Genomic DNA, 233,238 nt, shown 5'->3' on the forward strand with positions numbered 1-233,238 from the left:
AAGACCTTTCCCGCTGCTCTGCCCGGCAGAGACTGAAGCAAATGGATCTCGACAGGCTGCCTGCGTGGCTGCTGTTTGAGCCGCGCTCACGAACCAAATGGGCTGGTCCCAGCGCCTGCCTGGGCACCGGGCAGCCACAGTGGAGAGGAACCTGGGGAAAACATTTGGACTTTGGCAGGGAGGGAGGCTTCATCTCTGTAGAAGCTTGTGCCAGGACAGCTTGCCCAAATCTCACAGCCACCGTGTGACTGCTGAATGCTTCACTTCACTGCGTTATCTGCTGATAAATGGGTAAAAAATAACAAATAAATGAAGCACTTTGGAGCTATAGAGATAGCTTTCATTACACTTTAACCCACCAATACTTTGTTTATGCTCATAGGAAAAAGTATCTACAGGTACGTGAAGAATAACTCTCTGTGAAACAACACTGGGAACGCTGTAGATCCCCCAGGCAATACCTGTGCTGAGAACAGTTTCAGGTAAGTGCCCTTTCCTAATTTCGACGCGCAGACACTTGACAGCTGTGTTGGAGGACGTGGAGATGGGAGGTGATGAAAATGAGCCTGAAATTCACGGAAACGAGATGCTTTGTTCAGAAGAAGTTGGGATAGGCAGCGGAAAGCAGCTTGGCTGAGAGGAAACAGGCAGGTCTCTCTTCCTCGCAAATCTCTTCCTCATCCATTTAATAGTTCTCACGCAGTACAGTGACCCAGCTGTAAGCACCAGTTTAGCTAGCACTCAAGACCACCACAAACAGGACGACGCAGAAGATGAAGGTAGGGCAGGCAAAAAATCTCTGTAGGCCACTAGCCTGAAGCTGACCCCAGCAAGCTAAAATCTTCCTGGGATATCCATCAGGAGAATCCTCTCCTCCTAACAATTTTGAGCCTGGAGACTGGGACAGACATAGCAGCAGTGTAGGAGTAGCCCTGGCTGTAGAAAGCTCTCTAGAGCTTCTGTGGAAAGAAAAGTAAGTATTAAGCACCACCACAAAGAAGTGCTGGAAAGAGGCGCAGAAAACGCCCTGCGCATTGTGGGAGTGCCTCTGACGAGATCGCAGTGTCTGGCTTGTACTGTGCACCATATGTGGCACAAACTGGCAGTGCATGGAGGAGAGGCTCGGTCAAAACAATCCTCCACAGAAGGTGAACAGTATTTGCCGACAGCAGGGACATCCACACCAAGCTTCCCGGGGATGAGGGGTGCTGGCAGCACAGTGGGCAGGAGAGGCATTTTGCAGTGCCACCTTCTGAATCAAGGTCCAAAAAGAGAAGGCTCAGGCAGTAAGCCTTCTACACAACCATGGCAGTTTTGCTTCAAGCTTGTGCTTTAGTTTAGAAAAAAAGAGAAAAAGCTACAACACTGGCAGCCTTTTCTTTGACTATCCCCAATAGGTGCCTCCAATTAACTTAAAACCAAAGCTCCTGGTGAAGATGGAGAGGAGGGCATTTCAGCCTGGCCTTCCTGGACTTTCACGTGAACGGAGAGGACAGAGCAGTCCTGCCTACTCTTAGCATCTGCAAACAGAAGTGAGTACTCGGAAAACCCTGGAATACTACTGTGACATGAAAAGGTCTGTGTTTTCCCACAGGGACGGGTCTGAGTGACTAGTCTTATGTGTTTTCCTCCCTTGTAAACCCCCAGTGTGTCTGCCAGGGCGGTGGGAATATCTGGAATATAATGATTTTATTCTGACAAAAATGAGAAAGCTTGAAAGTATTCCCAGTTCCAGGGCTCTTGCCCAAAGTGTGTCTCAAACTGTGAGGTAGAGCTAGGAAGTAAGCCCTCGTCCCCAGGATCAACGGCACTTTACAGGGAAGGTGGCAAGGCAATGAACTCAGGCAGCAGAGAGGCCTCCTGTAGCCAAGTAAACTCCCATGAACTCCGCTTTCACCCAGAGCGACATGAACTCCCATGAACTGCCCTGGCAACATCTGAGCCGATGCAGAGGAGTTCACGTCAGCGGATAGGCAACTAGCCCAAACCTGTTGGCAATTCAGTTTTTCCACCAAAGTATCAAGTACAGGTCTTTAAGAAGTGAAATGACATTTTAAACGAACTACAGGTTTTAAGAAGTGAAATGACATTTAAAAAGAACAGCTAGCAAATTATTGCACCAATGCAAGAGAGCAAGGATGACGTAAGAACTTACGGGGAAGCTGCAGAAACTTTTGCAAAACTTCGCTAGCTCCTTTGAGTGAAGGGGAAACTCACACTAACACGCTGCGGCACAGCAAACCCAGCACACTCCAACCAAGCACCTGGTTCACCCAGGCCCCTCGCTGATTCCCACCAAGTCCCACGTCCCCTATCCTCGCAACACCTTCCGCTCAGTGGGATGAGTCCTGTCTGCCTGCAGAAGCGTCGCAGCTCAGGAAAGACAGAGGGATATGGCCAGACTGAGCGAGCTGAGCACAGGCAGTGCCACAGCCCTGAGGGTCCTTTCTACCCGCCGTTGCCACTGCTGTTGGGACCTCGCAGGTACACAGCCCCAGAGTGGGCAGGAAGCCTCCCCAGCTCTTTTTGAAGCCCTTGCAACACACCAGACATGCTCTGCAGTCTCCCAGAGCACCTCTGGCCCTTCCAGGGGAGCAGTTCCTCATGTTGGAGTCAGACAACAACTAAACAGGGAACTCGTACGTGCCAGCTTCTAGCAGTAGCTTGGGTGCGCTGCTTGGGTCATTGCAAGTGCAAGGAGTAGTGGCCAGGTTGCACTGACCTATACCCAGCCTCTCACAAGCGCACCTCTGGCTCAGCTTGGGAAGCCATTGCCCAGAGACCCTCTCAAGAGACCCATCTCAAGATTTCTCTCTTCTCTACCTGCTTCTCTCACCCTTTCCTCTAGGAGACCTCAAAGAGGTCAGAGTCCCAAGGTCTAGTCCCCTTTTCTTATGTCTTTTTCTTATCTCTCCCAGCAAATCCTTTCTCATCTATTGTGACGTCTGGAGACCTTTCTGCCCTTGCCAGACGGATATTTTATACTTTCCCCTCCTGCGAGGCCAGACATCTCTAGGGAGAGAGACCGAGGCAATTGCTGTGCATTGAGGAGAACACGTCAGTATGTTCTTTGGCACATCACACGCAGTGCGAACTCCACTGATAATGTCAGGAAGACTTCAGGAACAAGCAAGGATGGCTCACCCCACTGAGAGCTTGTACGATTAATACCAAAGAACAGAAAATGCAAACAGCACTGAAGTACTTCAAAGATACTCTCGTGACAGTGAATTTCCAGGAGCGCCTGAGTCAAAGAGTGTGCCCCTAGTGTGACCTCTTTAATAATAAACTTTAGATGAAACAAAACAAGTTTTATGAACACATTGTAAATTTCTTAACCTCAGTTGGCCTCTGCAATTGTTTGAGATAAGGTGTGTCTTTGATGGCCAATTAACACTGAGAGAAGTCCTAGTTTCATAACACAGGGCAGTCAAACAAATGATTGACTACTAATATTGACTGACTCAGCCACGTGATCCAAAACCTGCTGTTGAGGTAACATAGCCAGCATAGCTAACATAGCCCTTCGGTATATAGGCTCGGGCTCCGGCAGCCAGAGTCACTCCCTCCTGAGCCACAGAAGCAAATGGAGCTCCTGGGAGCAGCCACTGTTGTCCTCCTGGTTTGCATTGCTTGCCTGCTCTCCATCACAGCATGGAGAGGGAGGTCTGGAAAGGGGAAGATGCCTCCGGGACCAGCTCCCCTTCCCATCCTAGGTAACTTGCTGCAGGTGAAACCAAAGGACTTGGCCACAACCCTCCAGAAGGTGAGGCCACTTTCTTCTTCTCTCTTACTTTCTTCTGTGGGCAAGAAGTGTGTGGGACCTGTGCATGGGGACAGTCTGTGACCATAGCTTGATAAGCAGCTATCCCAGAGGAGCAGAAAAGCCATGAGGATCTCAGCTGCTCCCCCGCACTGCTGTTGTCATTGTTGCACAGGGCCTGATAGCTGGGAACCCTCTCCACACCTATATTTGTCAGGAGAGGACGAAAACTTGACGTTGCTGGTCTGTGAGGCTGCACCGCCTGCCGTGGGATGCAGCAGCAAGGCCACTTTTCAACTCCTCCTCCCGCTCTGCTCCATGGCCATCTTCTGTCTTGCATTTTGACAGCTCAGTGAAGAGTATGGACCAGTGTTCACAGTGCACCTGGGCTCTGACCCAGTGGTGGTGCTGCACGGACATGATGTGGTGAAAGAAGCCTTGGTTGATCGCGCGGACGAGTTTGCTGCCAGAGGACACATGCCAATAGGAGACAGGGCGAACAACGGATTAGGTATGTTTGCTGAGTGAGCTCCTTCTGAGGAGAAGGGAAGGGCTGAGCATTCATTTGGCAGATCAGGGCTGGAATGTACCACGCAGGAGGGAGGACTGTGGAGAGTGGGTGGGTCCTACCTGGAGAAGGGAAGGCAGAGTGGGCTGTAATTGCTGCCTTTCATCACCCAAAGCGGGTAGTAGAGAAATGGAGTCAGATTGATCTTAGTGATGTGCAGTGAAAGGGCAAGCGGCAACAGCCCCCAGCTGCAGCAAGGGGAATTATGTGCAGATACGAGCGATGAATTGTTCACAAGGAGGTTGGGCATGTGGTGGAGAAGGCCAAAAGCAGGCAGGTGGACTACAGTACCTCCATAGAGTGTCTCCAAACCACAGTACTCTATGACACTACCGTGACAGTGCTCTCCCAGGGACAGGATTCGCTCTCACTGTGAGCCTCTGTTCATCTCACACCCAGCACACCCAAGCCAGGTCTTTGCTCTTCCTTCTTCCTCTGCAGGGATTATTTTTAGCAACAACCAGGAGTGGTTACAAGTCCGTCGGTTTGCTCTCAGCACTCTGCGCAACTTTGGAATGGGGAAGAGGAGCATTGAAGAGAGGATCCAGGAGGAATCTGAGCACTTGCTAGAAGAGATCAACAAAACAAAGGGTATGCTACAGTTTCAATATAGCTTATGTTTGCAAGAAAAAGGACTGTACTAAGGGAGACCCATGTCTTTAGCATAGAATAGAATTAGCACGTGCTTTGTCCATGCACCAGCTGCCCCTTGTTACAGAGCAGTAAATAATTCCGTGATCACATACTGTTCTTTTTGGGGACCCTTCTGTGTCGTTCAGAGACTCTGTTCTGGTATTTCCACTAACAGCCAGAGCCCAGGTTACCCACAGTAGCCATGAGTAGCCATAGTTGGTTTTCTTTATGGTTTGTAACTTTTCTGAAATCCCAGGAACGCCTTTTGACCCAACCTTCACGCTGAGCTGTGCTGTCTCCAACATCATATGCTCCATTGTCTTTGGGAGACGATATGACTATAAAGACAAGAAGTTCCTGGCCCTGATGAATAACATGAACAACATCTTTGAGATGTCGAACTCCTACTGGGGACAGGTACAATCCAGTAGGCATTTTAGTGTGTCAACATTCTCCTAGGGGAGCAGGGAGCCTTCCTCCCAGTGAAGTCCCATCTCAGTTTTCTAAGTAGGACCCCGTCAGTGCTCTGCTGCACAGGAGGGAATTCATTCAAGAGCAAGACGCAGCCTCACCAATGGAGAGCTGAGGGTGCTTCCCCCTAGTCCTGACACCCTTCTTCTCTGCCTAAGGTTCCTACCACTAAGCAAGCCCCTACTGCCCTGTCAGACTGCCCAGCCTCACCGCCCTTCTGCTTGTCTCAGTTGAGAGGGTTGTGAACTTCCTAGGCTTTTTGGTAATATCAAAGGATGGGGCAATGGTCATGCTAGGGACCCTCCTGTTTCTTTCTTTCCAGCTCTACCAGATGTTCTCAAATATCCTGGATTACTTGCCTGGCCCACACAACAAAATATTCACAGAATTTGATGCTCTAAAAGCCTTTGTGGCAGAGGAGGTGAAGATACACCAAGCCACCCTAGATCCCAGCTCCCCTCAGGATTTCATTGATTGCTTCCTCACCAAAATGCAGGAGGTAAGGAGACAGCGTACAGCCCCAGCTCATCCCCAACACACCTACACTGAGCCCCTTCCCTCTCCTAAGTAACACAGGCATTGGGATGATCCCTTCCCAGGCAGCTAGGCTGTGCAGTGGGAAGGCACCAGCAATACCCCAGATATTGCCTGTGCTAGAGCTTATAGCTCTGGGTCTGCACACTCACCAGCTCCTACCTGCACCTTCTTGGACAGCAAGACCTTCATCTGCTCTCACTGAAACACAGGGATGTGTGCAGTCTGGTCTTGCAGTTCTTCCACTGGAAAGCAGTTAGCACAGCAAGGGCAGACATGCAGCTACGTACCATTTGGTGCACAGCTTGAAAGAAGGCCGCGCTGGTGTTGAGCTTACTGCACAAAGAGAGCATTGCAATGTCCCAGGTGGCTGCTGCAGCTTAGCAGAGAAATGCAAGAGCTCTGGGTGAGAAAGAAGGCCTGGGATGACACAAGAAAGGGCCACTTTTCTCAGCCCAGCCAGAGAAACAGCCCAGCCTTTTCCCTAGGAGAAAGAGCACCCCAATTCCAGTTTCCACATGAAGAACCTGATAACCAGCACCTTCGACTTGTTCATTGCCGGGACTGAGACAACTAGCACGACTGTAAGATATGGGCTTCTGCTTCTTCTCAAATACCCGAAGATACAAGGTACCAGTCTGTGACCTCTTCCTCTCTAGCTGTTCCCCTGGGCTGGGCACGCGTCTAGCACCGTATCCTTCTCCCAACTTTCCTCCTCTCTCTCGCACATTTTACCCAAATGGGCAAAGTCCTTGCACTGTCATTCCCCAGGGTAGGCATTAGAGATCCCTCAGCTTCACTGGCATCATCATCAGCTGCACTCCCTTCACAGCCAAGGACTTGACTGTGTGTCTTTACCGCCCAGTACTCCTATTTAGTCAAGTCACTGGGAGGACATTCTTTGCATGGGCCGCAGTGGAACTGTGTTCTAGTCGACACCAAAACCAACATCAGTGCTCCTGTCACCTGTGATGTGTGATTTGTGGGCAGCTTAGGGCAACCTGTTTAGGTAGGTTTGGTTTTATTTACCCATTTTATGGTTTGTGCTTCTCATGACAGAGAAAGTTCAAGAAGAGATTGACCGGGTAGTAGGACGATCACGAAAACCTTGCGTGGCTGACCGGACCCAGATGCCCTACACAGATGCGGTGGTCCATGAAATCCAGCGCTTCATCTCCCTCGTCCCCCTGAGTGTCCCTCGCGCTGTGACCAAAGACCTCTGCTTCAGAGAGTATGTCATTCCCAAGGTTAGTGGGCAAGGTCCCTCAAGTTCGGCAGCACTTTTGCTCTTAGGCTGGCAGTTACAAGCCAGAAGCTAGAAGTGCAGTGGCCTGACCTAGTATCACCCAGCCCTTCAGGAAGGTGTTATCCTCAGGCTCCTGTAGCTCACTTGCAGCCCCTTGCTGCCACTCCGTGGGCCAAGACTGGAACAGTAGCTCTGCCCAACACCTTTGCTCACTTGCTCCGCAGCTTTATCCATCTGCAGAAACACGGTGGGTTCACAAAAAAAACAGAGCAGTGACTCCTCACACAAAAGGCAGCAAAGCCATGGAACTGCTCACCACCCTCCAGGAGAGCCTGTGCGCATGCCTGGAAGCAAAGTCAGTTGGTGGTTATTGAGCACAGAAAACCCCAGAGCCACAAAGTGCTGAAGACTACGTTTGCAATCAAGGGAACGAGCAAAACCTCTTTGCCTGTTTTTACACACTTCTTGAGGCAGTCACTGCTGGCCATTGCCAGAGGCAGGCTGATGGGCTACAGCAACCCATGGCCTGGCCTGTCGCAGCAGCGCTCGTTGCTCTTCTGGCTGACTGTGTACAGCAGGGGAACAGCAGCACACAGGCTGTTGGCCTTTTAATTTTCAGCTGTCTGTGTAAAATCAAAAGGCAGGACCCAGGGACCTGCTCAGCTTCTAGCAGATGGCTCTTGTGTCATCACTGTTGGATTACTTATCTCACACCCCCACCAATGGCTGGTCAGGAAGAGGGAAGGAAGAGGACTGTGGCAGAAGAAATTTGTCAGGAGACGGGAAAGCAACCTTTTGCTTTTCGGGGCTCACAGAAAAGAAGGAACATCTACAAGTTCATTAGGGTGAAACACTGAGAAAGAGGAAGAATTAGGTGGGGTGTCCCCAGATGACTAGAGCAAAGTGAGGATAAATGGTCCGAAAGTGAGAGGGAGCATTCAGGAAGATCAGCCAACAATTGTCCCTGCTGTCCCATCTAGCAGGCTCTCCCTAAAGCTGCCTCCCCAAAGGCAAGGTCCCCAAAAGGAAACCAAAGGCACTAGTAGGACTGTGCTGGGATGCTCAGTCTTAACTTGGCAGGCAGTCGGATTAAGTGACCTAACTCACCTCCCCTTCATATTCTGCTCTTCTCCTTGTGTTATCTCAGGGCACCACAATCTTTCCTGTCCTCACTTCTGTCCTCCACGACAGTAAAGAGTTTCCAAACCCAAATGAGTTCAACCCTGGACACTTCTTGAACGAGAACGGCACCTTTAGGAAGAGCGAGTTCTTCATGCCCTTCTCAGCAGGTAAAGCACTGGCTTTCTCTCTCTTCCTCTCCCTGTCGCCGTCGTCCTCCTCCCCCTCTGGGGACCATTCTGCCTTTCCCTATAACACACGCTCCCTCTTCCCAGCGTGGTCCCACCGGTGCTTCCATAGGGCTCACTGCTCTCTGGATAACCCCTCCCTGCTGCTCCATTCCCCAGCTGCACCTCCCATCGTGTTCAGGCCTGGAGGCTTCTCAAACCTCCTACTGGGAGTTGCCGATGTAATGATGTGAATGGGATCTATTGACGCTTTCTAAAAAACCTGTCACCTTCCGACACAACCACCAAAGTCATCCTTAACCATCCTCTCTTTCCGTGGTAGTTGCACTTTTCCCAGCACCTCTTAAGTACCTCTCGGGCTACACGCAACCACTCACCTACCAATAGCCCCTACCCTCTGTTTTCTCATCTGTGCTTCATGTGCCCTTACTCTCTCTCACCTTGCCCTCTGCAACGCCCCCTCTATGCTCAAGACTTCTTCTGCTCTTGTTCTTCCTTCACACACCCAACCAAACTGCCAAGGGTGGGCGTCCATCTTTCTCCAACAAACTATTCTCTTGCAAACGTCCTTAGTAATCCCGACAGTCGTCTCACTGCTGGAGCTGTATCTGGTAAATAAAGCTGCCTAACATACCTGCTTAGTACAAACTCTTGTCTACTTGGCAACACCCGTCGAGCACTATTTGCTGTTTTCACTTCCAGGGAAGCGAATATGCCCCGGAGAGAGCCTGGCACGCATGGAGATATTCCTACTCATGGCCATCATCTTGCAGAACTTTACCTTGAAGCCTGTCGTTGACCCCCAGGAACTCAGCATAACCCCAACACTGAGTGGGACAACCAACGTACCTCCTGCCTACCAGCTCTGTGCTGTCCCCCGCTAAAAAGCACAGAAACTCTTTCCACGGTATCCTGAGCCTGGCTACTCCTTTTACATCTGCCTTACTAAAACCAATGGCAGAAGCATTGGCGCACCTCCCTAAGGCTTCCAGGAAGACAGCCCAAACACAGGTGCACAGAGTAGGCACCTTCAAAGCCTCCTGGAACTGCTCTACCACATCCCAGGGAGGCCCTGGGTGACATTGCAACCTGTTGCACTGATGCTCTCTCTGTGCGCTCCTTGAGTGCAATGGCTGCATCAAATAGCTGATTTTCTCACACACACAGCTCCCATGGCTGCCCACGACCTGCTTCTCCTGCAGCATGTGTCCCACCAAGAGCAGCATGCTTTGCAGATGGTTAGCGCTGCACGTGTGTACATTAATGACCCAATAAAGAAAAATCTTTTTATGATTATTTGAGCCATTATTTCCTTTGGGTTGGGGCAGCACCCCATCCGCCCCATGGTGGGTAAGGAACAGCTGAGAATGACGGGAAGTTGCCATCACAGGGGGTAAGTTCTGCAGCTGGAGTTGTATTCTCTTCCCACTTTTCTTGGGCATATCACTTCATCTCCCTTATGGTCTGGACTCCTTCTGCTAAATGAAAAGAGTGCATCCCTGTCTTTGCAGGCTGTTGGGAGAAGCTCAGCCACCTGAGCCATGGGGACTGCAAACAACTCTCTGGCTGCTCTTTCCTACCATCAGAATCACTGCGAGGATTTAGATGTTATTTATTAAAATGAATGAACTTAAATTTAGGAGGACAGCAAAACCAACTCTCCCAGAGACCTTGGGTATTCCAGGGGAATCTCATTTAGCTTCTGCATCTCAGAGGCGTCACTGCAAACAAGTTCTTCCCCTCTCCAAAGTCTCTTTTGTCCTGTCCTCTGTAGAATTTCATGTACGCACAAAGAGAAAACTCTCTTCTTCATAAACTGCAACCGCGCGACCCCTGGTTTCCAGGAAAAGGATTGTGTCTGTTATCTCTAGTCACAGCCCCTACTCGGTGCTTTTCCTTCAGTGACAGGGTGGATGGTTTTCATAAATGGATTCCACCACAGGTGGCTCTCCTCTGGGCTTATTTGTCCTCACGGGCTTTGCTTGTGTTTGGATGTCTGGTTTGCAGCGCTTGTCTTGATCTTCATTTACGTAGGTATTTCTTGTCCCCTGCATCATGGTCATATAAAAGTCCCAGAGGTAAAATACAATTCCTGTGATGGTAGTCACAAGGTACTCGGAGACCTTGTGAGTACTGCAGAGAATACAATATGCAGTAGTTTCCACCTCTCTTTGGAAACGTTTGGTGGTATTTTGAGTAAAATATCATATTTGCTCACATCCCAGGTTCATCCCTCCTTCTCCCTCCATTTTTGCCCACGCAGGATGCAGCTTTAATGCCTGTGTACTCTAAAACAATGGCAAACCATTGCTGGCCTCTCATCTAGGATTGCCTCAAATGGACAGAGGTGCAACCAGAAAGAGCAGTCACGTAGGATCCCCAGGCAAGCATGGGGAGAGACCTTACCATGAGCTCTTGTATTAGTTTTGTGTGGCAAGGTGTTGGTAGCAGGGGGGCTATAGGGGTGGCTCCTGTGAGAAGCTGCTAGAAGCTTCCCCTACATCCGATAGAGCCCATGCCAGCTGGCTCCAACATGGACCCGCCAGTAGCCAAGGTCGAGCCCATCAGTGACGGTGGTAGCACCTCTGGGATAACATATTTAAGAAGGGGGGAAAAAAACAGCCCAGCAACTGCAGCTGGAGAGAGGAGTGAGAATATGTGAGAGAAACAGCTCTGCAGATGCCAAGGTCAGTGAAGAAGGAGGGGAGGAGGTGCTCCAGGCGCTGTAGCAGGGATTCCCCTGCAGCCCGTGGTGAAGACCATGGTGAGGCAGGCTGTCGCCCTTGCAGACCATGGAGGTTCATGGTGGAGCACATATCCACCTGCAGCCTGTGGAAGACCCCACGCTGGAGCAGGCGGATGCCCAAAGGAGGCTATGACCCTGTGGGAAAGCCCACGCTAGAGCAGGCACCTGGCAGGAGCTGTGGCCCCATGGGGAGAGGAGCCCATGCTGGAGCAGGTTTGCTGGCAGGACTTGTGACCGTGTGGGGGACCCACACTGCAACGGTCTGTTCCTGAAGGGCTGCAGCCCGTAAAAGGGACCCATGCTTGGATGGGACCCCGTGCTGGAGCAGGGGAAGAGTGTGAGGAGTCCTCCCCGTGAGGAGAGAGGGGCGACAGAGACAACATGGGATGGACTGACCACAACCCCCATTCCCCATCCCCCTGTGTTGCGCGGGGAGAGTAGGTAGAGAATTTGGGCATGAAGTTAAGCCTGGGAAGAAAGGAGGGGTGGGGGGAAGGTGCTTTAAGATTTGGATTTATTTCTCATTATCCTACTCTGATTTGAATGGTAATAAATTTAACTAATTTCCCCAAGGTGAGTCTGTTCTGCCTGTGATGGTAATTGGTGAATGATCTTTACCTCAACCCATGAGTCTTTAGTTATACTTTCTCTCCCCTGTCCAGTGCAGAGGGGGGGTGATAGAGCAGCTTTGCTGGGCCCCTGGTGTCCAGCCAGGGTCAACCCACCACAGCTCTGTAGGGCTACCCTTGAAGCCAGTCCTGCATTTAGGAACGCACTCAGCAGCACCGGTACACACCAATACTGCTCTACCAGGGAAGTAAGGAATCCCAGTTCACGGCTCCTCCAGGAGGAGGCACGCTTACCTGTGTTACCAAAGTAACAAGGCTTCACCCTGTCCCTAGGGTCATAGCAGCAGCCTCGCTCTTCACAGTCTCCCTGGCTGATAGGCAAGGAGGCACACAGCAGCCGGTCTTGGCTGAGGACAGCAGAACAGACACCACTGCTTGGAGCATCCAGGGCTGGAAGAAACAGCAGGAGTTTGCAGCTAAGGCACAAGGAGCAGGGGGGTAAAGACACAGAGGACACTGCTGGCAGATGTCTTGGTGACTCTGCATGCAAATCGAGGGAAGTTAGACTCAAGTGAGGGTGAAACACACAGCCTGGAGCTGGCACGGAAGCCGGCTTAGAAGGGACCTGCATTCCCTGGAACAGAGACTCCCCCTGAAGCCACTCACAAGAGACTAGACTGTATGGGATCTGTCAAGATAAAGTATTCCGCATCAACTCTGGTAGTTTGGAAAAATCATTGTACCCAGTCTCCAGCTCAGTCCCTGAACTTGCAGGGATCGATGCAGTCGGAACATGTCTAGGAGACATAAGAAACATTCACCTGCTGACCCTGCAGAGGAGGCACAAGCCCTCAGCAAGTTGGTGGCTCTTCTGTCTGAAACCCTTCTCCAGGGAGTCTCCTGCACAGCAGTAAGTCCCTCTGCCCAGCCCCAGACTGACTAGGAACAGACATCCAAAAGGAAGGGCACTCATCACCACAAGATACAAGCGGGACTTCCTAATGAGCTGTCAGTCTTACCAGGAAGGTCCACAGGGCACCTGAGCAGCTTCTCTTCATGAAGAACCTTTTGCCCAGCATCGTCTGTTCCTTCAAGCCCAACCAGCATGAGGTAATTGCCATCCTAGGGGAGAGCCACACCAGTCAGGGCAGCCAGAGCAGCAGTAGCCACAGTCCCAGCAGAACCCCTAAGGTCACTCACCCATTCAAAGACATAACAGCCAGTATAGGAGACCAATACTTTCCTGGAGCCATCTGGAGTCCCAGATACCAAGAGCCCACACTCAGAGTCATTCTGCAGAACGTGTGCCTCCCCCTCGGTATCTAGGGAAAGAGGAGACAGCAGCAGAGGTTTCAGCATCCCACGTTGAAGACGGGGTCCGCTACAATCCTACCCTTCTGTCGGAAAAAAGGCCCTAGCCAGTATTAGGGGCTGGGCCAGCAGGGGTGTGTGAGGGAAGAGCCAAGACCCAGCAGCCAAGACCATCTAGATCGAGGCACGGCACGTCACCAAAGCCCGTGACTGCTAGGTCATACAAACAGCCCCCTGGTTACACAAGATGCACTGAAGCCGTTAGACAACACTTCACATCAAAGCTGCCCCTTTCTCCTCATTCCAGGCATACACCTGCACTGTGCCAAAATACAGCAATAAGAAAGCCTCTTGACACCACCCTCACTTACCCCAAGTAGTCAGCACAAAGGAAGCGTTCCCTTCCCAGCCTGGAGGTAAGGTGAACTGCAGGCTTTCTTGGCCACAAACCAGCAGGGTGGGATCAGAAAAAACACTACCCTGAGCCCCCACAACCCAAACAAGGGGACCAAGAAAGCCCCAGAAGAGCACAGCTCCAAATGCAGCCCTAGACTGCCCTGCAACACCCATCCTGCTCTCTTGCTAAGCACCATAAAGCAGCTGCTCTCAGCCTAGCCTTTTAAATTGCAGAGCCAGCTGGGACCAGAAATTCCCAAAGTGTCCAGGTGGACCCAGCCCAGCAGTTTAACACCTTCCATTGCTCTCACCTGGCTCTGAACCCGGCGCAATCTGCTTGCACCCTTTGAAGGTGTGCAAGCAGGAGCTGCGCTTATGTCAAGAGACGAGCCTGCATTCATATCACTAAGCTGAGAGGAACTCCTCTGTGCAATTTACTGTCCAGCCCCAGGAGGGTCTTCAAACCCTTTTTTCTCACCCCGAGTTCTTCCCGCTGCTGGCCCATGCAGGAGATCCACCAGCTTTTCCCCATGTACCCTACTGCTGCTCTAATTGCTCATTACATGGCATGAGTGCAAGAAGCTGCGTGACAACGCTCTTTTGCTCTTTTAAAGGAGCCGCCGCTTCAAATGCCGGACATGGGGTGCCAACATAGAAGCACAGAAATAGCCCTCCACATGAAATCTGTGGAAAACTGTGGCGCTCGGGCAGGCTTTGCACCCCTAAAAGGAGGTGATTCCCCTTAAACGGTCCTGGCTGTGGACTACAGCCCCGTTTGCAGTCCAGGGCTGTTCCGGGCATGGCTGCTAGGTGGCAGGACCATGTGCTCTGTGGGACACCCACCCCCAAAGGCTGGCCAAGTGGGCTGACAGGATGGGCCTGAGACACAGGTAAGGGGAGCCTCTGTAATCCCAGAGAAAGCCTCTGCCTGCCAGCACCCATCGCCTGCCTGTACCTGCAGCGTGTCTCACGTAGAGCCTTCTCTCTCCCTCGCCACACATCAGGCTACAGCACCCACGCTGAGTAAAAGCCTTATTTCCATATGGGAAGGCCATCTTTCCATACAGATGTTTCTGTATTCATGCAATGGAGGCGTGGATGTCTTCACGCTGCTGCAGGGGTGGCACGCACATAGTTGGTGCGTGCGTTTTTGTGCCCTGCTTTTTGCAGCAGCAGCGCTGGCATAGCCTGTGCCGCCGTGTTCTTTTGTAATCTGTTTATTTCTTTGGGACTAGATCATCCCTAGATCGTCTAATCTTGACCCTTAATAACGCACTGCCGTTGGTAGCCACCCACACTCCTGCTCTCAGCAGACCCTCCGGACGGCTGCCCAGCCCCACGCAGCAGGCAGCGTGCCCACCCCTCCAGCCAGCCCTCAGCAGCAGGCACGGGTCATAGCTGAGTCCAAGGGAGGTGTTTCCTTTGCTCTTCCACCTTAGCCCACAGCCCGTCGCTCCTCTACAGCAGCACAGGATGCCGTGATCCCAGCCGGCCAGCCGGGTGAAGAACGTCACTGTGCCTGCCCTGCGCGCTGCTTCTTTCATGTACCAACCAGGAGAGCTGTTCCACAAAGTACAAGACCTTTCCCGCTGCTCTGCCCGGCAGAGACTGAAGCAAATGGATCTCGACAGGCTGCCTGCGTGGCTGCTGTTTGAGCCGCGCTCACGAACCAAATGGGCTGGTCCCAGCGCCTGCCTGGGCACCGGGCAGCCACAGTGGAGAGGAACCTGGGGAAAACATTTGGACTTTGGCAGGGAGGGAGGCTTCATCTCTGTAGACGCTTGTGCCAGGACAGCTTGCCCAAATCTCACAGCCACCGTGTGACTGCTGAATGCTTCACTTCACTGCATTATCTGCTGATAAATGGGTAAAAAATAACAAATAAATGAAGCACTTTGGAGCTATAGAGATAGCTTTCATTACACTTTAACCCACCAATACTTTGTTTATGCTCATAGGAAAAATTATCTACAGGTACGTGAAGAATAACTCTCTGTGAAACAACACTGGGAACGCTGTAGATCCCCCAGGCAATACCTGTGCTGAGAACGGTTTCAGGTAAGTGCCCTTTCCTAATTTCGACGCGCAGACACTTGACAGCTGTGTTGGAGGACGTGGAGATGGGAGGTGATGAAAATGAGCCTGAAATTCACGGAAACGAGATGCTTTGTTCAGAAGAAGTTGGGATAGGCAGCGGAAAGCAGCTTGGCTGAGAGGAAACAGGCAGGTCTCTCTTCCTCGCAAATCTCTTCCTCATCCATTTAATAGTTCTCACGCAGTACAGTGACCCAGCTGTAAGCACCAGTTTAGCTAGCACTCAAGACCACCACAAACAGGACGACGCAGAAGATGAAGGTAGGGCAGGCAAAAAATCTCTGTAGGCCACTAGCCTGAAGCTGACCCCAGCAAGCTAAAATCTTCCTGGGATATCCATCAGGAGAATCCTCTCCTCCTAACAATTTTGAGCCTGGAGACTGGGACAGACATAGCGGCAGTGTAGGAGTAGCCCTGGCTGTAGAAAGCTCTCTAGAGCTTCTGTGGAAAGAAAAGTAAGTATTAAGCACCACCACAAAGAAGTGCTGGAAAGAGGCGCAGAAAACGCCCTGCGCATTGTGGGAGTGCCTCTGACGAGATCGCAGTGTCTGGCTTGTACTGTGCACCATATGTGGCACAAACTGGCAGTGCATGGAGGAGAGGCTCGGTCAAAACAATCCTCCACAGAAGGTGAACAGTATTTGCCGACAGCAGGGACATCCACACCAAGCTTCCCGGGGATGAGGGGTGCTGGCAGCACAGTGGGCAGGAGAGGCATTTTGCAGTGCCACCTTCTGAATCAAGGTCCAAAAAGAGAAGGCTCAGGCAGTAAGCCTTCTACACAACCATGGCAGTTTTGCTTCAAGCTTGTGCTTTAGTTTAGAAAAAAAGAGAAAAAGCTACAACACTGGCAGCCTTTTCTTTGACTATCCCCAATAGGTGCCTCCAATTAACTTAAAACCAAAGCTCCTGGTGAAGATGGAGAGGAGGGCATTTCAGCCTGGCCTTCCTGGACTTTCACGTGAACGGAGAGGACAGAGCAGTCCTGCCTACTCTTAGCATCTGCAAACAGAAGTGAGTACTCGGAAAACCCTGGAATACTACTGTGACATGAAAAGGTCTGTGTTTTCCCACAGGGACGGGTCTGAGTGACTAGTCTTATGTGTTTTCCTCCCTTGTAAACCCCCAGTGTGTCTGCCAGGGCGGTGGGAATATCTGGAATATAATGATTTTATTCTGACAAAAATGAGAAAGCTTGAAAGTATTCCCAGTTCCAGGGCTCTTGCCCAAAGTGTGTCTCAAACTGTGAGGTAGAGCTAGGAAGTAAGCCCTCGTCCCCAGGATCAACGGCACTTTACAGGGAAGGTGGCAAGGCAATGAACTCAGGCAGCAGAGAGGCCTCCTGTAGCCAAGTAAACTCCCATGAACTCCGCTTTCACCCAGAGCGACATGAACTCCCATGAACTGCCCTGGCAACATCTGAGCCGATGCAGAGGAGTTCACGTCAGCGGATAAGCAACTAGCCCAAACTTGTTGGCAATTCAGTTTTTCCACCAAAGTATCAAGTACAGGTCTTTAAGAAGTGAAATGACATTTTAAACGAACTACAGGTTTTAAGAAGTGAAATGACATTTTAAAAGAACAGCTAGCAAATTATTGCACCAATGCAAGAGAGCAAGGATGACGTAAGAACTTACGGGGAAGCTGCAGAAACTTTTGCAAAACTTCGCTAGCTCCTCTGAGTGAAGGGGAAACTCACGCTAACACGCTGCGGCACAGCAAACCCAGCACACTCCAACCAAGCACCTGGTTCACCCAGGCCCCTCGCTGATTCCCACCAAGTCCCACGTCCCCTATCCTCGCAACACCTTCCGCTCAGTGGGATGAGTCCTGTCTGCCTGCAGAAGCGTCGCAGCTCAGGAAAGACAGAGGGATATGGCCAGACTGAGCGAGCTGAGCACAGGCAGTGCCACAGCCCTGAGGGTCCTTTCTACCCGCCGTTGCCACTGCTGTTGGGACCTCGCAGGTACACAGCCCCAGAGTGGGCAGGAAGCCTCCCCAGCTCTTTTTGAAGCCCTTGCAACACACCAGACATGCTCTGCAGTCTCCCAGAGCACCTCTGGCCCTTCCAGGGGAGCAGTTCCTCATGTTGGAGTCAGACAACAACTAAACAGGGAACTCGTACGTGCCAGCTTCTAGCAGTAGCTTGGGTGCGCTGCTTGGGTCATTGCAAGTGCAAGGAGTAGTGGCCAGGTTGCACTGACCTATACCCAGCCTCTCACAAGCGCACCTCTGGCTCAGCTTGGGAAGCCATTGCCCAGAGACCCTCTCAAGAGACCCATCTCAAGATTTCTCTCTTCTCTACCTGCTTCTCTCACCCTTTCCTCTAGGAGACCTCAAACAGGTCAGAGTCCCAAGGTCTAGTCCCCTTTTCTTATGTCTTTTTCTTATCTCTCCTGGCAAATCCTTTCTCATCTATTGTGACGTCTGGAGACCTTTCTGCCCTTGCCAGACGGATATTTTATACTTTCCCCTCCTGTGAGGCCAGACATCTCTAGGGAGAGAGACCGAGGCAATTGCTGTGCATTGAGGAGAACACGTCAGTATGTTTTTTGGCACATCACACGCAGTGCGAACTCCACTGATAATGTCAGGAAGACTTCAGGAACAAGCAAGGATGGCTCACCCCACTGAGAGCTTGTACGATTAATACCAAAGAACAGAAAATGCAAACAGCACTGAAGTACTTCGAAGATACTCTCGTGACAGTGGATTTCCAGGAGCGCCTGAGTCGAAGAGTGTGCCCCTAGTGTGACCTCTTTAATAATAAACTTTAGATGAAACAAAACAAGTTTTATGAACACATTGTAAATTTCTTAACCTCAGTTGGCCTCTGCAATTGTTTGAGATAAGGTGTGTCTTTGATGGCCAATTAACACTGAGAGAAGTCCTAGTTTCATAACACAGGGCAGTCAAACAAATGATTGACTACTAATATTGACTGACTCAGCCACGTGATCCAAAACCTGCTGTTGAGGTAACATAGCCAGCATAGCTAACATAGCCCTTCGGTATATAGGCTCGGGCTCCGGCAGCCAGAGTCACTCCCTCCTGAGCCACAGAAGCAAATGGAGCTCCTGGGAGCAGCCACTGTTGTCCTCCTGGTTTGCATTGCTTGCCTGCTCTCCATCACAGCATGGAGAGGGAGGTCTGGAAAGGGGAAGATGCCTCCGGGACCAGCTCCCCTTCCCATCCTAGGTAACTTGCTGCAGGTGAAACCAAAGGACTTGGCCACAACCCTCCAGAAGGTGAGGCCACTTTCTTCTTCTCTCTTACTTTCTTCTGTGGGCAAGAAGTGTGTGGGACCTGTGCGTGGGGACAGTCTGTGACCATAGCTTGATAAGCAGCTATCCCAGAGGAGCAGAAAAGCCATGAGGATCTCAGCTGCTCCCCCGCACTGCTGTTGTCATTGTTGCACAGGGCCTGATAGCTGGGAACCCTCTCCACACCTATATTTGTCAGGAGAGGACGAAAACTTGACGTTGCTGGTCTGTGAGGCTGCACCGCCTGCCGTGGGATGCAGCAGCAAGGCCACTTTTCAACTCCTCCTCCCGCTCTGCTCCATGGCCATCTTCTGTCTTGCATTTTGACAGCTCAGTGAAGAGTATGGACCAGTGTTCACAGTGCACCTGGGCTCTGACCCAGTGGTGGTGCTGCACGGACATGATGTGGTGAAAGAAGCCTTGGTTGATCGCGCGGACGAGTTTGCTGCCAGAGGACACATGCCAATAGGAGACAGGGCGAACAACGGATTAGGTATGTTTGCTGAGTGAGCTCCTTCTGAGGAGAAGGGAAGGGCTGAGCATTCATTTGGCAGATCAGGGCTGGAATGTACCACGCAGGAGGGAGGACTGTGGAGAGTGGGTGGGTCCTACCTGGAGAAGGGAAGGCAGAGTGGGCTGTAATTGCTGCCTTTTATCACCCAAAGCGGGTAGTAGAGAAATGGAGTCAGATTGATCTTAGTGATGTGCAGTGAAAGGGCAAGCGGCAACAGCCCCCAGCTGCAGCAAGGGGAATTATGTGCAGATACGAGTGATGAATTGTTCACAAGGAGGTTGGGCATGTGGTGGAGAAGGCCAAAAGCAGGCAGGTGGACTACAGTACCTCCATAGAGTGTCTCCAAACCACAGTACTCTATGACACTACCGTGACAGTGCTCTCCCAGGGACAGGATTCGCTCTCGCTGTGAGCCTCTGTTCATCTCACACCCAGCACACCCAAGCCAGGTCTTTGCTCTTCCTTCTTCCTCTGCAGGGATTATTTTTAGCAACAACCAGGAGTGGTTACAAGTCCGTCGGTTTGCTCTCAGCACTCTGCGCAACTTTGGAATGGGGAAGAGGAGCATTGAAGAGAGGATCCAGGAGGAATCTGAGCACTTGCTAGAAGAGATCAACAAAACAAAGGGTATGCTACAGTTTCAATATAGCTTATGTTTGCAAGAAAAAGGACTGTACTAAGGGAGACCCATGTCTTTAGCATAGAATAGAATTAGCACGTGCTTTGGCCATGCACCAGCTGCCCCCCGTTACAGAGCAGTAAATAATTCCGTGATCACATACTGTTCTTTTTGGGGACCCTTCTGTGTCGTTCAGAGACTCTGTTCTGGTATTTCCACTAACAACCAGAGCCCAGGTTACCCACAGTAGCCATGAGTAGCCATAGTTGGTTTTCTTTATGGTTTGTAACTTTTCTGAAATCCCAGGAACGCCTTTTGACCCAACCTTCATGCTGAGCTGTGCTGTCTCCAACATCATATGCTCCATTGTCTTTGGGAGACGATATGACTATAAAGACAAGAAGTTCCTGGCCCTGATGAATAACATGAACAACATCTTTGAGATGATGAACTCCTACTGGGGACAGGTACAATCCAGTAGGCATTTTAGTGTGTCAACATTCTCCTAGGGGAGCAGGGAGCCTTCCTCCCAGTGAAGTCCCATCTCAGTTTTCTAAGTAGGACCCCGTCAGTGCTTTGCTGCACAGGAGGGAATTCATTCAAGAGCAAGACGCACCCTCACCAATGGAGAGCTGAGGGTGCTTCCCCCTGGTCCTGACGCCCTTCTTCTCTGCCTAAGGTTCCTACCACTAAGCAAGCCCCTACTGCCCTGTCAGACTGCCCAGCCTCACCGCCCTTCTGCTTGTCTCAGTTGAGAGGGTTGTGAACTTCCTAGGCTTTTTGGTAATATCAAAGGATGGGGCAATGGTCATGCTAGGGACCCTCCTGTTTCTTTCTTTCCAGCTCTACCAGATGTTCTCAAATATCCTGGATTACTTGCCTGGCCCACACAACAAAATATTCACAGAATTTGATGCTCTAAAAGCCTTTGTGGCAGAGGAGGTGAAGATACACCAAGCCACCCTAGATCCCAGCTCCCCTCAGGATTTCATTGATTGCTTCCTCACCAAAATGCAGGAGGTAAGGAGACAGCGTACAGCCCCAGCTCATCCCCAACACACCTACACTGAGCCCCTTCCCTCTCCTAAGTAACACAGGCATTGGGATGATCCCTTCCCAGGCAGCTAGGCTGTGCAGTGGGAAGGCACCAGCAATACCCCAGATATTGCCTGTGCTAGAGCTTATAGCTCTGGGTCTGCACACTCACCAGCCCCTACCTGCACCTTCTTGGACAGCAAGACCTTCATCTGCTCTCACTGAAACACAGGGATGTGTGCAGTCTGGTCTTGCAGTTCTTCCACTGGAAAGCAGTTAGCACAGCAAGGGCAGACATGCAGCTACGTACCATTTGGTGCACAGCTTGAAAGAAGGCCGCGCTGGTGTTGAGCTTACTGCACAAAGAGAGCATTGCAATGTCCCAGGTGGCTGCTGCAGCTTAGCAGAGAAATGCAAGAGCTCTGGGTGAGAAAGAAGGCCTGGGATGACACAAGAAAGGGCCACTTTTCTCAGCCCAGCCAGAGAAACAGCCCAGCCTTTTCCCTAGGAGAAAGAGCACCCCAATTCCAGTTTCCACATGAAGAACCTGATAACCAGCACCTTCGACTTGTTCATTGCCGGGACTGAGACAACTAGCACGACTGTAAGATATGGGCTTCTGCTTCTTCTCAAATACCCGAAGATACAAGGTACCAGTCTGTGACCTCTTCCTCTCTAGCTGTTCCCCTGGGCTGGGCACGCGTCTAGCACCGTATCCTTCTCCCAACTTTCCTCCTCTCTCTCGCACATTTTACCCAAATGGGCAAAGTCCTTGCACTGTCATTCCCCAGGGTAGGCATTAGAGATCCCTCAGCTTCACTGGCATCATCATCAGCTGCACTCCCCTCACAGCCAAGGACTTGACTGTGTGTCTTTACCGCCCAGTACTCCTATTTAGTCAAGTCACTGGGAGGACATTCTTTGCATGGGCCGCAGTGGAACTGTGTTCTCGTCGACACCAAAACCAACATCAGTGCTCCTGTCACCTGTGATGTGTGATTTGTGGGCAGCTTAGGGCAACCTGTTTAGGTAGGTTTGGTTTTATTTACCCATTTTATGGTTTGTGCTTCTCATGACAGAGAAAGTTCAAGAAGAGATTGACCGGGTAGTAGGACGATCACGAAAACCTTGCGTGGCTGACCGGACCCAGATGCCCTACACAGATGCGGTGGTCCATGAAATCCAGCGCTTCATCTCCCTCGTCCCCCTGAGTGTCCCTCGCGCTGTGACCAAAGACCTCTGCTTCAGAGAGTATGTCATTCCCAAGGTTAGTGGGCAAGGTCCCTCAAGTTCGGCAGCACTTTTGCTCTTAGGCTGGCAGTTACAAGCCAGAAGCTAGAAGTGCAGTGGCCTGACCTAGTATCACCCAGCCCTTCAGGAAGGTGTTATCCTCAGGCTCCTGTAGCTCACTTGCAGCCCCTTGCTGCCACTCCGTGGGCCAAGACTGGAACAGTAGCTCTGCCCAACACCTTTGCTCACTTGCTCCGCAGCTTTATCCATCTGCAGAAACACGGTGGGTTCACAAAAAAAACAGAGCAGTGACTCCTCACACAAAAGGCAGCAAAGCCATGGAACTGCTCACCACCCTCCAGGAGAGCCTGTGCGCATGCCTGGAAGCAAAGTCAGTTGGTGGTTATTGAGCACAGAAAACCCCAGAGCCACAAAGTGCTGAAGACTACGTTTGCAATCAAGGGAACGAGCAAAACCTCTTTGCCTGTTTTTACACACTTCTTGAGGCAGTCACTGCTGGCCATTGCCAGAGGCAGGCTGATGGGCTACAGCAACCCATGGCCTGGCCTGTCGCAGCAGCGCTCGTTGCTCTTCTGGCTGACTGTGTACAGCAGGGGAACAGCAGCACACAGGCTGTTGGCCTTTTAATTTTCAGCTGTCTGTGTAAAATCAAAAGGCAGGACCCAGGGACCTGCTCAGCTTCTAGCAGATGGCTCTTGTGTCATCACTGTTGGATTACTTATCTCACACCCCCACCAATGGCTGGTCAGGAAGAGGGAAGGAAGAGGACTGTGGCAGAAGAAATTTGTCAGGAGACGGGAAAGCAACCTTTTGCTTTTCGGGGCTCACAGAAAAGAAGGAACATCTACAAGTTCATTAGGGTGAAACACTGAGAAAGAGGAAGAATTAGGTGGGGTGTCCCCAGATGACTAGAGCAAAGTGAGGATAAATGGTCCGAAAGTGAGAGGGAGCATTCAGGAAGATCAGCCAACAATTGTCCCTGCTGTCCCATCTAGCAGGCTCTCCCTAAAGCTGCCTCCCCAAAGGCAAGGTCCCCAAAAGGAAACCAAAGGCACTAGTAGGACTGTGCTGGGATGCTCAGTCTTAACTTGGCAGGCAGTCGGATTAAGTGACCTAACTCACCTCCCCTTCATATTCTGCTCTTCTCCTTGTGTTATCTCAGGGCACCACAATCTTTCCTGTCCTCACTTCTGTCCTCCACGACAGTAAAGAGTTTCCAAACCCAAATGAGTTCAACCCTGGACACTTCTTGAACGAGAACGGCACCTTTAGGAAGAGCGAGTTCTTCATGCCCTTCTCAGCAGGTAAAGCACTGGCTTTCTCTCTCTTCCTCTCCCTGTCGCCGTCGTCCTCCTCCCCCTCTGGGGACCATTCTGCCTTTCCCTATAACACACGCTCCCTCTTCCCAGCGTGGTCCCACCGGTGCTTCCATAGGGCTCACTGCTCTCTGGATAACCCCTCCCTGCTGCTCCATTCCCCAGCTGCACCTCCCATCGTGTTCAGGCCTGGAGGCTTCTCAAACCTCCTACTGGGAGTTGCCGATGTAATGATGTGAATGGGATCTATTGACGCTTTCTAAAAAACCTGTCACCTTCCGACACAACCACCAAAGTCATCCTTAACCATCCTCTCTTTCCGTGGTAGTTGCACTTTTCCCAGCACCTCTTAAGTACCTCTCGGGCTACACGCAACCACTCACCTACCAATAGCCCCTACCCTCTGTTTTCTCATCTGTGCTTCATGTGCCCTTACTCTCTCTCACCTTGCCCTCTGCAACGCCCCCTCTATGCTCAAGACTTCTTCTGCTCTTGTTCTTCCTTCACACACCCAACCAAACTGCCAAGGGTGGGCGTCCATCTTTCTCCAACAAACTATTCTCTTGCAAACGTCCTTAGTAATCCCGACAGTCGTCTCACTGCTGGAGCTGTATCTGGTAAATAAAGCTGCCTAACATACCTGCTTAGTACAAACTCTTGTCTACTTGGCAACACCTGTCGAGCACTATTTGCTGTTTTCACTTCCAGGGAAGCGAATATGCCCCGGAGAGAGCCTGGCACGCATGGAGATATTCCTACTCATGGCCATCATCTTGCAGAACTTTACCTTGAAGCCTGTCGTTGACCCCCAGGAACTCAGCATAACCCCAACACTGAGTGGGACAACCAACGTACCTCCTGCCTACCAGCTCTGTGCTGTCCCCCGCTAAAAAGCACAGAAACTCTTTCCACGGTATCCTGAGCCTGGCTACTCCTTTTACATCTGCCTTACTAAAACCAATGGCAGAAGCATTGGCGCACCTCCCTAAGGCTTCCAGGAAGACAGCCCAAACACAGGTGCACAGAGTAGGCACCTTCAAAGCCTCCTGGAACTGCTCTACCACATCCCAGGGAGGCCCTGGGTGACATTGCAACCTGTTGCACTGATGCTCTCTCTGTGCGCTCCTTGAGTGCAATGGCTGCATCAAATAGCTGATTTTCTCACACACACAGCTCCCATGGCTGCCCACGACCTGCTTCTCCTGCAGCATGTGTCCCACCAAGAGCAGCATGCTTTGCAGATGGTTAGCGCTGCACGTGTGTACATTAATGACCCAATAAAGAAAAATCTTTTTATGATTATTTGAGCCATTATTTCCTTTGGGTTGGGGCAGCACCCCATCCGCCCCATGGTGGGTAAGGAACAGCTGAGAATGACGGGAAGTTGCCATCACAGGGGGTAAGTTCTGCAGCTGGAGTTGTATTCTCTTGCCACTTTTCTTGGGCATATCACTTCATCTCCCTTATGGTCTGGACTCCTTCTGCTAAATGAAAAGAGTGCATCCCTGTCTTTGCAGGCTGTTGGGAGAAGCTCAGCCACCTGAGCCATGGGGACTGCAAACAACTCTCTGGCTGCTCTTTCCTACCATCAGAATCACTGCGAGGATTTAGATGTTATTTATTAAAATGAATGAACTTAAATTTAGGAGGACAGCAAAACCAACTCTCCCAGAGACCTTGGGTATTCCAGGGGAATCTCATTTAGCTTCTGCATCTCAGAGGCGTCACTGCAAACAAGTTCTTCCCCTCTCCAAAGTCTCTTTTGTCCTGTCCTCTGTAGAATTTCATGTACGCACAAAGAGAAAACTCTCTTCTTCATAAACTGCAACCGCGCGACCCCTGGTTTCCAGGAAAAGGATCGTGTCTGTTATCTCTAGTCACAGCCCCTACTCGGTGCTTTTCCTTCAGTGACAGGGTGGATGGTTTTCATAAATGGATTCCACCACAGGTGGCTCTCCTCTGGGCTTATTTGTCCTCACGGGCTTTGCTTGTGTTTGGATGTCTGGTTTGCAGCGCTTGTCTTGATCTTCATTTACGTAGGTATTTCTTGTCCCCTGCATCATGGTCATATAAAAGTCCCAGAGGTAAAATACAATTCCTGTGATGGTAGTCACAAGGTACTCGGAGACCTTGTGAGTACTGCAGAGAATACAATATGCAGTAGTTTCCACCTCTCTTTGGAAACGTTTGGTGGTATTTTGAGTAAAATATCATATTTGCTCACATCCCAGGTTCATCCCTCCTTCTCCCTCCATTTTTGCCCACGCAGGATGCAGCTTTAATGCCTGTGTACTCTAAAACAATGGCAAACCATTGCTGGCCTCTCATCTAGGATTGCCTCAAATGGACAGAGGTGCAACCAGAAAGAGCAGTCACGTAGGATCCCCAGGCAAGCATGGGGAGAGACCTTACCATGAGCTCTTGTATTAGTTTTGTGTGGCAAGGTGTTGGTAGCAGGGGGGCTATAGGGGTGGCTCCTGTGAGAAGCTGCTAGAAGCTTCCCCTACATCCGATAGAGCCCATGCCAGCTGGCTCCAACATGGACCCGCCAGTAGCCAAGGTCGAGCCCATCAGTGACGGTGGTAGCACCTCTGGGATAACATATTTAAGAAGGGGGGAAAAAAACAGCCCAGCAACTGCAGCTGGAGAGAGGAGTGAGAATATGTGAGAGAAACAGCTCTGCAGATGCCAAGGTCAGTGAAGAAGGAGGGGAGGAGGTGCTCCAGGCGCTGTAGCAGGGATTCCCCTGCAGCCCGTGGTGAAGACCATGGTGAGGCAGGCTGTCGCCCTTGCAGACCATGGAGGTTCATGGTGGAGCACATATCCACCTGCAGCCTGTGGAAGACCCCACGCTGGAGCAGGCGGATGCCCAAAGGAGGCTGTGACCCTGTGGGAAAGCCCACGCTAGAGCAGGCACCTGGCAGGAGCTGTGGCCCCATGGGGAGAGGAGCCCATGCTGGAGCAGGTTTGCTGGCAGGACTTGTGACCGTGTGGGGGACCCACACTGCAACGGTCTGTTCCTGAAGGGCTGCAGCCCGTAAAAGGGACCCATGCTTGGATGGGACCCCGTGCTGGAGCAGGGGAAGAGTGTGAGGAGTCCTCCCCGTGAGGAGAGAGGGGCGACAGAGACAACATGGGATGGACTGACCACAACCCCCATTCCCCATCCCCCTGTGTTGCGCGGGGAGAGTAGGTAGAGAATTTGGGCATGAAGTTAAGCCTGGGAAGAAAGGAGGGGTGGGGGGAAGGTGCTTTAAGATTTGGATTTATTTCTCATTATCCTACTCTGATTTGAATGGTAATAAATTTAACTAATTTCCCCAAGGTGAGTCTGTTCTGCCTGTGATGGTAATTGGTGAATGATCTTTACCTCAACCCATGAGTCTTTAGTTATACTTTCTCTCCCCTGTCCAGTGCAGAGGGGGGGTGATAGAGCAGCTTTGCTGGGCCCCTGGTGTCCAGCCAGGGTCAACCCACCACAGCTCTGTAGGGCTACCCTTGAAGCCAGTCCTGCATTTAGGAACGCACTCAGCAGCACCGGTACACACCAATACTGCTCTACCAGGGAAGTAAGGAATCCCAGTTCACGGCTCCTCCAGGAGGAGGCACGCTTACCTGTGTTACCAAAGTAACAAGGCTTCACCCTGTCCCTAGGGTCATAGCAGCAGCCTCGCTCTTCACAGTCTCCCTGGCTGATAGGCAAGGAGGCACACAGCAGCCGGTCTTGGCTGAGGACAGCAGAACAGACACCACTGCTTGGAGCATCCAGGGCTGGAAGAAACAGCAGGAGTTTGCAGCTAAGGCACAAGGAGCAGGGGGGTAAAGACACAGAGGACACTGCTGGCAGATGTCTTGGTGACTCTGCATGCAAATCGAGGGAAGTTAGACTCAAGTGAGGGTGAAACACACAGCCTGGAGCTGGCACGGAAGCCGGCTTAGAAGGGACCTGCATTCCCTGGAACAGAGACTCCCCCTGAAGCCACTCACAAGAGACTAGACTGTATGGGATCTGTCAAGATAAAGTATTCCGCATCAACTCTGGTAGTTTGGAAAAATCATTGTACCCAATCTCCAGCTCAGTCCCTGAACTTGCAGGGATCGATGCAGTCAGAACATGTCTAGGAAACATAAGGAACATTCACCTGCTGACCCTGCAGAGGAGGCACAAGCCCTCAGCAAGTTGGTGGCTCTTCTGTCTGAAACCCTTCTCCAGGGAGTCTTCTGCACAGCAGTAAGTCCCTCTGCCCAGCCCCAGACTGACTAGGAACAGACATCCAAAAGGAAGGGCACTCATCACCACAAGATACAAGCGGGACTTCCTAATGAGCTGTCAGTCTTACCAGGAAGGTCCACAGGGCACCTGAGCAGCTTCTCTTCATGAAGAACCTTTTGTCCAGCATCGTCTGTTCCTTCAAGCCCAACCAGCATGAGGTAATTGCCATCCTAGGGGAGAGCCACACCAGTCAGGGCAGCCAGAGCAGCAGTAGCCACAGTCCCAGCAGAACCCCTAAGGTCACTCACCCATTCAAAGACATAACAGCCAGTATAGGAGACCAATACTTTCCTGGAGCCATCTGGAGTCCCAGATACCAAGAGCCCACACTCAGAGTCATTCTGCAGAACGTGTGCCTCCCCCTCGGTATCTAGGGAAAGAGGAGACAGCAGCAGAGGTTTCAGCATCCCACGTTGAAGACGGGGTCCGCTACAATCCTACCCTTCTGTCGGAAAAAAGGCCCTAGCCAGTATTAGGGTCTGGGCCAGCAGGGGTGTGTGAGGCAAGAGCCAAGACCCAGCAGCCAAGACCATCTAGATCGAGGCACGGCACGCCACCAAAGCCCGTGACTGCTAGGTCATACAAACAGCCCCCTGGTTACACAAGATGCACTGAAGCCGTTAGACAACACTTCACATCAAAGCTGCCCCTTTCTCCTCATTCCAGGCATACACCTGCACTGTGCCAAAATACAGCAATAAGAAAGCCTCTTGACACCACCCTCACTTACCCCAAGTAGTCAGCACAAAGGAAGCGTTCCCTTCCCAGCCTGGAGGTAAGGTGAACTGCAGGCTTTCTTGGCCACAAACCAGCAGGGTGGGATCAGAAAAAACACTACCCTGAGCCCCCACAACCCAAACAAGGGGACCAAGAAAGCCCCAGAAGAGCACAGCTCCAAATGCAGCCCTAGACTGCCCTGCAACACCCATCCTGCTCTCTTGCTAAGCACCATAAAGCAGCTGCTCTCAGCCTAGCCTTTTAAATTGCAGAGCCAGCTGGGACCAGAAATTCCCAAAGTGTCCAGGTGGACCCAGCCCAGCAGTTTAACACCTTCCATTGCTCTCACCTGGCTCTGAACCCGGCGCAATCTGCTTGCACCCTTTGAAGGTGTGCAAGCAGGAGCTGCGCTTATGTCAAGAGACGAGCCTGCATTCATATCACTAAGCTGAGAGGAACTCCTCTGTGCAATTTACTGTCCAGCCCCAGGAGGGTCTTCAAACCCTTTTTTCTCACCCCGAGTTCTTCCCGCTGCTGGCCCATGCAGGAGATCCACCAGCTTTTCCCCATGTACCCTACTGCTGCTCTAATTGCTCATTACATGGCATGAGTGCAAGAAGCTGCGTGACAACGCTCTTTTGCTCTTTTAAAGGAGCCGCCGCTTCAAATGCCGGACATGGGGTGCCAACATAGAAGCACAGAAATAGCCCTCCACATGAAATCTGTGGAAAACTGTGGCGCTCGGGCAGGCTTTGCACCCCTAAAAGGAGGTGATTCCCCTTAAACGGTCCTGGCTGTGGACTACAGCCCCGTTTGCAGTCCAGGGCTGTTCCGGGCATGGCTGCTAGGTGGCAGGACCATGTGCTCTGTGGGACACCCACCCCCAAAGGCTGGCCAAGTGGGCTGACAGGATGGGCCTGAGACACAGGTAAGGGGAGCCTCTGTAATCCCAGAGAAAGCCTCTGCCTGCCAGCACCCATCGCCTGCCTGTACCTGCAGCGTGTCTCACGTAGAGCCTTCTCTCTCCCTCGCCACACATCAGGCTACAGCACCCACGCTGAGTAAAAGCCTTATTTCCATATGGGAAGGCCATCTTTCCATACAGATGTTTCTGTATTCACGCAATGGAGGCGTGGATGTCTTCACGCTGCTGCAGGGGTGGCACGCACATAGTTGGTGCGTGCGTTTTTGTGCCCTGCTTTTTGCAGCAGCAGCGCTGGCATAGCCTGTGCCGCGTGTTCTTTTGTAATCTGCTTATTTCTTTGGGACTAGATCATCCCTAGATCGTCTAATCTTGACCCTTAATAACGCACTGCCGTTGGTAGCCACCCACACTCCTGCTCTCAGCAGACCCTCCGGACGGCTGCCCAGCCCCACGCAGCAGGCAGCGTGCCCACCCCTCCAGCCAGCCCTCAGCAGCAGGCATGGGTCGTAGCTGAGTCCAAGGGAGGTGTTTCCTTTGCTCTTCCACCTTAGCCCACAGCCCGTCGCTCCTCTACAGCAGCACAGGATGCCGTGATCCCAGCCGGCCAGCCGGGTGAAGAACGTCACTGTGCCTGCCCTGCGCGCTGCTTCTTTCATGTACCAACCAGGAGAGCTGTTCCACAAAGTACAAGACCTTTCCCGCTGCTCTGCCCGGCAGAGACTGAAGCAAATGGATCTCGACAGGCTGCCTGCGTGGCTGCTGTTTGAGCCGCGCTCACGAACCAAATGGGCTGGTCCCAGCGCCTGCCTGGGCACCGGGCAGCCACAGTGGAGAGGAACCTGGGGAAAACATTTGGACTTTGGCAGGGAGGGAGGCTTCATCTCTGTAGACGCTTGTGCCAGGACAGCTTGCCCAAATCTCACAGCCACCGTGTGACTGCTGAATGCTTCACTTCACTGCATTATCTGCTGATAAATGGGTAAAAAATAACAAATAAATGAAGCACTTTGGAGCTATAGAGATAGCTTTCATTACACTTTAACCCACCAATACTTTGTTTATGCTCATAGGAAAAATTATCTACAGGTACGTGAAGAATAACTCTCTGTGAAACAACACTGGGAACGCTGTAGATCCCCCAGGCAATACCTGTGCTGAGAACGGTTTCAGGTAAGTGCCCTTTCCTAATTTCGACGCGCAGACACTTGACAGCTGTGTTGGAGGACGTGGAGATGGGAGGTGATGAAAATGAGCCTGAAATTCACGGAAACGAGATGCTTTGTTCAGAAGAAGTTGGGATAGGCAGCGGAAAGCAGCTTGGCTGAGAGGAAACAGGCAGGTCTCTCTTCCTCGCAAATCTCTTCCTCATCCATTTAATAGTTCTCACGCAGTACAGTGACCCAGCTGTAAGCACCAGTTTAGCTAGCACTCAAGACCACCACAAACAGGACGACGCAGAAGATGAAGGTAGGGCAGGCAAAAAATCTCTGTAGGCCACTAGCCTGAAGCTGACCCCAGCAAGCTAAAATCTTCCTGGGATATCCATCAGGAGAATCCTCTCCTCCTAACAATTTTGAGCCTGGAGACTGGGACAGACATAGCAGCAGTGTAGGAGTAGCCCTGGCTGTAGAAAGCTCTCTAGAGCTTCTGTGGAAAGAAAAGTAAGTATTAAGCACCACCACAAAGAAGTGCTGGAAAGAGGCGCAGAAAACGCCCTGCGCATTGTGGGAGTGCCTCTGACGAGATCGCAGTGTCTGGCTTGTACTGTGCACCATATGTGGCACAAACTGGCAGTGCATGGAGGAGAGGCTCGGTCAAAACAATCCTCCACAGAAGGTGAACAGTATTTGCCGACAGCAGGGACATCCACACCAAGCTTCCCGGGGATGAGGGGTGCTGGCAGCACAGTGGGCAGGAGAGGCATTTTGCAGTGCCACCTTCTGAATCAAGGTCCAAAAAGAGAAGGCTCAGGCAGTAAGCCTTCTACACAACCATGGCAGTTTTGCTTCAAGCTTGTGCTTTAGTTTAGAAAAAAAGAGAAAAAGCTACAACACTGGCAGCCTTTTCTTTGACTATCCCCAATAGGTGCCTCCAATTAACTTAAAACCAAAGCTCCTGGTGAAGATGGAGAGGAGGGCATTTCAGCCTGGCCTTCCTGGACTTTCACGTGAACGGAGAGGACAGAGCAGTCCTGCCTACTCTTAGCATCTGCAAACAGAAGTGAGTACTCGGAAAACCCTGGAATACTACTGTGACATGAAAAGGTCTGTGTTTTCCCACAGGGACGGGTCTGAGTGACTAGTCTTATGTGTTTTCCTCCCTTGTAAACCCCCAGTGTGTCTGCCAGGGCGGTGGGAATATCTGGAATATAATGATTTTATTCTGACAAAAATGAGAAAGCTTGAAAGTATTCCCAGTTCCAGGGCTCTTGCCCAAAGTGTGTCTCAAACTGTGAGGTAGAGCTAGGAAGTAAGCCCTCGTCCCCAGGATCAACGGCACTTTACAGGGAAGGTGGCAAGGCAATGAACTCAGGCAGCAGAGAGGCCTCCTGTAGCCAAGTAAACTCCCATGAACTCCGCTTTCACCCAGAGCGACATGAACTCCCATGAACTGCCCTGGCAACATCTGAGCCGATGCAGAGGAGTTCACGTCAGCGGATAGGCAACTAGCCCAAACCTGTTGGCAATTCAGTTTTTCCACCAAAGTATCAAGTACAGGTCTTTAAGAAGTGAAATGACATTTTAAACGAACTACAGGTTTTAAGAAGTGAAATGACATTTAAAAAGAACAGCTAGCAAATTATTGCACCAATGCAAGAGAGCAAGGATGACGTAAGAACTTACGGGGAAGCTGCAGAAACTTTTGCAAAACTTCGCTAGCTCCTTTGAGTGAAGGGGAAACTCACGCTAACACGCTGCGGCACAGCAAACCCAGCACACTCCAACCAAGCACCTGGTTCACCCAGGCCCCTCGCTGATTCCCACCAAGTCCCACGTCCCCTATCCTCGCAACACCTTCCGCTCAGTGGGATGAGTCCTGTCTGCCTGCAGAAGCGTCGCAGCTCAGGAAAGACAGAGGGATATGGCCAGACTGAGCGAGCTGAGCACAGGCAGTGCCACAGCCCTGAGGGTCCTTTCTACCCGCCGTTGCCACTGCTGTTGGGACCTCGCAGGTACACAGCCCCAGAGTGGGCAGGAAGCCTCCCCAGCTCTTTTTGAAGCCCTTGCAACACACCAGACATGCTCTGCAGTCTCCCAGAGCACCTCTGGCCCTTCCAGGGGAGCAGTTCCTCATGTTGGAGTCAGACAACAACTAAACAGGGAACTCGTACGTGCCAGCTTCTAGCAGTAGCTTGGGTGCGCTGCTTGGGTCATTGCAAGTGCAAGGAGTAGTGGCCAGGTTGCACTGACCTATACCCAGCCTCTCACAAGCGCACCTCTGGCTCAGCTTGGGAAGCCATTGCCCAGAGACCCTCTCAAGAGACCCATCTCAAGATTTCTCTCTTCTCTACCTGCTTCTCTCACCCTTTCCTCTAGGAGACCTCAAACAGGTCAGAGTCCCAAGGTCTAGTCCCCTTTTCTTATGTCTTTTTCTTATCTCTCCCGGCAAATCCTTTCTCATCTATTGTGACGTCTGGAGACCTTTCTGCCCTTGCCAGACGGATATTTTATACTTTCCCCTCCTGTGAGGCCAGACATCTCTAGGGAGAGAGACCGAGGCAATTGCTGTGCATTGAGGAGAACACGTCAGTATGTTTTTTGGCACATCACACGCAGTGCGAACTCCACTGATAATGTCAGGAAGACTTCAGGAACAAGCAAGGATGGCTCACCCCACTGAGAGCTTGTACGATTAATACCAAAGAACAGAAAATGCAAACAGCACTGAAGTACTTCGAAGATACTCTCGTGACAGTGGATTTCCAGGAGCGCCTGAGTCGAAGAGTGTGCCCCTAGTGTGACCTCTTTAATAATAAACTTTAGATGAAACAAAACAAGTTTTATGAACACATTGTAAATTTCTTAACCTCAGTTGGCCTCTGCAATTGTTTGAGATAAGGTGTGTCTTTGATGGCCAATTAACACTGAGAGAAGTCCTAGTTTCATAACACAGGGCAGTCAAACAAATGATTGACTACTAATATTGACTGACTCAGCCACGTGATCCAAAACCTGCTGTTGAGGTAACATAGCCAGCATAGCTAACATAGCCCTTCGGTATATAGGCTCGGGCTCCGGCAGCCAGAGTCACTCCCTCCTGAGCCACAGAAGCAAATGGAGCTCCTGGGAGCAGCCACTGTTGTCCTCCTGGTTTGCATTGCTTGCCTGCTCTCCATCACAGCATGGAGAGGGAGGTCTGGAAAGGGGAAGATGCCTCCGGGACCAGCTCCCCTTCCCATCCTAGGTAACTTGCTGCAGGTGAAACCAAAGGACTTGGCCACAACCCTCCAGAAGGTGAGGCCACTTTCTTCTTCTCTCTTACTTTCTTCTGTGGGCAAGAAGTGTGTGGGACCTGTGCGTGGGGACAGTCTGTGACCATAGCTTGATAAGCAGCTATCCCAGAGGAGCAGAAAAGCCATGAGGATCTCAGCTGCTCCCCCGCACTGCTGTTGTCATTGTTGCACAGGGCCTGATAGCTGGGAACCCTCTCCACACCTATATTTGTCAGGAGAGGACGAAAACTTGACGTTGCTGGTCTGTGAGGCTGCACCGCCTGCCGTGGGATGCAGCAGCAAGGCCACTTTTCAACTCCTCCTCCCGCTCTGCTCCATGGCCATCTTCTGTCTTGCATTTTGACAGCTCAGTGAAGAGTATGGACCAGTGTTCACAGTGCACCTGGGCTCTGACCCAGTGGTGGTGCTGCACGGACATGATGTGGTGAAAGAAGCCTTGGTTGATCGCGCGGACGAGTTTGCTGCCAGAGGACACATGCCAATAGGAGACAGGGCGAACAACGGATTAGGTATGTTTGCTGAGTGAGCTCCTTCTGAGGAGAAGGGAAGGGCTGAGCATTCATTTGGCAGATCAGGGCTGGAATGTACCACGCAGGAGGGAGGACTGTGGAGAGTGGGTGGGTCCTACCTGGAGAAGGGAAGGCAGAGTGGGCTGTAATTGCTGCCTTTCATCACCCAAAGCGGGTAGTAGAGAAATGGAGTCAGATTGATCTTAGTGATGTGCAGTGAAAGGGCAAGCGGCAACAGCCCCCAGCTGCAGCAAGGGGAATTATGTGCAGATACGAGCGATGAATTGTTCACAAGGAGGTTGGGCATGTGGTGGAGAAGGCCAAAAGCAGGCAGGTGGACTACAGTACCTCCATAGAGTGTCTCCAAACCACAGTACTCTATGACACTACCGTGACAGTGCTCTCCCAGGGACAGGATTCGCTCTCACTGTGAGCCTCTGTTCATCTCACACCCAGCACACCCAAGCCAGGTCTTTGCTCTTCCTTCTTCCTCTGCAGGGATTATTTTTAGCAACAACCAGGAGTGGTTACAAGTCCGTCGGTTTGCTCTCAGCACTCTGCGCAACTTTGGAATGGGGAAGAGGAGCATTGAAGAGAGGATCCAGGAGGAATCTGAGCACTTGCTAGAAGAGATCAACAAAACAAAGGGTATGCTACAGTTTCAATATAGCTTATGTTTGCAAGAAAAAGGACTGTACTAAGGGAGACCCATGTCTTTAGCATAGAATAGAATTAGCACGTGCTTTGTCCATGCACCAGCTGCCCCTCGTTACAGAGCAGTAAATAATTCCGTGATCACATACTGTTCTTTTTGGGGACCCTTCTGTGTCGTTCAGAGACTCTGTTCTGGTATTTCCACTAACAGCCAGAGCCCAGGTTACCCACAGTAGCCATGAGTAGCCATAGTTGGTTTTCTTTATGGTTTGTAACTTTTCTGAAATCCCAGGAACGCCTTTTGACCCAACCTTCACGCTGAGCTGTGCTGTCTCCAACATCATATGCTCCATTGTCTTTGGGAGACGATATGACTATAAAGACAAGAAGTTCCTGGCCCTGATGAATAACATGAACAACATCTTTGAGATGTCGAACTCCTACTGGGGACAGGTACAATCCAGTAGGCATTTTAGTGTGTCAACATTCTCCTAGGGGAGCAGGGAGCCTTCCTCCCAGTGAAGTCCCATCTCAGTTTTCTAAGTAGGACCCCGTCAGTGCTCTGCTGCACAGGAGGGAATTCATTCAAGAGCAAGACGCAGCCTCACCAATGGAGAGCTGAGGGTGCTTCCCCCTAGTCCTGACACCCTTCTTCTCTGCCTAAGGTTCCTACCACTAAGCAAGCCCCTACTGCCCTGTCAGACTGCCCAGCCTCACCGCCCTTCTGCTTGTCTCAGTTGAGAGGGTTGTGAACTTCCTAGGCTTTTTGGTAATATCAAAGGATGGGGCAATGGTCATGCTAGGGACCCTCCTGTTTCTTTCTTTCCAGCTCTACCAGATGTTCTCAAATATCCTGGATTACTTGCCTGGCCCACACAACAAAATATTCACAGAATTTGATGCTCTAAAAGCCTTTGTGGCAGAGGAGGTGAAGATACACCAAGCCACCCTAGATCCCAGCTCCCCTCAGGATTTCATTGATTGCTTCCTCACCAAAATGCAGGAGGTAAGGAGACAGCGTACAGCCCCAGCTCATCCCCAACACACCTACACTGAGCCCCTTCCCTCTCCTAAGTAACACAGGCATTGGGATGATCCCTTCCCAGGCAGCTAGGCTGTGCAGTGGGAAGGCACCAGCAATACCCCAGATATTGCCTGTGCTAGAGCTTATAGCTCTGGGTCTGCACACTCACCAGCCCCTACCTGCACCTTCTTGGACAGCAAGACCTTCATCTGCTCTCACTGAAACACAGGGATGTGTGCAGTCTGGTCTTGCAGTTCTTCCACTGGAAAGCAGTTAGCACAGCAAGGGCAGACATGCAGCTACGTACCATTTGGTGCACAGCTTGAAAGAAGGCCGCGCTGGTGTTGAGCTTACTGCACAAAGAGAGCATTGCAATGTCCCAGGTGGCTGCTGCAGCTTAGCAGAGAAATGCAAGAGCTCTGGGTGAGAAAGAAGGCCTGGGATGACACAAGAAAGGGCCACTTTTCTCAGCCCAGCCAGAGAAACAGCCCAGCCTTTTCCCTAGGAGAAAGAGCACCCCAATTCCAGTTTCCACATGAAGAACCTGATAACCAGCACCTTCGACTTGTTCATTGCCGGGACTGAGACAACTAGCACGACTGTAAGATATGGGCTTCTGCTTCTTCTCAAATACCCGAAGATACAAGGTACCAGTCTGTGACCTCTTCCTCTCTAGCTGTTCCCCTGGGCTGGGCACGCGTCTAGCACCGTATCCTTCTCCCAACTTTCCTCCTCTCTCTCGCACATTTTACCCAAATGGGCAAAGTCCTTGCACTGTCATTCCCCAGGGTAGGCATTAGAGATCCCTCAGCTTCACTGGCATCATCATCAGCTGCACTCCCTTCACAGCCAAGGACTTGACTGTGTGTCTTTACCGCCCAGTACTCCTATTTAGTCAAGTCACTGGGAGGACATTCTTTGCATGGGCCGCAGTGGAACTGTGTTCTAGTCGACACCAAAACCAACATCAGTGCTCCTGTCACCTGTGATGTGTGATTTGTGGGCAGCTTAGGGCAACCTGTTTAGGTAGGTTTGGTTTTATTTACCCATTTTATGGTTTGTGCTTCTCATGACAGAGAAAGTTCAAGAAGAGATTGACCGGGTAGTAGGACGATCACGAAAACCTTGCGTGGCTGACCGGACCCAGATGCCCTACACAGATGCGGTGGTCCATGAAATCCAGCGCTTCATCTCCCTCGTCCCCCTGAGTGTCCCTCGCGCTGTGACCAAAGACCTCTGCTTCAGAGAGTATGTCATTCCCAAGGTTAGTGGGCAAGTTCCCTCAAGTTCGGCAGCACTTTTGCTCTTAGGCTGGCAGTTACAAGCCAGAAGCTAGAAGTGCAGCGGCCTGACCTAGTATCACCCAGCCCTTCAGGAAGGTGTTATCCTCAGGCTCCTGTAGCTCACTTGCAGCCCCTTGCTGCCACTCCGTGGGCCAAGACTGGAACAGTAGCTCTGCCCAACACCTTTGCTCACTTGCTCCGCAGCTTTATCCATCTGCAGAAACACGGTGGGTTCACAAAAAAAACAGAGCAGTGACTCCTCACACAAAAGGCAGCAAAGCCATGGAACTGCTCACCACCCTCCAGGAGAGCCTGTGCGCATGCCTGGAAGCAAAGTCAGTTGGTGGTTATTGAGCACAGAAAACCCCAGAGCCACAAAGTGCTGAAGACTACGTTTGCAATCAAGGGAACGAGCAAAACCTCTTTGCCTGTTTTTACACACTTCTTGAGGCAGTCACTGCTGGCCATTGCCAGAGGCAGGCTGATGGGCTACAGCAACCCATGGCCTGGCCTGTCGCAGCAGCGCTCGTTGCTCTTCTGGCTGACTGTGTACAGCAGGGGAACAGCAGCACACAGGCTGTTGGCCTTTTAATTTTCAGCTGTCTGTGTAAAATCAAAAGGCAGGACCCAGGGACCTGCTCAGCTTCTAGCAGATGGCTCTTGTGTCATCACTGTTGGATTACTTATCTCACACCCCCACCAATGGCTGGTCAGGAAGAGGGAAGGAAGAGGACTGTGGCAGAAGAAATTTGTTAGGAGACGGGAAAGCAACCTTTTGCTTTTCGGGGCTCACAGAAAAGAAGGAACATCTACAAGTTCATTAGGGTGAAACACTGAGAAAGAGGAAGAATTAGGTGGGGTGTCCCCAGATGACTAGAGCAAAGTGAGGATAAATGGTCCGAAAGTGAGAGGGAGCATTCAGGAAGATCAGCCAACAATTGTCCCTGCTGTCCCATCTAGCAGGCTCTCCCTAAAGCTGCCTCCCCAAAGGCAAGGTCCCCAAAAGGAAACCAAAGGCACTAGTAGGACTGTGCTGGGATGCTCAGTCTTAACTTGGCAGGCAGTCGGATTAAGTGACCTAACTCACCTCCCCTTCATATTCTGCTCTTCTCCTTGTGTTATCTCAGGGCACCACAATCTTTCCTGTCCTCACTTCTGTCCTCCACGACAGTAAAGAGTTTCCAAACCCAAATGAGTTCAACCCTGGACACTTCTTGAACGAGAACGGCACCTTTAGGAAGAGCGAGTTCTTCATGCCCTTCTCAGCAGGTAAAGCACTGGCTTTCTCTCTCTTCCTCTCCCTGTCGCCGTCGTCCTCCTCCCCCTCTGGGGACCATTCTGCCTTTCCCTATAACACACGCTCCCTCTTCCCAGCGTGGTCCCACCGGTGCTTCCATAGGGCTCACTGCTCTCTGGATAACCCCTCCCTGATGCTCCATTCCCCAGCTGCACCTCCCATCGTGTTCAGGCCTGGAGGCTTCTCAAACCTCCTACTGGGAGTTGCCGATGTAATGATGTGAATGGGATCTATTGACGCTTTCTAAAAAACCTGTCACCTTCCGACACAACCACCAAAGTCATCCTTAACCATCCTCTCTTTCCGTGGTAGTTGCACTTTTCCCAGCACCTCTTAAGTACCTCTCGGGCTACACGCAACCACTCACCTACCAATAGCCCCTACCCTCTGTTTTCTCATCTGTGCTTCATGTGCCCTTACTCTCTCTCACCTTGCCCTCTGCGACGCCCCCTCTATGCTCAAGACTTCTTCTGCTCTTGTTCTTCCTTCACACACCCAACCAAACTGCCAAGGGTGGGCGTCCATCTTTCTCCAACAAACTATTCTCTTGCAAACGTCCTTAGTAATCCCGACAGTCGTCTCACTGCTGGAGCTGTATCTGGTAAATAAAGCTGCCTAACATACCTGCTTAGTACAAACTCTTGTCTACTTGGCAACACCCGTCGAGCACTATTTGCTGTTTTCACTTCCAGGGAAGCGAATATGCCCCGGAGAGAGCCTGGCACGCATGGAGATATTCCTACTCATGGCCATCATCTTGCAGAACTTTACCTTGAAGCCTGTCGTTGACCCCCAGGAACTCAGCATAACCCCAACACTGAGTGGGACAACCAACGTACCTCCTGCCTACCAGCTCTGTGCTGTCCCCCGCTAAAAAGCACAGAAACTCTTTCCACGGTATCCTGAGCCTGGCTACTCCTTTTACATCTGCCTTACTAAAACCAATGGCAGAAGCATTGGCGCACCTCCCTAAGGCTTCCAGGAAGACAGCCCAAACACAGGTGCACAGAGTAGGCACCTTCAAAGCCTCCTGGAACTGCTCTACCACATCCCAGGGAGGCCCTGGGTGACATTGCAACCTGTTGCACTGATGCTCTCTCTGTGCGCTCCTTGAGTGCAATGGCTGCATCAAATAGCTGATTTTCTCACACACACAGCTCCCATGGCTGCCCACGACCTGCTTCTCCTGCAGCATGTGTCCCACCAAGAGCAGCATGCTTTGCAGATGGTTAGCGCTGCACGTGTGTACATTAATGACCCAATAAAGAAAAATCTTTTTATGATTATTTGAGCCATTATTTCCTTTGGGTTGGGGCAGCACCCCATCCGCCCCATGGTGGGTAAGGAACAGCTGAGAATGACGGGAAGTTGCCATCACAGGGGGTAAGTTCTGCAGCTGGAGTTGTATTCTCTTGCCACTTTTCTTGGGCATATCACTTCATCTCCCTTATGGTCTGGACTCCTTCTGCTAAATGAAAAGAGTGCATCCCTGTCTTTGCAGGCTGTTGGGAGAAGCTCAGCCACCTGAGCCATGGGGACTGCAAACAACTCTCTGGCTGCTCTTTCCTACCATCAGAATCACTGCGAGGATTTAGATGTTATTTATTAAAATGAATGAACTTAAATTTAGGAGGACAGCAAAACCAACTCTCCCAGAGACCTTGGGTATTCCAGGGGAATCTCATTTAGCTTCTGCATCTCAGAGGCGTCACTGCAAACAAGTTCTTCCCCTCTCCAAAGTCTCTTTTGTCCTGTCCTCTGTAGAATTTCATGTACGCACAAAGAGAAAACTCTCTTCTTCATAAACTGCAACCGCGCGACCCCTGGTTTCCAGGAAAAGGATCGTGTCTGTTATCTCTAGTCACAGCCCCTACTCGGTGCTTTTCCTTCAGTGACAGGGTGGATGGTTTTCATAAATGGATTCCACCACAGGTGGCTCTCCTCTGGGCTTATTTGTCCTCACGGGCTTTGCTTGTGTTTGGATGTCTGGTTTGCAGCGCTTGTCTTGATCTTCATTTACGTAGGTATTTCTTGTCCCCTGCATCATGGTCATATAAAAGTCCCAGAGGTAAAATACAATTCCTGTGATGGTAGTCACAAGGTACTCGGAGACCTTGTGAGTACTGCAGAGAATACAATATGCAGTAGTTTCCACCTCTCTTTGGAAACGTTTGGTGGTATTTTGAGTAAAATATCATATTTGCTCACATCCCAGGTTCATCCCTCCTTCTCCCTCCATTTTTGCCCACGCAGGATGCAGCTTTAATGCCTGTGTACTCTAAAACAATGGCAAACCATTGCTGGCCTCTCATCTAGGATTGCCTCAAATGGACAGAGGTGCAACCAGAAAGAGCAGTCACGTAGGATCCCCAGGCAAGCATGGGGAGAGACCTTACCATGAGCTCTTGTATTAGTTTTGTGTGGCAAGGTGTTGGTAGCAGGGGGGCTATAGGGGTGGCTCCTGTGAGAAGCTGCTAGAAGCTTCCCCTACATCCGATAGAGCCCATGCCAGCTGGCTCCAACATGGACCCGCCAGTAGCCAAGGTCGAGCCCATCAGTGACGGTGGTAGCACCTCTGGGATAACATATTTAAGAAGGGGGGAAAAAAACAGCCCAGCAACTGCAGCTGGAGAGAGGAGTGAGAATATGTGAGAGAAACAGCTCTGCAGATGCCAAGGTCAGTGAAGAAGGAGGGGAGGAGGTGCTCCAGGCGCTGTAGCAGGGATTCCCCTGCAGCCCGTGGTGAAGACCATGGTGAGGCAGGCTGTCGCCCTTGCAGACCATGGAGGTTCATGGTGGAGCACATATCCACCTGCAGCCTGTGGAAGACCCCACGCTGGAGCAGGCGGATGCCCAAAGGAGGCTGTGACCCTGTGGGAAAGCCCACGCTAGAGCAGGCACCTGGCAGGAGCTGTGGCCCCATGGGGAGAGGAGCCCATGCTGGAGCAGGTTTGCTGGCAGGACTTGTGACCGTGTGGGGGACCCACACTGCAACGGTCTGTTCCTGAAGGGCTGCAGCCCGTAAAAGGGACCCATGCTTGGATGGGACCCCGTGCTGGAGCAGGGGAAGAGTGTGAGGAGTCCTCCCCGTGAGGAGAGAGGGGCGACAGAGACAACATGGGATGGACTGACCACAACCCCCATTCCCCATCCCCCTGTGTTGCGCGGGGAGAGTAGGTAGAGAATTTGGGCATGAAGTTAAGCCTGGGAAGAAAGGAGGGGTGGGGGGAAGGTGCTTTAAGATTTGGATTTATTTCTCATTATCCTACTCTGATTTGAATGGTAATAAATTTAACTAATTTCCCCAAGGTGAGTCTGTTCTGCCTGTGATGGTAATTGGTGAATGATCTTTACCTCAACCCATGAGTCTTTAGTTATACTTTCTCTCCCCTGTCCAGTGCAGAGGGGGGGTGATAGAGCAGCTTTGCTGGGCCCCTGGTGTCCAGCCAGGGTCAACCCACCACAGCTCTGTAGGGCTACCCTTGAAGCCAGTCCTGCATTTAGGAACGCACTCAGCAGCACCGGTACACACCAATACTGCTCTACCAGGGAAGTAAGGAATCCCAGTTCACGGCTCCTCCAGGAGGAGGCACGCTTACCTGTGTTACCAAAGTAACAAGGCTTCACCCTGTCCCTAGGGTCATAGCAGCAGCCTCGCTCTTCACAGTCTCCCTGGCTGATAGGCAAGGAGGCACACAGCAGCCGGTCTTGGCTGAGGACAGCAGAACAGACACCACTGCTTGGAGCATCCAGGGCTGGAAGAAACAGCAGGAGTTTGCAGCTAAGGCACAAGGAGCAGGGGGGTAAAGACACAGAGGACACTGCTGGCAGATGTCTTGGTGACTCTGCATGCAAATCGAGGGAAGTTAGACTCAAGTGAGGGTGAAACACACAGCCTGGAGCTGGCACGGAAGCCGGCTTAGAAGGGACCTGCATTCCCTGGAACAGAGACTCCCCCTGAAGCCACTCACAAGAGACTAGACTGTATGGGATCTGTCAAGATAAAGTATTCCGCATCAACTCTGGTAGTTTGGAAAAATCATTGTACCCAATCTCCAGCTCAGTCCCTGAACTTGCAGGGATCGATGCAGTCAGAACATGTCTAGGAAACATAAGGAACATTCACCTGCTGACCCTGCAGAGGAGGCACAAGCCCTCAGCAAGTTGGTGGCTCTTCTGTCTGAAACCCTTCTCCAGGGAGTCTCCTGCACAGCAGTAAGTCCCTCTGCCCAGCCCCAGACTGACTAGGAACAGACATCCAAAAGGAAGGGCACTCATCACCACAAGATACAAGCGGGACTTCCTAATGAGCTGTCAGTCTTACCAGGAAGGTCCACAGGGCACCTGAGCAGCTTCTCTTCATGAAGAACCTTTTGTCCAGCATCGTCTGTTCCTTCAAGCCCAACCAGCATGAGGTAATTGCCATCCTAGGGGAGAGCCACACCAGTCAGGGCAGCCAGAGCAGCAGTAGCCACAGTCCCAGCAGAACCCCTAAGGTCACTCACCCATTCAAAGACATAACAGCCAGTATAGGAGACCAATACTTTCCTGGAGCCATCTGGAGTCCCAGATACCAAGAGCCCACACTCAGAGTCATTCTGCAGAACGTGTGCCTCCCCCTCGGTATCTAGGGAAAGAGGAGACAGCAGCAGAGGTTTCAGCATCCCACGTTGAAGACGGGGTCCGCTACAATCCTACCCTTCTGTCGGAAAAAAGGCCCTAGCCAGTATTAGGGTCTGGGCCAGCAGGGGTGTGTGAGGGAAGAGCCAAGACCCAGCAGCCAAGACCATCTAGATCGAGGCACGGCACGCCACCAAAGCCCGTGACTGCTAGGTCATACAAACAGCCCCCTGGTTACACAAGATGCACTGAAGCCGTTAGACAACACTTCACATCAAAGCTGCCCCTTTCTCCTCATTCCAGGCATACACCTGCACTGTGCCAAAATACAGCAATAAGAAAGCCTCTTGACACCACCCTCACTTACCCCAAGTAGTCAGCACAAAGGAAGCGTTCCCTTCCCAGCCTGGAGGTAAGGTGAACTGCAGGCTTTCTTGGCCACAAACCAGCAGGGTGGGATCAGAAAAAACACTACCCTGAGCCCCCACAACCCAAACAAGGGGACCAAGAAAGCCCCAGAAGAGCACAGCTCCAAATGCAGCCCTAGACTGCCCTGCAACACCCATCCTGCTCTCTTGCTAAGCACCATAAAGCAGCTGCTCTCAGCCTAGCCTTTTAAATTGCAGAGCCAGCTGGGACCAGAAATTCCCAAAGTGTCCAGGTGGACCCAGCCCAGCAGTTTAACACCTTCCATTGCTCTCACCTGGCTCTGAACCCGGCGCAATCTGCTTGCACCCTTTGAAGGTGTGCAAGCAGGAGCTGCGCTTATGTCAAGAGACGAGCCTGCATTCATATCACTAAGCTGAGAGGAACTCCTCTGTGCAATTTACTGTCCAGCCCCAGGAGGGTCTTCAAACCCTTTTTTCTCACCCCGAGTTCTTCCCGCTGCTGGCCCATGCAGGAGATCCACCAGCTTTTCCCCATGTACCCTACTGCTGCTCTAATTGCTCATTACATGGCATGAGTGCAAGAAGCTGCGTGACAACGCTCTTTTGCTCTTTTAAAGGAGCCGCCGCTTCAAATGCCGGACATGGGGTGCCAACATAGAAGCACAGAAATAGCCCTCCACATGAAATCTGTGGAAAACTGTGGCGCTCGGGCAGGCTTTGCACCCCTAAAAGGAGGTGATTCCCCTTAAACGGTCCTGGCTGTGGACTACAGCCCCGTTTGCAGTCCAGGGCTGTTCCGGGCATGGCTGCTAGGTGGCAGGACCATGTGCTCTGTGGGACACCCACCCCCAAAGGCTGGCCAAGTGGGCTGACAGGATGGGCCTGAGACACAGGTAAGGGGAGCCTCTGTAATCCCAGAGAAAGCCTCTGCCTGCCAGCACCCATCGCCTGCCTGTACCTGCAGCGTGTCTCACGTAGAGCCTTCTCTCTCCCTCGCCACACATCAGGCTACAGCACCCCCACTGAGTAAAAGCCTTATTTCCATATGGGAAGGCCATCTTTCCGTACAGATGCTTCTGTATTCACGCAATGGAGGCGTGGATGTCTTCACGCTGCTGCAGGGGTGGCACGCACATAGTTGGTGCGTGCGTTTTTGTGCCCTGCTTTTTGCAGCAGCAGCGCTGGCATAGCCTGTGCCGCGTGTTCTTTTGTAATCTGCTTATTTCTTTGGGACTAGATCATCCCTAGATCGTCTAATCTTGACCCTTAATAACGCACTGCCGTTGGTAGCCACCCACACTCCTGCTCTCAGCAGACCCTCCGGACGGCTGCCCAGCCCCACGCAGCAGGCAGCGTGCCCACCCCTCCAGCCAGCCCTCAGCAGCAGGCATGGGTCGTAGCTGAGTCCAAGGGAGGTGTTTCCTTTGCTCTTCCACCTTAGCCCACAGCCCGTCGCTCCTCTACAGCAGCACAGGATGCCGTGATCCCAGCCGGCCAGCCGGGTGAAGAACGTCACTGTGCCTGCCCTGCGCGCTGCTTCTTTCATGTACCAACCAGGAGAGCTGTTCCACAAAGTACAAGACCTTTCCCGCTGCTCTGCCCGGCAGAGACTGAAGCAAATGGATCTCGACAGGCTGCCTGCGTGGCTGCTGTTTGAGCCGCGCTCACGAACCAAATGGGCTGGTCCCAGCGCCTGCCTGGGCACCGGGCAGCCACAGTGGAGAGGAACCTGGGGAAAACATTTGGACTTTGGCAGGGAGGGAGGCTTCATCTCTGTAGAAGCTTGTGCCAGGACAGCTTGCCCAAATCTCACAGCCACCGTGTGACTGCTGAATGCTTCACTTCACTGCATTATCTGCTGATAAATGGGTAAAAAATAACAAATAAATGAAGCACTTTGGAGCTATAGAGATAGCTTTCATTACACTTTAACCCACCAATACTTTGTTTATGCTCATAGGAAAAAGTATCTACAGGTACGTGAAGAATAACTCTCTGTGAAACAACACTGGGAACGCTGTAGATCCCCCAGGCAATACCTGTGCTGAGAACGGTTTCAGGTAAGTGCCCTTTCCTAATTTCGACGCGCAGACACTTGACAGCTGTGTTGGAGGACGTGGAGATGGGAGGTGATGAAAATGAGCCTGAAATTCACGGAAACGAGATGCTTTGTTCAGAAGAAGTTGGGATAGGCAGCGGAAAGCAGCTTGGCTGAGAGGAAACAGGCAGGTCTCTCTTCCTCGCAAATCTCTTCCTCATCCATTTAATAGTTCTCACGCAGTACAGTGACCCAGCTGTAAGCACCAGTTTAGCTAGCACTCAAGACCACCACAAACAGGACGACGCAGAAGATGAAGGTAGGGCAGGCAACAAATCTCTGTAGGCCACTAGCCTGAAGCTGACCCCAGCAAGCTAAAATCTTCCTGGGATATCCATCAGGAGAATCCTCTCCTCCTAACAATTTTGAGCCTGGAGACTGGGACAGACATAGCGGCAGTGTAGGAGTAGCCCTGGCTGTAGAAAGCTCTCTAGAGCTTCTGTGGAAAGAAAAGTAAGTATTAAGCACCACCACAAAGAAGTGCTGGAAAGAGGCGTAGAAAACGCCCTGCGCATTGTGGGAGTGCCTCTGACGAGATCGCAGTGTCTGGCTTGTACTGTGCACCATATGTGGCACAAACTGGCAGTGCATGGAGGAGAGGCTCGGTCAAAACAATCCTCCACAGAAGGTGAACAGTATTTGCCGACAGCAGGGACATCCACACCAAGCTTCCCGGGGATGAGGGGTGCTGGCAGCACAGTGGGCAGGAGAGGCATTTTGCAGTGCCACCTTCTGAATCAAGGTCCAAAAAGAGAAGGCTCAGGCAGTAAGCCTTCTACACAACCATGGCAGTTTTGCTTCAAGCTTGTGCTTTAGTTTAGAAAAAAAGAGAAAAAGCTACAACACTGGCAGCCTTTTCTTTGACTATCCCCAATAGGTGCCTCCAATTAACTTAAAACCAAAGCTCCTGGTGAAGATGGAGAGGAGGGCATTTCAGCCTGGCCTTCCTGGACTTTCACGTGAACGGAGAGGACAGAGCAGTCCTGCCTACTCTTAGCATCTGCAAACAGAAGTGAGTACTCGGAAAACCCTGGAATACTACTGTGACATGAAAAGGTCTGTGTTTTCCCACAGGGACGGGTCTGAGTGACTAGTCTTATGTGTTTTCCTCCCTTGTAAACCCCCAGTGTGTCTGCCAGGGCGGTGGGAATATCTGGAATATAATGATTTTATTCTGACAAAAATGAGAAAGCTTGAAAGTATTCCCAGTTCCAGGGCTCTTGCCCAAAGTGTGTCTCAAACTATGAGGTAGAGCTAGGAAGTAAGCCCTCGTCCCCAGGATCAACGGCACTTTACAGGGAAGGTGGCAAGGCAATGAACTCAGGCAGCAGAGAGACCTCCTGTAGCCAAGTAAACTCCCATGAACTCCGCTTTCACCCAGAGCGACATGAACTCCCATGAACTGCCCTGGCAACATCTGAGCCGATGCAGAGGAGTTCACGTCAGCGGATAAGCAACTAGCCCAAACTTGTTGGCAATTCAGTTTTTCCACCAAAGTATCAAGTACAGGTCTTTAAGAAGTGAAATGACATTTTAAACGAACAGCTAGCAAATTATTGCACCAATGCAAGAGAGCAAGGATGACGTAAGAACTTACGGGGAAGCTGCAGAAACTTTTGCAAAACTTCGCTAGCTCCTCTGAGTGAAGGGGAAACTCACGCTAACACGCTGCGGCACAGCAAACCCAGCACACTCCAACCAAGCACCTGGTTCACCCAGGCCCCTCGCTGATTCCCACCAAGTCCCACGTCCCCTATCCTCACAACACCTTCCGCTCAGTGGGATGAGTCCTGTCTGCCTGCAGAAGCGTCGCAGCTCAGGAAAGACAGAGGGATATGGCCAGACTGAGCGAGCTGAGCACAGGCAGTGCCACAGCCCTGAGGGTCCTTTCTACCCGCCGTTGCCACTGCTGTTGGGACCTCGCAGGTACACAGCCCCAGAGTGGGCAGGAAGCCTCCCCAGCTCTTTTTGAAGCCCTTGCAACACACCAGACATGCTCTGCAGTCTCCCAGAGCACCTCTGGCCCTTCCAGGGGAGCAGTTCCTCATGTTGGAGTCAGACAACAACTAAACAGGGAACTCGTACGTGCCAGCTTCTAGCAGTAGCTTGGGTGCGCTGCTTGGGTCATTGCAAGTGCAAGGAGTAGTGGCCAGGTTGCACTGACCTATACCCAGCCTCTCACAAGCGCACCTCTGGCTCAGCTTGGGAAGCCATTGCCCAGAGACCCTCTCAAGAGACCCATCTCAAGATTTCTCTCTTCTCTACCTGCTTCTCTCACCCTTTCCTCTAGGAGACCTCAAAGAGGTCAGAGTCCCAAGGTCTAGTCCCCTTTTCTTATGTCTTTTTCTTATCTCTCCCGGCAAATCCTTTCTCATCTATTGTGACGTCTGGAGACCTTTCTGCCCTTGCCAGACGGATATTTTATACTTTCCCCTCCTGTGAGGCCAGACATCTCTAGGGAGAGAGACCGAGGCAATTGCTGTGCATTGAGGAGAACACGTCAGTATGTTTTTTGGCACATCACACGCAGTGCGAACTCCACTGATAATGTCAGGAAGACTTCAGGAACAAGCAAGGATGGCTCACCCCACTGAGAGCTTGTACGATTAATACCAAAGAACAGAAAATGCAAACAGCACTGAAGTACTTCGAAGATACTCTCGTGACAGTGGATTTCCAGGAGCGCCTGAGTCGAAGAGTGTGCCCCTAGTGTGACCTCTTTAATAATAAACTTTAGATGAAACAAAACAAGTTTTATGAACACATTGTAAATTTCTTAACCTCAGTTGGCCTCTGCAATTGTTTGAGATAAGGTGTGTCTTTGATGGCCAATTAACACTGAGAGAAGTCCTAGTTTCATAACACAGGGCAGTCAAACAAATGATTGACTACTAATATTGACTGACTCAGCCACGTGATCCAAAACCTGCTGTTGAGGTAACATAGCCAGCATAGCTAACATAGCCCTTCGGTATATAGGCTCGGGCTCCGGCAGCCAGAGTCACTCCCTCCTGAGCCACAGAAGCAAATGGAGCTCCTGGGAGCAGCCACTGTTGTCCTCCTGGTTTGCATTGCTTGCCTGCTCTCCATCACAGCATGGAGAGGGAGGTCTGGAAAGGGGAAGATGCCTCCGGGACCAGCTCCCCTTCCCATCCTAGGTAACTTGCTGCAGGTGAAACCAAAGGACTTGGCCACAACCCTCCAGAAGGTGAGGCCACTTTCTTCTTCTCTCTTACTTTCTTCTGTGGGCAAGAAGTGTGTGGGACCTGTGCGTGGGGACAGTCTGTGACCATAGCTTGATAAGCAGCTATCCCAGAGGAGCAGAAAAGCCATGAGGATCTCAGCTGCTCCCCCGCACTGCTGTTGTCATTGTTGCACAGGGCCTGATAGCTGGGAACCCTCTCCACACCTATATTTGTCAGGAGAGGACGAAAACTTGACGTTGCTGGTCTGTGAGGCTGCACCGCCTGCCGTGGGATGCAGCAGCAAGGCCACTTTTCAACTCCTCCTCCCGCTCTGCTCCATGGCCATCTTCTGTCTTGCATTTTGACAGCTCAGTGAAGAGTATGGACCAGTGTTCACAGTGCACCTGGGCTCTGACCCAGTGGTGGTGCTGCACGGACATGATGTGGTGAAAGAAGCCTTGGTTGATCGCGCGGACGAGTTTGCTGCCAGAGGACACATGCCAATAGGAGACAGGGCGAACAACGGATTAGGTATGTTTGCTGAGTGAGCTCCTTCTGAGGAGAAGGGAAGGGCTGAGCATTCATTTGGCAGATCAGGGCTGGAATGTACCACGCAGGAGGGAGGACTGTGGAGAGTGGGTGGGTCCTACCTGGAGAAGGGAAGGCAGAGTGGGCTGTAATTGCTGCCTTTCATCACCCAAAGCGGGTAGTAGAGAAATGGAGTCAGATTGATCTTAGTGATGTGCAGTGAAAGGGCAAGCGGCAACAGCCCCCAGCTGCAGCAAGGGGAATTATGTGCAGATACGAGCGATGAATTGTTCACAAGGAGGTTGGGCATGTGGTGGAGAAGGCCAAAAGCAGGCAGGTGGACTACAGTACCTCCATAGAGTGTCTCCAAACCACAGTACTCTATGACACTACCGTGACAGTGCTCTCCCAGGGACAGGATTCGCTCTCGCTGTGAGCCTCTGTTCATCTCACACCCAGCACACCCAAGCCAGGTCTTTGCTCTTCCTTCTTCCTCTGCAGGGATTATTTTTAGCAACAACCAGGAGTGGTTACAAGTCCGTCGGTTTGCTCTCAGCACTCTGCGCAACTTTGGAATGGGGAAGAGGAGCATTGAAGAGAGGATCCAGGAGGAATCTGAGCACTTGCTAGAAGAGATCAACAAAACAAAGGGTATGCTACAGTTTCAATATAGCTTATGTTTGCAAGAAAAAGGACTGTACTAAGGGAGACCCATGTCTTTAGCATAGAATAGAATTAGCACGTGCTTTGTCCATGCACCAACTGCCCCTCGTTACAGAGCAGTAAATAATTCCGTGATCACATACTGTTCTTTTTGGGGACCCTTCTGTGTCGTTCAGAGACTCTGTTCTGGTATTTCCACTAACAGCCAGAGCCCAGGTTACCCACAGTAGCCATGAGTAGCCATAGTTGGTTTTCTTTATGGTTTGTAACTTTTCTGAAATCCCAGGAACGCCTTTTGACCCAACCTTCACGCTGAGCTGTGCTGTCTCCAACATCATATGCTCCATTGTCTTTGGGAGACGATATGACTATAAAGACAAGAAGTTCCTGGCCCTGATGAATAACATGAACAACATCTTTGAGATGTCGAACTCCTACTGGGGACAGGTACAATCCAGTAGGCATTTTAGTGTGTCAACATTCTCCTAGGGGAGCAGGGAGCCTTCCTCCCAGTGAAGTCCCATCTCAGTTTTCTAAGTAGGACCCCGTCAGTGCTCTGCTGCACAGGAGGGAATTCATTCAAGAGCAAGACGCAGCCTCACCAATGGAGAGCTGAGGGTGCTTCCCCCTAGTCCTGACACCCTTCTTCTCTGCCTAAGGTTCCTACCACTAAGCAAGCCCCTACTGCCCTGTCAGACTGCCCAGCCTCACCGCCCTTCTGCTTGTCTCAGTTGAGAGGGTTGTGAACTTCCTAGGCTTTTTGGTAATATCAAAGGATGGGGCAATGGTCATGCTAGGGACCCTCCTGTTTCTTTCTTTCCAGCTCTACCAGATGTTCTCAAATATCCTGGATTACTTGCCTGGCCCACACAACAAAATATTCACAGAATTTGATGCTCTAAAAGCCTTTGTGGCAGAGGAGGTGAAGATACACCAAGCCACCCTAGATCCCAGCTCCCCTCAGGATTTCATTGATTGCTTCCTCACCAAAATGCAGGAGGTAAGGAGACAGCGTACAGCCCCAGCTCATCCCCAACACACCTACACTGAGCCCCTTCCCTCTCCTAAGTAACACAGGCATTGGGATGATCCCTTCCCAGGCAGCTAGGCTGTGCAGTGGGAAGGCACCAGCAATACCCCAGATATTGCCTGTGCTAGAGCTTATAGCTCTGGGTCTGCACACTCACCAGCCCCTACCTGCACCTTCTTGGACAGCAAGACCTTCATCTGCTCTCACTGAAACACAGGGATGTGTGCAGTCTGGTCTTGCAGTTCTTCCACTGGAAAGCAGTTAGCACAGCAAGGGCAGACATGCAGCTACGTACCATTTGGTGCACAGCTTGAAAGAAGGCCGCGCTGGTGTTGAGCTTACTGCACAAAGAGAGCATTGCAATGTCCCAGGTGGCTGCTGCAGCTTAGCAGAGAAATGCAAGAGCTCTGGGTGAGAAAGAAGGCCTGGGATGACACAAGAAAGGGCCACTTTTCTCAGCCCAGCCAGAGAAACAGCCCAGCCTTTTCCCTAGGAGAAAGAGCACCCCAATTCCAGTTTCCACATGAAGAACCTGATAACCAGCACCTTCGACTTGTTCATTGCCGGGACTGAGACAACTAGCACGACTGTAAGATATGGGCTTCTGCTTCTTCTCAAATACCCGAAGATACAAGGTACCAGTCTGTGACCTCTTCCTCTCTAGCTGTTCCCCTGGGCTGGGCACGCGTCTAGCACCGTATCCTTCTCCCAACTTTCCTCCTCTCTCTCGCACATTTTACCCAAATGGGCAAAGTCCTTGCACTGTCATTCCCCAGGGTAGGCATTAGAGATCCCTCAGCTTCACTGGCATCATCATCAGCTGCACTCCCTTCACAGCCAAGGACTTGACTGTGTGTCTTTACCGCCCAGTACTCCTATTTAGTCAAGTCACTGGGAGGACATTCTTTGCATGGGCCGCAGTGGAACTGTGTTCTAGTCGACACCAAAACCAACATCAGTGCTCCTGTCACCTGTGATGTGTGATTTGTGGGCAGCTTAGGGCAACCTGTTTAGGTAGGTTTGGTTTTATTTACCCATTTTATGGTTTGTGCTTCTCATGACAGAGAAAGTTCAAGAAGAGATTGACCGGGTAGTAGGACGATCACGAAAACCTTGCGTGGCTGACCGGACCCAGATGCCCTACACAGATGCGGTGGTCCATGAAATCCAGCGCTTCATCTCCCTCGTCCCCCTGAGTGTCCCTCGCGCTGTGACCAAAGACCTCTGCTTCAGAGAGTATGTCATTCCCAAGGTTAGTGGGCAAGGTCCCTCAAGTTCGGCAGCACTTTTGCTCTTAGGCTGGCAGTTACAAGCCAGAAGCTAGAAGTGCAGTGGCCTGACCTAGTATCACCCAGCCCTTCAGGAAGGTGTTATCCTCAGGCTCCTGTAGCTCACTTGCAGCCCCTTGCTGCCACTCCGTGGGCCAAGACTGGAACAGTAGCTCTGCCCAACACCTTTGCTCACTTGCTCCGCAGCTTTATCCATCTGCAGAAACACGGTGGGTTCACAAAAAAAACAGAGCAGTGACTCCTCACACAAAAGGCAGCAAAGCCATGGAACTGCTCACCACCCTCCAGGAGAGCCTGTGCGCATGCCTGGAAGCAAAGTCAGTTGGTGGTTATTGAGCACAGAAAACCCCAGAGCCACAAAGTGCTGAAGACTACGTTTGCAATCAAGGGAACGAGCAAAACCTCTTTGCCTGTTTTTACACACTTCTTGAGGCAGTCACTGCTGGCCATTGCCAGAGGCAGGCTGATGGGCTACAGCAACCCATGGCCTGGCCTGTCGCAGCAGCGCTCGTTGCTCTTCTGGCTGACTGTGTACAGCAGGGGAACAGCAGCACACAGGCTGTTGGCCTTTTAATTTTCAGCTGTCTGTGTAAAATCAAAAGGCAGGACCCAGGGACCTGCTCAGCTTCTAGCAGATGGCTCTTGTGTCATCACTGTTGGATTACTTATCTCACACCCCCACCAATGGCTGGTCAGGAAGAGGGAAGGAAGAGGACTGTGGCAGAAGAAATTTGTCAGGAGACGGGAAAGCAACCTTTTGCTTTTCGGGGCTCACAGAAAAGAAGGAACATCTACAAGTTCATTAGGGTGAAACACTGAGAAAGAGGAAGAATTAGGTGGGGTGTCCCCAGATGACTAGAGCAAAGTGAGGATAAATGGTCCGAAAGTGAGAGGGAGCATTCAGGAAGATCAGCCAACAATTGTCCCTGCTGTCCCATCTAGCAGGCTCTCCCTAAAGCTGCCTCCCCAAAGGCAAGGTCCCCAAAAGGAAACCAAAGGCACTAGTAGGACTGTGCTGGGATGCTCAGTCTTAACTTGGCAGGCAGTCGGATTAAGTGACCTAACTCACCTCCCCTTCATATTCTGCTCTTCTCCTTGTGTTATCTCAGGGCACCACAATCTTTCCTGTCCTCACTTCTGTCCTCCACGACAGTAAAGAGTTTCCAAACCCAAATGAGTTCAACCCTGGACACTTCTTGAACGAGAACGGCACCTTTAGGAAGAGCGAGTTCTTCATGCCCTTCTCAGCAGGTAAAGCACTGGCTTTCTCTCTCTTCCTCTCCCTGTCGCCGTCGTCCTCCTCCCCCTCTGGGGACCATTCTGCCTTTCCCTATAACACACACTCCCTCTTCCCAGCGTGGTCCCACCGGTGCTTCCATAGGGCTCACTGCTCTCTGGATAACCCCTCCCTGATGCTCCATTCCCCAGCTGCACCTCCCATCGTGTTCAGGCCTGGAGGCTTCTCAAACCTCCTACTGGGAGTTGCCGATGTAATGATGTGAATGGGATCTATTGACGCTTTCTAAAAAACCTGTCACCTTCCGACACAACCACCAAAGTCATCCTTAACCATCCTCTCTTTCCGTGGTAGTTGCACTTTTCCCAGCACCTCTTAAGTACCTCTCGGGCTACACGCAACCACTCACCTACCAATAGCCCCTACCCTCTGTTTTCTCATCTGTGCTTCATGTGCCCTTACTCTCTCTCACCTTGCCCTCTGCGACGCCCCCTCTATGCTCAAGACTTCTTCTGCTCTTGTTCTTCCTTCACACACCCAACCAAACTGCCAAGGGTGGGCATCCATCTTTCTCCAACAAACTATTCTCTTGCAAACGTCCTTAGTAATCCCGACAGTCGTCTCACTGCTGGAGCTGTATCTGGTAAATAAAGCTGCCTAACATACCTGCTTAGTACAAACTCTTGTCTACTTGGCAACACCCGTCGAGCACTATTTGCTGTTTTCACTTCCAGGGAAGCGAATATGCCCCGGAGAGAGCCTGGCACGCATGGAGATATTCCTACTCATGGCCATCATCTTGCAGAACTTTACCTTGAAGCCTGTCGTTGACCCCCAGGAACTCAGCATAACCCCAACACTGAGTGGGACAACCAACGTACCTCCTGCCTACCAGCTCTGTGCTGTCCCCCGCTAAAAAGCACAGAAACTCTTTCCACGGTATCCTGAGCCTGGCTACTCCTTTTACATCTGCCTTACTAAAACCAATGGCAGAAGCATTGGCGCACCTCCCTAAGGCTTCCAGGAAGACAGCCCAAACACAGGTGCACAGAGTAGGCACCTTCAAAGCCTCCTGGAACTGCTCTACCACATCCCAGGGAGGCCCTGGGTGACATTGCAACCTGTTGCACTGATGCTCTCTCTGTGGGCTCCTTGAGTGCAATGGCTGCATCAAATAGCTGATTTTCTCACACACACAGCTCCCATGGCTGCCCACGACCTGCTTCTCCTGCAGCATGTGTCCCACCAAGAGCAGCATGCTTTGCAGATGGTTAGCGCTGCACGTGTGTACATTAATGACCCAATAAAGAAAAATCTTTTTATGATTATTTGAGCCATTATTTCCTTTGGGTTGGGGCAGCACCCCATCCGCCCCATGGTGGGTAAGGAACAGCTGAGAATGACGGGAAGTTGCCATCACAGGGGGTAAGTTCTGCAGCTGGAGTTGTATTCTCTTCCCACTTTTCTTGGGCATATCACTTCATCTCCCTTATGGTCTGGACTCCTTCTGCTAAATGAAAAGAGTGCATCCCTGTCTTTGCAGGCTGTTGGGAGAAGCTCAGCCACCTGAGCCATGGGGACTGCAAACAACTCTCTGGCTGCTCTTTCCTACCATCAGAATCACTGCGAGGATTTAGATGTTATTTATTAAAATGAATGAACTTAAATTTAGGAGGACAGCAAAACCAACTCTCCCAGAGACCTTGGGTATTCCAGGGGAATCTCATTTAGCTTCTGCATCTCAGAGGCGTCACTGCAAACAAGTTCTTCCCCTCTCCAAAGTCTCTTTTGTCCTGTCCTCTGTAGAATTTCATGTACGCACAAAGAGAAAACTCTCTTCTTCATAAACTGCAACCGCGCGACCCCTGGTTTCCAGGAAAAGGATCGTGTCTGTTATCTCTAGTCACAGCCCCTACTCGGTGCTTTTCCTTCAGTGACAGGGTGGATGGTTTTCATAAATGGATTCCACCACAGGTGGCTCTCCTCTGGGCTTATTTGTCCTCACGGGCTTTGCTTGTGTTTGGATGTCTGGTTTGCAGCGCTTGTCTTGATCTTCATTTACGTAGGTATTTCTTGTCCCCTGCATCATGGTCATATAAAAGTCCCAGAGGTAAAATACAATTCCTGTGATGGTAGTCACAAGGTACTCGGAGACCTTGTGAGTACTGCAGAGAATACAATATGCAGTAGTTTCCACCTCTCTTTGGAAACGTTTGGTGGTATTTTGAGTAAAATATCATATTTGCTCACATCCCAGGTTCATCCCTCCTTCTCCCTCCATTTTTGCCCACGCAGGATGCAGCTTTAATGCCTGTGTACTCTAAAACAATGGCAAACCATTGCTGGCCTCTCATCTAGGATTGCCTCAAATGGACAGAGGTGCAACCAGAAAGAGCAGTCACGTAGGATCCCCAGGCAAGCATGGGGAGAGACCTTACCATGAGCTCTTGTATTAGTTTTGTGTGGCAAGGTGTTGGTAGCAGGGGGGCTATAGGGGTGGCTCCTGTGAGAAGCTGCTAGAAGCTTCCCCTACATCCGATAGAGCCCATGCCAGCTGGCTCCAACATGGACCCGCCAGTAGCCAAGGTCGAGCCCATCAGTGACGGTGGTAGCACCTCTGGGATAACATATTTAAGAAGGGGGGAAAAAAACAGCCCAGCAACTGCAGCTGGAGAGAGGAGTGAGAATATGTGAGAGAAACAGCTCTGCAGATGCCAAGGTCAGTGAAGAAGGAGGGGAGGAGGTGCTCCAGGCGCTGTAGCAGGGATTCCCCTGCAGCCCGTGGTGAAGACCATGGTGAGGCAGGCTGTCGCCCTTGCAGACCATGGAGGTTCATGGTGGAGCACATATCCACCTGCAGCCTGTGGAAGACCCCACGCTGGAGCAGGCGGATGCCCAAAGGAGGCTGTGACCCTGTGGGAAAGCCCACGCTAGAGCAGGCACCTGGCAGGAGCTGTGGCCCCATGGGGAGAGGAGCCCATGCTGGAGCAGGTTTGCTGGCAGGACTTGTGACCGTGTGGGGGACCCACACTGCAACGGTCTGTTCCTGAAGGGCTGCAGCCCGTAAAAGGGACCCATGCTTGGATGGGACCCCGTGCTGGAGCAGGGGAAGAGTGTGAGGAGTCCTCCCCGTGAGGAGAGAGGGGCGACAGAGACAACATGGGATGGACTGACCACAACCCCCATTCCCCATCCCCCTGTGTTGCGCGGGGAGAGTAGGTAGAGAATTTGGGCATGAAGTTAAGCCTGGGAAGAAAGGAGGGGTGGGGGGAAGGTGCTTTAAGATTTGGATTTATTTCTCATTATCCTACTCTGATTTGAATGGTAATAAATTTAACTAATTTCCCCAAGGTGAGTCTGTTCTGCCTGTGATGGTAATTGGTGAATGATCTTTACCTCAACCCATGAGTCTTTAGTTATACTTTCTCTCCCCTGTCCAGTGCAGAGGGGGGGTGATAGAGCAGCTTTGCTGGGCCCCTGGTGTCCAGCCAGGGTCAACCCACCACAGCTCTGTAGGGCTACCCTTGAAGCCAGTCCTGCATTTAGGAACGCACTCAGCAGCACCGGTACACACCAATACTGCTCTACCAGGGAAGTAAGGAATCCCAGTTCACGGCTCCTCCAGGAGGAGGCACGCTTACCTGTGTTACCAAAGTAACAAGGCTTCACCCTGTCCCTAGGGTCATAGCAGCAGCCTCGCTCTTCACAGTCTCCCTGGCTGATAGGCAAGGAGGCACACAGCAGCCGGTCTTGGCTGAGGACAGCAGAACAGACACCACTGCTTGGAGCATCCAGGGCTGGAAGAAACAGCAGGAGTTTGCAGCTAAGGCACAAGGAGCAGGGGGGTAAAGACACAGAGGACACTGCTGGCAGATGTCTTGGTGACTCTGCATGCAAATCGAGGGAAGTTAGACTCAAGTGAGGGTGAAACACACAGCCTGGAGCTGGCACGGAAGCCGGCTTAGAAGGGACCTGCATTCCCTGGAACAGAGACTCCCCCTGAAGCCACTCACAAGAGACTAGACTGTATGGGATCTGTCAAGATAAAGTATTCCGCATCAACTCTGGTAGTTTGGAAAAATCATTGTACCCAATCTCCAGCTCAGTCCCTGAACTTGCAGGGATCGATGCAGTCAGAACATGTCTAGGAAACATAAGGAACATTCACCTGCTGACCCTGCAGAGGAGGCACAAGCCCTCAGCAAGTTGGTGGCTCTTCTGTCTGAAACCCTTCTCCAGGGAGTCTTCTGCACAGCAGTAAGTCCCTCTGCCCAGCCCCAGACTGACTAGGAACAGACATCCAAAAGGAAGGGCACTCATCACCACAAGATACAAGCGGGACTTCCTAATGAGCTGTCAGTCTTACCAGGAAGGTCCACAGGGCACCTGAGCAGCTTCTCTTCATGAAGAACCTTTTGTCCAGCATCGTCTGTTCCTTCAAGCCCAACCAGCATGAGGTAATTGCCATCCTAGGGGAGAGCCACACCAGTCAGGGCAGCCAGAGCAGCAGTAGCCACAGTCCCAGCAGAACCCCTAAGGTCACTCACCCATTCAAAGACATAACAGCCAGTATAGGAGACCAATACTTTCCTGGAGCCATCTGGAGTCCCAGATACCAAGAGCCCACACTCAGAGTCATTCTGCAGAACGTGTGCCTCCCCCTCGGTATCTAGGGAAAGAGGAGACAGCAGCAGAGGTTTCAGCATCCCACGTTGAAGACGGGGTCCGCTACAATCCTACCCTTCTGTCGGAAAAAAGGCCCTAGCCAGTATTAGGGTCTGGGCCAGCAGGGGTGTGTGAGGGAAGAGCCAAGACCCAGCAGCCAAGACCATCTAGATCGAGGCACGGCACGCCACCAAAGCCCGTGACTGCTAGGTCATACAAACAGCCCCCTGGTTACACAAGATGCACTGAAGCCGTTAGACAACACTTCACATCAAAGCTGCCCCTTTCTCCTCATTCCAGGCATACACCTGCACTGTGCCAAAATACAGCAATAAGAAAGCCTCTTGACACCACCCTCACTTACCCCAAGTAGTCAGCACAAAGGAAGCGTTCCCTTCCCAGCCTGGAGGTAAGGTGAACTGCAGGCTTTCTTGGCCACAAACCAGCAGGGTGGGATCAGAAAAAACACTACCCTGAGCCCCCACAACCCAAACAAGGGGACCAAGAAAGCCCCAGAAGAGCACAGCTCCAAATGCAGCCCTAGACTGCCCTGCAACACCCATCCTGCTCTCTTGCTAAGCACCATAAAGCAGCTGCTCTCAGCCTAGCCTTTTAAATTGCAGAGCCAGCTGGGACCAGAAATTCCCAAAGTGTCCAGGTGGACCCAGCCCAGCAGTTTAACACCTTCCATTGCTCTCACCTGGCTCTGAACCCGGCGCAATCTGCTTGCACCCTTTGAAGGTGTGCAAGCAGGAGCTGCGCTTATGTCAAGAGACGAGCCTGCATTCATATCACTAAGCTGAGAGGAACTCCTCTGTGCAATTTACTGTCCAGCCCCAGGAGGGTCTTCAAACCCTTTTTTCTCACCCCGAGTTCTTCCCGCTGCTGGCCCATGCAGGAGATCCACCAGCTTTTCCCCATGTACCCTACTGCTGCTCTAATTGCTCATTACATGGCATGAGTGCAAGAAGCTGCGTGACAACGCTCTTTTGCTCTTTTAAAGGAGCCGCCGCTTCAAATGCCGGACATGGGGTGCCAACATAGAAGCACAGAAATAGCCCTCCACATGAAATCTGTGGAAAACTGTGGCGCTCGGGCAGGCTTTGCACCCCTAAAAGGAGGTGATTCCCCTTAAACGGTCCTGGCTGTGGACTACAGCCCCGTTTGCAGTCCAGGGCTGTTCCGGGCATGGCTGCTAGGTGGCAGGACCATGTGCTCTGTGGGACACCCACCCCCAAAGGCTGGCCAAGTGGGCTGACAGGATGGGCCTGAGACACAGGTAAGGGGAGCCTCTGTAATCCCAGAGAAAGCCTCTGCCTGCCAGCACCCATCGCCTGCCTGTACCTGCAGCGTGTCTCACGTAGAGCCTTCTCTCTCCCTCGCCACACATCAGGCTACAGCACCCCCACTGAGTAAAAGCCTTATTTCCATATGGGAAGGCCATCTTTCCGTACAGATGCTTCTGTATTCACGCAATGGAGGCGTGGATGTCTTCACGCTGCTGCAGGGGTGGCACGCACATAGTTGGTGCGTGCGTTTTTGTGCCCTGCTTTTTGCAGCAGCAGCGCTGGCATAGCCTGTGCCGCGTGTTCTTTTGTAATCTGCTTATTTCTTTGGGACTAGATCATCCCTAGATCGTCTAATCTTGACCCTTAATAACGCACTGCCGTTGGTAGCCACCCACACTCCTGCTCTCAGCAGACCCTCCGGACGGCTGCCCAGCCCCACGCAGCAGGCAGCGTGCCCACCCCTCCAGCCAGCCCTCAGCAGCAGGCATGGGTCGTAGCTGAGTCCAAGGGAGGTGTTTCCTTTGCTCTTCCACCTTAGCCCACAGCCCGTCGCTCCTCTACAGCAGCACAGGATGCCGTGATCCCAGCCGGCCAGCCGGGTGAAGAACGTCACTGTGCCTGCCCTGCGCGCTGCTTCTTTCATGTACCAACCAGGAGAGCTGTTCCACAAAGTACAAGACCTTTCCCGCTGCTCTGCCCGGCAGAGACTGAAGCAAATGGATCTCGACAGGCTGCCTGCGTGGCTGCTGTTTGAGCCGCGCTCACGAACCAAATGGGCTGGTCCCAGCGCCTGCCTGGGCACCGGGCAGCCACAGTGGAGAGGAACCTGGGGAAAACATTTGGACTTTGGCAGGGAGGGAGGCTTCATCTCTGTAGAAGCTTGTGCCAGGACAGCTTGCCCAAATCTCACAGCCACCGTGTGACTGCTGAATGCTTCACTTCACTGCATTATCTGCTGATAAATGGGTAAAAAATAACAAATAAATGAAGCACTTTGGAGCTATAGAGATAGCTTTCATTACACTTTAACCCACCAATACTTTGTTTATGCTCATAGGAAAAATTATCTACAGGTACGTGAAGAATAACTCTCTGTGAAACAACACTGGGAACGCTGTAGATCCCCCAGGCAATACCTGTGCTGAGAACGGTTTCAGGTAAGTGCCCTTTCCTAATTTCGACGCGCAGACACTTGACAGCTGTGTTGGAGGACGTGGAGATGGGAGGTGATGAAAATGAGCCTGAAATTCACGGAAACGAGATGCTTTGTTCAGAAGAAGTTGGGATAGGCAGCGGAAAGCAGCTTGGCTGAGAGGAAACAGGCAGGTCTCTCTTCCTCGCAAATCTCTTCCTCATCCATTTAATAGTTCTCACGCAGTACAGTGACCCAGCTGTAAGCACCAGTTTAGCTAGCACTCAAGACCACCACAAACAGGACGACGCAGAAGATGAAGGTAGGGCAGGCAACAAATCTCTGTAGGCCACTAGCCTGAAGCTGACCCCAGCAAGCTAAAATCTTCCTGGGATATCCATCAGGAGAATCCTCTCCTCCTAACAATTTTGAGCCTGGAGACTGGGACAGACATAGCGGCAGTGTAGGAGTAGCCCTGGCTGTAGAAAGCTCTCTAGAGCTTCTGTGGAAAGAAAAGTAAGTATTAAGCACCACCACAAAGAAGTGCTGGAAAGAGGCGTAGAAAACGCCCTGCGCATTGTGGGAGTGCCTCTGACGAGATCGCAGTGTCTGGCTTGTACTGTGCACCATATGTGGCACAAACTGGCAGTGCATGGAGGAGAGGCTCGGTCAAAACAATCCTCCACAGAAGGTGAACAGTATTTGCCGACAGCAGGGACATCCACACCAAGCTTCCCGGGGATGAGGGGTGCTGGCAGCACAGTGGGCAGGAGAGGCATTTTGCAGTGCCACCTTCTGAATCAAGGTCCAAAAAGAGAAGGCTCAGGCAGTAAGCCTTCTACACAACCATGGCAGTTTTGCTTCAAGCTTGTGCTTTAGTTTAGAAAAAAAGAGAAAAAGCTACAACACTGGCAGCCTTTTCTTTGACTATCCCCAATAGGTGCCTCCAATTAACTTAAAACCAAAGCTCCTGGTGAAGATGGAGAGGAGGGCATTTCAGCCTGGCCTTCCTGGACTTTCACGTGAACGGAGAGGACAGAGCAGTCCTGCCTACTCTTAGCATCTGCAAACAGAAGTGAGTACTCGGAAAACCCTGGAATACTACTGTGACATGAAAAGGTCTGTGTTTTCCCACAGGGACGGGTCTGAGTGACTAGTCTTATGTGTTTTCCTCCCTTGTAAACCCCCAGTGTGTCTGCCAGGGCGGTGGGAATATCTGGAATATAATGATTTTATTCTGACAAAAATGAGAAAGCTTGAAAGTATTCCCAGTTCCAGGGCTCTTGCCCAAAGTGTGTCTCAAACTATGAGGTAGAGCTAGGAAGTAAGCCCTCGTCCCCAGGATCAACGGCACTTTACAGGGAAGGTGGCAAGGCAATGAACTCAGGCAGCAGAGAGGCCTCCTGTAGCCAAGTAAACTCCCATGAACTCCGCTTTCACCCAGAGCGACATGAACTCCCATGAACTGCCCTGGCAACATCTGAGCCGATGCAGAGGAGTTCACGTCAGCGGATAAGCAACTAGCCCAAACTTGTTGGCAATTCAGTTTTTCCACCAAAGTATCAAGTACAGGTCTTTAAGAAGTGAAATGACATTTTAAACGAACAGCTAGCAAATTATTGCACCAATGCAAGAGAGCAAGGATGACGTAAGAACTTACGGGGAAGCTGCAGAAACTTTTGCAAAACTTCGCTAGCTCCTCTGAGTGAAGGGGAAACTCACGCTAACACGCTGCGGCACAGCAAACCCAGCACACTCCAACCAAGCACCTGGTTCACCCAGGCCCCTCGCTGATTCCCACCAAGTCCCACGTCCCCTATCCTCGCAACACCTTCCGCTCAGTGGGATGAGTCCTGTCTGCCTGCAGAAGCGTCGCAGCTCAGGAAAGACAGAGGGATATGGCCAGACTGAGCGAGCTGAGCACAGGCAGTGCCACAGCCCTGAGGGTCCTTTCTACCCGCCGTTGCCACTGCTGTTGGGACCTCGCAGGTACACAGCCCCAGAGTGGGCAGGAAGCCTCCCCAGCTCTTTTTGAAGCCCTTGCAACACACCAGACATGCTCTGCAGTCTCCCAGAGCACCTCTGGCCCTTCCAGGGGAGCAGTTCCTCATGTTGGAGTCAGACAACAACTAAACAGGGAACTCGTACGTGCCAGCTTCTAGCAGTAGCTTGGGTGCGCTGCTTGGGTCATTGCAAGTGCAAGGAGTAGTGGCCAGGTTGCACTGACCTATACCCAGCCTCTCACAAGCGCACCTCTGGCTCAGCTTGGGAAGCCATTGCCCAGAGACCCTCTCAAGAGACCCATCTCAAGATTTCTCTCTTCTCTACCTGCTTCTCTCACCCTTTCCTCTAGGAGACCTCAAAGAGGTCAGAGTCCCAAGGTCTAGTCCCCTTTTCTTATGTCTTTTTCTTATCTCTCCCAGCAAATCCTTTCTCATCTATTGTGACGTCTGGAGACCTTTCTGCCCTTGCCAGACGGATATTTTATACTTTCCCCTCCTGCGAGGCCAGACATCTCTAGGGAGAGAGACCGAGGCAATTGCTGTGCATTGAGGAGAACACGTCAGTATGTTCTTTGGCACATCACACGCAGTGCGAACTCCACTGATAATGTCAGGAAGACTTCAGGAACAAGCAAGGATGGCTCACCCCACTGAGAGCTTGTACGATTAATACCAAAGAACAGAAAATGCAAACAGCACTGAAGTACTTCAAAGATACTCTCGTGACAGTGAATTTCCAGGAGCGCCTGAGTCAAAGAGTGTGCCCCTAGTGTGACCTCTTTAATAATAAACTTTAGATGAAACAAAACAAGTTTTATGAACACATTGTAAATTTCTTAACCTCAGTTGGCCTCTGCAATTGTTTGAGATAAGGTGTGTCTTTGATGGCCAATTAACACTGAGAGAAGTCCTAGTTTCATAACACAGGGCAGTCAAACAAATGATTGACTACTAATATTGACTGACTCAGCCACGTGATCCAAAACCTGCTGTTGAGGTAACATAGCCAGCATAGCTAACATAGCCCTTCGGTATATAGGCTCGGGCTCCGGCAGCCAGAGTCACTCCCTCCTGAGCCACAGAAGCAAATGGAGCTCCTGGGAGCAGCCACTGTTGTCCTCCTGGTTTGCATTGCTTGCCTGCTCTCCATCACAGCATGGAGAGGGAGGTCTGGAAAGGGGAAGATGCCTCCGGGACCAGCTCCCCTTCCCATCCTAGGTAACTTGCTGCAGGTGAAACCAAAGGACTTGGCCACAACCCTCCAGAAGGTGAGGCCACTTTCTTCTTCTCTCTTACTTTCTTCTGTGGGCAAGAAGTGTGTGGGACCTGTGCGTGGGGACAGTCTGTGACCATAGCTTGATAAGCAGCTATCCCAGAGGAGCAGAAAAGCCATGAGGATCTCAGCTGCTCCCCCGCACTGCTGTTGTCATTGTTGCACAGGGCCTGATAGCTGGGAACCCTCTCCACACCTATATTTGTCAGGAGAGGACAAAAACTTGACGTTGCCGGTCTGTGAGGCTGCACTGCCTGCCGTGGGATGCAGCAGCAAGGCCACTTTTCAACTCCTCCTCCCGCTCTGCTCCATGGCCATCTTCTGTCTTGCGTTTTGACAGCTCAGTGAAGAGTATGGACCAGTGTTCACAGTGCACCTGGGCTCTGACCCAGTGGTGGTGCTGCACGGACATGATGTGGTGAAAGAAGCCTTGGTTGATCGCGCGGACGAGTTTGCTGCCAGAGGACACATGCCAATAGGAGACAGGGCGAACAACGGATTAGGTATGTTTGCTGAGTGAGCTCCTTCTGAGGAGAAGGGAAGGGCTGAGCGTTCATTTGGCAGATCAGGGCTGGAATGTACCACGCAGGAGGGAGGACTGTGGGGAGTGGGTGGGTCCTACCTGGAGAAGGGAAGGCAGAGTGGGCTGTAATTGCTGCCTTTCATCACCCAAAGCGGGTAGTAGAGAAATGGAGTCAGATTGATCTTAGTGATGTGCAGTGAAAGGGCAAGCGGCAACAGCCCCCAGCTGCAGCAAGGGGAATTATGTGCAGATACGAGCGATGAATTGTTCACAAGGAGGTTGGGCATGTGGTGGAGAAGGCCAAAAGCAGGCAGGTGGACTACAGTACCTCCATAGAGTGTCTCCAAACCGCAGTACTCTATGACACTACCGTGACAGTGCTCTCCCAGGGACAGGATTCGCTCTCACTGTGAGCCTCTGTTCATCTCACACCCAGCACACCCAAGCCAGGTCTTTGCTCTTCCTTCTTCCTCTGCAGGGATTATTTTTAGCAACAACCAGGAGTGGTTACAAGTCCGTCGGTTTGCTCTCAGCACTCTGCGCAACTTTGGAATGGGGAAGAGGAGCATTGAAGAGAGGATCCAGGAGGAATCTGAGCACTTGCTAGAAGAGATCAACAAAACAAAGGGTATGCTACAGTTTCAATATGGCTTATGTTTGCAAGAAAAAGGACTGTACTAAGGGAGACCCATGTCTTTAGCATAGAATATAATTAGCACGTGCTTTGTCCATGCACCAGCTGCCCCTCGTTACAGAGCAGTAAATAATTCCGTGATCACATACTGTTCTTTTTGGGGACCCTTCTGTGTTGTTCAGAGACTCTGTTCTGGTATTTCCACTAACAACCAGAGCCCAGGTTACCCACAGTAGCCATGAGTAGCCATAGTTGGTTTTCTTTATGGTTTGTAACTTTTCTGAAATCCCAGGAACGCCTTTTGACCCAACCTTCACGCTGAGCTGTGCTGTCTCCAACGTCATATGCTCCATTGTCTTTGGGAGACGATATGACTATAAAGACAAGAAGTTCCTGGCCCTGATGAATAACATGAACAACATCTTTGAGATGATGAACTCCTACTGGGGACAGGTACAATCCAGTAGGCATTTTAGTGTGTCAACATTCTCCTAGGGGAGCAGGGAGCCTTCCTCCCAGTGAAGTCCCATCTCAGTTTTCTAAGTAGGACCCCGTCAGTGCTTTGCTGCACAGGAGGGAATTCATTCAAGAGCAAGACGCAGCCTCACCAATGGAGAGCTGAGGGTGCTTCCCCCTAGTCCTGACACCCTTCTTCTCTGCCTAAGGTTCCTACCACTAAGCAAGCCCCTACTGCCCTGTCAGACTGCCCAGCCTCACCGCCCTTCTGCTTGTCTCAGTTGAGAGGGTTGTGAACTTCCTAGGCTTTTTGGTAATATCAAAGGATGGGGCAATGGTCATGCTAGGGACCCTCCTGTTTCTTTCTTTCCAGCTCTACCAGATGTTCTCAAATATCCTGGATTACTTGCCTGGCCCACACAACAAAATATTCACAGAATTTGATGCTCTAAAAGCCTTTGTGGCAGAGGAGGTGAAGATACACCAAGCCACCCTAGATCCCAGCTCCCCTCAGGATTTCATTGATTGCTTCCTCACCAAAATGCAGGAGGTAAGGAGACAGCGTACAGCCCCAGCTCATCCCCAACACACCTACACTGAGCCCCTTCCCTCTCCTAAGTAACACAGGCATTGGGATGATCCCTTCCCAGGCAGCTAGGCTGTGCAGTGGGAAGGCACCAGCAATACCCCAGATATTGCCTGTGCTAGAGCTTATAGCTCTGGGTCTGCACACTCACCAGCCCCTACCTGCACCTTCTTGGACAGCAAGACCTTCATCTGCTCTCACTGAAACACAGGGATGTGTGCAGTCTGGTCTTGCAGTTCTTCCACTGGAAAGCAGTTAGCACAGCAAGGGCAGACATGCAGCTACGTACCATTTGGTGCACAGCTTGAAAGAAGGCCGCGCTGGTGTTGAGCTTACTGCACAAAGAGAGCATTGCAATGTCCCAGGTGGCTGCTGCAGCTTAGCAGAGAAATGCAAGAGCTCTGGGTGAGAAAGAAGGCCTGGGATGACACAAGAAAGGGCCACTTTTCTCAGCCCAGCCAGAGAAACAGCCCAGCCTTTTCCCTAGGAGAAAGAGCACCCCAATTCCAGTTTCCACATGAAGAACCTGATAACCAGCACCTTCGACTTGTTCATTGGCGGGACTGAGACAACTAGCACGACTGTAAGATATGGGCTTCTGCTTCTTCTCAAATACCCGAAGATACAAGGTACCAGTCTGTGACCTCTTCCTCTCTAGCTGTTCCCCTGGGCTGGGCACGCGTCTAGCACCGTATCCTTCTCCCAACTTTCCTCCTCTCTCTCGCACATTTTACCCAAATGGGCAAAGTCCTTGCACTGTCATTCCCCAGGGTAGGCATTAGAGATCCCTCAGCTTCACTGGCATCATCATCAGCTGCACTCCCTTCACAGCCAAGGACTTGACTGTGTGTCTTTACCGCCCAGTACTCCTATTTAGTCAAGTCACTGGGAGGACATTCTTTGCATGGGCCGCAGTGGAACTGTGTTCTAGTCGACACCAAAACCAACATCAGTGCTCCTGTCACCTGTGATGTGTGATTTGTGGGCAGCTTAGGGCAACCTGTTTAGGTAGGTTTGGTTTTATTTACCCATTTTATGGTTTGTGCTTCTCATGACAGAGAAAGTTCAAGAAGAGATTGACCGGGTAGTAGGACGATCACGAAAACCTTGCGTGGCTGACCGGACCCAGATGCCCTACACAGATGCGGTGGTCCATGAAATCCAGCGCTTCATCTCCCTCGTCCCCCTGAGTGTCCCTCGCGCTGTGACCAAAGACCTCTGCTTCAGAGAGTATGTCATTCCCAAGGTTAGTGGGCAAGGTCCCTCAAGTTCGGCAGCACTTTTGCTCTTAGGCTGGCAGTTACAAGCCAGAAGCTAGAAGTGCAGTGGCCTGACCTAGTATCACCCAGCCCTTCAGGAAGGTGTTATCCTCAGGCTCCTGTAGCTCACTTGCAGCCCCTTGCTGCCACTCCGTGGGCCAAGACTGGAACAGTAGCTCTGCCCAACACCTTTGCTCACTTGCTCCGCAGCTTTATCCATCTGCAGAAACACGGTGGGTTCACAAAAAAAACAGAGCAGTGACTCCTCACACAAAAGGCAGCAAAGCCATGGAACTGCTCACCACCCTCCAGGAGAGCCTGTGCGCATGCCTGGAAGCAAAGTCAGTTGGTGGTTATTGAGCACAGAAAACCCCAGAGCCACAAAGTGCTGAAGACTACGTTTGCAATCAAGGGAACGAGCAAAACCTCTTTGCCTGTTTTTACACACTTCTTGAGGCAGTCACTGCTGGCCATTGCCAGAGGCAGGCTGATGGGCTACAGCAACCCATGGCCTGGCCTGTCGCAGCAGCGCTCGTTGCTCTTCTGGCTGACTGTGTACAGCAGGGGAACAGCAGCACACAGGCTGTTGGCCTTTTAATTTTCAGCTGTCTGTGTAAAATCAAAAGGCAGGACCCAGGGACCTGCTCAGCTTCTAGCAGATGGCTCTTGTGTCATCACTGTTGGATTACTTATCTCACACCCCCACCAATGGCTGGTCAGGAAGAGGGAAGGAAGAGGACTGTGGCAGAAGAAATTTGTCAGGAGACGGGAAAGCAACCTTTTGCTTTTCGGGGCTCACAGAAAAGAAGGAACATCTACAAGTTCATTAGGGTGAAACACTGAGAAAGAGGAAGAATTAGGTGGGGTGTCCCCAGATGACTAGAGCAAAGTGAGGATAAATGGTCCGAAAGTGAGAGGGAGCATTCAGGAAGATCAGCCAACAATTGTCCCTGCTGTCCCATCTAGCAGGCTCTCCCTAAAGCTGCCTCCCCAAAGGCAAGGTCCCCAAAAGGAAACCAAAGGCACTAGTAGGACTGTGCTGGGATGCTCAGTCTTAACTTGGCAGGCAGTTGGATTAAGTGACCTAACTCACCTCCCCTTCATATTCTGCTCTTCTCCTTGTGTTATCTCAGGGCACCACAATCTTTCCTGTCCTCACTTCTGTCCTCCACGACAGTAAAGAGTTTCCAAACCCAAATGAGTTCAACCCTGGACACTTCTTGAACGAGAACGGCACCTTTAGGAAGAGCGAGTTCTTCATGCCCTTCTCAGCAGGTAAAGCACTGGCTTTCTCTCTCTTCCTCTCCCTGTCGCCGTCGTCCTCCTCCCCCTCTGGGGACCATTCTGCCTTTCCCTATAACACACACTCCCTCTTCCCAGCGTGGTCCCACCGGTGCTTCCATAGGGCTCACTGCTCTCTGGATAACCCCTCCCTGATGCTCCATTCCCCAGCTGCACCTCCCATCGTGTTCAGGCCTGGAGGCTTCTCAAACCTCCTACTGGGAGTTGCCGATGTAATGATGTGAATGGGATCTATTGACGCTTTCTAAAAAACCTGTCACCTTCCGACACAACCACCAAAGTCATCCTTAACCATCCTCTCTTTCCATGGTAGTTGCACTTTTCCCAGCACCTCTTAAGTACCTCTCGGGCTACACGGAACCACTCACCTACCAATAGCCCCTACCCTCTGTTTTCTCATCTGTGCTTCATGTGCCCTTACTCTCTCTCACCTTGCCCTCTGCAACGCCCCCTCTATGCTCAAGACTTCTTCTGCTCTTGTTCTTCCTTCACACACCCAACCAAACTGCCAAGGGTGGGCGTCCATCTTTCTCCAACAAACTATTCTCTTGCAAACGTCCTTAGTAATCCCGACAGTCGTCTCACTGCTGGAGCTGTATCTGGTAAATAAAGCTGCCTAACATACCTGCTTAGTACAAACTCTTGTCTACTTGGCAACACCTGTCGAGCACTATTTGCTGTTTTCACTTCCAGGGAAGCGAATATGCCCCGGAGAGAGCCTGGCACGCATGGAGATATTCCTACTCATGGCCATCATCTTGCAGAACTTTACCTTGAAGCCTGTCGTTGACCCCCAGGAACTCAGCATAACCCCAACACTGAGTGGGACAACCAACGTACCTCCTGCCTACCAGCTCTGTGCTGTCCCCCGCTAAAAAGCACAGAAACTCTTTCCACGGTATCCTGAGCCTGGCTACTCCTTTTACATCTGCCTTACTAAAACCAATGGCAGAAGCATTGGCGCACCTCCCTAAGGCTTCCAGGAAGACAGCCCAAACACAGGTGCACAGAGTAGGCACCTTCAAAGCCTCCTGGAACTGCTCTACCACATCCCAGGGAGGCCCTGGGTGACATTGCAACCTGTTGCACTGATGCTCTCTCTGTGCGCTCCTTGAGTGCAATGGCTGCATCAAATAGCTGATTTTCTCACACACACAGCTCCCATGGCTGCCCACGACCTGCTTCTCCTGCAGCATGTGTCCCACCAAGAGCAGCATGCTTTGCAGATGGTTAGCGCTGCACGTGTGTACATTAATGACCCAATAAAGAAAAATCTTTTTATGATTATTTGAGCCATTATTTCCTTTGGGTTGGGGCAGCACCCCATCCGCCCCATGGTGGGTAAGGAACAGCTGAGAATGACGGGAAGTTGCCATCACAGGGGGTAAGTTCTGCAGCTGGAGTTGTATTCTCTTCCCACTTTTCTTGGGCATATCACTTCATCTCCCTTATGGTCTGGACTCCTTCTGCTAAATGAAAAGAGCGCATCCCTGTCTTTGCAGGCTGTTGGGAGAAGCTCAGCCACCTGAGCCATGGGGACTGCAAACAACTCTCTGGCTGCTCTTTCCTACCATCAGAATCACTGCGAGGATTTAGATGTTATTTATTAAAATGAATGAACTTAAATTTAGGAGGACAGCAAAACCAACTCTCCCAGAGACCTTGGGTATTCCAGGGGAATCTCATTTAGCTTCTGCATCTCAGAGGCGTCACTGCAAACAAGTTCTTCCCCTCTCCAAAGTCTCTTTTGTCCTGTCCTCTGTAGAATTTCATGTACGCACAAAGAGAAAACTCTCTTCTTCATAAACTGCAACCGCGCGACCCCTGGTTTCCAGGAAAAGGATCGTGTCTGTTATCTCTAGTCACAGCCCCTACTCGGTGCTTTTCCTTCAGTGACAGGGTGGATGGTTTTCATAAATGGATTCCACCACAGGTGGCTCTCCTCTGGGCTTATTTGTCCTCACGGGCTTTGCTTGTGTTTGGATGTCTGGTTTGCAGCGCTTGTCTTGATCTTCATTTACGTAGGTATTTCTTGTCCCCTGCATCATGGTCATATAAAAGTCCCAGAGGTAAAATACAATTCCTGTGATGGTAGTCACAAGGTACTCGGAGACCTTGTGAGTACTGCAGAGAATACAATATGCAGTAGTTTCCACCTCTCTTTGGAAACGTTTGGTGGTATTTTGAGTAAAATATCATATTTGCTCACATCCCAGGTTCATCCCTCCTTCTCCCTCCATTTTTGCCCACGCAGGATGCAGCTTTAATGCCTGTGTACTCTAAAACAATGGCAAACCATTGCTGGCCTCTCATCTAGGATTGCCTCAAATGGACAGAGGTGCAACCAGAAAGAGCAGTCACGTAGGATCCCCAGGCAAGCATGGGGAGAGACCTTACCATGAGCTCTTGTATTAGTTTTGTGTGGCAAGGTGTTGGTAGCAGGGGGGCTATAGGGGTGGCTCCTGTGAGAAGCTGCTAGAAGCTTCCCCTACATCCGATAGAGCCCATGCCAGCTGGCTCCAACATGGACCCGCCAGTAGCCAAGGTCGAGCCCATCAGTGACGGTGGTAGCACCTCTGGGATAACATATTTAAGAAGGGGGGAAAAAAACAGCCCAGCAACTGCAGCTGGAGAGAGGAGTGAGAATATGTGAGAGAAACAGCTCTGCAGATGCCAAGGTCAGTGAAGAAGGAGGGGAGGAGGTGCTCCAGGCGCTGTAGCAGGGATTCCCCTGCAGCCCGTGGTGAAGACCATGGTGAGGCAGGCTGTCGCCCTTGCAGACCATGGAGGTTCATGGTGGAGCACATATCCACCTGCAGCCTGTGGAAGACCCCACGCTGGAGCAGGCGGATGCCCAAAGGAGGCTGTGACCCTGTGGGAAAGCCCACGCTAGAGCAGGCACCTGGCAGGAGCTGTGGCCCCATGGGGAGAGGAGCCCATGCTGGAGCAGGTTTGCTGGCAGGACTTGTGACCGTGTGGGGGACCCACACTGCAACGGTCTGTTCCTGAAGGGCTGCAGCCCGTAAAAGGGACCCATGCTTGGATGGGACCCCGTGCTGGAGCAGGGGAAGAGTGTGAGGAGTCCTCCCCGTGAGGAGAGAGGGGCGACAGAGACAACATGGGATGGACTGACCACAACCCCCATTCCCCATCCCCCTGTGTTGCGCGGGGAGAGTAGGTAGAGAATTTGGGCATGAAGTTAAGCCTGGGAAGAAAGGAGGGGTGGGGGGAAGGTGCTTTAAGATTTGGATTTATTTCTCATTATCCTACTCTGATTTGAATGGTAATAAATTTAACTAATTTCCCCAAGGTGAGTCTGTTCTGCCTGTGATGGTAATTGGTGAATGATCTTTACCTCAACCCATGAGTCTTTTGTTATACTTTCTCTCCCCTGTCCAGTGCAGAGGGGGAGTGATAGAGCAGCTTTGCTGGGCCCCTGGTGTCCAGCCAGGGTCAACCCACCACAGCTCTGTAGGGCTACCCTTGAAGCCAGTCCTGCATTTAGGAACGCACTCAGCAGCACCGGTACACACCAATACTGCTCTACCAGGGAAGTAAGGAATCCCAGTTCACGGCTCCTCCAGGAGGAGGCACGCTTACCTGTGTTACCAAAGTAACAAGGCTTCACCCTGTCCCTAGGGTCATAGCAGCAGCCTCGCTCTTCACAGTCTCCCTGGCTGATAGGCAAGGAGGCACACAGCAGCCGGTCTTGGCTGAGGACAGCAGAACAGACACCACTGCTTGGAGCATCCAGGGCTGGAAGAAACAGCAGGAGTTTGCAGCTAAGGCACAAGGAGCAGGGGGGTAAAGACACAGAGGACACTGCTGGCAGATGTCTTGGTGACTCTGCATGCAAATCGAGGGAAGTTAGACTCAAGTGAGGGTGAAACACACAGCCTGGAGCTGGCACGGAAGCCGGCTTAGAAGGGACCTGCATTCCCTGGAACAGAGACTCCCCCTGAAGCCACTCACAAGAGACTAGACTGTATGGGATCTGTCAAGATAAAGTATTCCGCATCAACTCTGGTAGTTTGGAAAAATCATTGTACCCAATCTCCAGCTCAGTCCCTGAACTTGCAGGGATCGATGCAGTCAGAACATGTCTAGGAAACATAAGGAACATTCACCTGCTGACCCTGCAGAGGAGGCACAAGCCCTCAGCAAGTTGGTGGCTCTTCTGTCTGAAACCCTTCTCCAGGGAGTCTTCTGCACAGCAGTAAGTCCCTCTGCCCAGCCCCAGACTGACTAGGAACAGACATCCAAAAGGAAGGGCACTCATCACCACAAGATACAAGCGGGACTTCCTAATGAGCTGTCAGTCTTACCAGGAAGGTCCACAGGGCACCTGAGCAGCTTCTCTTCATGAAGAACCTTTTGTCCAGCATCGTCTGTTCCTTCAAGCCCAACCAGCATGAGGTAATTGCCATCCTAGGGGAGAGCCACACCAGTCAGGGCAGCCAGAGCAGCAGTAGCCACAGTCCCAGCAGAACCCCTAAGGTCACTCACCCATTCAAAGACATAACAGCCAGTATAGGAGACCAATACTTTCCTGGAGCCATCTGGAGTCCCAGATACCAAGAGCCCACACTCAGAGTCATTCTGCAGAACGTGTGCCTCCCCCTCGGTATCTAGGGAAAGAGGAGACAGCAGCAGAGGTTTCAGCATCCCACGTTGAAGACGGGGTCCGCTACAATCCTACCCTTCTGTCGGAAAAAAGGCCCTAGCCAGTATTAGGGGCTGGGCCAGCAGGGGTGTGTGAGGGAAGAGCCAAGACCCAGCAGCCAAGACCATCTAGATCGAGGCACGGCACGCCACCAAAGCCCGTGACTGCTAGGTCATACAAACAGCCCCCTGGTTACACAAGATGCACTGAAGCCGTTAGACAACACTTCACATCAAAGCTGCCCCTTTCTCCTCATTCCAGGCATACACCTGCACTGTGCCAAAATACAGCAATAAGAAAGCCTCTTGACACCACCCTCACTTACCCCAAGTAGTCAGCACAAAGGAAGCGTTCCCTTCCCAGCCTGGAGGTAAGGTGAACTGCAGGCTTTCTTGGCCACAAACCAGCAGGGTGGGATCAGAAAAAACACTACCCTGAGCCCCCACAACCCAAACAAGGGGACCAAGAAAGCCCCAGAAGAGCACAGCTCCAAATGCAGCCCTAGACTGCCCTGCAACACCCATCCTGCTCTCTTGCTAAGCACCATAAAGCAGCTGCTCTCAGCCTAGCCTTTTAAATTGCAGAGCCAGCTGGGACCAGAAATTCCCAAAGTGTCCAGGTGGACCCAGCCCAGCAGTTTAACACCTTCCATTGCTCTCACCTGGCTCTGAACCCGGCGCAATCTGCTTGCACCCTTTGAAGGTGTGCAAGCAGGAGCTGCGCTTATGTCAAGAGACGAGCCTGCATTCATATCACTAAGCTGAGAGGAACTCCTCTGTGCAATTTACTGTCCAGCCCCAGGAGGGTCTTCAAACCCTTTTTTCTCACCCCGAGTTCTTCCCGCTGCTGGCCCATGCAGGAGATCCACCAGCTTTTCCCCATGTACCCTACTGCTGCTCTAATTGCTCATTACATGGCATGAGTGCAAGAAGCTGCGTGACAACGCTCTTTTGCTCTTTTAAAGGAGCCGCCGCTTCAAATGCCGGACATGGGGTGCCAACATAGAAGCACAGAAATAGCCCTCCACATGAAATCTGTGGAAAACTGTGGCGCTCGGGCAGGCTTTGCACCCCTAAAAGGAGGTGATTCCCCTTAAACGGTCCTGGCTGTGGACTACAGCCCCGTTTGCAGTCCAGGGCTGTTCCGGGCATGGCTGCTAGGTGGCAGGACCATGTGCTCTGTGGGACACCCACCCCCAAAGGCTGGCCAAGTGGGCTGACAGGATGGGCCTGAGACACAGGTAAGGGGAGCCTCTGTAATCCCAGAGAAAGCCTCTGCCTGCCAGCACCCATCGCCTGCCTGTACCTGCAGCGTGTCTCACGTAGAGCCTTCTCTCTCCCTCGCCACACATCGGGCTACAGCACCCCCACTGAGTAAAAGCCTTATTTCCATATGGGAAGGCCATCTTTCCGTACAGATGTTTCTGTATTCACGCAATGGAGGCGTGGATGTCTTCACGCTGCTGCAGGGGTGGCACGCACATAGTTGGTGCGTGCGTTTTTGTGCCCTGCTTTTTGCAGCAGCAGCGCTGGCATAGCCTGTGCCGCCGTGTTCTTTTGTAATCTGTTTATTTCTTTGGGACTAGATCATCCCTAGATCGTCTAATCTTGACCCTTAATAACGCACTGCCGTTGGTAGCCACCCACACTCCTGCTCTCAGCAGACCCTCCGGACGGCTGCCCAGCCCCACGCAGCAGGCAGCGTGCCCACCCCTCCAGCCAGCCCTCAGCAGCAGGCACGGGTCATAGCTGAGTCCAAGGGAGGTGTTTCCTTTGCTCTTCCACCTTAGCCCACAGCCCGTCGCTCCTCTACAGCAGCACAGGATGCCGTGATCCCAGCCGGCCAGCCGGGTGAAGAACGTCACTGTGCCTGCCCTGCGCGCTGCTTCTTTCATGTACCAACCAGGAGAGCTGTTCCACAAAGTACAAGACCTTTCCCGCTGCTCTGCCCGGCAGAGACTGAAGCAAATGGATCTCGACAGGCTGCCTGCGTGGCTGCTGTTTGAGCCGCGCTCACGAACCAAATGGGCTGGTCCCAGCGCCTGCCTGGGCACCGGGCAGCCACAGTGGAGAGGAACCTGGGGAAAACATTTGGACTTTGGCAGGGAGGGAGGCTTCATCTCTGTAGACGCTTGTGCCAGGACAGCTTGCCCAAATCTCACAGCCACCGTGTGACTGCTGAATGCTTCACTTCACTGCATTATCTGCTGATAAATGGGTAAAAAATAACAAATAAATGAAGCACTTTGGAGCTATAGAGATAGCTTTCATTACACTTTAACCCACCAATACTTTGTTTATGCTCATAGGAAAAAGTATCTACAGGTACGTGAAGAATAACTCTCTGTGAAACAACACTGGGAACGCTGTAGATCCCCCAGGCAATACCTGTGCTGAGAACGGTTTCAGGTAAGTGCCCTTTCCTAATTTCGACGCGCAGACACTTGACAGCTGTGTTGGAGGACGTGGAGATGGGAGGTGATGAAAATGAGCCTGAAATTCACGGAAACGAGATGCTTTGTTCAGAAGAAGTTGGGATAGGCAGCGGAAAGCAGCTTGGCTGAGAGGAAACAGGCAGGTCTCTCTTCCTCGCAAATCTCTTCCTCATCCATTTAATAGTTCTCACGCAGTACAGTGACCCAGCTGTAAGCACCAGTTTAGCTAGCACTCAAGACCACCACAAACAGGACGACGCAGAAGATGAAGGTAGGGCAGGCAACAAATCTCTGTAGGCCACTAGCCTGAAGCTGACCCCAGCAAGCTAAAATCTTCCTGGGATATCCATCAGGAGAATCCTCTCCTCCTAACAATTTTGAGCCTGGAGACTGGGACAGACATAGCGGCAGTGTAGGAGTAGCCCTGGCTGTAGAAAGCTCTCTAGAGCTTCTGTGGAAAGAAAAGTAAGTATTAAGCACCACCACAAAGAAGTGCTGGAAAGAGGCGTAGAAAATGCCCTGCGCATTGTGGGAGTGCCTCTGACGAGATCGCAGTGTCTGGCTTGTACTGTGCACCATATGTGGCACAAACTGGCAGTGCATGGAGGAGAGGCTCGGTCAAAACAATCCTCCACAGAAGGTGAACAGTATTTGCCGACAGCAGGGACATCCACACCAAGCTTCCCGGGGATGAGGGGTGCTGGCAGCACAGTGGGCAGGAGAGGCATTTTGCAGTGCCACCTTCTGAATCAAGGTCCAAAAAGAGAAGGCTCAGGCAGTAAGCCTTCTACACAACCATGGCAGTTTTGCTTCAAGCTTGTGCTTTAGTTTAGAAAAAAAGAGAAAAAGCTACAACACTGGCAGCCTTTTCTTTGACTATCCCCAATAGGTGCCTCCAATTAACTTAAAACCAAAGCTCCTGGTGAAGATGGAGAGGAGGGCATTTCAGCCTGGCCTTCCTGGACTTTCACGTGAACGGAGAGGACAGAGCAGTCCTGCCTACTCTTAGCATCTGCAAACAGAAGTGAGTACTCGGAAAACCCTGGAATACTACTGTGACATGAAAAGGTCTGTGTTTTCCCACAGGGACGGGTCTGAGTGACTAGTCTTATGTGTTTTCCTCCCTTGTAAACCCCCAGTGTGTCTGCCAGGGCGGTGGGAATATCTGGAATATAATGATTTTATTCTGACAAAAATGAGAAAGCTTGAAAGTATTCCCAGTTCCAGGGCTCTTGCCCAAAGTGTGTCTCAAACTGTGAGGTAGAGCTAGGAAGTAAGCCCTCGTCCCCAGGATCAACGGCACTTTACAGGGAAGGTGGCAAGGCAATGAACTCAGGCAGCAGAGAGGCCTCCTGTAGCCAAGTAAACTCCCATGAACTCCGCTTTCACCCAGAGCGACATGAACTCCCATGAACTGCCCTGGCAACATCTGAGCCGATGCAGAGGAGTTCACGTCAGCGGATAAGCAACTAGCCCAAACTTGTTGGCAATTCAGTTTTTCCACCAAAGTATCAAGTACAGGTCTTTAAGAAGTGAAATGACATTTTAAACGAACAACAGGTTTTAAGAAGTGAAATGACATTTTAAAAGAACAGCTAGCAAATTATTGCACCAATGCAAAAGAGCAAGGATGACGTAAGAACTTACGGGGAAGCTGCAGAAACTTTTGCAAAACTTCGCTAGCTCCTCTGAGTGAAGGGGAAACTCACGCTAACACGCTGCGGCACAGCAAACCCAGCACACTCCAACCAAGCACCTGGTTCACCCAGGCCCCTCGCTGATTCCCACCAAGTCCCACGTCCCCTATCCTCGCAACACCTTCCGCTCAGTGGGATGAGTCCTGTCTGCCTGCAGAAGCGTCGCAGCTCAGGAAAGACAGAGGGATATGGCCAGACTGAGCGAGCTGAGCACAGGCAGTGCCACAGCCCTGAGGGTCCTTTCTACCCGCCGTTGCCACTGCTGTTGGGACCTCGCAGGTACACAGCCCCAGAGTGGGCAGGAAGCCTCCCCAGCTCTTTTTGAAGCCCTTGCAACACACCAGACATGCTCTGCAGTCTCCCAGAGCACCTCTGGCCCTTCCAGGGGAGCAGTTCCTCATGTTGGAGTCAGACAACAACTAAACAGGGAACTCGTACGTGCCAGCTTCTAGCAGTAGCTTGGGTGCGCTGCTTGGGTCATTGCAAGTGCAAGGAGTAGTGGCCAGGTTGCACTGACCTATACCCAGCCTCTCACAAGCGCACCTCTGGCTCAGCTTGGGAAGCCATTGCCCAGAGACCCTCTCAAGAGACCCATCTCAAGATTTCTCTCTTCTCTACCTGCTTCTCTCACCCTTTCCTCTAGGAGACCTCAAACAGGTCAGAGTCCCAAGGTCTAGTCCCCTTTTCTTATGTCTTTTTCTTATCTCTCCCGGCAAATCCTTTCTCATCTATTGTGACGTCTGGAGACCTTTCTGCCCTTGCCAGACGGATATTTTATACTTTCCCCTCCTGTGAGGCCAGACATCTCTAGGGAGAGAGACCGAGGCAATTGCTGTGCATTGAGGAGAACACGTCAGTATGTTTTTTGGCACATCACACGCAGTGCGAACTCCACTGATAATGTCAGGAAGACTTCAGGAACAAGCAAGGATGGCTCACCCCACTGAGAGCTTGTACGATTAATACCAAAGAACAGAAAATGCAAACAGCACTGAAGTACTTCGAAGATACTCTCGTGACAGTGGATTTCCAGGAGCGCCTGAGTCGAAGAGTGTGCCCCTAGTGTGACCTCTTTAATAATAAACTTTAGATGAAACAAAACAAGTTTTATGAACACATTGTAAATTTCTTAACCTCAGTTGGCCTCTGCAATTGTTTGAGATAAGGTGTGTCTTTGATGGCCAATTAACACTGAGAGAAGTCCTAGTTTCATAACACAGGGCAGTCAAACAAATGATTGACTACTAATATTGACTGACTCAGCCACGTGATCCAAAACCTGCTGTTGAGGTAACATAGCTAGCATAGCTAACATAGCCCTTCGGTATATAGGCTCGGGCTCCGGCAGCCAGAGTCACTCCCTCCTGAGCCACAGAAGCAAATGGAGCTCCTGGGAGCAGCCACTGTTGTCCTCCTGGTTTGCATTGCTTGCCTGCTCTCCATCACAGCATGGAGAGGGAGGTCTGGAAAGGGGAAGATGCCTCCGGGACCAGCTCCCCTTCCCATCCTAGGTAACTTGCTGCAGGTGAAACCAAAGGACTTGGCCACAACCCTCCAGAAGGTGAGGCCACTTTCTTCTTCTCTCTTACTTTCTTCTGTGGGCAAGAAGTGTGTGGGACCTGTGCGTGGGGACAGTCTGTGACCATAGCTTGATAAGCAGCTATCCCAGAGGAGCAGAAAAGCCATGAGGATCTCAGCTGCTCCCCCGCACTGCTGTTGTCATTGTTGCACAGGGCCTGATAGCTGGGAACCCTCTCCACACCTATATTTGTCAGGAGAGGACGAAAACTTGACGTTGCTGGTCTGTGAGGCTGCACCGCCTGCCGTGGGATGCAGCAGCAAGGCCACTTTTCAACTCCTCCTCCCGCTCTGCTCCATGGCCATCTTCTGTCTTGCATTTTGACAGCTCAGTGAAGAGTATGGACCAGTGTTCACAGTGCACCTGGGCTCTGACCCAGTGGTGGTGCTGCACGGACATGATGTGGTGAAAGAAGCCTTGGTTGATCGCGCGGACGAGTTTGCTGCCAGAGGACACATGCCAATAGGAGACAGGGCGAACAACGGATTAGGTATGTTTGCTGAGTGAGCTCCTTCTGAGGAGAAGGGAAGGGCTGAGCATTCATTTGGCAGATCAGGGCTGGAATGTACCACGCAGGAGGGAGGACTGTGGAGAGTGGGTGGGTCCTACCTGGAGAAGGGAAGGCAGAGTGGGCTGTAATTGCTGCCTTTTATCACCCAAAGCGGGTAGTAGAGAAATGGAGTCAGATTGATCTTAGTGATGTGCAGTGAAAGGGCAAGCGGCAACAGCCCCCAGCTGCAGCAAGGGGAATTATGTGCAGATACGAGTGATGAATTGTTCACAAGGAGGTTGGGCATGTGGTGGAGAAGGCCAAAAGCAGGCAGGTGGACTACAGTACCTCCATAGAGTGTCTCCAAACCACAGTACTCTATGACACTACCGTGACAGTGCTCTCCCAGGGACAGGATTCGCTCTCGCTGTGAGCCTCTGTTCATCTCACACCCAGCACACCCAAGCCAGGTCTTTGCTCTTCCTTCTTCCTCTGCAGGGATTATTTTTAGCAACAACCAGGAGTGGTTACAAGTCCGTCGGTTTGCTCTCAGCACTCTGCGCAACTTTGGAATGGGGAAGAGGAGCATTGAAGAGAGGATCCAGGAGGAATCTGAGCACTTGCTAGAAGAGATCAACAAAACAAAGGGTATGCTACAGTTTCAATATAGCTTATGTTTGCAAGAAAAAGGACTGTACTAAGGGAGACCCATGTCTTTAGCATAGAATAGAATTAGCACGTGCTTTGGCCATGCAGCAGCTGCCCCCCGTTACAGAGCAGTAAATAATTCCGTGATCACATACTGTTCTTTTTGGGGACCCTTCTGTGTCGTTCAGAGACTCTGTTCTGGTATTTCCACTAACAACCAGAGCCCAGGTTACCCACAGTAGCCATGAGTAGCCATAGTTGGTTTTCTTTATGGTTTGTAACTTTTCTGAAATCCCAGGAACGCCTTTTGACCCAACCTTCATGCTGAGCTGTGCTGTCTCCAACATCATATGCTCCATTGTCTTTGGGAGACGATATGACTATAAAGACAAGAAGTTCCTGGCCCTGATGAATAACATGAACAACATCTTTGAGATGATGAACTCCTACTGGGGACAGGTACAATCCAGTAGGCATTTTAGTGTGTCAACATTCTCCTAGGGGAGCAGGGAGCCTTCCTCCCAGTGAAGTCCCATCTCAGTTTTCTAAGTAGGACCCCGTCAGTGCTTTGCTGCACAGGAGGGAATTCATTCAAGAGCAAGACGCACCCTCACCAATGGAGAGCTGAGGGTGCTTCCCCCTGGTCCTGACGCCCTTCTTCTCCGCCTAAGGTTCCTACCACTAAGCAAGCCCCTACTGCCCTGTCAGACTGCCCAGCCTCACCGCCCTTCTGCTTGTCTCAGTTGAGAGGGTTGTGAACTTCCTAGGCTTTTTGGTAATATCAAAGGATGGGGCAATGGTCATGCTAGGGACCCTCCTGTTTCTTTCTTTCCAGCTCTACCAGATGTTCTCAAATATCCTGGATTACTTGCCTGGCCCACACAACAAAATATTCACAGAATTTGATGCTCTAAAAGCCTTTGTGGCAGAGGAGGTGAAGATACACCAAGCCACCCTAGATCCCAGCTCCCCTCAGGATTTCATTGATTGCTTCCTCACCAAAATGCAGGAGGTAAGGAGACAGCGTACAGCCCCAGCTCATCCCCAACACACCTACACTGAGCCCCTTCCCTCTCCTAAGTAACACAGGCATTGGGATGATCCCTTCCCAGGCAGCTAGGCTGTGCAGTGGGAAGGCACCAGCAATACCCCAGATATTGCCTGTGCTAGAGCTTATAGCTCTGGGTCTGCACACTCACCAGCCCCTACCTGCACCTTCTTGGACAGCAAGACCTTCATCTGCTCTCACTGAAACACAGGGATGTGTGCAGTCTGGTCTTGCAGTTCTTCCACTGGAAAGCAGTTAGCACAGCAAGGGCAGACATGCAGCTACGTACCATTTGGTGCACAGCTTGAAAGAAGGCCGCGCTGGTGTTGAGCTTACTGCACAAAGAGAGCATTGCAATGTCCCAGGTGGCTGCTGCAGCTTAGCAGAGAAATGCAAGAGCTCTGGGTGAGAAAGAAGGCCTGGGATGACACAAGAAAGGGCCACTTTTCTCAGCCCAGCCAGAGAAACAGCCCAGCCTTTTCCCTAGGAGAAAGAGCACCCCAATTCCAGTTTCCACATGAAGAACCTGATAACCAGCACCTTCGACTTGTTCATTGCCGGGACTGAGACAACTAGCACGACTGTAAGATATGGGCTTCTGCTTCTTCTCAAATACCCGAAGATACAAGGTACCAGTCTGTGACCTCTTCCTCTCTAGCTGTTCCCCTGGGCTGGGCACGCGTCTAGCACCGTATCCTTCTCCCAACTTTCCTCCTCTCTCTCGCACATTTTACCCAAATGGGCAAAGTCCTTGCACTGTCATTCCCCAGGGTAGGCATTAGAGATCCCTCAGCTTCACTGGCATCATCATCAGCTGCACTCCCCTCACAGCCAAGGACTTGACTGTGTGTCTTTACCGCCCAGTACTCCTATTTAGTCAAGTCACTGGGAGGACATTCTTTGCATGGGCCGCAGTGGAACTGTGTTCTCGTCGACACCAAAACCAACATCAGTGCTCCTGTCACCTGTGATGTGTGATTTGTGGGCAGCTTAGGGCAACCTGTTTAGGTAGGTTTGGTTTTATTTACCCATTTTATGGTTTGTGCTTCTCATGACAGAGAAAGTTCAAGAAGAGATTGACCGGGTAGTAGGACGATCACGAAAACCTTGCGTGGCTGACCGGACCCAGATGCCCTACACAGATGCGGTGGTCCATGAAATCCAGCGCTTCATCTCCCTCGTCCCCCTGAGTGTCCCTCGCGCTGTGACCAAAGACCTCTGCTTCAGAGAGTATGTCATTCCCAAGGTTAGTGGGCAAGTTCCCTCAAGTTCGGCAGCACTTTTGCTCTTAGGCTGGCAGTTACAAGCCAGAAGCTAGAAGTGCAGTGGCCTGACCTAGTATCACCCAGCCCTTCAGGAAGGTGTTATCCTCAGGCTCCTGTAGCTCACTTGCAGCCCCTTGCTGCCACTCCGTGGGCCAAGACTGGAACAGTAGCTCTGCCCAACACCTTTGCTCACTTGCTCCGCAGCTTTATCCATCTGCAGAAACACGGTGGGTTCACAAAAAAAACAGAGCAGTGACTCCTCACACAAAAGGCAGCAAAGCCATGGAACTGCTCACCACCCTCCAGGAGAGCCTGTGCGCATGCCTGGAAGCAAAGTCAGTTGGTGGTTATTGAGCACAGAAAACCCCAGAGCCACAAAGTGCTGAAGACTACGTTTGCAATCAAGGGAACGAGCAAAACCTCTTTGCCTGTTTTTACACACTTCTTGAGGCAGTCACTGCTGGCCATTGCCAGAGGCAGGCTGATGGGCTACAGCAACCCATGGCCTGGCCTGTCGCAGCAGCGCTCGTTGCTCTTCTGGCTGACTGTGTACAGCAGGGGAACAGCAGCACACAGGCTGTTGGCCTTTTAATTTTCAGCTGTCTGTGTAAAATCAAAAGGCAGGACCCAGGGACCTGCTCAGCTTCTAGCAGATGGCTCTTGTGTCATCACTGTTGGATTACTTATCTCACACCCCCACCAATGGCTGGTCAGGAAGAGGGAAGGAAGAGGACTGTGGCAGAAGAAATTTGTCAGGAGACGGGAAAGCAACCTTTTGCTTTTCGGGGCTCACAGAAAAGAAGGAACATCTACAAGTTCATTAGGGTGAAACACTGAGAAAGAGGAAGAATTAGGTGGGGTGTCCCCAGATGACTAGAGCAAAGTGAGGATAAATGGTCCGAAAGTGAGAGGGAGCATTCAGGAAGATCAGCCAACAATTGTCCCTGCTGTCCCATCTAGCAGGCTCTCCCTAAAGCTGCCTCCCCAAAGGCAAGGTCCCCAAAAGGAAACCAAAGGCACTAGTAGGACTGTGCTGGGATGCTCAGTCTTAACTTGGCAGGCAGTCGGATTAAGTGACCTAACTCACCTCCCCTTCATATTCTGCTCTTCTCCTTGTGTTATCTCAGGGCACCACAATCTTTCCTGTCCTCACTTCTGTCCTCCACGACAGTAAAGAGTTTCCAAACCCAAATGAGTTCAACCCTGGACACTTCTTGAACGAGAACGGCACCTTTAGGAAGAGCGAGTTCTTCATGCCCTTCTCAGCAGGTAAAGCACTGGCTTTCTCTCTCTTCCTCTCCCTGTCGCCGTCGTCCTCCTCCCCCTCTGGGGACCATTCTGCCTTTCCCTATAACACACACTCCCTCTTCCCAGCGTGGTCCCACCGGTGCTTCCATAGGGCTCACTGCTCTCTGGATAACCCCTCCCTGATGCTCCATTCCCCAGCTGCACCTCCCATCGTGTTCAGGCCTGGAGGCTTCTCAAACCTCCTACTGGGAGTTGCCGATGTAATGATGTGAATGGGATCTATTGACGCTTTCTAAAAAACCTGTCACCTTCCGACACAACCACCAAAGTCATCCTTAACCATCCTCTCTTTCCGTGGTAGTTGCACTTTTCCCAGCACCTCTTAAGTACCTCTCGGGCTACACGCAACCACTCACCTACCAATAGCCCCTACCCTCTGTTTTCTCATCTGTGCTTCATGTGCCCTTACTCTCTCTCACCTTGCCCTCTGCGACGCCCCCTCTATGCTCAAGACTTCTTCTGCTCTTGTTCTTCCTTCACACACCCAACCAAACTGCCAAGGGTGGGCGTCCATCTTTCTCCAACAAACTATTCTCTTGCAAACGTCCTTAGTAATCCCGACAGTCGTCTCACTGCTGGAGCTGTATCTGGTAAATAAAGCTGCCTAACATACCTGCTTAGTACAAACTCTTGTCTACTTGGCAACACCTGTCGAGCACTATTTGCTGTTTTCACTTCCAGGGAAGCGAATATGCCCCGGAGAGAGCCTGGCACGCATGGAGATATTCCTACTCATGGCCATCATCTTGCAGAACTTTACCTTGAAGCCTGTCGTTGACCCCCAGGAACTCAGCATAACCCCAACACTGAGTGGGACAACCAACGTACCTCCTGCCTACCAGCTCTGTGCTGTCCCCCGCTAAAAAGCACAGAAACTCTTTCCACGGTATCCTGAGCCTGGCTACTCCTTTTACATCTGCCTTACTAAAACCAATGGCAGAAGCATTGGCGCACCTCCCTAAGGCTTCCAGGAAGACAGCCCAAACACAGGTGCACAGAGTAGGCACCTTCAAAGCCTCCTGGAACTGCTCTACCACATCCCAGGGAGGCCCTGGGTGACATTGCAACCTGTTGCACTGATGCTCTCTCTGTGCGCTCCTTGAGTGCAATGGCTGCATCAAATAGCTGATTTTCTCACACACACAGCTCCCATGGCTGCCCACGACCTGCTTCTCCTGCAGCATGTGTCCCACCAAGAGCAGCATGCTTTGCAGATGGTTAGCGCTGCACGTGTGTACATTAATGACCCAATAAAGAAAAATCTTTTTATGATTATTTGAGCCATTATTTCCTTTGGGTTGGGGCAGCACCCCATCCGCCCCATGGTGGGTAAGGAACAGCTGAGAATGACGGGAAGTTGCCATCACAGGGGGTAAGTTCTGCAGCTGGAGTTGTATTCTCTTCCCACTTTTCTTGGGCATATCACTTCATCTCCCTTATGGTCTGGACTCCTTCTGCTAAATGAAAAGAGTGCATCCCTGTCTTTGCAGGCTGTTGGGAGAAGCTCAGCCACCTGAGCCATGGGGACTGCAAACAACTCTCTGGCTGCTCTTTCCTACCATCAGAATCACTGCGAGGATTTAGATGTTATTTATTAAAATGAATGAACTTAAATTTAGGAGGACAGCAAAACCAACTCTCCCAGAGACCTTGGGTATTCCAGGGGAATCTCATTTAGCTTCTGCATCTCAGAGGCGTCACTGCAAACAAGTTCTTCCCCTCTCCAAAGTCTCTTTTGTCCTGTCCTCTGTAGAATTTCATGTACGCACAAAGAGAAAACTCTCTTCTTCATAAACTGCAACCGCGCGACCCCTGGTTTCCAGGAAAAGGATCGTGTCTGTTATCTCTAGTCACAGCCCCTACTCGGTGCTTTTCCTTCAGTGACAGGGTGGATGGTTTTCATAAATGGATTCCACCACAGGTGGCTCTCCTCTGGGCTTATTTGTCCTCACGGGCTTTGCTTGTGTTTGGATGTCTGGTTTGCAGCGCTTGTCTTGATCTTCATTTACGTAGGTATTTCTTGTCCCCTGCATCATGGTCATATAAAAGTCCCAGAGGTAAAATACAATTCCTGTGATGGTAGTCACAAGGTACTCGGAGACCTTGTGAGTACTGCAGAGAATACAATATGCAGTAGTTTCCACCTCTCTTTGGAAACGTTTGGTGGTATTTTGAGTAAAATATCATATTTGCTCACATCCCAGGTTCATCCCTCCTTCTCCCTCCATTTTTGCCCACGCAGGATGCAGCTTTAATGCCTGTGTACTCTAAAACAATGGCAAACCATTGCTGGCCTCTCATCTAGGATTGCCTCAAATGGACAGAGGTGCAACCAGAAAGAGCAGTCACGTAGGATCCCCAGGCAAGCATGGGGAGAGACCTTACCATGAGCTCTTGTATTAGTTTTGTGTGGCAAGGTGTTGGTAGCAGGGGGGCTATAGGGGTGGCTCCTGTGAGAAGCTGCTAGAAGCTTCCCCTACATCCGATAGAGCCCATGCCAGCTGGCTCCAACATGGACCCGCCAGTAGCCAAGGTCGAGCCCATCAGTGACGGTGGTAGCACCTCTGGGATAACATATTTAAGAAGGGGGGAAAAAAACAGCCCAGCAACTGCAGCTGGAGAGAGGAGTGAGAATATGTGAGAGAAACAGCTCTGCAGATGCCAAGGTCAGTGAAGAAGGAGGGGAGGAGGTGCTCCAGGCGCTGTAGCAGGGATTCCCCTGCAGCCCGTGGTGAAGACCATGGTGAGGCAGGCTGTCGCCCTTGCAGACCATGGAGGTTCATGGTGGAGCACATATCCACCTGCAGCCTGTGGAAGACCCCACGCTGGAGCAGGCGGATGCCCAAAGGAGGCTGTGACCCTGTGGGAAAGCCCACGCTAGAGCAGGCACCTGGCAGGAGCTGTGGCCCCATGGGGAGAGGAGCCCATGCTGGAGCAGGTTTGCTGGCAGGACTTGTGACCGTGTGGGGGACCCACACTGCAACGGTCTGTTCCTGAAGGGCTGCAGCCCGTAAAAGGGACCCATGCTTGGATGGGACCCCGTGCTGGAGCAGGGGAAGAGTGTGAGGAGTCCTCCCCGTGAGGAGAGAGGGGCGACAGAGACAACATGGGATGGACTGACCACAACCCCCATTCCCCATCCCCCTGTGTTGCGCGGGGAGAGTAGGTAGAGAATTTGGGCATGAAGTTAAGCCTGGGAAGAAAGGAGGGGTGGGGGGAAGGTGCTTTAAGATTTGGATTTATTTCTCATTATCCTACTCTGATTTGAATGGTAATAAATTTAACTAATTTCCCCAAGGTGAGTCTGTTCTGCCTGTGATGGTAATTGGTGAATGATCTTTACCTCAACCCATGAGTCTTTAGTTATACTTTCTCTCCCCTGTCCAGTGCAGAGGGGGGGTGATAGAGCAGCTTTGCTGGGCCCCTGGTGTCCAGCCAGGGTCAACCCACCACAGCTCTGTAGGGCTACCCTTGAAGCCAGTCCTGCATTTAGGAACGCACTCAGCAGCACCGGTACACACCAATACTGCTCTACCAGGGAAGTAAGGAATCCCAGTTCACGGCTCCTCCAGGAGGAGGCACGCTTACCTGTGTTACCAAAGTAACAAGGCTTCACCCTGTCCCTAGGGTCATAGCAGCAGCCTCGCTCTTCACAGTCTCCCTGGCTGATAGGCAAGGAGGCACACAGCAGCCGGTCTTGGCTGAGGACAGCAGAACAGACACCACTGCTTGGAGCATCCAGGGCTGGAAGAAACAGCAGGAGTTTGCAGCTAAGGCACAAGGAGCAGGGGGGTAAAGACACAGAGGACACTGCTGGCAGATGTCTTGGTGACTCTGCATGCAAATCGAGGGAAGTTAGACTCAAGTGAGGGTGAAACACACAGCCTGGAGCTGGCACGGAAGCCGGCTTAGAAGGGACCTGCATTCCCTGGAACAGAGACTCCCCCTGAAGCCACTCACAAGAGACTAGACTGTATGGGATCTGTCAAGATAAAGTATTCCGCATCAACTCTGGTAGTTTGGAAAAATCATTGTACCCAATCTCCAGCTCAGTCCCTGAACTTGCAGGGATCGATGCAGTCAGAACATGTCTAGGAAACATAAGGAACATTCACCTGCTGACCCTGCAGAGGAGGCACAAGCCCTCAGCAAGTTGGTGGCTCTTCTGTCTGAAACCCTTCTCCAGGGAGTCTTCTGCACAGCAGTAAGTCCCTCTGCCCAGCCCCAGACTGACTAGGAACAGACATCCAAAAGGAAGGGCACTCATCACCACAAGATACAAGCGGGACTTCCTAATGAGCTGTCAGTCTTACCAGGAAGGTCCACAGGGCACCTGAGCAGCTTCTCTTCATGAAGAACCTTTTGTCCAGCATCGTCTGTTCCTTCAAGCCCAACCAGCATGAGGTAATTGCCATCCTAGGGGAGAGCCACACCAGTCAGGGCAGCCAGAGCAGCAGTAGCCACAGTCCCAGCAGAACCCCTAAGGTCACTCACCCATTCAAAGACATAACAGCCAGTATAGGAGACCAATACTTTCCTGGAGCCATCTGGAGTCCCAGATACCAAGAGCCCACACTCAGAGTCATTCTGCAGAACGTGTGCCTCCCCCTCGGTATCTAGGGAAAGAGGAGACAGCAGCAGAGGTTTCAGCATCCCACGTTGAAGACGGGGTCCGCTACAATCCTACCCTTCTGTCGGAAAAAAGGCCCTAGCCAGTATTAGGGTCTGGGCCAGCAGGGGTGTGTGAGGGAAGAGCCAAGACCCAGCAGCCAAGACCATCTAGATCGAGGCACGGCACGCCACCAAAGCCCGTGACTGCTAGGTCATACAAACAGCCCCCTGGTTACACAAGATGCACTGAAGCCGTTAGACAACACTTCACATCAAAGCTGCCCCTTTCTCCTCATTCCAGGCATACACCTGCACTGTGCCAAAATACAGCAATAAGAAAGCCTCTTGACACCACCCTCACTTACCCCAAGTAGTCAGCACAAAGGAAGCGTTCCCTTCCCAGCCTGGAGGTAAGGTGAACTGCAGGCTTTCTTGGCCACAAACCAGCAGGGTGGGATCAGAAAAAACACTACCCTGAGCCCCCACAACCCAAACAAGGGGACCAAGAAAGCCCCAGAAGAGCACAGCTCCAAATGCAGCCCTAGACTGCCCTGCAACACCCATCCTGCTCTCTTGCTAAGCACCATAAAGCAGCTGCTCTCAGCCTAGCCTTTTAAATTGCAGAGCCAGCTGGGACCAGAAATTCCCAAAGTGTCCAGGTGGACCCAGCCCAGCAGTTTAACACCTTCCATTGCTCTCACCTGGCTCTGAACCCGGCGCAATCTGCTTGCACCCTTTGAAGGTGTGCAAGCAGGAGCTGCGCTTATGTCAAGAGACGAGCCTGCATTCATATCACTAAGCTGAGAGGAACTCCTCTGTGCAATTTACTGTCCAGCCCCAGGAGGGTCTTCAAACCCTTTTTTCTCACCCCGAGTTCTTCCCGCTGCTGGCCCATGCAGGAGATCCACCAGCTTTTCCCCATGTACCCTACTGCTGCTCTAATTGCTCATTACATGGCATGAGTGCAAGAAGCTGCGTGACAACGCTCTTTTGCTCTTTTAAAGGAGCCGCCGCTTCAAATGCCGGACATGGGGTGCCAACATAGAAGCACAGAAATAGCCCTCCACATGAAATCTGTGGAAAACTGTGGTGCTCGGGCAGGCTTTGCACCCCTAAAAGGAGGTGATTCCCCTTAAACGGTCCTGGCTGTGGACTACAGCCCCGTTTGCAGTCCAGGGCTGTTCCGGGCATGGCTGCTAGGTGGCAGGACCATGTGCTCTGTGGGACACCCACCCCCAAAGGCTGGCCAAGTGGGCTGACAGGATGGGCCTGAGACACAGGTAAGGGGAGCCTCTGTAATCCCAGAGAAAGCCTCTGCCTGCCAGCACCCATCGCCTGCCTGTACCTGCAGCGTGTCTCACGTAGAGCCTTCTCTCTCCCTCGCCACACATCAGGCTACAGCACCCACGCTGAGTAAAAGCCTTATTTCCATATGGGAAGGCCATCTTTCCGTACAGATGTTTCTGTATTCACGCAATGGAGGCGTGGATGTCTTCACGCTGCTGCAGGGGTGGCACGCACATAGTTGGTGCGTGCGTTTTTGTGCCCTGCTTTTTGCAGCAGCAGCGCTGGCATAGCCTGTGCCGCGTGTTCTTTTGTAATCTGTTTATTTCTTTGGGACTAGATCATCCCTAGATCGTCTAATCTTGACCCTTAATAACGCACTGCCGTTGGTAGCCACCCACACTCCTGCTCTCAGCAGACCCTCCGGACGGCTGCCCAGCCCCACGCAGCAGGCAGCGTGCCCACCCCTCCAGCCAGCCCTCAGCAGCAGGCATGGGTCGTAGCTGAGTCCAAGGGAGGTGTTTCCTTTGCTCTTCCACCTTAGCCCACAGCCCGTCGCTCCTCTACAGCAGCACAGGATGCCGTGATCCCAGCCGGCCAGCCGGGTGAAGAACGTCACTGTGCCTGCCCTGCGCGCTGCTTCTTTCATGTACCAACCAGGAGAGCTGTTCCACAAAGTACAAGACCTTTCCCGCTGCTCTGCCCGGCAGAGACTGAAGCAAATGGATCTCGACAGGCTGCCTGCGTGGCTGCTGTTTGAGCCGCGCTCACGAACCAAATGGGCTGGTCCCAGCGCCTGCCTGGGCACCGGGCAGCCACAGTGGAGAGGAACCTGGGGAAAACATTTGGACTTTGGCAGGGAGGGAGGCTTCATCTCTGTAGAAGCTTGTGCCAGGACAGCTTGCCCAAATCTCACAGCCACCGTGTGACTGCTGAATGCTTCACTTCACTGCATTATCTGCTGATAAATGGGTAAAAAATAACAAATAAATGAAGCACTTTGGAGCTATAGAGATAGCTTTCATTACACTTTAACCCACCAATACTTTGTTTATGCTCATAGGAAAAAGTATCTACAGGTACGTGAAGAATAACTCTCTGTGAAACAACACTGGGAACGCTGTAGATCCCCCAGGCAATACCTGTGCTGAGAACGGTTTCAGGTAAGTGCCCTTTCCTAATTTCGACGCGCAGACACTTGACAGCTGTGTTGGAGGACGTGGAGATGGGAGGTGATGAAAATGAGCCTGAAATTCACGGAAACGAGATGCTTTGTTCAGAAGAAGTTGGGATAGGCAGCGGAAAGCAGCTTGGCTGAGAGGAAACAGGCAGGTCTCTCTTCCTCGCAAATCTCTTCCTCATCCATTTAATAGTTCTCACGCAGTACAGTGACCCAGCTGTAAGCACCAGTTTAGCTAGCACTCAAGACCACCACAAACAGGACGACGCAGAAGATGAAGGTAGGGCAGGCAACAAATCTCTGTAGGCCACTAGCCTGAAGCTGACCCCAGCAAGCTAAAATCTTCCTGGGATATCCATCAGGAGAATCCTCTCCTCCTAACAATTTTGAGCCTGGAGACTGGGACAGACATAGCGGCAGTGTAGGAGTAGCCCTGGCTGTAGAAAGCTCTCTAGAGCTTCTGTGGAAAGAAAAGTAAGTATTAAGCACCACCACAAAGAAGTGCTGGAAAGAGGCGTAGAAAACGCCCTGCGCATTGTGGGAGTGCCTCTGACGAGATCGCAGTGTCTGGCTTGTACTGTGCACCATATGTGGCACAAACTGGCAGTGCATGGAGGAGAGGCTCGGTCAAAACAATCCTCCACAGAAGGTGAACAGTATTTGCCGACAGCAGGGACATCCACACCAAGCTTCCCGGGGATGAGGGGTGCTGGCAGCACAGTGGGCAGGAGAGGCATTTTGCAGTGCCACCTTCTGAATCAAGGTCCAAAAAGAGAAGGCTCAGGCAGTAAGCCTTCTACACAACCATGGCAGTTTTGCTTCAAGCTTGTGCTTTAGTTTAGAAAAAAAGAGAAAAAGCTACAACACTGGCAGCCTTTTCTTTGACTATCCCCAATAGGTGCCTCCAATTAACTTAAAACCAAAGCTCCTGGTGAAGATGGAGAGGAGGGCATTTCAGCCTGGCCTTCCTGGACTTTCACGTGAACGGAGAGGACAGAGCAGTCCTGCCTACTCTTAGCATCTGCAAACAGAAGTGAGTACTCGGAAAACCCTGGAATACTACTGTGACATGAAAAGGTCTGTGTTTTCCCACAGGGACGGGTCTGAGTGACTAGTCTTATGTGTTTTCCTCCCTTGTAAACCCCCAGTGTGTCTGCCAGGGCGGTGGGAATATCTGGAATATAATGATTTTATTCTGACAAAAATGAGAAAGCTTGAAAGTATTCCCAGTTCCAGGGCTCTTGCCCAAAGTGTGTCTCAAACTATGAGGTAGAGCTAGGAAGTAAGCCCTCGTCCCCAGGATCAACGGCACTTTACAGGGAAGGTGGCAAGGCAATGAACTCAGGCAGCAGAGAGGCCTCCTGTAGCCAAGTAAACTCCCATGAACTCCGCTTTCACCCAGAGCGACATGAACTCCCATGAACTGCCCTGGCAACATCTGAGCCGATGCAGAGGAGTTCACGTCAGCGGATAAGCAACTAGCCCAAACTTGTTGGCAATTCAGTTTTTCCACCAAAGTATCAAGTACAGGTCTTTAAGAAGTGAAATGACATTTTAAACGAACAGCTAGCAAATTATTGCACCAATGCAAGAGAGCAAGGATGACGTAAGAACTTACGGGGAAGCTGCAGAAACTTTTGCAAAACTTCGCTAGCTCCTCTGAGTGAAGGGGAAACTCACGCTAACACGCTGCGGCACAGCAAACCCAGCACACTCCAACCAAGCACCTGGTTCACCCAGGCCCCTCGCTGATTCCCACCAAGTCCCACGTCCCCTATCCTCGCAACACCTTCCGCTCAGTGGGATGAGTCCTGTCTGCCTGCAGAAGCGTCGCAGCTCAGGAAAGACAGAGGGATATGGCCAGACTGAGCGAGCTGAGCACAGGCAGTGCCACAGCCCTGAGGGTCCTTTCTACCCGCCGTTGCCACTGCTGTTGGGACCTCGCAGGTACACAGCCCCAGAGTGGGCAGGAAGCCTCCCCAGCTCTTTTTGAAGCCCTTGCAACACACCAGACATGCTCTGCAGTCTCCCAGAGCACCTCTGGCCCTTCCAGGGGAGCAGTTCCTCATGTTGGAGTCAGACAACAACTAAACAGGGAACTCGTACGTGCCAGCTTCTAGCAGTAGCTTGGGTGCGCTGCTTGGGTCATTGCAAGTGCAAGGAGTAGTGGCCAGGTTGCACTGACCTATACCCAGCCTCTCACAAGCGCACCTCTGGCTCAGCTTGGGAAGCCATTGCCCAGAGACCCTCTCAAGAGACCCATCTCAAGATTTCTCTCTTCTCTACCTGCTTCTCTCACCCTTTCCTCTAGGAGACCTCAAACAGGTCAGAGTCCCAAGGTCTAGTCCCCTTTTCTTATGTCTTTTTCTTATCTCTCCCGGCAAATCCTTTCTCATCTATTGTGACGTCTGGAGACCTTTCTGCCCTTGCCAGACGGATATTTTATACTTTCCCCTCCTGTGAGGCCAGACATCTCTAGGGAGAGAGACCGAGGCAATTGCTGTGCATTGAGGAGAACACGTCAGTATGTTTTTTGGCACATCACACGCAGTGCGAACTCCACTGATAATGTCAGGAAGACTTCAGGAACAAGCAAGGATGGCTCACCCCACTGAGAGCTTGTACGATTAATACCAAAGAACAGAAAATGCAAACAGCACTGAAGTACTTCGAAGATACTCTCGTGACAGTGGATTTCCAGGAGCGCCTGAGTCAAAGAGTGTGCCCCTAGTGTGACCTCTTTAATAATAAACTTTAGATGAAACAAAACAAGTTTTATGAACACATTGTAAATTTCTTAACCTCAGTTGGCCTCTGCAATTGTTTGAGATAAGGTGTGTCTTTGATGGCCAATTAACACTGAGAGAAGTCCTAGTTTCATAACACAGGGCAGTCAAACAAATGATTGACTACTAATATTGACTGACTCAGCCACGTGATCCAAAACCTGCTGTTGAGGTAACATAGCCAGCATAGCTAACATAGCCCTTCGGTATATAGGCTCGGGCTCCGGCAGCCAGAGTCACTCCCTCCTGAGCCACAGAAGCAAATGGAGCTCCTGGGAGCAGCCACTGTTGTCCTCCTGGTTTGCATTGCTTGCCTGCTCTCCATCACAGCATGGAGAGGGAGGTCTGGAAAGGGGAAGATGCCTCCGGGACCAGCTCCCCTTCCCATCCTAGGTAACTTGCTGCAGGTGAAACCAAAGGACTTGGCCACAACCCTCCAGAAGGTGAGGCCACTTTCTTCTTCTCTCTTACTTTCTTCTGTGGGCAAGAAGTGTGTGGGACCTGTGCGTGGGGACAGTCTGTGACCATAGCTTGATAAGCAGCTATCCCAGAGGAGCAGAAAAGCCATGAGGATCTCAGCTGCTCCCCCGCACTGCTGTTGTCATTGTTGCACAGGGCCTGATAGCTGGGAACCCTCTCCACACCTATATTTGTCAGGAGAGGACGAAAACTTGACGTTGCTGGTCTGTGAGGCTGCACCGCCTGCCGTGGGATGCAGCAGCAAGGCCACTTTTCAACTCCTCCTCCCGCTCTGCTCCATGGCCATCTTCTGTCTTGCATTTTGACAGCTCAGTGAAGAGTATGGACCAGTGTTCACAGTGCACCTGGGCTCTGACCCAGTGGTGGTGCTGCACGGACATGATGTGGTGAAAGAAGCCTTGGTTGATCGCGCGGACGAGTTTGCTGCCAGAGGACACATGCCAATAGGAGACAGGGCGAACAACGGATTAGGTATGTTTGCTGAGTGAGCTCCTTCTGAGGAGAAGGGAAGGGCTGAGCATTCATTTGGCAGATCAGGGCTGGAATGTACCACGCAGGAGGGAGGACTGTGGAGAGTGGGTGGGTCCTACCTGGAGAAGGGAAGGCAGAGTGGGCTGTAATTGCTGCCTTTCATCACCCAAAGCGGGTAGTAGAGAAATGGAGTCAGATTGATCTTAGTGATGTGCAGTGAAAGGGCAAGCGGCAACAGCCCCCAGCTGCAGCAAGGGGAATTATGTGCAGATACGAGCGATGAATTGTTCACAAGGAGGTTGGGCATGTGGTGGAGAAGGCCAAAAGCAGGCAGGTGGACTACAGTACCTCCATAGAGTGTCTCCAAACCACAGTACTCTATGACACTACCGTGACAGTGCTCTCCCAGGGACAGGATTCGCTCTCGCTGTGAGCCTCTGTTCATCTCACACCCAGCACACCCAAGCCAGGTCTTTGCTCTTCCTTCTTCCTCTGCAGGGATTATTTTTAGCAACAACCAGGAGTGGTTACAAGTCCGTCGGTTTGCTCTCAGCACTCTGCGCAACTTTGGAATGGGGAAGAGGAGCATTGAAGAGAGGATCCAGGAGGAATCTGAGCACTTGCTAGAAGAGATCAACAAAACAAAGGGTATGCTACAGTTTCAATATAGCTTATGTTTGCAAGAAAAAGGACTGTACTAAGGGAGACCCATGTCTTTAGCATAGAATAGAATTAGCACGTGCTTTGTCCATGCACCAACTGCCCCTCGTTACAGAGCAGTAAATAATTCCGTGATCACATACTGTTCTTTTTGGGGACCCTTCTGTGTCGTTCAGAGACTCTGTTCTGGTATTTCCACTAACAGCCAGAGCCCAGGTTACCCACAGTAGCCATGAGTAGCCATAGTTGGTTTTCTTTATGGTTTGTAACTTTTCTGAAATCCCAGGAACGCCTTTTGACCCAACCTTCACGCTGAGCTGTGCTGTCTCCAACATCATATGCTCCATTGTCTTTGGGAGACGATATGACTATAAAGACAAGAAGTTCCTGGCCCTGATGAATAACATGAACAACATCTTTGAGATGTCGAACTCCTACTGGGGACAGGTACAATCCAGTAGGCATTTTAGTGTGTCAACATTCTCCTAGGGGAGCAGGGAGCCTTCCTCCCAGTGAAGTCCCATCTCAGTTTTCTAAGTAGGACCCCGTCAGTGCTCTGCTGCACAGGAGGGAATTCATTCAAGAGCAAGACGCAGCCTCACCAATGGAGAGCTGAGGGTGCTTCCCCCTAGTCCTGACACCCTTCTTCTCTGCCTAAGGTTCCTACCACTAAGCAAGCCCCTACTGCCCTGTCAGACTGCCCAGCCTCACCGCCCTTCTGCTTGTCTCAGTTGAGAGGGTTGTGAACTTCCTAGGCTTTTTGGTAATATCAAAGGATGGGGCAATGGTCATGCTAGGGACCCTCCTGTTTCTTTCTTTCCAGCTCTACCAGATGTTCTCAAATATCCTGGATTACTTGCCTGGCCCACACAACAAAATATTCACAGAATTTGATGCTCTAAAAGCCTTTGTGGCAGAGGAGGTGAAGATACACCAAGCCACCCTAGATCCCAGCTCCCCTCAGGATTTCATTGATTGCTTCCTCACCAAAATGCAGGAGGTAAGGAGACAGCGTACAGCCCCAGCTCATCCCCAACACACCTACACTGAGCCCCTTCCCTCTCCTAAGTAACACAGGCATTGGGATGATCCCTTCCCAGGCAGCTAGGCTGTGCAGTGGGAAGGCACCAGCAATACCCCAGATATTGCCTGTGCTAGAGCTTATAGCTCTGGGTCTGCACACTCACCAGCCCCTACCTGCACCTTCTTGGACAGCAAGACCTTCATCTGCTCTCACTGAAACACAGGGATGTGTGCAGTCTGGTCTTGCAGTTCTTCCACTGGAAAGCAGTTAGCACAGCAAGGGCAGACATGCAGCTACGTACCATTTGGTGCACAGCTTGAAAGAAGGCCGCGCTGGTGTTGAGCTTACTGCACAAAGAGAGCATTGCAATGTCCCAGGTGGCTGCTGCAGCTTAGCAGAGAAATGCAAGAGCTCTGGGTGAGAAAGAAGGCCTGGGATGACACAAGAAAGGGCCACTTTTCTCAGCCCAGCCAGAGAAACAGCCCAGCCTTTTCCCTAGGAGAAAGAGCACCCCAATTCCAGTTTCCACATGAAGAACCTGATAACCAGCACCTTCGACTTGTTCATTGCCGGGACTGAGACAACTAGCACGACTGTAAGATATGGGCTTCTGCTTCTTCTCAAATACCCGAAGATACAAGGTACCAGTCTGTGACCTCTTCCTCTCTAGCTGTTCCCCTGGGCTGGGCACGCGTCTAGCACCGTATCCTTCTCCCAACTTTCCTCCTCTCTCTCGCACATTTTACCCAAATGGGCAAAGTCCTTGCACTGTCATTCCCCAGGGTAGGCATTAGAGATCCCTCAGCTTCACTGGCATCATCATCAGCTGCACTCCCTTCACAGCCAAGGACTTGACTGTGTGTCTTTACCGCCCAGTACTCCTATTTAGTCAAGTCACTGGGAGGACATTCTTTGCATGGGCCGCAGTGGAACTGTGTTCTAGTCGACACCAAAACCAACATCAGTGCTCCTGTCACCTGTGATGTGTGATTTGTGGGCAGCTTAGGGCAACCTGTTTAGGTAGGTTTGGTTTTATTTACCCATTTTATGGTTTGTGCTTCTCATGACAGAGAAAGTTCAAGAAGAGATTGACCGGGTAGTAGGACGATCACGAAAACCTTGCGTGGCTGACCGGACCCAGATGCCCTACACAGATGCGGTGGTCCATGAAATCCAGCGCTTCATCTCCCTCGTCCCCCTGAGTGTCCCTCGCGCTGTGACCAAAGACCTCTGCTTCAGAGAGTATGTCATTCCCAAGGTTAGTGGGCAAGGTCCCTCAAGTTCGGCAGCACTTTTGCTCTTAGGCTGGCAGTTACAAGCCAGAAGCTAGAAGTGCAGTGGCCTGACCTAGTATCACCCAGCCCTTCAGGAAGGTGTTATCCTCAGGCTCCTGTAGCTCACTTGCAGCCCCTTGCTGCCACTCCGTGGGCCAAGACTGGAACAGTAGCTCTGCCCAACACCTTTGCTCACTTGCTCCGCAGCTTTATCCATCTGCAGAAACACGGTGGGTTCACAAAAAAAACAGAGCAGTGACTCCTCACACAAAAGGCAGCAAAGCCATGGAACTGCTCACCACCCTCCAGGAGAGCCTGTGCGCATGCCTGGAAGCAAAGTCAGTTGGTGGTTATTGAGCACAGAAAACCCCAGAGCCACAAAGTGCTGAAGACTACGTTTGCAATCAAGGGAACGAGCAAAACCTCTTTGCCTGTTTTTACACACTTCTTGAGGCAGTCACTGCTGGCCATTGCCAGAGGCAGGCTGATGGGCTACAGCAACCCATGGCCTGGCCTGTCGCAGCAGCGCTCGTTGCTCTTCTGGCTGACTGTGTACAGCAGGGGAACAGCAGCACACAGGCTGTTGGCCTTTTAATTTTCAGCTGTCTGTGTAAAATCAAAAGGCAGGACCCAGGGACCTGCTCAGCTTCTAGCAGATGGCTCTTGTGTCATCACTGTTGGATTACTTATCTCACACCCCCACCAATGGCTGGTCAGGAAGAGGGAAGGAAGAGGACTGTGGCAGAAGAAATTTGTCAGGAGACGGGAAAGCAACCTTTTGCTTTTCGGGGCTCACAGAAAAGAAGGAACATCTACAAGTTCATTAGGGTGAAACACTGAGAAAGAGGAAGAATTAGGTGGGGTGTCCCCAGATGACTAGAGCAAAGTGAGGATAAATGGTCCGAAAGTGAGAGGGAGCATTCAGGAAGATCAGCCAACAATTGTCCCTGCTGTCCCATCTAGCAGGCTCTCCCTAAAGCTGCCTCCCCAAAGGCAAGGTCCCCAAAAGGAAACCAAAGGCACTAGTAGGACTGTGCTGGGATGCTCAGTCTTAACTTGGCAGGCAGTCGGATTAAGTGACCTAACTCACCTCCCCTTCATATTCTGCTCTTCTCCTTGTGTTATCTCAGGGCACCACAATCTTTCCTGTCCTCACTTCTGTCCTCCACGACAGTAAAGAGTTTCCAAACCCAAATGAGTTCAACCCTGGACACTTCTTGAACGAGAACGGCACCTTTAGGAAGAGCGAGTTCTTCATGCCCTTCTCAGCAGGTAAAGCACTGGCTTTCTCTCTCTTCCTCTCCCTGTCGCCGTCGTCCTCCTCCCCCTCTGGGGACCATTCTGCCTTTCCCTATAACACACACTCCCTCTTCCCAGCGTGGTCCCACCGGTGCTTCCATAGGGCTCACTGCTCTCTGGATAACCCCTCCCTGATGCTCCATTCCCCAGCTGCACCTCCCATCGTGTTCAGGCCTGGAGGCTTCTCAAACCTCCTACTGGGAGTTGCCGATGTAATGATGTGAATGGGATCTATTGACGCTTTCTAAAAAACCTGTCACCTTCCGACACAACCACCAAAGTCATCCTTAACCATCCTCTCTTTCCATGGTAGTTGCACTTTTCCCAGCACCTCTTAAGTACCTCTCGGGCTACACGCAACCACTCACCTACCAATAGCCCCTACCCTCTGTTTTCTCATCTGTGCTTCATGTGCCCTTACTCTCTCTCACCTTGCCCTCTGCGACGCCCCCTCTATGCTCAAGACTTCTTCTGCTCTTGTTCTTCCTTCACACACCCAACCAAACTGCCAAGGGTGGGCGTCCATCTTTCTCCAACAAACTATTCTCTTGCAAACGTCCTTAGTAATCCCGACAGTCGTCTCACTGCTGGAGCTGTATCTGGTAAATAAAGCTGCCTAACATACCTGCTTAGTACAAACTCTTGTCTACTTGGCAACACCCGTCGAGCACTATTTGCTGTTTTCACTTCCAGGGAAGCGAATATGCCCCGGAGAGAGCCTGGCACGCATGGAGATATTCCTACTCATGGCCATCATCTTGCAGAACTTTACCTTGAAGCCTGTCGTTGACCCCCAGGAACTCAGCATAACCCCAACACTGAGTGGGACAACCAACGTACCTCCTGCCTACCAGCTCTGTGCTGTCCCCCGCTAAAAAGCACAGAAACTCTTTCCACGGTATCCTGAGCCTGGCTACTCCTTTTACATCTGCCTTACTAAAACCAATGGCAGAAGCATTGGCGCACCTCCCTAAGGCTTCCAGGAAGACAGCCCAAACACAGGTGCACAGAGTAGGCACCTTCAAAGCCTCCTGGAACTGCTCTACCACATCCCAGGGAGGCCCTGGGTGACATTGCAACCTGTTGCACTGATGCTCTCTCTGTGGGCTCCTTGAGTGCAATGGCTGCATCAAATAGCTGATTTTCTCACACACACAGCTCCCATGGCTGCCCACGACCTGCTTCTCCTGCAGCATGTGTCCCACCAAGAGCAGCATGCTTTGCAGATGGTTAGCGCTGCACGTGTGTACATTAATGACCCAATAAAGAAAAATCTTTTTATGATTATTTGAGCCATTATTTCCTTTGGGTTGGGGCAGCACCCCATCCGCCCCATGGTGGGTAAGGAACAGCTGAGAATGACGGGAAGTTGCCATCACAGGGGGTAAGTTCTGCAGCTGGAGTTGTATTCTCTTCCCACTTTTCTTGGGCATATCACTTCATCTCCCTTATGGTCTGGACTCCTTCTGCTAAATGAAAAGAGTGCATCCCTGTCTTTGCAGGCTGTTGGGAGAAGCTCAGCCACCTGAGCCATGGGGACTGCAAACAACTCTCTGGCTGCTCTTTCCTACCATCAGAATCACTGCGAGGATTTAGATGTTATTTATTAAAATGAATGAACTTAAATTTAGGAGGACAGCAAAACCAACTCTCCCAGAGACCTTGGGTATTCCAGGGGAATCTCATTTAGCTTCTGCATCTCAGAGGCGTCACTGCAAACAAGTTCTTCCCCTCTCCAAAGTCTCTTTTGTCCTGTCCTCTGTAGAATTTCATGTACGCACAAAGAGAAAACTCTCTTCTTCATAAACTGCAACCGCGCGACCCCTGGTTTCCAGGAAAAGGATCGTGTCTGTTATCTCTAGTCACAGCCCCTACTCGGTGCTTTTCCTTCAGTGACAGGGTGGATGGTTTTCATAAATGGATTCCACCACAGGTGGCTCTCCTCTGGGCTTATTTGTCCTCACGGGCTTTGCTTGTGTTTGGATGTCTGGTTTGCAGCGCTTGTCTTGATCTTCATTTACGTAGGTATTTCTTGTCCCCTGCATCATGGTCATATAAAAGTCCCAGAGGTAAAATACAATTCCTGTGATGGTAGTCACAAGGTACTCGGAGACCTTGTGAGTACTGCAGAGAATACAATATGCAGTAGTTTCCACCTCTCTTTGGAAACGTTTGGTGGTATTTTGAGTAAAATATCATATTTGCTCACATCCCAGGTTCATCCCTCCTTCTCCCTCCATTTTTGCCCACGCAGGATGCAGCTTTAATGCCTGTGTACTCTAAAACAATGGCAAACCATTGCTGGCCTCTCATCTAGGATTGCCTCAAATGGACAGAGGTGCAACCAGAAAGAGCAGTCACGTAGGATCCCCAGGCAAGCATGGGGAGAGACCTTACCATGAGCTCTTGTATTAGTTTTGTGTGGCAAGGTGTTGGTAGCAGGGGGGCTATAGGGGTGGCTCCTGTGAGAAGCTGCTAGAAGCTTCCCCTACATCCGATAGAGCCCATGCCAGCTGGCTCCAACATGGACCCGCCAGTAGCCAAGGTCGAGCCCATCAGTGACGGTGGTAGCACCTCTGGGATAACATATTTAAGAAGGGGGGAAAAAAACAGCCCAGCAACTGCAGCTGGAGAGAGGAGTGAGAATATGTGAGAGAAACAGCTCTGCAGATGCCAAGGTCAGTGAAGAAGGAGGGGAGGAGGTGCTCCAGGCGCTGTAGCAGGGATTCCCCTGCAGCCCGTGGTGAAGACCATGGTGAGGCAGGCTGTCGCCCTTGCAGACCATGGAGGTTCATGGTGGAGCACATATCCACCTGCAGCCTGTGGAAGACCCCACGCTGGAGCAGGCGGATGCCCAAAGGAGGCTGTGACCCTGTGGGAAAGCCCACGCTAGAGCAGGCACCTGGCAGGAGCTGTGGCCCCAGGGGGAGAGGAGCCCATGCTGGAGCAGGTTTGCTGGCAGGACTTGTGACCGTGTGGGGGACCCACACTGCAACGGTCTGTTCCTGAAGGGCTGCAGCCCGTAAAAGGGACCCATGCTTGGATGGGACCCCGTGCTGGAGCAGGGGAAGAGTGTGAGGAGTCCTCCCCGTGAGGAGAGAGGGGCGACAGAGACAACATGGGATGGACTGACCACAACCCCCATTCCCCATCCCCCTGTGTTGCGCGGGGAGAGTAGGTAGAGAATTTGGGCATGAAGTTAAGCCTGGGAAGAAAGGAGGGGTGGGGGGAAGGTGCTTTAAGATTTGGATTTATTTCTCATTATCCTACTCTGATTTGAATGGTAATAAATTTAACTAATTTCCCCAAGGTGAGTCTGTTCTGCCTGTGATGGTAATTGGTGAATGATCTTTACCTCAACCCATGAGTCTTTAGTTATACTTTCTCTCCCCTGTCCAGTGCAGAGGGGGGGTGATAGAGCAGCTTTGCTGGGCCCCTGGTGTCCAGCCAGGGTCAACCCACCACAGCTCTGTAGGGCTACCCTTGAAGCCAGTCCTGCATTTAGGAACGCACTCAGCAGCACCGGTACACACCAATACTGCTCTACCAGGGAAGTAAGGAATCCCAGTTCACGGCTCCTCCAGGAGGAGGCACGCTTACCTGTGTTACCAAAGTAACAAGGCTTCACCCTGTCCCTAGGGTCATAGCAGCAGCCTCGCTCTTCACAGTCTCCCTGGCTGATAGGCAAGGAGGCACACAGCAGCCGGTCTTGGCTGAGGACAGCAGAACAGACACCACTGCTTGGAGCATCCAGGGCTGGAAGAAACAGCAGGAGTTTGCAGCTAAGGCACAAGGAGCAGGGGGGTAAAGACACAGAGGACACTGCTGGCAGATGTCTTGGTGACTCTGCATGCAAATCGAGGGAAGTTAGACTCAAGTGAGGGTGAAACACACAGCCTGGAGCTGGCACGGAAGCCGGCTTAGAAGGGACCTGCATTCCCTGGAACAGAGACTCCCCCTGAAGCCACTCACAAGAGACTAGACTGTATGGGATCTGTCAAGATAAAGTATTCCGCATCAACTCTGGTAGTTTGGAAAAATCATTGTACCCAATCTCCAGCTCAGTCCCTGAACTTGCAGGGATCGATGCAGTCAGAACATGTCTAGGAAACATAAGGAACATTCACCTGCTGACCCTGCAGAGGAGGCACAAGCCCTCAGCAAGTTGGTGGCTCTTCTGTCTGAAACCCTTCTCCAGGGAGTCTTCTGCACAGCAGTAAGTCCCTCTGCCCAGCCCCAGACTGACTAGGAACAGACATCCAAAAGGAAGGGCACTCATCACCACAAGATACAAGCGGGACTTCCTAATGAGCTGTCAGTCTTACCAGGAAGGTCCACAGGGCACCTGAGCAGCTTCTCTTCATGAAGAACCTTTTGTCCAGCATCGTCTGTTCCTTCAAGCCCAACCAGCATGAGGTAATTGCCATCCTAGGGGAGAGCCACACCAGTCAGGGCAGCCAGAGCAGCAGTAGCCACAGTCCCAGCAGAACCCCTAAGGTCACTCACCCATTCAAAGACATAACAGCCAGTATAGGAGACCAATACTTTCCTGGAGCCATCTGGAGTCCCAGATACCAAGAGCCCACACTCAGAGTCATTCTGCAGAACGTGTGCCTCCCCCTCGGTATCTAGGGAAAGAGGAGACAGCAGCAGAGGTTTCAGCATCCCACGTTGAAGACGGGGTCCGCTACAATCCTACCCTTCTGTCGGAAAAAAGGCCCTAGCCAGTATTAGGGTCTGGGCCAGCAGGGGTGTGTGAGGGAAGAGCCAAGACCCAGCAGCCAAGACCATCTAGATCGAGGCACGGCACGCCACCAAAGCCCGTGACTGCTAGGTCATACAAACAGCCCCCTGGTTACACAAGATGCACTGAAGCCGTTAGACAACACTTCACATCAAAGCTGCCCCTTTCTCCTCATTCCAGGCATACACCTGCACTGTGCCAAAATACAGCAATAAGAAAGCCTCTTGACACCACCCTCACTTACCCCAAGTAGTCAGCACAAAGGAAGCGTTCCCTTCCCAGCCTGGAGGTAAGGTGAACTGCAGGCTTTCTTGGCCACAAACCAGCAGGGTGGGATCAGAAAAAACACTACCCTGAGCCCCCACAACCCAAACAAGGGGACCAAGAAAGCCCCAGAAGAGCACAGCTCCAAATGCAGCCCTAGACTGCCCTGCAACACCCATCCTGCTCTCTTGCTAAGCACCATAAAGCAGCTGCTCTCAGCCTAGCCTTTTAAATTGCAGAGCCAGCTGGGACCAGAAATTCCCAAAGTGTCCAGGTGGACCCAGCCCAGCAGTTTAACACCTTCCATTGCTCTCACCTGGCTCTGAACCCGGCGCAATCTGCTTGCACCCTTTGAAGGTGTGCAAGCAGGAGCTGCGCTTATGTCAAGAGACGAGCCTGCATTCATATCACTAAGCTGAGAGGAACTCCTCTGTGCAATTTACTGTCCAGCCCCAGGAGGGTCTTCAAACCCTTTTTTCTCACCCCGAGTTCTTCCCGCTGCTGGCCCATGCAGGAGATCCACCAGCTTTTCCCCATGTACCCTACTGCTGCTCTAATTGCTCATTACATGGCATGAGTGCAAGAAGCTGCGTGACAACGCTCTTTTGCTCTTTTAAAGGAGCCGCCGCTTCAAATGCCGGACATGGGGTGCCAACATAGAAGCACAGAAATAGCCCTCCACATGAAATCTGTGGAAAACTGTGGCGCTCGGGCAGGCTTTGCACCCCTAAAAGGAGGTGATTCCCCTTAAACGGTCCTGGCTGTGGACTACAGCCCCGTTTGCAGTCCAGGGCTGTTCCGGGCATGGCTGCTAGGTGGCAGGACCATGTGCTCTGTGGGACACCCACCCCCAAAGGCTGGCCAAGTGGGCTGACAGGATGGGCCTGAGACACAGGTAAGGGGAGCCTCTGTAATCCCAGAGAAAGCCTCTGCCTGCCAGCACCCATCGCCTGCCTGTACCTGCAGCGTGTCTCACGTAGAGCCTTCTCTCTCCCTCGCCACACATCAGGCTACAGCACCCCCACTGAGTAAAAGCCTTATTTCCATATGGGAAGGCCATCTTTCCGTACAGATGTTTCTGTATTCACGCAATGGAGGCGTGGATGTCTTCACGCTGCTGCAGGGGTGGCACGCACATAGTTGGTGCGTGCGTTTTTGTGCCCTGCTTTTTGCAGCAGCAGCGCTGGCATAGCCTGTGCCGCGTGTTCTTTTGTAATCTGCTTATTTCTTTGGGACTAGATCATCCCTAGATCGTCTAATCTTGACCCTTAATAACGCACTGCCGTTGGTAGCCACCCACACTCCTGCTCTCAGCAGACCCTCCGGACGGCTGCCCAGCCCCACGCAGCAGGCAGCGTGCCCACCCCTCCAGCCAGCCCTCAGCAGCAGGCATGGGTCGTAGCTGAGTCCAAGGGAGGTGTTTCCTTTGCTCTTCCACCTTAGCCCACAGCCCGTCGCTCCTCTACAGCAGCACAGGATGCCGTGATCCCAGCCGGCCAGCCGGGTGAAGAACGTCACTGTGCCTGCCCTGCGCGCTGCTTCTTTCATGTACCAACCAGGAGAGCTGTTCCACAAAGTACAAGACCTTTCCCGCTGCTCTGCCCGGCAGAGACTGAAGCAAATGGATCTCGACAGGCTGCCTGCGTGGCTGCTGTTTGAGCCGCGCTCACGAACCAAATGGGCTGGTCCCAGCGCCTGCCTGGGCACCGGGCAGCCACAGTGGAGAGGAACCTGGGGAAAACATTTGGACTTTGGCAGGGAGGGAGGCTTCATCTCTGTAGAAGCTTGTGCCAGGACAGCTTGCCCAAATCTCACAGCCACCGTGTGACTGCTGAATGCTTCACTTCACTGCATTATCTGCTGATAAATGGGTAAAAAATAACAAATAAATGAAGCACTTTGGAGCTATAGAGATAGCTTTCATTACACTTTAACCCACCAATACTTTGTTTATGCTCATAGGAAAAAGTATCTACAGGTACGTGAAGAATAACTCTCTGTGAAACAACACTGGGAACGCTGTAGATCCCCCAGGCAATACCTGTGCTGAGAACGGTTTCAGGTAAGTGCCCTTTCCTAATTTCGACGCGCAGACACTTGACAGCTGTGTTGGAGGACGTGGAGATGGGAGGTGATGAAAATGAGCCTGAAATTCACGGAAACGAGATGCTTTGTTCAGAAGAAGTTGGGATAGGCAGCGGAAAGCAGCTTGGCTGAGAGGAAACAGGCAGGTCTCTCTTCCTCGCAAATCTCTTCCTCATCCATTTAATAGTTCTCACGCAGTACAGTGACCCAGCTGTAAGCACCAGTTTAGCTAGCACTCAAGACCACCACAAACAGGACGACGCAGAAGATGAAGGTAGGGCAGGCAACAAATCTCTGTAGGCCACTAGCCTGAAGCTGACCCCAGCAAGCTAAAATCTTCCTGGGATATCCATCAGGAGAATCCTCTCCTCCTAACAATTTTGAGCCTGGAGACTGGGACAGACATAGCGGCAGTGTAGGAGTAGCCCTGGCTGTAGAAAGCTCTCTAGAGCTTCTGTGGAAAGAAAAGTAAGTATTAAGCACCACCACAAAGAAGTGCTGGAAAGAGGCGTAGAAAACGCCCTGCGCATTGTGGGAGTGCCTCTGACGAGATCGCAGTGTCTGGCTTGTACTGTGCACCATATGTGGCACAAACTGGCAGTGCATGGAGGAGAGGCTCGGTCAAAACAATCCTCCACAGAAGGTGAACAGTATTTGCCGACAGCAGGGACATCCACACCAAGCTTCCCGGGGATGAGGGGTGCTGGCAGCACAGTGGGCAGGAGAGGCATTTTGCAGTGCCACCTTCTGAATCAAGGTCCAAAAAGAGAAGGCTCAGGCAGTAAGCCTTCTACACAACCATGGCAGTTTTGCTTCAAGCTTGTGCTTTAGTTTAGAAAAAAAGAGAAAAAGCTACAACACTGGCAGCCTTTTCTTTGACTATCCCCAATAGGTGCCTCCAATTAACTTAAAACCAAAGCTCCTGGTGAAGATGGAGAGGAGGGCATTTCAGCCTGGCCTTCCTGGACTTTCACGTGAACGGAGAGGACAGAGCAGTCCTGCCTACTCTTAGCATCTGCAAACAGAAGTGAGTACTCGGAAAACCCTGGAATACTACTGTGACATGAAAAGGTCTGTGTTTTCCCACAGGGACGGGTCTGAGTGACTAGTCTTATGTGTTTTCCTCCCTTGTAAACCCCCAGTGTGTCTGCCAGGGCGGTGGGAATATCTGGAATATAATGATTTTATTCTGACAAAAATGAGAAAGCTTGAAAGTATTCCCAGTTCCAGGGCTCTTGCCCAAAGTGTGTCTCAAACTGTGAGGTAGAGCTAGGAAGTAAGCCCTCGTCCCCAGGATCAACGGCACTTTACAGGGAAGGTGGCAAGGCAATGAACTCAGGCAGCAGAGAGGCCTCCTGTAGCCAAGTAAACTCCCATGAACTCCGCTTTCACCCAGAGCGACATGAACTCCCATGAACTGCCCTGGCAACATCTGAGCCGATGCAGAGGAGTTCACGTCAGCGGATAAGCAACTAGCCCAAACTTGTTGGCAATTCAGTTTTTCCACCAAAGTATCAAGTACAGGTCTTTAAGAAGTGAAATGACATTTTAAACGAACAACAGGTTTTAAGAAGTGAAATGACATTTTAAAAGAACAGCTAGCAAATTATTGCACCAATGCAAAAGAGCAAGGATGACGTAAGAACTTACGGGGAAGCTGCAGAAACTTTTGCAAAACTTCGCTAGCTCCTCTGAGTGAAGGGGAAACTCACGCTAACACGCTGCGGCACAGCAAACCCAGCACACTCCAACCAAGCACCTGGTTCACCCAGGCCCCTCGCTGATTCCCACCAAGTCCCACGTCCCCTATCCTCGCAACACCTTCCGCTCAGTGGGATGAGTCCTGTCTGCCTGCAGAAGCGTCGCAGCTCAGGAAAGACAGAGGGATATGGCCAGACTGAGCGAGCTGAGCACAGGCAGTGCCACAGCCCTGAGGGTCCTTTCTACCCGCCGTTGCCACTGCTGTTGGGACCTCGCAGGTACACAGCCCCAGAGTGGGCAGGAAGCCTCCCCAGCTCTTTTTGAAGCCCTTGCAACACACCAGACATGCTCTGCAGTCTCCCAGAGCACCTCTGGCCCTTCCAGGGGAGCAGTTCCTCATGTTGGAGTCAGACAACAACTAAACAGGGAACTCGTACGTGCCAGCTTCTAGCAGTAGCTTGGGTGCGCTGCTTGGGTCATTGCAAGTGCAAGGAGTAGTGGCCAGGTTGCACTGACCTATACCCAGCCTCTCACAAGCGCACCTCTGGCTCAGCTTGGGAAGCCATTGCCCAGAGACCCTCTCAAGAGACCCATCTCAAGATTTCTCTCTTCTCTACCTGCTTCTCTCACCCTTTCCTCTAGGAGACCTCAAACAGGTCAGAGTCCCAAGGTCTAGTCCCCTTTTCTTATGTCTTTTTCTTATCTCTCCCGGCAAATCCTTTCTCATCTATTGTGACGTCTGGAGACCTTTCTGCCCTTGCCAGACGGATATTTTATACTTTCCCCTCCTGTGAGGCCAGACATCTCTAGGGAGAGAGACCGAGGCAATTGCTGTGCATTGAGGAGAACACGTCAGTATGTTTTTTGGCACATCACACGCAGTGCGAACTCCACTGATAATGTCAGGAAGACTTCAGGAACAAGCAAGGATGGCTCACCCCACTGAGAGCTTGTACGATTAATACCAAAGAACAGAAAATGCAAACAGCACTGAAGTACTTCGAAGATACTCTCGTGACAGTGGATTTCCAGGAGCGCCTGAGTCGAAGAGTGTGCCCCTAGTGTGACCTCTTTAATAATAAACTTTAGATGAAACAAAACAAGTTTTATGAACACATTGTAAATTTCTTAACCTCAGTTGGCCTCTGCAATTGTTTGAGATAAGGTGTGTCTTTGATGGCCAATTAACACTGAGAGAAGTCCTAGTTTCATAACACAGGGCAGTCAAACAAATGATTGACTACTAATATTGACTGACTCAGCCACGTGATCCAAAACCTGCTGTTGAGGTAACATAGCCAGCATAGCTAACATAGCCCTTCGGTATATAGGCTCGGGCTCCGGCAGCCAGAGTCACTCCCTCCTGAGCCACAGAAGCAAATGGAGCTCCTGGGAGCAGCCACTGTTGTCCTCCTGGTTTGCATTGCTTGCCTGCTCTCCATCACAGCATGGAGAGGGAGGTCTGGAAAGGGGAAGATGCCTCCGGGACCAGCTCCCCTTCCCATCCTAGGTAACTTGCTGCAGGTGAAACCAAAGGACTTGGCCACAACCCTCCAGAAGGTGAGGCCACTTTCTTCTTCTCTCTTACTTTCTTCTGTGGGCAAGAAGTGTGTGGGACCTGTGCGTGGGGACAGTCTGTGACCATAGCTTGATAAGCAGCTATCCCAGAGGAGCAGAAAAGCCATGAGGATCTCAGCTGCTCCCCCGCACTGCTGTTGTCATTGTTGCACAGGGCCTGATAGCTGGGAACCCTCTCCACACCTATATTTGTCAGGAGAGGACGAAAACTTGACGTTGCTGGTCTGTGAGGCTGCACTGCCTGCCGTGGGATGCAGCAGCAAGGCCACTTTTCAACTCCTCCTCCCGCTCTGCTCCATGGCCATCTTCTGTCTTGCATTTTGACAGCTCAGTGAAGAGTATGGACCAGTGTTCACAGTGCACCTGGGCTCTGACCCAGTGGTGGTGCTGCACGGACATGATGTGGTGAAAGAAGCCTTGGTTGATCGCGCGGACGAGTTTGCTGCCAGAGGACACATGCCAATAGGAGACAGGGCGAACAACGGATTAGGTATGTTTGCTGAGTGAGCTCCTTCTGAGGAGAAGGGAAGGGCTGAGCATTCATTTGGCAGATCAGGGCTGGAATGTACCACGCAGGAGGGAGGACTGTGGAGAGTGGGTGGGTCCTACCTGGAGAAGGGAAGGCAGAGTGGGCTGTAATTGCTGCCTTTTATCACCCAAAGCGGGTAGTAGAGAAATGGAGTCAGATTGATCTTAGTGATGTGCAGTGAAAGGGCAAGCGGCAACAGCCCCCAGCTGCAGCAAGGGGAATTATGTGCAGATACGAGCGATGAATTGTTCACAAGGAGGTTGGGCATGTGGTGGAGAAGGCCAAAAGCAGGCAGGTGGACTACAGTACCTCCATAGAGTGTCTCCAAACCACAGTACTCTATGACACTACCGTGACAGTGCTCTCCCAGGGACAGGATTCGCTCTCGCTGTGAGCCTCTGTTCATCTCACACCCAGCACACCCAAGCCAGGTCTTTGCTCTTCCTTCTTCCTCTGCAGGGATTATTTTTAGCAACAACCAGGAGTGGTTACAAGTCCGTCGGTTTGCTCTCAGCACTCTGCGCAACTTTGGAATGGGGAAGAGGAGCATTGAAGAGAGGATCCAGGAGGAATCTGAGCACTTGCTAGAAGAGATCAACAAAACAAAGGGTATGCTACAGTTTCAATATAGCTTATGTTTGCAAGAAAAAGGACTGTACTAAGGGAGACCCATGTCTTTAGCATAGAATAGAATTAGCACGTGCTTTGGCCATGCACCAGCTGCCCCCCGTTACAGAGCAGTAAATAATTCCGTGATCACATACTGTTCTTTTTGGGGACCCTTCTGTGTCGTTCAGAGACTCTGTTCTGGTATTTCCACTAACAACCAGAGCCCAGGTTACCCACAGTAGCCATGAGTAGCCATAGTTGGTTTTCTTTATGGTTTGTAACTTTTCTGAAATCCCAGGAACGCCTTTTGACCCAACCTTCATGCTGAGCTGTGCTGTCTCCAACATCATATGCTCCATTGTCTTTGGGAGACGATATGACTATAAAGACAAGAAGTTCCTGGCCCTGATGAATAACATGAACAACATCTTTGAGATGATGAACTCCTACTGGGGACAGGTACAATCCAGTAGGCATTTTAGTGTGTCAACATTCTCCTAGGGGAGCAGGGAGCCTTCCTCCCAGTGAAGTCCCATCTCAGTTTTCTAAGTAGGACCCCGTCAGTGCTTTGCTGCACAGGAGGGAATTCATTCAAGAGCAAGACGCACCCTCACCAATGGAGAGCTGAGGGTGCTTCCCCCTGGTCCTGACGCCCTTCTTCTCCGCCTAAGGTTCCTACCACTAAGCAAGCCCCTACTGCCCTGTCAGACTGCCCAGCCTCACCGCCCTTCTGCTTGTCTCAGTTGAGAGGGTTGTGAACTTCCTAGGCTTTTTGGTAATATCAAAGGATGGGGCAATGGTCATGCTAGGGACCCTCCTGTTTCTTTCTTTCCAGCTCTACCAGATGTTCTCAAATATCCTGGATTACTTGCCTGGCCCACACAACAAAATATTCACAGAATTTGATGCTCTAAAAGCCTTTGTGGCAGAGGAGGTGAAGATACACCAAGCCACCCTAGATCCCAGCTCCCCTCAGGATTTCATTGATTGCTTCCTCACCAAAATGCAGGAGGTAAGGAGACAGCGTACAGCCCCAGCTCATCCCCAACACACCTACACTGAGCCCCTTCCCTCTCCTAAGTAACACAGGCATTGGGATGATCCCTTCCCAGGCAGCTAGGCTGTGCAGTGGGAAGGCACCAGCAATACCCCAGATATTGCCTGTGCTAGAGCTTATAGCTCTGGGTCTGCACACTCACCAGCCCCTACCTGCACCTTCTTGGACAGCAAGACCTTCATCTGCTCTCACTGAAACACAGGGATGTGTGCAGTCTGGTCTTGCAGTTCTTCCACTGGAAAGCAGTTAGCACAGCAAGGGCAGACATGCAGCTACGTACCATTTGGTGCACAGCTTGAAAGAAGGCCGCGCTGGTGTTGAGCTTACTGCACAAAGAGAGCATTGCAATGTCCCAGGTGGCTGCTGCAGCTTAGCAGAGAAATGCAAGAGCTCTGGGTGAGAAAGAAGGCCTGGGATGACACAAGAAAGGGCCACTTTTCTCAGCCCAGCCAGAGAAACAGCCCAGCCTTTTCCCTAGGAGAAAGAGCACCCCAATTCCAGTTTCCACATGAAGAACCTGATAACCAGCACCTTCGACTTGTTCATTGCCGGGACTGAGACAACTAGCACGACTGTAAGATATGGGCTTCTGCTTCTTCTCAAATACCCGAAGATACAAGGTACCAGTCTGTGACCTCTTCCTCTCTAGCTGTTCCCCTGGGCTGGGCACGCGTCTAGCACCGTATCCTTCTCCCAACTTTCCTCCTCTCTCTCGCACATTTTACCCAAATGGGCAAAGTCCTTGCACTGTCATTCCCCAGGGTAGGCATTAGAGATCCCTCAGCTTCACTGGCATCATCATCAGCTGCACTCCCCTCACAGCCAAGGACTTGACTGTGTGTCTTTACCGCCCAGTACTCCTATTTAGTCAAGTCACTGGGAGGACATTCTTTGCATGGGCCGCAGTGGAACTGTGTTCTAGTCGACACCAAAACCAACATCAGTGCTCCTGTCACCTGTGATGTGTGATTTGTGGGCAGCTTAGGGCAACCTGTTTAGGTAGGTTTGGTTTTATTTACCCATTTTATGGTTTGTGCTTCTCATGACAGAGAAAGTTCAAGAAGAGATTGACCGGGTAGTAGGACGATCACGAAAACCTTGCGTGGCTGACCGGACCCAGATGCCCTACACAGATGCGGTGGTCCATGAAATCCAGCGCTTCATCTCCCTCGTCCCCCTGAGTGTCCCTCGCGCTGTGACCAAAGACCTCTGCTTCAGAGAGTATGTCATTCCCAAGGTTAGTGGGCAAGGTCCCTCAAGTTCGGCAGCACTTTTGCTCTTAGGCTGGCAGTTACAAGCCAGAAGCTAGAAGTGCAGTGGCCTGACCTAGTATCACCCAGCCCTTCAGGAAGGTGTTATCCTCAGGCTCCTGTAGCTCACTTGCAGCCCCTTGCTGCCACTCCGTGGGCCAAGACTGGAACAGTAGCTCTGCCCAACACCTTTGCTCACTTGCTCCGCAGCTTTATCCATCTGCAGAAACACGGTGGGTTCACAAAAAAAACAGAGCAGTGACTCCTCACACAAAAGGCAGCAAAGCCATGGAACTGCTCACCACCCTCCAGGAGAGCCTGTGCGCATGCCTGGAAGCAAAGTCAGTTGGTGGTTATTGAGCACAGAAAACCCCAGAGCCACAAAGTGCTGAAGACTACGTTTGCAATCAAGGGAACGAGCAAAACCTCTTTGCCTGTTTTTACACACTTCTTGAGGCAGTCACTGCTGGCCATTGCCAGAGGCAGGCTGATGGGCTACAGCAACCCATGGCCTGGCCTGTCGCAGCAGCGCTCGTTGCTCTTCTGGCTGACTGTGTACAGCAGGGGAACAGCAGCACACAGGCTGTTGGCCTTTTAATTTTCAGCTGTCTGTGTAAAATCAAAAGGCAGGACCCAGGGACCTGCTCAGCTTCTAGCAGATGGCTCTTGTGTCATCACTGTTGGATTACTTATCTCACACCCCCACCAATGGCTGGTCAGGAAGAGGGAAGGAAGAGGACTGTGGCAGAAGAAATTTGTCAGGAGACGGGAAAGCAACCTTTTGCTTTTCGGGGCTCACAGAAAAGAAGGAACATCTACAAGTTCATTAGGGTGAAACACTGAGAAAGAGGAAGAATTAGGTGGGGTGTCCCCAGATGACTAGAGCAAAGTGAGGATAAATGGTCCGAAAGTGAGAGGGAGCATTCAGGAAGATCAGCCAACAATTGTCCCTGCTGTCCCATCTAGCAGGCTCTCCCTAAAGCTGCCTCCCCAAAGGCAAGGTCCCCAAAAGGAAACCAAAGGCACTAGTAGGACTGTGCTGGGATGCTCAGTCTTAACTTGGCAGGCAGTCGGATTAAGTGACCTAACTCACCTCCCCTTCATATTCTGCTCTTCTCCTTGTGTTATCTCAGGGCACCACAATCTTTCCTGTCCTCACTTCTGTCCTCCACGACAGTAAAGAGTTTCCAAACCCAAATGAGTTCAACCCTGGACACTTCTTGAACGAGAACGGCACCTTTAGGAAGAGCGAGTTCTTCATGCCCTTCTCAGCAGGTAAAGCACTGGCTTTCTCTCTCTTCCTCTCCCTGTCGCCGTCGTCCTCCTCCCCCTCTGGGGACCATTCTGCCTTTCCCTATAACACACACTCCCTCTTCCCAGCGTGGTCCCACCGGTGCTTCCATAGGGCTCACTGCTCTCTGGATAACCCCTCCCTGATGCTCCATTCCCCAGCTGCACCTCCCATCGTGTTCAGGCCTGGAGGCTTCTCAAACCTCCTACTGGGAGTTGCCGATGTAATGATGTGAATGGGATCTATTGACGCTTTCTAAAAAACCTGTCACCTTCCGACACAACCACCAAAGTCATCCTTAACCATCCTCTCTTTCCGTGGTAGTTGCACTTTTCCCAGCACCTCTTAAGTACCTCTCGGGCTACACGCAACCACTCACCTACCAATAGCCCCTACCCTCTGTTTTCTCATCTGTGCTTCATGTGCCCTTACTCTCTCTCACCTTGCCCTCTGCAACGCCCCCTCTATGCTCAAGACTTCTTCTGCTCTTGTTCTTCCTTCACACACCCAACCAAACTGCCAAGGGTGGGCGTCCATCTTTCTCCAACAAACTATTCTCTTGCAAACGTCCTTAGTAATCCCGACAGTCGTCTCACTGCTGGAGCTGTATCTGGTAAATAAAGCTGCCTAACATACCTGCTTAGTACAAACTCTTGTCTACTTGGCAACACCTGTCGAGCACTATTTGCTGTTTTCACTTCCAGGGAAGCGAATATGCCCCGGAGAGAGCCTGGCACGCATGGAGATATTCCTACTCATGGCCATCATCTTGCAGAACTTTACCTTGAAGCCTGTCGTTGACCCCCAGGAACTCAGCATAACCCCAACACTGAGTGGGACAACCAACGTACCTCCTGCCTACCAGCTCTGTGCTGTCCCCCGCTAAAAAGCACAGAAACTCTTTCCACGGTATCCTGAGCCTGGCTACTCCTTTTACATCTGCCTTACTAAAACCAATGGCAGAAGCATTGGCGCACCTCCCTAAGGCTTCCAGGAAGACAGCCCAAACACAGGTGCACAGAGTAGGCACCTTCAAAGCCTCCTGGAACTGCTCTACCACATCCCAGGGAGGCCCTGGATGACATTGCAGCCTGTTGCACTGATGCTCTCTCCGTGGGCTCCTTGAGCGCAATGGCTGCATCAAATAGCTGATTTGCTCACACACACAGCTCCCATGGCTGCCCACGACCTGCTTCTCCTGCAGCATGTGTCCCACCAAGAGCAGCATGCTTTGCAGATGGTTAGCGCTGCACGTGTGTACATTAATGACCCAATAAAGAAAAATCTTTTTATGATTATTTGAGCCATTATTTCCTTTGGGTTGGGGCAGCATCCCATCTGCTGCTCCACTGCAGGGTAGATCTGCAGCACCTGTGCCCAGTGCCCTGTGGGAAGGGCTGTCCCTCCCGGGGCAAGGGTCCTGCTTGCTTGAGCCACTGGACATGGTGCTGCTGCCTGCAGGGAGCCCCTGGGCAGTGGCAGCACACCACCAGCCAGGATGGCTCATGGTGTGGGAGGAGAAGGGGCCCCTGCAGCCTGGGGGCTATCAGCAGCTCTATCTGCTGTTCTTGGGGCTACCGATCCTGCTGTTCACAGCTGGATTAAGATAGCTGCAGCATCCCTCCTGGAGGAGAACACTCTCCCCTCAGTTCAGAGGCTGAAGCTCCAGCTGCCTTCACCCCCTCGATGGGACCTCTGGCTGGTCCAGGGGGCTCCTCTCATTTCTCAGGCACTCTACGGTCCAGCCTTCCCACAAGCTGGGAGCACCTGCCCTATGGCTCCTCTCTGTCCTTCTCCTACCATCTCCCCCAGGCCTTCTGTTGTCCTCGAGGACAGCCCTGCCTGTCACTGCGGCCACGCAGGACCCCCACGCGAATGAAGATAGGGCTGCTGAGGAGATCGTTTCTGTGGAGAGTGTCTCCTGCCTGAATCACACTCCCGTCCCACCTCCCAGCTGAAATGCCAAGGTACAGAGGAGAGAACAGTGTGAGCGAGAGGCCATGGTGGGTAAGGAACAGCTGAGAATGACGGGAAGTTGCCATCACAGGGGGTAAGTTCTGCAGCTGGAGTTGTATTCTCTTCCCACTTTTCTTGGGCATATCACTTCATCTCCCTTATGGTCTGGACTCCTTCTGCTAAATGAAAAGAGTGCATCCCTGTCTTTGCAGGCTGTTGGGAGAAGCTCAGCCACCTGAGCCATGGGGACTGCAAACAACTCTCTGGCTGCTCTTTCCTACCATCAGAATCACTGCGAGGATTTAGATGTTATTTATTAAAATGAATGAACTTAAATTCAGGAGGACAGCAAAACCAACTCTCCCAGAGACCTTGGGTATTCCAGGGGAATCTCATTTAGCTTCTGCATCTCAGAGGCGTCATTGCAAACAAGTTCTTCCCCTCTCCAAAGTCTCTTTTGTCCTGTCCTCTGTAGAATTTCATGTACGCACAAAGAGAAAACTCTCTTCTTCATAAACTGCAACCGCGTGACCCCTGGTGTCCAGGAAAAGGATCGTGTCTGTTATCTCTAGTCACAGCCCCTACTCGGTGCTTTTCCTTCAGTGACAGGGTGGATGGTTTTCATAAATGGATTCCACCACAGGTGGCTCTCCTCTGGGCTTATTTGTCCTCGCGGGCTTTGCTTGTGTTTGGATGTCTGGTTTGCAGCGCTTGTCTTGATCTTCATTTACGTAGGTATTTCTTGTCCCCTGCATCATGTTCATATAAAAGTCCTAGAGGTAAAATACAATTTCTGTGACGGTAGTCACAAGGTACTCGGAGACCTTGTGAGTACTGCAGAGAATACAATATGCAGTATTTTCCACCTCTCTTTGGAAATGTTTGGTGGTATTTTGAGTAAAATATCATATTTGCTCACATTCCAGGTTCATCCCTCCTTCTCCCTCAAGAAGGAAAGCAAGGTGGCAAGGTGTTGGTAGCAGGGGGGCTATAGGGGTGGCTCCTGTGAGAAGCTGCTAGAAGCTTCCCCTACATCCGATAGAGCCCATGCCAGCTGGCTCCAACATGGACCCACCAGTAGCCAAGGTTGAGCCCATCAGTGACGGTGGTAGCACCTCTGGGATAACATATTTAAGAAGGGGGAAAAAAACAGCCCAGCAACTGCAGCTGGAGAGAGGAGTGAGAATATGTGAGAGAAACAGCTCTGCAGATGCCAAGGTCAGTGAAGAAGGAGGGGAGGAGGTGCTCCAGGCGCTGTAGCAGGGATTCCCCTGCAGCCCGTGGTGAAGACCATGGTGAGGCAGGCTGTCGCCCTTGCAGACCATGGAGGTTCATGGTGGAGCACATATCCACCTGCAGCCTGTGGAAGACCCCACGCTGGAGCAGGCGGATGCCCAAAGGAGGCTGTGACCCTGTGGGAAAGCCCACGCTAGAGCAGGCACCTGGCAGGAGCTGTGGCCCCATGGGGAGAGGAGCCCATGCTGGAGCAGGTTTGCTGGTAGGACTTGTGACGCCATGGAGAGAGGAGCCCATGCTGGAGTAGGTTTGCTGGCAGGACTTGTGACCATGTGGGGGACCCACACTGGAACAGTGTTCCTGAAGGACTGCACCCCGTAGAAGGGACCCATGCTTAGAAGGGACCCCATGCTAGAGCCGGGGAAGAGTGTGAGGAGTCCTCCCCGTGAGGAGAGAGGGGCGACAGAGACAACATGGGATGGACTGACCACAACCCCCATTCCCCATCCCCCTGTGTTGCGCAGGGAGAGTAGGTAGAGAATTTGGGCATGAAGTTAAGCCTGGGAAGAAAGGAGGGGTGGGGGGAAGGTGCTTTAAGATTTGGATTTATTTCTCATTATCCTACTCTGATTTGAATGGTAATAAATTTAACTAATTTCCCCAAGGTGAGTCTGTTTTGCCTGTGATGGTAATTGGTGAACAATCTTTACCTCAACCCATGAGTCTTTCATTATACTTTCTCTCCCCTGTCCAGTGCAGAGGGGAAGTGATAGAGCAGCTTTGCTGGGCCCCTGGTGTCCAGCCAGGGTCAACCCACCACAGCTCTGTAGGGCTACCCTTGAAGCCAGTCCTGCATTTAGGAATGCACTCAGCAGCACATGTGTTATGTTGAGAATCAGTTAATAGATGACTTACGTCTGGACATCTGTTAGGGGATGATCCATATTTATGTTCATTTTCATATTCATGTTCTTCCTGCCCATTGGGATGTTGGTTCGTCTGAAGCAATGAACAGAGCAGTGACAAACAACATCTAGCTACAATTGACAAACAACTGCATGAGAAGCACAGAGCAGTGAGAAAACGTTCTGTTACTAAACAGCTCCAGAACTTGGGACGTACTCAGGGACAAATAACCACACAAGGGATAATATTTGGGATAATACCCAACATATTCTAAGCTGGATGCCAAAAGACTCTTCAATTTGGAACTATCACAGGGCCCACTTGATGCCTGCCCATGCGAATGGCCTTGCAGAGGGGAAACCTCAGTGCCTGAGTATTGCCTTTATTAGAACATCTAAAATCTGTTTGGTCTTTTAACACAGGGCAAAAACCTCACTTTCACATTTACATCCAGAAAAAAAAGAGGTGATGTTAACCAACAACAACTACAAGGAAATCATCTCCCTCAGTACTGTTACACCTTCCTGTCTAAAGTGAGGAAATAAAGATCTATGCAAGTACCAGAGCTAGTTAAAAACATCCGTAAAGTGGCAGGGGAAGGAAGGGGCCCTGTTAAGTAGAACTGTCAACGTCTGGGTGCCAGAATGCGTCATGGCATTCTTCCTCTATAGGCAGGTTGACTGTGTCTTTGGTGATGTGGGCGAGGAAGGAAGTGTGCTGCTACAGAAACTCTACCCCAGCCCTGGGGAGGTAGGCAGAGCACAAAGACCCACCCCATGGGCTGCAACAGTGGAAACAAAGGTGACCAGGCTAAACATACTATGAAACACCTTGGCAGCATTTCCGGAGCTAAGTAACACCTTTTTGGAGTGAGAGGATCCCTAAATGAATGGTTTCCTATGGGACACGACAGAGAAATCCACTGAAGAACAGTAGTGATAGTTTGGGTTTTTTTAAATTTCCTGCTAGTTAACAGACCACTTAGCACTGCCCCTTCAGTATTTTCACATGAATTTCTCTTTTATCTTTATGAACCTTCAACTCCCAGGCTGAGGTCCAGACTTTGAGAGTCAGAGCAGAGACACTTTGAGTGCCAAGAGATGTGGTCCTGAACTTCCTGAGAGCTGCAGAGGATGTTGAATCAAGTTTCTGATGCGGAGACCTAAGCTTGGAAGTAGCAAGGCACCCACGAGATGGAAGGTAGTCACCTGATTCCAGCTGTAGTTCTTCCACTGGCGAACACAGACCACTGCCAAGATGACTAAAAGGACCAAGGCCAGAACGCTGGGTATCGCTGCTGCCACTTCAACCACCCAGGGCTCATACTAACTTATAAAGAAAGACAGTCAGGTCAAATGCATGCAGTGTGATCCTTTAACTCTGTGCTTAGTAGCCAAGCGAGTGGCTATCATACAACAGCAAGAAAACCCAATGTGAGGAATAAAACTGCAACCCTGGATCAAAACAGTGGCATCCAGCCCAGCTGTACTGCATACTGGGATGGATAGGGGAAGCAGAGATTTGATTTCAGAGGGAAAACATTCCAAATAATCAACTGCATCAAATAACGAAACAAACTCTTACCCCAGAAGAATGATCTGCCTGGACAGTTGTTTTTCCAGTTGTATGTGCAGAAGTCTAGGAATAAGATGGTTATAGAACACGTACAAAAAAATGTTTCACATAAAGCAAGCAAGGAGAGAGGCTGAGTGAGGAGCTGCAAGACTCCAACAACAGCGTGCGGCCAGTAACACACGGAGCACTCAGCTGCGCCCTGAGGCCGTGGCCTCTACTCCCCAGTTGTAAGCAAGAACACAAACTCTGATTCATCCAAAAATGGGTTTGACCGAATGGAAGGAATATATGGGTTTTTTTCTCAAAAAGGGGCTTGAGGCTGAAAAAAAAAGCATATACAAAGCATATAGAAGAGATAAACACAAATATATGCCAGAGAAAGCTGGATTCAGAAGGTAAAGCAGCACAAAGGGGAGCAGGCAGCCTCAAGAAAAGATGTGCTTTTGCAACATTCTACTCTCTGTCCTTGCCACGATGCTGGGGGCAGCTGCCTGTGTGACCTTGCCCAGAGGATCTATCACTACCTTGGCTTGCAGATGCAAGGCATGCAGTGCTGGGCACTGGCAAACCTGGTGTAGCCGAAACCAAAACCCTCTGGCTTTTTACAGGCATTGCAAAATGTCACATTCAGGTCCAAATGACAAGGCAGCTCCAGCAAGGAGGAAGTCCATCACACAGGCAGTGATGACGGCAGGTGCCTCACTTGTTACTGAAAGATGTTTGCATGCCCATGATTTTTTGTGGGAAAAGAGAGGAACCCCATGTCTCTCAGCAAAAAATTGACAGTGACACATATCTTAATTGAGTGGCAGGACATGTAAAGGACCCTCTGGTAACTGCTGCGATGGCTAAGAGCCTACACCCCTCGTCACCCCGTCTCTCACTGGGAGAGAACAGAAATTAAGTCTGAAATGACATTCACATTCCCTTTGGTGAAAGGAGCAGGAAGAAAGTTCAGCTGCATTACACGCTCAGCAAAGTCACCTCTAGATGGATTTTCTCATTTCTAAATAAACAGAAAAACAGGCACAAATACCTGTGCACAGATTCCTGTTGTGTACTTTAAGCATCTCACCTGTCTTTACTGCTACAATACAATGTCAGCAGCAGTAGGACAGTCTGTCAGAAGATCCGCATCAACACTCACCCATAAAGGCAGCAATTTCTCTTCCAGTATCCCACCCCCCAGCTCCTACAGATAACACCATGGCGAGTAGTCAGTTGATCTTCATCCTATGCAGTGTACTTACTGAATTTACAGCTCTGTTGTAAAACGGCGAGAAAGATGTTGTTTCCTCCTGCAGAGAAAGAAAATAAATAAAATCAAGAAACCCAGAACTGAGCATTAGCAGTTGGTAGATGCCACTGTCCAGGTGAAGGACTGGGGAGGGGAGCTTCTGAAGTGACTGGAAATGATGGCATGAGAATATACTCATTTGAGCTGAACAGGGAAGTCATGCTAGTTACTCCAGAGAAAACAAAACCCATGCCATGCTATTGATGAAAGTGATATGAGGAAACATGAACTGGTTTGCCTAAATTGTTTATACCACACAGGACCTCTGAGTAGTCTAGGTCTTATCATTTAACACATTTACCCTGACACGTCCCCAGTGAGAAAGCGTAATGCTGTTTAACCCCACTATGGCTTAGGAGATGAAGTACAGTGAGGGCTTGTAAAACAGCAAGGACTTGGACCTGCAGCCTTTAAGCGCCAAACTAATGACATGTGCCTGCTCCTGTTGATTCAAGGACAGCTGAAAATGATAGAAACACATTTACTCCTTCCTGAATAAATTGTTTCCACACATAGGAAGGAAGGTATTCCAAAGAGTCCCTGCTAGATGCGTTGTCCATCTGTCAGCTGAGATACAGAGACTCTGCCATCTGGGAGGAACACAGAAAGTGGCTTGGAGACAGCTGAAAGCTGCTCTTAATCTCCTTCACTGGTGCATCTCTACTGCTGGAAGCAATACTGGGTCCACCCCATGGTGAGCTCTGTGGGCAGCTGGGGCTGCCTGTTGGAATCGGTGCTAGTGACAGTGTGGGAATGGTACTGCGGAGAAGCTCAGCTTCAGAGGGGGGTTATCAGGTCAAGCAGTGCAGGAGCCTCTCCTACAGTCCAGGGGCAAGCAGTATGCACAGCTATATAAAACAGCTCTTTTAAGCTCTTAGATTCAGTGTTATTCCTGAACTCCAGCCAGTCCCAGAAACAGGTAAGAATTAAATAAACTGGAGTGAAAGAGCAAAACTGATGAGGTCTCTGGAAGGTGACAGGAAAAGGCTGGAAGAGCTTTGCTTTGCATCCACAAAAAGCCAGTAGAGAGGAAGCTGGCAGAGAGTTGTCCTTTTTCTGACTGCGTGAAGCTCTGCTGCCATGCACTGAGGAGGGCCTGGCTACTTCACAACAAGGAGGTCAACGCAGTGAAAGTTTGCCAATGAAAGTCTGGATACTGCAGGTTATGGAGAAGAAAGACTCAAAATGCATGCAAGCTATGAGAGATGTGGCTCAGCCTAAGTCCTACAGTCTGGGAGCAGGGCACACCACTGAGTGCTGAGGACCATAATCCACAGAAAAGTCAAAGAGGGGATGAAATTACTGAAAGATCCAGGATTCACCCTCCCATTACACACACCATCTGGAGGCCTATTTAGAAGTGTGGCCTTTATACACAAGCTGTGGGCATTGTTACACTGGAAGCGTAACCTCTGAACAGCTTAGCTTATGGGACCACAGATGTGGTGAAATGAATGCCTCTGAGCGTGCAGACACAGCTAGCAATGGGTCACCGAGCGAAAAAGATCTCTTTCAAACTCCTTAGAGGTGCAGGTATTGCTGCACTGAGGCTGCCAGCTGGGAATGAAATATAGCACTGACATTTCTCACCCAAATTTTCTACTGTGCCTTCCTTGAACTTACTGAAACACACCTTTGCAAACAGCTGACCTGTTAATGTTTGAGCTTGGATTTTCATATCTGCCTCTTCTCAGAAGCTGTAAATCTATTTTATTTCCTCCTTCTTAGTTAAAGACAGGGCACTTAATGGACTTCACTATTATTTCTAGGATTGTGCATACAGGTTAAGTGAAGGCTTGACTAGAAGGATCCACCTAAGTAATGTATTTACATATGGTCATCACCTTTCTGTGCTCAAGTTATCTGTGAAACTATTTGTGTGTGCAACTGACTATTTACAAATGTAAGCTGCCATCTAGGAACAGGTCTATTACTCACAATAACCTGGTTGGTAGGCCTTAATTTGAGTAGAAATGTTTTTCCTAGTTTATTCGATCACAGTTCCAGGCCAGGATTAAATACGTAGTTTCTTGAGGTGGGACACTGGCAGACAGACTGTATAAGTAAGGCCTTATTTAAAGGAAATGCCTGGTTCTGCACTTAAATCTCTACCAGGTGACTTGCAGGGCACTGGGTATTTGTGCTCTCTTCTGACTGCCTTTAATTACAAAATGCAGGATTTGGGATATCCTATGACTCAGTACAGAGAGCCTCTCATTGAAAGGAGCAGAAGTTGCAGTTAACACACAGGTCCAGACATTAGATTTACTTCTGGGTTTACTTCTTAGATTTACCACAGATGCTTCCATCTCTCAGCATCAGTTCTCCAACGTACAGATAATACTCCCTTTCCCCTAGCTCTTCTTGCGCTTGCTTAAACTGTGATTGCTCATGGGTAGGGATCATCTCTTCTGCGCCTATACAGCTCCAGGGGTAACACCTGGTCAGCTCTTGGATGGAGCTGGCACAGGCTACGTGCCGTTTACTGGGTAGGACTGTGGAAGGGAGACAAAGAGAGATCCCAAGGGGACCAATATGGGGAAGTGAAAGATCAACAGAGGTTAGAGGTACTAAAGCCACTAATCTATTATTTCTGTTTGTATGCTGTTAACAACTAACTTGGTGCTGCACTCCCCAAGCTCTGCTGTCAATTCAAGGTCCTTCGAGAGCATGTTTTCAGTGAACGCTCCTGAAATTAATTCATTGTTATATTTCAGAGAACATTGCTTTAGCCTCAGAGCTGCCTCGCTGCTGGGAGGAAGGAGGTTTCACTCCACGCCACTCTCACCTGGCCATTTCTAAACAGAGAGCATACGTTTCAGCAGGTCTCATCTCCCAGGACAGGAAATCTCCTCCAGAAGGATCCACTGCATGATCCAGGGCACAAGCCTCCTCTTTGCTCCAACTGCCCTAAGACCAGGCAATACCTCCAGGACAGAAAAGCTGGGGCAGATGCTAAAATCCAAGCAGGTGTCTGAAACCATTGGTTGCGCCACAAGGAGACGCAGAGCTAACAAAGGGACCAGCTTGATTGATCTGGTTGGGACAGAAAACGGGAGGGTTAAACACTCCCAGGGAGCTTTTCATCCAACAGCTTAGCGGTCCCGTGGCCTCACCTCTCCTGCACTCTGACCTTCCCCCGCTACTTCCATGCAGACAAGACCCAACCGACTCAACAGGATGACTCCACTCACCATTTCGCTCTTCTCCCCGAGAAATCCCAGCAGGCGTTAATGGCAGACTGCCCGATGCCAGGACTAGCGCTCCTTTTAGGATGAGTTTCTCTTCCTGCTAAAAATAGAACTGCGAACCTGCAAAGAGGAAGAGGCGAGAGCATTTCTCTCGGTCTGACTCAGAAAAGCTGGCTGGGTCCCAGCACACCTGATAGAGCCAAGCCCCTGCCAGGGGCAGGGTCTGGCATGCGCCTGGGAAGCTGGGATTCAGGGCTCTGGGCATTCCACCTCTTCGCTGCCTGCCCCATGGCAAAGAAAACCGCTCCTGCCTCCCAGAGCATGTTTAACATGTACCACAAATCAGCCTGAGGGGAATCCTGCTTTTGCTTTCTAAGGCTTGCACCTCGTCTGCCAGAGCACATTTGCTGGAAAGGCCAGGACAAAGTGGAGGATTTCTGCTGGCTTGATGCCAAGACCAACAAGCCTGTCTGGTCTGAGGCATCGCTCTTTGAAGTGTGCTATAACACTGGGTACTCCTGTTTTTAAAAGATGATGAATCTCCTGGCAAACGATGGATATTCCCTTCATGTTCTTACACACGGTGACTGGATGGTCCTTGGGTGCTTTCTGGCAAATGAAGTCCTGTTTCTAGAAATAAGCAGAGAAAACGAGGACTGGCCATGTCACACAACACTGGTGGCAGGCAGTCAGTGTGGAAAGAGACATTAAGGGAACATGGTAGTTGAACAGCAGGGAAGATGTAAGCCTGCAAAAGATCTTTACACGTACAACAGAGAGATCATGCACACAGTAAGAACCAACCTCACTACAATTGCAAATGTCTGTGTGCTTCTCTAGTAGCTGTAACTCCAGTTCATATTCCACCTTCTATTTTACCTCCTGTTTCCCACCAGCTCCACTTGGGCTGCATCATTTCTAGTGTTTCAACATTGCTTTAGACTGTAACTCTCTGCGTGACTGAAGGCTTCTGGCCCTCATTTTGGAAATTATGTCCACCTGATGACTTGACTGTCAGCCTCCAGACTCATTCCAGGGTTATACTGCACCACGATACTCTGGTGCAGGAGGCTACACGGGGATGCTTATTCCTAACTTCATCTCCATTGCTGCTTTCCCTTGGGGAACAGCTGGGAGGAAATTCAGTCACCACGAATGTTTGAACAGCTGTGACACACACCACAGGAAATGTTCTGGGTAGTGGGACATGCATGAACTGGCTCTGTGCTGGGGAAAGAACACAGGCACAATCCTTAGCAAGCAGGGTAGACAACAAGCAGTGGACAGAAAGAAAAGCATTTTAGGTGCTGCCTAGCTACTGAACATTTTGCTGCCACAATGAGAGTGCGGACCACAACTTTGCAGTAAGGAACATTAGCCTGATGCTCATGCTGCTGTCCTTTGCACAGGAGTTTCATGTCCCAGGGTTCTTTGGGACCTGCTGCTGAAGGCCATACCCCCTGTAGTGTAGTAAATGAGCCTCCTCTTTTGAAGTCTACTTATTATTCCTGTTCTACTAATTCCCAGATCCCTAATGTTTATCACTGCAGATCTGCATCTGAGCCCACTAAAGCACGAATGCAGAACATGAAACACAATGATGTAGTCCTTTGGCTGACCAACTTGTTCCTCTGCCCTACTTCCTAAATGCCCTCTTGATTGCAAAAGCCAAGACAAAGCTAAAGGCCCAAGGGAAAGTCACTTCCTGCAGAGAGTAAATCCCACCCGGTATTAGCAGTAGACACAAACAACAGTTGGCAGAACAAGGAATGTATTAAGAAGTTTCCTCCCCTTGAGGAAGTGGTAAATGCATGCATACAACAGAATGCGCAACTGAATCCACGGTCTTTAATGAATGCAGAGACTCATTCTGGGCACAGGTATACATTTGCGATTGCCCCAACACCCTCCTCTCCTCCCCCTCTTAGAAATTTATTTTAGTTAGTGAAATGTAGAACCACACAAAGACCAGAATACGTATATACACCTTAGAGGATCTGACATTTTTTTCTTTTTTCTTAAGAAACTTTCGCACATTTAGAATTATCGACTGTTAAGCCCAGTCAGTACAGCAGAAATATTCTACATGGACTATTGATTGAAATGCACAGTACAACAGTTGTGAGCACACTGTCACAAGAGACACCTGCATGAATGCTAACAAGCGTAGTAGATCTGTCAAACAACATTGCAAGCATCTGCAGTGAACCGGTCTGGGGAAGATGGGAAATTAACAGAACATGGAACAGAGATGCTAAAGTACACGGGAAGCTCCTACAGTCACTTCTCTCCAGAGTCATTGCTCCCCTTAGAGAGACAGGAAACCTGAACCACCGCTTGCCACCTGGAACTTTCCTTCTGTTTCACAGGGATCGGTGTCACACTTTTATTTCCAGACCTGTATCACTGCGATTTTGCTTGAATGGGAGCAAGGAAGAGAAGGACAAACGCAGACCCCATCTAGCAGAGCTCACCTCCCCAGACCTGCATGGTCAAACAGCTTGAGATCAGAGGTCTTGCCTGGTAAAAGGCCACAAAATTTGAAAACAGGAACAAAACAGAGCTAAAAAACCAAACCAGAAATAACAGGGTTTTATACAGCCTGCAATAAAGCTATAGTCAATGGTACTGTATTATTCACATGACACTTATTAAGGCTTTGACTACCGGTCTTCTACATGCACATTTTATATACATATAATCTTGTGTGTGTGTGTATAAATTACTTTATTTTTCTTGTTCTAAGCAAGAAAATATTTTCATGCATCTGCTTCTCCTAGTATTCACAATACTTGGACCATATTCTGTTCAAGGACTTCTGGAGAGGGTTGGGTCTATTTATTATCCATCTGGAAATGCCCCCATCTCCAGGAATGTCGTTTGTGCCTGACAGTGGCGCTGGCCCCACACTTCTCCGCAGTCATACACCAGAGAGGAGGTGTCACCCCGGAGCCTGACAGTACATTGGTTATGTAAACATAGTAATCCTTGGATTATAAATACTTTATTAAAGCTAACATACCTCAGCTTTTAGCTCATAATTGCCCATGAGTGCCTTAATGAAATATCATTCAGAATAAAGTCTTCTTTTTTCTTCTCTTTTTTTTCTTCCATATCAACAGCTCAATTACAGCGGGTCCCCCAAAAGCACAGTTTTCCCTACTTTTTCCCAAAGAAGTGCCAAGCTACCCGTTAAATCTGCAAGTCCATGGCGCAGTAGCTTCCACATACATAAAGAACTGCAACACAGAGCATGTCTGAGCCTTATAGCTCAAAGTGCTTAAGTCACCATCTCGCTTCCACCCCTGCCATGAAGTTAAGTGACTGGGCCATAGGCCAGCGAGAAACAGGGAGGAAGCAGAAACCAGCAGAGCTCTCCTGTTCCTAGTCCCGTGCCCGGAGCTTGCACATCTTTGACAGGTTCCCAGAGCTCACCAGAGATGGCCTGTGTTCCTCTGCCTCAGGAACACCCTGACTATCTTTGGCCTGGCGCTTCCTTCCTTAAGACACCCCGGCTAGCTGATGTTGCAGAGCACTCCTAGGCTGCGGTGGGGAGCCCTGGGGAGAGCAGCTCAGCTGTGAAAAGGAAGGGCTCACATGGAAGTGGTACTAAGGAAAGGAAGCAGCGTAAAGAAGGCTGAGAAAGCAAACATGGGTGCAGTGATGAGGAGAGATTCCTTATTTAAGACAAGGCCTGGACTGCTGCCATGGCCCTCTGAGCTGCCTTGTCTGGTGGTGTAACTGGAGCACGCTGTCAGTAATTCAGCTGTTAAGTTCTGCCACCATTACACAGTCATGCCTTGCATGCCACCACAGCACTTCCCCTGTCAGCCACCACCTTTCCCTTGGCCACTGTATCAAAGTACTTCCATTCAACATATGACATTGTCATTCCATGACAATTACTGCAAAACAGGCACTGGGCCCTTCTTGTTCACTGTGATCCAAGTAGCTAGCAGCCCTAAAGAGACTGTTCCCATGCCCCTGCCTACCTTTCAATCCACAATAACCAAGACAATAAATAGATGGGACAGAAGGAGTGATGGAGTCCCAACCATCTGGTTGTTCACTTATTGCACAAAGTATTTTGGGCTGGTAGGGGAGAGTGGGTGGCTCCCAAGGTCCTTTGAGAAAATCCTACAGGGTGGCTGTCCACATCATCTGCTCCAGAAAATATGTTCAGACAGCTCATGTGTACAGGATGCTTAGGAAATGTCACCTAGAAACAGGATATGCAAGGATGAAGGCTTTCCTCAATTCAATATCAGTCTTCACTCAGCCCCATGGCAAGCTGTGCAAAATACAACATTTATGCCCTGGCAGGTATGATTAGAAGACAATTTTTGGTCCTGGGTATGTTAACAAGAAAGGGTCATGCTAATAATTTCAGAGGCAAACCTTTGAGACTGGATTTAGTTTCAGTTACAGGAAATACTGTACACCGCTTTTGGCCACGTGCACAGAAGCTTGAAAAAAAAAAAAAAAGACAAAGATCACAGTTAAATGTCTCAGTCTTCAGATGGGAATGGCTGTGAGGAGCAGTCAAACTACTTTCTCATGTGCAATGCATCCTGAAATTTGGTACTTATGTATCGGGCATGAAAGCCTTTCTTGTTGATGGTGTCATCTGTATGGAATCGAATCATGATGGAATCCCCTGCAGAGTAGATTTCTTCCAGAGGCTGCAGAAAAGTAAAGAAGACAGCACAGAGTGGTCAAGTCTGCAGGCTAAATAACTGCCTGTGCTATGATGCTGGAATTTAATCCCACAGAATGGCCAGGAAACACAAACATTGAGCGCCCAGTACCTCCTGCCCTGCTCCGACTTCCTGAGCACACTCCCTTGCTCTTTGCATGCGTGCCCTTTATGTTTGAAGGCTGATGCCAGCCCACTCTACAATCCCAGTTCTTCCAGTTGTTTTTTGTAGGTCACATTCACAGGACTCCCTGGATGTTCTTGTTCCAGTCTTCTGAGTTTTCTCTAATTTGTCCTAATCTTTTCAGGAAATAACACAATCCAAACTGGACCCTGTTTGGCAGCTGAGGCCCTCTCGGGGTTCATTAGCAGCAAAATAACTTAGCCACGTATCTTACATGATAACTCTGCTTATCTCCACCACTGTTGTGACCTGCTACAGCACCCCTGTGCTTCTCTGCAGGACTAACACTTTCCCAGCCATTCTCCATTTGACAGTGTGGAGTTAGGTAGATTACTACCCTGCTGCCCTGAGCTTCTTCACACCAAGCTGCTATGCCTTCGTTTATTTTCCAGACCATTTCCCCAGTTTGCAAGAACTGTTCCAACACACCTGCTCCTTGGATATCTCTAAATGCAATAAGAACCTTCTCCATTTCATTGCTGAAGTCCTAGAGAAATTAAACATAGAACCTCTGGTTTTAAATACCACACACTATTGCTCACATTAACAGAGTCACACCTCTTAATGGGGACACAGATAACAGTTTAGGAGACAGCATGCCACCCTGGAGTCAACAAGCAGCTCTGCAAGTCCCTCCACCCTTCTCCCATGCCATAGCATGGCCACAATGAGACTTGGCTTCAGGCAGGAAGTAACTAAGGATGAAACTGGCCTTTGGAAGTTGTTTCCAACATTTACACAACTCTTTTGTGGCAGGGCTGGGGCACAGCAGCGCAGCAGTCCCGTGCTGCTGCACATGGCCCTGCATTAACAAGGGAAAGTCAGTCAAGCAAGGCTTTCAGACAGCTCTGTGCATCAGATAAAATGGCTGTGATCTCTAGCAGCAGCAGAAGAAACAAAACCCAGACACACCAGGCAATCTCATCTCCAGTTTGTGAAAGCTGCCCCTCTCCAAAAACGGTATAAGAGTACCCTTCCTTGCCACTTTCAGTTATGCCTATGAAATCTCCACCACCATGGCTTACCCCTGAGCCACAGAAGCGTCCCAGGCGGGGTGCAGTGCTGTCGTAACCATCATAAATCTCCATGTAGTCATACCCACAGTCGGCCTCCTCCTCGATCTCGAATGTCTGGAATATCAGCTCCACCCCGTAACCGTCTTCAGCTACAATCACCCATTCACAGTTCGCTTGACCTGGGTAGTTGTTGTCTCCAAACTGAGCATGGGAATACAGCTCCTTAGTTCGTACTTCAGCCTTTAAGAGCCCACCACACTCTGGAAACGAAAAGAGCACAAAACACAGTCTCATCAAAGGCCCTACCTCACAACGAAGACTTGCCATCCCAATTTTGGGCCAGCCTTAGGGAGAGAAAACCTCCAGCATGAAGTGTATGTACAACAGGGAAGGTAATTAACCACTGCACCAAACTACCATAAACCAGCGAATTCTCCAGTCACCCATGAATCCATTGACCCACATAGCATAGAGAAGCTTGGTCCTTTTGGTACAGAACATGGAGGGAAAGAGACAATCAATTAAAACTGGCAGAATGGGGTTCCTGCCACACTATACTCTGGAACAACGTATTATTTTATAGAGCAATTGCTTAAAAGGAAGACATAACATGTTCTTTGCACTCGTCCTGCAGCTGAAATTCTGACTTCATGTATTTTACCAGCAGTAAGTCAAAACACGTTAAAAAACTGAGTACCAAAATAACCCTTTTCTGCCCACGCATTGCAGAAAGGTAGCCCCATGCTTGTGCTAAACCCATGTGATTTGGTGCAAAGTTTCCCTGCAGCCAATCAGGAAGATGTCTCCTCGCCACTCTCAAGCGCTGCTGCTCAGAGCACATTTCATCTGTTTACAGCCGCAGGGATTTCAAAAAAGTGAACCTTGGTACAAGACACCCACCTCTGGGCTGCCACAGATAGAAGATCAAGCTTACTGTGTCTGTCCACAGCACATCTCTGCTTCCACCATAACCAGCCTGTTCCGTGTGTGGGCCAATACACCGGCATCACCTCATTTTCTGAGGGTTGATGAAGAACAGAACGGGTTGCTGCTCAACCAAACACCTCCAATTTAAACTAAAGAAATGAGCAGGAATGCCTGACATCAAGAGACCTCTGAGCTGATAAGGAAGCTGGCATTGATGGTGCCAATAATGGTCTAGGAACTGGCTAGCACAATTTACAACCACTTAAAATTCAGGCTAAGCTTATTTGGGAGAAAAGCGTGTCTTGTTTTGCCTGGTAAATGATGCAGTGAGATTTGATGACATCACAGCGTGGTATTGGCAGGCAACCAGCTTACCTGTGCTGTGCTTTGCCTGGAAACCTTTTCTTTGCACAGAAGCATCAGAGTAAAACCTGAGGAACATCTTGTTGGTAGAAGCCACTACCGGGTCTGGTTTCTTGCTGCCACAGAAGCGGCCAAGGACAGGTGACTTGCTGTTGGGCCCATCATACATTTCCAAGTGGTCATAGGCACATTCTTGGTGCTGTTCAATCTCAAACTCATTGAAGGTCTACAGTGAGAATAAGGAGAATTAAGACAGACATTTGTAAATCTGAGCATGCAATTTAGCAGAGGATGAGATGCCAAGTGAGAAACAGGTCAAATGCTATGCCTGTCCCAATCCTCCCAAAAACTAGTACAGAATATTGTGCTTTCAGACTAGAGTGATCTCAGGGTGGCAAAGCTCAGAAGTTCATATGAACGTGCTGTGTAGCCTTAGCTTTGCTGCCTCACGTGGGTGCATGACAACAGTGTTCAACTACAAGCCTTATATACCCTTATTTTTTTCTACCAGGAACCCTGCCTAGCACACCCTGATACCACCTTATGCAGAGATGGTCCCAACAGAGTGGCTCACATGGATGGGTAGGGGCGGGAGGGCACGTTACACCTTCTGTAAACAGAGTGTGCAATGCTCCACAGTTTTCATCTGCTGGAGTCTCCTCCGACTGCCTCACCCCTGCCTCATGACCCTGTGAGACCTTCTGCCCTTTTGCAGGCCAGGGGTAGCCTCCTGGGATGCCCTCCACCAAGCACCCCACACAGGACCTATGGGGATCAACCTCCCAGCCATGCAGTGGTGGGGGAAAGTCACTTCAGTCCCTCACAATCCAGCCTGCTTCTCCCCTCGCACTCCCGCTCACTGGTTACTCACTACTTTCACTCGGTGGCCAGGTGTTGCAGAGATGTCCCAGGTGCACTCTTTCCTGCTGGGGTACTTGTCAGGCCAGTTTGGACTGCTCATCGTTCCCTCTGCACCACTCAGCTTGTGCTCACAACCAGCTTGAGAGAGAGATCACAAGATGAAGGCATCAAGGTAGGTCTCACAGGGGAAGCACGTAATGTCCTACATGCTCCTCTCTGCCCACTGAGACCCTCAACAGGGCAGAAACAGGGAAGGCTTCAGTCACTGAACAAGACCTTTTAGTATTACTACATAGTTCTGGTGGGTTTGTCCTATACTTTTTTGAGCTAACTTGACAGCTGGTGAAATGGACCATCCCATTTCCCTGGGCTTCATTAACCTCATCCATCTCCTCACTCCCAGACACGTTCTTGGGCTCATCCTCTTGTCTGCCCTGTTCCCAGTGACATGGTGTCCAACCCCACCACCATATTGACTCTGGTGCTATCTCAGCCTTGAGTTGTTTTGCCAACTTGGAAAGCTGAATCAGCTCACGGAGGGATGAGACAAGGACCAGAGACTGTACACAGGAAGGTCATGGCAGCACACAGCAGGGGTAGGGGTGTAGGGAGAAAGATAATTTTGGCAGCAGCAAGCAGTTAGATCAACTCATCTGACTCAAACCCAATAATTAAATGAAGCAGCAGTAGCTAGTCTAATGGTGATGACCCCCAACTTCTCCTTTTGCTAGCCCAACTTCTTGCCCCCACCCTGTCCACCCCCATGGCCAGATGGAGGGCCAGATTGGGGAATGGATCCAGCTGAAAACAAGCCCTCTTCTTCCTTCTTCTAGGTAGCTTTTCAGCTAGCTGGGTTTTTTTCAGTGCCCCAGCCTCGTATGCTGTACGAACATCCTTCCAACCCTGGGCAGGAAGTATCCTGGCTCAAATTGTGTTTGAGGCACCTTGTCTTTCCTGAGGACAGGGAGCAGGGATCCTACCTTCTTTACAGTCATGGCCGTTTTCATGCAGCATGAAGCCATTTCTGCACTGGCATATGTAGCTCCCAAAGGTGTTGATACATTCGTGCTGGCAACCACCATTGTCTTTGGAGCATTCGTCCTTGTCTGGGCAGGATCAAACCGACAAACACCGAGTTGACAATGAGAAACAGACTACCACAGTTGCCAGCTGGAAGGCCCATACCCAGACTGGCAGATACCAGTACAAACCTCCTACCTCTGCTGCTGGATTAGTCCAGTCAGCTTTTTAGCCCAGATACAATTCTCTTCAATTGCCTTTCATTCCATAAAATGCATCGCGAATGTGTTTTATTATATAATGTAGGTTTGGAATGGTTAAAGACTCCTATCTAAAAGAAACCTATAGCAGTATCTCATTCTTTTAGAACAGGGTCCAGGAAAAGTATCAAACAAATTCATTAGCCTAGGCAAAAACTTACTGGCCAATTTTTACATTTTCAAGTTCCTAGATGCTCTGATGAGCCTCGATCATTGAAAAGTTCTGTCCAAGAGCACAAGCAGCCAGATGGAGAAGAGGATCTAAGGAACAAACTGCTCCCTGAAGCTGAAGTATGGCCCAGTGGATGTTCACTCCTGTGTGTTCAGGACCATGCATTCCTGGATCTCACTGTTCTGACCATCAGATATGCTCATGGTTTCCAGTCCAATTTAATTTATGAGCAGTTTATCTCCAATTTTTCTTGGGTCAGTGCCCTCCCTGGACCTCATTAACCTCATGTGTCTCCTCACTCCCAAATGCATTTCTAGATGAAACATGCCCCACCTCATCCTTCCTCTTGTTAGATTTAATAAGCCAAACCCCTAGCCCTGATTCTACTCTGCAACTGTCTTAATTCAAGGCCTTTTTGCCTGATCATCCTCCTCAAAAACATTAATACTGCTTGGTCTCTGCTGAAAACACAGCACAAAATTGAATTTCCACTTCCATACGATGTACAGTTAACCTCCTTAACTGCCTGACAAGAAGGTACGTCACTGACACCAAGAGCTACAAAAGATTCAGAACAGAGTGTTAGAAACTTCCACTAGCGTGCACTGCTTTGATGGGGAGAACTGCTATATGGAAGACTTCTGGAAATTTTCTAACTCTTGTAGTTTCAGAGGAAAAAGCTTTTCTTTAATGACACCAGGGACAGAAATAACTTCTAGGATCAGGCTTCCCATTGCTTCCTGCTGTGGAAGGACTGGAGGCATTGATGAAATCCATGCATCTTGCTGACACCACACTATGAAACTGGACCATACATTGCACTGAGAAACCAAGATGACAGGTGACACAGCACAGAGCAACCATGCTTTTTAGATTTAATTAACTATGTCAGATTCTGCCTGATTTGACAGGAGGTTGAAGAAAATTCACCAAAACCAAGAGGTTCAGTCAGAGGAGACAGCTAAGCAAGTGCAAGAATACAGCCACGTACCAGAGAAGTAGTGAACTTTAAAGCCTTTCTTGGAGACTGTGTTGTCTGATTTGAACTCCAGTCTCATGTTGTTGCCATACGACGTGATTACTTCAGGCTTTTCTGAGCCACAGAATTTGCCATGCAGCTTGGAGTCAGAAGCCAACCCACTACGAACCTCAACATAGTCATATTTACAGACCTGCCAAGAGAAGAGGTGATTTCTCAGCTCGATGGACTTGGAACAGAACATTTCAGAGGAAGGTGACAGAGGCTTGACTGAGAGGGAACAGAAACAGCCTTATATTCAAACACATTCCTAACTTCCCCAAATTCTCCTCTGTCAGTGTTCTCACCCCCTTCTGTTGCTGCCCTGGTCTTAAAGCATGGGTGTGTTTATCAGAATAGCAAAGGTTCCATTTAATTTATCTAAAATAATTACTCACACCTTACCCAAGAACACGTCAGTGCTGAATGAACTTCATCAGCCTGCTGAATTAAGGAAGAGCTACTGCTCCCATTTACAGTGGGGAAAGCGAGACCTGAATGCTTTGTTCAAATTCCACCCTGTCCTTAGCAGGGCAGAGAACAGACTCTCTTACTGGTTATTTTGTTTATCCTTGAAGAACTGTATTCATTGTTCATTTCCAATTATTTTCCTGCAAAGGCAGCTCTGGGGAAGAGGGGGGATGGGACACCTATTAAGGATGGAAAACACCTATAGTTACGCAAAACTGGCAGAGAAAAGAAGCCTATTTATAACAGAACAGCTTTAATCCTTCCACTCCATAGAGAAAGCAGATCCGGACTTCAAGGAGAACAATCACTGTTATTGGCTTATTATATCAAGGGCAGGGAAACAACCAGAAGCTCCACCAGTAAGACAGAGTCTCCTCTTCCTTGTACCCCAAGGATTCATCCAGTTCTGAGTTAGCCAATAGTCACACCTCTGAGATGCAGGGACCGGTTACGTACATCATTGCCTTCCAGCTCAAACACTTCGAACTGCAGAGAGATCCGGTACTGGGCTGGAGCTACCACCTGCCAGACGCAGTTTTTGTTAGTAGGATATTCCTTGGGCCATCCAGGGCTAGTAATGGTCCCATTGAGCTTGGTGATGAAGCCCCCACAGGCAGCTGGAGAGGCAATAAATGAACACAAGTTTTACTTGGTTCTGTTCAGACACACAGATTGGGCCACATTGTTAGCTAGGAAATGAATCAGATCCTGGTTGGTGGCATATTTCAAATCCCAGCCTCCAGAACAGGTTTAAAATGCTGGGAGCTGTGAAGAAGACAAACCTCAACTGCTATAAATCACCAGTGAAACACACAGAGCCAGGCTATGGCCCTGAGCACCACATAAACCGTGCAAGATTGATCTCCTTTTTACTCTGTAGCCTTGGGCTTACTGTGGATGAGTTGACTTGACACGTACAATACAGTTGGAAAGGTGAGCTTGGTAAATTGACCCACAGTCAGTCCTACAAACCTTACTATTTCAAGTTTATCAGTAATGGAATAATGAGAAGATAATGGAATCCTAGGGAAGACACCCCTGTGAACTCTTCAGTAGCTCATTATATGTGGACTGCATCTTCTCTAGGGAAAATTGAAGACAAAGCCAAAGACTTAGCTTTATTATCCCATTTCTTTTAAAAATTCAGGACATTTCAGCTTCATCCTCTTGTGGGAGGGCATGGCTTTTAACTCAAAGGAATCAACCTCAGTTTGCTCTTTTGCTGCAAAATTCTATTTGCAATGAAGCAATTTTTTCTTGCTGTTTCTTGGGAGTAATGAGATACAGCCAGATCTTCAAAACCCATAGGGATAAGAGCTTCCTGTGTCTTGTTCCCAACATCATTTTACATTAAGAGAACTAAGCCAAGGGTGCAGCTTCAATACAAAAAGTGTATCAAGCAAGTATGTCTGGAGAAACAAAAGCAATTTAATACACAAATGAAGTTTAAAATAGGAGGTTAAGAGCGAAGTCCAAAAAATGTTTGCCAAGCTATACCAACTGGCTTGCTCAAAAGTGCAAGAAATTATTTAAAAAAAAAAAACAAAGTAAAGCTTCCAAAAGCTTTTTGCACACACCTAACTCTGCCCTTGCCAAGTTGATAGGAGCCTTCCCCAAACAGCTTGACAAAAGCAGAAGTCAGGGCAAACCGGCTGAGCACCACTCACAGCGTGGAGCTCCCTCCACCTCTCAGCTGAAAGGCAGAGCTATGAGACAAGAACAATGGGTGTATTCTCACCACACCAGCAGCTGTATTGCTGGTGGGAGCAAACACTTGTTGCGAGAGACTAGCTGTATAAATAGAAAGCTGAAAGAAACAGTTTCTATCAAAGACATGGGGTTTTTTTCCCCATAACAGAGGAAGGGAATTGACTCCTGAGTATGGAGAATGTTTGTTTTGCATGCAAGCAAAACATTGATATTTTATTATCCAAAAGATATTTCCTTTAAAAAATAGAATAATTTCAGCCTTAGATTGAAATACTTCTGGGTCACTCAACAGTTAGGTTGTAATGACCGCCCTCCCTTACGCTGCACCGTGGGAGATCTGGTCTGAATGGAGATCTCTGGGCATGAAGAACAACTGGGTTTAGAGAGGTTTAGCAGTAGAGAATCAGAGTAATTTCAGTTTTCCAACCACAACTTGTTTTTCAATGGAAGATGTTGACAAAAAGAAATTTTTCACATGGGTTAAGATAAATAGAAACAAAGAGGATGTAGGGGCAAGGAAAATCATCTCCAAGATTGTTTAGATTTCCTTATTAGCTGTAGTACCCATCCTATAGACAGATGCCTCAACCTGTAGGTTACTCACCTTCACAGCTCTTTTTATCAGCTGTCAACTCATAGCCAGGCTCGCAGGTGCATTTGTAACTGCCCAGTGTGTTCTCGCAGTGCTGCTCACAGCCACCATTGTCTGGCAGAGAACATTCATCCATCTCTGTCAGGAGACAACCAGGACAAGTCACCCTTTCCCGAAAACCCAAACCCCATCCTATTCCTCTTGCAACAGTTCTGGCCAGAAGGAGCAGAGCACTAGCTGACAAGCCGAGCCCAGGGAGCAGGCACTGCAGCAAACCTCACAAGTGCTAAAGCACTCCCACCACCAAAACCATAAAAGACTACAATTACTGTTACTAGTCAAGAGTGCTTTTTCTAGACAGGAGCAGGGAAACATGGTCTCCTGTAAAGACTTCACTGCATTTTGTTCTCATTTACCCCTGTTTTTTTTTTTGTTTTGTTTTGGTATTTAAATTCCTTATGCTTTTGAGGGACTGGAGCTACCAGGAACCAGCCCATTATGGTGCCCACAGCAATGAAGCTATGGAAGGACATACCCCACTGAACAGGGTGCAGCAAAGGACCTGGAAGGACACGCAAGTAGTTCTTCCTTTTCATAGACACACCAAGTCTTGCTACCCTAGACGTTGAAGTCAGGTTCTTCCAATCACATCTCAGTAACTTGAACTGACATTTTAATATACAGCCAGCCAGCTGTACTGCCTTCTCACCCTGATCCCTGATTCCATGTGCATCCCTTAATAGATGGTTTTATAAAGATGATTGTGGTGGGTTGGTTTCAGCTAGCAGCCAAACTCCAATCCAGCTGCTTGCTCACTGCCCAGTCCCCCACTGCAGTGGAATGGGGGAAAAATTATGAAGAACAGGAGCACGAAAGCTCCTCGGTTGAGACAGGGAAATTACCCACCAATTACCACTGTGGGCAAAACAGACCCAACTTTGGGGAATTTAACTTAATTTATTGCCAATTAATGTAAATATTTGAGTACTGATTTGGGTATTGGGAAACAAAAAACAAACAAAAAAAAAGAAACATGTTAAAACACTTAGGGTAAACACCTTTCGCACCTCCTTTCCCAGGCTCAGCTTCATTCCACACTCCTCTCTCCTGCCTTGTACCACTGCAGCTTACACTCAATCCCTTCAGCAAAGCCAGTAGCATGCAAAGGCAGGAGAGGATGGGAAGCTGCAATCAGCACGACTTTGCCGTTCCTTCCTTTTCATACTTCCCCGCCTGCTCCAAGATGGGTCCTCCACGGGCTGCAGGGAATATCTGCTCTGCCATGAAGCACCTCCACCATCTCCTCCTCAGGCCTTGGTGTTACCTTTGCTGTTTCACACTTTCTGTTCCCTCCTCCTCTCTCCCCCCCATCATTTTTGACCTTTCTTAAACATATTTTCACAGAGGTGCCACCAGCTCAGCTGATGGGCCCAGCTGTGTCCTGCGGTGGGTCCACTGTGGAGCCAGTTGAACCATCTGTCTGGCACGGGGCAGCCCCTGCAGCCTCCCACTGCCAACACCTTGACACCTAGACTCAATATAATCTTCCAGTAACAGTTACTGCTTCGTACATCAAATAGGAACAGTCTTGACTAGATTATCATTGTAGCTCCCTTCCAACTGAAATATTCTATTCCATTGATAACACTGTCTTTCTGCAGAGCCAAGAATCCTGCACTGCAACAGTTCCAGTACAAACAGATTTTATTTTCTGGCTTCTGTCTGTGGATTCGCTATGAAGAAAGTAGAGTATTTCTTTGCTGCTCCATTCTTGGGTACAGGTTCAGTAGCTTCTGATCTGACTGTTAAATCACTTGCTTGAGAGAAAAGAGAGGCTGCAACTCCCACAATCATCAAAACACCCTTTTGTCATCAATCTTTACCATGGGAGGGACACATCCTGGCTATGGGCAAGTATATTTTGCAAAGTATTTTCTTTCCTCTAATGTTTGCCATGAAGAAGAAACAACAACTCAAAACAATGTGAGCGTAAGACAAGCACATCACTACCAACACTTCAACCATATATGAAATAGGCTTCAGTGATACAAACAATTTGTAACAAAAATGAAGTAATAAAGAATAATCCTAGAGCTTTCGCTTGAGATAGACACGATGGGATGGACATGAGGTAATTGCTCTTCATATTTTCCTGACATTGTCTTTTGGATATGACCAATAACTTACCCTCCCTGAGCTCTTTGAAAGTTTATTTTCTCTGAAAAGTTAGAAGTTACCACTGCAACTTCTCACAAAGCATAACATTCAATTTCGTCCTGAACTCTGTTTTTTTAAGGTGAGTTATTTTCTTTCAATGTTGCAAGACATGTAATTGAAGCTCTATTCCTTTCATAATTCACTATGGCAAAGCTGTCCCGTTGCTCAAGCAGCTGTGGGTGGCAGTCTGAAGAGTGCCTGCAGAGCCATCTGATTTGTTCATTTACTTTGTTCATGGAATGGCTGGTAGTCACAATCCCTCTGGATATAGAAGTAAAGGGCTGCAGACTTCAGATGCCAGCTTGAAAGTCCGCTTGAACCCTGCAGGTGTGCCTACCCAGCTTTTGCAAACAGACATCATCTCTGCCCACAGCACAAGCTGGCTAGAAGTTGTGTGGCTATGGCTACTGTGGTGCTTGGTCCAAGAAAACACACTTTGCTCCTCAGCTGGTCTTACTGACATGGATTTAGCAACACTAACGATTCATGAGCTACACGGCTTCTGGTTCAAACATATGAAGTCTGAGCAGACACTGCAAGGTTTAGTCTGCCAGCAAAAACTCCACAGACAATACCTGTGGCTGCAATTGTACTAGCAGTGCATGTTTATGTATTTTTTTACCTAAAAAAGAAATAAATTTATTTCTGGCTATCTGTATCACAAGGAAAGCATCCCAGGTTCAGGTGTGCAACTTTCTTCCCCTACAAACTTGCAGGAGAACCTCAAATTCTATAAACTGACTTGCTGCAGGCCAGGAAGTCTCCATGCGTTAATCCCTGGAAGACATTTCTGCCACAGCCAGTCTGCACTATCAGAGCTCTTGAAGAAGTCAAAATGTCCTTAGGAAGAAGTATTTTCTGTGTCTTTATGGAACCTGAGAAATTTAAACAAGGAAGCCTAGGCACTGTGAGAGTTGTTCAGGGACTGGAATTAAACACCACAGTATTTGGCAGTGATCTTGTAATCACCCTTTGTCATGGTCCATTTGGATCTCTCAAATTTACAGGACAACATACTCTGTGAACTAAACTTTATTTAACTAATTCTTTTTTTCTTTCTTTTTTGCACGTAAGCACACAGATTAAGAATTATGGGTTATAAGTTATGAAACGTTATGACCTGAATGTTGAATAAGTGAATTCATGTAATAGACTAGTCTGAGCAAAAGGAATTGAACCCTGCCGTGTTTGTTTGTTGTATTTCTTAATGAGCTCATGAAAAAAGTTTTAATTCACAGGGCACATCATTGTCCTGTAAATTTGAGAGATCCAAACGGACCGTAACACCTTTAATGCAAGACAAAAGTTAAAGTAGAAACAAATAAAGGTCTTATGCAATCCAAATACTGGCATTGCAGCTATTATTTCTGAACAATTGTTACTGAACCCAAAAGAAATGTGACCTCGCAGCAGCTCTGCAGGTATTTTCCCAAGTGGTTAGATATTTGTTTCTTGCCTCTATCAAGTCACCAGGATGCTGGTAAAGGACCATGGCTTGGGTCCAGCTTTTAACAAGAATTTTAGTCTTCATTTGCATCTTCCTGAAGAGAATCTCAGTTTAGAAACACATTTGTCTCCTAAAGCACTCTGAAACTTTCCCTGGGATTTTACTTGCAATCAAATTTACCCTCTCTCCAGAAGTTTCTTTTGTAATAGAACTTAAGCAGAGAGTTGTTTTTAACACTCTTTATACAGCACTAGTACCTTTTCTTTGAAAATGTCAGTGTCCCTTTGCCTGGATAACTGGGGGTCACATTCTGTCCTGCTGTGTTAGTTCCTGTGCTGGTGCTGACACATAAATGAAAGGTTAATGGTTTTTTGAGGTAGGCTTTCTGTCTTAAACAGCGAGGTGGTGTTCATGCCTCAGCATCAAGCACCTCCACACTCTCAAAGCGATTTGTATATAAACTTGGTATTAGCAGTTGTACAGACAAGTCTAACAGCTCTTAGCTATGTGCAGATACAATGGTAACTCATCACTTTGGGATGGCAGTAGGTTAAGCAATGAGTGATGCCCAACTTTGCCTTTGAGAGGTACTAGATCACATACCTTTAAAGAAATTTGCTGCAAAGCCTGCTTTATTGATGGTTGCATCAGATGCAAACTTCATCCATACTTTATTTGAACTGGATTTGATATCTTCTGGCTTCTCGTAGCCACAGAAGTGACCGATCAGTGGGCTGTATTCAGTGAGGCCATCTCGGATCTCCAGGTAGTCATAAGAACACGCATCATGCCATTCAATCTGCAATGGGAAACGGGTGTGCCTGTAGCTCACTAGCGTGACTTCTCTGAGTCAGTCTAGCTATCCAGTTAGACTTTGGCCAGAGATCAGCTTACAAAGAAGGTCCCAAACAACTGGTCACAACTAGGTACTTGCCTCATGGTTGCCACTGAACTCTGCTGCAGTTGAAATTGCATTGGAGCCCAGGCACATCTCAGTTCTGCTGCTGTTTCATGGCTACCCTCCAGCAAAACCTGATCCCTGACTACCTGCAAGCTTTTCCATGAGAAACTGTAAGTGACAGTGCAGAACAACTACAAACAAAAAGGCTCACGGGGTGACAGCCAGGAGGTAATGGTGTCATCCCTTTCCAGGACAAGCACAGTAAGTGTGCACAAGCCACAGGAACCTATGGGCTAGAAGGGTTTTAGGCACCAGCCCAGGTTCTGTCCACTCCTGTCTGTGACTTCTTAATCAGCAGTCAGAAATACATGATTGTATTTCTGATTATATTCAGATTATTTTGATTATTCAGATATAATTCTGATTATATATAACAGAATATATGTATTCTGTTATATGCACCTAACTAAGAGTGTAAGACATCCTATAATCAATAAGAGAAAGCCTTTTCTGAGCTCTTCAGATCCTGTCTACCATCTGGGAACATGATGTTTCTTTAGAGAACCACAAACATCCTGAAATCAGCCAAGTCCCAGCGACACCAACAGGATTTTTTTTCCTTAATTTCATTTGACCAGAGCGAAAATTTAAGGACTCATTAATCCCGACTTAACATCATCAGCAATTTTGTGCCCCTTCTAATACTTTCTGTCCAGTGTAACAGTTTGTGAAACCTCATAGTATGTAAAACTTGTTTTCAAACTCTCTGAACAAACTCCTGGTGAGGAGAAATGTTGTTCTGAACTATTCAAAAGATTTACTTTATTATTATTATTGTTGTTATTTACATCACTCCCTTCTTAATTTTAAAGGATCTACAGAAGTGAAATGATATCTGTAATATAATACACAATGATATTTCTCACCTCAAAGGCTTGGAATGTGATTCCTATATGAAAGCCCTCAGAAACTGTGATCTTCCAGATGCACTCTTTGGAAGGTCTGTAGTCATCTGGGTAATTGGGAGATTGGATCTGGCCAGCATCTTTGTGAATTTCTCCACCACAAATAGCTTCATAAAAAAAAAAAACCAAACAGAAAAACCCATGAGGTTGCAGGTTTTTCCTCAGGTAAAGCCCGTTACATACTTAGCCTTCTTCCTCATTCAAATCTGTATCAATACTGCTTTTTCCACAAAGGCAACACACAAGTCTTAGAAGTTTTTACTAATTTAACATTTTGTGTTAGTGACAGTGTCTCCCATCTTGCTGTGACAACCTCCTTAGAAGGTGAACTGGCTGAGACAGAGAATTTTTATGGATTTGTGTGTTCCACACTCCTGGTCACCTTCATAGCTGCTTAAAACCTGCTACCAGCACTAAGAACCAAGAAAAGCTGGGGAAAAAAAAAACAACAAAAACCAAACAAATAAAAACCAGCTGCAAATCTAATCCAGCCACACGATGGCAATATTAACAAGCGTGAGTCGAGCTGTTCACAAGGAGACCCAAAGGCTGACTGCTGTGCATGAACAAATTAAAGTTTTGTGCGAAATGTATGAATGAGTAAATTTGAAGACCAAGAACAGAAAATTTAACGAAAATCTAGTTTAACACAAAACTAGCAGAGACCTCAAAGACAATCGCACTTCAGCATAATTGTCTGCAAGACTATGTAACAAATGAAAACAAGATCACAGGCTAAAACCTGTGTAACCCCATGATGCAAGACACACATGTCTAAAGAACGCATATGAATGTTTTGGCTGTGTTTAAAGTCAAGCAAACAAGGAGCACTGACAGTAAGCGCAAGAGAGAGAGCACTGCAATGACACCTGCCAGACGTCAACCATTTTCACACTTGGGGTCTTCCCACAACTCATTGCATTAGCAGTTCAGATCTGGGGCTCCCTACATTGTCCTGGAAATTGCTTGAATTGAGTAACATTGTCTTGGTTTTGCCTTTTAAGCTGCTAATGTTTAACCGCGACCTAGTTAAAAGCACTGTTTCAGTAGCACAGTGCTAACTTCTTGTTTAGAGAACCAATGCTAAGGCACCTCCAAATAGTTGTACCCCAAATTCAGCTGCAGAGCACAATTTTGGTTGTCATTTGAATTCAGAGCTACAACTGGTGCTAGAGAGAACCTCTGAGGAACCCTTTAGAGAATTGTCTCCTCCACCTAAGAGAAAGAGGACTACAAGAACACAGAATTGACATTTGTTTTTTTTTTTTTCAGCCATAAAACTGTCAGCCAGCAAACAGTATTTTCTCTGTCCACTGCACTAGTTCATGCTGAAATTCATCTGAGCAGCTAAGCGTACTGGAAGAGCTTTAGTGCAAAATGGAAAGAACATCTGCTGATAGTCTGAGAAAGTAATAATGATGACAAATCTGGGGCTGCCAGCAGTGCTGTAGGGGAAAACCATGAGCATCTTCCCATCTTGAATCTCATGAAAGAAACGGAACAATATGACAGAACTTTGAGGGCACTTTCACTACATTAACTGTCATTTAGTGTGAAATAATTCTCCCATCATGTGGACACATGTGGCCCTCCTTCCTCCCATCTACTGAAAACGTTAGGGCCAAGACCTGGAGGAATCCAAATCCAAAAAATCAGTGCTTGCCCATAGAGCTCCCAGCAATGTTCAGATGCACGAGCATTTACATGCACTCTCACTAAAGCAGAGGACAGAGAAGCAGTGGTAAAACCCACTTTGGCTTTTTAGTACATGAGGGAGAAGAGTTCAAAAGAAAAACAGGAACTAACAGCAATGCAGACAGCTGTTGGACAAAAATACATAGAAAATTGAACATTTAAGGACAAGCCTTCCTGGAAATAAAAATTACCCTTATTGCCTAGACACTTAAGTCATGAAAGAGCTGAGCAAGCTACCTGACAACAAAGGAAAGAAACAAGCCAATACCAGAGCTTGCATCAGAGGAAAATAGGGCTTAAGGAAGATTTTTGGAAACTCCCATTTCAACAAATAAATTACGGACAGAGATGCAGATAATCTTATTACCTGCCCCTCTGACCAGAAGAGGCCAGGCTAGGAAAAGAAGTTTGCAATGGGCCATCACTGTTTCTGTGGTACAGGCTGGCTTCCACCAGTCACGGAATCTTCATGGTTGGAAAGGACCCTTAAGATCATCGAGTCCAACCAAACAACCTACAATCCCTGCCACTAGAGCATGCCCTGAAGTGCCACATTACATGTTTCTTAAATACCTCTAGGGATGGTGACTCCACCACCTCCCTGGACAGGCCGTTCCAGTGCCTGACCACTCTTTCAGTAAAGTAATTCTTCCTAATATCTAATCTAAACCTCCCCTGCCCCAACTTCAGACCATTTCCTCTGGTCCTGTCATTATTCACCTGGGAGAAGAGGCCAACACCCACCTCTCTCCAGCCTCCTTTCAGGCAGCTGTAGAGGGCAATGAGGTCTCCCCTCAGCCTCCTCTTCTCCAAGCTAAACATGCCCAGTTCCCTCAGCCTCTCCTCATATGACCTGGTCTCCAGACCCCTCACCAGCCTGGTAGCTCTCCTCTGGACACGCTCCAGCGCCTCAATGTCCCTCTTGTACAGAGGGGCCCAGAACTGAACACAGTACTCGAGGTGAGGCCTCACCAGTGCCGAGTACAGAGGCACGATCACTCCCCTGCTCCTGCTGGCCACGCTATTCCTGATACAAGCCAGAATGCTGTTGGCCTTCTTGGCCACCCGGGCACACTGCTGGCTCATGTTAAGCTGGCCGTCCACCAGCACCCCCAGGTCCTTTTCTGCCGGGCAGCTTTCCAGCCACTCTTCCCCAAGCCTGTAGCGTTGCTTGGGGTTGTTGTGACCGAAATGCAGGACCCGGCACTTGGCCTTATTAAACCTCATACAGTTGGCCTTGGCCCATCGATCCAGCCTGTCCAGGCCCCTCTGTAGAGCCTTCCTACCCTCAAGCAGATCAACACTCCCACCCAGCTTGACGTCCTCTGCAAACTTACTGAGGGTGCACTCAATCCCCTCATCCAGACCATTGATAAAGATATTAAACAAAACTATCCCCAAAACTGAGCCCTGAGGGACACCACTGGTGACCGGACGCCAAGAGGATCTCACCCCATTAATCACAACTCTCTGGGCATGGCCATCCAGCCAGTTTTTAACCCAGCGAAGAGTACGCTTGTCTATGCCATGATTTGCCAGCTTCTCCAGGAGAATGCTGTGGGGGATGATGTCAGAGGCCTTACCAAAGTCCAGATAGACAACGTCCACAGCCTTCCCCGCATCCAGAAGGCGGGTCACATGGTCATAGAAAGAGATCAGGTTGGTTAAGCAGGACCTCCCCTTCCCAAACCCATGCTGGCTGGCCCTGATCCCTTGGCTGCCCTGCACTTGCCATGAGAGCTCACTCAAGGTGATTCTCTCCATGACCTTTCCTGGTCAGGCTGACAGGCCTGTAGTTCCCCAGATCCTCCTTCCGACCCTTCTTGTAGACAGGCGTCACATTAGCCACCCTCCAGTCATCTGGTACCTGCCCTGTTGACCAGAATTGTTGATAAATGATGGAGAGAGGCTTGGTGAGCTCTCCCGCCAGCTCCCTGAGTACTCTATGCACAGTCATACTCTGTGCTTGCTCTTAGGCTTAGCAATAGATTTCATATATTTCCAATGGGAAATTTCTTGCAGGAAAGGGTTACATAGAAAGCCAGAGCTTTGAAGAAGCAGGAAAATATGAACAGTCAGAGGGATACAAAGTTTGACCGCTAGATGCACGCTGCACTTTCATTTGCTCTCCTCAAAAGTCAAATGAAGCAGGTACTGCTCGTCTTTACTGAACCTTTAGGGGTCATTTATTAATCAAGAGGAAATACGGAAAATTATCAAGAGAAAAGGAAGTTTTGCAAAGTGACTGTGGCACGTAGCCAATGTAAATTTTTTTTTCTTTCAATATGAAGCGTGATGCCATATTAACATACACGATGAAGAACAGAAAAGCTGCTTCCCAAAACCATCCCTCACCTTATGTTTGTTTTTTTTCTTTTAAAGCTGGAGCAGATATCACTGGGGAATCACCCACTGTAAGAACTAAGCTGCCTAGCCCACCAAAACAATAAGCCAAAATAAAACCGTCTATTAGAGGCATGCTAGTTTGATCACTTCTAATTCCAACGAACTACTACAAAAGGGGTGTTACAAACCATATGGTCCAGGCAACAGCTGCTTCTCAGGAGAGACATAAAAAAAAAATAATCGGGCAAGCTACCTCTGTCTCTGGGGCAACAATTCCTGCAGAAACCAGATATTTCTCCTGTGAAACAGACTTGTTAGCCCCACACTGTTGTGAAATCCTTATATACTTTATTTGCACTTCCCCAACAGTCCCATGTTTTCTTCACGTCACTCTGTTAGTATCATTATTCATAAGCATGTTGGACACTTGGGCACTGGGCTTCCAGTGACATGCTTGCTCCTGTGGCTGCAGAAAGAAGAAGATGCAAAGTCAGTACCAAGGCAGTCAACCTCAATACTGTTGACAACACTGGTACTTCTAAGAAAATGCCTGTTGCCCAGAGAACAACGAAGGCTTTTAATACATTTTAGAATCATTATTGTAAGAAATAAGCATATATGGAGAAGGGATGATAGTGATTTGTCAGTGACTTTGGTAGTATTGCTCTTGCTCTGAAGTGGTTTCAGCATCCCAGTGCCATGCAAGTTTACAAAACAACTAACCTGCAGAAGATCTGACATGCTAATTTCTAATCTTCTGTAAGTAAAACATACAAGGGAGAAACAAAAGAACAATCTCTGCATTTGAGCAACCCCCCCCCAAATAAGCTGCATTAAGCGACATAAAACGTATGATCTGAAACAGAATTTTGCCTGTTAAATTTCTGGAAGGAACTGCTGCTATGCCCAACACCGCTGCTTGCAGGGGCTGGTTAGGGCAAATAGAACCTGGGCTGTGAACAGGAGCTATTGCTCTGCGCTGCCATCTTGTTGTCACCCTCAAAACTGTGATGATCTAGTTGGAAGATCCATGCCTTGTCTGCTGAAACAGCCTGCAAAATCCAACAATTCCCACGAAAAGAAGACCAGGGGCTGTGCCTAACCGCATGGTGAAGCAGAGCTCCTGCTGATCCTATAACCCCTGCATCTCGTTCTGGCTGCTCCATGCAACACGACAGATGACCTCTAGCTAAAGGTTGTACCTTCATAGACCACAAAGAAGCCTTTGCCCAGGATGTTACTGCTGCTCCGGAACTCAATCCATAGCCTGCTGTCCGTGGAGAATACCGGTTCAGGGATCTTGTCACCACAAAATCTACCTAGAAGGCAGGAAAGAGATGATCAAGATCTCCTGGCTGATGGGAAGCACAGCATAGCAGGCACCTGCGGCTCCAGGAAGCAAATAGTCTGTGGTTAAAGGAGGCGTGTTTGTGTAAGACATCCTTTCACTCCCACCACTTGACGCTTTTGAATGAGTTTCTGCTTCCTCCCCCACCCCCTCATTAATTTATATTCTCTTCAATTATGAAATGAATACAGGTTTTCTTCAGTTGGGAGCAGAATCCAGTAGTCACAGATTCAGGCCTGGTAAATTCAAAAGGACTCTTGCTTTGATCACATAATTGGGCAAATGAGCTTCAAGGCTGGAGAACCATGCGCTGTCCTTCTAGAGTTGTGACATTAGGGAACACCCTTTCCACCTGCTAGGCCTTGGAAATTCCTTCAGCATTTTGCACCCAAGAGCAAATTGTCCAAATCAAACTGAGGGCAGGATATGGCCATGCTGATGAGAAAACACCCCTTATCTCATCCTCTGCTCTCATTTCTTCCCAGTTAAGCCTCTGCAGTCATTCAATCTTTTTCAAGAGAAAGAGACCAAGCACCTTTTTGCTCCATGGTTCATCCAGCTTTGAGCTCTCTCATGCACCAGCACTGGTAAATACTTGAGTCCTTCCAGCAAATATGAATCCTGAAGCAGAACAGCTGCGGATGCCATCTACAGACCAAACAACCTCAACAACCCTAATTTGGTGCTCCACTACCTGTTCCAGCCAGAAGTTCCTCACAGAAGTAGAGCAAGCACCAAGTATGCACTGAAAGCACATAGTGCAAACAAGGTTTTCACTTCAGCTGACACCAGCAAGGCTATATACTGAATTCAGCATGGCCTTGGCACCCTGTGCAACTGAATCCCCAGTGGGAATTTGACAGCAGCAGAGAGCAGTTCCTCCAGTTGAATTCAGTCAGGACAGCGGTGATAGGGATCCTGGCCTTGCAACACCAGGCAAAGGCTTCTTTGAACAACCTCTACTGGGTAAAAACCTGGTTAATGCCTTACCTACAAGACAGCACCTTAGATCTCATTAGCAGGCTGCACTGGTGGTTCCCTTCACTGGATAAGGAGACAGATAGTTCGAGGCCTGTTGGCTGGCAGGTAGAGAAGGTTGCTGCTTTTCCTATGTATGGAGGGCAGAGTAGTTGGCATGGATCCTGTGCATGAAAAGCCTAGGGCCCTCTTGCTAAGACAGCTGCTCACAGTCAGCTATTGCCACTTTTGGCTCTGCCTGCCCCACCTTCACCACTTGGCAGCCTCGGGAAGACTATGACCTTCAAGGTCTATGCCTCTGTGACAGGGCAGCCAGCACAGATCATGTGAGTTGCAAATTTTCGTTCTATTCAATGGTAGTTTCACCACCAACTTTCTTCTCTTGAGGAGCGACCCATCCAGATATTATCTCAGACCCTAGCTTTACTCGACTACTCAAATTCTGAGTCCCTGTGTCCCCAGGCTGCCCATTGCTGTTGGGGCAGCGTGACAGCCCTGTGTCATGCTAATAGCATCTCCCATCTCAACTCTCAAAGGGGATGCTAACAAACACCATCAGTGCTGCAAAGCTCCTTCCTCTAGGGTCACTGAGCAACTACCTCCTGGATTTAGACTTGGAGTTGAACAAGGGCGTCAAGGAGAGGAAACACAGATGAGAAACGAGAATGAGCAAACTCCTCAGAGTGTGATAAAGGGCCCATTCATAAAAAGTTACACACCATTTAAAGGCTGGGTTTTCACACACTTCCCTGGGAAAATATGCAGCGCACATGTATTTTTTTCTCTCCGCAAGAAGCCCGTGCTTTCACAATTCACACTAATCCCCCTCCCCGCCCCCTGCTGAATTGCCGTCTGTCTGCCTCTTCCGAGCTAATTTCATGGGCTCAGCCCCTTGCGGGAGCTGTGGCCACTCATGCAGTGTCTCCTTCCAGATGGAAACACTCACAAGTCCACCTGCACTAGGGGGACAGGGAGGTGCTTGGCTTCTGAAATACCTTTAAATTACTCAGCAAAAAAAATAAATAACAAGGAGCTAAGTTGCAGCTGTTGGAGCAACGTTACCTGACGCATGTGCAGAAGAAAAGAGCAATAAATGCTGCCAACCCCAAAACAGGCAGGAAACAGTAAAAACGGCTGCCAACTCTGCACTGAAAGGCATAGAAACTCTGGAGAGCAGCACGGCTTCAGCCTCAGCACCTCACCTGGTACCAGGGCTGGGATGTCCAGTGGAGCCAAGGAGAGCACCCAGACCTTCCTAAGCCCACTGACCCCACGCTGACTAGCCCAGTCCTGTGCTGCAGCACAGGGCACAGTACCTCTAGCACAGCTGGTGATGCTACACAACCTAGAATCACAGAATGGTTTAGGTGGGAAGGGACCTTAAAGATCATCTAGTTCCAACCCCCTGCCATGGGGAGGGACACCTCCCACTAGACCTGGTTGCTCAAAGCCCCAACTAGCCAATCTCTGATTGCTTCTTTCCTTTCAGACAGAAGGGGCTGTTTGCAGTGCAGCATTTCACACATGGGAACACCAAGGTCAGGGGATGGAGTCAGGATCACAGCAGGTGGCAAAGCAGGTGGGACTCCTGACTGCCCAATCAGGGTGACAGAAGACTTGCAGTTACGATAGCAGGAGGCAGAGGAATGGGGAGGACACAGAGGAGCTGCACTTCCTTGATATCTTTGGGAGCAGGAGCTCCCTTGCACAGTTTGACATCCTAGGCATGGTCTAGCAAGTTCCCTGCTAGAAGTACAGAGACTAAAAGTACAGTGTCCTGTGTATTTGTAAACACAAACACTTGAGAAATAATGGCAGGAGCCTGAGCCAGGAGCTCTATGGCCGCTTCATTCTGACTGCCTGATGGTTCCACCCAGGTCTTAGAAAAAAGCAATACTAAAACTCCACAGACCACATCTTTAGTTCTATCCGTGCCCCTGGCTCACTTCCCTCTCTGTCTAACTTCTCAAGCTAGAAAAGGAAGGAATAAAGTCTTTGCTACCAAAGGGTTTGGAGCATGGATCGTCTGGTGTGAATACAGCATGCTGACATCTCCGGATGGAGACATTAATGGATGGCGAGTACACTGGCTGAACACAGGCTCCCTACAGGTAAAGGAAGGTTTGTTTCTGGTTGTTTCCCTCCCACAAGCATCGAGAACACCACACGAAATGCAATTAAAATGAACCAGCTACTCACCCAGTAACGGAGCCTTCCTCCAGTAGCCATCACGTACCTCCACATAGTCATACCAGCAAAGGCGACTTTTAAATAGGTCCATTGATGTGAAGTTTAACATAATCTGAAAGGAGAGAGTACACGCTTCTCTTTGGGAAGGGAGCTACTTTAAAGAGAAGATCCTACAGATGATGTGCTTCATCTCTGCTACAGCAGTGCATAAGTGAGTGTGCAGGAAAAGACAGTGGGACAGTTGGTTGGATTTTTTAATCATCTTTCCTCAAAAAAGAAAGGCTTCTCAAAGTATTTTAACAAAACCATGAAAGTACATGACAGCAAGACAGCACTTTACTAGCCATTCTGTAATTCACAGTCACTGCTCCTCAGTTACTAAAATGCTACTTAAAAAAAGCCCAATTTGGGTTTTTTAAAATTAAAAATTCAATCTTTGGTTTTGATTAGTGTGAACATCATAAATACATTTCCCTGAAACACAGATGTTTTGGGGTCTATACCCTTGTATAAATGATGCATGTAAGAAAGAGCTAATTTTGCTGACAAGTTTCCGTATTCTGACAATTACACTCACACCATCACCGTGATGCAACTGTGTTCAGTGGCTTTATGGAGCAGAGCTTTGCATGACAATTCCATCCCTTTGGTCTCTTTCCTCTGTAACGAGGATTACAGGCCTTGCGCTGGGCCTATGGAAGTCACCGATGGGGTGTACTTGTGGCATTTTTGTCCTTGCAAGATTTAGCCCATGCATTAATTTTCATCCATAGTCTGACACAGAAACATCATTAGATTAAAATAGATATTCTCCCCCAAAGCCCTGGTTGGATGTCCAGAGTGCAGTTTGTACCAATGTTGCTTACTTTGTTTGCAGTTTTGCAGTTTTCTGACTTTGGACAGCAAAAGAAGATTCATCTGGTTTTGCGCAGACAAATACTACAAGCCCAGTATCTGTTCTAAGCCAATGCCTCAGTGCTATGATGCTGCTTTGTACCAATTTCTGCATTTGATTAAACAGATAAATTGACGCATTTAATCTGAACTTGCTTTTTTTATTTTTATTTTTTAGCGCTAGTGGTTCAGCATTTAGATGCTGGGTCCTATATCGGAAACAACTTTCTGAAGAGGCTAGGAGACGAAGGGAGAATTTGCAGTAAGATTTACACCGCAAAACTCCCAGGGCCGTAGTTCCAAAACATGGACAGTTCTTGGCACCTCTGCCCCTGGTGAAGCTCTGCCTGCAGCTACTGGCGGGAGCTCAGCACTGCATGGGACTGGGCCTGCAGGGGACAGAACCGGGTCCCAGAGCAAGGCGGCTGCTGCAAAACGAGTGAGCTCTGCTCTTCTTTGTTTGAATCCGAGTCTTAAGTGCGCCTTGAGGGTGGTCCTCAGCAAAGCCACTCTGCCGAGGAGCTCCCAAGCCGGGCTGCGCATTCCTGCAGCCTGGTTGGTACGGCATGAAAGGCCTGAAAGGCTGGTGTTAGTGGATTAAGGAAAGATTTCATTTCCACAGGAAGATCAATAAAACAAAAGGAGCTGGGAAGAAAGTGGACAGGGTGGGTGATTGATGCGCAGCGGGGCTCGGCGTTTCGAGGCGGGGAGCGGGAGTCTCCTGACAGGGACATTATGCCTGCGTGACAGGGGCAGGCCACCAATGTCACTCACGGCTCCTTGGCTCCCTTCGGGAGCCCAGCTTGCTGGCACATTTTATCTAACTCATCTGACTGGCACCTGGCTTTGAAAGGTGAGCTCGGCCAGAGCTAGTGGGTGGCAGGAAAAGTTCATGCAGGGTTCAGCCTTGAATAGAGAGGAAGGATCAGAGATCGACAGGCAGCCCAGACCTGTGAGGGGGCTCTGCTCCACCATTACCTCTTCTCTCCTCAGGACCACGCACTCCTGAACCCATCTCTAGCAGGATAACGATGGTGTTCAGGAGCCTTTCCAGGCTCCATCCCTGCACTCCAGGCATGCAGAGATCTTTTGAAAGCTGCTAACACTGTCAGCATAGGCAAAACCACAGGCAAGGGAAGTGCTGGGTACACCTTGTGCTGGTGTGGCACCTACCTTCTCCCCTGGGGTCACCGAGATCCTCCAAACACAGTGAGAATAGGAGGGGTAGCCATTTGGAAAGCCAGGGGCTGAGAAATTCCCTGTTGAGTCCTGCAAGGTCTCTCCACAAGCTGCGAGAGAGGGGGAGGAAAAACCCGCAATAAGGAGTGACTCTCTGAAACACATCAGGGTCTACCAAAATGTTTGCACATGGCTGCTGCGTGTAGGTTGGTGACAGGTACGCTAAGGATGTTCATTCATGGTACTAGCCAGAGGGCATTGACCACCTGAGACCTTGCCAAAGGGGTGATGTGATATTTGTCAGAATTCCCGTGATAGAGGATGATCAGTGCAAGGACACACGGGAAACAGCTTTTGAATGGCAGCCTTCTTCCTTCATCTTCCTTACACATGCCAGCACTTTCAAGTTTCAACCCTACTGAGAAATATCTCATCCACTAATCAAATGCAAACTATTAACCCTACCCCACCTCACAACCCCAAGACTGCTGCCAACAAATCTGTTTTCCCTTCATTACAAGCTGCTCAATGATGTTCTCCTTAGTTACCATTGTTAAGCGTCTTTTTGGGGGGTTAAAACTTCCCAACAAAAGCAAGGCAAGCCCCACTGCCCTCATGCTTCATCTGTCCAGCACCTACCCTGCTGTCACTCTGCGCAGGGTAAAACATGAGCGTTGCAGCTCACTCTGCTCTCCACCCTCCCGTTTTTGTGGCCTGCTGCAGTCGATGAAATGTAGATCCCAGAGCGACTTTTGGGAAACAAATAATGTGCACACACATATGCTCCTTTAGGAAACTGCGGCTTCCAACATCTGGAAAAGCCGAGACTACTGTAGTTCCTGCTCTCTGAGCCAGGAACTGAGCTGGAACAAGGAGTGACCATCTCATCTGCAGAGCAGCTGACTGGCTAGGTCGGAGGATCGCAAATATCAAAGCTGCCGTTTCCTTCAGAGTACACACTAGGCACATGCAGATACCATCCCAAGGAGCAGGGACCTTGGCTTGCCTGCTTTCCAGTTGTATTTTCTAATTTCATAACCCACTGATGTTACAAAGCTGCCCTTGACCTGCAGCTTCGTTTCCTCAGTGACGGTAAGGAAGCTCCCAAAAATCCCTCGTTAAGCAGCAGTGCTTTGAAAGATCCGACAAGGCCGAACATCTGGCTCCCTTTCTCATGGAAATGCCAGGGGATGTTCCTCTGCCTGATGCTATCACACACTCACTAATTTTTCAGCCATGATCACATTTAGATGGGCGGGTCGGAAGTTGGAGGTGAAAAGAGACTGGTCCCATTCAAAAAGTTTAATATCTTCAAAAAGGGAAGAGGGAGTCACCTAGGCCAGAAATTCTTAATTTCCCTGAAGTAGTTTGACCCACAGCTTGACAGGTCAGACTAGATGAATAGGCAGGGATACAAAAAAGAGTTTTGCTCAAACAAACAGCTCCTAGGGGTGCTCTGGAAGGTGGAGTCACTACTAGGAACAAGTTGCACACATTTCAAGGTACAGGTCAGCATGGCATCTGGCAAAGTGATTCCTGTCAGGAAAGCCAAAGGCATTTTAAACTACTAGAAAAAAGCACCAGTGGGCAAAACAGGCAGGTAAATGCACACATCTGCCCCAGAGGAATAAAAAAAAATAAATGAGGGTCCAAACCCTCTCTTGCCTTGTTATCTATGTCAGAATCTGTTAGGATAATTCCAGCTCCCAGGATGCTCCTAGGACCCTCAACCAGGAAATGCATGCTGCCACAGCAGATAAACTCAAAGAAGATGAGTCCCAGCAATATTTATTCTGAGGACAGCAAGCCATTCTTCAGCTGATCCTCTGGCATCACTAGTGGTCAATGCATGGTCTGGAGTGACCACCACATTAGCATGGCTCTAGGAACGGCAACATCTCACAAGGTGTCCCAATAAATAGGGGATTCCAATCCACAATTCACCAAGATATACAAATGTTCTTTTTCTGCTCAAAAATCTATTTAAACAAATATGAAACGATAAAGAGAGCTCTACATCACCTGAAACACATACTACATGACCATAATGACACAGGACAGAGGATTACTGCTGTCAGCTGAACTACAGTGAAGGTTTCTGACAGCCCAGACTCAATTCTCCTAAGTGTAATTACACAGTACCTGGCAAGACTGTAATTATGGAACAGGTACTAACATATCTGCCACCAAACACTACGCTGCTAAAACGTCATGAAAGGAGACCTAGCTAACTATCCAAACTTTGCAGAGGAAACTCCCCAGATAAGCTGGGAGAGGCTGGCCATTCAGCACACACAAGCTGCCAGAGAGGAACAGAGGTGAAAAGCAAAGTAAAAAGGTGAACGCTTCAGAAGCCATTTGTAAATTGAGTAGTTGAGTATTTACTGCTCTGCAGCTGGCTACTGGTACACTACATCTTTTTGAAGCTGCACAGAGAATTGGATGGGATGATATAAAGCAGGAGCATTCCCAATTTATAGTAAGCCATTCCTGCACAGTTAGCACAGCCACACAGGCCTGTTTCCTTTAGCACAGCACAAGACAGCAGGACGTGCTGTTTTGAAGTCTTTTGTAGTGACTATACTCATCAAATCCTCAACCACGCAGCCACATCAAATCTAACATTTACTACTATGCAGCAGAATGCGTCTTGCCTTCCAGAAATTCCTTCAGCAAATTTCATCTGGTTTCTCCTGGTTTGGCACTAACTTTAACCCAGCAGGTATAAGCTTTGGGGAATTAAGAGCAATTTAAAACAGCAGGGTTTTAGAATGGAAAAGCTAAGCCAGCCCTAACTGTAGTAGCCACAAGCGCTCCAGTCTAATGAGTTGGAGAGCCCTGTTTCTTACAATAGACACAGCAGTCGTTCTGGCTCGTACCAGTGCATACTTGTAACTCATCCTACACCATGCTAGCTCTTTTTTTGGGGAATTTTCTCATGCATTCTCAGATGGATACTCTCTTTCTAAAAGTGAAACCATCTGCCATTCAACTTCTGGATTATGTTGTTGTGTTTTACCTAAAAATCCTCAGCTTGATTACTGAACAAAGTTGTCCTCAACCAAAAGTCTCATTCAGACCCTGCTCGAACCCACAACTGAAGTCCCTTGTTTTTGAACTCCTGTGGTTTGCATTTTGCAGAAGAGAACTTTTCAAGCTACTGATTCAAATGGCAGCTGAAGATGTTCATGTTATTAAATATATTGCACCCCTTCTCTTCTCTCCTCCTCTTCAAATGCAACCTGTGTATGCATTTTGATGCAAAGCGAAAAAGAAAAAAAAAAAAAGAAACCAAAACAATAGATATTTGAAGAAAATTGGTTTAGTAGTCTTAAAGCTCATATCGTTCTGCTGCAAAATATTTTCTGAACTGCAATAACCTCTGCTAAACTTTGTGGAAAAAAAATAAAAAGTAGAAAAGTTCTGCTTTGCAAGTGGAAACTTGAAACTCAGAAGGGTCCTCATTTTAAAGTAAGTTGCTCTGTAGCTTGTAGTTTGACTTTAACTTCAGGCCAAAGAGGCTTTTCAGCTTGCCTCAAGAAATCTGAATCTGTAGTTGATGCTTCCAGCTATCAGAATGAAAAGGCTACTTGGATTAAGTCTGACTCAATCAAAAAACATGGTGCAAGACATACGTAATTTTTTTTTTTTGAGTATTCAAATGAACCAATACCTAAAACAATCTGCGAGGTAGTTTTCCAAGAGCTACACCTTGCTCAACCAAAAGCAAATTAGAGAAAATTATGAGTGGTAAAAAAAACCACCAATGTTAGTTAGAACTAGCACACCTAAGAAAGTTATATCACTCACTGTCAGCTAAGCAGTGATCCCCAAACATCAAGGCCCCTGACGCACTGCTGATCCTCAGTGAGAGATCTACAGAGAAGAAACAGATTTGCACACCAGCTATTGGCCATTTTCCATGGCCTCACGATGGGTTCACAGAGCAGTGCTATCCAGCCACTCACTTAAGACGTGACTCTGTATAACAGTAAAACTTAGCTCTCTGCTCCCCTTCTCCCCTCGCTCTGTGATATGCTTATTCCAAGAGATTAGTCATTTGTGATTGTACTAGGTTTATGATCAGTAAAAGCCACCCTCAATTGGATCCATACGCTGGCCAGACCGACTCATTTAGATAAACTCCTGGGCCATGCTTGCAAAAGTCCTTTTTTTCCTCCCTGCATGATTACAAATGTTACAGGGTCATTCTGTCAAATTAGGGCAACTCTCTCATTCTCCAGTATCTTCTCATGGATGTTTCACTACCAGCAGAAATCCAACAGAGCTTATTAAATTTTCTCCTTCCAAGCACCACACCTCCCATGCTATCTCCCTACCTAGTTGGCTGCAGTCCATGCCACAGGCACCAGACTGGGTGCTACTTTTGCTTCGAGCCTCTCTTTACATCCTCACATTCAACCTGTCCTTAAGTCTGGCAGATTTATTCTCTGAAATCTAGCTTTCTCTATTAACCTATTCAGCTAAAACTGTTGCATAAATTTTCACTGTCTAACGTCTCCACTTTAAAAGGATCCTTTTGTTCTGATAGGTAAATTTATTCTCCCAATCATATATGTGACCCCAATGCTCTTTTTGACAGTCTTTTTCAGACTCCAGATAAAGCAGGACCCAGACCACTGGTCTTTGGCACGTCACACATACATATGTGGGTTCTCTATCAAAACTCTTCATGGTCTATCAACCCTCTCACAGGAGGAAGAGAGATACAGCCCTCCTGTAAACAGTCCAAAGCACCAGCTTCTAGCACTTGGCTGTTTCACAAACCAGCATCTTTGAGCTTTCTTCCAGGTTATGTCCCAAGCCTCGGAGCAACACACCATAATCACAGAGGTACACTTATGGTTTCCTTAAGGCTCATCCCTGGGACAACCCCTATATAAATAACTCAACAGAAGTTTGACGATTGGTGTGCAGAGACCTCGATCTACCAGATAGCCCTCTGCCACTTTGCTAACTCCTAGTCCCCACTCTGTCCACAGTCGCGTACATCAATTTAATCTTCTATGAACAGAGCCTACACCCTTCATTCCAGACTGTGTATGTACACAAAAATAGCAGCAAAATACAAGCCTTATCCCAGCCTCTCTCCCTAGCCTACTCTTACCCGTTTCAGTAAAGAACACTGGACAAACCTGAAGCCCTAAACCAAACCAAATACTGGCAAAGTATTAATAGTACACACGTGTTAGGCAAGTTCAATTCTCCCACAGCTCCAGCTTGAAGCATTTGATGGTCTACATTTCCTGAGTCTCTTTCATCAAAGGGATTGTTAAGTTGCTCTTGAACTCCAGTGCCTTCCATGTGTCTATGTGTAAAACATGATAAACCATATGTCTACAATAAAGCTGTCGCCATCTCCACAAGCCATATTTACCTGGGCATTTGTACAACTTCCTTGCCTGAGCGATGTCTCCCTGACTCAGGCGAATACGCTGACCAATAGTTGGCCGGACCCCATTATCATCACGACGGGGAAGGATGGTGTCGAGGAAAACCCCTCTAAAGGGAAGAACAAAGAGACAAAGTGCAGTGAAGTAGGGAAAGTGATACGATGCACTGAAAGTCACCCTGGCAGGCCTCCCACACCATCCCCTTCACCATATATCCCACGCTAACAAGCAAGAGTAATGCAGGTTGTGATAACTGCATGTCTTGAGGTGCCCTTCTCGCCAGAGCAGATAGCTTCCAAATGTACAGGCGAGTCTGCCAAGACAGTAAATTCCTCTTTTGATATATCAAGATTGCTGCTGCCGCTGTTTGAGTATGGACACATTCCTTACCATAAATCAGAAAAGGCAATGAAATATTCTTGCAGAAGGTTCATGGCACATCTGGCTCAGCAGGAGCACAGATTGGACACTTAAGCCAGAGAAGCAGAGGGAAGGGGAGTTTGTTCAGTAGCAGATGGGGTTCGGCTGGCAGTGATTGCAGTTGCCACAGACAAGAGAAAAAGATCAAGTGCTCTACCTTTGTTCTGCAAGAGTTTCCAAGCTAATAACTCCATTTCTCTATGCCTCTTTTCGCTCGCAACTATTTCTTCCATGTGGTACTTCATACTCAGGAGCTCTCTACTGCACTTCTGATCTCGGTCCAGAAAAGGATTTATCAAAATGCAAAGTCTGTGCATCCAAGCACGAGCTTGCACGCAAGAGAGACTCCAAGGCAGCATTAGGACTGCAGGGCTAAAGTGGGAGGGAGGAATAAGAAACCTGAACTCCAGGTTGGTAAAGTCCAAGCTCTCGTGGCCAGGCTCTCCAGTCCACAGAAACCATTTCACTGCACCCTTGAATGTCTAACAGGCTTGGATGTACCAAAGCTAACAGCTTCAGCATCAGCCCTGGGAGGCAGACTTCTCTTTCTGAAGGTCGGCATACAACTGTCCGTAAAGTCTGATGGGAAATCAGGGCAGAAGCAATAATTTTAGTGCTGTCTAGTCCTGACACAAGAGTCTTCAAGTATGGGTTAAGCTCTAAGTACACCAGTAATTCTGTTCATTGGGCTGCTCAGCAGCATAAGAGCCTTGGGAAGAAGTCTGAGAGGGTTTTTTTTTTATTGGTTAATTTTAAATAAATACTGCAAGCAGACTATTTGGATCACAGCTGTCCAGAGCTGCAGCCAATGTTCTTGAACAGAAAATATCATTCTATTAAACGTATTTTGCAGGGAAAAATGCTTATGTAAATATTCAAACTGAAGGAAGAAATAGAGGGGAAGGAATTCAATCTGTTTGAAAAGCTAGAATCAACTCTTGCGTAGGGGATGTTGTTTTTTTTCCAGTAGTAGGAAAATTCCCGATCAGCACTAAAATCAGTGCTCAGAGGTGAGCCCATCAAGTTTTGATTGACAAATTCAGGCTGGCATTCTACATGCCAGCTGCATGCCTCAGGCTTAATTTATTTAAGTTTATGTTGAAAATAAATTGTCCAATTCCAGAAACACCACGAACAGAGAAACAGGTCGGTTTGCTCACTAAGTTTTCAAGCCTCCTCAGGACTTCACAGAAGAACTCAGCATTTGGCAGGGACATACTTCTGTGGCCAGTGAAATGCTTTCTGCAGATCTCCAGACTCAAACAGGGAAGAATGACAAAGTTTAATAGAGAAACCATCACTTGCACACCTACACTTTTGATTTTTTCCCATTCCAGTGCTGATGACTGTGCACTCACAGCCCCAGCTTCCTGCACAGAGCATACACTTAGGGTACTGCTCACACAACACAAACAACTCACAGCTTCAAATTAATTTGTGATCCCTTCTTACCTGCCACACACATTTTCTTCCAGAAGGCTGTACCCTAGCTTGGGTCAATAAGATTTCTGGTTTTGCTTTTACCACCAACTGAATTCTGTGCTTCCTTCACGTGCATTGCTGAACATGACTCCAAATTAGGAGGCAGTAAGAACAGTTCCTCTCATTTTACAATCAAAGGAACTGAGTACAATGAAGAGTCCTTCTGGCCTAAAGCACACAGGTCCCAGCAGGCCCATGCTGTCCACCCAAACCCTATCTGCTTAACAACACTTTACGATGTTAAGCTGCACGTTTGGCGAGCATTTCTAAGGGCACTGATACTTTGGTTCACAAATTAATAAACACCAAGCAGACATCATTAAACAGAGCAACTCAGGCACTCTAACACCAGAACCATTCTTGAATAAGGTACCTAACTTGTCCTCCCAGAGGTAGGAAAAGAACACAGGAATCCTGGATGTCCTGTTCTCCTGTTGTCCAGGCATGGGCAGCATGCATTAGCTGCCCAATGCAGCGGTAAGTCAAGCACAACAACCCACCATAGCTACTAGCTAAGAATGACAGAGTTTAAGCAGAGATGCTTTCAAGGCATTAGCATCCGCATAGTACCCTGAATGTGTAAAGTGTTATGTAAACATTATGAAATTATCAACCGATCTTGAGAAACGCTGAATATTCACCATCCCATCTGATGGGCCAATAGATACAGGTGCTTTAAACACCACTCAAGGACGCAGATGCTGAAGGCAGATTAAACACTCTGCTGCAGACAGCTACATTTTGTCCCTACTCTGTATTTATATGCCCACCTGCAGAGGAGAGACAACATAACCCTACTTCACACAGTAAAACCTGCGGAGGATGTAAGTGCCATGCGTATATATCTTTTCAGGATTAGGATGGTGTGTTGCCAATACATCCAGAAGATGCCCTTTGACATGCAGACAGTGCTACCTGCATCCTGATTCAAATGGGAGCTTCGCAGAGGTCATGTTTTGTAACTCCAGGCTGTGCTGCCATGTCTACTAGCAAGAGGTTTAGAGAATTAAGGTAACCCGCTATTTGCTTAGGGCTCCATGGAGGTTTAAACTTTCTTATTGCTAAGCTGCCATTTATGAGTCTTGACAGCAGTAAAATAAATTGTTTAATGAGGCAGCAATAGTCAATTTAATGTGCTGCCACGTCTGCAAGGAATGCACCAGGAAATAAAAGCCTGCAGTCATACTCTGCAAAACAGGCAACTTTCTGACATAGACAAGAACAGAAGTTCCCATGGTAAAAACCGGTTACTGCTGCCATTACAGTCTGTTGTGCCATACTCTATTCCTATTAGCCACAGATGCAAACGAGAAATATGTTTTGCTGTGAACTGAAAACAAACAGTGACTCCTGCAGAAATTTTAAAAGCACCACGGGAAACAATTTCCACTGCTAGGACTCTTTATGAGAGGATGTAGCAATAGGACAAGGACTAACGGTTTTAAACTGAAAGAGGGGAGATTTAGATTAGATATTAGGAAGAAATTCTTTACTGTGGGGGTGTTGAGACACTGGAACAGGTTGCCCAGGGCAGCTGTGGATGCCCCATCCCTGGAGGTGTTCAAGACCAGGCTGGATGGAGCTTTGAGCAGCCTGGTCTAGTGGGAGGTGTCCCTGCCCATGGCAGGGGGTTGGAACAAGATGATCTTTAAGGTCCCTTCCAACCCAAACCATTCTATGGTTCTATGATTCATTTTATCTCAGAAAAACTGTACCTTTCTGTCCTAAGCACAAAGTTCAGAATAAAAAGGGTGTAGGATCTGCAGACGCATTTGACCATGGCAAACACCATATGATTTGCTATCATCAATGTTCGTCAGGAGTCATGAACAACAAGGTTGTGCCAAGTGCCACATAAGAGTTTCTTCAAGACAACAAGTCACAGACACAGCTCTGTGTCCTTCACCTCCTCCTCACTCACACATCCCATCTCTGCTGGTGGGATGCTGCTTAGACCATCTTTTTCCTAGGTGGACTTTCTGGTGTATGCTAATGTATTAACATGCCCACTACAGTTCTTCCCTTAGCAGCATCATGCAGGGGCTATCCTAGCCACTGATCTTAATGAAACCTTGCTGGAACTTACTATCTTCATGGACTTCATGCTTTTGTCAGTTTTGGTTGCAATTGGCCAGCATCCGCAAACCTCAGTAAGGAGGGAAGGTGACATGCATACACTCACAAATCTCTACTGATTGGTCAAAGGAAGCATCGTTCCTTTAGGGGAGCAGATGTCAAGACAGGTCTTGGTGAAGTAAAAGCCTGTTCCCAGCCCTGCCTATTTACTGTGAGAGCACAATCAGCCCACAGAGGCACTTAGTGCTCAGTTCAATCACTACACAAAGACTGCTACTGGGGTGAGGGTGGGTCATAGGGACAAAGAGCTTAAAGAAAACAGACTTAAAAATCCTATTAAGCACCAATTTAAATTTAGAAGGACTCTTGCCATTTTTATCCCTTTTTGGCCCAGCAGTGTTCTGAAGGACCATGGTTTTCAAGAGACACAGACTCAAAGGCATCCACAATATAAATGGCAGTAATAACTTAATCCTGCTTTTGTGCAAGACAATTCTAACCATTTAGAGTCTAGCAAATGCTGGAAGGGTCCAGCAGATGCCTCAAGGGAAGAAAAATTGTTTGCTTTGGGTATCTGACCCAAAGAAATCTCTGAAGGCTGCAAAGCACCCTTGCCCATCTACCATTTTCCCCTGCCAGAACAAGCAGCGTTTCAGCAAGCTTGGTAATTTCCCCCTGCTTGACATGAAGTTCCAGAAACAAAAACAGAAAACAATAGGCTTGGCAATTCCATACAACAGGTGAGTAAGAAAATTTTTAGAAAGCCCCAAAGACTTAATTTTTGCAACAGAAAGTTCTCAAGAGCGTGAATACTTGCATTCTGCCTCTGATCCCCTTTACTCATGGTATGTAGCAAATTAAAGCTCTTGCGAAGGAGAAGTAGTGGGATTTATGGAAAAAACTTTAAATAACACAACAAAATGGAGCTGGTCATCCAGTAGCTCTCATTCCAAATCCAGGACATAAATAACTGCTCGTTTCACCTCTACAGCCAGTAGAGCTGTCTGATCATAAAATGGGCTCCATCTGCAGGGATGAGATGGAAATCAAGGGCAAACAGCCCTTGAAATCAGCCAGTTATTTGCGACAGGAACAGAACTGAAAAATTCTCCATAAAGAACCCCGTCACATAGAATCATAGATCTGAGAGGCCACATCTAAAGCACATGCATAAACAGTTAAAAAAATAGCCACGCAATTAAAGATCACGATCTAGAGTTTAAATTCTCCCTTGGCAAAGTTGCTAGGGATTCAGAAGGCAATATTGTGACTCCAAAGCACGAGCTGGACAACCAAGAGATTGAAAGGTGTTTTTAGCATAACCCCCTTGAAGGTTACACACATACACACACGCTGTCTGGGAAGGTTGCAAAACATGCTAACATGGCTTTGGAAGGTCTCTGAGATTATCAGCAGTGGGTTAATATAGTGTGGACAGGAAAACAGGAGTCCACCATACTTCTGTTCACCCACTTTGCTTTTTCAAATGTTTTCCAAGCTTTGCAATGCAGCAGAGCTCACTGCAACTGCCACATATCTCTACAACAGATCACAGGTCTCCTTCTAGGCTCCACATATCCCACAGACAACTACTGAAAATAGTCCTAAGGACATGTAATCTTGGATTGTCACCTGGAGAATGTGTTCCTAGCATAGTGCATGATGCTGTCGAAGTCATAGGTCTCCCCCAGTGAGTTCACTTCCCCAGCTTCCATCTTTAAAAAGTTGTACTCCTGACCTGTGATGCCAGACACAAAGGGAAAAATACAAATCACTTAAAAAAAAAAAAAGCAAGCCCTCCACCTCTGAGCACCTAGAATGAAAGTGATATGCTCCTATGTTCCAACAATTCCAGATGGACATCCAAAATCTCTATTCACCCAACTATTTTGACCCTTGTTCTAGGCAAGGACTAGCAATATTTCTTCTTCTCCATCCCAACCTACACACCACTAGGGGTTTTCCACAAGTCCAGCAAGAAAGGTTTCCACCCACCCAAAAGCCAGGTGGAATAACCTGAAGTGCTATTTTACCTTGCTGTATGTTCTCTCTGATGATCGTGACATGCTGGTCCCTGTCAGGTCGTGTGTGCTCATGCCAGAAACCCACCACATGACCCAGCTCATGAGCCACAATACCAAACTTGTCACAGTTCTTTCCAATGGATATAGCCTGAGGGCCCCCTCCTCGTCGACCCACGTATGAGCAACATCTGGAAAAGAAACCCAAAACCCCTTGAAGCACATCAGTGAATTGGGGAAGTCTAAGACACAGGAACAGAGGATGGCATCTGGCAGGGTACGGGACAGGCCAGCAGTTGCATACACTTACACATGTGATTGTATGTACAAAGAAAACACCTAAGTGTTTATCGACAAAAATGCATATATACACTTAAATGTTATCCCAGGAAAAAGAATCCAGAAAGGCTTATCACCTTCTTCTGAGCAAATATTAAGTTATCCTGGCAATCCTTACTGGAAGTGACCAGATGCGTCTCTGTGGTAGATTCCTCCATGTAGCCATTGGTCTATTCTTACCAGAGCTAGACTTAGAAACCCATCTGTCAATGAAAGGGATGTTTGCAACACAGATAGCTGTAGGGAATGTGTGTGTCACTTACCCACATGTTCTGTATGTGAACACAATGAAACTCTCTTCATCAGTTCTCTCCACAAACGTCACACAAGTGTGCTTCTCCCAGTGCCTCATCGCTTGCTTAAAGATAGCTCTTTGCGTTCCTGAAAAAGAAATCCAAGAAGAGCAAACAGTGAAAGCCTGGCTTTCAGGAAAATCTCTAATGGACTTCATCTGGACAGGGGAACAGTCAATCTTTCCAACGAACAATCTTATAACTCTAGGAATCCAGGACCCACTTCCAAATATAGCACTAACTTACTGTATCATCCTTTTCTCTCCTTGTGCTTCATGATTTAATTGTTCTAATTAAGCAGGTAGTAAACTTGCTGAAGCACATCGATATTTCTGCATGTGAGAAATGTCACCTCACTACATAGAGGTCATTCTGGCAGAGCTGCCAGGTGTTCTGATCTGCACACCAGCTACTCAGTGGTGTGCCAAATTTGCTCTCATGACACAATGTAACATGACCACACACAGCTTTCTAGATCCAGGAATCTCATGGGTGCTACAAATGCTCCTCTGGCAAAGGCAAAGCTGTCATCAGGTAGTTTATCTTTAAAATTAGAAGCATAAACTACGTAGGAGCTAGGATCAGTCTCAGGGCAGTGTAAGAAGGTGCAGAGATACACTGCTGCTCTGTGCTCCAACTGAGGGACAGCTCAGGACTTAACAGAGACACCTGAGAAGTAAGGTAATACGCCTATCTCACACTAGCAAGAAGAGAGGCCACAGAACCTCCCCTCCCCAGGGACCAGGGTACCTCCAGCAGTCACTCAGCAGCATCCAGAACGGTCATACAGACAACTGGGAAGCGATGCCCCAGAGCGGTACACAGCCTCAGGAGGCTTCCCTACAGTACTGCCTGTCCAGCACAGCCTCCGGTACCCACAGGGACGCAGAGCAAGCTGCCACTCTCAAGAGCGACTAGAGAGGGGGGAAAGGCCAGAAGTACATCAGTAAGACCCAAGGAATACAGAGAGGAGCTCCAGGGTGGGATTAAGCTGAGGCAAAACACCAAGCTGAATGCAAGAAGGAACTGTGGTACAGTGAGAGCTGCTTCTTACACCGGCACCCAAAGGGAAGGATGGCGCTACCTACCTCTAGTTAGGGCAGTGGGACACTGTAACACAGAGAAGATTCTCTCATCAGATCTCAAGGGATGGAGAGGGCTGTTCTCTGACAAATGTGGGGGGACAGCTGTGGCTAGCAGGCTACTCAATATCCTGACAGGTTGCATGAGCCCCTCCCTTTGTAGGAGGTGAACAGACCCTTCCACTGGGGCTTCATAGACTCCTGGCAGCAGTGTGGGTGCTCCAACAAAATATATTATGGGAACCCAAGGGAATAAGGTCTGCTGGATCTAAGTGGAAGATGGCGGAGCCAGCCTGGGGGAGATGGGAAGGAGCTGGCTCCAGTAAGGCACAGAACATTTGTCATCCATGAGTCAATGAAACCAATCCAATGGGGAACCACTGAGCTTTGGAGAGGTGGCATCAGAGCAAGTTGTCTGTCTGCTTTGCATGAGAGACTTACAAGAGTTACTTTAGTTTGGACAGTGCCCAGAAGATGCTATAAAGATCCTAAAAAGGATACTTCGGAGACCTCCTCATGCACTGTGGGACACAGCTCACTGTTTCTCTCCCTCCTACACCTACGGGAGACCCTGAAGTTTGATGCCCAGAAAACAGCAGGTCAGGAAGCAAAGTGCACAGGGAAAGTTCTCTGAGTGGGGATTCAGAAAGCAACCCAGGGTACTTCTGCTCTTCCAGCAGCAGAGAGGATCCTGTTCAGGAAACACAGGGAGTGAGCACAGCTCACAAGTGCTGGTCCCTGAAGCAATCAAGAAAAGTAATTGAATCACTCAATTATTTCTTGGACTCCAAGAGAAGAACGACCTCACCGCACACTTCAGTCTCAGGTTTCCACAGTGCACAGTTTCTTGTGCATCCACATGCCCACCCTGCCTCAGGAGAAAGGTTCCCAAGGATCCAAGTCATTTGTGGGAAAACTCTGCTCCCGAGATCTCCCACGCGTTTTGAGACACTCACCCCTGAGCAAACAGGGAGCAATGTTTTCACTACTGACCAGTGAAATTTCCTCCGATCATATAGGGGATGACTCCCCCTGGCCAGATCCTCTCAGCCCTGGCTGTGGTTGCCCTGCGCACTCTGGGAGAGGAGCGTGTATCCATCCCAGACTCATCTTTATATTCCTTCCTCTTCGGCCTCCTCGCAAGCGTTGTGTTCTGCCTGCCGTCTGCAAGACAGAGTGGCAACACTGTTTAAATCCTCTTTAGTTCCACGTGCAGCCCTCAGGTAATACCCTGGAGCTTCAGAAAAAGAAAAACAGAAAAAGCAAGATGTTAATCCAAACCAGAAGCCATTGCCAGATTTGCCAGTGATTTGTTTGGGACTTAGAGATAGTTAATCTGTAGCAACGTGGCCCTTCTTGCCTTAGAGCGTCAATATGCACTATGCCAAACCTGTTCTCCCAGAAAAGTATGGAGGGACACCCCCTATCTCTATCCACCCACTCTCTCCAACAGCAACTTTATAGATGGGGACACAGTACTTAAACAAGGGGAATAGGAGGAGAGAGGTCAAACAAGCCCAGATGTCACTATATATTCTCAACCTGCCCTACTCATCCAGACCTGCAGAGGAAGGTTTGTTCTGGCAGGTTTAGCTTCACAATAGCAACAACTACTCATTCAAGTTGCCCTTGGAAGAAAAGGACAGACCCCTCAGACTGAAACCTATACTCAAGGCTGAAAAGTATTATATAAAATTGTTTGTATTCACGTGCTTGGTCTTGGGTGGTTTGGAAACATATACAGATCAGACAGTCTCTGCTGGAGGAGGGATGCTCAGGGTGGAAAAGCTGAGGCATTCTCTACTTAGCACAAATCTCCATCCATGATGAATATCTTCATTTTAATGAAAAGGAGGAAAAATACAAAAGGGAAAACAGAACACGTGTCTCATTTCTTGCTAAAAAGGCAGAGGAGCCCTGGCTGTGGTGCTCGGTGCTGGCCACAAAACCTGCCTGAGGATTCATGCAGGCTTCTAGGCAGGACACGCACCTTGCCCTGCATCTGTGCTGCTCCAGCTCTGCTCTGATTCTACACAAGTTGCACTTTTAATGTGGTGCGGGTCTGATCCAGCAGAAAATATCCTCCTTTCAGAACTTCCTGGCTGTTCACCCCCTATTTCCTTTGCCATGGGTGACCCCAAACCTCAAAGCAGCCTTAGTCCAGCTGGGCTTTACTAGAACATGTAAGGACTGTGTAGACACCATTTCTTAGATAAACTGCCTGTATTGCATAGCCAACCCATCAGCTGGACTTGGGCAAAGGAATAATAGAGTGCAGGGGTTGCTACACCTGCAGAGGGTGCTGGCCTAAAGGGAACTCTCTTGCCATCTTGAGAGACAGCACTGCTGGTGGTGGCTTCTCAGTGTTGGTGGGCCTCTATGAAGCTCCAAGAGGAGGCATCTAAGCTTTAGTTGCGGTCTTGTGCTTTGTATGGAAATCAGCAAGACTGGCTACAGCTTTGCTTCCCAAGTCAGGGACATTGGCTGTTGGGTTATGAAAAAGCACAAGCCCCACCGAGACCTTCCTCCAGCGACTAGAGGAGCTGCCAAGAGCCTCTTCTCCCATTCATCCCTCCAGCAGCAGCACAGGGAAGCAAACCACTACTGTCAAGGCTGAGGGGATCAAAACAATGGGAAGGAAATTAAGGCAGTGCAGGGGGGGTGAAAGGAATGAACTTCAAACCCTCCCTCCTGCTTTACCAGGTCCACCCCTTCCTGATGGAGGCTTTGCTCTGAATTAAAGGACAAAGGCGGGACTTTGCCTTTTATTCCTCTTCCTCCTGAGCACCTCCCCAGCATGCTGGCTGCACCCAGCATTTCAGAAGCTGCTCCATCCCCAAACCGGCTGCTGGACCCTCTGAGTTGTGGGTTCCCACAATGAAATCAGAGCTGCTCTCCCTTTCTTAGATACACGTATTCCACAGAGGTAGTGCTGGGGCCATTGCAAGGGCCACAGCTGGAAGAAGGGAGAGGGTCTCAAGACACAAGCAATGCTCAAAGATCAGAGGTCTGGACTGATCCTGTAAGCAACACCTTACCTACATGAGTAGGAGAAGCCAACTGCAAAACTTGGCCTGGGTGACAGCCTTGCTTTAGAGGAACAGAAGCTTAAACTGGTTTAGCTGAAACATCCCTACAGCAAGGAGCAGCCAGCTAGCGTTATGCTCTCTGCCTTGGAGTAAAATGGTTTTGCCGTGCCGGTGACAGTCATGGCTACCTGTATGTACTGAGTCTGTCTGGGATGGAGCTAAATTTCCTCATAGTAGCCTGTAAAGTACTATGTTTTGTATTTGTGGCTAAAACTGTGTTGATAACACACCAATGTTCAGGCTATTGCTGAACAGTGCTTGCACAGTGTCAAGGCCTTCTTTTTCCCACTCTGCTGAGCCCTCTCCAATCCCCAAGCAAGTAGACACGGGATAGGCAAGAATCTGGGAAAAGATGCATCTGGGACAGCTGACCCAAGTTGGTCAAATGGATTTTGTCTTCCAAGGTTGCCATTGTTCAGAAACTGGCTGGCCATCTGTCTGCTTGTGGATGGAGGTGAGCAATTGGCTTTATATCACTTCTTTTTGGTTTGGGTTTTCCCCCCGCCCCCCTCTTTTCTTCAGTTATTAAACTGTCTTTATCTCAACCATTGAGTTTTCTTACTTTTGCTGTTCCTGCTGTGTCACCTATCCTGCTGGAGGAGGGGAATAGTGATCCAGCAGCTGTGTGGGTCCTTGGCTGCTGGTCAGGGTCAACCCACCACACTATACAAGGCAAACCCACCCTTGCAGAGAGTCCACCAACAGCAACAAATGCAGATGCCTGGGCAAGGCTGGTCTCCTAGGCACGGAGGCACACACATGTAACACAGGACAAAACTTGGTTTTACAGGGGATAAAAAAGTAAATAAAAGATACCCAAAGGTCTGGGTGGGGTACCACATTACCCTTTTTAACTGCTTTGTTACTACGATCGGTTGAAGTGGCGTTCTCACTTGGCACAAGAGTCTGTTCTCCCAGGCCTCCTGCAAAGGAAAAAGAGCAGAGACGCATCTCCTGGTGAGTAGGCTGGCGGAGCTCTGACATGGGAAGGACAGCAGCCATCAGTGATGCCTTTTGTGGGTCTGCAGCCACAGAAACTGACTGCTTTCCCTGTACAAGGAACAAGGACTAAGAGCCTGATAAAGCTGGGCTCTTTTCCTGGACTCGTTCCTAGCTCACAGTGACACCTTGCAACTCATTCCCATCCTGTGCCTTAGTTTTTCCATATTCTGAATAGGCAGAAAGTCACTCTAGGGAAGGCTAGTTCCACGGAGATTTACTAAGAATAGGAGCTATACTGTTGCTACCATCCTCCTTGTAAGTTCCACTATTAAATCTCAAATCTAAAAAGGTACACTGTCAAGGCAAAGAATGATCTACTTAAGAGAGAATCACAACCAGGTAACGCAGGAGGAGGACCAAGTTCCACTTCATATTCACTTAGCTACCGGGCTAGCAAGGTGCCAGACACAGCGAAGTTCTGAATGCTCGCAGGCAGCTCATGGATACTTGCTTTAATCAAAGCAGTTTTTAGAGCACTGGAAGGACCCCGAATTACGCATCTTCTGTCTCGATTTTGTAACTATATTTTTCTGTTCACAAAATATTTTCTGATCTTTCATCACCATCATCTTCCACTTCCCCTAAAATGCCTGTTTCTAAACTAATTCCCCTAATATTATCCAGCAAAGCAAAAAACAAACAAAAAAACCAATAAAGCCCCCCCCCAATCCCCAAAACTCTGAGAAGCTAAATACTTCAAAGTGGGTAAAGAAGCAGAGTTATTTTTTCACAATATTGGTTTTCTGTGGTATTTTTCAATTTCTTAAAAATGTTTACATGAATAAAAAGTTCAGAGTGCTTAACAATTTTGCAGTCTACCATAAAATATACCCAGGGATCTGCTGATTGTCCCACTAAGGGGAGCAGGGAGAAAGGATGGAATCTCCAACGTGAGGTGCACCAAACTGTGTAACTCAAAGCCTCTCAAGGCTTGTTTGGATGTCTCCTGCCCGCATGCAAAAAAAATACATGTGAATTTCTAAAAATCAGCATCTGGACACTTCAATAGGTGCAAATCTTCACAGTTTAAACCAGAATTCTACAAGGAAGGGGACTGGGATGTTTCCCACTGTTTCAGCGTACCTGCTCCAGCCTCTTGCTACATTGGTAACTTGAGCTGCGCCAAATGCAACCTTCCAGGAAGCATTTAAAGTTCCTGGGATAGCTTTCGTATTTTGGCCATCTCTTAAATGCAGGTTGACCAATGATCATACAGTCTTGAGATTTGAATTCTATGTAGTACCAGCAGCTGCTGAGTGTGGGGAGGGAGGGAGAACTAGGAGATCATCCAGCAGCAAGACAACATTCAGGACAGAGAAAGTAGAAGAAAAATGCAGTGAAAGGGACAGAAGAATGGTTGGAAAATGGGGGAGGGGGAAAGAGAAAAGAACAAGGGTCTTCTTTCTATAGCTGTCTGTCTCCCAGGTTTCCTGGGCTTCCCATTTTGCAAGGTCCAACTTGGGAACACCACAGAAGCCAGAGAGCAACTATACAGAGTATAGAAACCTGGGCAGCAAGCCACTGAACAGTCACAGACGCAACATGGAAAACCAGCCCAGCACCTTTTTGGCACGAAAGCTCTCTGTGGTGACTGCAGTACGAGGGAGAACTCAAAAACAGTGCCTAGGGTGAGAAAAGCACAACATGTGAGACAGCAAGATGTATAACAGATAAATAAAACATGCTTTGGGACTACAATCACAGCCTTAAGAAGGTGGTGCTGATACCACTGCTGTTGTCCCCCTCCCTCCTTCCCCACCTTGTTATTGTGGTTCCCCTGTGAGCAGAAGGGAGGCTGAATGAGCTGATCTCTGCAGAGGTATTAGCAAGAGCAAGTTTTTACAGTCTTGATGGCAAGGTAAAACAGGAATAGCATGATCAACCACCACATGCAGAAAGGGAGACACTGTTAGTCATACAGCACTGCTGGATGCTGTGTGGACACTTCAAGAGAGATGTCCCACTTTCAAGAGAGCTGGACATCTTCCAGCCCCCAAACCAGTCTTGCTTTGCCAGCTGGAAAACTCTTCTTTTTGCTCTGGAGCTGGCTTCTCACAAACCCTTCTCCAAGGGGGCAAGGACAGGGGAAAAGGTACATCTCTGACACCTTGGAGGAGGGGCATCAAATTCTACCTCTCTGACATTATACTACTATAACTAATTAGAATATCAGGAAAGGGATGATGAAAGACAGCAATAAAATAAACCGGAGGAAAGTAAAATACTCACTCTCGGCTGACTATAGGTTAAAGCTTCCTGGTCCAAGAGACGCACTAAATCAGGGGATTGTCTCCCAGAGGAAGTGCCATAATTTAACAGCGCTTGACTGGACAAAAGCCACTAGATGTGTGAACAGGAACAAGCCTGATTCAACAAGATGGATTGCTCTGAACTCTATCGCTCTTTTCCAGCCTCAATGTCCCATCCTAAGATTTCCCTTTGTTTTCTTTCATGACCAGTCCTCGTCACTTCCTTAAGCCCAATCCCAACAAAAGTTCCTCTTCTCAGTTAAATTTTACATCCCCAGGACTTCTCACCCCCCCGCCCCAAAGTATGCTATTCTTCACACAATATCCCATTCCATTTAAAGGAAACCCCAACCAGCCATTCACCACCAGAATTATTAAGGCATGCGGTCTTTGCTGAAGCAAAGGATAATTTTGTATTTCTAAATAAATGCAGCTTGCTTCCAGTCACAAACAGATTGCTTCTTAATTGAATTTGGGAGGTGAATTATATGCTGAATTAGGAAAAAAGAACAACTCCGCATTTAGTGAATTGTTCTCCTAAGAAGGAACTGTATGGGATTGAATTGCAAATGATGGCACCAAACCCTACAGCCGGGGCCCCTCTCCTGCACCCGAGCTGCTGACCTCTGCCGTGCTGCCGTGTCATTTGCGCAGGCTGCTTTTCCAAGCTGCGAGCACATTCTTTCCCAGAGATCAGTGCAAGCCTTGGTTTCTTATGCAAAGGAGATGTTTGAATAAACTAGTGTGACTAATGAAATCTACAACATCTTTGCATATTTTGTCTCATTGTAGCCGATGAAAAGGGAGAGCACTACACAAAGGCCAGATATGGGTGTGCAGATATATCGGATATTTTCAAACACTACTAATCCCACTAGTGCAGACAGGGAGCACCCATAACCTTCTCTCCCACAAGGGTGTTTTTGAATCATACATGAGAAGTTTGGAAGATACTGTTACTATTTGCTTGAGCTTTTAGACATTTCCTACCCTTATGATACCTAAACATATCCCAAAGATTAAAGTGACTTGACAGACAGTTAGCCCTCTCTTCTGATTCTTCCCAAGAGAAGGCTAATGCATGATCGCAGCAAAACAAAGATAAGTAACTGATGTGCCATAATCAATAAATAAGGAAGCCAAGAAATGCACCTTGCATCTGGAAACAGCTGCACACAGGGTGCAGGTTCTGTTGCCTCCTCAACGTGCTCCTGAAGTTGTATCTCTCTGTCGGTCCATTCTGTCACCTCCAACAGCAGAGCAGATGCCAGCGTTACTGCTCCAGAGCATGAAATGCCCACGTATGTATTGAAACCTATTATCATTAGAAACACTGAAGGGGAGAATGGAGATATTCAGTTTGACACAATGCTCTGTGGAAGGCCAATACTGTAATAAATAGGCAGGCTTGGTCTACCGCTTACAGTAACCCATAACGAGACGAACAAAACAGGATTGGCTTTTCTGTTTTTTAATATATATCCAGTGGTTAACAAGCCCTCCAAGATAACTTTCATCCTCAGTACTTCCCACCTGCTGCTGTGCCAGACCAGACATCACCTTTCTCCAGCCCAACTGTTTAAGCTTTGTTTGCTACGACCACAGCCAGGGATCATACAGAATTTGTTAGATCATGCCTTCGTGCAGAGAGCTGTACCAGATCTCCTAAGCTCTTTTAACTCCCACATTTTTATGATTCAATCCTTCCTAACAATTTGTCCTGCTTAACAGCTATGACCCCAGCAGGACACTGATGGACTCCTTAACTAGATAACTTAATTTCTGTGCATGACCTGGCAGAGAACACACAGGAGATTCTCAATCCGATCCAGGCCGGGAACATTTCATCTTCTACCTACAGTGCACTTGTACAACAACTCGTTTCTTCTGTTTCCCACAGACCAGCACTGCCAAGGAAGCTTCGCTGACTGACAGAAACATCCAGTAGTTCAAATGCACTGTAAATCTGAGATAAATCCACTATGCTTGCAACCCTGAATGAAGAACAGGTGCCTAAATTGTTTGCAGGAATGAGAGAGGCAGCCTGAAGGGGTAGGTAGGGGTCCAGCGAAGCAGAAAGCAGCGGGCTGTAGCATCATTGGGAAAAAAGTAGTTTCTCCCACTCTTCCAAAAGAGGAAAATGAAAATCCAATTTTGTTAAAAGAAGTCCAAGTTGTTCAGCTGGAACCAAAATAAAATACAACATATTAAGAGAGAGAGAGCACAAAAGCATGCCATCAAAACTATGCTGTTTGCAGTTCCCTTGTACCACTAGCACAGGATAAAAGATGTGTAACCTGATGAAAGAGCAGGAAGCAGACTCCATTCAGTACCCATAATTCCCACAAGACAGGGTGAGACTAGGAGAAGTAGTAATATATTGGACCTGGAAATTTATCTTGCACAAGATGCAACTTAGAGTTGAAGATATTTATTGCTGTGCATGTTCTAATTCTGGGGTTTTTTAAAACTCAAGTAGTCTGAACCACCGAAGAGGGGGCAACCAGATCTCTTAATAAATAAAGCTTCTGTGCTTGCTTCCACTTGATTACAAACCGTGAGGGGCATCTTGTCTGAAAAAGGAGAGGAAAGCTCGGCAAAGCAGCTCGCTAGTGAATCAGGATACATGTAGTGGGCCTAGAAATACCCACCACCTTCCTATTGAGTCCCTGTAAGACCTCAAAGCCGCTTAAGAGGCAGCTGACTTCTAAAACATTTTAACACCACCTGTCTTCTAGCTTTTATCTGAAAACGCTACTCTGGGGCCAGGAGCAAAAGGAGCAACATCAAAGGAGATGAAAGCAAAGGAGAAACATCAGTCTACCCCGAGATACTTCAAGCTTCATTTTCAGACTACTCCTATCTAGAATTTTAGTCTAAAATCCAACTAGAATCCAACAGGAATCGTAGGCATCTGAAAAATTGCAGTTTGAGAACACAAAATGTTCCTACATTGAAACATCTCCCTTTTTTCCAAAGTGTAAATGTTCCCATTAAAATCAAAACCTAACAGCTCCAGAGGAGTTTCAAGCCAGGACAATTTTTCCTCTCCAGACCGATGAAGACTCCCTCCATGTTCAGTTGATCTCCTCTTCCTTCCCTGGTTCCTGTCCCCACAGGGGAAGGGCTCCATACCTGAACTTGGAAGGTAGCTACTATCACTACCTTCATCACCTCTGCTGAAGACAAAGGAGCACTGAGGACTTCACCAGGCGAATACCTTGACTGTACACATAATTATCTGGTCTAATGCGGACTGAACCTCAGCAGGACTTTTTCTAATATGCCTTAGTGTGCAAGAAAGGCCATTTCAGAGCTAGAACACAACCAGCAAAAAAAGCATCATAAAATACATTTTTTAAAAAATTATTCATAATTTCACTTCCCCTGCCCATGCCTTAAAACACCTCACTTCCATACGCTTATTCAACATATGTGCTACTCACACGCCACAGCTCGGAGACTGGATTTCAAACAGCAGCTACAAGGAAGCACCAACAAAACCAAAAAGCACAGGTAACATTAAATACACGTCACTGAGCTTCAGTTCTGGAAAACTTTGTCATATTATGACCATCAGAGAAGCTTCTGGAAGAACAGGATAAGTCAAGCTTGATGTTATATGCTGCTTTTTAACTTCTTCATTAACCAGTGGTCAACAACCTTTTAGCATAGAAAAAACACTTTATTGCACTGGATTTTCTAACCACAGAGAAAGTGATGATTTTATTAAAACAAGCTCTGCTGGGAAAATGCATTCAGAATGTGGAACAGATGTTTCCCAGAGATGGTGGAGACTCTATAGTAAAAACATTTCATAAACCCCAGGGCCCTGGAGATCTGAGCAAATGATTTGAGATAGATCCTTCAGCATTTCCTGTCAGTGGAATAACTGAAGTTCCCTCAATTTACTTAAAGAAAAATAAATTAAAAAGGAGAAGAGTTCTGAACCCCAAATTCCCTGCAGGAATCTATTTTTCATATTCGGAGTAAGCTGACTAGCTGCAATAACTCAGGAGAGCCACAGGGTCCAGAGGCTTGACAAGCAGATGTGTCATCTCCACATCAGTTCTGCAAATGCTTGTGTGGGATGAGGACACCGGCCTCCCTGGGAAGTTCATGAGAAGTGGAAGGTGAACACAGCTAAGAAAATGCAGAGCTGCCACAACATGAGCTGCAAAGTACTTAAAGTACCAAGCCCTTCTGCTCGCCATCCGTGTTTGGTGTGGCACAGCAGAAGCATAGGCAGCACCCTTCCCCGACACCCTGTTTTCTCCCTGGGCACTCCCTGCTGTTCTGGAAGTGGGAGCATCATTTTAATACTGTGATGCATCTTCTTTTTACAGAAGGTGTTGCAAGAAACAGGACAACCTGACCCAATCTCTCCACCAACCTTTCAACTGAGAGTCAATGCTTAGGGGAGCAAAGCTCTCTGGGGACAAGGAAGGACTGAGAAGACTGGAAGGGATCTTTTCCTGCAGGCAGCAACCACCACCTCTGTTCCCTGGGGTAAAAAGACAGACAGATGAGAGAGAAAAGAAAGAAAAAAGTTACCTACAACCTGTGTCGTGTCACCAATTTCTTCCAGTGAGAGAGAGTCCTGCAAGTCCCAGTGCTTTTACTAAGGCAAGTGAAAATTAAAAACTAAACCGAGTACACAAGTACTCTGGCCACGTGCATGTCTCTGCTGCATGGTCAGGTCCCCCGACACAAATAGCAACTTCTTCCCTCCCAGCACATCAAAGCAACAACTATCAACACCAAAATGTGTAGCACCAACTACCCCCCGACCCCATTGATTTCTCATTACTCTGAGGGTCAAGATCTATTTCTAGCAGGTGTCTTGCTCTCTACTACATTGCTCTAAATTCACGATAATCCTCCTCCTCCCGTGTCCCTCCTTTGAAAGGAAAGAAAAACAGAAGTGAACTTGCAGGTGGCAAGGAAACCGTAAGAGCTGTTTGGGTTCGCCCACCACTGTTCCAGCAGGCTGTTCAAACCCTCCCGCCCCCCGCCGCTAACATCCCCTTCCCTCTGACCTGCACAGACTAATTGCTTCAGCCTCACTCTACTCCAGGCAGGGCCAGGCACAGCTCCTGCGCTGCCTTGCAGCGTCCCCCTGCCCCGGTCCGTGTTCCAGCTGTGGGCTCCCAGTCAGAGCCTGGGGCTCTCCGCAGCCCGGCCAGACCGCTCCTCCCACTCAGCCTTCCTAATCCTTTTGTTTTCTCCTTACCTTGTTTATACTGGATAAAAATTAACTCAAAATGAAAACACTACACTGGAAGCTAAATTATGTTTGAATGCAATTAAAACTCCTTGCACGGAGAGCGTGTGGTGCCAGCATAGAGACGTTTACTTCCAGCTTGCTTTCTGCCCGGATATTCCGATGCTCCCAATCCTGGAGCTTCTTGGAGATTTTTGGTGCCTTCTTACCCCCCAGGAGCCAGTGCCATGTTTAACAGGCAGTTAAGCACCCTAAGTAGACATAGCAGAGACACCCTGTCTACTTGGTCACCTACCAGCTCCACCACAGCTCCTTTAAGGGACACCCCAAACTGATTGCCAACAGCAGGGAAACTAAGGCATGAAGTAGGGCTAGTGGGGCTTGAAAAGCTTTGGGAGCACAAGCCAAACGTGGCCACTGCTGAGTAGCCCTAAGGCCACCTCCAGCCCCATGGTCAAACAGATGCCCAAATCATTTGCAGTCATTAAATACGCAGCGGGGGAGCTGGGGGGGTAAGCGGCAGAGGAGCTTCCCTCACTGCAGCGAGCTGCCCACTGAGGGCTGCCGGCAGAGAAGCTGCCCCGTCCGTCCCAGGGATGGCTGCAGTTTGCTGGGGGATAGTTTGGTCGGTCTCAAACCCACTCTCTGCCACAAACTGACTCCAGGATTCGGCAACACCATCAACTGCAAAAAGAAGAGCGGCTAATCCCCTCCCCGGCACAGCCCTGTACATCTCACGCTATCTTCTCCACTCTGGGAAGTGGAACAGCAAGATAATCTGAATATTTTCTTTTGCCTCTGATCTTTGCCCCGGAGAAACTTGTTACCCGTTCCCCAGGGCTGTCCAAGTCACCATCTGGCCTCAGAACTACGGCAGCAAACACAATCCAGCATTTCAGCTTAAAACTAATTTGCTTTCTTTCCCCACTTGACAGCTGAATAAATACTTTGTCCTTGCCATTTGAAAAGGGGAGCTGCAGCGAAGGTCTTTTTGTCCACTGTAGCTACAAGTGCCAGCCTTCTTTCCAAATTAGGCCCGAACAAGCAGCTCGAAGTGAACGCATTTATTCCACAAATGTAACCCCTTTCTGTTCACAATCAACCACGAGCAGTTTACAACTTCTTCTAATTTATTTGTTGTTTGCTATTATCCATCAAGCCATTTTGGCCACCGATTGTTTCTTGGAACTGCCGGCTATTTCGCCGAACGGGGTAAGAAACATTTATTTTGTGGGCACAGCAACATCCCTGCTTGAAAGCAGAGAGCCTGAGGGTCACGGCGTCCAAGCCAGCCTCGCGGAGTGACCATCCTGCAACGGCTGCTCTCAGAGCTTATTAGACCCCACTCTTTTGCTGGCCATTTCTGCCTCAAATTCATTTGCTAAAACGCTCTCGGAAACGACAGCCTACGCAGTTGAGGCAAATTCAATTTTTCATTTGAGCAACTATTCAAGGAAATCAGGCATTTGCCCAGGTCTGAAACAAATGCATGATTTAGGCAATTCTGCAATTATTGGCTAAGCACTGTCAAATTTTACAATTAGAGTAATGGATTTAACTTCCAATGTAATTTCCATATGGATAAACTGATCTCCTCAAGTACATTTGCCCATGTGTTCCCTGCATCACAGTTAATTAATATAAAGCTATTTAATAACCTCCACTTAAACACAAAAGACTATTCAAGACTCTTCTGGCATCAGTAAAAGGAACAGCCTCCCAGAGTGTTACACCAGCTGTAGACAAGAGCGAAAGAAAATTTAATTAAGAGCGATCGAGAGCAAGACAGTTGCAAACAGAAATCAGATGTTATAAATGCTCTACATGGTGACTACCACATCTCCTTAAAGGGTTAATAATGCCATCTAGCACCAACTTCCAGGTGCTTGAGATGTGCCCAGAAGAGAACTTAGGGGATGGGGAAAGCGGTGGGTCTGGGAGCCAAAACCAGACAAAGTCAAGCAGGGAGCAGCAGGGATTCAGCATCACCCGCGCAGCGACACTGTTGCAGCTATGGCCAACACTGATGGTCGCACCACATCGAAGAGGAAGGAGCTGTTTGGAAGCAGCTTCAACCATGGCATCAACATACATAGTTTCTGCAGATGTCTTCGGGTGCTTAATGAAAGTTAATTGCTCATTAACAAAATCCAAGCTGATTAATTTCTGATGTGCAGCATTTGACAAAAGTGATGCTGAGTTACTGCCTTCCTGGCTGATTTCTGAAAGAAGCATATGAATTGGGCTCACAGGATAAACACAACCAAAGTTTCCGCTAAGAATGAATAAGTGGCAGAGTTTGAAATAGCTGGGGATTTTCGTTACAATGGAGAAAGCTTTATTGCTTGTGTGGATTAATTTGAGCAATATTGCAGCGCTCGTAAAACCACTAAAAGAAAAACTATGTAAGGCTGAATGTTGGCTGCACAGCAGAAATAAAACCACTTATTTTGACAGGCGGGAGGCCACCATCCAGAAAACTTGATTTCAGGCAACAGTGCATTTGCAAAACAAACTTTGTGGTGCATATGACCAGCTGCCATCAGGAACCTAGACAAGAGGAAAAAAAGTACATCTCACTCCACGGGAAACGCAGAGCAAGTAGTAGGGCTGTGTCATTCAGGCTGCGCTCTGGGAAGGGACAGATGGTACCTTCACCTATTGCTTGGGACTCTCGTTACCCTGCCCTGCAGGACCTTTATCACAAGCAGAGGGGAAAGAGGAGATACTATTTCTCTTTCAGCAAGTGAAGTATTTCTCTGCTTGTCACAAGCCAAGTTTGGAACGCTGGCTGAAGGAACACTGCAGGCCCCACTGGTCCCGACTGGTTTTGAAGCAAGGCATCATACTGGAAAGACTCAGAGAAAATCGTAGCCTGCATACCCTTTGGTGGGGCAGGTGGAGTAAAGACTCTAGCACCTCTTGTTGCTGCTCAGGCACATCACAAGCAGCACCGCATGGCCTAGGGAGGCAGTGGAGAGCCCTCCATTAACATCTGATCTTGACTCATATGTTATCTATCACACAAAGACCACTCTCTCTCCCGCATCATACTTCAAGGTCACATAGGGACTGCACAAAACACAGCAAAAGTAGGAACAAAACCCACATTGGGAAGCAGGGATAACATCTGAGACAGCATTTGTCAGCATGTGAGACAGCTCTCCATGGATATCACCTAAGGGAGGTGTCTGAAGAGGCAAGTAAGGAAAAGAATGAACTCCCTTCAATGAACACAGGAAGGGAAAAACGGCTGAACACACAAAACCCTCTCTGGGCAGGGGGCAAGGTGAAACTGCCTCCTGGGGGAGAAGAATACAGCCCTCTAGGCAAGGAGGAAGGGGCTACGGGCGACCCAAGGATAAGCAGGAATCAAGCCCAATGTGCAACCCACAGGAGCTTGTGGAGTGAGGAAATCAGAAGAATCCCTTGCTCGTACAAGGGCAGGAGCAGAGAAATGAGCTGCTGCTTTGCATCTCTCTTGTGCCCTCACACCAAACAGCTAGGGGAATTCTTCCTTACTGGAAGCAAGCAGTGCGGAAAGGGCAAAACAGCCCAGCCAAAAGCACAAAGCCGGCCTGAGCTGTGCCTTTGGAAGTGTAAGATGCAAAGCCCTCCAGAGCAGAATCCGTGCCTGTGAACGGAGCTGCAGTGTGTTGGATGGGCCAGCACATGTGCCATGCGCCAAATCCCCAGGGCTCTAGACCCGAAGATTGTGCGATCCCCTCCCACAGGCACCGTCCGACTGACAGATCAATCCAGTAGCAGGATGCGAACAGGCAGACACCCCTGACAAGCCAACTTCCCTGCTCCTGGCAGCCACACTGTCCCGATGCAGGGCTGCTTCTCCAACCTTGCAAGGGAGATCTGCCGTCTTTGCACCTATACACCTCCCATGCTTTGGCACCTTGACTTGATCACCTTCTCTCCTCTCCTACTGTCAGGCAGCAGACTGGCAGGCTCTGTTCCTATGACTGGCAAAAGGGCACCCCTAAGATCAGTAATTATAGAGAAAAGTCCCTCAAGGACTTCAAGTTGGCACTCAGGAATCAAAAAAGCAAAGCATTTGCAGTGAAAATATCAACCCTAAAGATTAACATTTGCTAGCAGAAGAGCCTTAACTACAGGGGGAATTAGAAGGTCCATCAGCAACAGCCAAGGGTCGTGGGCTTTCTAGGCAATTATCTTTATGCTGGAGAAAACCAGGAAGGTCTCAGAAGGTTGCAATAGGATGGCAAGACTCCGGGCTGGAAGAAACACAGTATCTGCTTTTCTGCAAAGAGAAGATTACTGGCTTATTGCACAGAAATGTGTAATTGGGAAAGGGGATAACTCAGAAGAGCGGTGTCAACAAGAGCACTCTCAGCCCTAAAGGACTGACTTGCTTCTTCCAAAGGGAAGCTCCTGCCTTGCCTTAGGAAACTACAGAACTACGGGAAATTCATTTCATGGTTGTCTGCTCTGGTAAACCCCCTGACTGAACGGACTCAAAAAGGTAAACATTGGGGCTAGTCATGCATTTGGCCAGCATCAGGCCAGCGTCAGGCATTTGGCACCCAGCATTCCACAGAGCGGGCTGAGGCTCCTCTTCCTGTTAAGAGGCTGCAAGGACCGCAAAGAGAAATCCCTAGAGTGCACACCACGTGTTGTGGAAAACTGAAAAGAGGTATGCAAACAGATGGACAGAGCCCTCAGACAGGTCTCTTGGAACAAAGATGTTCCTCTACCCGCAGAAGAGGAAGCAACCTTCACTAAAGATTTCCCAGTGGAAGAGAAGACCTCTGTAGAGAGTTCACAGATGTGGGTTATGTTACAGCACGTACATAGCTATTTGCATTGCTCCTGGCAGTTATGACCAACAGAGCTCAGATTAAGTTAGCACAACTCATAGATATGCTCTAAGCCTAAATGAACTAGAGTTTGGGCCCCAGGCAGCTCTGAATCCAGCAATGCTAAGGTCCATCCCTTCTACTCCGAACCAAGTGCCACTACAGCAGAGCACCAAACATGAGTTACAAGGGAAAACCAGCTCTGAGCTTGGCATGCATGTGCCAAGTCAGCTGAATTTAACCATCTCTCCTTCAAATCCATAAATCAGATCTTCCCTGGAATCTCAGTCAGTCATGGTCTAAAATCCCTGGATTTTGCATTCTTCTGGAAGTGCATTTTGCACTAACTTCAATTTCACTAGGAACACATCAGTAGCATCAAAGGGGACTTGGAAGCAATGTGCAGCACTACAACTGGCCACGGCCCCTGGATTGAGCAACATCTCCCAAAGAGAGGCAGCAGAAGCCCCGCTTGTGACTGCTTCCAGCACCTCAAGCATTCCACTGGAGGAGAGGCCGTATTCTTCACCCTGAGGCTAAACAGCGCACTCTTAGCAGGAGAGCTCCACTTGAGCAATCTGTGCTGCAAACAATCCCAGCTCACGTGGGAATCAAGGCCTTGCCTCAAGCATGTAACCAGAGAGCAGTGAGGTACATTTCAGGGGGTGACAGCCCACCACAGGTGAACGAAAAGCTGCTATGTAACTCAAAAAGCACTGCAGCCATCCGCCTCACACCATACAGACTTTCAGGCATGCGCTCACACAGGACTGCACATTCTTCTGATCCCTTCAAGGTTTGCCTCCATGCCCCAAAGCAGTTTATGCACATCGCCCTGAAATTTGTGATTCCTGAGCTCTTGTGCTACAAAAAAAGCTATGAGCCATAGTCCTCAAACAGGAAGAGTCCCGTGAAATGGGGTGACCATGGGCATCCCAAAGCAAGAAAAAGCAAAGCACCTTGCTGCAGGTGTGAGCCTTGTGCCGATCTGGTGAAGCAGCAGAGTAGCTGCCTGCATTTCCCCAGCACGCTCAAGAACAGCGGAGCGTGTGCCAACAAACCGACTCCCTGCTCTTCTTAAGAAAAGGTTTAATGCAGAACTCCTGTCTGCCTCGTTTGCCAGAGAACAACTTGCACGAATTTTCCGCCAGAGCCTCCAGCCATTCACGGCAGCCTCCATCTCCCCTCCGATATCAGTAGAAATCCTGGGATCAAACATATCCCTGTCCCAGCTGCACTCTTATCCAAAGTATTACTCTAGCTAGCAGAGATGCTCTGTAAATCCTTCCTGCCACTCGTTTGTGGCGGCGTGAAAGCCTCACCAAGGCCTTCCAGCCATGAGCCTAAAAACCTCTCAGGATCAGAGGCATAGAAAACCTGTTTTGACTGTTCTTGAAAAGCATTCTTGGCGGCAGCGGGACACAGAGTCAGTGCCTCAGTAGCAAGTCCAGCTCCGCATGGCATCAGCGAGGGCAGCCAGGCTCCTGTTGTCACCTTGTCTGCTGGTGCCAAACCCAGAAGAGACAAACTTGCCTTTTTCACTCACAGAGGTGCCTTTCAGGACTAGAAACTGCCTCTGTAATGCAAAAAAAAAAAAATCAGGAAAAGAGGTAATATATCAGAAAAGTCCTCTTAATCCCTAAACTGCCTGAAAAGACTTAAATTAAACCCACTAGGATTACACAGGCACATCCTTCCTGTAGGCATGGCAAGAAAAGAAAAGGCCTTCTTCCTCTGTGGCGAATGCTTCAGCAGATAGAGCAATAAAGCAGAGACAATCACCTTGCACCAGCGGGCTCACTTGGGTCCAAAAGAGAGGTGACACTGCAGCTTCACAGCCTGTCTGGGGGTTTTCTAGTTTCCCCACATTTCAAAGCCATCCGGGGGTTCTCAGCAGCACAGGAAGCCTCAAAGCTTTGACACAAGCTTCTTCTAAACTAAAATTACATTGTAAAAGCAAACATTTTCACCAAAGTTAAAAAAAAAAAATAAAATCTATGAGAAACTTTTCCAAACTGCAAGCTCTTTGAAAAAAAAAATAAAAATCTTTCATCACAGTGATTAGGAGTTGGTGAAGCGTGGGCCTGCTGAGGATAGCGCTCGCTGGCAGATCTCCAGGTACCTGATGCATTTCATTATGTTTTGAACCATTACTGTATCTCTGTGGGGCCAAATCCTGAGGGTATCCACTTCAACACCACTGCATGAGAACAACTGATTTTCATAGTAAACATAACATCTAAACTTGATCTCACGGAAAAAGAGAGGCAGCTGACAAACGTTTTCAATGCAAAGCAAAACTTTTGTTTCAACAACATCCCTTAGTGGTTTTCCCTGCTTCTAGATGCAAAACATTTTTAAGGGGGAGGAGGAAATTTCCTGTTTGGCAGATCTTTATGTGGCATTACAGATGGTTATAGCAGGATGAACAGATGATGTGGAGGGCATAGTTTGACGTGTAGAATCTCTAATAATATAAAAAACAGCAAACAAAAAGAACACAAGCAATTCTCTGAGTTTAGGGCCTAGGTTTCAAAGAAGAGCAGCTAATGGGGGGAAAAAAACCCCACATTTTTCTTCCTGGTTCAGAAAATTAGAAAAAAACTACCTCAACTCAAAGAGAGGTCAAATTGTGCAACTTTAAACGGTTCTTTTACCAAATCACTGATGAGAGTAAAACTAAACTTCAGGTGGAGCAAAGCTGAGGTTGAGAGACCTGTGGCAAGGAGCACTGGTCACATTACTGGAACGATTTAAAATTGGGTTGGAGGAAGGCACTTTGGAATTAATCTTCAGGGAAATCCTGAAAGGGTCCAGATGAGCAACAAACTAGTTGGTAGTCCTGAGCCCTCTTATAAGAGGATGTCTCCTGGCATTCACTCAGAGTTCAGCTGCGCTGCTTGCAGATGAACTCAGAGCCCAGTTCACTAACTCAGCGCTCAGAGTTTTAACAAAGTCAACAGAGATCAACATGCAGACACCTAAAAACTACTTGGATTAAGTGGGCTAGACTTAGCTGTAGACTGCCATCATGCCTGCCTTTCCCTCAACATGGCCTGAAGAAAACCCCACTGCTATAAATGTATCAGAGAATGATGCTCGCACACAAGATGCTACTGCAAAGCCTTCTCCAGTTTTAAACTGCTCAACCTGTGCTCTTCCTGACAAATCCTTGGAAAGGAAGCTCCTTTGGAGCAAAGGAGACTACTCATATGAATAGGGACTATCACGTCATATTCTGCACTGCAAAAGGCTTTGCAAATACATAACACAAGTGATGCAATTCCCTGTATAATGCCAATCCCCTATGTGACCACTCACACAAAATAATCATAGAATCATAGAATTGTTGAGGTTGGAAGGGACCTTTAAGATCATCGACTCCAACCTTTAGCCTACCCTGACAAGAGCCACTTCTAAACCATGTCCCTAAGTGCCCCATCTACCCTTTTTTTAAACACCTCCAGGGATGGTGAATCCACCACCTCCCTGGGCAGCCTATTCCAATGTTTAATAACCCTTTCAGTGAAAAAATGTTTCCTAATATCTAATCTAAACCTCCCCTGACGTAACTTGAACCCGTTTCCCCTCGTCCTATCACTTGTCACCAGGGAGAAGAGGTCAGCCCCCATCTCTCTACAACCTCCTTTCAGGTAGTTGTAGAGGGTGATAAGGTCTCCCCTCAGCCTCCTCTTCTCCAGGCTAAACAACCCCAGCTCCCTCAGTCGTTCTTCATAAGGTTTGTCCTCCAGGCCCCTCACCAGCTTTGTAGCCCTTCTCTGGACACGCTCCAACACCTCAATGTCCCTCTTGTAGCGAGGGGCCCAAAACTGAACGCAGTACTCGAGGTGGGGCCTCACCAGTGCCGAGTACAGGGGGATGATCACTTCCCTCGTCCGGCTCACCACACTATTCCTGATACAGGCTAGGATGCTGTTGGCCTTCTTGGCCACCTGGGCACACTGCTGGCTCATATTCAGCTGGCTGTCAACCAACACTCCCAAGTCCTTTTCTGTCAAGCTGCTTTCAAGCCACTCTGCCCCAATCCTGTAGCGCTGCATGGGGTTGTTGTGTCCCAAGTGCAGGACCCGGCATTTGGCCTTGTTGAACTTCATACCATTGGTCTCAGCCCATCGGTCCAGCCTGTCCAGATCCCTCTGCAGAGCCAACCTACCCTCAAGCAGATCAACATGCCCGCCCAGTTTAGTGTCATCTGCGAACTTACTGAGGGTGCATTCGATCCCTTCATCCAGATCATTGATAAAGATATTAAAGAGAACGGGCCCCAGCACCGAGCCCTGGGGGACACCACTTGTGACCAGACACCAACTGGATTTAACTCCATTTACCACCACTCTCTGGGCACGGCCATCCAGCCAGTTTTTTACCCAGCGAAGAGTACACCTGTCCAGGCCATGAGCAGCCAGTTTCTCCAGGAGAATGCTGTGGGAAACAGTGTCAAAAGCTTTGCAAAAATCCAAGTAGATAACATCCACAGCTTTTCCCTCATCCGCTAAGTGGGTCACCTTATCATAGAAGGATATTAGGTTTGATAGGCATGACCTGCCCTTCACAAACCCATGCTGACTGGGCCTGATCACCCTGTTCTCCTGCATGTGCCGTGTAATGGCACTGAGGAGGATCTGTTCCATGACCTTCCCAGGCACTGAGGTCAGACTGACTGGCCTGTAGTTCCCTGGATCCTCCTTCCGGCCCTTCTTGTGGATGGGTGTCACATTTGCTAACCTCCAGTCAGCTGGGACCTCCCCGGTTGTCCAGGACTGCTCATAAATGATACCAAGTGGCCTGGCGAGCACCTCCGCCAGCTCTTTCAATACCCTTGGGTGGATCCCATCCGGCCCCATAGATTTGTGCACCTCCAGGTGCTGAAGCAGGTCCTTCACCATTTCCCTTTGGATTACGGGGGCTTCATTCTGCTCCCCATCCCTGTCTTCTAGTTCAGGGGTCTGGGTGCTCAGGGAACAACTGGTCCTACTGCTGAAGACTGAGGCAAAGACTGCATTAAGTACCTCAGCCTTTTCCTCATCCTTGGTCACTATGTTGCCGGCCCCATCTACTAGAGGACAGAGATAATCCTTAGTCCTCTTCTTATTGCTAATATATTTATAGAAACTTTTTTTGTTGTCCTTGACAACAGAAGCGAGGTTTAGCTCTAGCTGGGCTTTGGCCCTCCTGATTTTTTCCCTACATAGCTTAACTACCTCTTTGTAGTCGTCTTGAGTGGCCTGCCCTTCCTTCCAGAGGCCATAGATCCTCTTTTTTTCCCTAAGTTGCAACACTAGCTCCCTGTTTAGCCAGGCCGGCCTTTTTCCCCAACGGCTTGTCTTCTGGCACATGGGGACAGCCTGCTCCTGCGCCTTTAAGACTTCCTTCTTGAAAATCATCCAGGCTTCCTGGGCTCCTTTGCCCTGGAGGACTGCCTCCCAGGGGACTTTGTCAACCAGGCTCCTGAAAAGCCCAAAGTCCGCCCTGCGGAAGTCCAAGGTAGCAGTTCTGCTGACCCCTCTCCTTGCTTCTCGCAGAATCGAAAACTCTGTCATTTCATGGTCACTGTTCCCAAGACAGCCTCCAACCTTCACATCCCCCACAAGACCTTCCCTATTTACAAACAACAGATCCAGCAGGGCACCTTCCCTAGTTGGCTCTCTCACTAGCTGTGTCAGGAAGTTATCCCCAGCACATTCCAGGAACCTTCTAGACTGTTCCCTCCCTGCTGTATTGTATTCCCAGCAGATGTCCGGCAAATTGAAGTCCCCCACAAGGACAAGAGCTCGCGATCTTGAGACTTCTCCCAGCCGTTTATAGAATATTTCATCTGCCTCCTCATCCTGATTGGGCGGTCTATAACAGACTCCTACTACGATATCTGCCTTGTTAGCCCTGCCCCTGATTCTTACCCATAAACACTCAGTCTCATTATCACCATCATTTAGTTCAAAGCATTCATAACACTCCTTAACATACAGGGCCACACCCCCGCCTCTCCTTGCTTGCCTATCCTTCCTGAAGAGCCTATAGGCATCCATGGCAGCACTATAGCTATGTGAGTCATCCCACCACGTTTCTGTGATGGCGACTACATCATAATTATCCTGCTGCACAATGGCTTCCAGCTCCTCCTGTTTGTTACCCATGCTACGTGCATTAGTGTATAAGCACTTCAGCTGGGCTATAGGTCCTTTCTCCTTTTTACTGGCGGGAGCCGAAATTCTGCCACCCCCAGACTTATTCCTAAAGAGCTTGGTAACGCCCCCTATCTTTTCCAAGTCTAGTGCCAGCATGCCACCTTCAGGCTTTTTGCTAGCAAGCCTGGATCTATCCCCATCCCCCTTTGAATCTAGTTTAAAGCCCTGTCAATGAGCCCCGCCAACTCTTGCCCTAAAACCCTTTTCCCCCTCTGAGACAGGCTTTTGCCGTCTGTTGCCAGCAGGCCTGGCGTCCTGAAAAGCAGCCCATAATCAAAGAACCCCAAGTCCTGCCGATGACACCAGTCTCTGAGCCAGGCATTGAACAGCTGGCATTTCCTATTAATCTTCTCATCTATCCTTGCAACTGTTGGGATAGAAGCAAACACTATTTGTGCTCCTGATCCCCTAACCATCCGTCCCAGGGCCCTGAAGTCTTTCTTCATTGCCCTCAGGCTTCTTCCTGAAATTTCATCATTGCCTAACTGAAAAATCAATAAAGGGTAGTAGTCAGCAGGCTTAACTAGGGTAGGGAGTTTCTTCCGGACATCCTTAACTTTGGCCCCAGGGAGACAGCAGACCTCCCTACAGATTGGGTCTGGTCTACATATGGGACCTTCTACTCCCTTCAGAATCGAGTCCCCTACTACAAGGACCTGTCTTTCTTTCCTAACCGAAGATGTTGTTATACGAGGCTTAATCCGTCTCGGCCTCAGTGACAACTCCAAGTTCAGTAAGCTGATGTCCTTCTCATCCTCCGGTTCCCTTTGCAGAACATCATATCCGTTCTGCAAGGGCACCTCGGATGGTGTGGGGGTCACCTGGGTGGCACGCCTGCCATGCCGGACAGGGACTTGTTGCCACTGGCCCCTGTCCTCTGAATCTCCACATTCAGCTGTGCTGCTAGAGGGTGGGGAGTGCTCTGTATGTGGAGCTCTGTCTGCCTGAGGTGCTTCTTTCAGGGAAGGCAGGATGCGAGTCCAGTTACCTATCTCCTGTTCACAATCCCTTATACTTCTCAGACGACTTACCTCCTCACAGAGCTCCATCACTAGGTGAAGGAGTTCCTCTACCTGGGCACACCTCCCACAGGTCTGCTCACCACTGCCATTCAACACAGGCAAGAGCAGGGCACACCCTGCAACCTGACACCTGGGTGGCAGCATGTTCCCACGCAAGCTCCGTCTGAGTGGCCACATCGGAGCTGCTCGGTGCAGAGCTCAGGGATAGCATGGCCTTCTGCCGAGTTCTTACCATGACGTCCTGGTAATCCAGACACACAGGACAGAGACATCCAGTGAAAGCCAAACAGGGACATAATTGCTACAGCTCTAAAGCAAGGTATCAAGTTGGGAACCAAGGAGACAGCTATCCCTGTCTGCACACCCCACATGAACAGTCTTCAAGGGGATTGCCAAAGAGCTCTGAGCCAATGTCCCTCAGAAGGGAGGGACCATGACCCTGCTCTGCGACTTCACCAGGAGGACAATGCTATTCGGTCCATTGCTTTACATCCCTGATAGCAGGAATGAAACACTACGAATTTGCTACGAATTTGCTTAGAAAATGCTTGGAAACATTGGATTTCAAGGCATCCATTCTCTCCCAGAAGCCAAGCCAAGGGCACCGCTGATTCAGCAAAATAAGAGCTCAGCACAGAGATCTGCAGCAGAATCCAGACAGTTCTCAGATCAGATCCCCTGCTCCTCTCTCAAGGGCCTAGAGAAGGGCATAGGTATCCCTCTAGATTGAGACCGGAAGAAGGTGAAGAGGAGGAGTTGAAATGGGAAACTTTGAAACACCTGACAGCCTCAGCCCTCATGAACCAAGGCAGAGCTTTTACTAAAAACAATAGTCTCCAGTTGGATCCAGTGAAGAACCACGTCCACCTCCACCCATAAGAACATGGGAACCTCATTCTTCCGCCACAGCTTGACAGCTGCAGATGCTCCACACAAGCCAATAGGGTGTATGCCTACAGGCAGCCCAACAGTGTCAAATGGCACAATTTTCACCCCTCCTCCCAGTCAAACAGCATTTTCTGGGGACAAGGAAACAACACAGGGGAAGAAGAATGCCTGGCCTAAAAATGTGTTCAGAACTGCAGCTCCCAGATATGAAGAGGCTGTGTGTCTGTATATACGTATTAAGTACTTCCTCCACTATACAACTAATCCGATTAACAGCTTTAGGAAACTATGAAATGTTATCATTCAAGTGGTCCCATTCATAAAAGGTCTTAGGCTGTTTCTGTACAGAGGTTGCATTCTTCCCACTGGAAATAAAAAAGCGGAGAGCAGACTTTCTCCCAGGGAAGAATGGGTCCCAATCCCCACCATGCTGAAGTAGACCACCCTCTTACAATTCACATGAGTGTCAAGCAAGCCCCGCAAGAGAAGAACCAACCCCTCCTGCCCCTGCAGAGAGCCCCCTTGCAGGGCAGGTGAACACAGAGACCCCTCTGCCTGCTCCGCAGAACAGGGGCTGCCTGTGTGTCAGCTCGCGCTTCCAGGGGCTGGAAGCCAGGGGGACGAATGGAGCCTGTCGGAGATGAGGACAGGGCCAAGGAGTGACACGACATCACCATTCGCCTAATGCAAAGCATCGTATGATCATAGAATCATAGAATGGTTCGGGTTGGAAGGGATCTTGAAGATCATCTAGTTCCAACCCCCTGCCATGGGCAGGGACACCTCCCACTAAGACCAGGTTGCTCAAAGCCCCATCCAACCTGGCCTTGAACACCTCCAGGGATGGGGCATCCACAACTTTGACTCAGTCAGTGAAAGGTGCCAGGAAAAGACGAGTCCAACCACACAACATGAGCCATGGCTGTAAGAGACCAGTGTCTGCACATCCTGGTTTCAGCTGGGATAGAGTTAACTTTCTTACTACCAGCTGGTATGGTGCTATGTTGTGGATTTAGGATGAGAATAATGTTGATAACACACTAACACTTTTAGTTGTTGCTAAGCAGTCAAAGCCTTTTCTGCTCCTCATACCACCATCAAGGGCTGGGAGTGCACGAAACGTTCGGAGGAGACACAGCCAGGACAGCTGACCCCAGGTGACCAAAGGGATATTCCATACCATGTAACATCACGCTCAGCATATAAAGCTAAGGGGAAGAAGAAGGAAGAGGGGGACATTTGGAGTTATGGCACTTGTCTTCCCAAGAAACCATTACACGTGATGGAGCCCTGCTTTCCTGGAGATGGCGGAATACCTGCCTGCCGATGGGAAGCAGTGAATGAATTCCTTGCTTTGCTTTGCTTGCATGCACAGATTTTGCTTTACCTATTAAACTGTCTTTATCTCAACCCAAAAGTTTTCTCACTTCTGCTCTTCTGATTCTCTCCCCCATCCCACCGGAGGCAGTGAGTAAGCAGCTGCGTGGTGCTTAGCTGCCGGCTGGGGTTAAACCACGACACGGCATTACATGATACAGATGTGGGTTATGAAATTCAGTTCATTTGCCAGACAGTGCAGGTCTGGCAGCAGTGCTGAGTGAAAAGAAATATGCTAGATATGACAACTAAAAAAGCCACCAGAGCAAACTAATACAGTCAAACACCGTCTGGCTTTACTTCCACGGTAGTCTCCTCATCTAACTTCAGGAACTGCCAAAGGGATGTGGAAGAAATGAGTGCTTCCTGCCTCACGTAGTCCTCATTTTCTGATTTACCTTCTCCTCTGAAGGCAACCTGCTCCTAATCACCTATTACCTGAGAATGCGCCACAGCCTGAAACACAACACGAATGGGTGATGTGACACGACAGTGCAGGATAATTGCATTTCCAGGAAGAAATCCATAATCTGAACAATCTGGACAGCCCTTCCCTGCCCAGAATGTCAGCATCCGCATGAGTTTAATCAGTTAAATCAACATCAAAAACATGCCTCTGTGTTGGATGTGTAATCTTTCATACTCATCCCAACAGGATGCTGGAGCACTGATCCCCAGGAACAGGACATACACAGTGCTTAGATGCTCTGAAACCAAAGCTAGACAGCCACAAGGAAACAGAACCAGCCACCAGTCCTTACAAAGGACACAATATGAGCTGAGATGCACAGGGGTCAGGTGAACATGTGATTTCAGTGATTTCTGGCTCTACCCAACCTTTCACCCTACTTGCTACCTACTTGCTAAGAGTGTAACGGCAGAGAGAGAAGAGAAGTTTGTCCTGACCTGCTCTGTCTCCAGTCCCTCTGGTATCTCTCAGAGCTCTGACTTCCAACAATTTCTCTCTTGCAGCATAAAGTGGAGCAGAGGCAACAAGACTGCAGGGAGCCCTCCAAACCAGCTGCAGAGTATTTCAGAGACTGTTAGAGCTGGAGGCCAGTCGGAGCTCCTGAGTCAAGAAACAGCTCTGGTCTGGCAGGAGACTGAGTGTGCCCCTGTGTAGGAGGGCAACATAAGCATATGTTACCCCATCCATTTGCTTTATAGAAAATCAACACAATTGTTAACCTATTCCAGTTATAACACCACTTCCAGGGCAGTCCGTATGCAAGACTGCAGTGGGTTTTACCTAGGTAGACAGCTGAGAAAATGCATTATTCCACTAAGATCATACATTGCATGAAAAGCAGGGGAGGAGCAGAGTCAAAACTAATGCCAAACTGAGCGTCCCTATTTCAAACACATTTCCTTACACATTTGCAGAAAAGCAGTTGCTTGTAGAAAGAGACCGGTGCTGTAAATTTGAAAATCTTCTCTCTCAGACAAGATGAGACTGGCTACATCAAACTGCGATTCGGTTTTTGTTTAACGAAGTTCAGAGCTGGATCCCACCCTCTGACCCATAACTAAGCTCTGCGTGCACCTCCCTGCCTGTGGGAACAGGTGTCAGGAGTGAGAGGGAACTCCTTCCTCCCTAAGGACAAAACCAGGGGAAAGAAGGCATCACCACCCCGGGGCTGCCCTTACCTGAAGTGTGTCTTGCGTTGCCATCTGAGTTCTTTGTTAAGTCAACAGTTCTGTCTACTTGAAACAGCTTCAGATCATCTTCATCTAAAGCGATATCGCCCCAAAAGGCAGCTGGAGAGAAACAAACTGTAATTAGTTTACTTTTTATTTTGGAAGGAAAGTACAGTTCCTATGTGGCCTGTATGGCACCTAAAAGGACGTACTCCATGGGCCAAAAAAAGGTAACACACAGCAGTAGTTTTAAAAGTACAGATGGAGTGGACATCGCTGGAGGCCAGGCAACAGCATTTAAATTAAAGCCACTGTGCAGATCCACCAAAAGGAGCTGATTAGCTGGGATTCCTTGTGTTAACTGTTGTTACAGCTCTGGTTCTCAACTAGGCACTAAGGTGGTGGTGTTCACTCTTCTTCAAAGCCTACAAGGAGGACAATCACTGGTATTTCCCTAGTTAGTGTGAAGTAGTTAGCCAAGCTGCAGCTCAGATCCTGAGATGGTGCATCCACACCATCCCCAGGCCAACAATTTGCATAAGACAGGAGAGTGGTGAAGGACTCAAGCCCAGCCGCGTACATCTAAAGGCTACGGCTGTCAGCCTGCAGAACCTCATACACATAGTTAGCACTCAGACGCACTGCATTGCTCTAAATCCAAGCTGAGAGCCAGCCTACCATTTCCACTTCAGCAGAGAAACACCAGTTACTTGTCCCCTTGTGGATCAGTTACCCAGATTTAAGTTTGCAGAGTTTTAAATTTTGTAAAAATCCTTGAGTTTCAGCCAGAAGCCATGAAAATAAGGTAAACAAACTGATACCTCAACATTCACAGCCCAGAGAAACAGACTGGAAATCATTTGAGTGGAAAAAATTATACCCTGGGAGTATCCTGACCGAGTTGACGCTGCAGTGTATAGTTACCATTTTGGGAATTTGAACAAAATAAACACAGGCAATGAAGCAGTTGACCAAGCAGAACAGATCTTTCAGAGATAACAAACAGGTTACAAACAGAGCTGTTACAACTTATACGAGAAGACCGCATAGGTTGACAAAAATTAATAATAATAATAAAAAAAAACAACAACAACAACAAAAGAACCAAAACCCCAAACCAGAGCAAATTAATCAGTGGTATAGTTCAAGAGAACTCAGTAAGTCAGACAAGGAGCAATGTTGAGTAGCTGTCTGCAACAGTGACCAGATTTGATGGAATCACTTTTTCCTCTCTTGTTAAGTCAACAACATTTACATTACTTGGGTGGGCGGGGCGGGGGGAAACGTCCCGTTGCTACACTAATAACACCAATGATCAAAGTATGTTAGGCCTGAGAAACTACTGGGTTTAACTGATCATCTCACTTTCACCACCAAGACCAAACAAAACATGGACCTTTGCCTGAATATCAGAAACCTGCAATCAGATCTGCGGCAACTGCGTTATGAAAGGTTAACTCAGAGAAGTTTTTTCTGATACAACACAGCACTTGTTCTGAAGCAGCGCTTGCCTCCTCTATTCTGCGTCTCAGCACCCCAGTCGGTAGAATAGCATTTGCCAATGTCACTGTTCTGGGACATGGGAACAGCAAGAAGTCTTTGCCTTCTACTGGGGCACATCCCAGCTACCACAAACTGCCTCAGCCAAGAGCTGCTACGAGCAGCAAAGCCCTGGCATGAGCAGAGTAGGACTCTGATGCTTCCCCCTCTCCCTGGAAGAAAGGTGTTTCCCCTGGTTATCTGGCCACAGCAGAGGAATGGGAGACAGCCTCAAAGGAGGCTGGATCTGGATTTTTGGTTGGGTCTCCTTGACAGTGCTACCAAACCCCAGAGTACAGAAATACAGTGACAGGTCCAGAAGAGACCATAGTTAGTGTAGACAAACCTATACACCGACTGACATCATTTTTAACTTGGACAGAGCCTCTGTTTGCTACACAAACCCAGAACTCAGGCTCTCCCCAACTTTTTGGCAATCCAAGCTCTCACAATGAACAGTGAAGAACCTAAAATACTGTCAGAACCCCGGCAGCTAACAAGTATGGCCAAACATCCCCAGCTGATTGGGAATGGCCAGTGGAAGAAAGCAGAGACACATCCTCCTGTTTGAAGAGAAGACATTTTATCCATCCAGAGAAATTATCTGCTCAGGACAATGTTGCTCAGGACAAAGGGGCAGAGATGCAAATGGCATCCCGTGCTATCTGATTCCCTCCCCAGCCACATTCAGTAAGTCACTATTAGACTGGCCAACTAGATATCCATTCCCTACCCTCCTGCCAAACCTATCACCCCATTTCAGTCCCAAACTAGTTGCCACCACCTTGGGCGCTCAGTGGCTCTTTTCCATTAGTACCACACGGTTTGTTCCCCAGCTAAGGTAGCCCATGGCCAAGCACAGCTTTCAGGGCAAGCCTGCAGCACGGATCTACAGAACTGTTACATTTTCCTTCCCAATGGAAGGCAACAGTTTTCTCCCAGCCCTAGCAAAGGAATCTCTTTCTGTTACAAAGCCATACATCATCCTGAAAGATGGCCCACTACAAAAGCTGAATTTCCCTAGCACTTATTTCCAGCTCTCTGCAGTCCCAGCGTGCTCCAGGGGAACCATGATTTATCACAGCCCCGAACCAGCTGAACAACTTTCCTCGCTGGAAGTCCTGGCTGAGAATGCTGCGCTGCAACTTCTCCTGTGCTGTCAAAGGCTCCTTCCTAAAGGCACGCAAACCTGAAAGATGCTTGCTTCCACCCCACGGGAGGTGTCCCACAGGAAAGCCCAAGTACTTTATTTTAAAGGGTCACAAGTTTAGAGACTGCTGGCAAATGAAGCATCTCAAAGCATCCCTTCTGATTTTCTTTACCAAGGTCTCCTTTTTAATTTAACGTGGGAGGATTTCCAAAGAAGAAAACAAAAACAAACAAAAAAAAATTTTAAATCTCCAAACAGCAGGCTAATGAACTTGGAAACCAGTATTTCTCTTGGCAGAGAGCTCTGCAGTGTACAGCCAGGTGCAAACTCTTAACACTTGGTGCGACAGCGTGCCAGCTTTTCTTTTAAGAAGATGCATTAATCACTCTGGATAGTAAGCACAGAGCAGCTCTTACTGAGGTTGATGGAGCCAATGTAAGAGAGTTTGCTTCTACGCTGGACTAGTAACCTGCACCAACTGCCCTGAATATGTAACCTCACCACCTCCCAGCATACGCAACCAGACAGCATTTGTCTGTTGGGGCAAAGGGAAGGACGACTGTAACAAACGAATCCAGCACCCACATGAAAAAAAGCAGCCTGGCAAGCTGTTTCCATTTTCAGCACATTTCCCCCCGAGGAAAACAGTCCACATGCTGGTGTCTGCGTTGCACGTGGAGCACAGAGGTGCCACGATGCCTGGACGGTATGGCAGATGGCACTGGGAAGGAGAACATCTCTTTCTAGGCAGGGGACAGGATGAACAGTTCCTCCAGGTGCTTCACACACAACCACAGTGTCCAAACCCGCCAATGCCTTCACAGTGCTCATTTCCCACAGTAACTTTTTTTTTGGGGGGGTGGGGGGGTGGTGCTTTGGCACACTTCAAAGTGGTGTGATAGCCCAAAGTCTCTTCTTCATAAAATCTTCACTGCTCTTCCCTGCAAATCACCTCCAATCTGTTCCCCGTCCCACCCACACCCCCCCGCCCAACACCCCCAAGCAATTCCCTTCTCCCATTCCCTGCTTCCATTTTTTCCCTTTCCGAGTTCCAAGTAGCACAATCTGATTTCAGGGCAGAAAACTAATTTTGCTGTCTCTTACAAGAAGTCAGTACTAAAGTGTTCACAACAGTCTAAAATTTTCCATGAGAAGTGGGTCTCACCCAGGTCTTCTAACAAAATTCTTGTCCTTTTTTTTTTTCTCCCCAAAGAAAAATTAGGGAAAAAAAAATCACCAAGAAAAGCTTCTGGTATTCAGCCAGAAGACTGAATAACATCATTCCTAAAAATACAACTCAAACAAAAATGCAATATTGTGATTTGTTAAAAACAGGCCGATCTCTAACGCTTCAAGACAAATACCCAGGGATGGGTATCCTTCACCCTCACCGCTCCACGTTTATACAATACAAGAGCCACTTGAGCTGACAGAAGAAAAACATAACTCCACGTTTGAGAAACGTCACCTGATGTCTGTGTTTGAACTGATCCCCAGCCACAAAGCTGGAGCAAAACTTTCACCCATTTGCCTGCCACAACCCCTTGCCAGGAAGCCCACATTCCTGCACCAGGGCATCAGTACAGGCCCCAGATTGACGCTGATGACAGGGATCAGCAAAGCAGTCACCCTCTGGATGCTATGGGAGACCGCTGCAATTTTCCCTGTAGCACGCATCGGGACCAGCTGTGACAGAAATTCACAGAAAAAGAGGCCTTGGAAACAGGCATACCCTGCCTGCCAAGAAAGCTCCCTCCAGCCCACTCCACCTCAAACACAGACTCTTTCACCAACTGAAGCTTTTATTAAGAAATGACAGGTTTTAGGTGCTGAATGGGATCTGAACCTAGATTGAAGACTATACCCTCTAGCTCGAGCCAAAGGAGCCCTCTTTCTGCGGGACCAGAGCCACATGATGTTAGTGTATGTCATCAGCTCGAGGGTCTCGTCTGAACTCGCAGCCAGCTGGCACAGCTCACGCTGACAGACTTCATTTCAGTTCTTCCCGCATAGTTTTAACACAGTTTTGCTGGAAGGACTTTACTCTTGCTCTGCAGGTTTCCTACAGCGCAGTACAGCAATGAGCATGAAAAACAAATAGCAATGTGAACCCATGCAGATGCCTCAGTCTTGTTTCATCAATACTCATGACTCAAACTCGGTTTTTGCTGGTATTCACAACCTCTGTGACTCAAACTCGGTTTTTGCTGGTATTCACAACCTCTGTGTGTAGATGGTTCTCCAGGAGGGATGCCTCATGACTGCTCCTGCCAGTGTAAAATACCCAAGAAAGAAGCGTTTGCACAATTAACCTTGGCATCTCCAATTTTGTGAGCATCAACAGATGCTACTGTCAGGGAACTCAGGCAGACGACTCAACTGTATTACCCAAGTGATGAGCCACACCAGCTGTTTGTGGCTCACAGAGCAATCAAAGGGTACGCTGTGAACCCACCCATGAGATCAATCCCACACGTATTTGCGAGGGCCAATGTCTATGCCCACCCAGATATCTGCCTTCCATCATCTCTGTTACCAAAAGACCCATAGGGCACCAGCTCCTCTTCTTCCAGAGGTGAACGCACCATACCCAAATATAGTACACAGGAATATCAATGTCCCAGCTTGGCCACGTGGGATACGGGCAAGGAGAGCTGGGCTAATGCTGTGCAGCCTAACAAGAAATAAATCAACAGACCAAAGCGCAATCCCAGCACCTCCATATTCCTTTCTTTGCAAGATAACAGGTCTGCTGCTGTTGCTGAACCACCTGCTGGCACAGGAACCAGCAGAACGGTATTCTGAAGTACGCTAAGAAAGATTTATGCCTTGAGGAAAAAACTCACCACATTCCTTTGGACAAAGTAACAACTGCGTCGGAGGAAGGAGGAAAGCCTCAAAATAAGGCAGAAACCAGTGAAAAAAAAAAGAGAGAGAAAGAGTCCTAAACCAACACTTTGGAAACAGGGTCCAATCCTGAGCATCGAACACGTGAGCCAAAGGAGGGTGGGGAACAAGCGGCAGTAATGAGCAAAAGAAAAGCATCAAGACCGTCATATTCAGCCATTGTGTCTTCATCTGGGTCAGTTCGTTTTTCTTCAGTAGGAACGATCAGAAGCTTCCCACTGGCCAGCTTTAGGGATAAACTGGCTTGAAGGCTCTGGTGGCAAACCCCTCCGAACAGCAAGGGTGTCTGGAGCCAGAGCTGGCATCTGGCATCAGTGGGGTGTCCTCTGGGAAATAGGGATTCGGCAATTCAGCTTTCAGTGGGCAGTAGCTTCCCTGCCCAGGGAGCACGTCCCATTTCAGAAATGAGTCTCAGTTTGTGGAGGAATGTCTAAGAAGACTGGCCACTTCTAAATGGCAACAAGTATTTCAAAAACGTCAAAACCTCCTGGGAATCTGAGTCTGAATCCCTGTTCAGATTTCTGCAAAATCCCAAAGTGACAAAATTATCATGTGTAGTGCTCCCACAGTACCCCGTCTTGGGAAGTTATCTGCAGGTAACTGAATTAGGCCAGAAATTCCGATTCACGTTCAGTGACTTTCCTTTCCTGGAAGGTGACGATGCAGGAACAAAGAAATACTTTGGGCTTGAGTTTGTCCAAAGCTGCAAACATACATGTGACCCTACACATGGACCAGCTTTAAGGAACAATACATGCCGTCCCTTGGCTGAATGCCATGTTATTTTAACCAAGAACCAAACAATTCAGTGGCACGGATTATAGCGCCTGCCCTAATTAGGTTAGGAGAAAGATCTTCTCATTTTAATATTCATAACTCTCCTGCTGCTGGTTGCTCCCTCAATGAAGCTCTTCATCTTTTCCACATCAACATGGCAGTCACTCCAATCCAGTGGTCTACGAATCCATTCCTGGTACAAGGAGCAATGCAGGAGGGTGTATGTGACCACACAGAGCTGGAAATCCATACCACAGGCAGCAAAGCAGCTCCCTCTACGGGCTCTTAAATGGTTAAACACCTGCCTCTTCCTAAGAAAGCACAGCAGGGGGATGTCTGCTGCCCTATGCTTCTGACCACCTTACCGGGTTAAGGATGCTACTCGCCTGTGATGTGGTGTGCAAACCCAAGGGACTGGCTTAGCCCCTCCTGTTTCCACGTGGAGTAAATTGAGCTGTGTCGGCTTCGTAACATTCTTGCACTCTCTGCTTTCTGCTCTAGGTGATGGTGCATGTCCCATGGCAATGCTGATATGAGACAGGGCTTCGGCTGTGCATCTCTGAACTGTTCTCCCTGAAAGCTGTATGCAGTCTGCAGAGTGCCTCTTGGCCACATTTTACATGTAGGCAGGCAACAGACTTTAGGAAGAATCTATCATGGACACACAAACGTATGGAGTTTGATCTCTACCCCACAACACAGACAGGCACGCATAGACCCACCCCACAGGCAGTTAAATTCACTTGGAGACCTCACTCTTGTGCAAGTGAAAGCAAGCTCTGCATGTCACTTGTCTGTCCTTCTGCCTTCTGCCCAGACAACCCTGGCCCCCTCCTGCTGCCAGAGGGACACAGGTAGCCTTCCCGGCTCCTGTCCAACTCCACCATGGCCACGGATGCTCCACTCTGCTGAGGGGGGATCAATTTCAGCACCTTCTTTTCTCACAAGCCAGGAAGGGCTTTGAGATCCAGCGTGTTCCCAAGTGCAAGCAGCATGCCCCGACCCTGTGCCACCACTTCAAAGTAAGATTTTTCCTCTGCAACTTCTGCCAGCTCAGCATTTCTTCCCTCCACCCTAGTGTCTAGTTCTCAACTGGACATCACGCCATTCCATCCTTGCCTGGACACATCTCCATTTGCTATTGCTTACTGTTTGAGGAGGCACTCTGCACATAACGTAGGCTAGAAAAACCATCTTTTACTGCACTATGTGGACTACGATGCAACAATCTGTCTTTAGACCATCCAGGGACGATGAGAAAGCACACATTTCTTGTCTTTAGCTACCCACATCCATAAGCTGAGCAGCTAACACCTAGCCTGTAGAAGAGAGTGCAGGGAATTTGCTTTTAAACAGGGCTAGTGTTCATAAGTCTGTCTGTTCTCCAAGTTACACAAAGTTCAGAGCCACACAGAGGAAAAGCCAACAGTGACTCAGAACAGACCTGGTATCTTCTCTTTAAGCCAACAGCCTTGGCAAGATGCCCTTGCCAAAAACAAAACAAAAGAAAAAAAGAAACCCTTGATTTGCCAACTTCATGTAATTTGACCAACTCAACCATTGTTTCTTCTGTCCTAGCTGGTTTAAGAAGTGCCAAACCCAGCATTTGCACTAAGCTGCGATCACTTTCTCCTCTTCTTGGCCCAATCGATTACAATTGCTTTTAGGAGCATCCAGTGCTGGCCTTGCATCAAGAGACTGTTATAAATACACATTTTTTTTTAAAACAAAACGTTCTTTTCTGCAGTATCCCACCGCCAGGTGCTATCAGCCATCACAGCAATAACGCACAACAAAGAGAAGTCGGGCATGCTCATGGTGCTCATATTGCCAATAAAGACTGGAGCTGCTGCATCCAATTAATCCAAAGCTTCAGCCTGCTCTACACCTCCCAGCCCCACACTAGTGAGCATAGTCAGTAATTTATTATGGAAAAAAACAGAGGAAACAAACTTCCAGGATTGCCAGACCATGGACCACTGGGCAGACAGCAGAACTTTGCCCTTACAACAGCGTGGTATGTAGAAACTCCCTCTTGCACAGCAAAGTGTTTAAACACCCTCAGAGAGGACTGCCGCGGCTCCTTTTCAGGACAAGAGCAGAAAGCTTCACATTCAGCCAGATTTAAGGGAAGCTCTGGCGTCAAACCAAGGGAAAATCTGGGAGGAATGCTCTAGCCACAGATAGGTAGTACCTGGCAGGTTGAGCTGCATCTCAGATTACAGGAGTTGGCTTCTGAAACTCCATCACAAAGGCAAAGCCCTGGTGCCTCCAAAGCCTATCCCAGAGAGGGAGGGAAAGTAACACACAACAGGCCCAAAAAGCAGCTGGTGGAAGCAGGAAAAGCCTCTCACAAAGACAGCGCTGATCAGGTGCAGCTTTTCATGAAAAGTACAGAAGGGACACAGATGGCAGCTGGATCATGATGCAGGGAAAGGGGAGCCGCATGCAATTCTTTCCCGGTTTGACAGTTAGCAAGTGGTCCAGCCAAGCCCTGGCCTCCTGTAGCTTTTGTCATACCCTGCTTAAAAGTTATTCTGACTAAATAAAGGCAGCAGAGACGAGAGACCTAGCCACCAGCTATCTCCATTCCCTGCCAACACCTCCACCTTGCAGTGCGTACAGCTCTCAGCAGAAGTGGGAACCAGGAAACAAAACCACAAGCAAACAAAAGCATGTCATGGTCTGATCCTAAATGACAGGACCCATAAATAGCACAGTGGCACTACTTCACAGATGCAGCACCTTCCCAATTGCCTATGAAACGTTCCTCGTTAGCCCAAGCTGCGAGGCAGCAGTGCTGGCTTGGAATTCCAGCATCGCTTCAGCTGCCCTTTAAGAGCAGGAGATGGCGAGGTTCTGGGTAATGAAATCCAAGAATGCCTTTGTCAATTAATTATGGAGAAAGCTGTACCACGCAAGCCCCATCTCACACCCTCCATCATTTTTGCTGCTCAATATAACTTTAATTAATCTTTCCTTTGGCAATTTGAAGGAAGGGTGAGCACGCTGCAAACACCCACTGAGTATTAAATTGATTTCCTGTTTTATAGTCCTCTTTCCCTCTCTGTTGGCCCAGCTATGATTTGTGGCCCTTCACTTGGAGGCATTTTTTTCCACGCTAACATAATCCAAAGCCCCCAGCAACAATCGCATTCAGAAAAGTAACACTTTGCACAGCCGATTGCTTCAGCCCAGCTGCAGCCAGCACTGAGCGGATCCTCTCCTGCCCCATTTTCTCCCCCTACCACGAGAATTCAAATCAACCACCTTATCTCCATACCTGCAGCATTTTTGCCTAAAAAATTGGCAACGTTTTTGTCCTAAGTAGCTAAGCAATAGGGTTCAACTAGTTTCCTGCCTGACATTTGCAGTAGTGCACCTTAATTTCAAAAGCACTAATGCAAAGCCTATTGCAATCACAAACATGACCTCCAGGGTGGTCTTGTACTCTAGATATCTGGACCTAAAACCAGAAAGTAGGAACACAAAGCTCAGTTGGGCTCCCCAATAACTCCACCCATCCTCAGTGAGAGACACCACCTCACCTTGGGCTTGTGGGGCTGAAAGCAAGACCTGTAGCAGCCAGCACGCCCCAGTGCACAAGCCAAGCCTGGGGTAGGCAGGAGAATAAGGACAACTGAGCGCAGCCCAGCTGTGTGGCAATGGAACAAGCTCTTTTCAAAGGACCTTCTCCTCTGCCTTGTGGGGAACAAAAGGCCTGACTTCCCAGCAGTTTGGTAGTCAGGGATCACCTGCTCATCCCAACATCGCCTCAAGGACAGGCACAGGGACTGGCTGCCAGCAGTTTCTGTTTCAGGCATTCAGGTCCTTGTTCAACACAACTTTCATGGTAGCATGGGTTAGGAGACCCTGACCTAAAAATCTGCACCCCCCTCAGCAGCTGCCCCACAAGAGAGACTTTCTGAGCCTTCTGGCCACCAGCTTCAGTCTTCTGGGAGGAGACAATCCAGGTCAGACCTTCTCCTCAGGTAATTCCCATACCATGGGACTTGCCCTGGATTTATTCCTTGAAATTAAGTTGAGGTGGCAGAAGGAAATTTAAGACTAAAACTGCTCTAACCCTAAACTTCATTTGGAGTGGTTCAGTGCCTAAGCACTTGTCCCCCTACTGAGGACGTTTCGCCAGCTGTGCCCACAACGCAAAGTGAACCATTACAGCTTATTTAATTGCATCATTTGGGGATGGATGTTCTTCCTTCAGGTGGCCTGACGCACTAGGTGTTGAAACCTCATGGCTCTCACCCCAAGCACTGCGTCAGGGGAACGGGTGACCCCAAACAGACAGGCAGGGAATTCACTGCCACCTGCCCACCCACAAAAGAAATTGGCTCATGGCTAAAATGAAGAGAAGTAGAGAGCCATTAGCTGAGCTGCGTCCTCAAAAAAGGAAGGTAGTAGCCCAGGCCTGCTTGGAGCAAACTTCAAGGCAGGCTGACAACTTAAAACTACATGGTCCTGGATGAAAGGGAAAGGGTTTGTGGCAGATCACATCTATTCAAGGGCCAGACAAGGAAAGCAAACACAGGCTCATTTTACTCATTGTTCTTTATCCACCAACACCAGGAGAGGAGTGTTGCAGCACTGTTGGAAGAGCAAAAAGGAATGGCCAGCAGGCAGGAAAGAAATGGGAGCTATTTATGGAGGATGGCTAATTTGAGCTGTTTACAGACTTCCCCTCTGAGAGCTCGGTGAGGAGAGGGTGGCAGGGGGGTGGTTTCAGCCATTAAAAATACAACGTGAGAATCCATTAATTTTCCATAGAAACAATGTCGTCATAGAAGCGAGACAAATCCGATCAGTCATGCAAATGTGCTGATGTTAAATTCTCAGGCCTGGGTGGGGAATTTGGGTTGCCAAAACCACAACAATGAAGAGATCAGAATGAGATTAGCAGCGAGAGTGGCTGCGGCACTGAAAGGCATGGTAGGGGCATGGGATGCGACCAAAGGCATCCCCAGACTATAGCGGGGTTCATGCCCTAAACCAGGCATCGGTGCCCAGCAGAATGGACAAGAAAAAATATGCCATCCATGTATGTGATGTTGGGCACTGGGCAAATGCCACAGTCCTGCTCTGCAAACCAACAAGAACCTCCATGGAGCTCAATCCAGGAACGAGAGGCTCAGCCCCCCACAGGAGTGGGACCCTCGCAAACTGCGAAATCAAAAGTGTCAAGGAAAAGCGAGAGGTGACAGCAGAGGAAACAGGTGAGCGTGTCTCATAGCACAACACAGCAAAGCAGTAAGCAACCCAAGTTTAGGGGAGAAAACAAAGAAGCAGGTCGGCTGCACAAGGCACCAGCACCACTCCAGGCGCTTGCGGAGCTGTGATGCAGTCTGAAACACAGCATTTATGTTGCGTTAATAAGGGGCAAAAATACAAAAAGGTAGTTTTTCCCCTTCCCAACCAAAAAAACCCAAACAAACCACAACAAAAGTGGATCGGCAGGTTTTATCTCCTTTCCTGCCTCTTCCCTCTAAAAAAAAAAAAAAAAAAAAAAAAAAAAAAAAAAGTCAAACTTTACAAACACTCCCCAGAGGGAGATACTACGCACAGAAAATTACAGCGGCACCCTGAGCAGGAGGAGTGGAAATCGTTCACCCTGGCAGCGGAGCGCAGCCCTTCCTTGTGAAGAATCCAGCCACCATCCTGGACTGGCCTCGCCACAAGTATTTAGGAGTTAAAAATAACCTTGGAAAATGAAGCGCTCCACCCCCTGCAGTACGCAAAACATTACTAGAGTAACGCCTGTGACAAGGATGCTTCCGGGTAAATCCCACTGCGGGCAAAAACGGTTCAAAGAAACATATGAATGAAAAAAAAAAAAAAAAAAAAAAAGAGAGGTTAGACCATAAATCAAAATATGAGAATTAGTCACCACTAACAGCTGTTTGGTTCACCTGTTAAGTTTGAAAACACATGGGTCGTACATTTGAAGCCTTTGAAGCTTACAGCAAAGGGAATCCCCTCTGGAGCGGTGCTGCCCATGCTTGTAGGCAGTTCCTGGTGCCCACACGCCCGGGGAAGGGCTCAGCCCATCAAGCGTCTGAGAAGGGGCTCTCGCACCTGCGCTATGCACCTCAGGCAAACTCCCCGTACCACCAATTTGCCCAGAAACAGGCACTTGCCAAGCAACCCACCTTGGTCACAGAAACCTGACCTCCAGTGCCGTGTAATCCAAAGAGCTGGCTTTCCCGGAAGGGGACAATCCTGCAGAATACAGCAATACCCTGGATGGGAACGGTGCTGCCAGCTCAGTGTGACAGGGCCCAGAGTACGGGCTGCTGCAAGGGACACTTGGCTCAGGGAAGCAACTAGAGCCCCCTAAAACACCCCATATCCCCCTAGTAATTCCATGCCTGCTTTAAACTCCTACAAGAAAGCCTGAAAAAACAGACTTTTCTCATGATTTGTATAAAGTAAACAGGATCTCCTCCTTCCCCTTCTGCAGCTCAGAAGCCTGGTCAAATACCTCTCTGGATTTGCACCTTTAGAGACACATGGCAAAGGACCCAAGCAGCTCGCCCCAGTAGACACTCTTTAAGTCTGCTTTGTGGTTGGGAGCATTACGAGACCGTCAGCAGCACACCCATATACAAATACTGCCCTTGCAGACATCCCTGTGCAGCACACAAAATCACAGTGCTGCCATCATAGGAGAGATTTGCATCCTGCCATGGCCTTCCTTCGGGTTGTTCCTTCTGATGCCCTAAAACCTCTTCCTTTCCAGTCAGCCCTATCAGCATTGCTCCCAGAGCGCTTCTTTCACTGCTTCCTCACCCTTTTCTGAACCCCACTGCCATAAACTCTCCATCCTTGTCTTTCACTGTTACTGTCCCATATCAGCTAAATCCATCCATCCAAACATCCACAGAAACCATTCACTGCAGTATCAGAACTCTCATCTTGGTCTATCCCATTGCAGTTGGCATGTATAAAGTCAATGTTCTTAATACTCATTTTTTATTGTCCCAGCCATACACACCACAGTGAGCATCTGCGACTGTGCAGCAACGCAACCCTCCCGGTGTACAGAGCTCCACAAGGATTTAAAGTTCAGAACCTGTCATGGCTCCAGTTATGGAGACATTTTGGATGCAGTTTCTCCCCATACAAAGTTCCTCTCAAGATTCACACCCAAAAGCTACAGCAGTCACAATGCTCTGCTTTCTTCAGCAAGATCTCATTGCTCTCTGTTTACTAAGATTGCTCAAAAAGGTGTAGAACTGTACTCTGATCAAACCTCAGAGCTTTAATCTAGTGTGTTGATATACTAGCATACAAGTGGAAGACACAAGCGAGACAGCCATGGACCATACAGTCTTCTGTTGACACAACTTATCCTGCACCAGCATTGAGCAGTCAGGAAAGCAGTGAAGGGTTAAGTGTCATCACATCCATTCATCTTATTTATGCAGTAGGTGCCCATGAGAAGTTGGGCTTTATCAACGCACATCCTGTAACGTTCTGGTTCTCTGTTTCACTTCAAGCACTTAGCTACGTCTGGGTGAGGACATGCTCCCCACTTCCCAAGCGAGCCAGCTGCACCCTTCACTCGCTCAAACAGCAATGACAAAAGCCTGCTCAAGAATATGCATCTGTTTCATGTATGCTCGTACGGCTAATTTAAACAGTTTCCATATGTTGCCAAAAAACTGTGACTGAATGCCACTTGCAAATAAATGGGGAGATTGTCTGGCGTCCACAGAGAAAGGTTTCATCGCGCAGCTTGGAGCAACAGCTCCTTTGTTCCCAGGTCTGCCTGGGCTTCCCAGCCCCTTCCCCAGTCAGATGCTGCTGACCGGTCCAAACACTACCTCCACTTGGGATCGTGCCACCACAGCAACACGGTTTATGGACCGTGGTGAGTAGACCTGTAGCAAACACCTCAACATGTGAAGATGATCTGTCAGGTCAGGCATTGCAACCACTCCCTGCTGCTGGTTCCAGAGAAGTTATTCATAAGACAGGCATGCTTTTTGCTCAGCCCTCATCCAGACAGTACCATTGGGTGCCAGGGTGTAGCTGTTCGTACTCCCCATAGCACAAATGAGGCACTGGGGCTCCATGTAAGCTATAATTTCATGTTTCCACATTTTCTTGTGCAGCCAAAATTAGCATCTCACTTTTAATGTACCCATTGTGTCTTCTTGCTCAGTTCCAGCCTGGCAACAGGTCATTTGCCATATTACAGCTAGACCACATCCAAACTAATGGCCTGTAGCTGGGCAGATGAGAGGACTGAGCAGACGGGCAGACAAGGCCTTCACTCAGGGGTAGCAGTCTCCAAAAAGTAGATCTGGTCACGGAAGCAGACAGTAAATTTCTCTATTTGGAAATGCAGGGAGGCTACTAGAAGGATTTAATAATTCAAAGCGGAAAAGTACATGGATGCTGCTATTTTCCTTGTTGATAATGGCATGTTATACTAGAACCCCAAGAAAGCGCAACGCAGAATCTGTGTCCTTTGGAACAGGCCCTGCACAGTAAAACCTGCCTCAATCTCTTTAGACAGAACTTGCTGAAGCAGGCACCAAATAGATGCCCCAAAGAGTCATCCAAAGGAATGTTTCTCAGGCTGCCCTGAAGAAGCGAAGCCATTTTTTTGGTCACAGAATCCAAGGTCCTCGCTCCCCAGCCCAGTGCTCCATCCATTAGACAGACCACCTGCCACTTGCCAGCACCTGGGTGCTGGAGTTCCCTTCCCTCTCTTGAAGTTGGGCTTCAAGTCCTTGACACTTCACAATGCTTCAGAAAGGGCAGCTGGACGGAGCAGAAGATGGGGGCATTCAGCTCCACATTCACTCACACACTGGGCTGTCTCCCATTGCCCAAGGCAAGGGGATTCACGTTCACCCAAGCTATCCTATTCCTACACCTAGTGGCCATCACGAAGCATCTCCTCCCTCTTTGGGGGAGCTGTCGGGGACCACAGACACGCTTAACTGAAAGTCCCCCTGGAATCTGATGTAGGGTGACGCACATGAAAAATTACTCATGCAATTGATTCACATGGTTTCCGTCATTCATAAATTCCTGTGCATAAAGGGGAGGCATCGGATTTGCATGTAACCGATCCAGACAGCTGCAGATTTCCATAGGCACTAAGTGCCTGCAGGCAGAAGCCACTCCTCATGTAATCCCATTAAACAGCTGGAATGAATGAAAATGCTGTGCGATTCCGCATGCTAATGGCAGCCACCTCTGCTTCCTCCACTGTTAGTGCAAGGTCCTCTCCAGTTCAGCCTCTTCCTGTGGGTCCAAATTACAGGAGTTATTGCATGCCCTGAACTCTGCAGGAAGCCTGGAGCACATGCAAGTATGAGGCTACAGTAATGGAAGGCTTGCCTTAGAAGGTCCTAGGAACACACTCAGGCTCTCTGTCACAGTCTGTCCCCTCACAGTAAGACCTAGCTTTTGGGGACATCACTGCAGAACACACAAGCCTTCTCATGAACAGACATCAGTACAGTGGAGATTGGGTAGAGAAGGAAAATCAACACACGGCCATCTCCAAAGGCAAGCTGGTGGAATTCAGACAAAATATAATTGCTAGTAGACCCAGCTCCAGATGGAATCAAAGGCTCTGAAGTCAGGAGGATCTCAGGTAGAAGCTGTTTGCCATTTCAAGGCCTTTCATGGCACTCAGCACTGTATCACATCACAGCAGGTATGAAGTGTCGGCATAAAACCACAGTGTCAAGGAATTTGAAGGAGGCATTGTTAATCCTTTACCTCCTAGGGAAGGCCAGAAAGATAGGCTAGCCTAACCAAGCTCGGTCTCCTCCTGCAGCAAGCCTCGCTTGAAGCATCCAGCAGAAGATGACATTCAACAAGGCTTACGCTTCATGCATAGGCAAGTATGGTCAACCTTCCACATCTCCATAAACGCTAACTCAGTGCCTTCCAGTCACATTTGATCACTAATACATAAAACCTTCATGGAAACTGGATGGTCTGTTAGTGAAGATTAGCTACAGCCAGTTTGCTCTCAACCAGCCCAGTCCCTGATTCTCCTCGCTTTCCACAGCCCACCAATACTGGGAGAAGAAAGAAGATGGGAGGGAAGACTCTCCTCCTTGGGACCATGGAGGAACAGTGATGCAGAGCATCAGCACGCGCTCTGCCATGGTGCCACTCAGCTGTCTAAGAGACAGGTTTTTTCATCCTTGCGCAGTGCACGCCTCCTGGCTCTGCACGAGAAGAGAAAGGATCCCTGTCATCACCAGTCCCCTCCGCCCCACAGCTGGACCTATTCCAGGAGTGGCATAATGAAGTCATATAATTAGCGAATATCACAATGCATAAGCAGAGCTGGTGCAAAAGCAACTTCGATTTTGACGTTTCCCAGCCTTAATGAAATGACTTTACACGGGGAATGAAGACAACTTCTTTCCCTGACAAGCTGTTTGTGCCCTCTGGATAGCAAACAGCCTGGTGTCAGGAGCGTGCCTGGCTTTGAAGTGGGAGGTTGCAGTTTGACAAGAGCAGGGAGCAAAGGGGAGAGGGGAGAGAGCTGCTTTCAGGCAGTTGCCAGGAATTAACAGTGCCAGTGAAGTCTCCCTGCGTTGGCCTTGCTCTGTGGCAGTGAAGCCCTTTTTTTGGCTCAGGCTCTGAAAACACTTCCCAGCCCCAGGCAGACCAATGTCAGGAAAAACTCCAGCCTGAAGAACTGCAAAGTAGAAACTGGTTCCAGTTTCCCACAGCAGTAAGCCAGGCCTTGCCAGGAGCACCCCTGGGCATCGGCAGGGTCACCGGCACTGCTGGAAAAAGGAAGGTGAAGTGGGAAATAGGAAGTGGCTCATTTATTGCAGAAGGACACTTGTGCTGGGTCAGAAAGAGGACCCAGCGCATAGGCATTTGCTCCAGCCGCTGCTGGTTTTCATCACATCCTGCTCCTCCAGAAGATGATGGGATTAGCTCAGCAGGAGAGCCCACGGGAGCTATAGCAAACCCCTTTCCTTCCCACCGTTAGTAGGAAGGATGAGCAGGGAGATCTGACCCCAGCTCACTCTCTCAGGCAGCAGGATTCCCGTGCCAGTTCTGGATCAGCGGAAAGCACAACGCAAGCACTTTCCAGAAGGGCTGCCACCGTCAAAAAGAGTTTCCAGCTATTGAGCTATTTTAACAACCCAGCAGCAGCAGATCTGCTCCCCTCCTGTCAGTTATCCCTCCACAGCCACATCAACACCACAACTTTTAACCCACCAAATGCCAGTGCTTCCCTCCATGGTACACACCTGTACTTTAATATTGACCTTGCAAAATTAAAACCACCATAAAGCAGCATTGCCTAGCACAGAGGTCTTCAAGCTGCACCCTCCTGATTCCCCTCCAGATTCTGCACAGACCTGCAGCACCGTGGGGAGCAAAGCTTTACCCACTCTTCACGCACCCGCGAGAGAGGACAGAGCTCCCTCACCATCAGACACTAAGCAGCTGAGAGGAGGCAAATCCACTGGGAAAAAGAGGTATTACCAGGGTCTAGAAGTCTGTGGAAGTTTAGAATTGTAATATTTAAGGTAGTGCAGAAAACATAACTCGGTTCCTAACATACCATTCCTCAAATAAAGCAACCAACACCTGACAATTGCTTCTCTGCACTCAGCCATACAAGTAGCCTTGTGTCCATGTTTCATTCCTTTACCTGGACATTACTGCCCAACATCAGTCTCCATCAGACACTTTCAAATACTCCACAGCATTTGCAGTAAATACACCACTCCTGAGATATGTCGATACGACGGAGACTGTTGAACTACAATGCTGACAGAGGGGTGATGTTAACATGTTCAACCCAATTTTTATTTCGCTCAGCCAGGAGGAAACAGAGAGCACCAAGATCCTTAAGTTTTTGTCTCTAACTGGAACTGCTGCAACAAAAAAGATACTGCCAGCACCACAAAGAAAAAGCTTGCATCCAGCACAGAGATTTATACTCTGCATTTAATGCTGGTTAGGCGGGATGACCAAAGTTCACAGTGTCCTTTCACGTCAAAGGTGTCCCTGCTGCAGGACATGGCCCAGCTGCCCCGCAGGAACTGGGTATCGTCACATGGGGAACCAGTATTTCTGTGGCTGGTGATGGCTTCACATGCTAAGGCTGGTTTTGTCCCCTCGCCAGGTCTGACTGCACATGAAAGGTCACAAGAGCAATGACAGAAGGTGACACAATGGGTCAGAGAACAAGGGAAAGGGGGAACACATCAATGTATTTCTCTGGGCTTATTGCTAGTAGGCCCTTTTGCATCCACACACTAGATGTTGAAAATCAGTCATGACTCATGTGAAACCTCATCTGCTCCACCAGTCCTAGATGCAGGGCAAACAGCCATTGGAAGTCTGGGGAAGGCAACCCAAGGAACTTCAGAGATGTAGATGCGATAAAGAAAACCAAAAATATTCCAAGAGAAAAACCAATGCACTGCACTAAATACACTCGCTTTTGCCATCAGTAGACAATACTGCGTATAAACTACCTGAGGAGGTGCACTGTCACTGCATGCTTTCCAGGTGCCATCAGAATGAGGACAGGTTATGAACTTTCACAAGCTAGGAAGTGTTCCTATCAATTGCTCTTTAAAGCTGCTCTTCCCTAGTCACCCCTAGCTCCTAAGCAGGATCCCAAACTAGCTGAAAGGCAGTTATAAGCTCATATAATCAAAGCTTCACTCTAGACTGGCACGCTCTGGGTTCAGGGCAAACCAGAGAACCAACCCACCCACAGCACTGCCTTCGTGTTTCCTTCTGTTGATACTGATAGAGGACGCGCATTTATTCTCACAGATCTCGACACCTCCGCTTCATCCAACACAGCTGGCGGAGCACTACTACAGATCTACTACTGATTCTATGAAGATTCTCTTTTATTCTTCTTAACCTCTCTGGTTCACCTACTGACGGTCCATATGATGAATACCAACAGCAGCCATCTGTAGATGCCACAACTCGGAGTTACCTGTCTATGTCCACCGTACAACCACATCACAGCAGCCAAATGCTTAGCTGAGACTGGGTAAAGAACAACTTGTTTATCATCTTTCTCAGGGGTCCAGCAGTAAAGGCACAACGTCCTTCCCTGAAATCAGGGCCGTCACAAACACAAGGTGCTTTCTGAAACCATGCTTTCAGCCACAACACCTCACCAAAAACTCCAACAAAGTAACAGGGGTTTCAAACTTCCAGTACTAGATTCCCAGATACCACAGTGGTGAGTACATCCCCTTCCTATACCGTCCTTCCTTCCATCAGCTCCCACCACAATTTTTTAGACACTTCCCTGGCGAGGACAGGCAATGGGGGAGCAATGGCATGTACCTCCTCTGGCCATCCCCTCTCCACTGCGAGTAAATTAATGGGCACATTCGAAATTATCCCTCAAACCTGAGTGGTCCAATGCAATGGCCCACCTGCAAAACGTGCTGCAGAGAAGCACTAAGCAATTCCCATGAGGCGCAAAACACGTCTGCTACTGCCCTCACCATTTCCCCTCCTTTTCCCCAGCCAGTGTGATCTCGGAGTTCTTAAAGAAAAGGTTTTCTTACAATAGCTAAGGATGAGAATTTTCTGCTATTAAAACCAGCTGTGTTTCTCTCAATCTCCCCAAGACAGAGACAACACATGAGAAGCTTTGGTCTAAAAGGAGAGAAGAACGGAAACTGGAAGACAACACTAACTAAACCTCTGCAACACCTGATGCACCGACTCACAAGTGGATAATGAAAGAGTAAAGGGATGCTGCAGTTAAGCTCTGGCACATCTCATCGCAGGAGGCTACGGACACTAAAAGCTTATGCAGGTTCAAAAAGAAAGCAGATGGAAGACAAAGCTATCCAGGATCATTAAGGACAGTGAACCACCTCTGGCTCAGGGATTGAGGAGTCTGCTACAGACGGGGACACTTTTTGGGCTCGCTCTGTTTTACCCTGCTTGTCTACACCTCCCTCGGCATTTGCTGCTGGCTTGAGGGAAACAAGCCACTGAGTTTGTTTTGAGGCAGATCAGCCATTCTTAAGTATTAACAGTACATTCCTAAGGGGTCATTTTAGCTTTAGCAAAGTTCCAAATACAAAGGAACAGATTTATAAAAGGCCTTTAGAAAGTATTTTCCAAGTGCTTATCCATACCTTTAGGCTCCCAACTAACTTTAAAATTCTGGTCTGAACCGCCTTTGGTGGAGAAGGAGAATTTTTTATAAAGCATCTTTAATAAAATGTCAGTATGTAATCATCTCTCTGGGATGCTCCTAGAGAGAAGTCACAACAAAACATGCAGTATGCTGGGCATTGAACGGCAGGACAAGGTACGCGAGCAGAGAAGGAATAATGTGGTTATTATACCAGGTGGTAAACTACTGAACACACAAAGCCACAGATCAGTCTTGATGGCTAGAAAGCTTCTCCAACTCCAGCCACTAGCAGTTTTATTCTGACCCAGCTCAGAGAGCCACAATAACAGGTTGGATCGTTCCTGCCAAACCCCAAAGCACCGCAAACAGTTTCAGAAATTGGGGGGGTGGAGGGGGGGGTGGTGTTCAGAAGAGTTTGCTTTGCAGGGCCCAACTTCCAGGCAGCAAGAGGGGGAGAGAGAAAATGCAAGGCTGAAATCACCCCCAGACACATTCAGCTCGTTCAAAGCTTCCAGCAGGGGGATTTAGCCGGAGCTTAAAGCAGTTCTCTGTGACTCTTTGTCACAGGAGTGTAGGTACAAACAAACAGGAGCCGAGACAAAGGGAGTCAACACACATTTTATTAGTAAAAAGTTAATCGGCTTAAAGTGTGCAACTAAATAAGCAAAGCTTACATTAAAGTGACCCGCCAAGAAAAGATGCCATGGAAATAAAGTTATAGGAAATACAATATAGTCTCTATGTTCTTTTGTAATCCAGCATGATAAATATTCATGATTCTGGGTTAATGGGGTACCCAGCTCTCAGCCACCACAATAGTTTTTTGTTTATTCTCGAGACCATGAACTTTGGAACCATGAACCTGAATTTCAGGACTCTGCATTCATGCATGTTAGCAAAATTCGGGGCAAGGCAGGGGGATGGAGACAACGCCAGGACCTTGGCTTGTGACAGTGTAACAGAGGTTGCTGGCAGGCTTCTGACAATGAATAACAAGAGCCCCGGGATGCACAGGACTTCTGTATCCATCACCATCCCTGCCGCACCACCTGCAGAAGAATGAGAGAAGAGGTACCACCTGCAACACAACCCCATCCCTCACCTCCAGCCTCTCCAGGACACGGCTCATTCCAGAGTTTCTTTCTCCAGAGGATGATGGCATGCTCAGGCCAGACCTCGAGGAAGCAGCAGCTGCATGCATGGCACAGCAGCATCACAGAGCAGGAGAGAGGTCCACTCCTTACACACGGGATGGAAGACCTGTAACCTCCCTAAACATAATCCCTTGAGCCTTCGGATTGACTGAAAGAGCATTTTGCCATTCTGAAAGCAGTCCTGCAGGGAGAGGTCACCAAGCTCCAGCCCAGCGTTCACACTGAATAGCAAACATCCTTCCAAAGCGTGCCATAAAGTGTCCCAAACCTCCCCTAGCCAGCCCCACACCAGTTGGTCCTTTGACAGCGCCGCCTTCTGCTGATAGCAAAACTGAGAACGCTGGCAACGTTGCTATGAGACCTTCCAAAGTCTCTACTCCAAACTGTATTAACAAGTACAGATTATTGTTCCCCCTTTCAAGGTATATTCGCAGTCTTTGGGGTTAATGAAGGACATGAGGAAACTTTAAAATAAACACCAACCAAACAACAAAGAAACCGAAAGTTCAAAGTAATATGAAGAAACCAACTGTAAATGCTGAATCTAATGCATTTTAAGACTCTTGAGCTTGTTTGTTTCCCCACATTGACTCACAACTAAAAGCGAAGACTATGATCCCATAAGGTCTTCAGGAGCTTCATGGTGTATTCCACTCACCAAAGTAACACCCTCTTTCTCTACAAAAATTTCCCATTAGCTTTTCCCCCTTCTCCCATGTAATGTGCTGAACCGTGAAAGCAAGCCTTCAAACAGCCCAGCACCAAACAGCCAGGCCCTGTTTTGCAGAGAGCTGGGAGCACAGCGCTCCGCTCCACATCCCCACGGATCAGTTTGCTTGGTCTGCAAACACAGCTCACAGTCCCTTCACTGACCCCTCAGGGTTTAATTGCCTATTTCAGCCTTTGCAGCCTACCACTTGTAAATAGGAGCCATTCTTCATGCACCTTCCTTTAGGACAACCTGGATGACAAACCTTGCTGTAGCGAGCTTTACTCCTCCCCTTGGGCAGAGCTCGTTCTGACCAGCAGAACCTGAGCAGCCACAGGACAGGCAGTGCACAGGCCAACCATTTCTTCAGAATACAGCTTCTTCTAACAGCACGAAAATCTAAAAGAAACAACAATGCTCCCTTCGATTTTAAGTCTTTGACACTTCGATTGCAATACTTCTATACACAGGACTACCACAAAATATTCATACATCAAGAGGAGGAATTTAGCAAGAGCTGAGAAATTAACACAAAAGATGAAAGTGTACTTTTGGAAGGGAAACTATTTCTCCAACTAGTGAAATACCACCTATCAGTCTGCCTTGAATCACAGAAAGGCTCTCTCTAAAAATCAAATACATTAGTAAACAGCAACAGACTTCTCAAAACTGAGGTAACCTGCCCAGAGCGCGTGTATTTAGCTTTTACTTTTGCAATATTTTACGCTAATGCAGCTATTGCAAAGATAAAGATGACTGTCCAGATGGAAGAATATACAGATGTGCACAGGAGGAGGGGAACTTGTTGGGAAGAAAACATTTTCCACATTCCCTGTGTGGACTTTTGCACACAACGTCCTGTTCCTCCTGGAACAGGGGACACCCCCACGTCCTCCCTCCCAGCTCCAAGGACATGCCTCCTCCCCTCACACTTGCCAGTCCACACCTGTAACGACGGGCCAGTGGGACAGCCCAAACCTGGCCGCTCCTTCCATTTCACACCAAGCAGAGGCATCGCTATGAAATATACAGGAACGACAAAAGCATCAGGACCCAGCCCCCAACACCACCCAGGAGGACAAAAGGAGCTGGCACACCTGATGGTTTGAGGGTCTCCATTTCATGCGTGCTTGGAAACCCCACCACAAACTCACCTCTGCCAGGAGATGAGGGATTGGACAATGGGTGAAGTGGGCAAAAGAACAGAAAATGCTCTTCTCAACGTCCAGACAAAAAAAGAAGGCAGCCAGGAGTTTTACTTCTCATGCCAGCATCCCATGACTAACCAGCAGTTTACCTTAACAACAAAGCTTTCCAAGAAAAGGCAGAGACCTGGGCACTCGAGCAATGGCCTTAGGAGATCCCAGCTCTCTGCCCAGGAAACAGCAAAAAAAACCCACCCCAGCATATCACATATCACCTTCTTACTGAAGCATGAACAAAGAAGAGAATATATGGCAGAAGAGGCCAAAGAGGGGAAAAACAGAAATCAATAGGATCTAACAGAGCGTGACGGAAAATCACTTCCCCCATAAAAAGAGGTTACTTGCCAGGTTAATGAATCTTTTCTGTGCTGTACTTAGACACCCAGGAAATGGAAGGGGTCAGAGGAGCAGTGTGGGTGGGAATGCAATTCCTAGAACATGCTTTCAAGAACAATCAAAGGTTAGAGATTAAATCCTGGCAGCGGTCAACTGCACAACACATCAGCAGCCTGATACATGGGCCAGCTGCAGCTCAGAGCAAAATACACTCCCAACATCAACAGCACAGCAAACAACAGCCTTCTCTCCCCTGCAAAAACAGCCCGACGGGCCACCCCGGCCCCCGCGAAGGGTCAGCCCCAAGAACTGGAGCACCTCTGCCTTCGCAGGTCAGCCGTGCCAGCAGGGACAACACGAAATGGTCTATAGGTCTCTGAGTAACTGCAATAGAAACACAAAAACCAGACAGCATCAGAAGTCACACTGTGCAAATAACTCACAAAGTTCTTGGCCCAGCAGACAAAACTTCTCAAAACTCACTTTTAGGATAAGAGCTGTGCCTTACTCTTGTCAGGAACTCACAGGCAGCAGACAAACCAACAGAGAAGCAACTGGACAACAGCAGGATACAAGATCTGGTGGCCACAGAAGCCTGAATTAGACCTCCGGACTATCAAACACATCTGAAGCCAGGTGCATATAACTTTGAAGGGCGGTTTCTTCTGACTGGAGCCCTACTGACAGGCTGCATAAAAGAAGGGCAGACCCTTGATCTTTTATCACTCTCCTGTCCACATGTAGCTCGAGCTGGCAATAGGCCACTCAAGGAACAGCTCTACTTAGGCCAAAGATACTTGCTGAGGGAAATGCGGGTGCATGACTTCCATCCTTTTCAAGACCACTTAACTCATAGATCAATATATTAGGTCCTCCCACCGCCTGCCAGGATCATTTACCAACTGCCATTTCTCAGTTCGGGGACTCTTGACTCCAGTACAGCTCAAACACCTTGGCCATTCAGCTGTCCAAGCTTCTCCTGCAGCAGTTGCCTCCTTTGCCACCCAACTTCTGCAACAGAGACATGGACAATGCAGCCAAAGTCCCCTTTGTTACCCCTATTTGATGTGGTCTCAGGGTAGACACATTGCACAGGACAGCTGGTCGAGAGAGGCAGAGTTCCAGTTCACATCGTTCAAGCCTACCTTCACACGCTGCCTTCAAGGAGCTACGTCACAAGTTCTCAAGTAGACCTAACACTGGCATTTCTGCAAGATGGAGTTTTGACTTTGGAAGTCCAGTACATCAAAGAGTTTTTATATCTGGGGAATTTTAAAGCAAAATCCATGCCTTACTGAACCAATACCTTCATCCCACAGCATCCCGCCAACACACACATCAGTGCGGACAGTCCTCTACATCCACAACAGACACCTGCCCCTGGAGCAGGGACGGGCCCTTCTGTCAGGTACGGCCACTGCTACCAGGAGACAGGGCACGGTTTGTACATCAATTTCTCTCCTCCAAACTCTGAAATGAACAAACGACCTCCAGCAGGTCTCACCTGAAATTCAGCACGCAAAACACCAACCAAAATAGCTAATTTTGTCAAAGCTCTGAGCAAATGAAAACATTGCTGATGAGGCAATGCTATCTAAGTTCAAAGTCACGCTGACGACAAGGGGGAGACTGGCAACACCCACAGCCATGACACGAGGCCTGGAGAAAGGTAATTCTCAGCACCCTCCAGGACCGCATCAACCAGCTTCTAATAAGGAGACAAAGGGACTCAGCTGTACTCCAACACCAACTCTACAGGAGGAGAAAAATTGTTCAGCAGACCTGAACTTGTAAAAATAACACGGTGGTACGCTCTGCTCTGCAAACAGCTTTGGGGTTTGCGGATGGGGAGGTTAAACAGATGCTTTTTGCTTGGGTGCTGACATTTGCACGAATACAAAATGACTTGAGAGGATGTGAATTTCCGCTCGGGTCTGAAGCTGAGCTGATTCATGGACCGGCAGCAGCTGCAGGTCTCTGACAATTCGTATCAGCCAAACCAGAGGGTGATTTACCAGTGGCTGGGGTTTCGCGTGGGCTTCCTTCAACACGCAGTTAAACATTTCTCTCCATTCCAAGCTGGGCTGACACAAACTGGCCAAGAAAGCAATCAATCATTGAGAGTTCTTTAATCAAGGGCTTCCTTGCACACTTAAGCAGTTCCTATTGATGGGGAACCTTCCTGTTCAGGAAGTGCTAGAGTGGATCTGAACATCAAAGTACAGGCGCCCTTGGAGCTCAGCATTTCTGGGAGGCTCAGCTACAACAAAGGAGGGGGGAAAAAAAACCTAAACAGAAGACCTAGTCACTGAATCAAAACAGCAGCCAGTTTCTGCTCAGTCATCCATCCCTTCTGAGCAGTGAAAGCACATTTCGGCACTAATTGAAAGCAGTTTGGGTGCAGGTTCGTACCTGCAATGCTAGTAATCCAAGACAACCAGGTTGTTCAATATCAGAGGTGTCTCCTTCCTTCCAAGGTTGCCCGTCTCCAAAAAGAGCATACAGACCTTCCTGTCAGGTCAGTGTTCTCCCCAGTCCCAGCACCATCTCCTTGGCACAGACAGCTCTGGACTCTGATTTACAGAAGCCAGCCCCACCGTTTCCCTCTGGTTTCTGGAAGGAAAGGGGACGCTGGGACAGCAGCCCCTCTATTACAGCAAACAGCCCGTTGCACAGAACGGGCTCATCATGCCCAATGCAGCAGGTAAATGCACACCGTCGCACAGGGCTGCTGTCAGGTGGGCAAGGATGGAAGAACCTCCTGATCACTGGGAGAACAGCCTGAGTTACTGCTGGGCTGGGAGAGGAGATGGGGCACCCCACGGGCCGGGGGAGAAACCATCACAGAAAGCAAAGACGGATTTGAGCAATCCTCAGGCAGGGACTGGAGAGAGCTTCAGGAAAAGGGAGACGGGGGAACATCTGAAATAGGTCTGTAGGAAACACAGAGGGAAGCTGGCAGAGACCACAAGGGTCTCTGCAGCAAAGGCAACACAACAAAAAAAAAAAAAAAGGAAATGGACATATTAGAGAAAAGAGGCTAGAAAATCCGGCGTATCAGGCACGCGGCACCTGCGATTTCCCAAGTACAAACGCGCGAGCCTGGCCAGGCTGCAGCAGGTACCTGTGGTTACCCGGCTCTTCCCCACTCGGACTGGGGCAGCAGCCGCTCCCCTGGGAGACACCCGCCGGCACAGGGACAGCAGTCAGAAAGAGGTGGCTTACCAGTACCGTGCAGCTCGTTCTTGGACTAGCTTAGCTCTTCAGCGAGGCATAGACACACTACATAGGGAGAAGAAAGACTCCAAACACAACTGCGAAGGCAGAGTATAATTACACAAGTGGAAAGTGCCTCAAACCAAGATCCCTGTCTCTGTGGACTTTTGAAGCCTGTAAGAACGGCAGCACAGTTTCCAAATGCCTTGGGCTGGGGCTCTGTGGCTTACTAATCTTATGCCACAGAACACCTGAGGAACGAGCAGTCTTCATTGATCAAACCTGTGGAGGCTGCGGTCAAGGGCACACACCTGTGAACTGCACCCAGACCACAAACTTCAATAAAAGCTCCCCTGCTACTGCAGAGAAGTATCCATGACAACTCCAAACACCTCTTCCTCACCCTGCCAGGCTTCTTTAGGGAAATATAAGCCCTCTGTCCTAAACTTGCCCATCCCTTGTCCTGTTCATTGCTAAACCCCAAGGTGTAGCTATAGCACCAAGTGTTACATCTTATGCAGGACAAGCAGATCCAACACGCCACACAAAACGTGAAAGATCAAGCACGTTTTTGTCAGATCCCAAACAGACAGCTAAACACTGGAAGGACTTCAGGCACGGATCTCAAGTGCTCCTTTGCCCAGGTATCATAAGGTTTTGCTCTCAAACTCCCCAGGCAAAGAGCTCCTGTACCTGGGAACCTCAAGCTGCAAGAAAATGGTCGGTGGTTATTTTTTCTTTAAGACGCAGCCATTAACTTGTTCTTGGATTATAGTCTAGGATTATAACAAAATCCACCTTAAACCTTCCCTTTGAGGAGAAAGCTTCTGCTGCAGCTCTCCCTCACTGCAAAACACGGCCTCCCCAACGGCGAACGGCTGCATTGCTGAATGCTTATAAAGACGGGGTGTCTCCGGTCCTCACCCACCTGTTTTCCTGCTGTCACCTCCCAAAGCAGGTAAATTAAAGGCTGAACAGTCTGTTCTCTCATTCTTTCTCAGACCACCCAAAAAGACTCAGTCAACTTCCTCCTTGAGCATTTAACCCTTTCCACAACCTACTGGGGGTGGGGGAAAACGTAAGGGGAATGGTTGCTGGTGAGAGCTTTCTCATTCCTCTGTAACTGTTTGCATCAGCATTGAGGAATCCACGGACTGGGTTGTATCCCAGACTCTTCCCTCAAGGCACACGTGTAAGTACTGGTGGCAAAGAAAGGAAACTTTCTCTTCTGGAAGCCCACATGGCTTCAGGTGTCAGGAGACCAGGATTCAGCTCCCAGTACCGCCACCACCATACTGACCGCCCTTGGGGGAGCTGTTGGCACCCACCACCATCTCCTACAACTCAGAGCCCCATGAAGGTACCAGAGGCACTGGTACCTTCACCGCAGCTGCACTGCCGCTCACCTACACCTTCCACACCAGCTCAGAGGCTTCAAAGCCTTATGGAAAATCCGTAAGATGCAAATGAGATTCCTCCACAGGAATCTGGGATTCCCAAGCAAAGGGAGGGTTGGCACGTGCTCTGCCAGTGCTCCCACCATTGCCAAACCAAACTGGACAACTTGCGAGACTGCAGGAAGGCACTCATCAAGAATTGAGTGGGCTGAATCCACAGCATGGCCTGCAACAAGCTTTCAAGTTCCCCTGCTAACGTGACGGATCCATGCTTCCAACAGAGGAAACAGCATCTGCATCCCGCTCAAAACCCGAGCAATACTTGAGTGACCCAGACTTTACAAATCCTCTCTCCCCTTTCTCATTGGATTACCCCTGCAAGGCTTTCGGTTCCTAACAGTAAATTCCTCGTCTGCCCACAGAAATATCTGCGCGCAACTTCAGATGTTTGCACCGCAACCCAAAGGAAATTTGCTGCCTCCAGAACAAAAGGCGCTGTGCCTTTACAGAGGGAGAGCTCGGAGGAACAGAACAACAGCAAAGCACAGTTTATGTCTCTCTGTGAGAGCTTCTCTCGGGACAGCACTCAGTCATGGTGTGAGAGCTCTGGCGTGGGGTATTTAGAAGCTGGTGGATCAAATCACCAGGTGGAGCAGGAACAGGGATGCACAGTGGTACCCTGCGACCAGGCGAACAGCATCCACCCACAAAGGGGCAGTGGTTTGGCAGGAAAAGCTGCTCTGTCGTTGCCAAACTGCTCCTCTAACAACTTTTCTAGTGAGAAAGAAACAAGGGAGATGGGAATACTGCTCAGTTCCCCAGCGGTGCCTCCTCACACCTCTTGCCTCACTTCTGCCCCTTCCGAGCTCACATCCCCAGCACTCCGCAAAATCCCCAGTGACCAACTCACTTTGCCGGTGCCATCTGCCTGCCAGAGCCCCGATCCCCTTCCTCAGCCTCCCCACACCAGGGCCGCCTGCTTGGGAGCTCCACAAGCAATGGCCCAGGGCAAAGGCCATTTCTCTGGCTCCAAATCTCATGGAAAGAAGCCAAACTTGCCTGCAAGGCTCATTTGTACCTATATGCAATTCCTCCTCAGCAACGCAAACCCTCCTGAAGGGCACTTGAGACAGGCGCAGGCAGCAGGAGCCCCAGACCCTTGTGGCTCCTGCCTCAGGAGGACGTAGCTGGGCAGGCAGGTCTGCCCGTCTCCCGACACAAACACCTGCACAGAGAAACACCATGGCCCGATTGGCCTGAGGGTCAAGACTTGCCGTATGGTCCGTGGTCGGACTTGGTCAACCTATAGACAGGACATGTCACACGAGAACAAACTGCCTAGCCGGAGCAGACAGAACCGTGCCAAGAAACAGGGGACCCTCAATGGTCCCCATCCTGGAAAATGACCTACCGAGGGAAATGCCAGGCGTTGGGAAGCAACACTGCACCACCAGCTCACAAAGGGCAGGAGGCACTATACTAGGAGCCAAAGCATTTAGGAACCAAGATGCTGAGACCAAACTGCAGCTTTTTCTCCTCACCTGCTCATTTGGCAAGTGAAAAAGAGCCTCATCACAGGCTTGCCGCTGGATGGAATGGGTCATCAAGCCTGTAAATATCCAGGGGACAAATTACTCCATGCCCAGCTCTCCTTCCTATTTATGTCTCCCACCTCCCCTTGCTGACTTAAGTTGGACTATACCATCTCCAGAGGTCACTTTGAACCTCAGAGATTATGCTCTTCACCTCCAATTAAAGTTCATATAAGCTTGCACCAATATAACTACCAGAACGAATTGCAGCCTATTTAATTCCTTTGGTTCCAGTTTGCCTGAGGAGCCCCAGAAGGATGCGCTTGTTTTGCTTACCAGGCATCCATAGTTTCTGCTGCTGCCTGTCTGTCGGGCAGCCTCACTCAGACCTGAACCCTGGCCTGGGTGTCTTTAGCTGGACCCTCTGAGCAGCAGATCCGTCCAAAGCACGTGTCAGGCTTATGACATTTTTCCATCTATAAGGGAGCAGATCTGGGCAGGAACCTTTGCACCGTTCCCTTTGACATGCTCCAGTGACCTGCCACAACACTCAGCAAAACCCACCCAGCAGAGTCAGCACTGCCACCTCCCCCCGCAGCTCAAACCCACGGCACAGCCCTGCCGCAACTGCCCCTTTATCACCCATTCAGGCATCCTGCCCTCTCTTCCTACCCTATCAAAAAGGCTGTGGCTGCAGGAAAGCAGCCACAGATTAAGAAAAGGAAATCCTGGATGGCTGGAGTTATGAGGTTGAGCAGCAGTGGGGTTACGGCCCATCAGCTGAGCCCTGGTAACTGGACATGTGTTTATACCAGTAGCTCAGCAGTTGCAGTGATTTAGGAGGTTACTGCCCTGTGCTGTCCATCCTGCCTTGCTGCTGGAGATGATTACACCCTTCGCTAATGCAACAGAGAGGAGCATGTGCCAGGCTTTTCGCTCCCAGACCAGCAGATCAACCATCGACCGTCTGCACTCAAGCTCGGGGCATGAGCTCCAAGGATGAGGAACTGGCAAGTTTCATTTCATAACCTGCCAGATCTAAATCCATCACGGCCTCTGGGTCACAGCCATTAGCCTGCAGCAAAAAAAAAAAAAAAAAAAAAGTAGCAAAGCACTGTAGTTTTAACAGCTTTGGAAAACACGTAAGCGGAGCAGTAGTTTGTCTTCGCAATGGTCCAAGAGCCTGCATACAATCTGCAGCCACAAGACATGCCCAGGAGCCCGTGCCTACAGCAGCAATGGAAACATTCCTGCAAGTCTCACGGCGCCAGCTCTGTTTCCACAGACCATCAAAAACTTCCCCGTGCAAAACATAGCAGGCGCCTGAGCTTTTCACAGCAGGTCTGCAATTGCTGCCCTCTCACCAGGCATGCTTCTAGACAAATACTGACGCTGTCCCACCAGTGGAGAAACTCAGGCCCAAGGAAGTTAAGAAGACTTGTCACTGCTATAGCACATCAGGAAGAGAGTGTGATAGACTTCTTATTAGACAACAGTCCTGACATAGCCCATCTTGGAGGGACAACTCCATTAGAGGTGTCTTCACTTCATCTCACTTACAGAAACAGACCTCTTCACTTGTTAGCCTTGACTGGACTGACCCTTTGGGATGTTCAGCAGTGAACACCTGCTTAGCTCTGTTAACACTGGAAGAGGAAGAAGGCTGCAAATGCAAGGCAGGGGGAGGAGGAGAGGCAGGGTCTAACACAGGTCTGTGTAGTAGAAGCCTTGCTTGCTCTGTTTTGGGGACGACTTGAAAAACTGGAGGCATTCAGTGCACAGAGATAGGTACCTGGCATGGGAGGAGTGTCTTACAGCCCAAGTGCTCTGCACTTTAGGTTGCTACAGCCCACATGGAAAGAAACTACACATCTCTGGAGACATTCAAAACCTGCCTGGATGCGTTCCTGTGCAACCTGCTCTAGGTGAACCTGCTCTGGCAGAGGGGTTGGACTAGATGATCTCCAGAGGTCCCTTCCAACCCCTATCATTCTGTGATTCTGTGAAACCGTATCAAAGAGCCAGAAAGCACGGCCAGTCTGGTCAGACTGCAAGAGTCAGAGTCATATGGTCCATAGGAAAGAAGACTGAAACACGGGAGAGGGGGTAACAGTGCTCACTGGTGAGAAAGGCTGCAGCAAAGCAGAAGGCACTGTACTGTCCTCCACACCCACGCAGACTCGGGGAGAAAAGCAGACTTAAATGGCAGTTCTGGAGCCTCAGGTCAGACAACAGAAAAGCCAAAGCAACACCGGGCCAGGCTGCCTGGCAGCCCCCGCCGCAGACAGAGGTGCCAGCACTGGCAGAAACACCAGCCTGGCCCTGGGCTCCAGAAAAGCACTGTGTGACCTCCAGAGGTCTTGTTCACTCGTTCCTCTCTATGGGAAAGAAGACATTAGAAAAGTATTAGAGGCAAGCCCTGAGAAGTCAGAATATACAGATCATTTCTGCAATTGATCCTGACTGAATTGAATTGACAGGAATAACACACATAATGCTTTTCTCCCCACCAGGAGAAGAGGTGAGGACATACAACGCAGGGAGGCTGCGTTTGCAGTCCAGGCTCTTCTCTGTGTACATGCAGAAGTGAGAGGCAGAGAGCCTGGAAGATGCGGGGGCTGCAGGAGAAAGAAAGGGTCTTACAGTAAAGGCAGGTAAGTGGCAGGTTGGGGAAATGTTTTTTTTTTTCCCTTTTCTGCTGCAGGTTCCCTGTTTGATGTCAGTCAGTCAATTAAAGTAAACGTTCTCTATGTGGTCCTTAAAGGAGCACTCCTCATCCTCCACGTACTTGACCTGACAGTAACACCCAACAGTCCCAAGTGCAAGTGAGGCACACCAGAGGTGACGCTGTACTTTTGAGGAGAAAGCAAGGATAATACATTTTCAGACGGGAAGGCCAAAGCACTGTACCTGCCTGTCTCCAGGTCTGAACCATAGCTCTTTCATTAATAACTACTTTCACTGGAAAGAGAGAGATACGAAGCCATTCAGAAGTAGACACAAACACAGTAAAGCATATTTGTGTGGGCTGGGTCCCATACTGATTAAAAAGAATTTAACCCCCCCCCACCAAACCATATATCAAGTCACAAATGACTAACTGATCAAGGGAATGTTTTGTACAAAAAAATACTCCGTGGAGAGAAGAGGACCGAGTTGAATTTCAGAATAAAATCAACCACTCATGACAGCCCATGTGCAAGGTCAGTTAAACAACTTGCTATACAAGACGGGGGAGCTCTGATAGACATTGCTCGTCTATGCGAGCAGATACGGCTACAAGTCCCCTAAAAGCAGTCAGGAGAGAGCTGATAACACAGGAAGCTATCACGAAGGGACACTGAGGAACACCTAGGCGAGCACTTGGGGCGGGGGGAAAGCCCCAACTCAAAAGAGAGACCAAAACCACCACACACAAAGAAACTCATTTTTTTTTTCAATTCCTACAGTATTAAGAAAACAGGACTTTGCGCAAAGTTATCTGTAAATGGAACAAGACTAACAAGGTATCGATTGCCAATTTCCCAGCAGAGAAGCAATTCTCAAGACCGCAACATTTGCCGATAGCCGGAACCAAAAGGAGTAACAGTCACACTGAGAGTATGACCCAGTTTTCCAGAGAGAAAACCTGGGTTCGAATTAAGCTAATAGGGATGACAGAAGCTCTTGGGAGAAATGAAGCAGTTAGAAAGGGTTACAACGAGCTCAGGAAGGACTGAGCGCAGTCTAACAGGGCGACGAAAAACTCTGGAAAAGGGAGGGAGGCAGCAGCTGGAGGGATGCGGTAACTTGCCCACAAGCAGCTGTAAAGTCTGGGGATTCGCAGGGAAGCTCGGCTGGAGCCCGGGGGTGTGGTGGTGGCCGTCCCTGCCCGCCGGGGAGCCCCGGGCGAGCCCCCGGGCAGAGCGGTAGCCCGCGGGGCTCCGTCGTCCTCCTGCCTCCGCGGGGCTCGCACCGCAACTCCCGGCCGGAGGGACCCCGGGACAAGTCGGAACAGCTGCCGACAGGCTGCAAAAATGCACAGAAAAAGCTGAGATGGGCGGGAGGGGCAAGGGGGGGGTGTGGGGGGGGCGGGGGTGGAACGACCCCACCAAAACGCCAAGTACCGCCGGGCATTTCCCTACGGCTTTGCAGAGGCGATCGGGCGTGGGAGGGGGGCGGGTAACAGGTAGGGGGAGAGAAAAGATGGGGGGAGCGTGAGATAATTTTTTAAGAAAAGAAACAAAACAGTTTTTTAAAGAACCCAATTAAAAAACAAACAAAAAAAACCCAAACAAAAAACAAAAAAAAAACAAAAAAAACAAAAACAAAAAAAAAAACCACGCGGGGCTGCGACCCGCAGGTAATGAGGGCAGCGGGGCAACCAGAAACACACACACACACACCCCCACTCCTCACCGGCGGGACGGGTGCCCGCTGGGATGCGGGAGAACGGCGGGATGCCCAAGGGGCTCCCGCCGCGGCCAGGTGAGCCCGGGACCGGTGGCGGGCGACACCGGGAGGTTACCGAGAAGCGCTTGTGAGGGACACCTGTCCGCCACCACCGTCCTTGCAAACTTCTCCCGGAGTTACCGCCCGCTCCCGCTCTCCCCCCTACCGGCTTTACAAGGGTCGCGGTACTCCATCATCTCCTCCGCCGCCTCCTCCGGTTCCCCCACCCTTAAGGCATCTCCCCGTCCTCCCGTCCCGGCAGTGGGTAGAAGTAGAAGAGACAGCAGCAAACGGCGGAGCGGGCCGACCCCGCGGCCCATAGCGACGGGAGAGGGCGGCACGGCTGCCCGGGGATGCGGGCACTGCAGCCCCGCCGCTTCCCGCGGCGGCGGGGCGGGCGGTGTGTGTGTGGAGGGGGGTACCGCAGCTGTCACTCAAGGGATGTTCAGCCAATCAAGTCCACGCCCGCGTCTCTGCCCCGCCCCCGACGGACCCCCGATGCCCCGCCCGGCCCGGGGCGCGGGTCCCCCGCGCCCCGGGCCGGGCGGGGCATCGGGGGTCCGTCGGGGGCGGGGACCCCCCCCCACCCCATCGCCCCACTTGACCGGCCAAAACTCGCCTGTTAATACCCGTAATTTATTTTTTGTTTGTTTTTTTCCCCATAATTTTTAATTATTATTATTGGGTTTTTCGGCCGCCGGCGGGAGGAAACGATATACGAGGCAGACGCAGCCCCCCCTGTAAGTGGGGGGGGGGGGGTGTGAGACCCCCGGGTGGAGAAAGATAGGGAAGCACCCTGCCCTCCGCCCCCTCCCTGACTAAATTAAGAAATTTCGTTTGGGAAATTAAGGGAATCACACAGAAGCACAGAATGGCGGGGGGTTGGAAGGGACCTCTGGAGATCATCTGGTCCAACCCCCCCTGCCAAAGCAGGGTCACCTTAGAGCAGGTTGCACAGGAACACATCCAGGAGGGTTTTGAATGTCTCCGGAGACGGAGACACCACCACCTCTCTGAGCAGCCTGTTCCAGTGCTCTGCCACCCTCAAAGTAAAGAAGTTCCTCCTCATGTTTAGGTGGAACTTGCTATGTTCCAGCTTGTGCCCGTTGTCCCTTGTCCTGTCCCCGGGCACCACTGGAAAGAACCTGGCCCCATCCTCCTGACACCCACCCTCTAAGTATTTATAAGCATTGATAAGATCCTCCCTCAGTCGTCTTTTTTCCAGACTAAAAAGACCCAAGTCCCTCAGCCTTTCATAAGAGAGATGCTCCAGTCCCCTAATCATCTTGGTAGCCCTTTGCTGTACCCTCTCCAGCAGTTCCCTGTCCTTCTTGAACCGGGGAGCCCAGAACTGGACATAGTACTTCAGACACAGCCTCACCAGGGCAGAACAGAGGGGGAGGATGAGCTCCCTCCACCTGCTTGCCATGCTCCCTCTTGATACACCCCAGGATGCCATTGGCCTTCTTGGCCTCAAGGGCCAAATAAGTAAGTAAGTACAGGGAAATTAAGAAAGATGGGACAAAAGGTAAGGATGTGCATCTATCCCTCTCCCCCTCTTGTTGAGCGCCTTGCAGCAGCTTTCAGGGGCAACCGGGTCATTTTACTGGGAATCTGGGCTTTGGGATACTCCATACACAGCCAGGCTTGGGAAATCAGGTGGGTGGATCATGTGCGAGATGCTCAGCTGCATCAAAATCCACGCTGTGGTGTCTGAGGTGGTGGACCACGGCTGTGCGGTGTCTCAGACACCTTTAACAGCAGAGCACCTTGGAAAGCCCTGGTCTAGTGGGAGGTGTCCCTGCCCATGGCAGGAGGCTTGGAACTAGGTGATCTTTAAGGTCCCTTCCAACCCAAACCATTCTGTGATTCTGTAAAGCATTGTGCTTGAGGGCTGCTGGGTTGTGGTGGAGGTTGTCTGCACAGGCGGGATGTCCCTGCTACTCAAACAGTGACCTTGCAGGGAAATGGCAGATGCCCAAAGCCTGGCCACCCCACTGCATGCTGAAGAGTCTGAAGAGTCATAGAATCATAGAATTGCCTAGGTTGGAAGGGACCTTTCAGATCGAGTCCAACCATCAACCCGACACTGACAAAAACCACCACTAAACCATATCACTGAGCAGCATATCTACCCATCTTCTAAATACCTCCAGGGATGGTGATTCCACCACTTCCCTGGTGAGTCATCTCACAAGGTCCAGGTGCTCCAGTCTGAATTCAGCACTGCACAGGGCAGCCGCCGCTCGGACAAGGCATTATGGTCTGAGGCTGCAGCAATAGCAGCTCATCCATCCTCGTGCCGCTCAACAGAAGCGGCATTAGGCAAAGACATTACAGACGCTATATGGTGAGCAGAGGAGGTCTGACGAGCGTACAAGCCCGGTGGGGGGTTCTTGGGGTGAACACAGATACCACTACAATCTCCCCATGCCATAACTCTTTGCTTCATCAACTGTGTACTTCCAAGACCCCGCAGCAGGATCTTCAAGCAGTATTTCCCGTTACAGTGCCAGCTCCAAACCCTGCCTTCGCTCAGACAGATGATGGCTTGCCATCAGCTGTCCATAAATTTGTCACTTCTCTTCTCGTCTACAGCAATGAATGATACCTGAGCATAAAAAGGCACAATGTGATTCAGACATCTCCTCAGCAGCAACGCAAGCTACTGCAAATCGTTCCTGCCTCTCCCCCCCTCCCCCATTTAATATTGGCTTCCCAGAAAAGATAAAGTCAGGAAATTAATATCCTCTCCAAACCTTCACAGAGGCCAAAAAGGCTGCATCAAACCCTGGCATGAAGACCATGGTCAAAAGCTCTGCTGATCGAACGCACTAGAGTTTTCTACCACTGGTGAAGATCTCATCAGGTTCCCTGAGGATGCTCATTCCAAACTCTCTGCCCTTCACCCCTCACTGATGGTCATCAAACTGGGGCTTTCACACCAAATCCAGCTGTTGAGATCAAGTCTGGAGAATATGGGCACTTTCAACAGGAGCCCTAAATAAGTACATGTTCTCACCAAACTTGTGAGGATTTGAAACGCAGCTGACCCATCCGTCGATGAGTGTCCTGAACAGAAACAATGAAAGGAATGGTAATTTTGTAAACTCAAGGCTTCACATGCATAGAAGCATCTTGCTGCTGCTCTTGCTCTCACCATCTTAGCCTAAGATTACCAGGGGCTTCAGGTACCCCTCTGGAAGACCTGAGCTGAAGCCTGCACAGAGTAGAGAGGAAACAACAGTAGCCCTCTTCAAATATGTAAAGGAAAAATAAGCATCAGCTGCACCAAGAAAGATTAAGGTTTCAGGCAAGCTTTCTAGCAGTAAAAGAAGGAAGCTCAAGAGCAGATTGCCATGAAGAACCGAGGGCATTTCCATCACTGTATTTTTTTTTAAGAGGAACATAGACAAATATCCACTCTCGCTAACAACTCTTCCTTTTTCTGCATTAGGTTGCTACTTTCTATGACTTTGTCAAAGACCAGAGCCTAATGAAAAGGAAAGGCGGATCCCCATCTGTGCTTCAGAAGAACTCCCAACACCTATGAGATAAGAGTTCCCTTCTCTCTTTTGTGTAGAGAAGGTCCCAGCAGTGTTACTTTCTGAGGGTATGGAAAGCTGAAAAATAAAAGCTTGAACACTGGCAAAGGTGGGTCAACTGCTTCCCTGACCAGCATCATGGATCAGCAGAGCAAGCACTGCCCGCATCAGCAGTGTGGAGATTTGGGCTGCCATCCAGTAAGAACAAAGTCTTTTGACCACATGGAAACTGTTTGCTCACCTCTTCCAGGATTGCGGCCTATGTTGGGGAGTCAGCCTCTTCTGCATATATAAGCTCCATTACAGACGTGGACGGGCATACAAGAGAAAATCCCACAGATTTGAAGGAGGAAGAAGGGAGCAAAATAAATTGTGGTTCCTAATTGTGCAATTAGAATGAGCCTGCGAGGGAGTTCAAAGGCATCTATTACTGTTATCCACACAGGAACAGGAAAGTTCCCCCACTACAGCAGGCTCTTTCTGGATGTCCATTCCCTAACGTGAGAGCTGCTCGACCCTTCTAGAAATGGCTCTCAAGTAACGATCACGGCATTTTGCAACCAGGAGCCAAAGCAGCGCGTGCAGAGTAATGACTACTTCTCGGTGTTTAGAAGATCAGTTTGTGTCATCTTGATGGGCAGGTGCCTCACCAGTGCACATAAGGAACATAAAAAGCCGTGTGAAA

The 233,238-nt window shown here is 49.3% G+C and overlaps 16 protein-coding genes across 58 annotated transcripts; 8 read left to right on the forward strand and 8 right to left on the reverse strand.

Annotated features, from left to right (window-relative positions):
• Positions 1–1,515: 1,515 nt before the first annotated feature.
• Positions 1,516–9,818, forward strand: LOC141744909 (cytochrome P450 2C8-like). 3 transcript variants are annotated; one of them, XM_074591792.1, is made up of 9 exons: positions 1,516–1,532; positions 4,112–4,274; positions 4,773–4,922; positions 5,221–5,381; positions 5,758–5,934; positions 6,458–6,599; positions 7,029–7,216; positions 8,363–8,504; positions 9,225–9,818. In XM_074591792.1, exons 2-9 carry the CDS (start codon positions 4,241–4,243, stop codon positions 9,404–9,406), a joined length of 1,176 nt encoding a protein of 391 aa, XP_074447893.1. In that variant the 5' UTR covers positions 1,516–1,532; positions 4,112–4,240; the 3' UTR covers positions 9,407–9,818. The 3 variants fall into 3 exon arrangements, with proteins under 3 accessions (XP_074447893.1, XP_074447891.1, XP_074447892.1); XM_074591790.1 differs by lacking the exon at positions 1,516–1,532 and adding an exon at positions 3,253–3,766; XM_074591791.1 differs by lacking the exon at positions 1,516–1,532 and adding an exon at positions 3,596–3,716.
• On the reverse strand, positions 7,290–13,725 carry LOC141744910 (zona pellucida sperm-binding protein 4-like). 4 transcript variants are annotated; one of them, XM_074591797.1, is made up of 5 exons: positions 13,520–13,725; positions 13,038–13,159; positions 12,857–12,959; positions 12,132–12,287; positions 7,290–7,449 (listed from the first exon to the last, which is right to left on the reverse strand). In XM_074591797.1, the coding sequence occupies exons 1-5, from the start codon at positions 13,716–13,718 to the stop codon at positions 7,442–7,444; spliced, it is 588 nt and encodes a 195-aa protein (XP_074447898.1). In that variant the 5' UTR covers positions 13,719–13,725; the 3' UTR covers positions 7,290–7,441. The 4 variants fall into 4 exon arrangements, with proteins under 4 accessions (XP_074447898.1, XP_074447894.1, XP_074447896.1 ...); XM_074591793.1 differs by having other exon boundaries at positions 7,290–7,559; XM_074591795.1 differs by lacking the exon at positions 7,290–7,449 and adding an exon at positions 9,464–10,570.
• A 2,909-nt stretch (positions 13,726–16,634) lies between these two features.
• LOC141744927 (cytochrome P450 2C8-like) lies at positions 16,635–24,938 on the forward strand. 3 transcript variants are annotated; one of them, XM_074591846.1, is made up of 9 exons: positions 16,635–16,652; positions 19,232–19,394; positions 19,893–20,042; positions 20,341–20,501; positions 20,878–21,054; positions 21,578–21,719; positions 22,149–22,336; positions 23,483–23,624; positions 24,345–24,938. In XM_074591846.1, exons 2-9 carry the CDS (start codon positions 19,361–19,363, stop codon positions 24,524–24,526), a joined length of 1,176 nt encoding a protein of 391 aa, XP_074447947.1. In that variant the 5' UTR covers positions 16,635–16,652; positions 19,232–19,360; the 3' UTR covers positions 24,527–24,938. The 3 variants fall into 3 exon arrangements, with proteins under 3 accessions (XP_074447947.1, XP_074447946.1, XP_074447948.1); XM_074591845.1 differs by lacking the exon at positions 16,635–16,652 and adding an exon at positions 18,194–18,886; XM_074591847.1 differs by lacking the exon at positions 16,635–16,652 and adding an exon at positions 18,714–18,836.
• On the reverse strand, positions 22,410–28,845 carry LOC141744928 (zona pellucida sperm-binding protein 4-like). Of its 5 annotated transcripts, none has more exons than XM_074591852.1 (5): positions 28,640–28,845; positions 28,158–28,279; positions 27,977–28,079; positions 27,252–27,407; positions 22,410–22,569 (listed from the first exon to the last, which is right to left on the reverse strand). In XM_074591852.1, the coding sequence occupies exons 1-5, from the start codon at positions 28,836–28,838 to the stop codon at positions 22,562–22,564; spliced, it is 588 nt and encodes a 195-aa protein (XP_074447953.1). In that variant the 5' UTR covers positions 28,839–28,845; the 3' UTR covers positions 22,410–22,561. The 5 variants fall into 5 exon arrangements, with proteins under 5 accessions (XP_074447953.1, XP_074447950.1, XP_074447952.1 ...); XM_074591849.1 differs by having other exon boundaries at positions 22,410–22,679; XM_074591851.1 differs by lacking the exon at positions 22,410–22,569 and adding an exon at positions 24,584–25,690.
• Positions 28,846–31,754: 2,909 nt separating this feature from the next.
• On the forward strand, positions 31,755–40,057 carry LOC141744896 (cytochrome P450 2C8-like). Of its 3 annotated transcripts, none has more exons than XM_074591758.1 (9): positions 31,755–31,771; positions 34,351–34,513; positions 35,012–35,161; positions 35,460–35,620; positions 35,997–36,173; positions 36,697–36,838; positions 37,268–37,455; positions 38,602–38,743; positions 39,464–40,057. In XM_074591758.1, the coding sequence occupies exons 2-9, from the start codon at positions 34,480–34,482 to the stop codon at positions 39,643–39,645; spliced, it is 1,176 nt and encodes a 391-aa protein (XP_074447859.1). In that variant the 5' UTR covers positions 31,755–31,771; positions 34,351–34,479; the 3' UTR covers positions 39,646–40,057. The 3 variants fall into 3 exon arrangements, with proteins under 3 accessions (XP_074447859.1, XP_074447858.1, XP_074447860.1); XM_074591757.1 differs by lacking the exon at positions 31,755–31,771 and adding an exon at positions 32,598–34,005; XM_074591759.1 differs by lacking the exon at positions 31,755–31,771 and adding an exon at positions 33,835–33,955.
• LOC141744898 (zona pellucida sperm-binding protein 4-like) lies at positions 37,553–43,964 on the reverse strand. 4 transcript variants are annotated; one of them, XM_074591761.1, is made up of 5 exons: positions 43,759–43,964; positions 43,277–43,398; positions 43,096–43,198; positions 42,371–42,526; positions 37,553–37,798 (listed from the first exon to the last, which is right to left on the reverse strand). In XM_074591761.1, the coding sequence occupies exons 1-5, from the start codon at positions 43,955–43,957 to the stop codon at positions 37,767–37,769; spliced, it is 612 nt and encodes a 203-aa protein (XP_074447862.1). In that variant the 5' UTR covers positions 43,958–43,964; the 3' UTR covers positions 37,553–37,766. The 4 variants fall into 4 exon arrangements, with proteins under 4 accessions (XP_074447862.1, XP_074447864.1, XP_074447863.1 ...); XM_074591763.1 differs by lacking the exon at positions 37,553–37,798 and adding an exon at positions 39,703–40,809; XM_074591762.1 differs by lacking the exon at positions 37,553–37,798 and adding an exon at positions 39,703–40,894.
• A 2,909-nt stretch (positions 43,965–46,873) lies between these two features.
• LOC141744925 (cytochrome P450 2C8-like) lies at positions 46,874–55,138 on the forward strand. Of its 3 annotated transcripts, none has more exons than XM_074591838.1 (9): positions 46,874–46,890; positions 49,432–49,594; positions 50,093–50,242; positions 50,541–50,701; positions 51,078–51,254; positions 51,778–51,919; positions 52,349–52,536; positions 53,683–53,824; positions 54,545–55,138. In XM_074591838.1, exons 2-9 carry the CDS (start codon positions 49,561–49,563, stop codon positions 54,724–54,726), a joined length of 1,176 nt encoding a protein of 391 aa, XP_074447939.1. In that variant the 5' UTR covers positions 46,874–46,890; positions 49,432–49,560; the 3' UTR covers positions 54,727–55,138. The 3 variants fall into 3 exon arrangements, with proteins under 3 accessions (XP_074447939.1, XP_074447937.1, XP_074447938.1); XM_074591836.1 differs by lacking the exon at positions 46,874–46,890 and adding an exon at positions 48,311–49,086; XM_074591837.1 differs by lacking the exon at positions 46,874–46,890 and adding an exon at positions 48,913–49,036.
• LOC141744926 (zona pellucida sperm-binding protein 4-like) lies at positions 52,610–59,045 on the reverse strand. Of its 5 annotated transcripts, none has more exons than XM_074591843.1 (5): positions 58,840–59,045; positions 58,358–58,479; positions 58,177–58,279; positions 57,452–57,607; positions 52,610–52,769 (listed from the first exon to the last, which is right to left on the reverse strand). In XM_074591843.1, exons 1-5 carry the CDS (start codon positions 59,036–59,038, stop codon positions 52,762–52,764), a joined length of 588 nt encoding a protein of 195 aa, XP_074447944.1. In that variant the 5' UTR covers positions 59,039–59,045; the 3' UTR covers positions 52,610–52,761. The 5 variants fall into 5 exon arrangements, with proteins under 5 accessions (XP_074447944.1, XP_074447941.1, XP_074447943.1 ...); XM_074591840.1 differs by having other exon boundaries at positions 52,610–52,879; XM_074591842.1 differs by lacking the exon at positions 52,610–52,769 and adding an exon at positions 54,784–55,890.
• A 2,907-nt stretch (positions 59,046–61,952) lies between these two features.
• Positions 61,953–70,219, forward strand: LOC141744913 (cytochrome P450 2C9-like). Of its 3 annotated transcripts, none has more exons than XM_074591802.1 (9): positions 61,953–61,971; positions 64,513–64,675; positions 65,174–65,323; positions 65,622–65,782; positions 66,159–66,335; positions 66,859–67,000; positions 67,430–67,617; positions 68,764–68,905; positions 69,626–70,219. In XM_074591802.1, exons 2-9 carry the CDS (start codon positions 64,642–64,644, stop codon positions 69,805–69,807), a joined length of 1,176 nt encoding a protein of 391 aa, XP_074447903.1. In that variant the 5' UTR covers positions 61,953–61,971; positions 64,513–64,641; the 3' UTR covers positions 69,808–70,219. The 3 variants fall into 3 exon arrangements, with proteins under 3 accessions (XP_074447903.1, XP_074447902.1, XP_074447904.1); XM_074591801.1 differs by lacking the exon at positions 61,953–61,971 and adding an exon at positions 63,650–64,167; XM_074591803.1 differs by lacking the exon at positions 61,953–61,971 and adding an exon at positions 63,992–64,117.
• LOC141744914 (zona pellucida sperm-binding protein 4-like) lies at positions 67,718–74,126 on the reverse strand. 5 transcript variants are annotated; one of them, XM_074591807.1, is made up of 5 exons: positions 73,921–74,126; positions 73,439–73,560; positions 73,258–73,360; positions 72,533–72,688; positions 67,718–67,960 (listed from the first exon to the last, which is right to left on the reverse strand). In XM_074591807.1, exons 1-5 carry the CDS (start codon positions 74,117–74,119, stop codon positions 67,929–67,931), a joined length of 612 nt encoding a protein of 203 aa, XP_074447908.1. In that variant the 5' UTR covers positions 74,120–74,126; the 3' UTR covers positions 67,718–67,928. The 5 variants fall into 5 exon arrangements, with proteins under 5 accessions (XP_074447908.1, XP_074447911.1, XP_074447910.1 ...); XM_074591810.1 differs by having other exon boundaries at positions 67,719–67,850; XM_074591809.1 differs by lacking the exon at positions 67,718–67,960 and adding an exon at positions 69,865–70,971.
• A 2,909-nt stretch (positions 74,127–77,035) lies between these two features.
• Positions 77,036–85,339, forward strand: LOC141744923 (cytochrome P450 2C8-like). 3 transcript variants are annotated; one of them, XM_074591829.1, is made up of 9 exons: positions 77,036–77,053; positions 79,633–79,795; positions 80,294–80,443; positions 80,742–80,902; positions 81,279–81,455; positions 81,979–82,120; positions 82,550–82,737; positions 83,884–84,025; positions 84,746–85,339. In XM_074591829.1, the coding sequence occupies exons 2-9, from the start codon at positions 79,762–79,764 to the stop codon at positions 84,925–84,927; spliced, it is 1,176 nt and encodes a 391-aa protein (XP_074447930.1). In that variant the 5' UTR covers positions 77,036–77,053; positions 79,633–79,761; the 3' UTR covers positions 84,928–85,339. The 3 variants fall into 3 exon arrangements, with proteins under 3 accessions (XP_074447930.1, XP_074447928.1, XP_074447929.1); XM_074591827.1 differs by lacking the exon at positions 77,036–77,053 and adding an exon at positions 79,053–79,287; XM_074591828.1 differs by lacking the exon at positions 77,036–77,053 and adding an exon at positions 79,115–79,237.
• Positions 82,847–89,246, reverse strand: LOC141744924 (zona pellucida sperm-binding protein 4-like). Of its 5 annotated transcripts, none has more exons than XM_074591835.1 (5): positions 89,041–89,246; positions 88,559–88,680; positions 88,378–88,480; positions 87,653–87,808; positions 82,847–82,970 (listed from the first exon to the last, which is right to left on the reverse strand). In XM_074591835.1, the coding sequence occupies exons 1-5, from the start codon at positions 89,237–89,239 to the stop codon at positions 82,963–82,965; spliced, it is 588 nt and encodes a 195-aa protein (XP_074447936.1). In that variant the 5' UTR covers positions 89,240–89,246; the 3' UTR covers positions 82,847–82,962. The 5 variants fall into 5 exon arrangements, with proteins under 5 accessions (XP_074447936.1, XP_074447932.1, XP_074447934.1 ...); XM_074591831.1 differs by having other exon boundaries at positions 82,929–83,080; XM_074591833.1 differs by lacking the exon at positions 82,847–82,970 and adding an exon at positions 84,985–86,091.
• A 2,908-nt stretch (positions 89,247–92,154) lies between these two features.
• Positions 92,155–100,420, forward strand: LOC141744915 (cytochrome P450 2C8-like). Of its 3 annotated transcripts, none has more exons than XM_074591813.1 (9): positions 92,155–92,172; positions 94,714–94,876; positions 95,375–95,524; positions 95,823–95,983; positions 96,360–96,536; positions 97,060–97,201; positions 97,631–97,818; positions 98,965–99,106; positions 99,827–100,420. In XM_074591813.1, the coding sequence occupies exons 2-9, from the start codon at positions 94,843–94,845 to the stop codon at positions 100,006–100,008; spliced, it is 1,176 nt and encodes a 391-aa protein (XP_074447914.1). In that variant the 5' UTR covers positions 92,155–92,172; positions 94,714–94,842; the 3' UTR covers positions 100,009–100,420. The 3 variants fall into 3 exon arrangements, with proteins under 3 accessions (XP_074447914.1, XP_074447912.1, XP_074447913.1); XM_074591811.1 differs by lacking the exon at positions 92,155–92,172 and adding an exon at positions 93,867–94,368; XM_074591812.1 differs by lacking the exon at positions 92,155–92,172 and adding an exon at positions 94,195–94,318.
• Positions 97,892–104,327, reverse strand: LOC141744916 (zona pellucida sperm-binding protein 4-like). Of its 5 annotated transcripts, none has more exons than XM_074591819.1 (5): positions 104,122–104,327; positions 103,640–103,761; positions 103,459–103,561; positions 102,734–102,889; positions 97,892–98,051 (listed from the first exon to the last, which is right to left on the reverse strand). In XM_074591819.1, exons 1-5 carry the CDS (start codon positions 104,318–104,320, stop codon positions 98,044–98,046), a joined length of 588 nt encoding a protein of 195 aa, XP_074447920.1. In that variant the 5' UTR covers positions 104,321–104,327; the 3' UTR covers positions 97,892–98,043. The 5 variants fall into 5 exon arrangements, with proteins under 5 accessions (XP_074447920.1, XP_074447916.1, XP_074447919.1 ...); XM_074591815.1 differs by having other exon boundaries at positions 97,892–98,161; XM_074591818.1 differs by lacking the exon at positions 97,892–98,051 and adding an exon at positions 100,066–101,172.
• Positions 104,328–107,234: 2,907 nt separating this feature from the next.
• On the forward strand, positions 107,235–115,539 carry LOC141744954 (cytochrome P450 2C8-like). Of its 3 annotated transcripts, none has more exons than XM_074591904.1 (9): positions 107,235–107,253; positions 109,833–109,995; positions 110,494–110,643; positions 110,942–111,102; positions 111,479–111,655; positions 112,179–112,320; positions 112,750–112,937; positions 114,084–114,225; positions 114,946–115,539. In XM_074591904.1, exons 2-9 carry the CDS (start codon positions 109,962–109,964, stop codon positions 115,125–115,127), a joined length of 1,176 nt encoding a protein of 391 aa, XP_074448005.1. In that variant the 5' UTR covers positions 107,235–107,253; positions 109,833–109,961; the 3' UTR covers positions 115,128–115,539. The 3 variants fall into 3 exon arrangements, with proteins under 3 accessions (XP_074448005.1, XP_074448003.1, XP_074448004.1); XM_074591902.1 differs by lacking the exon at positions 107,235–107,253 and adding an exon at positions 107,875–109,487; XM_074591903.1 differs by lacking the exon at positions 107,235–107,253 and adding an exon at positions 109,312–109,437.
• An 11,973-nt stretch (positions 115,540–127,512) lies between these two features.
• Positions 127,513–229,328, reverse strand: TLL2 (tolloid like 2). The gene is made up of 21 exons (XM_074590750.1): positions 229,175–229,328; positions 194,513–194,623; positions 170,914–170,991; positions 167,973–168,143; positions 165,868–165,985; positions 165,278–165,456; positions 164,877–164,982; positions 159,251–159,375; positions 153,847–153,962; positions 151,789–151,891; positions 148,466–148,582; positions 143,184–143,329; positions 141,960–142,155; positions 137,705–137,830; positions 135,847–136,007; positions 134,893–135,073; positions 133,430–133,555; positions 132,460–132,587; positions 131,601–131,814; positions 130,308–130,558; positions 127,513–129,084 (listed from the first exon to the last, which is right to left on the reverse strand). The coding sequence occupies exons 1-21, from the start codon at positions 229,326–229,328 to the stop codon at positions 128,950–128,952; spliced, it is 3,042 nt and encodes a 1,013-aa protein (XP_074446851.1). The 3' UTR covers positions 127,513–128,949.
• Between the last annotated feature and the right edge of the window lie 3,910 nt (positions 229,329–233,238).

This window comes from Larus michahellis, chromosome 6, assembly GCF_964199755.1.
Source record: "Larus michahellis chromosome 6, bLarMic1.1, whole genome shotgun sequence".
In the NCBI taxonomy this organism is placed as follows: Eukaryota; Metazoa; Chordata; class Aves; order Charadriiformes; family Laridae; genus Larus; species Larus michahellis.

What these genes read in the sequence shown, in the direction of transcription:
- LOC141744914 (XM_074591804.1), bottom strand. Translation starts at nt 74,119, where the DNA reads ATGGGTGTTGCAGGGCAGTCTAGGGCTGCATTTGGAGCTGTGCTCTTC. An exon ending in GCTGTTATGTCTTTGAATGG is followed by an intron (nt 73,361 to 73,438) that starts GTGAGTGACCTT and finishes GCTCTCCCCTAG; the next exon opens with GATGGCAATTACCTCATGCT. An exon ending in TTGTTACTTTGGTAACACAG is followed by an intron (nt 71,805 to 72,532) that starts GTAAGCGTGCCT and finishes GCTTTCCCACAG; the next exon opens with GGTCACAGCCTCCTTTGGGC.
- LOC141744916 (XM_074591814.1), bottom strand. Translation starts at nt 104,320, where the DNA reads ATGGGTGTTGCAGGGCAGTCTAGGGCTGCATTTGGAGCTGTGCTCTTC. An exon ending in CTTTGTGCTGACTACTTGGG is followed by an intron (nt 103,762 to 104,121) that starts GTAAGTGAGGGT and finishes CTCTTTCCCTAG; the next exon opens with ATACCGAGGGGGAGGCACAC. An exon ending in TTGTTACTTTGGTAACACAG is followed by an intron (nt 102,006 to 102,733) that starts GTAAGCGTGCCT and finishes GCTTTCCCACAG; the next exon opens with GGTCACAGCCTCCTTTGGGC.
- LOC141744925 (XM_074591836.1), top strand. Translation starts at nt 48,907, where the DNA reads ATGGAGCTCCTGGGAGCAGCCACTGTTGTCCTCCTGGTTTGCATTGCT. An exon ending in CAGGGCGAACAACGGATTAG is followed by an intron (nt 49,595 to 50,092) that starts GTATGTTTGCTG and finishes CTTCCTCTGCAG; the next exon opens with GGATTATTTTTAGCAACAAC. An exon ending in GAGAGTATGTCATTCCCAAG is followed by an intron (nt 52,537 to 53,682) that starts GTTAGTGGGCAA and finishes GTGTTATCTCAG; the next exon opens with GGCACCACAATCTTTCCTGT.
- LOC141744909 (XM_074591790.1), top strand. Translation starts at nt 3,587, where the DNA reads ATGGAGCTCCTGGGAGCAGCCACTGTTGTCCTCCTGGTTTGCATTGCT. An exon ending in CGAACTCCTACTGGGGACAG is followed by an intron (nt 5,382 to 5,757) that starts GTACAATCCAGT and finishes CTTTCTTTCCAG; the next exon opens with CTCTACCAGATGTTCTCAAA. An exon ending in GAGAGTATGTCATTCCCAAG is followed by an intron (nt 7,217 to 8,362) that starts GTTAGTGGGCAA and finishes GTGTTATCTCAG; the next exon opens with GGCACCACAATCTTTCCTGT.
- LOC141744910 (XM_074591793.1), bottom strand. Translation starts at nt 13,718, where the DNA reads ATGGGTGTTGCAGGGCAGTCTAGGGCTGCATTTGGAGCTGTGCTCTTC. An exon ending in CTTTGTGCTGACTACTTGGG is followed by an intron (nt 13,160 to 13,519) that starts GTAAGTGAGGGT and finishes CTCTTTCCCTAG; the next exon opens with ATACCGAGGGGGAGGCACAC. An exon ending in TTGTTACTTTGGTAACACAG is followed by an intron (nt 7,560 to 12,131) that starts GTAAGCGTGCCT and finishes CTTTGCTTCCAG; the next exon opens with GCATGCGCACAGGCTCTCCT.
- LOC141744923 (XM_074591827.1), top strand. Translation starts at nt 79,108, where the DNA reads ATGGAGCTCCTGGGAGCAGCCACTGTTGTCCTCCTGGTTTGCATTGCT. An exon ending in TGGCCACAACCCTCCAGAAG is followed by an intron (nt 79,288 to 79,632) that starts GTGAGGCCACTT and finishes GCATTTTGACAG; the next exon opens with CTCAGTGAAGAGTATGGACC. An exon ending in CAGGGCGAACAACGGATTAG is followed by an intron (nt 79,796 to 80,293) that starts GTATGTTTGCTG and finishes CTTCCTCTGCAG; the next exon opens with GGATTATTTTTAGCAACAAC.
- LOC141744926 (XM_074591839.1), bottom strand. Translation starts at nt 59,038, where the DNA reads ATGGGTGTTGCAGGGCAGTCTAGGGCTGCATTTGGAGCTGTGCTCTTC. An exon ending in CTTTGTGCTGACTACTTGGG is followed by an intron (nt 58,480 to 58,839) that starts GTAAGTGAGGGT and finishes CTCTTTCCCTAG; the next exon opens with ATACCGAGGGGGAGGCACAC. An exon ending in TTGTTACTTTGGTAACACAG is followed by an intron (nt 56,724 to 57,451) that starts GTAAGCGTGCCT and finishes GCTTTCCCACAG; the next exon opens with GGTCACAGCCTCCTTTGGGC.
- LOC141744913 (XM_074591801.1), top strand. Translation starts at nt 63,988, where the DNA reads ATGGAGCTCCTGGGAGCAGCCACTGTTGTCCTCCTGGTTTGCATTGCT. An exon ending in AGAGATCAACAAAACAAAGG is followed by an intron (nt 65,324 to 65,621) that starts GTATGCTACAGT and finishes CTGAAATCCCAG; the next exon opens with GAACGCCTTTTGACCCAACC. An exon ending in GAGAGTATGTCATTCCCAAG is followed by an intron (nt 67,618 to 68,763) that starts GTTAGTGGGCAA and finishes GTGTTATCTCAG; the next exon opens with GGCACCACAATCTTTCCTGT.
- LOC141744928 (XM_074591848.1), bottom strand. Translation starts at nt 28,838, where the DNA reads ATGGGTGTTGCAGGGCAGTCTAGGGCTGCATTTGGAGCTGTGCTCTTC. An exon ending in CTTTGTGCTGACTACTTGGG is followed by an intron (nt 28,280 to 28,639) that starts GTAAGTGAGGGT and finishes CTCTTTCCCTAG; the next exon opens with ATACCGAGGGGGAGGCACAC. An exon ending in TTGTTACTTTGGTAACACAG is followed by an intron (nt 26,524 to 27,251) that starts GTAAGCGTGCCT and finishes GCTTTCCCACAG; the next exon opens with GGTCACAGCCTCCTTTGGGC.
- LOC141744954 (XM_074591902.1), top strand. Translation starts at nt 109,308, where the DNA reads ATGGAGCTCCTGGGAGCAGCCACTGTTGTCCTCCTGGTTTGCATTGCT. An exon ending in TCCTCACCAAAATGCAGGAG is followed by an intron (nt 111,656 to 112,178) that starts GTAAGGAGACAG and finishes CCTTTTCCCTAG; the next exon opens with GAGAAAGAGCACCCCAATTC. An exon ending in GAGAGTATGTCATTCCCAAG is followed by an intron (nt 112,938 to 114,083) that starts GTTAGTGGGCAA and finishes GTGTTATCTCAG; the next exon opens with GGCACCACAATCTTTCCTGT.
- LOC141744924 (XM_074591830.1), bottom strand. Translation starts at nt 89,239, where the DNA reads ATGGGTGTTGCAGGGCAGTCTAGGGCTGCATTTGGAGCTGTGCTCTTC. An exon ending in CTTTGTGCTGACTACTTGGG is followed by an intron (nt 88,681 to 89,040) that starts GTAAGTGAGGGT and finishes CTCTTTCCCTAG; the next exon opens with ATACCGAGGGGGAGGCACAC. An exon ending in GCTGTTATGTCTTTGAATGG is followed by an intron (nt 88,481 to 88,558) that starts GTGAGTGACCTT and finishes GCTCTCCCCTAG; the next exon opens with GATGGCAATTACCTCATGCT.
- LOC141744915 (XM_074591811.1), top strand. Translation starts at nt 94,189, where the DNA reads ATGGAGCTCCTGGGAGCAGCCACTGTTGTCCTCCTGGTTTGCATTGCT. An exon ending in TCCTCACCAAAATGCAGGAG is followed by an intron (nt 96,537 to 97,059) that starts GTAAGGAGACAG and finishes CCTTTTCCCTAG; the next exon opens with GAGAAAGAGCACCCCAATTC. An exon ending in CAAATACCCGAAGATACAAG is followed by an intron (nt 97,202 to 97,630) that starts GTACCAGTCTGT and finishes TTCTCATGACAG; the next exon opens with AGAAAGTTCAAGAAGAGATT.
- LOC141744927 (XM_074591845.1), top strand. Translation starts at nt 18,707, where the DNA reads ATGGAGCTCCTGGGAGCAGCCACTGTTGTCCTCCTGGTTTGCATTGCT. An exon ending in TGGCCACAACCCTCCAGAAG is followed by an intron (nt 18,887 to 19,231) that starts GTGAGGCCACTT and finishes GCATTTTGACAG; the next exon opens with CTCAGTGAAGAGTATGGACC. An exon ending in CAAATACCCGAAGATACAAG is followed by an intron (nt 21,720 to 22,148) that starts GTACCAGTCTGT and finishes TTCTCATGACAG; the next exon opens with AGAAAGTTCAAGAAGAGATT.
- TLL2 (XM_074590750.1), bottom strand. Translation starts at nt 229,328, where the DNA reads ATGGGCCGCGGGGTCGGCCCGCTCCGCCGTTTGCTGCTGTCTCTTCTA. An exon ending in CAACGCAAGACACACTTCAG is followed by an intron (nt 170,992 to 194,512) that starts GTAAGGGCAGCC and finishes TTTCCTTTGCAG; the next exon opens with GAGGCCTGGGAGAACAGACT. An exon ending in TTCACATACAGAACATGTGG is followed by an intron (nt 165,457 to 165,867) that starts GTAAGTGACACA and finishes TTTCTTTTCCAG; the next exon opens with ATGTTGCTCATACGTGGGTC.
- LOC141744898 (XM_074591760.1), bottom strand. Translation starts at nt 43,957, where the DNA reads ATGGGTGTTGCAGGGCAGTCTAGGGCTGCATTTGGAGCTGTGCTCTTC. An exon ending in GTGCCCTGTGGACCTTCCTG is followed by an intron (nt 42,527 to 43,095) that starts GTAAGACTGACA and finishes TGTTTCTTCCAG; the next exon opens with CCCTGGATGCTCCAAGCAGT. An exon ending in TTGTTACTTTGGTAACACAG is followed by an intron (nt 41,643 to 42,370) that starts GTAAGCGTGCCT and finishes GCTTTCCCACAG; the next exon opens with GGTCACAGCCTCCTTTGGGC.
- LOC141744896 (XM_074591757.1), top strand. Translation starts at nt 33,826, where the DNA reads ATGGAGCTCCTGGGAGCAGCCACTGTTGTCCTCCTGGTTTGCATTGCT. An exon ending in CGAACTCCTACTGGGGACAG is followed by an intron (nt 35,621 to 35,996) that starts GTACAATCCAGT and finishes CTTTCTTTCCAG; the next exon opens with CTCTACCAGATGTTCTCAAA. An exon ending in GAGAGTATGTCATTCCCAAG is followed by an intron (nt 37,456 to 38,601) that starts GTTAGTGGGCAA and finishes GTGTTATCTCAG; the next exon opens with GGCACCACAATCTTTCCTGT.